General features: G+C 43.7%; 4 protein-coding genes across 7 annotated transcripts; 2 read left to right on the forward strand and 2 right to left on the reverse strand.

Annotated features, from left to right (window-relative positions):
- Nucleotides 1-30,249: 30,249 nt before the first annotated feature.
- On the forward strand, nucleotides 30,250-194,350 carry LOC147621843 (phosphopantetheine adenylyltransferase 1-like). 2 transcript variants are annotated; one of them, XM_086822869.1, is made up of 7 exons: nucleotides 30,250-30,384; nucleotides 53,338-53,506; nucleotides 53,714-53,785; nucleotides 192,773-192,832; nucleotides 192,954-193,048; nucleotides 193,252-193,321; nucleotides 193,835-194,350. In XM_086822869.1, exons 2-7 carry the CDS (start codon nucleotides 53,360-53,362, stop codon nucleotides 193,922-193,924), a joined length of 534 nt encoding a protein of 177 aa, XP_086678995.1. In that variant the 5' UTR covers nucleotides 30,250-30,384; nucleotides 53,338-53,359; the 3' UTR covers nucleotides 193,925-194,350. The 2 variants fall into 2 exon arrangements, with proteins under 2 accessions (XP_086678995.1, XP_086678994.1); XM_086822868.1 differs by lacking the exons at nucleotides 30,250-30,384; nucleotides 53,338-53,506; nucleotides 53,714-53,785 and adding exons at nucleotides 172,522-172,637; nucleotides 190,021-190,188; nucleotides 190,377-190,448 and having other exon boundaries at nucleotides 193,835-194,341.
- Nucleotides 87,543-149,424, reverse strand: LOC147621844 (Transducin/WD40 repeat-like superfamily protein). The gene is made up of 9 exons (XM_086822864.1): nucleotides 149,164-149,424; nucleotides 148,472-149,071; nucleotides 121,687-121,899; nucleotides 89,443-89,643; nucleotides 89,252-89,359; nucleotides 89,027-89,170; nucleotides 88,663-88,911; nucleotides 88,265-88,585; nucleotides 87,543-88,143 (listed from the first exon to the last, which is right to left on the reverse strand). The coding sequence occupies exons 1-9, from the start codon at nucleotides 149,197-149,199 to the stop codon at nucleotides 87,976-87,978; spliced, it is 2,040 nt and encodes a 679-aa protein (XP_086678990.1). The 5' UTR covers nucleotides 149,200-149,424; the 3' UTR covers nucleotides 87,543-87,975.
- LOC147621845 (phosphopantetheine adenylyltransferase 1-like) lies at nucleotides 172,511-238,241 on the forward strand. 3 transcript variants are annotated; one of them, XM_086822865.1, is made up of 7 exons: nucleotides 172,511-172,637; nucleotides 220,781-220,949; nucleotides 221,157-221,228; nucleotides 236,865-236,924; nucleotides 237,030-237,124; nucleotides 237,321-237,390; nucleotides 237,873-238,241. In XM_086822865.1, the coding sequence occupies exons 2-7, from the start codon at nucleotides 220,803-220,805 to the stop codon at nucleotides 238,002-238,004; spliced, it is 576 nt and encodes a 191-aa protein (XP_086678991.1). In that variant the 5' UTR covers nucleotides 172,511-172,637; nucleotides 220,781-220,802; the 3' UTR covers nucleotides 238,005-238,241. The 3 variants fall into 3 exon arrangements, with proteins under 3 accessions (XP_086678991.1, XP_086678993.1, XP_086678992.1); XM_086822866.1 differs by lacking the exon at nucleotides 172,511-172,637 and adding an exon at nucleotides 201,635-201,788; XM_086822867.1 differs by lacking the exon at nucleotides 220,781-220,949 and having other exon boundaries at nucleotides 172,517-172,637.
- Nucleotides 238,242-267,872: 29,631 nt separating this feature from the next.
- LOC147621846 (uncharacterized) lies at nucleotides 267,873-268,381 on the reverse strand. Its single transcript, XM_086823618.1, has one exon. It carries the CDS (start codon nucleotides 268,378-268,380, stop codon nucleotides 267,877-267,879), a length of 504 nt encoding a protein of 167 aa, XP_086679744.1. The 5' UTR covers nucleotide 268,381; the 3' UTR covers nucleotides 267,873-267,876.
- Between the last annotated feature and the right edge of the window lie 19,977 nt (nucleotides 268,382-288,358).

Here is a 288,358-nt window from a genome sequence, read left to right on the forward strand (position 1 = left end):
CAAAAATATCTCAATTTTTAATTACCTCCCTCTAGACATTTTCTCTCTCTAGGCCAAAACAGGGTAAAACAAGATCTTTCTTTTATTTCAAAGAGGGGAATAATTATAAGATCAGAAGGGAAGGTTATTACACCTGCACACCTCAAAAGCTGGAGGGAGGAATCTTACATCCTACCCCACTTTAAAAACGCGAGATGTCCTCATCTTGCAAAATTAGAGGACAACTCTTTCCCTTAAGATCCAACTGATTCTGGGGTTCCTTATAGTCTGGTGAACCCAACAGAATCCTGGGAAAAAGTATCTTTATTTAGTAGAACTCATCATCACATAACAATTCTTGCAGGTCATATCACTCAAATCCTTATCATCACAATTATGGTCCATTAGACCGAAATTTTCATCTGAACAGTCCTTCATGGAAATTTCAATTATACAGATTTTTAATTTTTCATCCCTTAACTTGATCCACTGGGTCAAGTGTTAACAGTAGCAATTTGTCAGCACAATCAACTAATCTCATAGTGATTTGCTGAAGTCATTAACATCATTCTAGTTATTACGAATATCATAATAGGGACTCGTCCCATTCATCCTCATTGGGTTTTGCTCAGCTTAACGCTTTTCAACCAAAATTCAGGAATCATCATTTTTCAATCACAATCCAAATCAACTCATGAGTTCTCAACCAAAAGTTTAAAATCATATCAACCGCATTCGAATTCATCATCTGAATAGCATTTTTTTTTGCTTATAATTTCAAGATCTTAGATTTACTCGTATATACTGCCAGTAAAGAGTTGCAGTTATACCCTCGGTGTATACGGGTAGTCACGGTCCTTGGAACTATAAGGTAAATACCATCATGTCTAGGCCTCAAGCAAGTCAGGGATTCCATATAATTGCGGTACTTCCATCTGAAGACACAATTACCAATTTATGAATTCCAGTCTCAATAACAATTTGTATGAATTTTATCATACAATTACAACCTTTTACTGCTACATAAATTTTTGACATTTTTGGCTTCTCAGTTGATCCACATTAGCCAAATTGCTCTGATACCAGCTAAAAGATCCCTGTCCGCACTGCGCAATGAATTCAGGGGTACTAATAGCGGAAGTAGCACTTCTTGCGTGCGATAGGGTCCCTCACTCGGGGTCTCGCCCACGGATATCCAGACGAGAGACTAATCCATCGGTTCTTCCAAAAACCGAACCCGGAAAAACTTCCCGTTCCCGGAAAGCACAGGTGATTCCTCCAGGATTATTTTTCTCTAACATAGTCAAAAGCCTTAATTAACTGAACTGATCTGACCAAACCCGTAAGTCCCATAGTCAGATCAGGGAAAAGATTGCACTTGGATCATAGAGACCAACGCTTTTTTCCTCATTGAGAGGCACAGCCGTTTTCCATATAACAATTTTTATCCGGGATTTACTTCATCTATCGTACTATAACAGAATTGAGTCTCAATTTAGGGATCCATCAGTCCAGCCTAACCCCATCCAGTCCCGTGGGTTAGCCAACTGCCCAACCATTGTAGTGATGGGATCCAATTAGAAATTTGGTTAGGTTTTATCCTGGGTACCAGGGAAAAGAGTTCCTAGGCCCCCTAGCCGAATATTCATGAAAACTTAAAACTAGTCACACCACTTACACACCCAATATGAAATTGCCTTTTCATAGATTCAGCTGTCTTTAAAACAATCATTTAATGAAATCATAGAGTCACTGATCATAATCCTCAAAATCTCCGGTTGATACTAAATTCAAATCATTCCTTCATCGATGTACCTATGGCATCATTGGCAACCAGAATGCTCACCACCTGTCCACTCAGGGGCCTTTTCGATGGTTCCTAGCTCATAGTACTTAGCAATATATTCACATATCAAAATGGAATCTCCGTTGAAGATCAGCAAGATCAACCAATGGATCCATATAAAAGAGCCATGGACTCATCCGTTGACAACCAGCAAGGTCAATCAACCAGATCGATGCCCAAATTGAGAAAACAACTCTTACTCCTTGTTCCGATATCTTTCACGACACACGTGTGGGTATCTTCGGCGACCTAGAGCCCGAGCATCGTATGGTCAGCACCCTCTAGGATCCTTTACAGCAGGTGACCTAGTGCTTCACTCATAGACCGCTTCCTTGGTCCCTCATCCACCATACCGGAAGCTCACCATTTGAATCAAACCGAGGCTGGTCAACACCTTGGCCGAGACCTTGCTACGCGAGATGTCCTCCATTGACTCTCCGTCAGCTGTTGCAACTTATCAGATTAGGTCTCCACGACCTCATTCACAAGACGGTCAAAATGCTTCCCCAACATTCTTGACATAAAACAATCATTTAAAAACAGGTCATAAATACGCATCTATTTATGCGCATAAAAATCAACTTCAGTGGGAATAACACTTTTATAAAAATCCTTTTATTCATCTATTTATGCGTAAATTCAAATTTAAGAAAAATAACACTTTTGAAATAAAATTAAATCCTTTATGCATCTTTCTATATATAAAATCAATTTTAATGAAAATAACACTTTTGAAAAAAAATCCTTTATGCATCCTTCTATGCATAAAACCAATTTTAATGAAAATAACACTTTTGAAATAAAAAGAAATCTTTTATGCATCTTTCTATGCATAAAATCAATTTTAATGAAAGTAACACTTTTGAAATAAAAATAAATCCGTTATGCATCTTTTTGTGCATAAAACCAATTTTAATGAAAATAACACTTTTGAAATAAAAATAAATCTTTTATGCATCCTTCTATGCATAAAATCAAGTTTAATGAAAGTAACACTTTTTAAATAAAAATAAATCCTTTATGCATCCTTCTATGCATAAAACCAATTTTAATGAAAGTAACACTTTTGAAATAAAAATAAATCTTTTATGAATCTTTCCATGCATAAAATCAATTTTAATGAAAGTAACACTTTTGAAATAAAAATAAATCCTTTATGCATCCTTCTATTCGTAAAACCAATTTTAATGAAAATAACACTTTTGAAATAAAAATAAATCCTTTATGCATCTTTCTATGCATAAAATCAATTTTAATGAAAGTAACACTTTTGAAATAAAAATAAATCCTTTATGCACTTTCTATGCATGAAACCAATTTTAATAAAAGTAACACTTTTGAAATAAAAATAAATCCTTTATGCATTTTCTATGCATAAAACCAATTTTAATGAGTAACACTTTTGAAATAAAAACAAATCCTTTATGCATCTTTCTATGCATAAAATCAATTTTAATGAGAATAACACTTTTGAAATAAAAATAAATCCTTTATGCATCTTTCTACGCATAAAATCAATTTTAATGAGAATAACACTTTTGAAATAAAAATAAATCCTTTATGCATCTTTCTATGCATAAAATTAAATTCAATGAAAATAACACTTTTATAATAAAAATTTTCATTTTGCATCTTTCTATGCATAGAAATCAAATTAAATGAAAACAACACTTTTATAATAAAAATTTTTATTATGCATCTTTCTATGCATAGAAATTAAATTCAATGAAAATAACACTTTTATAATTGAAATTTCCATTCTGCACCTTTCTATGCATAGAAATTAAATTCAATGAAAACAACACTTATAATAAAAATTTTCATTATGCATCTTTCTATGCATAGAAATAAATTTTAATAATTAATATCAATGATATCCATGTATATTCATAGGTGAATATGTACATGGAGTAAATTAGAATATTTCTTTTAGAATGTACAAACGGTGGGAATTACTCCTTTGGAATAATATAAAAATGAACTTTCTTTTTCACAAAATTGTAGAAAATTTTGCCATAACCTCCTTTGTATGGCTGACCATTTCTCATTTTTAACATTCTATTTTCTATTTAAATTAACCCCAATTAGATGTAAAGGACTCTAATCTACACAATTTTTAATTTTCAAGAGAGTAAATAATAAGAAAAGTTTAATTAGTCTTTTTGTTAAACATTCTAAGATAAAAAAAGGCTGACTTGTAAAGAAGAGAAGGGGGAGGCCTTTTCATCAAGGCATAGCATCAAAATTTACTTTATCCAACTAAAACCAACAAGAAAATCAAAAAAACCATAGATTTAAAATTAAAAGTAAGAACAATTTAGCTTACATGAAGTTTGTAAGCTTTCCTTTGGCTTGAGGGATTAAGGGGTTCTACTCTTGTTTGGATCAAGAGATGCCACCAATTATTTTGGAGAGGATTAAGTCAAAAATAATTTTATTATCAAGAAAATTCAATGTAATTGGCTCTGGGTAGTAGGAGTAGAGTAACAGCATAAACACCATTAACCTTTTACAAAGGGGGAGGCTTCTATTTATAGGAAAAAGTGAGCCTCTAACCAAGCTAACTGATTCTAGAATTTTCCAGATCAGTTTGGTCAATTTTTGTTTTGGTCAGTTTAGCTTACTTTTTGGATCTAGTTGAAACAGGAGAGAGGAGAGATGAAAATATCTCATTATTTTTTAGTTTAAAACTCTTCCACACATGTGAAATAGGCGCCTCCTTCATGAGGGGAGATCCCCACACTGAGGTGTCAAAAATGTATCATTTCTTCTAAATATCTCTTCTTTTTTAACTAATAAACCTTGTCCTTAGTCAACTCTTCATCTTATGTAAGCATTTACTCATTTTTAGTCGATTTTCTTTTATTCTTCAATTTATCTCCTCCCTACATTTGGATTAATCTTATTGGTCCATAAGAACCTTAATTGGAGCATAATTCAAAAATTTTTGAAAATCTGGACCCTTAGGCTAAGGTCCTTTATACCTATTTTTAATTAATTCCAATTGCACATTGAAAAGTTCTTTTTGAATTTCTGTTTTAGGGGAAATCATTTCAGACACTAGGAGGATTTTTATATCCAAAAATATCTCAATTTTCAATTACCTCCCTCTAGACATTTTCTCTCTCCAGGCCAAAACGGGTAAAACAAGATCTTTCTTTTATTTCAGAGAGGGGAATAATTATAATATCAGAAGGGGAGGTTCTTACACCTGCACACCTTAAAAGCTGGAGGGAGGAATCTTACATCCTACCCCACTTAAAAAACGCGAGATGTCCTCATCTCGCAAAATTAGAGGACAACTATTTCCCTTAAGATCCAACTAATTCTGGGGTTCCTTATAGTCTGGTGAACCCAACAGAATCTTAGAAAATAGATTCCTTATATAGAACTCATCATCACATAACAATTCTTTCAGATCATATCATTCAAATCTTTATCACAATAATGGTCCATTAGACCGAAATTATTTTTATTTCAAAAGTGTTACTTTCATTAAAATTGATTTTATGCATAGAAAGATGCATTAAAGATTTATTTTTATTTCAAAAGTGTTATTTTCATTAAAATTGGTTTTATGCATAGAAGGATGCATAAAGGATTTTTTTTTCAAAAGTGTTATTTTCATTAAAATTGATTTTGAGCATAGAAAGATGCATAAAGGATTTAATTTGATTTCAATAGTGTTATTTTTCTTAAATTTAAATTTATGCCTAAATAGATATTTTTTAAGTGTTATTCTTATTGAAGTTGATTTTTATGCATAAATAGATGCGTAAAGAATCTTTATATCAAAATTAGAATTCTCTTAAATTCTATGTTTAAATTTTGTGAATAGATTTAATGAGATGTGATGAGAATCAGCTAGATGTGAATGAATGGATGGATGGATGTAATGTGAATAGAGGTATGTGAATAGAGGTAATGAGATGTGAAGTGAATAGATGTGATGAGATGTGATGTGAATCAGATAGATGTGAATGAATGGATGGATGGATGTGACGTGAATAGAGGTAATGAGATGTGAGGTGAATAGTTGTAATGAGATGTGATGAGAATCAGATAGGTGTGAATGAATGGATGGATGGATGTGATGGGAATAGAGGTGATAAGATGTGAGGTGAATAGATGTAATGAGATGTGATGTGGATGGGTGGATGTGATGTGAATAGAGGTGATGAGATATGAGGTGAATAGATATAATGTGAATCAGATAGATGTGAATGAATGGATGAGATGTGATGTCATGTAAATCAGGATGTAAATGAATGATATGGGTTATGAGTGGATGATATGTGATGAAAATGGATGTGAATGTATAAGTGAAGAATGAATGTGGTTATGTATGTGAAGAATGGATGTGAATGTATATGTAAAGAATGGATGCGAATGTGCATGTGAAAGAATGGATGTGGATATGTATGTGAAGAATGGATGTGGATGTATGTGAAGAATGGATGTGGATGTATGTGAAAGAATGGATGTGGATATGTATGTGAAGAATGGATGTGGATGTATGTGAAGAATGGATGTAGATGTATGTGAAAGAATGGATGGGGATGTGTATGTGAAAGAATGTGATGTGGATGTGTATGTGAAAGAATGTGAAGTGATGTAAAGAGATGTGATGTGACATGAATATATAAGGATGTGAAGTGATAGATATGAATGTATGAATAGATATGGGTAATCGTACTTGTGAACGATTGGATGGATGTGGATGAATAAGATGAGATGTGTATGAATGAGATATGATGTGGATAGATGTGATGTGATGTTATGTATGTGATGGGATGGTGATGAGAATGAATGTGATGTGAATAGATGTGATGGGATGGTGATGAGAATGAATGTGATGTGGATAGATGTGATGTGATGTTATGTATGTGATGGGATGGTGATGAGAATGAATGTGATGTGAATCAGGATGTGAATAAATGAGAGGTGATTGCATGTGAATCAGAATAGATGTGAATGATTGAGATGTGAGGTAAAATGGATGTGATGTGGATCGGGGTAGTTATGAATGGATGAGATGTGAATGAAAGTGAATGGATGAGATGTGAATGAATGTGATATGATGAGATGTGGAGATGGGTAGATGCGAGTGGATGAGATCTAATAAGGATAAATGAGGAAAGATGTGATGAGATGAAAATGATGTGATCGGAGGAGAATGGGAATTCTTATGAAATAGATATGATTTAAATAATGTGGATTAATGTGAAAAGATAACAGTTCATTTTAGAAACTGTATTTATGACCTGTTTTTAAATGATTGTTTTATGTCAAGAATGCTGGGGAAGCATTTTGACCGTCTTGTGAATGAGGTCGTGGAGACCTAATCTGATAAGTTGCAACAGCTGACAGAGAGTCGATGGAGGACGTCTCGCGTATCAAGGTCGGTCGAGGTCTTGACCAGCCTCGGTTTGATTCAAATGGTGAGCTTTCGGTACGGTGGACGAGGGACCAAGGAAGCGGCCTATGAGTGAAGCGCTAGGTCACCTGCGAAGGATCCTAGAGGGTGCTGACCATATGATGCTTGGGCTCTGGGTCGCCACACGTGCGTCGTGGAAGATATTAGAACAAGGAGTAAGAGTTGTTTTCTAAATTCGGGCATGGATCTGTGTACTATCTTCAACAGAGATTCCATTTTGATACGTGAATATATTGCCGAGTACTATGAGCTAGGAACCATCAAAAAAGCCCCTGAGTGGATAGGTGGTGAGCGTTCTGGTTGCCAATGATGCCATAGGTACACTGATGAAGGAATGATTGGAATTAAGGATTCAATCGGAGATTTTGAGGATTATGATCAGTGACTCTATGATTTCATTAAATGATTGTTTTAAAGACAACTGAATCTGTGAAAAAGGCAATTTAATATTGGGTGTGTAAGTGGTGTGACTAGTTTTAAGTTTGCATGAATATCTGGCTAGGCAGCCTCGGAACTCTTTTCCCTGGTACCCAGGATAAAACCTAACCAAATTTCTAATTGGATCCCATCACTACAGTGGTTGGGCGGTTGGCTAACCCACGGGACTGGATGGGGTTAGGCTGGACTGGGGTGGATCCCTAAATTGAGACTCAATTCTGTTATGGTACGATAGATGAAGTAAATCCCGGATAAAAATTGTTCTATGTAAAAGAATCAACGGTTGTGCCTCTCAATGAGGAAAAAAGCATTGGTCTCTATGATCCAAGTGCAATCTTTTCCCTGATCTGACTATGGGACTTACGGGTTCGGTCAGATCAGTTCAGTTAATTAAGGAAAAAAGCATTGGTCTCTATGATCCAAGTGCAATCTTTTCCCTGATCTGACTATGGGACTTACGGGTTCGGTCAGATCAGTTCAGTTAATTAAGGCTTTTGACTACGTTAGAGAAAAATAATCCTGGAGAAATTGCCCGTGCTTTCCGGGCAAGGGAAGTTTTTTTGGGTTCGGTTTTTGGAAGAACCGATGGATTAGTCTCTCGTCCGGATATCCGTGGACGAGGCCCCAAGTGAGGGACCCTGCCCCACGCAAGAAGTGCTACTTCTGCTGTTAGTACCCCTGAATTCGTTGCACGGTACAGACAGGGATCTTTTAGCTGGTATCAGAGCAATTTGGCTAATGTGGATCAACCGAGAAGTCAAAAATGTCAAAAATTTATGAAGTAGCAGTAAAAGGTTGTAATTGTGTGATAAAATTCATACAAATTGTTATTGAGACTAAAATTCATAAATTGGTAATTGTGTCTTTAGATGGAAGTACCACAATTATATGGAATCCCTGACTGGCTTGAGGCCTAGACATGATGGTATTTACCTTATAGTTCCAAGGACCGTGACTACCCGTATATACCGAGGGTATAACTGCAACTCTTTACTAGCAGTATATACGAGTAAATCTAAGATCTTAAAATTATAAGTTAAAAAAAATGCTATTCAGATGATGAATTCGAATGCGGTTGATATGATTTTAAACTTTTGGTTGAGAACTGATGAGTTGATTTGGATTGTGATTGAAAAATGATGATTCCTGAATTTTGGTTGAAAAGCGTTAAGCTGAGCAAAACCCAATGAGGATGAATGGGACGAGTCCCTGTGATGATGTTCGTAATAACTAGAATGATGTTAATGACTTCAGCAAATCACTATGAGATTAGTTGATTGTGCTGACAAATTGCTACTGTTAACACTTGACCTAGTGGATCAAGTTAAGGGATGACAAATTTAAAATATGTATAATTGAAATTCCCATGAAGGATCGGTCTATGCATAAAACCAATTTTAATGAAAATAACACTTTTGAAATAAAAATAAATCTTTTTATGCATCTTTCTATGCATAAAATCAATTTTAATGAAAGTAACACTTTTGAAATAAAAGTAAATCCTTTATGCATCCTTCTATGCGTAAAACCAATTTTAATGAAAGTAACACTTTTAAAATAAAAATAAATCTTTTATGCATCTTTCTATGCATAAAATCAATTTTAATGAAAGTAACACTTTTGAAATAAAAATAAATCCTTTATGCATCCTTCTATGCATAAAACCAATTTTAATGAAAATAACACTTTTGAAATAAAAATAAATCTTTTATGCATCTTTCTATGCAAATCAATTTTAATGAGCAACACTTTTGAAATAAAAATAAATCCTTTATGCATCTTCTATGCATAAAACCAATTTTAATGAGAATAACACTTTTGAAATAAAAACAAATCCTTTATGCATCTTTCTATGCATAAAATCAATTTTAATGAGAATAACACTTTTGAAATAAAAATAAATTCTTTACGCATCTTTCTATGCGTAAAATCAATTTTAATGAGAATAACACTTTTGAAATAAAAATAAATCCTTTATGCATCTTTCTATGCATAATATTAAATTCAATGAAAACAACACTTTTATAATAAAAAATTCCATTATGCATCTTTCTATGCATAGAAATTAAATTCAATGAAAACAACACTTTTATAATAAAAAATTTCACTATGCATCTTTCTATGCATAGAAATTAAATTCAATGAAAATAACACTTTTATAATAAAAATTTCCATTATGCACCTTTCTATGCATAGAAATTAAATTCAATGAAATCAACACTTTTATAATAAAAATTTACATTATGCATCTTTCTATGCATAGAAATTAATTTTAATAATTAATATCAGTGATATCCATGCATATTCATAGGTGAATATGAAATGGGATAAATTAGAATATTTCTTTTAGAATGCACAAACGGTGGGAATCACTCTTTTGAAATAATATAAAAATGAACTTTCTTTTCCACAAAATTCTAGAAAATTTTGCCATAACCTCCTTTGTATGGCTGACCATTTCTCATTTTTAACATTCTATTTTCTATTTAAATTAACCCCAATTAGATGTAAAAGACTCTAATCTACACAGTTTTCAATTTCCAAGAGAGTAAACAATAAGAAAAGTTTAATTAATCTTTTTGTTAAACATTCTAGGATAAAGAAAGGCTAAATTGTAAAGAAGAGAAGGGGGAGGCCTTTTCATCAAGGCATAGCATCAGAATTTACTTTAATCAACTAAAACAAACAAGAAAATCAAGAAAACCATAGATTTAAAATTAAAAGTAAGAAGAATTTAGCTTACATGAAGTTTGTAAGCTTTCCTTTGGCTTGAGGGATTGAGGGTTCTACTCTTGTTTGGATCAAGAGTGGCCACCAATTATTTTGGAGAGGATTAAGTCAAAAACAATTGAATTATCAAGAAAATTCAATGTAATTGGCTCTGGGTAGTAGGAGTAGAGTAACAGCATAAACACTATTAACCTTTTACAAAGGGGGAGGCTTCTATTTATAGGAAAAAGTGAGCCTCTAACCAAGCTAACTGATTCTAGAATTTTCCAGATCAGTTTGGTTAATTTTTGACCATGTTTTGGTCAGTTTAGCTTACTTTTTGGATCTAACTGAAACAGGAGAGAGGAGAGATGAAAATATCTCATTATTTTAGAGTTTAAAATTTCTCCACACATGTGAAATAGGTGCCTCCTTCATGAGGGGAGATCCCCACACTGAGGTGTCAAAAATGCATCATTTTTTCTAAATATCTCTTCTTTTTTAACTAATAAACCTTGTCCTTAGTCAACTCTTCATCTTATGTGAGCACTTACTCATTTTTGGGGGATTTTCTTTTATTCTTCAATTTATCTCCTCCCTATATTTGGATTAATCTTATTGGTCCATAGGAACCTTAATTGGAGCATAATTCAAAAATTTCTGAAAATCTGGACCCTTAGGCTAAGGTCCTTTATACCTATTTTTAATTAATTCCAATTGCACATTGAAAAGTTCTTTTTGAATTTCTATTTTAGGGGAAATCATTTTAGACACTAGGAGGATTTTTATATCCAAAAATATCTCAATTTTGAATCACCTCCCTCTAGACATTTTCTCTCTTCGGGCCAAAATAGGGTAAAACAAGATCTTTCTTTTATTTCAGAGAGGGAAATAATTATAAGATCAGAAGGGGAGGTTCTTACACCTGCACACCTCAAAAGCTGGAGGGAGGAATCTTACAGACTTGAGCTTTATGCCCACTACATCTCACATAGGCGATGACTTGACTTGACGATTATGCTTGTCTCTCTAGCATAAGTAACTTGATGGTAAAGACATGGTGATTGACTTATTGTGCTATGCTTAGGATTTACACTTGGGCACTTTTGGTTTTTTATAACTTGAATCTTGACTCTTATGCCCTTGGCACATTTCGTAACCCAACTCTTGACTATTATTCCCTTGGCACGTTTTGGCCTCCGACAACTTGACATTTCAGTAGGTTGTCCATCAATCTTTCCTTTTTGCTTTATGTCACTATTGAGTAAGCAATAACTTATTTTGTCCTATAACAACTTTCTCTTTACAAATATGGTTTTTGACCATGTAAGGATCGAAGATATAAGGGTCTTAGAGCCATTCTAAGGTGAGGTTTGCTTGTCAACCCTGCCACTTTTGTTGGGATTTGAGGATTCTTCTTTAAGCTAGAGGTTGAAAGGAGGTCTTTGGAGTTGTTTTCTCTCTCCCTCAATCCATAGTTTCTCTACCTTTTCCTTGTCTTTGTTGGTCTATTTGGGTATCTATACCTGCTTTGGCTTGGCAAATTGGCATATTGGCTTTGAGCATGATGATGATTTTTGAGGTACTCTAGTTCCCATTCTTTGTTGTTTTGATGTTGGCTTTATCTTTGCCACCCAAATCAAGATTTATCCTTGGGATTTGAGGGATGTGTTCTATACTTATACATCCTTGTGTGGCTAGATTATTATTTGGTTTAGTGTGTTTCTCCCTCTCTTTGGGGTCCATACTACCAACTTGTCACATGTGGTCTATTTGCAGGTTAAGTATACTAGATTTTGGGATCGACACTTGTTTTGGCCTCTTGACCTTGGTTTTAGGAGAAGTATAGGATTTAATAGCCCAAATAATTGAAACTTTTGGTATCCATACTTGTCAAAGTTTACCCTTAGATATTGATGGTGAAGCGGAGGCAATAGAGGGATTATTGGAGTGTCCTTGGCTATTTTTATATTTGTGTCTTAGGTTTCCCTTCCTTGGGTTTGGATTTTGGCTTGTAGGCACTTGCTTGTGATAGAGTTGGGAAGGGTTATGGTTGCTTCGATGAAGCTTAGAGATTGTTTACAAACAATCAAACTTATTGGCTTAATCGGACCTGTTGTAATAAAGTGAGCAATTTTTGGATCTTCAAGGAGACTTGTCCTTCATGGTTCGTTGCTCAAATTTGATGGTTGTATTCAGTATCCTCTCTAGTCAATTCTCTAGTGATGTTAGGAAATCCACCCTCTTCTAAGGATGATTTCTTCAAGCATAATTACTACAATCATGACAAAGAAACAACCTTCCATGAGATAAGAGTTTATATGGAAATCAAGCTTTATAACACCTTCACATTCATTGTACAATCTTGAAACATTTTACACTAATGCCTTTATAGGCTCAAGGATTTGCTTACCTAATGAGATCCACATCTCACAAGATATTAATTTTCTTCCCACTCCTATATGTAATAGAGCAAGTTTGGCTATACTTTTTGTAACTATGGAAAAGTCCAAGCAAAGCCTTCTGGGCTTTACTTCTTCTTCTCCATCATCATTGTCTATTATATCCATGTGGATAGGTAGAATGATTTTTCCTTGTGAGCCTTAGCTTCCCACAGATCCTGTTTCTTCCCTTTGTGTTCTTCTTTCTTATTTCCTCAATTAGGTGAATAGCTTGAAATTATTCACAAAGGAGAGGTTTGTAGAAATTTATAAGTTTTCTCCTATTGAGGAATCCTTCCATTCGGAATGTTTCTAAGTGGACTAATGTCATTTCATATTTCTTGAAAGGACTCATTCCTCTTAGATTAAGTTTTCTTTTATTTTTCTTGAGGTTAGAGCACGATCGAGTCCTCTACCTTGAATCTCTTGGTTCAAATCAAACCATCTCTTCCTTGAATCTCTTGGTTCAAATCAAACCATCTTTTCCTCCTCTTCTTTCTTGAAGCATACATGCCCACCAAAAAGTGTAACCTAGCCTCATCTAGTTTTTTAAGTTCAATGAGTCATTCCAAAAACTCTTAGCCAATCGTTTCTAGTTGTTTGGCTACCCTCAAGGTTGGTGTTAACCCAATTCTAGGGTTAACAAGATCTACCACCATTATCTTACATCAAGGAGTCACAATAGATACACCAAAGGGTCATACATTCAAGGAGTCATGATAGATACACCAAAGGGTCATACATTCAAGATATGAAGCAATGGTGTCCAAAGCTACAGCTTGGACGGGCGCCCGTAATAGTGTGACGGAGTATTTATGGTGATTCTCGCTTCAAGAGCATGTGGTAGCAAGTTAGGATGAAGTTCTAAGTGATGTACTTCATGGATATATTATAAGAGTAGTCATTGTAATAGCATTAGGCCTCTTATGAGTCTAAAGTGCCCGGTCGGCCACAGTTGAAGTGAGTGTGAACACTTATGGCCATGTATATAAGTGAATTTCTCTCATAATACAATATACTCTTCCATTGTGCGATTGAGGCTTGCTCTTGCTAATCTCTCTCACTAATGCATGCTAGTGACTGAGTGTGAGTGAAGTGAGGTGAGAGGAGGGATGAGTACCCATAGTGCAATGCGACGGTGTGACAATGCTCGTGGGAGGTGCGGTGGAATTGCTCTCAACAAGGAGTTGTAGAGCTTGGAGACAACAAAGGTTATGAGCTCAGCCCCCATTGGAAAGACCATCACGATAGTTGCGGTTCACCAGGTAATCTCTTTTTGGATATGTTTCAAGGAGAGTTAGGGTGAGCCTTAACATTTTTGGCGCCGCTGCCGAGGAGCCATCCCTTGGCTTTTTCTATTTTTTTCCCTCTAATCTATGCATTACCCATTGCCCATTATCAAGATTAATGGTTAGTTGGCTGAGTGTTAATTAAGTCCTGTATGTGAATATCCATGCTATCTGAATTTCAAAGGGAAAGATTTGGATTTGATGGTGGTGTGTGTGATTTGGTGTAGAATAGCTCTCTTTTTTGTTTTTGAAAAAAATGCCTTTTGCTTAATTTTTAGCTCTATTTGTTATTTTTATTGTTGTTATTTGGGTTTTTCATATTCTTAGGGCTTGCACATAGTTTGTATTAGGCTTAGTTTGCATCCATTGCGCCAAACAATGCAATAGAATGTAATATTTAGTGAATGTTAGCTCTCTTTATAGTGTTAAACATAGAACTAAGATCATTAATTTTAGTTTAATTGTGTATTTATTGTTGTTGAAATTGTTTGCATTAGAGTGTTAGCAAGCATTAGGAGTAGCTTAATCTTTTAAAAAATTTCTTAAAACCATCAAAAAACTCTTGAATTCGACTCCTTCATTCACACGACCCAAAAAAATAATAATAAATAATAATAAATATAAAAAATCAAATTTGACTTTTTTGTGAAGTCCGGTTCACGACGTGAACCATTAAGGGTTCACAGTGTGAGACTCTTCATTCATGCGACAAATAAAAAAATTAAAAAAATCAAATTTAACTTTTTCATGAAGTCCGGTTCACAGCGTGAGACCCTTCGTTCACGCGACAAAAAAAAAATCAAAATTTATAAAATTCATCTATTTCGCTTCACAGCGTGAACTGCATCCTGCTAGTTCACGACGTGAAAGGGGATCCATCGGCCAAAAAAAAAAATGGGACTCTGGAAAACACCTCTGTTTGGAGGCTCGTATCTCCTAAATCGTATATCCGATGAAGGCGCTCTAGGGCTCATCGGAAAGCTGAAATCGAGCTCTTCAACTTTGGAATTGACCGTCCGAAAAGCCAAAATTAATCATTTGGCCTCCGACCAGCAATCTCAAAATTTGACCTGGAAATCGAGGCAAAACATAGCCAAAAAAACCACCCAAAAAAAAGTTTTTTTAAAAAAGCGCAAAAACGACAACGAGTCATATTCAAGCTACTTTTTGAGGGTCTAAAGGACAAAATCATAGACGACTCAGGGAAACAAATTTGTAATACTCCAAAAATACTACAACTCTCTCGTATAGAGTTTTTCAAAATTCCTTTTAGAACACCCTCAAAAACGTGCTACGAAATAGGGAAAAAAATTCTCGAAATTTTTTTTCATCTTGAGACAGTGATGGAAAATAGGTTTTAGGACCTCCTCTTCCATATGGGAAGTTACTAGCATACACTTTTTCCAAAAAATTATCTCTAAGGTTCACGTGCGTATAGCGCCTAAGCTATTTAGGGGACAAACAGACACCCGTTTGACCCAATGAAGAGTACGCCATGCCTCTTGAGACTGTAAACGGGCTGTGAGAAAATATAAAAAGTAATTAAAAAAAACATACGTGTGCTTGCTCACTAAGGAGCAATTACGAAATCAGACATGACAACGATAGAGGGATCGCCAAGGATCACACAGGGACTGAAGCCAATGGTTGACACCTTTGAGCCATTGAGATCTATGCCACAAATGCACCTCTCAATGCCATTGGCCATGCCTATAACAAGCGTGTCATTGGGTTTCACACCCCCTGTCACTTCGATCCCACCAGGCTTTGGTCCCTTACCTAACATTCCCACAAATCCTATAGGTACCAACCCTTTCCTGGATGCCCATACCTTGAACATAATGACTAGTCTAGGAAGGGGGGTAGCCCAAGGACTCAATTAGTCTCTCCCAAACTAGAGCACTCACATAATACGGTCTCAGTACTAGAGACAAGTTCCTACACATTTTAAGAACTATAAGATTGAGAATAGGAAGGTGTGTATACATCAACACCAAAAAAGAGAAACACAAATAGATATAGCAATATCCAAGAGAAGGTTTCATATATGAAGTTAAGCACATTGATTGGGTATCACCAGTGGTCATAGTACCCAAAAAGAACGACAAGATTTGCTTATGCATGAACTTGAAAAAGGTAAACGGAGCCATGGTGTGAATCATTACCCATTGCCTTACACTGAACATGTGCTTAAAAGGGTAGAAAAAAATAAGCTTATAGCTTCTTAGATGGATTTTCAAGATAAAACCAGGTATCCATAGATCCCAAAGGCCAACATAGAACCACATTTGCTACAAAAGATGGGACATTTATATCTAAAGTAATGCTATTCATACTTACAAACATGCCACATATGATTCATGTCCACTTCTTATAAGAATTTCTTACAAAAATTCTTAAAGGTCTTCATGTGGATGACCTCTATGTGAACTCAAAGTTGAGAAGAGAGCATATCCCTTATCTACAACAAGTGTTGGAGAGATATTGCTACTATAGGTTATGCTTGAACCCAAAAAAAGTGTAAATTCATGATTAGGCAGTGTAGAATGTTAGGGCACATGGTGTCCAAAAATGGGATCACAACCAATGAAGGAAAGATATGAGCTATTTTAGAACCCAAGAGATATGCCCAAAGGCAATCCAAAGGTTTATGGGGCGCATAAGGTATTAAAGAAGGTTTATTTTTATGTATGTGAAAATTGCTAGGCCTCTATATGCCTTGTTGGTATCTTTCATCTTGACAGAGGAATGTGAGGAAGCATTCCACAAGCCAAAGCAAGCTCTAATCTTAGCTCTAATTTTGAGAGTGTCATGATGGGATACTGTCTTCCATGATTGACATATTGGCTTATGCGATAGGGTACATATTTACTCAACTAGAAGAAAAGAACATGAATTTTCTAGTTTGCTACACCAATAGACAATTGGATGAGCTAGAGAAGAACTATATAGCTATAGAGGGAATAACTAGTTAATGGTTTATGCTGTGAATAAGTTTTGCCATTATCTTTTAGCAATTAAAATTTTTTAAAACATTGTGACCATCATGCCTTTATCTAGTCAACAAACCATGCACCATGAGGCGGATCACAAGGTGGATATTAATTCTTTTGGAGTTTTATTTTACTATCTCGGTGAGAAAAGGGTCAACATATGTAAGAGCTGGCCATATGTTGAGAATCTTGAGTGGAGAACCACCAACACGAGTTGATGACAATCTTTTAGACATTCCTTTATTTCAAATCAACCTACTGCCAAGATGGAACTATAAGATTGCTCAATTCTTGAGCCATGTATTCCTATTATAGAGGAATTAATGTCCTTGACAAGGAAGAGACAACTTGTGAAGGTAGTAGCTCTTTACACGCTTTTCTCGGGGAAACTTTATAAAAATGAAGAGATAATATCTTAAGACTCTCTATGTGTGAGGATGAGTACATTGATATTCTTGAACAAGCTCATGCAAGAGTGGCTAGAGGACACTTAGGGAGAGCACTCACCACTCAAAAATTCCTCTATGTCGGATTGTGGTGGCCTGACACACTCTTTGGAGATGCCATGGAATATGTCAAAAGATGTGAGGAGTGCCAATACTTCACACAATACCCTAACAAAGAGATAGGATGCCCATACAGCCAATCATGTTTGACAAACCATTTGATAAATGTGGAATGGATTTTTTTAGACCCTTTAACCCCACAACTAAAAGCACATGAGCGTGATATATCATCATGGCTATGGATTACATCACCTAGGTGAAGGTCACAGTTAAGGTTGATGCACTAGCATGACTGTCGAATTCCTCCTTGTTGAGAACCTCTATGAGAACATCATCATAAGGTTTAGATGTCCCCTAGAAGTTATAAGTGACTAAGGGACTAATTCTAAAATGATGTGGTGGAGTTTCTTTTAGAAGTTTTTCCTATACTATCCACAAACAAATGGACAAACTAAAAGCACAAACAAAGTCTTATATGCAGTGCTCTAAAAAATAGTTAAAGCTTTAAGAACAAACTGGAAATAAAAGCTCTCATTAACTTTATGGGTATACCAAAACGCCTACAAGACGTCAATAGTACTCAGCCTTATAATTTAATAGATGCAATTATCCTTATAAAAAATCCTAACTTGAGTCTATAGCCAAACAACTAGAATGGACTAGCCAAGAGTTGTGGGAATGGCTCATTAAACTTGAAAAAATAGATAAGACTAGGTTACACTCACTCCCTGAAATTCACAATCCCAACTGTTAAGGCTCACCCTAACCCTCCTTGAAACAGATCCAAAAAGAGATTACCTAGTGAACCAAAACTACCATGAGGATCTTTCCAATGGTTGAGCTCGTAACCTTTGAGGTCTCCAAGCTCTACAACTCCTTGAGAAGCAATTCCATCGTGCCTCCCACCATGAGCGTTGTCACACCGTCGTTGCACTACGGGTACTCGTCCCTCCTCTCACCTCACTTCACTCACACACTCACTAGCATGCATTAGGGAGAGAGATTAGCAAGAGCAAGCCTCAATTGCACAATGGGAGAGTATATTGTATTATGAGAGAAATTCACTCATATACATGGCCATAAGCGTTCACACACTTCAACTATGGCCGGCCAGGCACTTTAGACTCATAAGAGGCCTAATGCTATTAAAATGACTACTCTCATGATATATCCATGAAGTACATCACTTAGGACTTCATCCTAACTTGCTACCACATGCTCTTGAAGTGGGAATCACCATAAATACTCCGTCACACCATTACGGGCGCCCATCCACATTGTAGTTTTGGACACCATTGCTTCATATCTTGAATGTATGACCCTTTGGTGTATTTATCGTGACTCCTTGATGTAAGATAATGGCAGTAGATCTTGTTAACCCTAGAATTGGGTTAACATCCCTCCCTTCCTAATGGCAATCGCGTCCTCGTGATCGCGTTGAAGACCTTTGTGTGTGGGGAGAATGGACAAGCTTTGTCGATGGCTTTGATGTTGAATGACGCTCAATGGTCTTTGTCCCTCTAGAAGGAATAAGAAAAGCTAATTAGTGAATGAAAAGGTTAGTGGTTTATTGAGAATTCCTAAGAGGGGGTGGGGTTTTTGCGAATGATTGCATATTTATGTGAGCATTTGTTTTTTTGGCAATCATAAGCAAGGTTGCATGTGATTTGTGTTAGTGAGGATACTAAGAGATGTTAATATTGGAAGAGAAGAGAAGGAAGGATCCGGAGGAATGTAGACTTAATCATTAGAATGAGATGGTGATTCTTAGTTCCTCATTTGATTCATTAAAGCGACATTCATCATTTGAAGAAATTGGCCTGTGATGAGGTCCCTTTGTGTGGCAGGATTCTTGTCAAATGTTGTTGAGTAGGACTTGTTCTTGTTGTCTTCTACCCATGTGCTTTTTATATTTTATGTATATTTAAGTTCTCTTATGAAGCAAATATACATGACATACAAGAATTGAGTCATATAGACTCTAAATTGAACTGCTCTGTGTTGAAGTAGCCACTTGTTGGTGGTGAGGATTAAAAGAATTACGTTGACTTGCGAGGCTAATATAGATATCTTCACTAAGGATTGAAGATCATTGATTTGTGAATATGGATATAGATAGCTTCACTAAGGATTGAAGATCATTGATTTGTGAATATGGTTTTGTCATTTGGAGATGTTTGTAATTTGAAGGAAAGTTCCAGATGATGGGTTGTACCAATGACCAAGCTTTTGCCCACCATGGCCCCCTCATCCACCAGAGATGTACCTGGAAGTTATCGATGGTGAGGTTTTGGTGCAAATGTTCTCCAATGCATGAGTATGGATATGTACTCATGGAGTAGCTGCTATTTATTATTATTATTGGCCAAAAGAATAGTAAGCAATAAGCTTAACAAATATATAATGGCTATTGAAGATCATTGGGAAAGTGTTAATGCCTGAGATGGTTTGATTCGTGACTCTGGCTTAAATCATGAAAGTGTAGGTTTTTAAGCCATGAGTCTGTTAATTCGTGTGCGAACCTTGAACTCGTGAAATGTAGGTTTTTTGGCCGTGAAGGGATATTTCGTGAAATGGCCTAATCCCGTGAGATTGTAGGTTTTTTGGCCGTGAGATGGAATTTCGTAAAGTGTAAGAGATGGAATTCCGTGAGATGTAATTCCGTGAGATGGAATACCGTGAGATGTAATTCTGTGAGATGGAATTCCGTGAATTCCGTGAGTTGGAATTCCGTGAAATGTAATTCCGTGAGTTGGAATTCCGTGAAGTGTAATTCCGTGAGATGGAATTCTGTGAGATGTAATTCCGTGAAGTGGAATTTCGTGAAGTGTAATTCCATGAGATGTAATTCTGTGAGATGGAATTCCGTGAAGTGTAATTTCGTGAGATTGCAGGTTTTTTTTTTAAAGGCCGTGAAAGTTGGGGAGAGAATAAAGGGTAGCATGAGAAGATTTAGGAAGTGTGGAGATATTGTGGGAAAAGTGAAGAGGTGGAGAGAATCAAGCAAAAGAGGTGAAGATATTCTGGGAGAGGTGGAGTGAATCAAGGAGAAATCAGTGGGATTAGATGCTTGGATGTAAACTCTATAAATTGAGGCATTGGCCTAATGAGAATTTGCTGGTTTTTGATTATCCATGCCTACATTAAGCTATTTGCTAATTACTCACTAATTACATCTTAATTATTTACTAATCACTTTGTTAATGATGTTGATTCTAGTATTTGATCCATGTCTACATTAAGCTATTTGCTAATTACGTCTTAATTATTTGCTAATCACTTTGTTAATGATATTGATTCTAGTATTTGATCCACCATAGCTCATCACATTGCTCTAATTTCAACATAGTATCAGAGCCTTGCCTAGAATCCATTAGGTTTATGAGCCCATTATCTAATTAATTAAGATTAATTAGTAAATAATTAGAAATTAATCAAAATTTTAGTTATTTTTCAACTCACCTCTGTACCCCCAGCTGGTGTTGGAGGAGCTCTAGCTCCTTGCACACTCATCATTAGGCCAAACCCTTTTAACCCTAGCTAGCCAAATCATAGGAGCTCCAGCCAGTCAAGACAGAAGCGCAAACCGCCGCCGCGGGCTGCTGCAGAAATCGACGATTTATCAAGCGCCATTTTTCTGAGGAGATTTTGACATTGCTACTTCATCCAATCAAATTGCTCTAATTCCTCTTAGCCCCGGGGGTTTTCAAGCATGCTCTACAAGCTGGTGAAGACAGAATTCAATTTGATCAAGTCTACAGTGAGATCCAAGCTCTTCATCAAATCTCCAAGTGACTTTGGTAAAAAAAGAGATTAAGCTTTCAATATTTGGTCAAATATTATGTTTCTTGGCTTAATCCTCTACTAGACTCATTGCTATTAATGGCTTTGAAAGCATTTGAGCTCATTTGAAGTCTAAGGCACCAGATCTGGACTCCCCGCATACTTTGTTTTTTGCACACAAAATAGTGGATTAATTAATGATTAATCAATGCTAATCACTGTATTTTGGTGAAATTGAGGGTTCAAATTAACCATTAGGTATCTGATACAGATCTCTATAACTTCAGATTGCAATTCGGAGTTGGTTTGATACTCCAACCATTTCGTACAAATTGGTTACCCTTAATTTAATGTAATTTCTGGTAAAATTGTGCTATTATGGTAATCATCATTTTGCATTTAACCCTTGGTTAATGCCTGTAAATCTCACTCAAATTCAAGATTATTCATAGCCAGAGTTGCATTTGGGAATGTGCATAAGAATGAATGCTATACGCATTATGTATTGGGCACATTACATCAGTGTAAAAATGGGATCAGACACTACCCTTGTCCAGAATAAGGCCAGAGGTAAGACCTCCCTCATAAATTTGGGTTTGCATTGCATAATGACAGGATATAAACAGAAAAAGTCAACAAAATGTTTAAACATGTTGCTCACATATGGAGCAAGAAGACCTGACGGACAAGCTCATGGCCCCAGCCATGGAAGAAGAAGAACATCTCCTTCCAAGAAGAAGATCCACACCAAGAAGAAAAGTTGAAGGAAGACATGGACACAAGAAGAGAAGCTGCCCCAAGAAGACTGAAAGAAGAGACGGATGCGTGAAGAGAAGCTTCTCTCCATGTCTTCTTGCTTGTGTATCTCTGTGTGTGTTACTACCTTGGTCTCAACTCCAACTCCAATAATTGGTATTAGAGCAAGTTCTTTTGGCCCTCCCCCCTTGTTATATTCTTCTCAAGCTACTCTTTTGATTGTCTCAGATTGAGATATCCTCTTAGGTGGAGGAGGTATACCTTATAGTGTGATGTTAGCTCCTTCAACAAAATTTTACGCATTTTGAGGCTCATCCACATGTAAAATGTAGTCAAAAACATTCGAAGGGATGTCGCTTTGAAATCTCTTTGTTCAATTTTGGGTTTTGTAGATAGGGCCATTGTCCTCATCATCGACATCGCAAGCTCATCATCATCAACAGCAACTTTGAGACTAATCATCATAGACATCGCATCTTCAACCTCATCATCATCAATAGCTTTGACACCATCATCATCACATTGATATTGATGTTTGCATTCTTGCTAGTAACATTTCTACATTCTACACTGCCATTTTTCATACACTTTGTAGGTTTTGTTCGTCAAATCAATGCTCTAATGGTAGAGCCATCTTGATTGCATTCAGTGGGCATTGACAATACTTGTAGGTAGTTGGGATATTTTTATTTTGTGTAAGGAGAGTCATTATTTATAGGCTGAAATAGGTAGATATGTATTTGGGGTGCTAAGGATAAGCTTAATGGGACCAACTACCCATTGTGGTCTTATATAATACATTATGTATTGGTAGTCGAAGGGCTTTGGAATGTTATTATTGGCATTAAGGCATGCCTTATCTTAGTACAAGTACTTTGGATGGTGATACTAGTTCCAATGTAATTGTAGCATCTACCTCCGTACCTCCCACAATGGAACAACCTATGTGGGATGATATGGATGCATAGGCAAATACATTATGGCACTTTCTGTGAAAATGAGCATTATTCCTCATATTCACTCATGTAAAACTACCAACCAAGCTTGGGATGCACTTGCTACGCTTTACCAGCTGTGTAACGAGGCACAATTGGCATACTTACGTAAGTAGTTAGAGTCTGAGCATGGAGATTTAATGGATGCGCTTGCTACACTTTACCAGGTGTGTAACAAGGCACAACTGGCATACTTACGCAAGTAGTTAGAGTCTAAGCATGGAGATTTAATGGATGAGTTTCTCACAAGGATTAAGATCTCAGGGAGTAGCGTGCATGTACTAATGAGGCCTATCCAGATAGTTCATTAGTATCTACTATTCTCATAGCTTTACCACATTCATACTAGGGTTTTGCATCTACTCTTTGAAGGGTAAACCCAATGCCCTTACTTTTAATGAGTTGGTTACAATGCTCTTGTTAAGAAGACAAATCTCGACAAAATCAAACTTGTGTGCATGTAGGAGATCAACCATTTGTTGCCAGTCAAAAAGATAAAGGCAAAGCCTTTTCTTGGGGTGGCTATAAGCCAAAGGCAAAATCAACCTCCTCTTCTAGCAAGGATGCCAAGAAGGGGGTTGATAAGCCAAAGAAGAAAGGAGAATGCAAATATTGTCGGAAGCCATGCCATTATATCAATGAATGTAGAAAAAGGTTGGAGAAGAACAAGAAGAAAGAGCCAGGCATGGTTGTGTGGTTGATGCATCAACACACCAAGTGTTAAAAAGAAGGATTTAGTGAACTATGCATAAGATGATTTGGAATTCATTGTTCACTATAGATATGACCCTCTATCCATGATGTATGCATATCAATGACACATCAACATGTTTAGTATTTTGATAGTGGTTCTAGCAAGCATATTACTTCTTAGCGTTATTTGTTTTCCTCCCTTAAGTCTGCTCCTCAAGGAGGCATAGTCACATGTGCAAAAACTCGTCATATCTAGTGAAATGAGTTGGTAAGGTTGTGCTGATCACTACTACAAATGGTGGGACAATCACTCTCCCAAAAGTCTTTTCTATTCCAGGCATTAAAAAGAACTTGATGTTAGTCTCTACCATTACTAGGGCAGGCCTAGTGGCCAGATTTGTTGATGTGACTGGTGTATGGTTCATGATCGTAGTGATGGAGACATCATTGTGTGGTATCAGTACTCTAAGCTATGGGATTTACAAACTGGACATGTATGAGAGATTGGCACATAATGCTCATTTACTTACTACCATATGTGCTATAAGGGACACAGAGAGCTATGGCATGCTTTCTTTGGTCATTTAAATTTTGGCAATTTATTGTGCCCTTAAAGGGAAAGAGATGATGTTAGAGTTACCAAAGCTTAAGGCCCCTATCAAACATGTATGTGAGGGTGCATTTTGGGAAAGATACAATGGGTATCATTCTTAAAAAAGATGGATCAATAAGGGATATTCAAAAACTACAGCTTTTACATAGTGATGTATGTGGTCCTATGAAGATACCACAATCAAGGGATATCTTCACTTTGTGACTTTTATTGATGAATACTTTTAGGCACACCTATGTGTATCCTTTAAAGGTGAAGTTAGAGGGTTTTACATGCTTTAAACACTTTGTTTCTATGGCTAAAAATGTGTTTGCATGTAAACCTGCCACATGGCTGCCACCCTTCGTATTGATTGAGGGAGGGAGTATATGTCAAAGGAGTTTCATATATATATGGTTGAAAGAGGCATCAAACATCAATGCACCGTACATTACTACCTTAGTAAAAGTCAAAGGAGTTTCATATATATATGGTTGAAAGAGGCATCAAACATCAATGCACCGTACATTATTACCTTAGTAAAATGGCATGGCTGAGAGGAAGAATAGATCTCTCATGGAGATGGCATGTTACATGATTAAAGGGTAGGATTTACCTCATGTTTTTTTGGTTTTAGGGTGCCTATTATGTGCTATGCCCCACCAAGACCTTGTGAAGAAAATTACCCCTTGTGAAGCTTGGAATGGTAGGAGGCCCTTTGTGGCTCATTTGCATGTTTTTGGTTGTCTTACTTATGCTCTTGTGCGCTTCAGTAGCAACAACACAATAAGCTAGATGATAAGGTGAAAAAATGCATTTTTTGGAGATATAACTTAAAAATGATACTTGGTATTTCCCATATTTGCTTTATGGTGGTAAAAAGGCCATTGGTACAAAGTGGGTTTATAAGCTTAAGTGAAAGATGATGGTAGCATTGTGACCGCCGCTCTCATGAGTTCAATTGGACACCCAAAATATCCTCGTATAGGAATTTGATAGTGGACCTAACATTATCCTTTCGTGTAGCATGGCCTCAATGTAGCTATTATAAGTAACTGCTATAAATGTGCTATAAGCAAGTGCTATATGTGTGCTACTACAATGTAGCTACTACTACAAATATGCTACTCTATGAGTAGCTCCTTGTGTGTTGTTGCATGTAACTAGACTAACTAGTCCCACAAAGTTAGTGTCCCATTTCTTAAAGGCTAGTCCATAGGCATATGTACACCTATCACTCTCATGAGTTTGAGTCGACAACACAAAGTGTGTATCCCTAATTTCCTTTCATAGGCTCTCAGATTCCCCACCCTTCTAATGATAACTTGCATGTCATAAGTAAAGGACCTCCAGGCTCCTTTAGAGTTAATTTTCCTTCTCAGTTTGTTGATGGCATCCTCAGTATACCTAATGAAAAGAGCATTATTAAGCAGGGAATTGTTGACTCTCAGCTTCCTAGTTGTAATTTATTCAATTTGTCCTCATCCCAATCTTTCACATGCCAATCCCACTTCAAGAGCATATGATCAGACAAGGCAGAGGAGTAATCAATTTCCAACTTTAAAGTGTGTGGAACCCAAGTTTCTTGTTGGATAAGAAAGACTTTATCTATTTTAGAAGAAGAGCCTAGATATTGTAAGCTGAAGTAAGTATGACCAGGGTCAACTCCCTAATCCCCCAAGCTCCACCCATCAACCAGGCCCATCTTACCTCTAAGCTCTTCCCATTTCTTTTTCTCCTAGCCTATCAAAATAGTGCTCTCTCCACTTCTATCTAAGAGTTTTTCAACCATATTAAAATCCCCCATCAGAATGCAAGGCCCTTAAATGTTTAAGGCAAGGCCCTTAAATGTTTAAGGCAGATAACCAGTCCCACAAGTTCCCTCTATCTTTATAGTTGTGTGCCCCCAATCCCCCAAGCTCCACCCATCAACCAGGCCCATCATACCTCTAAGCTCTTCCCATTTCTTTTTCTCCTAGCCCATCAAAATAGTGCTCCCTCCACTTCTATCTAAGAGTTTTTCAACCATATTAAAATCCCCCATTAGAATGCAAGGCCCTTAAATGTTTAAGGCAGATAACCAGTCCCACAAGTTCTTTCTATCTTTATAGTTGTCTGCCCCATATATATTTACCACCCAGACTCTCACTCCCTCAAGTTGGATCTCCACAACCAAAGCATTGTCATTAGGATGATTAGCAGCTATGGAGGGTTTTAGAGATTTCTTAATAATGGCCATCACACCACTATAACCACTACCAACTCCCCCATAGAAAACTACCCAGTCTTTACAACTATCTCTCCTAATCTCCTTCAACCCAAAACAAGTTATATTCTTGAATGGCCAGAATAGAAAGTACCCATTCTTTTATAATACCCCAAAAGACTGTATTTTTTTTTTCTTATCTTTGATGCCTTTCACATTCCAAGTGCAACCCCGAGCACTAATATATTAATAGAGGACTAAGGTGTTCACCTTAGTCTACACCAGATGACAACGGTGCATCTCACTCTCAGGCGGAGATCACATCGTCATTTTCTCTCAGATGTAGATCACAATGTTGTTTTCGCTCTCAACGTTTGGTTCCCTTTCCCTCGCCGTTCTCCCTCTCTCTCACTCATAAAATTTGGAGGCCACGGCCTCAAATGGCTTCACGTGCAGTCCACCTTTCATATACATCTTGAGGCTTACGAAGAGGGATCGAGAGACATCTTGAAGATTCTATGATTTTTTCAAAAAACTTCACATCACACGTAAACCTTAAGGTCCTAAGGCTGTCATTTTTTTCAACCTACTCCTAAGGTTTTACTACTACAACTAATTAATTAATATAAAAAACCGTTTGGGGAGCCATATTAAGGGGCTCCTTCACACTACCCAAAAAAATGTTATGTTACTTTGTTGATTGGGATTAACACGTCATGATCACGATTTAAATACACACAAAAAAACACTTATCTTAAGCACACAAACAGTCGGCTCCTAATTCTTTGCATACATTTTCTGTGTAACACCTAACCCTCTCGATCAACTACTCATTCATGAACTTGCCTCTACAATGATGTCTTCCCCTCTCTAATAGTGGTGTGTGGATCCTAGTTGTCCCATATTGATCGTGGTTCTAGCATTGATTTTTCCTTAAGCATGGCAACATTGTCTTGGATCATGGAAGTCTAGGTAAAAGAGGGTTAATCCCTCTTGTTTTTTCCCTTACTCTACTTTCAATCTCCTATAAGTAATGCTTCCAAAAAGTAATGGTTAAGCTAGGGCACCTTGTTAGTCAATCATACTCAGAATTAAGCAAGCAAACATGCACACTCAGCACATTCCAATCACACACACATCACAACCAAGCAATCAAGAAGGTAAGAGATCAAGAGAAGAAGAAATCTTTGCACTTGAGAAATTATTGGATTCCACTATTCACATTATCAAAAGTTTTATATATATATATATATATATATATATATATATATATATATATATATATATATATATATATAAGTGGGCTTTGCCTGGCTGCCCAATTAAGTGGGTGTACCCATTGCCTATCTCCACCCATATATACAAGGCTTATGGGGCTAGCTTTTAATATATCATTAGGCACATGGCCATATATGATTTGAACTATTCCTAGTCTACAGGCAGGGATTTCAGATGTACGGAATGATAAAGCAATGTATGTGAATGATAATAGACCAATTGAACTAAATTCCAAGCTCTAAAATAATCCTTGGCATCCTTCTAGTAGAATGTCTCCATTCCAAACAACTTATGCTAAGGATGTGCAGTTTATGGACAAGACTACTATACCTCCTAAAATTTCTCTAACCCAGCCAATAGATAGAGTTTCAAGGCAAGTATTAGAGAAAATGGAGAGTGAGATGAGATTCATCAAGCGACACATAAAGAAGCTCAGGTAAAAAGCATAATTATGTCAAGAAGCACTCTCCATAATTTGCTCAAGGGTATATAGTTTTCCTAAGAGTTAGACCTTGAAGTTAGGATGAGGAGAAAGAGTGTCCTATACATATGTCGGCCCTTTCAAGATATTAAGGAAACACGTTAGACAACCATTTTTTCAAGGAAACATGGTAAAGTGGCCCTTTCAAGGAAACATGGTAAAGTGGCCCTTTCAAGGAAACATGGTAGAGTGGTTACTTGTTGAAACTATCTAGTAATATTAAAGTTCACTCCATGTTTCATGTACATATGTTGGCCATTTCAAGGTACTAAAGGAAACATGGTAGAGTGGCTTACTTATTGTTGAATTATCCCAGTAATATTAAAGTTCATGTTTCATGTGAGCTTGTTGAAAAAGTATGTTGCTAATCCAGATCACATGTTATAGGATATGAATGTCTTTCAAGGAGATTTGACCATAGAAACCCAAGGCTATCTTGGGGATAGGAGAAGTAATAAGATTACAAATAGAAGTTTGAAGTTATAGTCAAGTGGGATATGTATCCATTAGAAGATGCTACTTGGGAAGAGTGGAACAAATTAATCTTAAAGTAGCCACTGTCATTTAACTTTGAGAATAAAGCCCTTTGAAGGGGTGGTGGATGTAAGGCTTCAAATAATACTTGTAATTAACCTTAGATTATGCATCGTTAATCTTAGAGTATATGTCATTTAGCTATGAGAATAAATCCCTTTGAAAGGAGGGTGGGTGTATGTAAGGCCTCAAATAATACTTGTAGAGTAAGAACCAAGTTTTGGGTACAAATAAATAAAGAAATCTCTAAGTGGGATTTTAAACAATAAAAGAAGTGTCCACTTTTTTATAATTAATTGATCAAAGGTGTGCAACAGAGTTTTAGGACTCTACCTTATTAAACATAACTCAAATTAAAGCTCGTATGCAAAAAAAAAGCAATGGTGAGAAAATGTTAATCATGGTAATAACCAATGCATTTGAATAGATTAAGTAGAGGAATTTTTTTTGTGGGTGCATGGACAAGGTGGTTGACCACACATTTTTTAGTGGTATTGAAACTAACCACTTGACAAGTGTTAATAAAATGGTAGGAACAAAGGTAGTTATTAAATATTTAATCAAAGAGAAGAGCCAGCATTTTTTTGTTAGATTTCATCTCAAGAGGGAAAGATTCTGTCAATTGTTTATGAGAAGGTGGGGCAAGGGCCCAACCATGTGTCCAAGTATAAGCTTCAACCAAGGCACCCCTTTGATATACGGAGGAAATAACTCTCTCTCTCTCTCTCTCTCTCTCTTTCACACACACACACACACACACACACACACACACACTTGTTGAGTAAGCCACTCATTTTTTCCCTATATATGAGGGCCCCAAATCTATTGCCACATATGTGGGATTATCGCTCTAGCATTTTCCCTCTCATGTGTCAGTTTTCTGAAGCCCTACAAGTTTTTAAGATTCATGGGATGTTGAATGGCTTGATGAGGGAAACTTTAAATGCATGTAACTTAAGTTCCTCTTCACAATTTTGAAGAGCATTTGTTTGTCTCGATCAAAGGGGATTAAGGTGTGATTTTGAAGAGTCAAAGGGGTCATTTATTTGTAAGAAAGAAACATAATATAATGAAGTATTTTTTAGATTTTATGCATAGACTTTAAGAGTAAGATTTAGAGTCTCTACTTCTAGATCCTCCAAGGTTTGAGAAGATTAAAGGGAAGTGATTTTGAAGTTTAAAATATTTAAGAAAATAGGTCCAAGCAACTCATTAACTTTGGTAATATCTTTATGCCTACTTAAACAATCATATTGAATGCATCTTTTCCAACTTAAAACTAGGAAAATTAAACTCCTCTTCTAAGGCTATAATTATGCTTCTCCTATGAACGATTTGCTTCAAGAGGCACTATCATACATGAAATGGTGCGATGCTTGGTTGAGGGCTGCAAATCGTCTTCCTACAGGCTTGCTCGTTGCCAATAAGGTGCTCTCCATCTTGTTTTCTTTTTTTCTGATTTTTGCTTTTATGAGTAAGGCCAAAAAAGGCTAAATCAGGGAAAATTGGGCATTTTGGGTAAAATTGAAAGGGGCATTCTGGCTGGTTCTTCCCTTCCTAAGGCTGATTTTCGGGTTAATGCTAGCTGATTTTTAGGGTTAGGTTTTTCTGATTTTAGGATTAGGGTTTGGCTGTGGGCATTCTACAGGTTACGATTTGTTTGCTCTGATACCACTGTTAACATTTTAGCTTAGTTAAATATTCTTAAACATAATTAAAGATCTCTTGCATATGTGCCAAGAAATCCCTAGCTGTAGCATTCTGAATCGTATGCACGAAGCATATCCTCCAAAACCTGATTCACCTTGTCCATCTGTCCTTCGGATCGAGGATGACTAGAGGAACTAAAACTCAGCGTGGTCTCCAATTTCTGGAATACGAGTTGCCACAGAAGTACCTGGTAAACTTCGAGTCCCTATCACTCACTATGTCACAAGGTAAACCATATAACTTGAAAAGCTGCCCAATAAATTGCTGTGCCAATTCAGGAGCCGTTACTGTTTTCCTTGTGGGTAAAAATCTTGCCATCTTTGTTAATCTATATACCACCACCCAAATGGCATCATGTCCTCTGGGAGTGCATGTGGTAAACGGTGATGAAGTCCATGAAAATAAACTCCCATTTCCTTTATATAAGGGATTTCGAGAGGATGTAACAGTCTTCCAGTCCTAAGGGTGTTCAACCTTATTCACGTAATACCGTTGACACTTTATCACATAGTCCTGGACTTGTGCCCTCATCGTGACAATCATAAAGGATCCTCCTCCTAATATCATCACTATCCGGAATGCAAGCTCTATCTTTTGGAACTAACACTCTGTTTTGCGAATAAGATATGGACCTCAAGGAACCTTGACAGGTGGAATGATCCTTGAGCTCTGGTCTGTAATAATGGAGCTCCTTGCCTGGACCTATTGCCAAAATATCTATCGATCTCACATAGCCCTCTCAGGGAATCATAAAGGTAGCGTGAATCTCGGCGAAACTCAAAAGATTTACCTCCCCAATCCGACTCAATGCACCCTGTTCAAGCTACCCATCCGATACCGAAACTCCATGTCAAAATCATACATCAACTCTGTCTACCATGCCTTCTTTCCCCTCAACTCAGGTCTATCAGAGAATTACTTGATCAACTCATGGTCAGTCAAGACAACAAATTTGGATCCATATAAGTAATGTCTCCAAATTTTCAATGCGTGAATAACTGCATGTAAGTCTTTCTCTTGAGTATGCCATCTAACCTATGTATCATCAAGCTTCTTGCTTTCAAAAGTCATAGATCGGCCCTCCTGGAATAAAGCAGTCCCTACCTCAAAATCAATGGCATTAGTCTCAACCACAAATGGTTTGCCAAGATCCGGTATGGCTAGAACTGGTGCATCTCTCACTGTAAGCTTGATCCTTATAAAATCCTGATCAAGCCTCTTATTCCGAGTAATAGAAGCATGAGACTTTCGTCCACGTCCTTTGAGGTGGTTAGAAAGGGGAACGGTTGCATCTAAATATTCCGTCACTTGCTTCTTAAGAAAGACAATGAATCCAAAAAACGAACGAATCTGTCTGAGGTATTGGTCAATCTAAAACCTTTTGTATTCACTCAAGATCTATGCTCATCCCACACTTAGAGATTTTTGCATACAGTTAGTCGCTCACACCTTAGCATTCCCAAGACATATATGAGGTGCTCTACATGCTCCTCCAAAGAATGGCTATATACCAAAATATCATCTAAGCATTGTCACGTGCATGCACATGGACATGGCTAATCCCTGATTTTAGCATATAAAACATTATATTACCATATTGGAGAATTTGGAAAAATCCCAAAGCTTTGGAAACTTTCTTTTCAATCTACTTTTGGTGTGTCTTAAGCATACAAACTCAAAAGCTGTCGGAGAATGTGCATTTAGAACCTACTCTTTAAGCTCTTTCCAATGATATATCACATGAGGGGGTTTTGACAAAAGCTTAAAAAGGTTCACCATTCTCCCTTTTTTACAATCTTGTAAAATGGAAATTGGGATTTTTCCAAATTCTCTAATATGGTGTTTTATGATTTGGAGTTGTAGCAGGTGTAATGAAGACTCAGAGCTTCTGCGCATGTAACGTTGGTATTCGAGCTTTAGGCCGATTATTGATGACCCACCTAGGTGAAAGTTTCCGCACTTATGTCACTGGCATGGTTGATGAGATTATGGGTAATATGCCACTAGTGGATAACATGCTATGTGACAGTCATATTTGGATCACTAAAGTTTGGCATAGTTATAGTGCCAGGGCTAGGGAAGACAAGTGGAACAAATGCACAGCTCTACACCAGACTTTGGAGTGGAATCAGAGACTGAAGGAAAGGTTTTCAATGAAAAGGTTGCCAGGAAGGGAAGGATGACAAGTATGGGAGACCATATGTGGAGACAGGGGATGATGACAATCATCCAGGGTTAGAAGTTGGAATCCCGTCATCAAGTTTAGCAAAAGGGAATGTCATGTGCATGCACATGGGCATGGCAAATCCTTGATTTGCAGTAGATAAAACATTATGATTTGGAGCCGTAGCAGCTGTCATAGGCATGGAGGGCATGGTGTGTGGAGCAAGATCTTGTTGGCCAACAGATGGAGTACCTATTAGATGGTGTCGGTAGCATGATGATTTTTGCATGTCCATGGAACTAGCCGACAGCAATGTAACACGCGGAAGCTCTAGGAGTCTTCTTTCAGCCCTAAACACTACTGAGAACATGTTGATGCAGAAACGCAGACAGAAGGGAGAGTAGAGAGAGAGAGAGATATGGCTGGAATTTCAGTATATTTCTGATGGTACAAAAAGGTACCTACATCTACAGCCCTTGGCTGCCTTCTTGAAGAGGTTAACATCACCAAAACATTCCTATACTAGGGACCCAACTCCTAAAGAGTTGAATGAATAATACAATGAGCATCCTTGCCTATTTATAGGCTCTTGAACAAATAGAAGAGCTGGCCGACTGTGGTCGGCCAGTTGACTGGTAGTATTTCCCATAAAAGTGATGTGCCTGCAGCCGCCTCAAATCTGGTCCAGCCGACAGCCTTCTCTTGCAGCCGACAGTACCCCTCTTGCAGCCGCCTGGTCATCCTGGTCCCCTCTAGCCAAATCAGCACTTGATGCTCCAACTTCTGGTTCTTATCATTCTTTTTCTAGCTGTCCCTTCTGGACTCGCTGAGGAACATGTGCACGGGCATACTTGCACATGACATCCCCCTCTGCTAAACTTGATGATAGGATTCCAACTTTTTCCTTGGATGAGACTGTCATCATCCCATTCTGTTTACGGGAGTCCCTCTATCATCCATCCATCTGTGGTAACCCTTTTCTCTGAAAACCTGGCCTGGTCTCCAAAACCACTCTAACTCTGAATAAGATCTTTGCATCTGTTCCTTCCAGTCCCCAATCCATTCCTGCCCTGACTCTGAACATTGTCTTGGTCTTCATTCCTGAGAAATGAGTCTGGCACTCTCACATCACCCCTTGGAGGATAATCCTCCCTTGGGACCGTTGCCCGAGAACCTATCTGGCTCACAGGACTGCCATCCCCTCTGGCTTTGTGGAACACCACCAACAAACCTCCTGGGAGCTCTTCCGGATCTTGTGTTCCTTTGCCTTGGGCTTCGTATCCGTATACTTTCCTGTACCTTGGACCTGTACACCATTATATGGTGTTTAGCTTTGCTGAGCCTGAGGCTCTGATACCAATGTAACACGCGGAAGCTCTGGGAGTCTTTTTTGCTGATGCAGAAACGCAGACAGAAGGGAGAGTAGAGAGAGAGAGAGATATGGCTGGAATTTCAGTATATTTGTGATGGTACAAAAAGGTACCTACATCTACAGCCCTTGGCTGCCTTCTTGAAAAGGTGAACATCACCAAAACATTCCTATACTAGGGACCCAACTCCTAAAGAGTTGAATGAATAACACAATGAGCATCCTTGCCTATTTATAGGCTCTTGAACAAATAGAAGAGCTGGCCGACTGCTGGTCGGCCAGTTGACTGGCAGTATTTCCCATAAAAGTGATGCGCTTGCAGCTGCCTCAAATCTGGTCCAGCCGACATCCTTCTCTTGCAGCCGACAGTACCCCTCTTGCAGCCGCGTGGTCATCCTGGTCCCCTCTAGCCAAATCAGCACTTGATGCTCCAACTTCTGGTTCTTATCATTCTTTTTCTGGCTGCCCCTTCTGGACTAGCTGAGGAACATGTCCATGGGCATACTTGCACACGACAAGCAAGTCGGCTAGTTCACTATTCCTTCAAGGGCCTATAAAAAGGCATCGCTTGACTCCTAGTATTATATCTGACACCTCACAAGTGTTAGGTCATAGTAGATAGGTAGGATAGGGTTTTCCACCTTTTTGGGGCAAGCCTATGGCTGCCAGAAACATGTACCTTTTTGTACTATATGAATATAGTAAAAATACAGCCATCTCTCTCTCTCTCTCTCTCTCTCTCTCTCTCTCCCTCTCTTTTCTCCATATTTTCTTTGCGTTTTGCATCAAGATGTTCCTATGAAAGGCATTGAGGGCTGAAAAAAGACTCAGAGGTTCCGCACATGTAACAAGCATACCACAACTAATTTCCCCAAACAATCCAAAAAGAGATCGTTCGTCATCCACTAAAAAAGTAGTAGGAGCATTTGTGAGCGCAAAAGGTACTACGAGAAACTCGTAATGAACATATTTGGTTCAAAAACTTGTCTTAAAGGTAACTTCCTCGACTATCTTGATCTAATGATAACCCGTACAAAAATCAAACTTCGTAAAATACTTGGCTCCTTGGAGCCTATCAGATCGTCCGCTCTAGGAAGGGGGTATCTATTCTTGATTGTAGCTTTGTTCAACTTTTTATGGTTGACACACATCCTCCAAGTTCGTCTTTTTTATGCTTCAAAAGCACTGGAGCTCCCCAGGGGGATTTACTCTGTTGAATTTATCCTATCCTAAGATATTCTGATAATTATCGGGCAATCTCATCCTCTTCCAATTGGCTCACCCTGTAAGGTGTAATACTCACAGGTTGAGACCGTGGAATTAGATCAATCGTAAGGTCAATCGATTGACTAGGCGGTAAACCATGAGGTAACTCTGCAAGAAAAACATTAGGAAACTCTGTTTGATCTTTTCTAACTTAGGTGTCTCCCAAACATCTAACTGACTAGATTTAAAATCAAACGTAACATTAGATGAAAGAGGATCAGACAACATTGAAACACTTCATAATTTCTACACAGTTTACAAGAGTAGAAGAGGGTGGGACTCCAAAGCACCCTTATGACAAACTGGAGTAGGGCTACTGGTCGGCCACAGCAAACAGGCTGACAGCAACACCCGATTGGATAAATCCTAGTCGGCCAACAAAAGGAGTAGTCGGCCAGCACATGATAAGTCGGCCATAAGAAAACAGTCGGCCAGTAAATGGATCAAGTGGGCCAGTAAGGTACAGTCCCCCACGACCAGACAAAACATAGAAAAAGACATGGAAAATGAGGAAAAATGGAGAATACTCCTAACTGGGCGGGCACACCCACAACAGAGGCCCTCTATAACACGCGGAAGCTCTGGGGGTCTTCTTTCAGCCCTAAACACTCTTGGAAACATGCTAATGCAAAAACGCAGATATGAAGAGAGAGTAGAGAGAGAGAGAGAAGAATGCTGGAAATTCAGTATATTAATATGGTACAGAAAGGTACTCAGTCCACAGCCCTAGGTTGCCTTGTAAAAAAGGTGATGAACACCCAAAATCTAGTCCTAACATGGACCCTAAGGATCCACTCCATAAAGGGGTGAATGAATAGAATGAGGAGCCTTTATGCCTATTTATAGGCCTTCATCAAGACTTGGCAAACTGGCCGACTGCTGGTCGGCCAGTCAACAGTTCATAAATTCATTTAACGCATGCCCAACTGGCCTACCCATCTCCATGTGGCGCCTGCAGTCGACAGCCTCCTGTAGTACAGCCGTCGCCAATCAGGTACAGCCGACAGATCATCTGCAGCCGACTGCCCTCCCTTGCATCTATCTCCAAGTCCATACTGCCATAAGTGCTCTGTGCTCCATCATCCTGGTTCTACTTGGTTCTCATACTCCTTTTATTTGGCTGCCTCTTCTGGACCAGTATCTGAGAATGTCCATGGCATCTTTCATGCACATGACATCCTCCTCTGCTAAACTTGATGACGGGATTCCAACCTGTTCTTGGATGACTGTCATCATCCCAATCTTTTCCCAAAGTCCCTCTGTCATCCTTCCATCCTTGGCAACCCTTTTCTCTGAAAGCCGGGCACGGTCTCCAAAACCACTCTGTCTCAGAATAAGATCTATGCATCTGTTCCATCTAGTCCACAATCCATTCTTGCCCTGACTCTAAACACTGTCTTGGTCTTCATTCCTGAGAAATGAGTCTGGCACTCTCACACCACCCTTGGAGGATAAACCTCCCTTGGGACCGTTGCCCGAGAACCTATCTAGCTCTAGCCATCCCCTCTAGCTTTGTGGAACATCACCAACAAACCTCCTGGGAGCTCTTCCTGATTCTGTGTTCCTTGCCTTGGGCTTCGTATCCGTGTACTTTCCTGTACCTTGGACTTGTACACCATCATATGGGATTGAATCAATGTTTAGCTTTGCTGAGCCTGATGCTCTGATATACCAATGTAACACGCGGATGCTCTGAGAGTCTTCTTTCAGCCCTAAACACTCTTGGAAACATGCTGATGCAAAAACGTAGATATGAAGAGAGAGTAGAGAGAAAATGAAATGAAATGAAATGTTATATTAACCTCTTCAAAAGGCCAAAGTGACCTATGAGACCAAAGTTACAACCATATGAGATGTGATACACTATCTGGAAAAGAAAAGAAAGGACTGAAGGTAAGTATCTAGCCCTACAATGCATCAGTAGGGAGCATCCGGAAGCAGCAACTAGGGAGAGTGGGAAGCTAATGCTACTAGTCAAAATGGGGTACATGAGTACATGGATAGATGAATACTTGAATATGGGGGAGTACAAAAGTGACAGTGAGTACAACAGTATATGGCTGGAGTGGTAATCATCCTAGGAGCTCTAGCATGGGTCTCTGCCGGATGGCCTGGATATCTGCCATAGTGAGATGCCTGGTTGGACGAGCCCAATGCCTCGCAATGATGCTCTGAATCCTCCGGTGTAGTGCAATGCATGCTTAGAGTTGAGCTTTTTTGAGTCTACAGATGCATGCTTTTTCGAGTCTATAGATGCATCAAGTGACATACAGGAGTCGCCTCAATCAAATGAAGAAAGGCCAACTTCATCAAGGAATCCCAATGGATATTAAAAAATGGAAGCCAAAGAAGGCCATAGCACCAAGTGTACTCTTTAGTTAGTCTAATTTTCATGAAGAGTATTGACTCCACAAAAAAGAACTGAAGAGATGTCATTTTCCTATTAGATTTATATTAATTAATGAAGGAAGGAGACAACAAGGTAACAAAAGAGACTTGAGAGATCTTGTTTTTTCTTAATGAAGGAGTGATACAAGAGGGTGACAAAACAAAGAGTTTTCACTTATCTCCCCACTATCCTTGTGTAAGGATCCGCGAACCCTCGGGCGTTTGGATCTGCCCAACTGGATAGCTCTCTCAACTAGAGTCCCACGGGGTGCCCACTGTTGGGTTGTCGGCTGTGTGTCCTCCCGGGTAGTCCCTCTAAAGAAGTCAGTAATCTGTCTCTGTGTGGACTCCCTGCCAGTTGGGCGTCTGCTCCTCATAATGGACTCTCTGAGCTTGCGGATCTCCAGGAGATAAAAACCCAAGCATCGCTGATCACAATAGTCCATGACTCTAGACAGTGGTCCAAACCCCTCTCTGAAAAGGCAATGGTAGCGCCCTCGAATCTCATAATATGCTGTGGAGCGACAGATGTAGTGCTCCTCTGTCTCTGGCTCTATCCAACAAATCTGACATATCCTGTCCCTTGGAGGTATGCCTCTAAATCTGCCTGTCTCTATCTCTAATTGATGTGAAGAGGTGCAGATCTGCCCAATGGCGCACCTCAATCCATGAGACAGATGGGTATCCATGTAGCTCGGTCTAAGTATAAAGCTATCCTCAGTGGTGCGGAGAAGATGGTCTCTATAGAAAGCCATCTTCGTTCCTAACTCCTGTGAGGGCTCTAGCCATGTCCTCCTAGTGTCCAACTGAATGAGGTCCTGTTTGATGACTCTACTAATCTCAGAATGTGTCAAGGTGAGAGAGGGTGCCTCTAGAGAGTATTGGAAGGGTGGAAGTCTGTCTAAGCTGAACCCGTGGAGCTCAAACCAGGATGCTATCTGCGCATACCAACATGAAGTGTCTCCCTCCATGGCTAGCTGATGAGAGGACTCTAAAGCAAGTCGTGCATACCGGTGCCGGGGAAGCTCCCAGGTGCTATGAATGAAGGACACTGATCTGGCAAGAGCTTCTACTACGATCGGTGGTGCTCCCATCTCGGCTCGGATAATCTCATGGGGTACCGAGGCCTTAGCCTGAATCATCTTGGAGATCATGGACACAAGTGGTCTCTCCATCGATCTCCATCCCTCGTATGTGCATCCTGATCGACTGTGACGATCAAGGCTAGGCCCCCAGATCTATACTCCATATAGCATAGCCGATGTGACCAGCGTGTCAAAAAGCCACAGCTTAGTGCGTGGCTCCTGAAACTGTACCTGTGAGCACATCCTCTCTAGACCTCCTAGTGCTGCATATCCTCTAGAGAGAGAAGAATGCTGGAAATTCAGTATATTAATATGGTACAAAAAGGTACTCAGTCCACAGCCCTAGGCTGCCTTGTAAAAAAGGTGATAAACACCCAAAATCTAGTTCTAACATGGACCCTAAGGATCCACTTCATAAAGGGGTGAATGAATAGAATGAGGAGCCTTTATGCCTATTTATAGGCCTTCATCAAGACTTGGCAAACTGGCTGACTGCTGGTCGGCAAGTCAACAGTTCATAAATTCATTTAACGCATGCCCGACTGGCCTACCCATCTCCATGTGGCGCCTGCAGAAAGCCGACAGCCTCTTGTAGTACAGCCGCCGCCAATCAGGTACAGCCGACAGATCATCTGCAGCCGACTGCCCTCCCTTGCATCTATCTCCAAGTCCATACTGCCATAAGTGCTCTGTGCTCCATCATCCTGGTTCTACCTGGTTCTCATACTCCTTTTATCTGGCTGCCTCTTCTGGACCAGTATCTGAGAATGTCCATGGCATCTTTCATGCACATGACACCCTCACTCCCTACTGAGTAATATGGTATAGATAGGAAATGACTGCTAACAGTATCATGGTTATGAAACCATCCTTTACCTATAATAATGTCTACCCTATCTAGATTCGTCAACAAAAAATCTAGACTATTCAAATAACTCTGGGTAGATATAAGTAGTTGAGTCACACATCTGTCCCAATATCTGTCCATACCCTGCCGCCAAGTTCACACGGTAGACATGATCACTTGGTCGGGTCTCCACTCCCAATTTCTGCACCAGTTTGGCACTAATAAAATTGAGAGTGCTACCAGGATCAAATAGGATATGTACAGCTTTTCCCAACACTGATCCATACATACGTATGAGATCACTGGGTCCAAAAATTGCCATACTAAAGTTACAATCCATGCAAGAACTATGGTCAAGAACTGTGGTATGAACGTAAGTAATCTTAGGGATACTTGTAATCTTGGTCAAGTGAGCTCCCTTAGGCTTTTACTTTTTCTGTGCTTGAGGGCAACTTTCGTTCCAATGGCGTGTCTAGCCACAAGTAAAGCTTCGGCCCTCCCAAATGTTTTGGAGGCTTTGCTCTGCTTTTGAGTCTTCTTGGAATTGTTTTGACCTGAAGTTTGGGTTTGGTTCTGAGTTGTGGAAGCCTGCACAAACCTAAATTTTCGTTTACGTTTCGGAGTTACTTGAGCTTTTTTGCTTCTGAGGAACATTCTTCTCACTCTTGCCGGCAACTGTCTCTCCATAAATCTTTGCAAAACGGATAGCATCCTCAAGTGTTTTGCCATTGTTGTTTCTTACGTGAATCTGGGAACAATCTCCGCATAAAAAACCCAAGCAAGGTGACCGCATCCATACGCGTTGCCTTCGCTCGCAACTCTCTAAACTTGCTCAAATAGGTGTCAAAAGACATGGTCTTCATATCCAGCTCTGTAAATCTGGATACCACGTCATACTCATCCTTTGCCTAGAGGAGCTCATCTCTGAGCATCTGCTCAAAACTAGCCCAAGCAGTAGGCTTGTCCCAAAGCTCTTTCCACCAAGACATGGCTTTTTTTTTCAGGAGGCGGTGCACCATCTGAATCTTTTGAGCGCCCTAGAGAGGATGGAATTCAAAATGAACATTCCACTTCAGCCATGCATCAACCACTTCTTGGGTTCTTTCCTTCCTCTCCCCCGAAAAGACCTCTGGGGTGAAGAACAAAGCTGCATAAAATATGCCCTCCTGCAGGTGTGGGAGTATTGTGATTTGTTGATGCAATAAAGTGATCTCCTTTCAAAGATTAGCTGCCTCACTACCCTAGCTCCTTAATGTAAAGATCTCTTCTTGGAGTTTCTGCATCTTGATGTCAAAGTAAGACTTCTCCACCACAATTATCTCCTCCTCTTCCACCATTGTGGTATGGTGGCCAAGCTCAGTATCATGGCCAGGCTTCTCAACATTTGCCTCTTTATCTTCCTGGTCCCATTCATGATCCGATAAATCATCGGTAAAGGACAGGGGCTGGGGTGTTGACATGGATATGAGAGATGGAAGAGTGAAAAACACAAGGGTGTTTGTTACTGCAAAAAGAAAGGAAAGTCGATATGTGCGAATTCTGAATTTATAGATAGAAAGTGTAAGAGGCCTCCCAGGCCTATCATGGAGAAGTGCCTATTGCTTTTCCCTGAGAATGCACAGCCGGTTCTTGTAAAATAACTAGCTATCATGAATGGTGCCGTTACAGGCTGCCCTAATGATGACTACTCTCTTTCTCTCTCTCTTTAAGGCTGCCCATGAAGAATACCGGCTGTTGGGGACTGTTTTGGAGGCTTCCATCGCGAAGAAATACTGAAGGCAAGGGTATTTAATCATTTATTATCCATTGTACTTGTTGCACCAGCATTTGTACTTGCTGTACTTGCTGTACCAGCCATCGTATCGGCTGTACCAGCCACTGTACGTGCTGTACTAGCCACCGTATCGGTTGTACCAATTTTTGTACTTGCTGTACCTACTGTACTAGCCACCGTACCGGTTGTACCAGCCACTGTACCTGCTATACCAGCCCTTGTACTGGCTGTACCAGCTTTTGTACTTGCTGCACCACCCATTGTACCGGCTGTACTAGCTTCTGTACTTGACGTACCTGTTGTACCAGCCACCGCACCGGCTGTACCAGCCATCGTACCTGCTGTACCAGCTGAATGGAGAGTTGTACTTGCTGTACCCTTTCTATTGCATGAAGACCCGTGGTTTTTGGGGAAGAATCAGTACCCACACGGAGGTATATGGATTATATTGTTGGCTCGGCATTTCTACAGCCTATGTTCTGGCTTGGTTGCCTCGTGTTGGGCTGTGTTATGGCATTTGTATTTGGATAATCCGGCATCTCCCGTGGGGAGAGTAAGGCCCTCAAAGCTTGTACATGATATTATTCTCCTTGGGTAAGAAAATACTCCAAGGGGGGGGTCGGCCCATTCCGGCCTCTATGCGGTGTCACACGTGCAAGCTCCATTTTCAGCATTTGTGGATGTTTTGTCCAGCTTTTATGTTTTATGCAAAGTGATGATGGATATGTGTTAAGGCTGTGGCCATGTTTAAGTGTTTTAATATGCATTGATGGTATCAACAAGTGTGTCAAAGGCCCTAGTCCCCTGGGCACCCGCCGCGAGTTTCAGGCTCCCTCACCCCACCAACTTTTTCTTCCGTGTTAGAGTTTGCGCACCTGCACCCTCTCCTTGTTCAGGGACTAGATAATAATATGGAAGGTATCAGGGTCTGAAGCAAAGAGGTGAAAAATCTGCCACCAAACCAAATTGCCTTGGACAGCCCCAAAGGTAATGTCAGTGGATCTCTTGAGAATTCCAGATCGGACCAATGATCGCAACACAAAAATCTGCCACCAAACCAATTGCCTTTGGACAGTCCCAAAGGTAATGTCACTGGATCTCTTGAGAATTTCTGGATCGGACCACTAATTGAAGGATCTTTTCTTGGGAAAAAAAGTATGAAGTTTGAGATACTTGATTTTTTTCAAGTTGCTTGTATTGAAGTTGTCCATTTACCTTTGTTTTCTTTCCTCGAGCCAAAGATTTAGGATTACATAGTTGTAGTAGATGTTTGATGGCTTCTTTGCTTCAGTTGAATGAGAAAACATAAATTCAGGTGGAACATTTGATTTGGAACCTAGCTTGGCAGATTAGACATTACGTTGGGATCAAATGACTTGAAGCTATATAAATAGAGCCCCATAGACTCTTGGCCTTGAATTATAGAAATAAAGAATGAAAGATTGTATTAAACGTGTCCCAAAGGGTGTATGAGACTAAGAATGAGTACATTTGATCCATGAATAACGAGATGTGAGAAACATGAAAAAAATAACATCTATCAAAGAAAACGTCCCACGTGCTTCTTGCATACAATGAAGAGAGTCAAAGCTCATTAAATGTCATCCTCCTCCATAAGAGTTCAATGGATGTGAACATTGAAAATCCACAATAAGTGAAAAATGATTTACCATAACCTTGTCTAATAAAAGACTCACAATTTAGAGCAATGACTCAAAATAATCCCCAAAAAGGGCCACCACTGCACCAATTCACGACAAAAACAAAAGATAGTTCCTAAATAAACAAAAAATGGTTCCTAAATAGGCAACATGTACCTTAAACTGACAACATTACAAGCATTATGCTCATCATAAAAAATATCTTTGAGATGCATGCCATTGCATCTCATTGTAATGCTAACACGTGCCTTCGTAAGATTAGAATATATCCAAGCTTACAATTGAGAATTTTTAAAATTAAGATGGATACATTACATGTTTGCTTTCGAGCATTGGTCCAGTAATGATTTCTAATCACGATACGCCCTTTGGCCTAGTCTACAAAACAACCTATAAAATCCAAAGCAACATCACAAAACTTTTCATAAAATTCATAGATGCTCCCCCTCCATCCTTCTCACCTTGTGTTTTTTAACTAAGCCGCCTCATTAAAAAGATGAAAAGTACTATGACCTACATTTTGTTTTTGTAAGCCTTACATCATGCTTTGTTTATTCGTTTGCAAGAAATATAGCAAAACAAGATGGCTACATATGACCTACCTTAAGAACACTTTGATGTCCATTGTGAAAGTGAAAATTGTTGGAAGTGCCTCCATGGATAACATAATTGTACGAATTGGATGGCAAAGAATACTCTTGTCATGTGCAAGACATGCACTGGTTGTGAGCTCAGAGCTAATCCTGAGGAGAGCAACCAGATAAAGACAGATCAAGACTAGAGTTTAGGAGCATGAGTTGCTGTTTTGGCAGGGATTTATCTGATGGAAGATGTGGGATTGTTGTCGGCCAGAATATGAGAGTCTTGAAGAACCTGTCGGTTGCATGAATCACATGGATTTGGACCTAGACCTGGCCGACCAGCAGTCGGCCAGTCCGTCAGGGTATTTCCAGCCTATAAATGGCAAAGTTTGCTCATTGTTTTGACCAATCAGCCCTTGCTTGGCTGGGTCATAGAATAAGATCTTAGACTAGGTTTTCTACCTTTTCAAGAAGGCAGCCTATGGCTGCAAAGACACTTGTACCTTTTTGTATATTATGAATATACTGAATATTAGCTCTCTCTCTTGAACCTAATGTCCCCCTATCCACCCTCACAACACAACTCACCACCATACTCCACACATCCGCCACTGCTTCTTTCATCTGCACGCGGCGGTCTACCGCCAAGCCACCTTGTGGTTCCATGCCCGAGAATTGTTGGTATGATGACGAATGTCGGGCCACACGCTCCCATCTTAAGCATGAGGTACAGATTGGGCAAATCACGAAGCGCCCAAGCGCAACGGATTTCTCAACGGCTCACCCAACGGCTCACCCAACGCAAGAAACGGGAGTTCTATGCTTGGAAAGAGGATGAGTTATACTGACTTTTCTTAGGGCTGAACTGCAAAGAGGTGAAACCGTCCTGACGGGCGGTGAAACAAACACTCGCACATAAAACACTTGAACGCCATTGAGGACCTAGAAAAGTAAAACAAACTAGGGGAGCTAGAGTGCTCCTGCAAACAGTACACGGACACCGATTGGCCCCAAAACGCAGTGGCGCCCCTTGCGGTATTTCTTTAATTGATTATAAGAGCTTTGATTACAATAAGGCTGGAAACTCAGCCGTCACAGTAGAACCCCTGAAGCCTGCAAGGAACCTGCATCATGGCTTCTTGTCCACTCGGCATCCACAAACAAGTCCAGCCATTGTTCACATCGAAAGACTCTCTCACATTGAGTCTGCATACAGAAGCTTTCTCCTATGATCAAGGCTGCCACAACCATCCATAGCCTCTCACACTATGAACAGCATCACACCCTAACACATCCAGTGCTTCTGCATCACAACACAGACTCCCAAACTCTCTCTCAAAAGAGAACTCGTATCACAGCACAGCATACCATACAGTTGACACACCTGCACCAACCCTCTCTACTCTCCAGGGGTACTATCCATCTCTGTCATGGATTCCCTGTCCCCTGTCCAATCAGTAGCAAGGCTGTACCAAACATGTGTCCACTTCTGTAACCTTTGCCTGCATGTGACCTATCTCCTGGAGAAACCCAAAAACATGTTTCCTTGAGAAACCTACGACCTGTTTCCACATGAAACCCTTAGGCCTGTTTCCCTTTGAAACTTCTGTCCTGTTTCCATACAGAACCATTCATGGCACCATTCAACAACAGTGCCAACAACGGCATACATCTAGTTACGTGTTCCCTCATGAAACATCTGGCAACATAGAGATGCCCATATCAGTAGGTCCCTCTGTTCCTTTCTAGCAGGAAGAAAACAATCTGCTCCCTGAGCACGCAGCCATGCGAGCTTGCTTCACTCCCATGCCAAGAAACATAACCAAGTGACCTGTACTTGCAGCCAAAAACCCAAGCACAAAGCTGAATTTGCTACCAAACAAAAACAGCCCATAAGCAGTCCTCAAACTGATCTCAAAACAGTCCCGAACCCAAAGCAAAGAGAAGCTGAAAGTTCCATCAGTTGAACGCCATCGACATGATGTCTATGTTCATGAAAAACCAGCCCCTGTCCGCCTTTATGTCCAGAGAAACCAGCCCCCTGTCTTCTGCAAAAACACGGCGTCCTCCAAAAAGCACACACATGGCCTAGCTTTTTATACGCCGCCTGAACCCTGGTGATGAGCCGCCTGCAACAGTACAAAACTGAACTGAACTGGCCTGCCTGTACCTGCTGGGACAGAACTGTCCTGGTCCGCCTGCATGTACCGGACTGTACCAGATAACAACAGAGCAGCAGCCACCTGAACCAGCGCCGCCTGTACCTGCACAGCCACCGTACAGTGTACCTGCTGTCCGTACAGTGCTGTACGACCTGGCTGTACGGCCTGATCTTCAACAACTCACAGTAGCCACACCTTCTCTAGCAGTCGACTTGTACCTGCAGCAGCCGTACACTGTACCTGCAGCAGTTGTACACTGTACCTGCAGCAGTCGTACAGATCTGCACTGGCTCTTCTGTGCGCAGCCAAAAACCAGCAGCCCACACATATGCAGTCGACTTCTCCTCTCTTCCACACATAAGAACTTGCACGCCTCTCCAAAAAGCAAGAGAGAGAGAGAGAAGAGAGTCGTGGGCCTCCAAAAGTGGAGTAGCCTCTATAAATTGCTTAGTGGCCTCCTAAAGTTTTAAAACCTTTTATAACGTTAATTTTTGCCCACCAAAGGTTATAAAACCTTTTTAAATTAACCCCTTCACACTTGGGGTTGTCCACACATGGGCTCCCTTTTTAACTCAAATCTGACGCCATTCACACTGTCCACCATGTCCCCGTGCACACCTGCATACTGTCCAGAGAAAAACACAGGGTCGTGACATACCTCCCTCTTGAAAAAAGGCAAGCGTCCTCGATTGCACTCAATGGCACAGTAAAGCATCTTATGAGCAAAGAGACACCATATGGCAAAAACAATGGCCTTCCAATGCATCTGGGTGATAAAATAATCATCCTGCACAATAAGCCACACTGTCACACCAAAGTGACAAACACCTCTTGCTTGTTCCTTCAGAACCTACAGCAAAAGTCTAAAACCAAATGGAAACATGTTAACTGTGTTAGCCAAAAACAAAACCATGCATCATTCTACATATGGTACACATATGCACGACACATATATGCATTAGCAAATAATATGCTCCTCAAGATGCTCTACCTACTCCAAAGTAACAGTCTAAGGGCTGCTCGCAAGCCTTACGCCCATGGGCATCCCGCAGGACCCACGACTGATGGTACAACATGAGCATATGAAAGCACTCAATGCATCCAAACACTACATCCACGAAGTACTTCCCACATATGTCTCATGGCCATTCCGCAAGAGTCACACCCAGTGGTGCATCCATGAACATAATAAAGCACTTGATGTATCATACCAACATACATGCAGCACATGACACAATGTAGAGTATTTCCCAATGTATTCTCAATGGTACCAGGATCCAATGGCACCAGAATACAAAAATACCTCTACCTCAAAAAGTGTATGCATACATGCACAAATAGAGTTCAATCCATATATGAACCAAACCAACTCTAGGACTGCTCGCAAGACTTATGCCCTCCATAGAGTTATCCATAGTTGCAGTTATAGTTCAAGGTGCGGCCGACTATGAACCATACCCAACCATCATCTCATGTGTCTAGAACACAATATCATAGGAGTCCCATAAGCAGATGTACTGTCAGCCTCCAGTACCTTCGGGTGAATACAAAGATGTCACCAAGCGACTCCTAGATAACAAATGAGCCTGTCTGTAACAAGGGAGCGGAGGTGCTACCCCTTCTTGAGCATCAGGCAATGCTCCAAACCTATGCTCTGCTGAACCTGAATGAGCCGTAACAAGAGTCGACTCCAACTCAAAGGCATCAAGATAAAGCTGCAAATCCTGAGGTGAATCTGCTAAGTCACCCTCCTCCATCTACTTCGCATCCATCAGTGAACGTCCTCCATCCACTTCGCATCCATCAATGAACAGCTCTTGAACTTCACAAGATAGCGACGGGAAACTTTACCTTGTTCCTTTCTTTCCTTATGTGCCAGTATCTGCTCGGGAATAAGAACCTCGTCAAGTTCCTCCGCTTCCGTCTGAGCCTCATCTGATCTATCCTCAGGCACCCAAAACCTGCTTGCACTCCACCCAAGTGGTAAGCACAAGTCCTCGATGAAGCATAGTAGATCACCACTGCTAAACATAGAAAGAAACTGTCTTCCGAACCCATGAAGCCTCTATGAAGATATGACCGGTGACAAACTGTCGAATGTTTTGCACCATAACACTTCAATTGCTTCTTGTTCCTGGCCGACTACTTCTTGTCCTTGGTGTCTTTTCTCCTGAGCTTCATCTTCAGCTCTTGCTCTTCACCTCATATAGGCAAAGACACAAAATCCTGCACTGTCTCCTGCACTTCCTTTTCACTTTCCTCATGTTGAAGCTTTTGATGTGACAACCACGGGCTCGCCTCCTTGAGAAAGTCGACGATGTCCCGGCAACGGAACCTTGAAACCGGCCTGACGGGCAGTGAAACAAACACTCGCACATAAAACACTTGAACGCCATTGAGGACCTAGAAAAGTAAAACAAACAAGGGAAGCTAGAGTGCTCCTGCAAACAGTACACGGACACCGATTGGCCCCAAAACGCAGTGGTGCCCCTTGCGGTATTTCTTTAATTGATTATAAGAGCTTTGATTACAATAAGGCTGGAAACTCAGCCGTCACAGTAGAACCTTGAAGTCTGCAAGGAACCTGCATCATGGCTTCTTGTCCACTCGGCATGCACAAACAAGTCCAGCCATTGTTCACATCGAAAGACTCTCTCACATTGAGTCTGCATACAGAAGCTTTCTCCTATGATCAGGGCTGCCACAACCATCCATAGCCTCTCACACTATGAACAGCATCACACCCTAACACATCCAGTGCTTCTGCATCACAACACAGACTCCCAAACTCTCTCTCAAAAGAGAACTCGTATCACAGCACAGCATACCATACAGTTGACACACCTGTACCAACCCTCTCTACTTTCCAGGGGTACTATCCATCTCTGTCATGGATTCCCTGTCCCCTGTCCAATCAGTAGCAAGGCTGTACCAAACATGTGTCCACTTCTGTAACCTCTGCCTGCATGTGACCTATCTCCTGGAGAAACCCAAAAACATGTTTCCTTGAGAAACCTACGACCTGTTTCCACATGAAACCCTTAGGCCTGTTTCCCTTTGAAACTTCTGTCCTGTTTCCATACAGAACCATTCATGGCACCATTCAACAACAGTGCCAACAACGGCATACATCTAGTTACGTGTTCCCTCATGAAACATCTGGCAACATAGAGATGCCCATATCAGTAGGTCCCTCTGTTCCTTTCTAGCAGGAAGAAAACAATCTGCTCCATGAGCACGCAGCCATGCGAGCTTGCTTCACTCCCATGCCAAGAAACATAACCAAGTGACCTGTACTTGCAGCCAAAAACCCAAGCACAAAGCTGAATTTGCTACCAAACAAAAACAGCCCATAAACAGTCCTCAAACTGATCTCAAAACAGTCCCGAACCCAAAGCAAAGAGAAGCTGAAAGTTCCATCAGTTGAACGCCATAGACATGATGTCTATGTTCATGAAAAACCAGCCCCTGTCCGCCTTTATGTCCAGAGAAACCAGCCCCCTGTCTTCTGCAAAAACACGGCGTCCTCCAAAAAGCACACACATGTCCTAGCTTTTTATACGCCGCCTGAACCCTGGTGATGAGCCGCCTGCAACAGTACAAAACTGAACTGAACTGGCCTGCCTGTACCTGCTGGACAAAACTGTCCTGGTCCGCCTGCATGTACCGGACTGTACCAGATAACAACAGAGCAGCAGCCACCTGAACCAGCGCCGCCTGTACCTGCACAGCCACCGTACAGTGTACCTGCTGTCCGTACAGTGCTGTACGGCCTGATCTTCAACAACTCACAGCAGCCATACCTTCTCCAGCAGTCGACTTGTACCTGTAGTAGCAGCCGTACACTGTACCTGCAGCAGTCGTACACTGTACCTACAGCAGTCGTACAAATCTGCACTGGCTCTTCTGTGCGCAGCCAAAAACCAGCAGCCCACACATATGCAGTCGACTTCTCCTCTCTTCCACACATGAGAACTTGCACGCCTCTCCAAAAAGCAAGAGAGAGAGAGAGGAGAGTCGTGGGCCTCCAAAAGTGGAGTAGCCTCTATAAATTGCTTAGTGGCCCCCTAAAGTTTTAAAACCTTTTATAACTTTAATTTTTGCCCACCAAAGGTTATAAAACCTTTTTAAATTAAAGTCTCTTTGCCCCCTTCACACTTCGGGTTGTCCACACATGGGCTCCCTTTTTAACTCAAATTTGATGCCATTCACACTGTCCACCATGTCCCCGTGCACACCTGCATACTGTCCAGAGAAAAACACAGGGTCGTGACAAGAGGCCTGGAGGAAACTCTGAGAACATCGCCCTCCCACACCTGTCACCTGCCCGGACACATGGCACTCCTAGGCACGCTCCCTCTGTCATATCCCCCATCAGTCACCCCTACCCCCACCACCAGATCCCCGCTCCGGGCATGGTCCTCTACATGTTCAATAGAGCCCTTTGTGAAGGATTTCCACCCTCTTGGTCCACCAACACCATCACTCCCATCCTCAAAGATGGAGATCCACTTGATCCTAATAACTATAGGATGATCATGATTGGCCACACATTGGCCAAACTCTATGGATCAGTGCTAGAGGCGGAGCTCAGTTCATTTGCAGAGAGCCAAGGATGCAGAGCCTCATGACAGGCTGGCTTTCGGAGGAGCTACTCTACCCTTGACCACATCTTCACCCTCCGTGCCATCATCGAGGAGGGTAGAGCACGACATCAGAGGATTTACTGCTACTTTGTGGATTTCTGCAAAGCTTTTGATACTGTACCCTGAGCCCGCCTCCTACACCGCCTACAGGAGATCGAAGTCCCATCTGATGTGGTTTGGAACATCATCGCCCTCTATGAGTCCGTCACCGGACGAGTGAGCCCCAGGAGGTACATCACAGGAGATTTCCAGCACTATTGGGGTGAAATAGGGCTGCCCTCTATCAACCACTCTTTTCGGCCTATACATTGATGAGATCTCAAGCTTCATTGATGGATTAGGCGGGGTTGGTCCCACACTGACAGGCATATTGATCCCCATACTACTTTATGCAGATGATATCGTCCTCCTCTCAGACTCAGTCGAAGGGCTTCAGAGAGTTGGATGCCTTACATGAATTTTGCACTCAGCGGGACCTCTCTGTTAACCTTGGTAAAACCAAGGTAATGGTCTTGAATACCTATCGCCCCTTCACATCCAGATTGAGCTTCACATATAGAGGGGATCCTGTGGAGATTGTCTCATCCTATGTCTACCTTGGTGTCACTTTCAGTGGCCCACGCTTTACCATGCTTCCCGCAGCACATGCCAGAGTGACGCGAGGATATGCAGCCTTGAGCTTACTTGAGTGGCAGTGCTTCCAGGCACATTTCTAGGAGCTCAGGACGAAGGGTTGGCTTTTTGACACCCTCGTCACACCAGCCTTGATGTATGGAGCAGCTTTCTAGGGGCCAGATTTATCCGATGAGGATTGGCAGCGAGTTGAGAGGCCCCAGGTCATGATGTTCTCCCGTATGATCCGCAGCAAACCATCAGTCCCACACCAGATTATCCAGGCAGAGTTTGCTGCAGCCCCGATAGTAGTGGAGGCACTCTTCTAGACAGTCACATACCTCCATCGCATCAGTCACATGGATCCCCACAGGTACGCGAGGCTTGCCCTAGAGTCCTCCAGACAGCTAGCACTTGAGGGGCACTCTGGAGTATGGTATGCACTAGTTTCCACTTGGTTCTCAGTATATGGGCTCTGCATGGACCACCTACCCCCCCTTTAGTACAGTTTGGACTCCCCTTTTCTCCGGCTATCTCACGAGGATACCAACCAGGTTATCCGGTCAGATCTTCTCAGCCTCTACACACATTGCACATGGATCACACCTCCGGAGCTCCCCACGAAGATGCACTTCCTCACTCACTGAGGATGGATTCATCCAGCAGCCGGGCTACTTGAGTGTTCACATGTCCCATGCCATGCGGATTGTGATTGGTCAAATACGGGTTTCATCCCACTGCCTCAGAGTGGAGATAGGTAGAGCTGAGCGCATCTTCAGAGCCGGGAAGCTCATACGGAGACCCAGAGAGGAGAGGATTTGCCGACTACGCCACAGAGGTTGAGACGGAGGAGCATTACATATGCCGCTGCCCACTATACTATGGGATCCGCGAGAGGTTTCACTGTCTATTTCGTGAGGGATTCGGTCCACTCTCCAGGATCATTGACTTCTAGGACCAGCGTTGCCGGGGCCTCTTCCTGCTTGAGCTCCGCAGACACAGTGACACCTACTTGAGAGAGCCTCGGCCCCAGCCACCCCGCCCCCTCCCTCGCCAACCAACCATCACCAATTTCTTCCGGACCCAGGAGGTGGAGGACACCGACATAGTGGATCTTGTGGACCCTCCACGAGCTGCTCTCGACCTACCTCGCTCGAGAGGAGTTACCTCGGACCGAGCCTCTGCACTCCAGCGTGCCCGACGCCCTCGACCCCCCCCCCCCCCCCCCCGCCCCCCCGTCGGCCACGATCACCTCATCAGCTCCAAATCCAGGACATGCTCCACCGCCATCGAGCTACCTTTCCACGTGACATAGCTGAGGGAGACCTCTTGGCCATACTCATCAGCCCCATGCTTGATATTTTGGAGAGTGGTATACCATCTACTCGGAGCTGATGTTGCTCCCATGTTTTTATGTTCTTAGTATTCCATGATGAGTTTCCATGGACAGTTTTGTATCACCCCAGTGAGATAGCTATGTTTATGTTTTCTTTCTGTTTTATTTCCATTCCATGATGAGATATGCCATGGACATTATTGTATCACTTTGGTCTCATAGGCCCATTGGGTCTTTAGTAGACGCTTAATATATCTTTCTTTCTTTCTTTCTTTCTCTCTCTTCTGCTTGCGTTTTGCATCAGCATGTTCCCAGATGGTGTTTAGGGCTGAAAGAAGACTCCTAGAGCTTCTGCATGTAACAACTCTATACAGAAAATGTCCATGCACATCAACCAAATCAAGTTCCTCCACTTCTCCAAACACCTCAAAAGAAGAAGAAAGATAATGTGCTCCCAAGTCTTCAACAATATATGTAACTAGAGCGAGTTCCATAGGCACCTCAAGCAAGCTCCCTCCTTGGTACAATTCACAAGTCTCCCGCTCAAGCTCGACCTTAGAGACTTCTTTGCAACACATGGAATTCCTACTCTCAATTTGCACAAAAGTATCATCCTTAGCCTTGTGTACATGCAAATCTAATTTTAGAGTATTTAAGGTCTTCAGGAATGCTTTCTAAAAGTCACTTTAAAGAAAACTTATTGATGTGTGTTTGCTTTCTTAAATATAGTTCTTAGTATTCTTGAATCTCATTCCAAGATCTCGACATGTTCTTATCCAGATATTTTAGTTGTGGTAAGAAGATGGCCGCAAGTGCAGCTTGTAATGATACTGAGCTTGTACATTTTCTGGATTCAAAAGAGTATTCTTTGCCATCTAATCTGTACAGTTCTGTTGTTCTTGGGGGCACCTTTGACCACCTTCACGATGGACATCGATGCCTTCTTAAGGCAAGTCATTTATAGTCTTGGTCTTGCTTTATTTTTTGAAAACGAGTCAGCAAAGTATGTTTTAAGGCTTGCAAAAAACAAAGTCTAGGTCATAGTACTTTCATCTTTCTGAGAGGAGGCTTAGTTAAAAAGCACAAGGTAAGAAGGATGAAGGGGAGGATCTAGGAATTTCCTAAAAAGTTTTGTGGTGTTGCTTTGGATTTATAGGCTGCTTCAGACTTGGCCAAAGGACGTGTTGTGATAGGAATAACTACTGGACCGATGCTGGAAAGCAAAGAGGTAATGTATCCTTCTGAGTTCTATTTGAATTCTTTTGTTGTGAAAAAAATCAAGCAAGGTGGTGTCCTCAAGCAGGGGCTCTACTCCCACTCTCATGACCCCTTATGGCGGTCCACGGTCTAGGGCTGATTTTGAAGACAATCGTGCCCTCATGCTCCCTACGTAGCTCCACGCGGCCACCTCTATGCTAGCAATTTTTTGTTGCCACATGGCTTGCTCAATTGGGAGTATCAATTGAGCAATGTGAAATAACCCTGAGTTCAAAATTCGATATATCTGAATATATCAGAACTTATTACATCAAGGGGGCTTAGGGCATCTGACAGGGGAGGATAGTATGGCTTCAAATAAAGACTCGGTTGAGGAACAATCTAGGTGGCAGATCCAAGAGGTAGGCATTGTCATGGCACATATGCTTTACTTTTGTATGTGAGGTACCCTTGAGCCTTTCCTTGTGGAGATGTCAGTAAACCATATTTCCAAAATCAAAGTGTACATGATCCCTATGTCTATCTGCCTAGAGCTTATGCTTGGACTGAATTTGCTGCAAAGTTTGGTGAATCAGCTTATGAACATCTTGCACTTGCATGACAAAGTTCTCAGCTTTGGGGCGATGTCCTTGTAAGATTTGAAAGATGCGACGTGTTTGAAGAGCTAGGTCCCTAGGCAGGGCAGGCTTGCCAGTTGATGAATGTGGCACCCCATCGTAGGCATGTTGCATGTAAGGCAGATAGGAGTCCCAAGTTTTGAGTTTGTGTTGAGGGTAGAGTCTGATGAGCTGCACAGAGTCCTATTGGCCACCTCTTTTTTACCATCAGTGAGTGGGTGCCAAGCTATAAAAAGCTTGAAGCTTCAATGGGTAAGCTTGGATATATTCTAATCTTACGAAAAGATATGCTAGTATTAAACTAAGATGCAATGGCATGCTTTACAATAGAGATCTCAAGGATGTTTTTTATGATGAGCATAATGCTTGTAATGTTATCAATTGAAGCTAAATGTTGACTATTTAGGAACAATCTTTTGTTTTTGTCATGGATCTGAGCTCCATTTTATCTAAGTAGTGACCCTTGTTGGGGATTATTTTGTCTGGTTGCTCTAAATTGTGAGTCTTTTATCTACCAGTTTATGGTAAATCAATTTTCACTTATTGTGGATTTCAATATTCACAGTTATGTGTTTGTGTGTGTGTGTGTGTGGGGGGGGGTGGGGGGGTGGGGCTGGTGTAGATTGGGCGTGAAGAGGGAGGAGTGAGTAGAAGGACGGGGCACGAAGAGGGATGGAGGCGAGGGTGCACAGGTGGATGGAGGGGGCAGCACAAAGGAGCGGGTGGGCTGGCAGTGTGCACGTGGAGACACACCAGAAGGAGGTGGCGGGGGTGCACAGGAAGACGGAGACGGGAGGTGTGAAGGAAGATGGAGACGGCCCCCCGAAGGGGGGTGGGGGGGGAGGGCAGAAGAGGGCAGGTGCGCAGACCAGCTCTATCCACTTGTATTCTCTCTTATGTGAATAGATATGTTAAAGGCTGACCTGAGGGTGGATTTGTGATACACGGTAGATATTTTGTTAGATACCAGCCATGCCAGTTACAGATAAACATCAAGCCCTTAAAACAGCATGCTGCTATTGTTGATAGGGGACTCGGTTGCATATAGTGGCTGGTCACTTAGGTACTTGCAGAGTGCAATACTAGCCATGAAAAAGTTGACGTCATAGGCTCCACTGGTGGAGGTATGAATAGAGTAGTAACACAGTGAAGGTTGTAGACTGCCATGGCTATGGCCATGTAGAGTGTGACTTGGGGTAGAACTCTTGAGGTTTTAAATTATTGTGTTATAGAAAAAATAATGAGGCACATAGTGTTGTCTAACTACCATGGAGTAAAAGTTGAGATAATGCAGGCACTATTGCCATGCATGGTTGGGCTGATCTAAGTGACCTTCTCATGTATCCCTGAGAATCTGGTTGTATTACTTGTTGACACATACATACATGCATGCATGTCCACAAATATCAGGATTCACACGACATAATTAGGAATTCTTGCTACAGAATCCTTCCAAGATCACCTAAACGCAGGACAAGCACAGGATTAATCCATATCCAGGTTCTGCAGGCTAGCTCACCACCCAACCATAGATCCCATACAAGGCAGGATCTCCCCCGAGCATAGGGGCTACGGCTTCATCCATATAGACTACACCAATCAGCCTTGGTGTCCCATACCGCAAGGACCTGCATCCATACAGACTACTGGAGCACCGTGGCTCTCCCTCACTGGTCGTGTGGTGGTGGTGAACCAGGTGCTCATGGCCATCATGTGGTACATAACTTCTTGTTGGGTGTTTTCCCGGGTATGCCTTGGACAGATGCAGAGGCTGATCCATAATTTCCTTTGGGCAGGGATAGACGCTCGGCCTACACCGGCCTAGAGGGTTATTATCCAGCCTCAATATCGTGGAGGATCGAGCATCATTGATCCAGCTATTCAAGGCAGAGCCCTTTTGGGCAAGCTTGTTGTTTGAGGCCTTCAGCCAGGGGGTGAGCCCTGGAAGGTTTTCCTCTACGCTCGGATTTTGGCCCACACCCCGTCTCTTAGTGGGCCCTGGACCCCCAATGTGAGGTGGATCTTTACGAAGGCCGGCGCTTGTGGCCTCAGCGCCTTTTTCGAGGACCATTTGCAGCGAGTTTGATGAGAGCTTGGGGTGACGGGTCACCTCAAGCCAACACTCAACCAGTTGCTTCTGACTTTTGATGAGGAGAGACTCCGCCAGCCGTTGATATGGAACCCCCTATTCAGGATGCCCAAGAGGCTTCCCTTAGAGACACATGATAGATGTCTCGTTGAGATACGAGGCCGAGAGCAGTTCATCCTCGCCATCAACTCAGCCAATCCCCTCGATTGGCAGATCCCTTTCCCCTCGATCCTTCTATTAGTTACCAAGCAAAATAGCCATAATGGCTAAGTACAAACTCGGCTCCACATAGAGAAGCGAGAATCCAGAAAGAGAAAAAATGCTCCTCCGGCTGGCCACTCTAGGAGGAAAAGGCTCTCTCTTAAAATGGGGGGAAAGGGGAAACAACCACATAGGTGGTCTATAGTGCCAAGTGGGCTCACCACCACTGTTAGTGAGAAAGGGACCATGACACAAATCCTTAGGAAGCCTCGCGGTGCTTGCACATGCGGTCAAAGCCACCTTGAAGCATCCTCCATTGTCCATGGAGGGTATGAATGATAATCAAGCCAGATGCTTCGAATGGACTCTGCTAGCGGGGTGAGGGTGCCCTCAATGGTCTTGCCGCATCGAGCTTTCCGGATGTGTCATGCAACAATAGTGCTGCAAATCTCCCATCTCTGGCTGGAGTCCAATGGCCAGTGGATGGAGCTAGGATTGGCAATGCAGAAATACGAAGGTGAGAGATCTGAAGGGCAAGTCCCCACCCTCCTCCTCGTATGCCATGACGGTCTTGGCCTCAGTGGCCCAAGCAATTGTGCACCACGTAACTGTGCGGGAGGGGGGCCAATTCGTAGTGAAGATGGGAAGAATCCACTGCCAAACCTATTGAGCCTTCGGGCAATCCCAAAGACAATGATACTGGCCTTGAGACTACCAGTGTTGTTGGAGTGCCCTCAATCTCCGGCATCTGAATCCTGCAAGCATGCGGTGTAGGCAAAGAAGGGAGTATCGGGGCCATGTCCACTCCCTTGGATCCCAATGGAGTTGTGTGTGGGGCTGATCCTCCGAAATCGACAAATGCCAGAATCTCTCCCTTGCCACCTTGGCCGGTGGAGGGTCTATGTGCAACTCATGCACATGGAAACTAATCACCCTCACCCTCTGCAAGGTGCATCCACTGAAATCCTCCATAGGGAGCTTTGCTCTCTCAAGTCTACCATGAGGTCCGATAGAGAAGTTTAGTAAGGCGGAGCTCTCATCATGAGCACCATGGACGGCCAAAGGTATGTCATGCTTGGTGAACACTCCCAACCACTGTGCGCGGCGGGGTTTTTTTTTTTGGGGGGGGGGGGGGTGTTCAGGGCCAAGCACTCTGGGGGGATGGAAGAATCTATGTCGAGGCTAAGTCTGTCCCTACCCCGTATCCTAGTGATTCTCCTCTCCTGGGCCTTCGGGGGAGCTGTCTGAAAATAAGCCAATCTCCAAGTGACTGAGCGGGACCTATACTCAAAGCTCCCCACGATACGTGTGGGCGAGCCCCCTGCATGTGACCGCCGGACAAATGGACGATGGGGTTCTAGATCAGAGGCTGTTGGAGATGCTCTTGGGATGCAACTATAGCGGACTGTTGAAGGGCCGGCTTGAGATGATCCCAAGCACGCAAGATGGCTTGCTGCAAATCTGTCCACAAATGCAGGGCTAAAGCCACGTTTCTGCATCTCCATGAAGATCCATCTCGTACTTTGGGGCCCCAAGGGCCTCCCAAAATCAAGGTGCGGGCGGAGATCCTAGCTAGGAGAAAGTCCTTCTAGGGCTTGCCGCCGGGAAGGCCAGGAACTATCGGCTTGCTTGCCCAAAAGGGCGCGGCTTTGAATGGAGGGGTTGATGATGCCCAGGCCCCCTCTGCATCACGGTTGAATAATGACCACTATCCAGGCTAACTTGGCCCTACAGGCCTCCCGTCACACAGTTGGCCCAAAGAAAGTTGTGGTTGTGGATCAACCATTGAACCTAACCAATACAAGCCCGGGAGAAGGCCCAACTGGAGGTGATGTACCACATGGTGGCGAGAAGAACTTGGTTTGCCACCACGACCCGGCCAGCTACGGAAAGCCTGGCTTAACTCCAGAATAACAGCTTCTTCTGAATGCCAGAAGAAGAGGGGCTTTCTATTGCTCTGGGGAGATATTGATACCCGCTTGGCACCCAAGATAACGAATTGGAGTGCCACTCATGATCCAGTGAAAAGCCTTAACTGGCCTCCAAGTCAGGGTAGGCGATGAGCCAACCTAGAATCCACACGACTTGTGCCAATTGATCTGCGCTACAACAAAAGATCTTTATCGCCTCTACGAATCTCTAGAGGTTCCCCTCATCTTGGGAAAGGTAAGCTGTTGTGTCATAGATGAACTCTAAATCAAGCAGCTCCTCTTGTCGCGGATTGGGAAGAGAGCCCCTGGAGCCGTATCTTCTGAGCGGATAGAAAACCACCTATGAGAACCTGGCTGTGTAAAGCCGAGTAGAGCCCAGAAACTCCTCAGACCCACTCCTCAGGGAATCCCATCTGGCACATGGTCCCCTCTAGAAAGCCCCAGCCTACTCTGTTATAGGCTTTCTCAAAATCCAAAAGGAGAACAACAAGATCCTACTACCTCAACCTGGTTGAAGCGGGTGCCTCTCCCAGAAAATGAAGATGTTGTCCAAAATGCTTTAATCCTGGACGAAACTTGTCTGTGTGCCATGGATCAAATTGGGGAGTTAAGGTTGCAGTCCCTGGGGCTGATGGCCTTGGCTACAATTTTGTAGGCGATCCCTAGGAGGTTGATGGGCCTCCATTGCTTAATCTCCAATCTGTCACTACTTTCCTTGGGAATCAAATGGATCAATCCCTCTGACCTCTCCGGCATGGCTCCCGTGATCATAATCTCATTGAAGACAGCTTTGAAGCTGCCTTCCATGAGATCCCAATGTCGGAGAAATAAGGAAACCAGAAGCCCATTTTCTCTCAGGCATTTTCCCCTAGGTAGTGCCGTCAGAGCCTCTGCAAGCTGCTCTGCAGTATAGGCTAACAGGAAAGTCCGGAGAGCAGGAGCAACCACCTCTCTCGTATGCTGCCACCAGACCCACTCATGCGCGTCCACCAACACCTCAAAGGATGGGGGGCACCCAAAAGGAGAGCGGAAAAAACCTACGGCAATGTCTCGCACATGAGGGGGATCCGCAACTATGGATCCATCCTAGCCTTGCAACGTGTGGATACCATCCCTACACGTGTGTGGGCTAGCAATCTCAAAGAAATCTCCACTGAGGTTGTCTCTCGCTTGGGTCCAAAAGGAGGCTGTAGCATGGTATCTGTACTCCACCTTCCGCTCCTCCATGGAACTAAGCTCTGTACCGGCTCAGCCAACTAGGCCTCAATCCAGGGGGTACTCTCCTGAAGCTGCTGCAAGGAGGCTAGTCTCCATCAGATGTTCCTGTCTTGCTCTCGGAAGCCAGCCAAGCTACTCTACGCTGCCTCCTGTAATAAGCTAATAAGCTGTTGATCTCGCAAGGCGTGCGTCCAAGGCTCGTGCGGCTGAGCTGGAGTGGAAATCCAGGCTCTCTCAAATCTCCTCTATTGTTGCATATCTCAGAGCGCTGAATGAGGCTGTCTGGGATCCGGGTGCTCAAATGTATGTCCTACCTCCAAGGGTCCTCCAAGGATAGAATGACAGGTGCATGATCGGAGAAAGTAGTGCCTACCAGAATACCAATCATGCCACCATGTCCACAAGCCCACTCATCTACATAAAACCAGTCTAATCTAGATAGGTTAGGGCCTGTACTGCTCTTGTCAGATCTCGAGAGCATAGACTCCCAGGGCCGTGTACAAACTCCGGTAAATGCTAAGGGTCCTATCCCCTCAAAGCCAGAACCGACTCCTCCCAGATCGAGTGCTTTGTGCTTGAAATTGTAGCCATGCCACCCGCGAGTCTATACTCCGCTGACTCTAATATGTTGAAATCCCCATCCATGCACCAAAAATCTGCTTGTGGGAGGGATTGGCAAAGTGGTTGTGCCTATTGTGGCATTCGGCACATATATGTTCTGAAAGCCCACTTTGTCCCTCTCCAATCCTTATGGTCACCCACTGAGCTCTCCCAGTGACAATGGGAGCTCTCCTAGTGACAATGGTGCCTGAGTTGACCACTGCCGGTAATAGCTGCTCACTGACGGAAATGCATACACCACCCTGGGTCTTGGAGGGGCCAAAAGCATGGGGCCAACAAGTGTGACTCCTGCCCTGAAGGATCTGCTTGCACAGCGGGTCGGTACGCCCCTTGGAAAGATGATGCTCTTGGAGGAGGAGAATGTCGATGGCCCACCAACTACTACAGCTCTGTGAAGTTCCTCTCTAAGGACCCCACACGTCTGAAAGCACTGCGATCCTCCCAAACCCTGAATGTTCCATGAGACGATCTGCATAATTAAGATCGGTAGGAGGCGGAACGGTCGGAATTGCCCTCCACTCGAAGAGTCTTGTGCGTGGGTTTGGATGGAGAGTAAAAATGTGTCCTAGGGTGAAGCCGTGCTAGGTGGGCATGAATCCTGCCCTCCATGTGGAGCCACTCTGTCTGAACCTTGGAATATGCATACTTTGGGCTCCACCTATCACAATGAAGGTATCTGTAGGAGGTAGGGAGAGGTACTGCCACTGAAACATGAAACACAAAGAGGTGTCCCAAAATCGCAACAGGTTTGGCGGAGTATCCTTCGCCTCTACATGATGGTACAAGCCGTGCGACACACCATCACTCAGGGGCAATAACCTGGGTGTGAGACCGGCCCTGCTCTCTCCTAGGAGGAGGCTCAAGGCCAAAGCTTGTGTATGCAGTGGTGTGGGCATAACATGGGCAGCCCACAGGGAAGTTTTCCCCCCCCCCCCTGAGAAAAGATCCTTTCATTAGTTATATAAAAACGCCCGTAGGGCTACAAAAGATCCTCTCCTGCTCACAAGAAAAACAGAGCAGAGAACAAAGCAAGGCAGCCAGGGAGACTCTCCCTAGGTGCTGAAAAGTACAAGTATCAGTACAAAGAACTGAGGGGCTATATCATACAATAGGAGGGGGGAAAAGCCAAACAAGTGACCCGTAGTGCCAACGGGGGGACCCCGCGTGTAGGGTATAGAAGGGGCCGTTGCGCCAGGTGGTGTGGAAGGCCTGGCGCCACAAGATCGCCTCATCCCGCCCCGGATGCGGTCATACTGTCCTCGCAGGGTGTGGATCAACTCCTGCCAAATCCCCCGAACAGTCTCTGCTGGTGGCTCCAGTCTCCCCTCAAAGGCCCTGAAACACCGGGCCCTCCAGGTGAACCAGATGGTGAGGCTGCTGAGGAGCTCCCATCATAGATCCCTCTCCTGTGTCCAGCTGGCGGATGAGAAATCCAGTGAAGGAACAAGGCGAGGCTGGCCCCTAATGAATCTGATGGCTTGGCTGTCTTGCTCCGTCTCATAGCCCATAGCAGGCCCTGACGAAGTCGACCAAGCAGCGGCACCCCACGTATACATACCCTCTGGAGAGAGGGGGGCCAGAATACGCAGCATCCGTAGCCAAATCTGCTGCGCCTGAGGGCAGTCCCATAGGCAATGTCTCTGTGTCTCCATAGGGTGGCCGCATCGGACGCAGGCCGCCGGAAGACCGCTGTAGACAAGCCAAGTGCCGACTGCTGAGCCCCTGTGGGCGACCAGCCACTGGAAAGTCGAGATCCTGCGGGCCTGTCGACTAGCCCAGAGCCGGGCCCAAAAATCCTCCAGGAACTCCTGTGAGAGTCCCTGTAGCCGCCAGTGCCTCGTTGCAGCTGGAGAGACCATCCTCCTCGCCGTCAAAATATGCCGCCCCAACCGAACAGTATACTGGAAAAAGGTGATCTCTGTGGCCTCAAGGGATGCATAAGGATCATGCCACTCGTACTCACGAGGGTCCCACTGGAGCCGGGCCAAGGGGCGTGCTGCATATGCCCATATGCGCCAATCCGGGAGCACATCTGCTGCAGGGTCTGGGTCAATATGCCACTTCCGAGAAGCGGCGGCCACTACCCGTATCCTTTGAAAGGTGCACTCTGCAACCAAAGGCGACTCCACCTCCACTCTCTGAAGTCTGCCCTCATCCTGAATCTCATAGTAGAGGCATCTGCCATCCTCAGTGCAAGCTCTGACAGCAATCAGGATCTCCAACTGTGTAAAGGCTCCCATCCACCGTGGGGCCACTGGCTCGAGAGGCATGAACCACTCCTCTGTGAGTGCCTCCTGAATGTCATCCCTCATAATCAACCCCCCTCTGAAGTGACTCAGCCTCTCCACCTGGATCTCCTCTGGGAGACTGCAGAAGGCCTGCCAGTCTCCAAAGCTACGTGCTAGGCCTGCCGCCAAAGGTCCCCAGTCTAGACGAGGCTGAGAACCCAGCATATGACCCTGCTCTGTGCGAACCGCTGGGCTCCAGATGAGCGGCTGTCTGGCCCGCTCCTCAACACAAGAAGGCCGTCTCTGAGAGAGCCCCGGTCTCAGCAGCTCCCAAGCTCTCAGGATGCTCAAGGCAAATCTGTCCTCCCATCCTCTACTGAGGCCTGTCCTCCTCATCTCTATGAAGATCCATCGAATCTCTGGTGCCCAAGTGCCCCCTGCTGGGGGAGCCCGAGCCTGCAGCCGCTGCAAAAGCAGCTCTTTCCAAGGCTCAGCGCCGCCTGGAAGCAGCCCCCGAACAATAAGCTTCCCCAATAAGGCTCTGCTCTGATCGACTGGATCTATAATGCCCAAGCCTCCCTGGGCCAGCGGAAGTGTAATAACTGCCCAAGCAACCTTTGCCCGGGCTGGCTGACCGTCCCGCCTAGACCAAAGAAAGTTCCTGATCAGCCTCTGTACCTGGCTGATGCAAGAGATCGAGAAGATCCAGCAAGACGTAATGTACCACATGGTCGCTAAAAGCACCTGATTTGCCACCACCACCCTCCCAGCCAAGGATAGCCGAGCTGTACTCCAATACAAAAGCTTCTTCCGAATGCTCAGAAGAAGTGGGGCAATCTGCTGCTCAGGTGACAAATCTAGTCCAATCTGGCATCCCAAATATCGCACTGCTGTGCCAGGAGGAATCCATCTAAAACCGGGGTCTGGGCTCCATGCCGGAGTGGGAGCGCTACTGATCAATAAAAAGCTGCACTAAAAACCTGGAGCGACTGCTCTGCCCGAAGAAGATTGGCCTCCTGGCCATGCAAAAATAAGCCTGTGTCGTCAGCAAACTCAGCATCGAGCAGGTCCTCCCCCCCGACTGGGAGCTAGAGTCCTCTCAAACCAACCTCCTCTGCCGTCAAATACATGCTCATAGCCTCAGCAAAGAAGAGAAAAAGAAACGGGGCGAGAGGACACCCCTGATGGACTGATCTGGTCAGCTCAAAACTCGGCCCCCGTCCTCCTGCAATCAACACCTGGCTACGAGCTATGGAATACAGAGCCGCCACCCCTCTAATCCAACGTGGCTCAAAGCCCAGGCGAAGCATAGTGCCCCCTCTAAGAAACCCCAATCGACTCTATCGTATGCCTTCTCAAAATCGAGAAGCATCACGACCAAGTCCTCACCAAGAAATCTAGCTCGGGCCGTCGCCTCCCAGAAGGTGAAAATGTTGTCAAGGATACTACGCTCCTTGACGAATCCTGTCTGGGTAGCATGAATCAACTCCCCCAGGAAGGGCTGGATCCTCAAACTCAAGACCTTTGCTAAGACCTTGTAGACAGTATTGAGGATCGTAATAGGTCTCCAATGCCGAATATCATCTGATACACCCTCCCCCTTGGGGATAAGAAAGATCAAGCCCTCTGAAAAGCTCTGTGGCACCACCCCAGTGTCCAAAACATACTGAAAGCCCCTGCGGAGGCCTGGCCCCAAAAGGTCCCAATAGCGCATAAAAAAGGCAAGCATCAATCCGTCCTCCCCTGGCTCCTATGGCGCGGCAGGGCCCTCAAGGCCTTAGCAAGCTCAACCTCTGAAAGAGGCTCACCCAGAACTGTACGCATACGATCTGTGACCCTCCTCTACACATGGGCCCACACAGTGTGTCTGCAAGCATCCCGAGCCTCAGTGGCTGGCTCGCTGAGAGCAGGTCTCTATAGAACCCAGTGGCAATGGCTCTGATCTCCCCGGGCTCCGTAGCTACCGATCCGTCCGGCCTCTCAAGCTGACGGACTCCTGCTCGAGCATGGCGGGGTCCAGTAATCTCAAAAAACTCCCCAGTCACTCTATCACCAAGCTGCGTCCACTGAGAGGCCTGGCGACGATAGTAAAACTCATGTCTCTGCTCCTCTGTCTCTCTAACCTCATGGCGTGCCTGGCTCAGCTGGGACGCCACCCACTCACATGCAGGCAACTGCTCCTGAAGGCGCTGAAGCGAAGCAAGGCTACGTCTCAGCCGATGCTCCCGCTCGCGAGTCTCTCCCAGCCGTGTCAAAGCTGCAGCGTGCAGAAAAGAGCTAAGCTCGATGAGTCCCTAGGCACACTGGCCTGTTGCATCCTGGTCAGAGCACTGACTATCATGCCAGATCCTCTCAATGTCATCAGCGAGACTAGGATCTGTAAGTACCCTCTCTGGGATCCTCAACTGCAAGCTGGGCTCCCGTGTCCTCTCCTCAAGTGTCAAAATAACTGGCGCATGGTCTGAAAATGAGGTGCCAGTGAGAATGCCAACGGAGCCCCCTCGCTCCCCTAACCAGTTGCCCACATAAAAGCGATCAATCCGTGATAGATTAGTCCCTCCCTGCCGGCGTTCCGACCGAGAGAAACTAAGACTGTCCTGAGAGCGGGAGAAGGCCCCATGCTGCCATGCATCAGTGATCCTCAGTGACATGCAAAATCGCTCCCAAGCTGCAAGCTCCGTGCCGTGCACTGTAACATGACTGCCTCCCACCCTATCGGCCGGGTCCTCAAGCATGTTGAAGTCTCCCCCGACACACTAGTGTGCGGCCTCTGGCAATGCATCCATAACGTGGGTCCAGAACTCTGCTCTGGCACTAGCATGGTTGGGCGCATAGACGTTGAGCACGCCCAAGAGCTCATCATGCATCCTCAGAATGACATACTGTGCTCTACCAGGCACAATGATCCCTCGATCCACAATGGCCTGCCGCCATACATCTGCAATGACCATGCATACTCCTCCCTGTCCACCCAAAGGGCCAAACCCTGCAGACCAAAAGGTGTCCCATCTACCAGGCATCACCAAACCATATCTCTGGATCCTGCTCTCACCCAAGTGGTGCTCTTGCATCATCAAAATATCAATACTGCCACCAACCAGGCATCTCTGCAGCTCCTGCCTCAAGCATCCACGATAGCGTATATAATGTGCTCCGCCAAGGCCCTGTACATTCCATGAGATGATCCTCATGGATGACCTGCTGAGGTGGATGCTGTCTCAGCTGTACGGCGGGCCTTCGCAAGCGGCTTGGATGGAGAATAGTCCCCATCCGAGCGGCTATGAATCTGCCCACCCGGTGTGCTGCAAGAATCACGGATCAGGCGCCAGTGGCTGTGTCCCATGGCGACTGCCTGCCGCTCAGACAGAGCAACCTCGTGTATGCATACATATCCAGGGTCGCGTGCTAAGTCTGCCACTATGCGAACGACCAAATGACGAATCCCTGAGGCATCCACACTCCCGGGATCCAAGAAAAAATGAGCCAACTCCCATAGTCGGCCTATCACATCTGTCACCTCCAGATCGCTCACATGGTGAGAAAACTCAACTGCCTGAGTCTTCAAAGTGCTAAGAGCGAGCTCCAGAGTCCACTCCCGGTCGCATGGGCCACAGAGAGGGAACGAGAAGGCCACCGCTGAATCAAGTGCCTCCTCCCCGCGGGCCGGAGGTATCACTACATGAACTCTGATGGGTGCTGGCTCATGGGGGCCCTCTGTTCCAAAAAGCCGTGTGAAGGAGTAATCAAAAGCCTCCGAGCGCTGTCTAGTGCCGAGGCGACTCAGCCGACTGCGGATAGATGATATCCATGAAGCCCGAATTGGCATGGTAAGTCTCCTCTGCGGTGCTCGAGCAAGGTCGGTGCTGAGAGCCCTCCGGACTGCAGGTGAATGCCAGGGGACTGCCAGGGCCTCCCGGGGAGCTGAGGCGGGCGGGGGGGAGGAGGGGGGGGGGGCGAGGGGGGTGGAGAAGGAGCCGTTGCCGAAACCGGAGTGGGGACGGGAGGAGGCGAAGGTGGAAGCGAGGCGGTAGGGGGGGACGGCCGGGGCGGGGGGGTGAAGGAGGGGGTGCTGGCATCTCCGGGAAGGCGGAAGGCAAAAAGAAAACCCCAAGGGACGGAAAATCAGAAAAAAGGGGGGGGGGGGGGTAAGGCGGTGAAGACAAAAAACCCCTAGGGGGGAGGCGGAATCAGCGCGAAAAAGGGGGCGGGGGGGAAGATAAGGCGACGGCGGTGAAAGGGGGGGCGGGGCGCTGAAGAAGGACGGGAGGGTGCGAAGGAGAGGAGCAGGAGCAGGGGACGGCGGGCGCTACAGCGCTGGGGCGTGCAGGACAGCCAGGCTGGGGAGGGGGGGCAAACGCGAGGGCAGGCGGGGGGGGGGGGGAGCAGACGTGAGGGCGGGAATGGGGGGAGGGCGTGCAGTCAGCGCGAGGGGGGGGGGGGGGGGGGGGGGGGGGGAAGAGAGCGTGAGCTTCAGCCGCCCACAGGGAAGTTTTGGACTGGTGTTAAGCAGCCAAAGCATGTGCAGACCAGCTTGGCCAAAGGGCCAAGGGTTGGGCACCTTTTTAGGCGAGTTTGAACACGTTAAGTGATTATTATGATATGTTAGGGATCGCCCCTTAGCCCTCATTCTAATTATCAGAGAATATGCATCTCAAGTTGCTTGAGCAGACAAGAGCACGAATTGGAGAGCTGGAGTACAGATCTGCGGTTAGCGTTTTGCATAGGGACAACTCCATCTTGTAACTTGGGCTGATATCTATTGGAGATTGGCGGTTCGATCACCTTTTGTACTTTGAACATTCAGTTCTACTTTTAAGTATTGTACATATACAAGGATGAACATTAGGATTATTCGTGTGTTTGTGCTTGCTTGTCTTTTGCTGCACATCTATCTTTGTGAATGCAATCACAACATTAGTAATCTTACAGTTGATATCACAGACTAGGGCCAGCTAAAATTTTTCTTCCTCAACTTTTTTGTCTGTGCTAGTTACCTGACTAGGGATAGAGCCCATAGCTTCAGGAGAGCACGAATGATCAGATTTGTGCAAGTTGGCCTAGATATTTGAAAAATAGAATTTTCTAGCATCCCATGTATGTTGCCGGTCTAGAGGAAGGAGTCCGAGATTCAGGGAGCATAGAAGGGTTTGGGAAAAGTTAGTTTTGGATATCTTTTCTGACTTCCTGTTCTTAGTTTTTTAGCATGGTCACAGAGGAGGTAACGGCTTCTCTTTTTCGTTGTTTGGAGCAACAAGCAGCCCTGATGAAGGAGACAGTAGAGTGGATCTTGCAAGAGTTGGACACTGGGAACCAGGTCGAACTCAGTCAGTGCAGTCTGGTGGGTTAGTTCCAAGCTAGGAACACAACCCCAGTTGGTGGCGCTGGTACCTTTGCAGGTGAGCCACTCCGAAAGTCTACAACAATGTCTTCATGACAGTTTGTATGGGGAACATTGGCAAGATCGCCATGCCTATCATTGTGAGGATTCTTCCAAGAAAAGTCCATAGTGTCATGTGGACTTTATATGTTGGGTCTTAACAACCAAATCTCTGACTTCATACACCTGCTCAACTTTTACTGGGTTAGGGCAAGTTTGCCCTTAGTTGGTGCTTCCTCTGATGATACCTTTTTTGGGATCTCTTTTTGCTGCTCATTAGACTTTAGAGGAATTTCTTGATGCTGTTTGGATTCAACTGAGTATCCTCCTAGCCGCATCCAAGTGTATCTTCCTCGGGGCCTGCATAAATTGACTCACCAACCCAACAACATAGCTCAAATTTGGCTTGGTGATAGTCATGTAAAGCAAACTCCCTACAATGCGCTTGTACATAGTAGGACCAAGATCATGTGTTTCTACAACCAATTTTGTGTTCTACTCCAATGGCATTGAGATTGGTTTGAGAGTTGTGTTTAGATGGAGAGTACTCGTTGTCTATCCAGGGTCAGAGCTGAGCTAGGTGAGCCTTGATCCTGCCTTCCATGAAGGCCCACTCCAGTTTCGCCCTACTGTGTATGCATAATCCAGGCTCCAACCACCACAATTAAGGTAGCGGTATGCCAGCGTAAGGGGCACTCCCACTGAAACATGGAGAAAAACAAAGAGGATCACCTCTAGGCTCAAAGAGGCGAGGGTTCCATCCATGTTCTGGTCCCCTGACCCTTCTAGCTCCATGTAAGCGAGGTTCCATCAATGGGAGACAATTTCAAAGAGGCACTTGTCTCCAATATGGTGAGAGGTCTAGGCATTCACTACTCATGATTTTGTCTGCATATTGAACACTAGACTAAATCCCTTCTTGGGGATAAAGGTGAGCATTGCTAGGAGCTTCCTTTATCTCTTTTAGCTTCACCTTTTCTAGAATTACCAACGTTAGTTCATCGACGCTCATGTTTTTTACATGCTTGTCCTTGGTGTCTGAGTCAAAATGAGTGGACATTGGGGATGGCGCAGTTGAAGATGGGGCCTTGGTTTTCTCGGGCTACCGCAGTAATTCTAACATGTCTTTGAATTCTGGCCAATTTGTAGCACGCATCCAATGTGATTGGTTTAGATAAGAGCAGATAGTCATGAATTCTAGGTTCTCATACTCCCTTGTGAAAGCATGGCAATAACTGATCATAATGAGCCTCTCTTGAAACTTACACTAAGATTTCAAGTGCTTAAGAAGAGAGACATAATCCCTCATTGACTCATGCTCTTGCTTCTTGATATGTTATAGAGCTGTGCCACTAGGCACCACCACTTGTCATTGCTTCTAGCAAAGCTTGGGACAGACATTCTTACGCCGAGTGAAATTAACTTATCTTCGGGCTTGAGCAGCTAATATCATTGTGTGCCTTTCAACCTAACATTAGGGAAAAAGAATGAATCTTGGTGAGCTCATCAATGTGTCTACATGTTCCTTCACAAATGGACTCAAATATTTCCACATGTTGGATGGGATCCCTATCTCCATTAAAGTGAGTCTTTCCACCTAACATTAGGGAAAAAGAATGAATCTTGGTGAGCTCATCAATGTGTTTACATGTTTCTTCACAAATGGACTGAAAGATTTCCACATGTTGGATGGGATTCCTATCTAACATTAGGGAAAAAGAATGAATCTTGGTGAGCTCATAAATGTGTCTACATGTTCTTGACAAATGGACTCAAAGATTTCCACTTGTTGGACGGGATCCCTATCCCCATAAAAGCTTTTAATTAGTTTAGCTATACAATATGGCTTCACGGGAGTCTGTCTTGGGGGGGGATGAGTGCAATTCCCAACTCCCTAGCTACCCACTACGTATTTCAGCTGCCATCCTTAACAAGTCAACTAGGGTAGTTGTAGTTAAGGCCGAAAATGACTCATAGGCTAGTTCAATGAAATGTACATTTCCTCTCCCTCTTCCCCTCTCCCTTCCTAGATGAATCTCTTTGTGATACTCTTGTCTATCTGAGTTTGTAGTGAAGGATGGGATTTCAGCATTCAGCGCTCTTCCCCTTGGGGAAATCTATCTTGCTCTTGCAAAAGCACCTGTTTGCATATAAGCAAGAAATTCAAGATTGGTTTACTATACAACTGTTCTTTGGGTTTTCCCTTTTTTTGAGTTGGGTTCTACTAGCCCGTAATGGCGGGTAGCCGTCGCCTTTGACTCCTCTTGGATTGGCTCTAGAAGGGGCATTTCCTCTACCAATGCTTTTGTTAAGGCTTCGACGTGTGCCCCAACCTTTAATCTTTCCTTCTATGGAACATTCAAATCTAGGATTAGGGCTCTTTTCCAATGTCTTTGTTCAACTAGGGCCCTTCTAGCATCCAGTTGTTATTTCTATTGGTTATAAATCTAAAACTATTTTTGGGCGTCCCAGAACTTTATCTACCTCCATCTCTTTGCTTGTAGAGGAAAGAAGGTTTCCCCAGTTCTAACGATACTTTCTGCATCCCTCTTAATCCTTGGATTGAAAGAGATCAACTCTTGAGATTGTTAAAACATTTTTCTTTAAATAAAATTTTGAAGAGGAGGTGATGCACACACCATTTCTCTCTCTATTGGGAACCTTGAAGTGTGATTGCACGACCCTCGTTGATAGATAAGCCTCTTGTTCAGTATTTGGTACGAGTGTTATCCATGGATTCTTCACTACTAGTCTGATTTGAACATAGTCCCATCCTTTCCAAACAAAGAAAATCTAATGTGTGCACCACCGAATGGCCCGATCTAACACTTTTCTGAGGAAAGTCCTAGGTAATTCGATTCACTATCATCTAGAATGACTTCATCTCCTAAAATTTTTCTTGATTTTAAGTGCATGAAGGGGGTTTTCATCAGTAAGCTATATATTGATCTTTGGATCTAATTTTTTTTAATGGACATTTGGCAACCCAAAGGTTGAGTTATTCATGATGTGAATAACTGATTTTTCATGGGCATGAAAAAATAGACTAGTTTTTACGATCGACTTTTTCACTTACTCTTTAAATTCAAGCTCTCCCTTCTGATCAATATTGTTTCCTTAGACTAGGGATCATCAAGAAATAATTTATGTCAAAGAATAATCACGACGTGAAAATCAATAGATAGTCACACGTGAAAACCCAGAAGGGGTGAACCACCTTTAAAATGAACAGACGTTATAGACCTTCTCATGAAAATGGCCAATGGAACCTCTGCAAGACTCATGGGGTTTTTTGTAGAAAACAAGTGAAAATGTTTTCATTCCGCTATCATCACACATTTGTAATGATGAACTTCTTGCGCCAACCAGGCTCTTATAATATTATACTTGGCAGGCCTTTTATGAGGGAGGTCAGATTGGTACATGAATGGGCCTTAGATTAAATCTATTTATGAAAAGATTCCGAGCTTCTAAAGGTGGATTTACAGTCATGACTCATCCTCTCTTTGGGAATGAGTCAGTCCACCATTGACCACAGTATGTCAGTGTACAAGTGTGCGAACTAGAGATTGCACTTAATAAGATTGAGGAGGAGGACTTGATGTATGCATCACTCCCACCTCTAGATTTTGGTGTAAAATGGATGCACAACTCACATCTTAAGGTTTCAGGCCTTAAGGCCTCATGCAAAAAATAAATAAATAAATTTCACGCCTTAAGGCCTCACACGTATTTTTTTAAAAATCACGCCTTAAGGTTTTACGCATTAAGGTCTCGCAAAAAAAAAATCAGACATTCTCACGCATTAAGGTTTCACACGGTGAACCGTGTCTGCACTCACGTCGTGAAACATTCCCACGAAAAAAAATCAAATTTAATAAAATTCGTGAAGTCTGTTTCACGCCGTGAACTGCACCCTACTATTTCATGACGTGAAAGGGGGCCCATCGGTTTTAAAAAAACAGCCCTGTCTAACTAGAGGCTCATATCTCCTAAATCGTGAACTCGCTGAACGTGCTCTTGTGCTCATCGACGGAAAGCAGATATCAAACTCTTCAAAATTAGTCTTGAGCGTCCGAGGGAAAAATCCATCATTTTGGCCTCCGACCAACAATCTCAAAATTTGACCTGGAAATCGAGGTAAAAAAACGGTTGTTGTGAGGATTCACAAGTCTCCAAACAGACCTCAATTAGAATTGTCAGAGGACCAAGTGTGCCATTGTACACATTGGGTACTCTTAAAAAAACTGAGAGCCAAAAAGGGGATGAAAGTGAATGGGAATATAAAACAGAAACGGGATCTGAAGCTGAAACAAAACCTGAAACATTCATGGTTCCACTTGAAGATTCTATCATGGTTCCACTTGAAGATTCTATCATGGTATGGTTGGATTTTCCTATAGGCAATGATGTTAAGCACAAATACGTATTGATTAGCCCTCGAGCTAGTCATAACATCATAACAATAGACACTTGGGTGTCATTGGGACAACCTAAAATAATCCCTAAAGACAATGGTCTTGTAAGAGATGCCAATGGATAAAACATTGAAGTTCTAGGCTACTTCGGTGGAGATGTGGAATTTAGATTCCATTTTACCCCAAATCCCCTTTAGTGTGATATCATCCTTGGTGAAACTTGGATACATGACTCATTGTATTCAATTGATGAATCCATGCAAACAGTCACTTTGAACACTCCTGCAAGCATTGTGCAATTGTTATTCCAGGAAGAGACCTTGGAAGAGTTGGAAATTCCAACATATCTTACGGATAATATTCCAAGAATTATGGTTGGATTGGATCTTTCCAATAAAATCACCATATCCCAAGAATTATGGTTTTATTGGATCTTTCCAATAAAATCACCACAATCCAAGCACATATTTATCCACAAAGGAAACACAATCTCATGACCCTCAAGTTATGGGATTTGTTAGGTCAACCAACACTTATGGCTCATCTTGAAAGAATTTCATTTACACAAGATTTGAACATGTCATGTTTGGGGTACTTTGAACATACAATGTATATTGAAACTAACCCCCTTATTTGAAATTTTTTTGTGGTTGAGTATGTGTTAGAAGTAGATTTGATCTTGGGGCATAAATGGACTATTGCTACCCAAGCACCTTTGTGCTTTTGCTAGCGATAGGGTCATGATGATCAATGACACACAGTTAACAATACCATACTGCAAGGAAGAGGATCCAACCCTAATGGATTTCTATGATGCTCAATGCAAAAAGTTACAAGCCTCTTCTACGAAATACCCTCTACATAATGACCTAAACCTAAAGAAGTTTCCCAAGTGCAACCATCTAACAAGGAACTCAAAGGAAAAGCCCCAGAGCCCACACCTCTTCATTGACAAACCTCACTACCAAAGAAGATGGCAATATGCTTAAAAGCCTCATCATCCAAAGCCATTCCATAGGGACTCAAGCCTCATCAACAAAACAACACCCATGAGTCTCAAACTCTTAACCTCAGTGTAAAAACCAATATGACGGAGGGTCCCAAACCTTCCACTTCAATTAAAAAGAAAAATCTATCAAGATAACAAAAATCAAGGTATCTTAATGGTATCAAAATTGTGGGTGGAGAAGAAGCTACTTGTAGCCCAAGGCTACTACAAAGGCACCAATCCAATTTGGGTGCCTCGATCATCAAAGCCTCTACCTCAACGCAACACTCAGAGGCCAAGGAAAAATAAAAGTACTCCACAACACTGTCCATAAAACCCTATGCGAGTTCCTCAAAGAACTCCAACAAATCAACAAGTGTAGGTACCAAAAATAATTACAAGCACAAGGATACTACTACTAAGGTAATACCAAAGCTTGGATTTCCAAGCACATCAGAAAGTCCCCTAAGCCTGCACAAATTATAAAACCTTAGCACCAAAAGCATCAGCCACCAATTTATAATGTTCATCAAATATGGGTGTCTGTGCACATGCTTCAACAACAAGGATGCTATGATGGTAATCCCATCATATGGTTACCAAAATCGAACAAAGTGAAGAAAGCCTCACCACCAACTTCAACCCCACCAGCTTCACCTAAAGTTCAACAAGAATGGAAACCCAAGCAACATCAAGCAAGCTAGTCATCAATAAATACACAAGAGCTTGTGTGTTCAATCAACCCCAATGGTAACCAACCAAAAGCTATACCTACCACCTCGATAACACTTGAAGCACAAATTCAAGAACCAATTCCCATGTCTGTAACAACGGAGACTTATGAGCGCATTAAAGACAAACTTACAATGCTCTTTTCACCCCTCTGGATATGAAGCATAAGTGTAAAAGCTACGTGGCAGACTTAAGAACCTATTCTCTCATAAAGGAGAGCAGCCAAAAGAACCTGTTGCTCGCAAGGTGGTAGCAAAAAAACAAAAACAAAAAAACAAAAAACAACCAAACAAACACAAGGGAGTCACATATATGGCCTACCTAAAAATGGTAGAATATCACAAGCAACTCCCAGCGATCTTTAATAGCCATCACATTTTTGCTAAGCTTATAGCTTACTATTCTTTTGGCTAAGTTAATATAGCAGCTACTCCATGAGTACATATCCATACTCATGCACTGGAGAACATTTGCATCAAGGCCTGTTATGGCTCATCCTAACCCCCCTTGAAATACATCCAACAAGAGATTACCTGGTGAACCACGACTGTCGTGAGGGACTTTCCAATGGCCGAGCTTATAACTCTTAAGGTCTCCAAGCTCTACAAATCCTTGAGAATCAATTCCACCACACCTTCTGCCCCGCAAGTAGTGTCACACCGCCGCGTTGCACTATGTGTACTCATCCCTCCTCTCACCTCACATCACTCACACACACTCACTAGCATGCATTAGAGAGATATTAGGAAGAGGATTAGCAAGAGCAAGACTCTATTGCACAATGGGAGAGCACAATGGGAGAGTCCCTTGTATTATGAGAGAGCACAATGGGAGAGTCCCTTGTATTATGAGAGAAATTCACTTATATACAAGGCCATAAGTGTTCACACTCACTTAAACTGTGGCCAGCCATGCACTTTAGGCTCATAAAAGGCCTAATGCTATTACAATGACTACTCTCATAATATATCCATGAAGTTCATCACTTGGGACTTCATCCTAACTTGCTACCACATGCTCTTGAAGTGGGAATCGCCATAAGTATTCCATCAAACCATTACGTGTGCCCACTAAGTTGTAGATTTGGATGCCATTGCTTCATATCTTGAATGCATGACCTTTTGGTGCATCTACCTTGACTCCTTACCCTAATTCAACAAGAGATTACCTAGTGAACAATAATTGTCGTTTGAGGATCTTTCCAATGGCTAAGCTCGTAACCCTTGAGGTCTCCAAGCTCTACAACTCCTTGAGAAGCAATTCCACTGCACCTCCTGAGCGTTGTCACACCGCCGCGAGCAGTGTCACACCGCTACGTTGCACTACCTCTACTCGTTTCTCCTCCCACCTCACATCACTCACACACAATAACTCGCATGCATTAGAGAGAGATATTAGCAAGAGGATTAGCAAGAGCAAGATTCTATTGCACAATGGGAGAGTCCCTTGTATTATGACAGAAATTCACTTATATGCATGGCCATAAGTATTCACACTCGCTTAAACTGTGGCCGGCCAAGCACTTTAGGCTCATAAGAGGCCTAATGCTATTACAATGACTACTCTCATAATATATCCATGAAGTGCATCACTTGGGACTTCACCCTAACTTGCTACCACACACTCTTGAAGCGGGAATTGCCATAAGTATTCCATCAAATCATTACGAGCACCTGTCCAAGTCGTAAATTTGGACGCCATTGCTTTATATCTTGAATGTATGACCTTTTGGTGTATCTACCTTGACTCCTTGATATAAGATAATGGTAGTAGCTCTTATTGCAATAGAAATGGGTTAACAAGGCTCATCATCGAGACAACTTTCCAAGTACATCTCTGGATGGGGGGGGGCCATATCTTGAATGTATGACCTTTTGTTGTATCTACCTTGACTCCTTGATATAAGATAATGGCAGTAGCTCTTGTTGACCCTAGAAATGGGTTAACATTCCCCCCTTCTTGATGCCGATCGCGTCCTTGTGATCGCATTGAAGACCTTTGTTTGGGGAGAATTGGCAAGCTTTGTTCAGTTGTCTTTATTCTTCCGAAAGGAATAAGAAAGGCTACTTTGTAAATGAAAAGGTTAGAGGTTAGCATAAATTCCTAATGGGATGGGGGGGTTATGATTGCATTTTTATATTTTTGGGAGCTTTTTTTGGGATATTTTTGCTCACATTGTTTTTTTTTTGTTGCAATCATAAGAAGAGTTACAAGGGATTTGTGTTAGTTGGGAAACTAAGAGATGTTAATAATGGGGGAGAAGAGAAGGAGGATCCAGAGGAACATAGACAAAATCATCAGAATAAGATTGTGTTTCTCAGTTCCTTATTTGATTCATTAAAGAGCGACATTCATTATTTGAATAAATTGCCCTTTGATAAAGTCACTTTTTGTGGCAGGATTCTTGCCAAATGGTGGTGAGTAGGACCTGTTCCTGCATGCTTCTTCCTATGTGCTTTTTATGCTTTTATGTACATTTAAGTTCTCTTATGAGGCAAATATACATGAAGTACATTAAAGGAGTCAATTGGACTCTGATTGAGTTGCTACTTGTTGAAGTAACCACTCATTGGCGAGGCATGAAAGAATTACGTCGACTTGCGAGGCTAATATAGATATCTTCACTAAGGATTAGAGACCCATGTGTTGTGAAGACTTGTGTTTGGAGAGGTTTACAACTTGAAGGAAAGTTCTAGGCGATGGGTTGTACCAGTGACCAGGCTTTTGTCCACCATGGCCTCCCCATCTAGAGATGTACCTGGAAGGTTGTGATGATGAGGCTCTGGTGCATATGTCCTCCAATGCATGAGTATGGATATATACTCATGGAGTAGCGACTACATTAACTTAGCCAAAAGAATAGTAAGCTAAAAGCTTAACAAAAATTTAATGGCTATTGAAGATCATTGGGAGTGGCTTGTGATATTCTACCATTTTTAGGTAGGGCATATGTTTGACTCCCTTGTGTTTGTCTTTTTTTTATAAAGGTTTTCTTCTTCTTTTTTTCTTTTTTTTCTTTTTTCTTTTTTTTTTCCTTTTTTTTTCCTACCACCTTGCGAGTAACAAGTTCTTGTGTGCTACTACCTATTGTAGAGAATAGGTTCTTATGTCTACAGAGCGTAACTTCTATACTTATGCTTCTCATCCCCAAAGGAGTAAAAAGAGCTTTGTGATTTTGTCTTTAATGCACTCATAAATAAGTCTCTATTGTAGACATGAAAATTGAATCTTGCATTTATGGGTTAAGGTTGTCGAGGCCGTAGGTATAGCTTCTCGCTGGTTGCCTTTGGGTTTGAATGAACACACAAGCTCTTGTGTATTTTTTGAGCGGCTTGCTTGGTCTTGTGTGGGCCTCCATTCTCATCAAACTTTAGATGAAGCTCTTTGGGTTGAAGTTGGTGGTGAGGCTGTCTTCACTTTGTTCGACTTTGGCAACCATATGACGGGATTACCATCATAGTATCCTTATTGTTGAAGCACGTGCACATGCACCCATCTTTGATGAACATTGTAAATTGGTAGTTGATGCTTTTGGTGCTGAGGTTTCTTTCTTTGTGCAAGATTAGGGGACTTTTTGATGTGCTTGTTGGGAATTGTCTTTAGGGATGATTTGAGGTTGTCCCAAATGACACCCAAGTGTCTATTGTCATGATGTTATGACTAGCTCTCGAGGACTAATCAATGCGCATTTACGCTTAACATCATTACCCGCGTAAGAAAATCCAACCATACCATGATAGAATCGTCAAGAGGAATCATGGATGTTTCAATTTTTGTTTCAACTTCAGATCCCGTTTCGGTTTCATATTCCCATTCACTTTTATCCTTTTTTTGGCTCTCAGCTTTTTCAATAGTACCCAATATGTACAATGGCACACTTAAGTCCTTTGACAATTCTAACTGAGGTTTGCTTGGAAACTTGTGAATCCTCACAGTCCTGTTCTATGTAGCTCTTGATGTCTTGGTATAACTCATGTTTAGCCTTTTAAGATGCAAGGGTTGAAGCTGTACTAGCTTCACCACCATGAGAGAAGAGCACTCCTCCAATTGAGGATTTGAGAGACTGCTTTAATTTTGTAAGGGATTCATCAAATTCCACACGTGCTTTTTCAACCGCATCATTCATGCAATCTGCCTCTAATGACTCTTCTTTAGAGAGTACTTCTTCCTCTTGAAAAGGGAAGCGATACTCCTCTGGTTCTTGTATTTCGGTAACTTTTGTAGGGTTGACATTACAATGTTTAATCACAACTGGTGATCCTGTATGACACTCAACAATGCTAAGTATGCTCTCCTGAGCTTGCTTTTTGCGTTCCGCATATGTCATGTGATCATGATTTTCAAGTCGGGGTGGTTGGGTGGGTTCTAGTTTCTTGATTGGTCTATGAGGTGCACTTAGTGACTAATAAGAACTTGGTTCATCCACACTAAGTGGCGTACTAGAACTTATATCATCTTCTGACTTTCCTTGGATCATTGGGTTTTCATTAGGTTTGCCCATGGGATGAGAACGAACTTTCTTTCGGGCTCTTATATCCTGTGTCACACATGTGGGTGTTGTGGTTTGTGTGGTAGCCTTTGAGGTGGATGCTTCTGCATCATGTGTAGCTTTTTTCTCTATTGGGGTTAGGTCCTCTACAGGCTCTTTTCCCTTGTGTCCTTTATTTCAACCTTCGTTTTGACAGTTTGATTGTCCTTGTTTTTCTTAGGTTTAGACAGTTTTGCTTTTTCTTTTGGTTTTTTCTTTAAAGCATGTTCCTCTACCCATTTCGAACTATTTTCTTTTGCATTCTTTTTTATTGTTTCTCGTGCCTTAGCTTGCAAGCGTGTAAGCACATTCAAGGATACTGTGGACAATTGCCCATTTTGTACACTCAAGATGTTAAGAGTTGTATTCTGTGAGATAGGTTGCAGTGAAGCAACTCGCCTTGAGCAATCTTGGAAGAATATGTGATCGATTCCACATCGTTCACATATGGGTTGCAAGGTGTCAGTGATTGTGGGCATGGAAGTATTCCAAACTGTGCAGTTTGCTACTTTGTGTGGTCCACGACAATAGAAACACTGAAGTGTTCGTTGAACTATTTCTTAAGCAGTTTCAACCCTTTGAATTGTGTTTGTTTGGGTCACGGGAGATGGAAGTTTTGAGGTAATTGTGGTGAATTAGGACATTTCGGTGTGTCGTGACATAAAGCCTTGCGATGTTGGAAAATTTGAAAGAGGCTTAGGGTATGCACATTGGGGATTAGAATGGTAATGGTGGCAAAGAACACAAGGCGTTAGGTCCACCACTGTGAGAGGCATTAAGGATGTATTTTCTTGAGGGAGCTCATCCTCTCTTGGGTGTTTTAGTTCAAGGCTTTTAAGTAAGGCATTGTAGAATTCAGGGAATGACAATTCTGAGATCAATTTTTTTGTAGCCATTGCTTCACTTAGTTTAGATGAGAGACATCTCATATCAAGATCATCCTCCATCATGTTGTCATCTAAACATATTGCTTCTTTACAACATTAGTCGAATGTGTTTGGATTGGATACAATGATCAAATTGTATAAGCTGTTTTTTTTAATGCCTATCATGAAACATCTCTTCAATTGAGCATCATTTAGTTTCTCCGTTTTGCAGTTCGTTTTTGAATGTGTTCTCAATAGGAATTTGGAAAAATCTATATGAGAGAGTTGTAGTATTTTTGGAGTACTACAACTTTGTCTCTTTGAGTTTTTCGTGATTTCGTCGTTTAGACCCTCAAAAAGTAGCCCAAATATACTTCACAATCATTTTTTGGTTGTTTCAGGCAGTTTTTTGTGCTTCAAGGGCCATTTTGTGCTTCAAGGGCCATTTTTGCCTCAATTTTCAAGTCAAACTTTAAGGCTACTGGTCGGAGGCCAAAATGATCAATTTTTTCCTCGGACTCTTAGGCCAATTTCGAAGAGGTCGATGTCGGCTTTCCGATGAGCACTAGAATGCATTCATCGGACTCACAGTTTAGGAGATAAGGACCTTCAGACAAGACTGATATCCAAATGGACCCCCTTTTCACGACATGAAATAGCACGGTGCAGTTCACATTTTTTTTAAAACGTGCAATGCTAATCCGTAAAACAGCAGGGTGCATTTTACAGCGTGAAACCGACTTCACAAATTTTATTAAATTTGAATTATTATTTCTTTTTGGACACAGGACTGTTTAACAACGTAAAATAGTAGGTACGGTTCTCGGCATGAACTAGATGGTTTACATGATCTGTTTCATGACGTGAAACAGCAGGTATGGTTCACGGCATGAACTAGGTGGTTCACGGGATTTATTTATTTTTTGGGCGGTGTGGGGTTGTTTCACGTGAAATAGCAAGTACGGTTCACAACATAAACTAGGTGGTTCAAGGGATTTTTTTCGCGTGGGAGTTGTTTCACGACATGAAATAGCAAGTATGGGTCACGACGCGAACTAGGTGTTTCATGGTTTTTGTTTTTTTTAGTCTAGAGGGAAATTCGAATTTCCTTGTTTGGGGAAAAATATTTGAATTTTAAATTGGAGAGATATGGCCATTTTTTCAAAAAAGCAAGTGGGAATCAAAAAAGTCAACACTTTTATGACATCCCCTTACACCCTTCATAAATAACCCCCAAAATGAACTTCTTGACAACTCATTGGCATCTTTTAATTCAATGCTCATTAGCCTTAATGAGTTATGTAAAAAAGTGCTTAAAAAATAATCATAAATCAATCCTTTCACTAACCTTTCTCTCTTTAAGACTAATCAAGGACTCTAATTAACCACTAATCAGTAATTAATTCACACCATTGATCACATGATTGGATAGAGCAGCATGAAATTGCTAAGCTATGTGTATCAACAAATTTGTAAATTAATCTAAATTTAAAAATTAATTAAACTCTTAATTTTAGTCTCTTCTCTCTATGCAAAAGTAAGCGTAAAATTAAGCAAAAGTGAGAAAAATTCATCCAATTGATGAAGAAATTGATGTAATTACGTGTTTTGATGCATCTAGATACTCTCAAAACATTAATTTTGACCTCTCACATGATCAATTTCAACCCAAAAGAAACACATTTTTTAATCTTTTTGTCTCTTGAACTAGATTAATCACACTTAATGACAAAAATAGTCAATTAAGAAAGATTAGTCGATTTCAAGAGTTTTTTAACATTTTTGAGGATTTTTTAAAGAATTAAGCTACTCCTAATGCTTGCTAGCACTCTAATGCATACAAATCAAACAAAAAACATACAAATCAAAAAAAAAATTAATGATTTTAGCTCTATGTTTAACTCTAAAGAGAGCTAAAAACCACTAAAATTAATGATTTTAGCTCTATGTTTAACTCTAAAGAGAGCTAAAAACCACTAAAAATTACATTCTATTGCATTGTTTGATGTAATGGATGCAAACTAAACCTAATACACTCTATGCGCAAGCCCAAAAATAATGTGACATTCTTTTCAGACATCAAGGCACATGTCGTTTCTGCAATGTACCTATTTTTTCTTTTTGCGACACCATTATGTTGTGGAGTGTACTTGCATATAAACTGTCTCTTGATTCCATGATCTCTCAAGAAATCACTGAACTCGTTGAAGAAATACTATCCCCCATTATTTGATCTCAGGCATTTTATTTATATATCTTTTTTCTTCTTGACCAAGACTTCAAATCTTTGAAAGTGAGCAAACACCTCACTTTTCTCCTTCATGAAATGAACCCACACTTTCCTAACATAATACATGCAACCTGTAATTGTTACAGTCTTGGTTAGTCCCCATACATCTGAATGTATAACATCTAATGGCCTTGCACTCACATGCTTTTCATGTGAGAAAGCATGTTTAGTCTACTTACCAAGCTGGCATGCTTCACATACTTTATGCTTTATGCATACCATTAACCTTAAACTTTGGCAAACCCGCAACAATATTTTGAGCCTGCTTAGACTCCAACCGTTGTATATTCACATGACCAATGCGGTTGTGCCATATGTCAATATTTGCAATGAGACTTGTTCCATGCGCAAACATGGTTGCCTTTACCCCAGGCATGTTTACATCCAAAGTAAACATCCTGCTATTTTTGTTACCTTTTGTTGCAAACACTGATTTTTGAAATCTTTCACAAAACATCCTTTAGGATTAAACCTTACTTGTAGACCCTACTCAACCATCTATCCAACAAAAACCAGGTTTTTGTAATATTTGAAACATGAAGTACATCTGTCATGTACTTCATTTTTCGATCCTGCATAGACAATGGTATTTTACCAACATGCAAAATGGGATAATCGGTATCATCACCTGTTTCTACATAACCTTGTTTTTTCATTTTCTACATGTCTCAAACCATTGACCATGACTGGTCATGCGGTTACAAGTGCTAAAATCCACATACCATATATTTGATGTGCTCTTACATTGTGAAGAAGAGTCCTCATCAAGAGACTTTTCTTCTATGATCAGCATAGACACTAAGTCCCAAAAGTTGGGAGCATTCTCCCTAACTGCAATGGAGGTCTTGAATGGCTTGCACTCTTTACCAAGCCCATTTAGACAGATGCTCACTAAATCATCATCTTCCACTGATATATTGATAGACCCAAGGGATCAATGTCCTTGATCTTTAAAGCATATTCATTGATCGACATGCTTTTCTTCTCCATAGTATGCAGCTGTTGTTTTAGCTGCAGTTTTCTTGCCTTTGTGTTGGTCTAGAAAATCTACACCAGATTTTACCACGCAAGCTGGAGTATTGGCATCCTGTATGTGTTTTATCATTGTGTCTGTGACACTGATTGAAAGCCAATACATGACTTTCCTTGCACCTTGCTTCCATTCCTTGAATGCCTTTATATCTGCTAGAGTGGTATTCTTTTCAAATAACTCTGAAGGCTCCTCATTGTCTCCTTCAACATAGTCCTAAAGTCCTTTATCCATCAAGAAATTAATCATTCTGAACTTCCAAGCATGGAAGTTTTTCTTGTCTAGCTTCTCTCACTGATAATTTGATTGAGTCTGTCAGCAAACATGTTTGCTTCCAATAACCAGAAATCTGCAAACATATAATTTTTGTATGTAACCAGTAACACAAACAGTATCTTCTGTGACTGCTGCAATACTTCAACACAACCTGTATGTCACCAAATGTGACCAGAGTACATGTACATACACCCAGGTTTAGCAATACATGTGCAAACACTGTCTGCACTCCCAAAATGCACTGTTGCACTGCAAATAACCAAATTTCGACCAGAGACAGTTCTCAATCAAAACTTCTTGAAACTATCAAAAACACCTTGTAGTGAGTGAACGAAGACCAAAACGCGCCCGAAATGCAATTTTGGGTGCAAGAATTTAGTACAAAGTGTAGCTTCTCAATCGAAGATATGTAGCTCCTTAATTGAAGATGTGTAGCTCTCGTGGAGCTACTTAAGGGGTGTCGTAAAGCGGAAGAGATGATGATGCTGTTACATGTGTACCACTTCCTTGCTTGCTTTTTTCTTACCTCTTGCTTGCCTCCTTAGTTCTCACACGAACCGGAGCTCTGATATACCACAAAGAGAATGCGGGGGAGAGAAAGAGAGCTTGAGTTCCTTGCCAGCAAATCACACACACACAAGAGAGAGAGATAGATGGCTGATTTTTCTTCTATTTTCTTCTCTTCTCTACAACTATATAACTAAAAGATAAGAGTATATACTATAAGGGAAAGTACTCTCCTACAATAACATACAATGGTCAGTCCATAGTATGAACACGACTATATGAGTTGTGCCATAACTCTAGTAGTCCAAAGTGGTTATCACACAGCGTGTCATCCACTTGCGGCATATCAACCATAATCTCACCAACCATGCCAATGGCATAAGTGCGAAAGCTATCACCCAGGCGGGTCATTAGTGTCCACAGCACTAGTTGAGCTTGCTATCTCAACACACTTATGGGGTGCCAAAAACATGTTCTCATTATATATTCAACCTTATATGGCCGGCTTTGTGAACATCTAAAATCTAGGACATGGATTACAAAACGAGTGAACGAAAAAGGAAAAAAAGACCCATTTATCATCTCATTAAACAATTCTTAGTGAGATCATCAATCCTTTCCATGTCCTTTGAACTTCTTTAGATACTGAATGGGATCTCTGGTTTCATCAAATTTTGTCAAACTTCTCTAGATACTGAATATGGGATCTCTAGTTCCATCGAATTTCGACATTATCCCTAAGATGTGGATTGGTTTTGTTTTGATTAGCTCTGAGCCTCTAGGTATCCTAAGTATGTCTTCTGCACATTCATGTGACGATGGAACGTAAGGGAATGATTGCACCAAAACTCTTTGTTTCACGATTTGGGATTTCTTGCTTTACGGGTTTGGGCTGTGTGGTTTCTAATGGCACTTATCCTATGCTTGCCTAGCTTTGAGGTTGCAAGCTTGCGACTAAGGACACATTATGTGAATGCCCTTGTGAATCTCTATGGCTTGAGATAGTCCCATCGCACATTGCTTCTTCACTCTTCCTCGGGTTCCATGATGCACTATAGTGGACTGTATTGTCATTTCCAGCATTTAGCAAACCACATATGTAGGTTCATGTCTGTAGACTCGTGTCTCCAGACTCACGTATGCAAGTCACGTCTGCATGCTCACTTCTCATGTATGCAGGTTCATATCTATATATTCATGTATCTACGTAGGCTCACATCTTTTTTATATGAATTGGGCTCATGTATTTTATTTTTATTAAATAGGCGTACGTGGGACATGGACTTTTATGTAATAAGCATGTGTGACAGGATTGGTGTGCAATTATTGAAAAATCATTATTACTTTAATGTCCTTGGATTTTTAGCTGGTACAAATTGTATGACTAGAAAATCCTTAAGGAATATGTATAGATATGTCCTTTACAAGTCTTTAAGGCAGTAATAATTGGTTGGTACAATATTAGGTAACCTCGACTCACGTCTACAGGATCACGTATCTAGGCTCATGTCTACAAGGTCATCTCTACAGGCTCACGTCTCCAAGCTCATGTCTACAGGCTCACGTATCCAAACACACGTCTTTCTTCACAAAACTCTGGGGTCACGTCTCCTAACCCGAGAGTTAGTTTGACCTAGTTTTTAGAGTTTTTGAGAGTTTTTGAACTTGATGAGAGGTGATTAAGGATCCTAATCCTAGTTAATGACAATTATACAAATAAATAAGTGTTTTTTTAATGTATACTTCTAAGCTACCAATTCAAAATGCATGAAAATTTTATGAAATGCATGAACATAATTAAATATCCCACTCTAATCCAAAACTAATAAAGCTTAATGCTCATGTTTTTGGAGTGGATTCCACTCCTAATCACAATTGCCAAGCTATTTCTTGGCTTAAAGCAACAAGATCAAAGCCTTATGGGCTCCAAAATTACGCAAAAGGCTAATGAAATCAAGGTTTTACCCTTCCAAGAGATGAAAATAGAATGGCCTAATGCAACAAGCTTCAAATCAAAATAAAAAACAACAAAACTAACACATCCAAGACTCCAACACCATACGTTTTTTTCATAGTGTGACCTCCTCAATATTGAGTGATCACAATAGCTTGGAATTGACGGGGATAAATCGAAGCTAAGCCCTAGGCTAGTCCCCATCGACTAATGCCAAATATGTTCAAGTCAAGAGCTTACCTTATTCTTGCCGAAGCATGTGTCATTGGGCCTCATCTTAAGAGCCATAATTGCAACTTCCTAGTAGTGCTAGCTCGTTCATCACATCCTCGCTCTGTTGTCACACCGGAGTATTCCATGGTAATGGGAGCTAGATGGAGGCAAAAAGAGATTCATCGTGGTGGTTCTCTATCACAAAAGGAGAAGGAAGAAGAAGAAACTAACACAAAAATGACTTATATACAAGTGCTAGTAGTTTTCACACTAGTCACTTGTACAAGTGACTAGTGACGTATATACAAGTGACTTGTTTTCAGACTAACCTGGCCAAATTTAAAATCCGTTACTAATCTTAAGCAAGTATATATACAAAGTCGTTACAATTTCTCTATTTGACTTTAAGCTCAAAGGTAAGGCCACGTTATATGTTCCAACACTACCTTGTAAAAGATAAGTGCCCTTTTCGAGCGAGTAAGATAGCAAAGCACCTCAAATAGATCGTGGATGAAATCGTGTTAACCTACGAAGTGGTCAGCATGATCTCTAGTTTAGTGTTCTTGTGTCTCTTCCTCTCCTCTCAAGACTCTTTGCTCGCGTCTATTTACTTTATCCACGAGAAATTACCACATCTTGGCCCTCAAACTTTGTGACTTAACAAAGAGGAATAATCCCTCTAAAGTGAGAGTGATCGGTGTTTTCCCGCTCGTTATGAAAAACAATATGCTCTAGCTACAATACCTCCTCAAGCTCATCCACTTACAGTCGATCTTCCACAATGGGCTGTGTTCCTCAATCCTAGTCTCATACATAGCACATTTTCCCGTCTCAATCATCTACATATCACATATCCTAAATACTGCTAGCTATCGCCACATACATTGATGCCACTTCACCCAAATTTCTTATAGTGATACTTTAATCTAGCCCATGGAAATTGTAAGTACATATGGCCTATGAATTCCTAAATATCATGGCATCTAGATGAACAATCTATTATCACTGTGAAAACATGGTCTCAACAGATGCTCGTTCTGTAAAAAAGAATCCAAATGTATCCATGTATTATGAGTATATATATACTAGATGTCATCTAATCTGTCCCTACCTCAATAATCATTTGCATCTCTAGTAACCAACCAATATCTAGCTACTTGGTGCATGGGGCTAAGGTAAGTACTAAAAATGGTAGTGAACCTACGGAGAGGCCATGCAATGTCATCCACCCCTTTGCAATGGTAAATACTTGGATGAGCAAAGGCCCATGGCTGTCCCCAAGATGTTGTACCCTCTGTATGCAAGTGACTAGCTGAAATGTGTGTGTGTGTGTGTGTGTGTGTGTGTGTGTGTGGAGAGAGAGAGAGAGAGAGAGAGAGAGAGAGGTATTGAACGTGTAAAAAGACGATTATGAAAGGGTCTAAGAGATTAAGAATGAGAACACATGATCTATCAATAACTAGATCGATCTCTCGCTCTCTCTCTCTCTCTCTCTCTCTCTCTCTATTATGAAAGGATCTAAGAGACTAAGAATGAGTACACTATCTATCAATAACTGGATCTCTCTCTCTCTCTCTCTCTCTCTCTCTCTCTCTCTCTCTCTCAGCACTAAGTTTACAATATAATTAGAAAACTGATAAGACATTTCAGTATATTGAAAGGCTACAATAAGAAGGGCCGAGGTGAAAACTTAGAAGAACACTCAATTGATGAAAGGAAACGTTGGTGTTCCAAATGGGTGATGAGTACCATGCCTCTTATATGCCTCATGAAGACTTAGAAGTTGCATGACCTACCAAGTTTTGGTAGGAGCTTTGAGCAATGCCACTTGCAACTTGCATAGCTGTATATGTGTATATTTGGGCTAGAACCATTTTAAACCAAAAAAAAAAAAACCCATGAAACTCCACTGTACAGAGCATTAACTGTCACCTACTTGGACAAAACTAAGACATTAACAATACTCCAACTAAGATTCCTCTCAAAGAGGACTGATTTAAAAAAGACCTTGAAGAAAGGCCTCATCAAACCAGAGCTACTGACAGTTTGTGTCTTCTTTGGGTTGTGAGTGATGTGCATTAAACCATTGAACCATGATTTGACTCTTTGATTGCCCTCACTTCTCTTCTGAATCTGAATCTGAGGCAGCAAAAATGGTCTGAGGTTGAGTTTCAGCATATGCAGGTGCAATATACTTTGGATCCTTTGCAGCCGCTTCTGCATGCCTTAAAATGGCTTCTCTAGGATCTTCATCCATCCAGGTCTCCTTCATAAGACCACCCTCCTGTGACCACAAGCAAGTGAAAACTTTTCTTTTTAGAGAACTAAAATCATCACAATATCAGATCAAAAACACACAGCAAAGGAGAAAAGATGTAGAGGGTGCCTCCAGGCACCAAACCAACCTTCAGGAGATACTGTGTTAGGAGACTGCCTTTGGTTGTACCAACCCTTCCACCAAAACCTGGCCCTGTCACTGGCAAATCTGGTCTCTTAGACTTCAACGGATCACTGCGGGCCTTCTCCCTCTGCCTCTTTCTGCTCGGTTCATCCCTGAACAGAGGGAGTGCATGTGGATGGTGAATCACAGGGCGTGCCTCAAAATCCTCTGCAGATTTTTTCCTAGGAGCACGCGCAATGCAGACTAAGGCGCCCCTCTCACTTACAGCAGGGTCATAGAGTATGTGAGTACCTCCCTCCTTTTTGTCACCAGTAGTTGCAAGAATCTGGGAATATCAAAGCAGCTTGCCTTGAGTCATCTGATAAAATACAGTTGCAAAGTTAGGTTCAAAAGGCTCAGTACCTGGTTCAAACGCCGATGCCAAACACAGCAAACCACGCTATGGGCAGACACACCAATTTTGCGGACTAGTTCGAGGCGCCTCTTGTCGAATAAATACATTAACCCGCCTGCTGTCCCACCTTTCTCAACTGACGTCCCCGTCAAGATGAGCTGCTCATCGGGGCTGAAGGCTACACTTGTCTGTGCATAGGAATTCGGGAGCTCCGAAAAGACTTTGACAGGAGCTTTCGTTGAGCGCAAGTCCCAAACCTGGTACAAAACAACAGCATCTTAACAAGTGCTGTAAAAAAAAGCTTTAAAATAACAGATATAACAAGCTCTGCAGGTACAAGGATGATGAGGGCTAGGATTGCTCAAATATGACCTTGAGAGTCTCATCAAGACTTCTTGAGAGCAGTGTATGCCCGTCTGCAGAAAACTTTAACCCAGAGATGTCTTCTCCATCTTCGTGTGCTTTCTCAATGTATATATCTGGCCTGCTTCCCCAGCCTGCCTTAACGTTCCAAACCTGAGATAGCAGTGCAGCTGTAGAAGGACCAACGATACCCTGAGGCAAATCAAATTCCTAAAGAAGAAAACATATACAAACCTGTACTGATCCATTTCCTAAACCTCCTGCCACACATTTACCATCCAACCCCCACGCACATGCAGTCACCGGTACACGCCCTGGTCTTGCAAGTTTGGGCTTGATAACCTATAAACCATCACCTTCCATCAGTACCTTCCTAAAGTTCCAACAAGAAGACCAAAGGAAACACAACCTTTATCCCACTGCACCTGCTTTTGAGACTTGAAATCATTAACATCCCAAATCCTTAAAGAGCCATCCTCTGATGACGTTAAAACAGTCTGCTTCTCCTTCGGATGCCATTCCCCTCCTGTCAATCCTGAGATATGGCCCTTCGTGCTCTTCAAATCCCGTATATACATATCACCTCTCACAAACTCACCTAAAGTGAGTCCATCTCTGTCATAAATCTGCACCATTGCAAAGACAGTTAATTCTGTTTCTTGAGTTATAGTGCGCTCCATTTCAGGCATATCATAGTCTAGATACTCAAAGCCTCGTCTTGAATACCCTCTCCTTTGAATTCTCTTGTAATCCTCTCCTTTCTATATGAACTTCCTCTTTATATATATATATATATATATAAAGAGGAAGTTCATATATAATATGCATGTGTGCGCGCGTATGCGTGCATGCGTGTGTGTGTGTGTGTGTGTGTGTGCGCGTTTGTTTTTTTCCTTTTTTTTCTAAAACTACAAAAATTAGGCATTTTTTGTTCTTTTCAAAAACTGGTGATATTGTGCACAGATATTCTCAAAGTGTTTTAAAATACAAGAAAAATTTCTCTACAATCTACATGTGGGTTGTAACTTCCTCCTCGAAAGTTGTGGAGCAAGAGATTGAAGAGCCACCTAATCTTTTACATGCTATGAGTTCAATAAAGTATCATGTGCACCAATTAATTTGGTGACACGTGGACATATCGTATAGTTCCGGGTAGTTTTGGACTATTTTTGGGAAACCTAAGCATGTGTAAACCAGCTTGACTAAGGGGCCAAGGTTTTAGCCCGATATGAACGAATTAAGTGACTTCTAAGATATTATTTTTGGGCTTGCAAAAGGCTGGATGACTGGAGCAGTTATGAGCTTACAAATGGCAGGGTTGGGTCTTGGGTCATGCAGCATGTGGAAGCTTTGTAGACCGGCCTTGTTAACCTTGCAGATAGGAACCAATGTGCGTTAATCTTGCGAGCGAGCGAGCGAGAGAGCGAGAGAGAGAGAGAGAGAGAGAGAGAAAGCGTCTACTAAAGACCCAATGGGCCTATGAGACCAAAGTGGTACAATAATGTCCATGGCAGATCTCATCATGGAATGGAAAATAAAACAGAATGAAAACATAAATATAGCTATCTCACAGGGGTGATACAAAACTCTCACCCCGAAACTCTCCATGGAAACTCGTCATGGAATACTAAAACATAAAAACATGGGAGCAACATCAGCTCCGAGTAGATAGTATACCACTCTCCAAAATGTCAAGCATGGGGTTGACGAGTATGGCCGAGAGGTCTCCCTCAGCTATGTCACGTGGAAAGGTAGCTCAATGGCGGTGGAGCATGTCCTGGATCTGGAGCTAATGAGGTGATCGTGGCTGACGGGGGGGTCGAGGGCGTCGAGCACGCTGGAGTGCAGAGGCTCGGTCCGAGGTAACTCCTCTCGGGCGAGGTAGGTCCAGAGCAGCTCGTGGAGGGTCCACAAGATCCACTATGTCGGTTTCCTCCACCTCCTGGGTCCGGAAGAAACTGGTGATGGTTGGCTGCCGAGGGAGGGGGCGGGGTGGCTGGGGCCTGTGTCTCAAGAAGGTGTCCCTATGTCTGCGGAGCTCAAGCAGGAAGAGGCCCACGCAACGCTGGTCCTGGAAGTCAATGATCTTGGAGAGTGGATCGAATCCCTCACGAAATAGACAGTGAAACCTCCCGCGGATCTCATAGTATACTGGGCAGCGGCATATGTAATGCTCCTCCGTCTCAACCTCTGTGAGGCATAGTCGGTAGATCCTCTCCTCTCTGGGTGTCCGTACGAGCTTCCCAGCTATGAAGATGCGCTCAGCTCTACCTATCTCCACTCTAAGGCGGTGGGAAGAAACCCGTATCTGGCCAATTGCAATCCGCATTGCATGGGACATGTGAACACTCAAGTAGCCCGGTTGCTGGATGAATCCATCCTCAGTGAGTGTGAGGAAGTGGTCTTTGTAAAAGTGCATCTTCGTGGGGAGCTCCGGGGGTGTGATCCATGTGCAATGTGTGTAGAGGCTAAGAAGATCTGACCGGATAACCCGGTTGGTATCCTCGTGAGACAACCGGAAAAAAGGGGAGTCCAAACTGTACTGAAGGGATAATCTATTCCCTTTTTCTGGGAGTAGCCTTTAGCCACAAGTCTTGCTTTGTACCTGTCAATAGTACCATCAGACTTTCTTTTGACTTTGTACACCCACTTTGTTCCAATGACATGCTTGCCTTTAGGCAATTCCACAAGATCCCATGTATTGTTCTTCATGATAAAGAAAATTTTAGCTTGCATAGCTTGCAACCAATGCTCATTTTCATGTGCTTCTTCATAAGAAGAAGGCTCTTCTGAATCAAAGAGACCACCCATTGCTAATGCAGACTCCCTACGATGTATATATAATGCATGGCTGGAACTAGCCCTTGTTCTACCTGTGAGTGGAGCTACAAGTTTGCTTTCTTGCAAAGTTTTCAGCAACCATCTTGGCACTGACTTGGCTGTGTCTATGGCTGTTTGCTCTTCCCTGACAAGATCTTCCACTTCTTCCATAGAAGGGGACTGAATGGCTAGCTGTTCCACATGTTCTACATGAGGATTTTTTTTGTGTTGGGGCTGGCTGATCTGAATCCCCCCTAATTGCAATGGGTAAAAGTCCATCAAACATGTCCTGTATGCCTGTATCATTGCTTTTATACAAGCTGTACATGGGCTGTTCTGAATTTTCAGCAGCAAATACCACATCTCTACTGACAAAAATCCTTCGTGTAGTTGGATTATAAAGACGGTATCCTTTGCTTTCATTGCTGTAGCCCACAAAAATGCATTTAATTGCTTTGTCATCTACCTTTGTTCGGAGTTGTTCTGGCACATGTGCATATGCCAAACACCCAAATGTACGCATATAATACACTGTTGGCTTTCGGCTATACCAAGCCTCAAATGGTGTTATGGTTTTCAAAGCTTTTGTTGGACACCTGTTCAACACATGAGTTGCACACATTATAGCTTCAATCCAAAATTTGTGAGGCAACTTTTGTGCTTTTTGCATCTTGCCATCTCCATGAGAGATCTATTTTTCCTTTCAGCTACACCATTCTGCTGCGGTGTATAAGGCACAGTACATTGGTGTTTGATGCCCTTTTACCTGGAGTAGTCATCAATGAATGTGACAAAGTAAAGATGCCCCCCTATGGATGGTGTCCGCATTGGACCACATACATCACTATGTATGGCCTGTAATTTACTTTCAGCTCTAATAGCTCCATCTTTGGGGAATGGTTTTCATTGCATCTTTCCCAAAATACACCCCTCCCACACATGTCTTGGTGGAGACTCAAGAGGCGGCATATTATCAACCATATGATGCTTTTGCAAAAGCATCAAACTCTGAAAATTTACATGCCCAAAACGAGCATGCCATAGCTCTGCATCATGCATAGCAAGAGTGTGGACAGCCACTGTATTTGCATCATAAGTGCGCTTGTCATAGCTGTCCAGCTTATACAAGCCTTTGTATCGTGTTCCAGAAGTGACTATTTCATAACCCTTTGATGGGTCTTTTACCAAACACTTTCCATCTTCAAATTCAACCTTTAAACCTTGGTCGTTTATGGCTGAGACGGAGAGCAGATTTTTCTTTATCCCTGCACATACAATACATTTTTCATACATATATTGGCACCATTGGCTGCAATAAGTATGACATTGCCAATTCCCTTTATTGGATATGTGGTATGATCTGCACATGATACAGTGCGGCCATTTGAAGCATAAACCAAGTGCTGAAATACATCTTTGCATGAAGTGATGTGGCTCGAAGCACCACTATCGAAATACCATGATGCATTCTGTCTATCAGATGCAATGCAAGACATATCAGTATCTGAAGCACTTGGTGTGCCACTAGTGCATGTGACCAAAAAAGTGTACTCTTCCTGGATTACATTAGCTGATTGCTGTGCTTTGTCATCAGAAGAGTCTGCTACTGCATTACCTGCTTCTTTCCTTTTCTCTTTTGCAATCTGCTTCCTACATTCACTGATGTAGTGTCCAGGCTTATGACAGTAGTCACATTTGCCCTTCTTTTTTGGGCTTGTTTGCATCCCCTTTGTCAGACTTTTCACCACCAGAAGAGGGCTGTCCATGACCAGCCTTGCTAGACTGTTGTCCCCTATGCTTAAAGCTCTTTGCTTTACCTTTATCCTTGGCTGTAAATGCCGTGTCTCCACCACGGTTGCTCGATAAGTTTGCTCTTGTTTGCTCTTCCTGCAAGAGTAAACCCACGAGCTCTTCAAAAGTGACGGGATCACCACCTCCTCTCATTGAGAGGTTGAGAGAGGTGTGAAAGCCCCAGTAGTAGGAAGGCGGTAAAGAATGAAGAGTGTTGGTGACCATCTGTCTGTCTGGGATAACCTCATCAATGTTGAGCAATTGTTCCTGCAAATCTTTCACTTTGGTGAGATGATCTGCCATGGAGTCACCCTCATCCACAGAAAGAAGATCCAATTGCCTCTTCAAGTAGCAACTCTTGCCTCGTTGCGTACCTGATACATTGCTTCCAATGTGTCCCACGCAAGCTTCGATGTCTTGCAAGAACGAATGTGCGGAATAATAGTCCTTTTCACTGAAAGGGCTATCAATGACATGGCCTGTGCATCTCTAGAGTCCCATCTCTTCTGCTCTTGTGTGGGAGCAGGTTCTACATCAGGAGCTCTTTGAGCACCTCCCCTTTGAGGCGTGGCTGGCTGTAATGTAAGTGGGCGTGTGTCATCACCACACACGATGCCCCAAAGCCCTTTGGCTACCAGCAAATTACGGATCATGAAACTCCAGAGAGAGTAGTTAGATCCATCCAGCTTGTCCTCCTGGGTGAGCACACCAAATACATCTGTAGCATTCCGTGCCATGTCAACAAAATATATCTGCAAGCAAACCAAGCACCAATGTGCACTGCCAGGCAACCAAATGTCTTGTGCAAATGTATGCCTGCAAACCAAAGCAAGTGCAAACTTGCACCAAATTGTCCAATTACACACAATGTGTATACATACGCGACAAATCACAGCTGTAATGCCCAATTACAAACTCCAATCTGAAAATCCCCAATTTTTATGCACTCCAATCGCTTCAATGTGCATCTAATTGGCCAATTTTCACAAAAGCCCCAAATTTCTGCAACTGAAAGAGGTTCAATTTGCTGATTTTGACCTCAATTTTGAAAACCCCCAAATTGCAATTTTCAATTTTGCCTCAAATTGAGAAATCCCCTAAATTGCACCTGCAACTTTCCTTTGAATCTGACTTGCACAGAAGTGTCTTGAAAATCTGCATATGACCTGCACTGAAATGGCTGCAAATTTTGTATTTGGGTTTGACCAAAAATGTGTACTAGGAATACCTTGTAGTTGCAGAGTGTAAATGATGTTAGGCGGGAAGCACACAGGCGAGTAGAGCTGACGGTGGGAGCCGGTGGAGCTGGGAACTCAACGAGGAGAAGCACTTGGAGCTACAAGCGGGTGCATGTACGTGGCAGCCAGGTGGAGGCAGGCAGAGAGTGCCGGAGCTGCAGGTGTCGAGGAGGGCGCACACAGCTGACGAGGCAGGTGTCGGGCCAGTCGGAGTCACGCGCTGGGCGAGTGTCATGCCACCGGGGGTCTGAGCAGCAGGGAGTTGCTGGAGTTGCAAAGTCGACAAGCGAGCAGCAACAATAAGCGCGTCTATGGTCTGGTCGGCAGGGCAGCCGCCGGGGCTTCAGCACAGAGAGCGGTCAGGCCAAGAGGCGGCAGCGTTGGGCGCGAACAGCATACGGAAGCGGTAGGCGCATGGCGAGCACGGCGCTGGAGTCGATGGCGGGTACACACGGGAGACGACGGATGGCCGGAATGAAATGTCGAAGGCGGCCAGAGCGGTCGACTCTTCCTAGGGCCTACCTGCAAGGACACTTGGAGAGAACTCCGTGAGCACTGCCCCCCCACGCCCAGACACTTGGTACTCGTATGCACTCTTTCTATCACATGCCCGACCACCCACCTCTACCCTCCCCTGCCCCACCGCTTCCACTTTCTTCACACCAGGCATGGTAGTCACGGCCATTCGTAGACTACATAATGGGCAAGCACTAGATCATCAAGGACTCACCACCGAGCACATCTCCCATGCCGAGATGACACACTTGCGCCCTGACTAGCTGTCACGTGCACACCCTTCGGGTTGCACAGTGACAAGCCAGCACCACCATCATCATCACTACCATCACGGGAAGACATAAGGGCTTGTCGGCTGGCAGCAGACCTTGTGTAGCAGCCAGCTAGGTGCTCGTGCAGTGGGCAGCAGGTGTGGCAAGATTAGCAAGCAAAAGCGCAGCAATTTCAGCATTTAAATGCGAATATTTGTCCACACAACAGGCTGATAGCATATGTCGACTGCATCCCAAGCATAATATATAAGCAAAGTCATCATATCAAGTTCATTCATCAGATCAGAAGTTGATCAAGTCAGAAGTTCAGTAGATTCAGCATGACGTAAACATCAACATCAGCATCATAGATCTGTTCACAGATCTCATCTCAATTGTAATCATTTGCATCATTAATATAGTTACATTGCATTCATTAATATAGTTACATTGCATTACATCTCATTTGCATCATTAATATAGTTACATTGCATTCATCTAAATTCGTCTCTACAGTAACTAAGTTAATTAAGGCTGTGATTACTACGATCAACCCTCATCATGTAACACTAGCCTACGTGTTCAATAGAGCCATGTGAGGGATTCCCATCTTCTTGGCCCACTAACACCATCACCCCCATCCTCAAAGCTAGAGATCCACTTGACCCTAATAACTACAAGGCAATCCTATTTGGCCACATGTTGGCCAAGCTATATGGATCGGTGCTAGAGACAAAGCTTAGTTCCTTTGCAGAGAGACACGAATGTAGGGCCCAAGGACAGGCAGGCTTCCAGAGGAGCTACTCTACCCTTGACCACATCTTCACCCTTCGAGCCATCATCGAGGAGGGTAGAACATGCCATCAAAGGATCTATTGCTACTTTGTGGACTTTCACAAAGCTTTTGATATTGTTTCCCAAGCCCGACTACTCCAGCACAGCACGTACAGGAGGTCGGGGTCCATCCAACATGATGTGGAGCATCATCGCTCTTTAGGAGTCAGTCACACGACGGGTGAGAGCCCTAGGCGGGATGTCACAAAAGATCTCTAGTACTATTGGGGTGAAATAGCCTATAGGGCTTCCCTTTATCACCCACACTCTTTAGCCTTTACATTAGCAAGATCTTGAGCTTCATTGACAGATTAGGCGGGCCAGGCGCTCCATTTGCATGCATACTCATTCCCTTCCCACTCTATGCAGATGACATTGTGCTCATATCAGATTCAGCCAAGGGGTTTCAGAGACACCTGGATGCTCTACAGGTTTTCTCTACACAGCAAGATCTCACTGTTAACCTTGGTAAAACCAAGGTCATGGTTTTCAACACCTCCCACCCCTACACATCCAAATTGAGCTTCAAGTATAGGGGAAGCCTTGGTGGAGATTGTCTCATCATGTGTACCTCGGAACTACTTTTAGTGGCCCCCGCTTTACCATGAACACAACAGCATGGACTAGAGTGACACGGGGATATGCAGCTTTGGCCCTACTTGAACGATAGTGCTTCCAGGCCCATTTCCAAGAGCCCATGCAAAGGGTTCACTCTTCAACACCCCCGTCACACCAGCCTTGATGTATGAAGCACCTTTCTCGGGACAGATCTATCAGACCAGCATTGGCAGGCCGCAGCGTGTGGAGAGGCCCCAGGTCATCATGTTCTTTCGGATGATTCGCAGCAAAACATCGTCCCATATGCGATCATTCAAGTAGAGTTCGTTGCAGCCCCAATAGACGCACACTTTTTCAGACAATCACCTACCTCCACCGCATTAGCATGATAAGCCCCCACAGATACACAAGGCTTGCCCTGGAGTCCTCATTACAGCTCACACTTGAGGGTGACACTGCAGCATGGTACGCCTGAGTTTCCACCTAGTTCTCAGGACACGGGCTCTAGGTGGACCACCTCCCACCTCTTCAATATAGTTTGGACTCCCCTTTTCTCCAGCTCTCCCATGAGGACATCCACCAGACTATCTGGTTCCACCTCCTTAGCCTCCACATACACAGCACATGGATTGCACCTTTGGAGCTCCCACCGAAGATGCACTTCTACAGAGATCATTTCCTCAGGCTCACAGAGGATGGCTTCATCCAGCAGCCAGGCTATTTCCTCAGGCTCACAGAGGATGGCTTCATCCAGCAGCCAGGCTATTTCCTCAGGCTCACAGAGGATGGCTTCATCCAGTAGCCAGGCTACCTGGGTATTCACATGTCACATGACATGTGGATCGCGATTGGACAGCTATGGTATCCTCCCACCACCTACGAATGGAGACAAGGTGGACAAAGTGCATATTTAGAGATGGAGAGCTCATACGGAGACCTCGGGAGGAGAGGATCTGTAGATTACACCACACAGGAGTCGAGACAAAGGAGCACTACATCTGTCACTGCCCAATGTACTATGAAATCCGCAGGAGGTACCACTGTCTCTTCCATGAGGGTTTTGGCCCATTATCCATGATCATGGACTTCCCGGACCAACGTTGCCTGGGACTCTTTCTACTGGAGCTTCGCAGATGCAGAGATACACTCCTGAGAGAGTGTCAACCACAACCACCACCCCTCCTTCCTCGCCAGCAGCCGACCATCACCAGTTTCTTCTAGGCCCATGGAGAGGATATGACCCTGCGGGTGGTCCACCATAGGATATGACAGCTCCGCCTCGTCCCCGAGGAGTCACTTCGGAACAGGCTTGCGCACTTCGACATACCCAACGTCCCAAGCCCACGGGACACCAACCACGATCCTCCCATCAGCTCCAAATCCAAGACATGCCCCACCACAATCACACCACCTTCCTATGTACCGTGACAAAAGGAGACCTCTCGGCCATACTTAGTAACCCCATGCTCGACATACTTGAGAGAGGTGTACCCTCTACTGGAGGAGGATGTGCCCCACATGTTTCATATTCTCATGTACTCCATGATGAGACTCTCTTGTACTAGTGCTTATATCCCATGATGATCATTTATCAGCCTCTACTTTCAGAGAGCTATGTTATATGTACTTGTTTTGTTTTTCTTTTTCCATGATGAGACATACCATGGATAGCATTGTATCACTTTGATCGCATGGACCCATTGGGTCTTGAGGAGACGTTTACTATGGCACAGGCAGCCAGGGATAGACTCACACGAGGGTATGCAGCTCTGGCCATGCTAGAAAGACAAGTGTCACTAGGCACACTTCCAAGAGCCCCGCACGAAGGGGTGGTTGTTTGACACACTAGTCACCCCTGCTTTGATGTATGCTGCAGCAGTATGGGCACCTGGGCTCGCCACCTCCACATGGTCTCAAATAGAGAGGCCTCAGATTCTCATGCTCTCACGGATGATACGTAGCAAACCCTCCGTCCCACATGACATTGTCCGGATGGAGTTTGCTGCACCTCCTATGCTAGTAGAGGCCCTCTTCCAGACGATCTGCTTCATACAGAGGATCAGAGATATGCCATCGGATCGACTCTCACATAGAGCTTTTGAGGCGTCCAAGCAGCTCGCAGAGAGTGGAGATAGGAGATCATAGTATTCACAGATGATACAGTGGCTCACTCAGCCAGCTGGTCTCGACATAGATCACCTGCCACCTTTCCAGTATGATATACATGCACCACACATCCAGCTCTCTCACAGTGAGAGGAACAGAGTCCTTCGGCAGGATTTATGGCAGCGATACACTCAAGAGACTTGGATTACACCTCATCAGCCTCTACCGCCGAAGATGCTATACTGCAGAGATCAGTTTATGCGTATCTCAGCGGATGGACTCATACAGAGACCTGGATACATGGATGTGTACATGCCTCACCGTGCCCGAGTGGCGATTGGCCAGCTCAGAGTGTCATCACACCAGCTTGAGATTGAGGCAGGTAGGGCAGCACGGATCCCCAGAGCAGAGAGGATATGCAGACTATGCTAGGAGGAGGTTGAGAGTGAGGAACATTATGTATGCAGATGCAGAGCATATAGTGTCATTAGAGAGAGATACACCACCATCTTCAATGGACATCCCTCACTCCGCCAGATCATGGAGTCCGCAGACCAGCACAGATTTGGCCAGTTCTTGTTAGAGAGACAGCGCCACAGAGAGACACTGATACGGACTCATACCACAGGGAGAGGTGGGCGACAACTCCAGCTCACTGATTTCTTCCATAGATCCATCCTAGTGCCTACCCTGACACAGGAGGGGGTTACACTTCAGCGCGCTGCGAACCTCCGAGCCAGACAGAGACCGAGAGCACTGGGCTACCAGACTCCCAGACTACATCAGAGGGAGATCACAGAGATACGGGCTCGACATTAGCACCATATCCAAGAGCGGCTAGCTCACTTACACTCACACCCGGAGATCATGCTTCGAGGTATTTTTGCCTCGCCATCGCCTATGTATCACATATTACACCCCCATTATGGTACTGGTTGGAGCTAGACAAATCTGCATTGCATTCTTGTATACCCTATGCATATAGGTTGCATACTAAGCCTCTAGCAGTAGTGCTCCATCCATCACACCCCCCCACTAGCTCAGTACTTTCATACTTTGTCATGTTCATTTTGTCCTTTTTTTTTTGGACATCCAAAAGACATTGACAGTTGTACATTGATTTGTCTCATAGGTCGAGTTCGGCCTCTAGTAGACATTAATACAACTTTCTTTCTCTCTTTGACTCTCTCTCTCTCTCTCTCTCTCTCTCTCTCTCTCTCTCACATGGTTGTAACTTTGGTCTCATAGGTCACTTTGGCCTTTTGAAGACGTTAATATAACATTTCATTTCCTTTCATTTCTACTATGAGATCAGGGGAGGTTCCACTGCCTCTTCCGAGATAGGTTTGGACCACTCTCAAGGATCATGGATTTCCCGGATCAAGATGCCTATGGCTCTTCCTTCTGGAGCTTCATAGACACGCCCACCCTTATAGTGTGTACAAGCCTATAAGTTATAGTACATAGTACACTTAGTACTTTTAATGTACTAAGTGCACTATGTGTACTAGTGCAAATATACATGTGTGATAGGGGAGTCACACACTCGCACTTGATGAGTTGACTTATCCCCACATATGTCTCTCTCTCTCTCTCTCTCCCTTCTTCTCTCTGTGTTTGTCTCTCACATGAAACCCTAATTCTTCTCCCATCAACTGGTATCAGAGCCAAGTTGGCGACCCTGCCTATTGCGAAGCTGTCTTTCAACCTTCCGACTGCAGTAATGTTGCAGCCAGGCGACACTCTGTATCTCGTGGCTCTTGAGGCGACTTGACAGTGCTGTTGAGGTGACACAAGGTGCACACAAGCGAAGCAAGTGACTGGCGGCAACAGGTGGCTGGCTTGGGTGTTGCAGGTGTCAGCACAGCAGCTGCCATGACAGGCAGCGCAGCAAAGCAAGCACAGTAGGCACAGGTGCTGCAAAGTGCTGCACAGCAGGCATTGAGTCAGCGCACAGCAGGCAGCGAAGCAGACGCAGCAAAGCAGCGCACAACAGCGCACGGCAGGTGGCAAGTGCTGAAAAGACGGTAGCAGGTACAAGCAGTGCTGCTGATCGACACAACACAGAGCAGCCACAGCCATCGAAACTGCTTAGCGTTGCACACACGGGCGGCACCCTTGGTTCTGCAAAGGCGGCAACAAGTGCTGCACTTAGCGCTGCAAAGGTGCTGCTGTAGACGAAGGTTTCAATTGCTTCCATTACTCTCTTCCATTCTCTCCCTTCAACAGAGAGAGAAACAAGGCTTCAGACTAACAAGTTTCCCTCAGTGCTGCCCAACAGAAATCAGAAATTTGTACGAGGTATTTTGCTTCAATTTTTTGGGATTTTGCATGTCCAATCATCAATTGAGCAGGTACAATCATCAATTGAGCAGGTACAGGTCCAAATTGCTCAAATTTTGAGCAAAATTGGCAACAATTAGGTGACATTGGTCACATTCCGCGTCAATTTGCAGGAAATTGAATGTCAAAATTTGGGGCTTTTGATGTAATTGTGCAATTGGGCATTCATACATGCTGTATGATGTGAGAAATCTCACATTCGGGCAAAATTGCAGGAAATTGATGTGCAAATCAAAGGGCTTTTGTGCCAATTGGATTGATTTGCATGCAGGCACTCGCATTTGATGCTTTGGGCAATGTGTTGATGCCTGTCAAGCACTCAATGTGCCTGTAAATAAAGGGGCTTTTATGTATTGGATGTATATGTGGCCAGGGGGAAGCACTGTGAAGACTCTGGATGCCTTCATGTGCGTTAATGTACCATGTATGATCAGAAATTGATCTTGAATCAAGGGGCTTTTCAAGATTTTATGCTTGTTGAGCTTGGCAAAGCAGCAGGGAAGACTTTTATGCCTTGAACCCTCAGAAATCAGCTTGCAGTCAAGGGGCTTTTGCCCAATTTCTGTTCGGGACTATTGTATGCAGTGGTCGGGACTGTAAAAGTCTGATTTTCACTCATTTGGACAGCCAGGAGAGCATTTATTGCTGCTGTACTTGCTGGTACAGATTTGGTACATCTTTGTACAAGTTTTGGCATGGCTGTACATTGATTTGAGTGAGGAAAAGGTTCATTTTCAGCTGCTATACTTGCCGGTACAGGTTTGGTACATCATTGGTGAGCATTTGGTACTATTGTACAGTACTTTGGAAGGGGAACAGAGCACATTTAAGGTGCTGTCCTAAATCTGCAAAATCTGCAGCAACCAGATGTTGGTGATTTCATCACATACAGTGGGAGTAGAGTAGCATTTGTGCTTCCGCAGTGGGAGATAAACTTTGGGAGAACAACTGTGAGCACTTTGTGTGCTTTTGGTGCAGTGTTTGCACATCTTGCAGGGAGTCAGGCATTGATGACAGGTTGCATATTGCTATGGCAACCACAGGTGAGAGCTCTTCATTGCTTCACATCAAGAAGCTTGAAGGCTCACATAATTATGATATTTGGCAAACCCAGTGCTATAATGTGTTGCTCCAGAAGAAGCAGCACAGTCTGTGTCAGACTCTTTACTTTTCAGCATTCGTGAAGAGAAGACAGCTTGGGGAATGTGGCAAAGATTGCAGGACTTGTATGCCCAGCAAAGTGCCTCAAGCAAAGTGTATTGGTTGAAGAAACTCATAGGTCTTCAAATGAAGGAAGGGGCGTCTATGACAGCCCATTTAAATGAGTTTAATGGTGTTGTCAGCCAGGTAATCAATCAAAAGTTGGCAATGGACGATGAGTTCAAAGCCACCTTTCTCTTATGCACTTTGCCAGAGAGTTGGGACACATTCAGGACAGCCACTAGCAATTCGAATGCTATGCTGTCATATGCACATGTTGAGGGTGCTCTTCTTCAAGAGGAGATGAACAGGAAAAACAACTCTGTTGGAAAGTCCAATGCAATGAATGCACGTGGGAGATCCCAGCAAAGGGGTAAAAGCCAAGAACGGGGAAGAAGCAAGTCCCGCTCCAAAAAGGACTTGGAATGCCATTATTGTGGCAAGAAGGGACATATCAAAAAGCAATGCTACAAATGGAAGAATAATCAAAAGGAAAAGGGCAAAGGAAAGGACAAAGACAAAGATGAAGCCAAAGATGCAAAGCCAAAGGGCAAAAGTGGAGTCAAGATTGAAGAAGTCAATGTGTCACATGCAGGTGACAGTGAGGATGAGGTCCTATTCACGTCTTCACTTGATGCCCATTCACTTCTTGCAGGAGATGGTCATGGTATGCACTCATGGATCATTGATTCAGGTGCCTCCTTTCATGTCACAGGTTGCAGAGACTTGTTTGTCAGGTATACTGCTAGCAATGAAGGAGTAGTTTATTTGGGTGACAACCATGCATGCAAGATTCTTGGCAGAGGTGATGTGAGGCTTGTGTTTTCAGATGGCTCACAGCTTATGCTCCATGATGTCAGGCATGTGCCTGAGATCAAGAAGAACCTGCTTTCTACTGGACAGCTTGATGATGCTGATTATGTTACCACATTTGGTCGTGGAAAGTGGAAGATTAGTTAAGGGTTCACTGGTTGTTGCCAGAGGCTCTAAGGTGGACACTCTTTATTTCATGCATGCTGGTGTTTGTCACCATGCTAATGTAAATGCAACCGAGCTGCCGGAAATCTCTATGTGGCATAGCCGGTTGGGACACATGAGTGTCAAAGGAATGGAGCAATTGTCTCGTTTTGGTTACTTGCCTTCTCTAAAGTTCTCAAGTTTTCAGTTTTGTGAGCATTGTATATATGGCAGGCAACTCCAGTGCCCCCACAAGAAAGATCTTGGACAAAAAGATGCTCAGTTAGAGCTTGTGCATACAGATGTATGTGAGATGCCTCAGCTTTCTTTGGGAGGGGCAAAATATTTTGTGTCCTTTATTGATGATGCCACACGCAAGGTGTGGGTTTATCCTCTTCGTTTGAAGAGTGATACATTCGCAGTGTTTGAGAAGTTTGTTGCTCTTGTTGAGAATCAAACTGGCAAAACACTGAAGGCTTTGCGTTCCGACAATGGTGGAGAGTATATGTCCAAACAGTTTCAGGACTTCCCAGTGGTCAAAATGACCACACTTAGAGCTGTATTAGCTTTGGTTGCTCATGATGATCTGGATTTGATTCAGATTGATGTGAAGACTGCTTTTCTTCACGGTGATCTCCATGAGGAGATCTATATGCAACAGCCAGAGGGTTATGCTGTTAATGGAAAGGAGAAGCTTGTATGCAAGCTGAAAAAGAGTCTTTATGGGCTCAAACAGGCACCAAGGGAATGGTATCATAAATTTGATACATTCATGAAATCCCAGGATTTCAGGAGAAGTGACATAGATCACTGCTTATACACCAAGAAAGCTTTGGATGGCAGTCTATTGATCCTCATCTTGTATGTTAATGATATGTTGATTGCCGGGAAATCTCATAAAGAGATGGATGCCTTGAAGAAGAGGCTGCATCAAACCTTTGATATGAAGGATTTGGGTGATGCAAATCACATTTTGGGTATGCGGATACTTCGGGATAGAAATCAGCATGTGTTGTATTTGTCTCAGAAGGAATACATTGGCAAAGTTTTGCAGAGGTTCAATATGGACGGGGGGAAGAAGACTAGTACTCCTTTGCCTCCATATGTGAAACTCAGTGCTATGGACAGCCCACAGTCGGATAGAGACAGGGCTGATATGGCCAAGATTCCGTATGCTTCAGCTTGTGGCAGTCTCATGTATGCCATGGTTGCTACTAGGCCGGACATTGCATTTGCAGTGGGAGTGGTTTCTAGATACATGGCCAAACCTGGCAAGAAGCATTGGGAAGCAGTGAAAGGTGTCATGAGATACCTGAAGGGCACACAGGATATGTGCATTTGCTTTGGCAAACAGGATGCATTAGTGCATGGTTACACGGATTCGGATTATGCCGGTCATCCAGATAACCGGAAGTCTACTACCGGTTATGTGTTTACATTCACAGGAGGTGCTGTGTCATGAATATCCAGGATGCAGAAGTGCACTGCCTTATCTACTACAGAGGCCGAGTATATTGCAGCCACCACAGAGGCTTGCAAGGAGGCATTATGGCTATCTCGGTTAGTGGTTGATTTGGGTTATACAGGGGATATTCCATTGTTGCATTGTGACAGTCAGAGTGCCATCCAGTTAGCAAAGAACCCTATCTTTCATGCAAAGACGAAGCATGTGGATGTGAAGTATCACTTCATCAGAGAGGTGATAGAGAACAAGCAAATTCAGCTTGTTAAGATTCATACGGATGACAACCCGGCTGATCTGTTGACAAAGAGTTTGCCTCCAGAGCGATTTGCTCATTGCAGACACTTAATGGGCATTGGATGAGGCCAGTTTCAGCCTTGATATGGCCTTGTATATTATCATGTACATGCTGATTTTTCTTTTCCTTCATTTAAGGGCACTTTGCCTTTAAGTGGGAGGTTGTTGGGGTAAAGGCATTATGCCCACCCTTATAGTGTGTACAAGCCCATAAGTTATAGTACATAGTACACTTAGTACTTTTAATGTACTAAGTGCACTATGTGTACTAGTGCAAATATACATGTGTGATAGGGGAGTCACACACTCACACTTGATGAGTTGACTTATCCCCACATATGTCTCTCTCTCTTTCTCCCTTCTTCTCTGTGTGTTTGTCTCTCACATGAAACCCTAATTCTTCTCCCATCACACAACTTCTTTCATATGCACGCAGCGGTCTACCGCCAAGCCACCTTGCGGTTCCATGCCCCAGAACCGTTGGTATGATGACGAATGTCGGGCCACACGCTCCCGTCTTAAGCATGAGGTATGGATTGGGCAAATCACGAAGCGCCAAGCGCAACGGATTTCTCAACGGCTCACCCGACGCAAGAAACGAGAGTTCTATGCTCGGAAAGAGAATGAGTTATACCGACTTTTCTTAGGGCCGAACTGCAAAGAGGCATGGAGGAAACTCCGAGAACATCGCCCTCCCACACCTATCACCTGCCCAGACACATGGCACTCCTATGCACGCTCCCTCTATCATATCCCCATCAGCCACCCCTACACCCACCACCAGACCCCCGCCCCACCACCTCCACCTTCTTCACAAAGGGCATGGTCCTCAAGGCCATTCGTAGACTACGCTGTCGTGCCATGGCACGTCTATGGTGTGAAACCATACATGTGAGGCCATTAAATGCAAATCCAGATGCATGGGATTAAGTGCCACAGTGTACATGATGTGTATATGCCTTTACGCATTCCGAGGGCTAGCAGAAGTCCCTGTGCCTGTGTACATACGTGTGCATGGTGTGAATAAAGGCTTTGCTATGGAATGCATTGCCAGGTGTACAGAGGAGATGGTTTTGATTGCAGATGACATCAGCTGCTTGGTAGCTGGAATTGTGTGCGCGTCCCTTAAGATAAGTGGGCACTCGAAGGTCGTGTTTGAAGGTGTGTGGAAGCATGAGGGCAATAAATATTGGTGTGGCCAATGTAGCAAGAGCATTGGTGTGAAAGCATAGATGATGGCCATCTTCTAGGCCTTAGAAGAAATAAAAAATGATGATTACAATGTGGCCAAAAAAGCATGCTACGTGGAAGCTAACATGGCTGCCAGCGTGATGTTCTGGAAGCTGGCGAAGGAGCGAAGGGTGGCCGCCTTGCTGGAGTCAGCCGGGGAGATAAAGAGAGGCCGTCGCGTTGGTATGCGGGCCCTGGTCATTCTGAAGAGAGCCGCCTAGAGGAGAGCAGCTCTGGGCGTGTGCAGCCGCTAGCGCGAGCAGTGAAGAGAGCGTTGAAGGTGCTGCTGGCGAGCTGAACCAGGATACTGTGTGGGACCGCCCTGCTGGGGAGCCCAGGTCAAGAAGGGAGGATCACCTTGCAGAAGAGGGGGTGGAGAGGCAGGCGCCCGGGTCATAGAGAGGCTCTTGGGTGAGCGTGCAGGCGCAAGGCGCAAGAGGGAGGGGTGGTTCGAAGAAAACCTTAGTCCTGGCAATGCTTTGGTTGGTATGAAGACTGAAGATAGCTTGATATCATAAGCGCATGCGGCGTTTGACATGCTTCCAATTCGTGATGTAGTAGTGCCATAGACAAGGGCATAGATAAATGTTGAGTATTCAGAGACGAGGGTGAAGGTTCTCTCTGAGGCCGTCGTTGTTAATGAGGTTTTGTTAATGAGGTTGGTGAGTCTTCTAGGAGAGTCATGCTTTCTACTTGCCACTAGTGGGTCTGGGCTCTGCATCTTGCCATTAAAACCGGTTCAACCTGTAGTCAGAGAGGGGGAAGAAATAGAGAGAATTTAGTGAGTCTTGGCTACCTTGCTGCTCTTGTCATGGCAAGGAAAAATTGAGTACAGTACCCGCCATAGGCAGAGTGAGTTCCCAGCTCCGAATTCGGATGTGCTTCTACTGATCGAAACTCAACTTAACAAGGCTTATACTACCAAGGTGATATCCAAGCTTCTATATGAAGGCGACTGTTGATGCTGAAGCTCATGCAAGCTGACAAGAATAGAGGTTGAAGCTACTTAACAATTTCCAGAGGTCATCAATACTGTCGACAAAATTGAGATGTCATAACCTCCTTGAAGAGATATACATTCTGTTTCCTTGCTGAGATTTGAAGCTACTCTCACAGCCAGAAGTCTCGCACTTGCCCAGCGATATCGCCCACGTCACGACAACGCAATGGGCGAGCCCAAAATCATGAGGGACTTACTGCTGAGTACATCTCGCATGCCCATGATACCCTAGCGCCCCTACTAGCCCACATGTTCAATAGAGCCCTTTGTGAAGGATTTCCACCCTCTTGGTCCACCAACACCATCACCCCCATCCTCAAAGCCGGAGATCAACTTGATCCTAATAACTACAGGACGATCATGATTGGCCACACATTGGCCACGCTCTATGGATCAGTGCTAGAGGCGTAGCTCATTTCATTTGCACAGCGCCAGGGATGCAGAGCCTTAGGACAGGCTGGCTTTCGAAGGAGCTACTCTACCCTTGACCACATCTTCACCCTCCGTGCCATCATCGAGGAGGGTAGAGCACGACACCAGAGGATTTACTGCTGCTTTGTGGATTTCCGCAAAGCTTTTGATACTGTACCCCGAGCCCGCCTCTTACACCGTCTACAGGAGATCAGAGTCCCATCTGACATGGTTTGGAGCATCATAGCCCTCTATGAGTCCGTCACCGGACCAGTGAGAGCCCCAGGAGGTACATCACAAGAGATTTCTAGCACCATTGGGGTGAAACAGGGCTCCCCTCTATTACCCACTCTTTTCGGCCTCTACATTGACGAGATCTCGAGCTTCATTGATGGATTAGGCGGGGCTGGTCCCACACTGGGGCAAGCATATTGATCCCCATACTACTTTATGCAGATGACATCGTCCTCCTCTCAGACTCAGCCGAAGGGCTTCAAAGATAGTTGGATGCCTTACATGACTTTTGCACTCAGCGGAACCTCTCTGTTAACCTCGGTAAAACCAAGGTAATGGTCTTCAATACCTCCCACCCCGTCACATCCAGATTGAGCTTCACATATAGAGGGAATCCTGTGGAGATTGTCTCATCCTATGTCTACCTTGGTGTCACTTTCAGTGGCACACGCTTTACCATGCTTCCCGCAGCACATGCCAGAGTGACGCGGGGATATGCAGCCTTGAGCTTACTTGAGTGGTAGTGCTTCCAGGCACATTTCCAGGAGCCCAGGATGAAGCGCTGGCTTTTTGACACCCTCGTCACACCAGCCTTGATGTATGGAGCAGCTTTCTGGGGGCCATATTTATCCGATGAGGATTGGCAGCGAGTTGAGAGGCCCCAGGTCATGATGTTCTCCCGTATGATCCGCAGCAAACCATCAGTCCCACACCAGATTATCCAGGCAGAGTTTGCTGCAACCCCGATGGTAGTGGAGGCAACTCTTCCAGACAATCACGTACCTTCATCCCATCAGTCACATGGATCCCCACAGGTACCCGAGGCTTGCCCTGGAGTCCTCCAGACAGCTAGCACTTGAGGGGCACTCTGGAGTATGGTATGCACTGGTTTCCACTTGGTTCTCAGTATACGGGCTCTACATGGACCACCTTCCCCCCCTTCAGTTCAGTTTGGACTCCCCTTTTTTCCGGCTGTCTCACGAGGATACCAACCGGGTTATCCGGTCAGATCTTCTTAGCCTCTACACACATTGCACATGGACCATACCCCCGGAGCTCCCCACGAAGATGCACTTTTACAAAGACCACTTCCTCACACTCACTGAGGATGGATTCATCCAGCACCCGGGCTACTTGAGTGTTCACATGTCCCATGCCATGCGGATTGCGATTGGCCAAATACGGGTTTCTTCCCACTGCCTCAGAGTGGAGACAGGTAGAGCTGAGTGCATCTTCATAGCTGGGAAGCTCGTACGGACACCCAGAGAGGAGAGGATCTGCTGACTATGCCACACAGAGGTTGAGACGAAGGAGCATTACATATGCCGCTGCCCACTATACTATGAGATCCGCGGGAGATTTCACTGTCTATTTCGTGAGGGATTTGGTCCACTCTCCAGGATCATTGACTTCCAGGACCAGCGTTGCCTAGGCCTCTTCCTGCTTGAGCTCCACAGACACAGGGACACCTTCTTGAGACACAAGCCCCAGCCACCCCGCCCCCTCCCTCGGCAGCCAACCATAACCAGTTTCTTCCATACCCAGGAGGTGGAGGAAACCAACATAGTGGATCTTGTGGACCCTCCACGAGCTGCTCTGGACCTACCTCGCCCGAGAGGAGTTACCTCGGACCGAGCCTCTGCACTCCAGCGTGCACGACGCCCTCGACCCCCCCGTCGGCCACGATCACCTCATCAGCTCCAGATCCAGGACATGCTCCACCGCCATCGAGCTACCTTTCCACGTGACATAGCTGAAGGAGACCTCTCGGCCATACTCGTCAACCCCATGCTTGACATTTTGGAGAGTGGTATACCATCTACTCGGAGCTGATGTTGCTCCCATGTTTTTATGTTCTTAGTATTCCATGACGAGTTTCCATGGACAGTTTTGTATCACCCCAGTGAGATAGCTATATTTATGTTTTCATTCTGTTTTATTTTCCATTCCATGATGAGATATGCCATGGACATTATTGTACCACTTTGGTCTCATAGGCCCATTGGGTCTTTAGTAGACGCTTAATCTCTTTCTCTCTCTCTCTCTCTCTCTCTCTCTCTCTCTCTCTCTCTCATGTACCCCATTTTGACTAGTAGCATTAGCTTCCCACTGTCCCTAGTGGCTGCTTCCGGATGCTCCGTACTGATGTATTGTAGGGCTAGATACTTACCTTCAGTTCTTTCTTTTCTTTTCCAGACAGTGTATCAGATGTCACATGGTTGTAACTTTGGTCTCATAGGTCACTTTGGCCTTTTGAAGACGTTGTGTGAAGGTTTTTGAAAACCCCAAACTCAACTTGTACATGTGTACATGAGTGATGTTCGTGTTGTGGTAAAGTCATGGGAGCACTCATTGACGGTTGCTGATCATAAGGTGTGTGTTCCTTGTCATGCCCAAGAGAATGAGGCGGTGGTGTCAGTAGTGAGAATGCATGTGAGGCTATTGTTGTTGGTCGAGAGGACCAAGATGCTTTGCCTGGGAGTTTAGGGAGCTTAGACTTGGTAGAGATGCCTGTGCAAGATGTGGAGAATCTTGAAGGATCACCAATGGTCTTGAAGCTGGAGAAACTACAGGAAAGTGGCAATGATGGGTCTACAGTGCATGAAGTTGCTGTGTTTGATGTTGATGGGCGGAAGGGAAATGGGTTTATGGTGGATACACCTCATGTTGATGCTCAACATATGGATGAGTGGTTTGCCTATAGTCTTAGTCTGGCAGTTTGTCCAGGGGGAGAGTTGGAAGCCAATGATGTGGGTTGCAAATTGGATAACCATGAGATGGGAGTTGAAGATCAGATGTTTGTTAAATCAGTTTATGATTACGAGTGGGAATCAGATGTGTCAGAGGGGAGTACAGGTGAGGAATGGTTGTTTCCATCACAAGACTATGTGAGCTGGTATGGAGGAGGAAATGCAATAGAATATATTGATGTAGCCATATATAAAGAGCCCAGGGGGTTGCTGAAAGCAGGAGATCATGACAGGGTACATCAATGGTTGTTTGATAGAGGAAAATGCTTGAAGGATTGGAAGGTAGATGCACCGAGATTTCTGTTTGATCCAGGGGGATAAATGGTTCCCTGTTTGTACAGCTGCTGGACATAAATGTCTCAGCAGAAAAAAGGGGGTTGCTAAATATGTGTGAAGGTTTTTGAAAACCCCAAACTCAACTTGTACATGTGTACATGAGTGATGTTCGTGTTGTGGTAAAGTCATGGGAGCACTCATTGACTCAGTGTGGGCGTCATGGATACGACAATCAGGCTTAGGGCTTTGATGGGAGCGTATGTGTAGGGAAAATGATGAAATCCTAGAAGCACAGGCTTGTCCGGAAGTGGTCTGCTGGAGATGGTGTCAGCCATTCGGTCGCTCTGTATGTGTGCGTGTCCCAAAAAATAAGTGGGCACCAAGGTATGGAAACATGGGGGAGATTTATTATTGAGGATGCTAATTTTAAGTGTGCATGAGCTAGATCTTAAAGGTCCAGAAAAAAGGTGATGATGGACGTCTAAATAGTGAGGTGAAGGAGGTGGCACAATATTTTTTAACGGAAGGAAAGATGTTGAATTCGTCCAAGTTGGGGGTTCTTCCAGAAGACGTCCAAGGCGCAATGGGGGGAGCGCAAGAGGGGAGGACCTTTTAGTGGCAGTAGAGGCAGCGGATGGAGAACAGTGTGTGGGGTTGCGGGCTGGTGACTAGCGACTGGCTGGGGAGCCGCTTGGTGCTATTGTTGCTGATTGGCTAGGGGATGCTGGTGTCGAAGACCTCAGAAGGCAACGAAGAGGAGAGAGCGTTGACTGGTAGGAGGAGCCAGAGGAGTGGCTTTGTGTTTTGCTGGGGCTGCCTGCAGGTGTTGACGTCGACTAGGGGGGACGGCAACGGCTGGAAGGAGCCACCTTGGAGGTGCAGCTGCTGGCGATGACTGAGGGCGCCAACTGACTGGAAGGGGAGCGAGAAGATTGGCTGGTAACTGGCGCAGGCAACAGCAGAGAGTTAGATTGGTGGTGTTGTTCTTTGGCGCAGTTGCTGGTAGCACGCACACAGAGAAGAAGCAAGGGGGGGCTGCCGACTGGAAGGAGAGCCGCCTGGGGGAGATGGATTGGCGACTGGCTGGGGAGCCGCCTAGGAGGCTGGTGGCGGCTGGTAGCCAAGAGGAGAGTGGGGAGGTTTTTTTAGAAGCTTTGGGTTTTGCACGGTATTGCTTGGGCTGGCGCAGCGCAGAGAGGGCTGATGGCAGTGAAAACAGTGAAGAAGGAGAGAGCGTGGACTGCTGAGAAGTAGAAAGGAAGACGCCATCTGCAACGAAGCAGTGAAGGAAAGCGAGACTGTTGACAGCAGCAAGTGTTGGGTGCATGTGTGGACTGTGAAGGCAAGGAAGATTACAAAACTCAGGGAGTATTCAGATTCTGCTCTACTGTTGAAGAGCCATGTTGCTGCTGTCGTGGAGATGAGGAGAGAAAGACATTAGGCTGCTGTTCTTGTGTGAACTGAGGAAGGTGACAAGGAGCGACCAGGAGCCGGAGTGGGCTGATTGTGAGTGGGTATTAGAAGAGGATGGTTCTGAGGATATCTTGGATATCCAACTCTGTAGAGATGAAGATCTGTTCTGAAATATAAGTCTTGTTCATGCTCTTCGGTCTGGTGTTCTGGGTGTGTTTGTATGCTTGGTGTGGAAGTGTGACACTCTATAAAGGCGTAAACAGCTTTACCGCTTCCGTGTCATCAACGTTAATATAACATTTCATTTCTCTCTCTCTCTCTCTCTCTCTCTCTCTCTCTCTCTCTCTCTCTCTCTCTCTCTCTCTCTCTCTCAGCGGGCTGGCCCTGGTGAGTAGCCCCAGATGTCACATGCACTCTGCACTCAGTGCATGGTGACAAGATGGCTCATCATCAGAAGTGCAACAGTTGTACAGTTTTAGAACCCAATAGGATGATATTTGTTGTACGCCGTGACCCCATTGTACATCCTCAGTCCAGGATAAGTCAGGCACGAGCTACGTAGGTCATTCCTCAGCCTTAGTGGGTCAGTCAGTCAGTCAAGTCCCTTAACCCACTTGGAGAGAATCATTCATGCATGTAGAGTCAGTAGAAGCCTTAGGGTTTGCATCAGAAAGCACTCTGCATCCTGCATAATATGCATTCATATGCTTGTGCATCATTTAGAACATCCTCGAAGCCTTAGGGAATTTACTGGGATTTATCTCGTATTTTTCCCATATTTATTAGTATTTATTTAGCATTATTTGCATTATTGGGCATTTATAAATATAAACTTTATTAAATGACCAACCTCCAGTTAGTATAAATAGGCTTGCCTAGAGCCTATTTTCTCATTCAGTCTTCACTGTGCTAAGAGCTCTCCTCCTCCTTGCTTTCAGCACAAGACTAATCCAGCCCTAGAGCCCATAAGCTTGCTTCTCCAGCCCCTTGAGAAACCATAGCTTCAGTCAGCCCTAGGCGCCTGCCTTCAGCATCATTCAGCCCTGATTCAGCATCAGTTCAGGCCCAGATTCAGCATCCAAATCAGCTCAGTTCAACACCAGCAAACAGTACAGCTTCTCTGCGTTTTTGCCCAGCCGTACAGCAGTCCTGCGTTTCTGTTCCAGCCGTACAGCAGCAGCCTCTGTTTCCTCATGCGTTTCAGTCCACAGCATCTCTACAGGCTAGCGTTTCTGTCCACAGCACTTTCCAGCCCTGAAGATTCAGTCTACAGCAGTTTCCAGCCCTGAATCTGCTGTTTGCATCAGTGTCCAGCCTTCTATGCATCATCCACACATGCAGCAGTCATCTGGTGAAGGTAACACAGCATTCATAAGTGTTTTCAGCATTCTAACATAGTGTAGAGCAGTCTACCTTCGTCTTCTCTCAGCCTCAGGTGTGCAGCCCTTCCTCATGCCCTTGGGAAGAGTGCATAGGCTCGAGATCAGGTCATCGAGGTGTTTCTACAGCAGTGTACAGATCAGCCACTCTCCAATCCTCCCCGAGATCTCGTGTTTGGCTTATCTACAGTCCACAGTCATTCTCTCTAAAGAAATAAAGCAAATACTATCTCGTTATCGGGATAGGGGACCCTTCAGTGAGTAATTCGGGACCCAATCTGGTGTACAGTTCTCATATCTCTCTCTCTCATCTCTTTAAAGTTTGAAGTATTGAAATGGACTACTAAACTCACAAAACTCAGGATACAGAAGACGGTGTGAGCATTTGTGTGACAGGATCATCCAATACAAAGACTTCCGCTGCATATCACATTGGTATCAGATTCAGATAGTCCACACACACCGTATCCTAGCGTGGGGGCATCCTTGGATGGTTAGATTGCGTTCCGGCACGACCACCGACTTCAGTATCATGTCTACAGGAGAGAGTACTCATCATCCGGAAGACGTCTCCCCCGAAGGAGACCTCGTTCTTCCGCCTACAGCAGACACCATAGCTCTTCTTAGAGCTCAGAACCAGCTACTCACGGAGCGTCTCCAACTCTTGGAGGCAGCAGCAGCACGTCCTTCTACACCTCCAGCAGCACCCGACTACATCTCCCTCTTCTTTCAGATGGAACAACAAAGGAGAGAGGACGAGGCCCGAAGGAGAAGAGAAAAAGAAGAAAGACGGGACTATGAGGAAGCCCAACGCAGGATCGACGAAGACCGGCGTCAGGCTAACCTCGCCGCTCGGGAACACCAACGTGAGCTTGATCGAGAACATATGTTACTCGAACACCAACGGGAAAAGGAGGCCATACACTTGAGGTATCAGCAGCTCTCCTCAGTCTCCCCAGTCATAGGTGTCACCAGCCAGCAGCCCGGCAGCATCAACCACCATCATTCGCAGTCAACCAAATTTCAGCAAGTATGATTGTAAGTGTGATCATTCTTCAGTTAATCAATTTGTTCATCAGTTTAATGCTCATTTTCCATTAGCTAGGATCACAGACCCACAAGACAAAGTCCACTTAGCGGCTCCCCATCTCACTGGTGAGGCAGTCACTTGGTGGCAGCATTGGTCTAGTATTCATACAGACCAGGCCACAGGTGTCACAGCCTTTGACTGGGACATCTTTGTCCATGACCTGAAGACCAGATTTCTCCCGCCCCAGTACATGACCGGTCTGAAAGACGAGTTCTATGGACTCAGACAGAACGGATCCCCAGTGCTTCAGTTTTCCGGTAAGGTTATTACTTTAGCACAACAGTTAGGGTTATCTGAGCAGGCCAAGATGAAGCAATTCATTCGTGGATTGGACTCCAACATTCGGTTCACAGTTCGTAACTTTGAACCAAGTACATATGAGCGGGCTCTGACTCTCGCTCAGAATGAAGAAATGAAGCTTAACGGGGGCAAGCCCAAGCAAGCATCTCAGTCCAGTACCAAACCCCAGCAGCAGCAATCAGCTGCACAGACAGGGAAAGGTAACGCATCTTTAAAAATGCTAAGAAGGACAGCAGTAATAGCTCCAGTTCAGGGGGTAAGAAGGATAAAGAACCCAAGAAAACCCCTGATGAAAAGGCTAAAGCAGACATTACTGGAGGTTATCTTCCTCCAGAGGAGCAAAGGAAGTACCAGTCAAAAAATAGATGTTTTTTCTGTCATATTATAGGGCATGGTAAGAAGGATTGCCACAAATGGCAAGCGGCACAAGCGGCCAAAGCTCCTTCTGCCACAGTTGCCACAGCCTCCCCAGCTCCTCTAGCCCCGCCTACTACCTCAAATGCAGTTCAACTTTTACCTTCCATGCATCCTATGCCATCCGTGGTATTTGATGCTAAGCAGGAGGGTGAGAGCGATGCTGCTCAGAAGAACCTCATCCGAGCTTATGGCTCTGCCCAGGGCCGACAGTTTGTAGTCCTTTTCGATATGGGCAGTTCTGAAGACGCCATCTCTCCCCAGTTGGCTAATAAATTGAACTGCACTTTAGTCCCATATCATCTGGATGTGGACGGGTTTACACCTGGTCTTCGCACCCACATTTCCCAGAAGGCACAGCAGTTTGCCTTTGAAGTTCAGAAGGCCTCATTTCAACGAGATTTCATCGTCTCCCCTCTGTTAGGGTGTGACATGATCTTAGGAATTCAGTGGTTCCGTCAGTATGAGCCTATTCCCAATTGGGGGCAGGACACTTTTACTATTTGTAAAGGTTTTCCTGAGCCTGTCATGATTCGGGGGGATAGAAGCATTCTTGGCATCCCATTGATTTCACATCTCCAGGCCAGAAGAGCTATCCGCAAGGGAGCAGAAGGAGCACTCCTTTATGTTCGTGCTCAAACAGCGCCTCCTCATTAGTAGCGTCCATTACATCTTCAGTCCCTCAGTTAGCAGACCTCCTATCCAGACACCAGGACATTATGCTTAGGGACGATCTCCCGCCCAGTCTCCCACCCTCTCGCCTTGAGGACCATCACATTGATTTGGTCCCTGGATCAGATCCTCCTAGCAAGTTTCCCTATTGTCTTTCCAAGACTTTAGAGGGCGAGTTGGAAAAGCAGTTATCTGAGCTTCTCCGAGCCGGATTCATTCGGCCTTCTTCCTCCCCATTTGTTGCACCTATCCTATTTGTCCAAAAGAAGGACAAGTCTGCACGCCTTTGTGTAGACTACAGGGCATTAATCGAACTCACTATCAAGAATAAGTTTCCTATGCCCAGGATAGAGTACATTTTGGAGCGTTTAGACGGTGCTAAGTTTTTCACTAAGATTGACCTCAAGAGTGGTTACCATCAGGTCCGCATTTTTGAAGCAAAAACAGCTTTCATGACAGAGCGTGGTCACTACGAGTTCGTAGTCATGCCTTTTGGGCTTACAAATGCACCAACAACGTTCAATAAGATGATGTCTAGGATTTTCGCAGTCCACATTGGGAAGTGTGTCTTCATATTCCTTGATGACATACTAGTCTTCTCAGCCACTGCGGAGCAGCATGAGAAAGATGTAGAGAAAGTCTTGCAACTTTTGCGAGATAATCAGCTCTACATAAACGCCAAAAAGTCTATCTTTGGCGTTAAGGAAGTTCAGTATTTGGGCTACATCATCGGTTTTTCCGATGGGATTAGACTGGACCCATCAAAGATTCAGGAGATCTTAGATTGGGACATTCCTAAGACCGCCCAAGAAATCCGTTCATTCGTAGGTCTTTGTCAGGCCTATAGTACCCATGTCCATCAGTTTTCCAACCTTGCAGCACCTCTTACCGACTTGCTCAAGGGGGTGAAGACTCGCAAGCAGAAAGTCTCAGTTACAGGTAAGGCAATCGATGCATTTCGTGCACTCCAGAAAGCTGCCTCATAAGCACCTGTATTAAAGTTAGCATCATGGGACGAACCTTTCGAGGTCATCACCGATGCCAGCAATGTAGCCATAGGTGCAGTCCTCCAGCAAGACAATAGACCTGTGGCATATTAGAGCAGAAAGTTGGATGTCGCCGAAAAGAATTATTCGGTATATGACAAAGAGCTTTTGGGTGTGATCACAGCACTCAAACATTGGAAGCCTTTTCTTTATGGACAGGCTTTCACAGTGAAAACAGACCACCAAGCACTTAAGTGGCTTCAGACTATGCCAAGTGCCCAGTGGAGTGATCGACAGGCCAGGTGGAGTCAAATCTTCCAACAGTTTGGAGGTATGATTGAATACATCCCTGGTAAGCATAACCCAGTAGCAGATGCTCTCAGTCGAAAGTCCAGCATCCAAGCAGTCCAAGAAGCTACCATTCTCGAAATCACGGGGAAGGACTTGGATAGTATGAAAGACCAATATGTCAACTCCCCTGAGTTTGGTACTTAGTATAGTTTGGCCCTCACTTCTGAGCCTGGCCACTATTCAGTACAGAACGGTTGGTTGTTCTACAAGAACTGTCTCTGTGTTACTCGGGAAAAGCGTTCTGCTCTTCTCCACGATGCCCATGACTCCTTAGTTGGAGGACATAGAGGTATCAACAGTACCCTCGAGAAATTATAACGGTCCTTTTATTGGCCAAAGATGAGGCGTGATGTCTATGCACATGTACAAGCCTGTAAGATTTGTCAAAAAGTCAAGGTTCCCCATACAAAGAAGGCAGGTTTACTTCAACCTTTGCCTATCCCCGATGGACCTTTTATCGACATATCTATGGACTTTGTAGTGATCATCCCATGCAAGCATACGGGTAGCCCGTCTGTTTCTCAAGCATTGGTATCCAATTTGTGGTTTGCCTAGCACCATAACATCAGACAGAGATTCCAAGTTTACCTCGCATTTCTGGAGGGCATTATTTGAAAACTTTGGAACTAAGTTGCATTTGTCTAGTGCATTCCATCCCCAGACAGATGGCCAGACAGAAATTTATCATCAGTTGGCCTTTGATGTCCTCAAGTCATACTGTCATGACCAGCAGTCCAAATGGGAGCACTATCTTCCGTTGGTCCAAGCTATCTTGAACGACACTCATTCATCCAGTGTCGGACGGACTCCATATGAAGCAGCCTTTGGTCGCCGTTTTTCTTCTCTTTTGACAAGAATGGTGTCTCCATCTTTAGAGGCTAATAAAACCACGGAAGCATTTTCCGAGATCATTGAGTCAGTCAAGGACCGCTTGACCAAAGCTCAGGAAGCATATAGCAGACAGGCAAATAAGTCTAGACGAGATGTCCACTTCAAGGAAGGGGATTGGGTCTATTTGCGTATCATGAAGCAGAGATTGAAACAAGTGGACAAACGTTGTCCCAAGCTTTCATTCCGTAGTTTTGGCCCTTTTCCAATAGTTAAGAAGATAAGTGATGTCTCAATGAAGTTAAAGTTGCCTGCCAGTTGGACAATGCATGATGTTTTCCATGTTTCTTGGCTAAAACCATATGTTGGTCCAGAAGTGTTTGATGTTTCAGATGAACAGCAGCCAGACGTGGTAGACGAGGCAGAAGTTATTGAGCTTGAACAGATCCTTCTTCATCGATGGAAGCATGGTTCCGGTCGACGGATTCGTCAGTTCTATACGAAGTTCCGAGATCGAGGCACCCACGAAGCCGTATGGCTCGACAAGGAGTTCTTCCAAGAGTACCCCCAGTTATTGGCGGACTACTTGGAAGCCATGAACCTTCCACCAAGCTAATCAGGAGGGAATGTCACATGCACTCTGCACTCAGTGCATGGTGACAAGATGGCTCATCATCAGAAGTGCAACAGTTGTACAGTTTTAGAACCCAATAGGATGATATTTGTCGTACGCCGTGACCCCATTGTACATCCTCAGTCCAGGATAAGTCAGGCACGAGCTACGTAGGTCATTCCTCAGCCTTAGTGGGTCAGTCAGTCAGTCAAGTCCCTTAACCCACTTGGAGAGAATCATTCATGCATGTAGAGTCAGTAGAAGCCTTAGGGTTTGCATCAGAAAGCACTCTGCATCCTGCATAATATGCATTCATATGCTTGTGCATCATTTAGAACATCCCCGAAGTCTTAGGGAATTTACTGGGATTTATCTCGTATTTTTCCCATATTTATTAGTATTTATTTAGCATTATTTGCATTATTGGACATTTATAAATATAAACTTTATTAAATGACCAACCTCCAGTTAGTATAAATAGGCTTGCCTAGAGCCTATTTTCTCATTCAGTCTTCACTGTGCTAAGAGCTCTCCTCCTCCTTGCTTTCAGCCCAAGACTAATCCAGCCCTAGAGCCCATAAGCTTGCTTCTCCAGCCCCTTGAGAAACCATAGCTTCAGTCAGCCCTAGGCGCCTGCCTTCAGCATCATTCAGCCCTGATTCAGCATCAGTTCAGGCCCAGATTCAGCATCCAAATCAGCTCAGTTCAACACCAGCAAACAGTACAGCTTCTCTGCGTTTTTGCCCAGCCGTACAGCAGTCCTGCGTTTCTGTTCCAGCCGTACAGCAGCAGCCTCTGTTTCCTCATGCGTTTCAGTCCACAGCATCTCTACAGGCTAGCGTTTCTGTCCACAGCACTTTCCAGCCCTGAAGATTCAGTCTACAGCAGTTTCCAGCCCTGAATCTGCTGTTTGCATCAGTGTCCAGCCTTCTATGCATCATCCACACATGCAGCAGTCATCTGGTGAAGGTAACACAGCATTCTAACATAGTGTAGAACAGTCCACCTTCGTCTTCTCTCAGCCTCAGGTGTGCAGCCCTTCCTCATGCCCTTGGGAAGAGTGCATAGGCTCGAGATCAGGTCATCGAGGTGTTTCTACAGCAGTGTACAGATCAGCCACTCTCCGATCCTCCGAGATCTTGCGTTTGGCTTATCTACAGTCCACAGTCATTCTCTCTAAAGAAATAAAGCAAATACTATCTCGTTATCGGGATAGGGGACCCTTCAGTGGGTAATTCGGGACCCAATCTGGTGTACAGTTCTCATATCTCTCTCTCTCATCTCTTTAAAGTTTGAAGTATTGAAATGGATTGCTAAACTCACAAAACTCAGGATACAGAAGACGGTGTGAGCATTTGTGTGACAGGATCATCCAATACAAAGACTTCCGCTGCATATCACACCAGACGGAACAGGTTAGAGTTTGGTATGCTAGGGTCACACAAGGTTCCTCTCCCGTGGCTTCATATGGATCGCCTACAATATGGATACACCCAACATTAACCGACTTATCTGAGCTGAACTCTTTGAACCGGAGACCCGTGTCTCATGGCTAGATCTGCTGCAGCTTCCTACGAAGATGCAGTTTTACCATGACCACTTTATGAGGCTTACAGAGAATGGCCAGCTCAAAGCCGCACCACAGCGCTCGAGAGTGGAGACTGGCGTCTAGCTCACTGCACCTGGATTGCCGTGTCTAGGGAGATGCCCGGGAGGCGGGGTGGCACCTGTGGCACATGTGCTGTCAATGTGCATTGCCTAGTCCGTCGAATAGGGGCATCTAGGTCAGGGATGTTACAGCACATTGGGAACCTGAAAAGATAGTGCTTCTCGACCTCTCAAGACCCACTGATATGAGGAGATGCTCCACCTGACATCTTCAGATTCCAGAGGTTCTCCAGTGATTCAGGAGTGCCCCTCCACAGGCAGTGGATGTGGAGAGCCTCTATAGTGTCTTAGATGTCGAGGACAGCTTTCATCCCCTCCCATTGTATCATTATAGCACTGTACGACTAGCACTTACAGGCCTGCCTTTTTCTGTCAGCTCTATTTGGGTTTTTAATTATGTTGTTTTCCATGAGAACACATTGTAACACTTTTGGTCTCGAAGACCCTTTGGTTTTTTGTAGAAATTGATAGAACTTCCTTTCTTTCTTTCTTTCTCCCCCTTCGGCAGCTAGCTTTTTACATTTTTCAGTTGTCTTGACATCCAGTTTACTCATGGATCACATGTAGCACCCTTTTTGGTCTCATACACCCTTCAGGTCTTTCAATAGCCTCTCTCTCTCTCTCTCTCTCTCTCTCTCTCTCTCTAGATAAACGCAAAAAAGTTTACGCCTTGACAAATACCTTGGCTTGTGCAGAGCCTGTGACACACAGAAATCGATCAGCACTAGGACTCCAACTAAGAGCACGCACTTGGTGGCCTTCAAAGGGTTCCAGCTGTCTAAAAGATTGCAACCTTGAATCCATTCCTTGAAAATCATACATACGAACCGAGTAATCATAACTTCCGGTCAGCACTCTTGAGCCAGTTGGATCCACAGCTAATGCTGAGACGACCTACAAACCAATCCAACAATACAATGTCAAAAATTATGTTAAACCACAAGCATGTTTGCAAAGCAAAAAAACTTCAAAATGACATAATACCAAAGCAAACATGAATACAACGCAGGCAAAAAATAACTAAAAATAAAATGGCACATTGCCTAGTTATAATTGGCTAATGTACAAAATCAGATAACATTGATTCAAAAATTACATCGACACTAAATATACTAAGCACCAATCCGACATTTACAAAGAATTGATGTTAGGTATTCTTACAGAAGAGTTCTCACTTACAATCAAGCTTTTCGTGCACTAAACCATCTAGACAGCAATGAGCAAGAGAAAACTTGAAAAATCTGCATGTTCATCCACACTCCGCACATGACTTTGTTGAAGGCGCACTCAGTTTGCAAGACCAATGGAGAAGTTGGAGTGCAGGTCAACTTTTTTTTTTTCAGGAAAGAGACTTCTATTAAATATGAAAAAATACAACAATCACAGCTATATGCCGGAATAGAATAGAATCATCCCAATATGTAAGGTGATCTCAACCACTAAGGAGCATCCTAGTGCCATGAAAGACCTATGGGACTAGAGGAAAAGAAAATGACATGGTCCCACTCCTGCATAAACACAACGTGCTTTGCCTACACGGAACAAGAGGACCCCTGAATACAAGCCCAAGTAGCCATGAGAGTATGGATGATATCACCCCATAAAGTGCTAATACACTAAGACTCAAAAATATGGACATGCTCAATAGCCTCCGTGCATCTAGCTCTCTAGATCTGCCATGCTATAATACTGACAACAATCTCCCAACTGGTGTCAACCCTCTATCTGGGGGGTGTATAATGTGAGTGAGTGGCATCCTGCAACAAACCATACTGGGCAATACCTCTAAGAATGAAAATAGCCCCTCGTAGAAAAGCTACAGACCAGACTGGGAAAGCCAAGCAACTACCCCCCAAGTAACATAGATGGCGCGGCCACTCAATTTGCCCATAAGTTGGACTATAGAACTCCAAATACGTTGTGCAGTGCTGCATCCCCATAAACAATGTTGTGTAGTCTCAAAATTTGCCGCACATCTCAGGCAGGTAGGTGCTACACCGAAAACCAATTTGCACTGATTCGTGGGGAGACCACCACGTAAAAATAACCAAAAGAAATGAGAGATCTGGCTCCTTTGAATGCCAAAGCCTATGCCAATATCTGCACTGCATCACTAGAGAGATGTCATAACTCTCCTAGTGAGGCCTAAGAGTAGGGATCCTATGCATCTGTCGAGTGATGAGAAGTCTGGCATTCCAAACCATGAAACTGAAAAAAGGAAGGCTTTTCAATGGATCGGAGGCATCAATACACTCCCACTCACCTGGATCCCACTGAAGATATCTAATAGGACTGCCACCATATAGCCACAAACACCAAGAGCCATGAATCACTCTCCAAGGAGAAGGATCAATGACCCAGTGCTTCCTCAAACGACCAACAATCCTCACTAGACTAAGCCTCGTATCTTGGATGATCCGCTCCATGCTACATCTCCTCAATCTCCTTCCAGGCATGATAGAATAGATGATGCAATCTGTAGCCTCCTGGCCCAGGAGAGCAATGACCTACAGAGGTACACCTATCCTAGAAAAAACTCCCAGCCATCTCAGATGATAATCTCCATAAAAAGTCCCAGAGAGCCACTCATGCGATATAGCTACATCAATCTAATCAATACGTATGCAAGAGCCCCTAAGATGCTAAATGGATGTAGCTCTCCAATCCACCGAAAGACTCTTCGGCAAAGCAAACACCCTACACTGAACATCCGGATCAATAATATTCAGCCTCCCTTCTCGTCTAGGTTGAATAACGGTGAGCCAACTACCCTAACACGTGTGTCTGTGGTGCTGTTCAAACCCGACCAAAGAAAATTGTGGACCAACCTCCGCAATTGACCAATGCACGCATGAGAGAAGCACCAACAAGAGGCAATAAACCAAGTCGAGGCAAGCAATACCTAATTAGCCAGCTCTGGAGGCTAAATCCAATCTCCTGGATCCCAATAAAGAAGCTTCTTCTGAATACTCATAAGTACCAAAGCAAACTGTTGTGCAGGAGAAATATCAACCCCAACCTGGCATCACAAATATCTAGCAGCGCATCCTCTACTGATCCAAATAAAACCAAACTTTGCACCCCAGCCAGTCACTAATCCAAAAACCAACAAATTTGTGCCAATTAATGACTCATGAGGGCCCATGCTGCCAAACAAAACTCTTCTAGTGCCACCCAGAAGGAACATCAACCAGTTCCCACAGCTGTCCTGTCAGGACGCAACTGCATGAATTACAAAAGACCTTTCTCATCCACAAAGGATTTCATGAGATATGTCCAAATTCTCACAAGAGTAAGAAATTTGAGTAGCTAAAAGTTTAATCTTTAGTCTAATCCTGGGACAAGTATTCAACTCCAATCCAATCCATTGTGTGTCAATTCGATTGTCCTCGAAACGTCCCTGAAGACAAACAACCTCCTCAGCAAGAGGTTTACTTCCACCCCGTCTCCATGGTGTGCACCCCATAAGATAGGTGGATTTCCCAATGATTTCTAGAATCAGGGATTGAGTGCCTCTGTGGAATTTCATCCACCTATGGCACACCATATGCCTCCGTAGAACCATACCCACCTTGGAGCATCACTGACCTTTGTGGGATCCTCTCGCAAAAGTGCCAAAAAGTCAGTAAATCACTACTGTCCCAGAACCTGGAGCGCAACCAAATGGTCTTTGATTCAAAGTTTCAGACCTAGAAGTTCTCAAACTTCTCATCTCTCATGCACAAATGAGGCTGCCTCTATGTACATTGGGTAAAAGCTTTTACATCAATTTGGCCATCACAAGAGAGTGTGTGATAAATCCAGTACTCTCAAAGCACTTACTAGCTCAAGAACCACCTTGACCATAATTCCCAAAGGTTCATGCAACTTTGGTGAATGCCATGCTCATGACACCCAAGAATATTCATTACCTTGCTTTCCCACACAGATTGGCACCACCACCCCCCACGGGATTATCTAAGGTTAGCTATCCATAAAGGCATAGGGCATCCCAGTCTAATGACTTAGCAGCATGGGAGACACTACATGAAATAGGTTCTGGCGTAACATACCACCAAGACATCCCCCATGTAAAACCCCCATTAGGAGCACAAGTCTAAGCATCCCAGATACTAGGCTTAGTCCAGTGAGGATTGTTGGTCGGTCGGGGAAGCATTGGTTCATTGACCCTTCTTCTCAGATAGTAACTCATGGCTCTTGGTGTTTGTGGCTATACGGTGGCAGTCTTATTAGATATCTTCAGTGGGATCCAAGAGAGTGGGAGTGGATTGATGCCTTCGATTCATTGAAAAGCCTTCCCTTTTTCACTTTTACGGTCCAAAATGCTAGGCTTCTCCTCACTCGATAGATGCCTCGGATCCCTGCTCTCAGGCCTCATTGAGAGAGTTATGACATCTCTCTAGCGATACAGCGCAGATATTGGCATATAGGCTGATCTCTCATTTCTTTTGGTTATTATTACATGGTGGTCTTCCCACCAGTCAGTGGAGATTGGTCTTCGGTGTAGCACCTACCTGCCAGAGATGTGCGGAAGATTTTGAGACTGTACAACATTGTTTATGGGGATGCAGCACTGCACAACGGATTTGGGTTCTATAGCCCAACTTATGGGCAAATTGAGTGGCCGCGCCATACATGTGACTTGGGGGCAGTTGCTTGGCTCTCCTAGTCCGGTCCGCAGCTTTTTAGGAGGGCAGTGGTACAGACTCTGCTATTTTCATTCATAGAGGTATTGCCCAGCATGGTTTACTGCAGGATGTCCCTCACTTTGATTATACACCCCCCAGACAGAAGATTGACACCAGTTGGGAGATTGTTGCCAGTATTACAACATGGCAGATTTGGAGAGCTAGATGCACGGAGGCTATTGAGGATGTCCAAATCTTTGGGTCTCAGTGCATTAGTACTATATGGGTGATATCATCCATACTCTCATGGCTACTTGGGCTCGTATTCAAGGGTCCTCACGTTCCGCACAGGCAAAGCGTGTTATATTTATGCGGGAGTGGGACCATGGCATTTTCTTTTCCTCTAGTCCCGTAGGTCTCTCATGGCATCATGATGCTTGTCAGTGGTTGAAATCACCTTACATACTGGGGTGATTATATTCTAATCCAATTTATAGCTGTGATTGTTGTATGCCTTTTTCATACTTAATAGAAGTCTCTTTCTTGGGAAAAAAAAAAAAAGGGGGAAAGAGTGAGGGAACCTGTCCCACAATCGCTTCTAGTAGTCTTTGAGGAAGCTAGTTGAGATGTTCTAGAAGAACCAGTAGTTTGCTGAAGCATGAGTATCGTCAACCTCATGCATCTGGATCCGGTAGCCTAGCCTCGCCGAGTAGTGGAAAAAGGGAGTGGTAGGGCTCTCTGAGGTGAAGGGGGTTTGTCCACTCCCACTCACTTGGGTCCCACTGAATCCACGTCAAGGGGGCTACTTGCCCTGGGGGAGGGTCGATGTGCCAACAGTGCTCATGGAAACTGATGATCTGGACCCTTTGAGGTGAGTCACCACTAGAGTCCTCTACAAGGGAGAGGGTCAGACGTCCATGACATCCGACTAAGAAAATGAGAGCTAGTCCCCTGTATGAGCCTAGGACAGCCAGGGGGATGTCGTGCCACAACATTTTAGGAGGGAGATTGTCCCCTACAGATGTTACATCCCTTGATTGGGCCTAATGCTAGTGTTAATCGAGGGTTAGGATAACCCGGGGTTAGAGGGATGTGCTAACCCAAGGTTAGGACTTAGGCGGGCGCGTTGGGATTGATGGGACCTACTTGAGGACTAAGGGCTAGCAAGGATGAGGTCTAGATTGCTCTAGAGTCAAAATCAAAAGAGCTAACTAGAGGCTAATTATGGCTAAGGGCTTAATAATAAAAGCATTGGGCACTCTTTGGAGTTGCTTTCTTAGCTGATCATTGTGGTGAGGTAGGATATTGTTGTGGACACACTTGATCATCACCGGGATCGACCTTATAAGGAGTAGGTTATAGATAGCTTGTAAGTGGTGTACTTTTTACGCCGACAGTTGATAAGCTTAGCCTATGGAATCTTTGGCTAGCAATGACTTGAAGTCAGTGAAGCCATTGGGATGGCTTGGACCCTATCTTCTGCATGTTGTTTTTGCAAGAGGATGAGCGGGAAAGTGGCAAGAACCCCGTGGGGTTGGACACGGATGAGCCCGAAGCTGAGGAACCATAGTTCTGACGAGCATAGGAAGACGAACATCGTGTTCTCACTTTGTGCCGAGAGGTTCTTGCTATGTGGGATTCAGATAAGAATTCACATGTTACTGCCTTATACCTAGACAATTTACTGGTGGCTAGATTATTGCTGGATGGGAAATTGAGGTACTAGACGTGGCGGTATCTTTCGTCTCTGGTTATGTACGGGTTGCTCTGGCGTGGCACTAGGTTGATCCTCCGTAGGTTTGTTCATGGCTTCTAGAGGAAGGTTTGGTTGCAAGGTCCAGTCTCAAGGGAAAATTGGCCGTTCCACATCCCCTCCATGCTACATCTCCTCAATCTCCCTACAGGCATGATAGAATAAATGATGCAATATGTAGCCTCCTGGCCCAGGAGAGCAATGACTTGCAAAGGTATGCCTATCCTCGAAAAGAGTCCCAGCCAACTCGGATGATAGTCTCAATGAAAGGTCCCAAAGAGCCACTCATGCGGAATAGCTACATCAATCTGATCAATACGTATGCGAGAGCCCCTAACATGCTAAATGGATGCAGCTCTCCGATCCTCCAAAAGACTATTAAGGGTCTTCCAAGCAAGAACTGTGTATGCACAACTCTCCCATCCTGACCACTACATGTAATGAGATGCACCAAGTGGCCGACCAGCCTCATCCTTGATGAACTTGTTCCACATAATAGGTTGTTAATCAGCCTCATCCAAAGACCTAGAAAGCCTTTGTCGCAAAAATGGTGTCATGCTTCTCCATGCTCTGACAATGGCTACAATAAGAGGGGAAGATGGTGCCTTGATATCAGCCTCTGTGAACAAAAAACGTGTGCTGGGCAGCCAATCTCTCCTAGCACGCGTGGTACATCTGGAAATCTGAGACAAGAAAAAATCCTTCCAAGGCTCAGTGCCTCTGGTAGGAAACCTTGGACCACAAGTTTGCAGAGCAATGCCCTACAGTGAACATCCGGATCAATGATATTCAACCCCCCCTCTCGTCTGGGGCTGAATAACTGTGAGCCAAGCTACCCTGGCACGAGTGTCTGTGGTGCCATCCAAACCCGACCAAAGAAAATTGCGGATCAATCTCCGCAATTGACCAATGCAAACACAAGAAAAGCACCAACAAGAGGCAATAAACCAAGCCGAGGCAAGTAATACTTGATTAGCCACCAAAGCTCTGGAGGCTAAATCTAATCTCCTCGAGCTCCAATGAAAAAGCTTCTTGCGGATACTCATAAGTACCAGAGTATACTGTTGTGCATGAGAAATATCAACCCCAACCTAGCATCCCAAATATCTCGTAGTGCATCCTCTACTAATCCAAGTAAAACCAAGCTTTGCACCCCAAGCAACTCTCAATGAGTCACTAATCCAAAAACCAACATATTTGTGCCAATTAATGAGTGCCCCTACTACCAAACAAAACTCTTCCAATGCTACCCGGAAGGAACATAGGCATATGTGTGAGGCCCCCAAGAACATGGTTGTGTCATCAAGTAACTCAGAGTCAACCAGCTCCTCTTGACTACGAAGAGGCAGCCTCAATCCAGAAATACCAGCAATGGAGCGAAGGAAGATATCACTGCAAGCGAGCACACTATTGTGGGCATCACGAGACATGCATGAAACTCCCTTGATCCATCTCTGAGAGAAACCCATATGGTTGAGAGTACCCTCAAGGAAATCCCAATCCACTCTATCATAGGCCTTCTCAAAATCCAAGGGCAGAATGGCTAAGGGCTGATTGCTCGCTTTGGCCCATTCCACGGCCTCCCAAAACGAGAAAATGTTATCAAAGATGCTCCTTCCGTGTAAGAATCCATTCTGATGCTCACTGCCTTAGCAAAAATGTTATATGCAGTCCCAAGTAAGGTGATAGGTCTCCACTGGCCAATCAATGTCTTATTCCCACTCTTAGGGATAAGATAGATAAGCCCCTCAGTGAGAGAAGAAGGCATAGAACCTGTGTCTCACATCTCCTAGAGAGCCGATGTGATCTCAGTCCCAATCTCATCCCAAAAAGTAATGAAAAAAACAAGGGAGAGGCTATCCTCCCCTAGACACTTACCATGAGGTAAGGCATGAAGAGCATGACTGAACTCCTACATAGAAAAAGTGGCACGCATCTCCTCAGTGATCAAATGTGGCAATGCATTTTAAACCTTCCTCTGTGCCCTATGTCTCGACTCTCAAATCAGAGTGCGGCTCAGCACTAAGAAACTAGCAATAGAAATCAATGGCAATCTATCTAACCATAAGAGGACCTGAGTGAAGAGTGCCATGTGAATCCTGCAACTGCCTGACACTATCTCTTGTATGAGATGGGCCGTGAGTAGCAAAGAAATGTTTGTTGCATCTACCACCCATCTATGTCCAAAAGGATTCCTGGGCATGGTAACGGTACTCCGCACGCTGCTCAAGAGAGTAATGTAGTTCTACCCTAACAATACATAAAGAATCTGCAACCCATTGAGCATGAGGATGTTTCTCGTGCTCTTACCTGTAAGGCAGCCAGTCTACGTCTAATAGCCCTTTCTAAATCCAAGGCCTCTTGCTTCTTAGAAAGGGCACATGTGTGATAAAAGTCACTAATATCACAGAGAGGAGAGGCCAAGCTTTGCGAGGCCTGCGAGAAATCATGAGATCTCCAAATATCAAGCATACGACGTGATAGCTCTGCATCTAAAAACAAATGATCAGGAATGCGTACAAGGGGTGCTGATCCATGGTGACTCGGATCTCTAAAGCATAAAACCACTCGGCAATGATCCAATTTAGAGGTGCCTATAGCAATAAAAGTATGCCTCCCTTTGTCGAGCACCCAATCATCCACATAAAATCTGTCTAACGTGCATAAATACATCCTGCATCCCTTCTCCTGTTAGACCATGAATAAAGAAGAGTGGATTGTCTCCTCGAAATGTCCTCCTCATGCCAACAATCTCTGCCATGAATGGAGAGTATAAACCTCTCCCAAGATGCTCTTTCAAGAGGATGCACCAAGCCCTCATGTCCACCTCTTTTATCCATTGGCATCTCAACCATGTTAAAATCCCCACCAATAATCCAATGGTCAGCAAGAGGCATCAACGTAGTGAGAGATTTCTAAAAGACAATCCTCTCACCCCTATGATTAGGAGCATAGAGGTTGAGAATAGCAATACGTGTAGTACCCTACATAAGAAGGATCCACTGCGCTCTTGTAAGCCCAGTGGGCGTGCACTGACAAACTCAACTACGTGTCCAAGAGATAAAGATAGAGAGAGAGAGAGGAGAGGGAGAAAGGAATAGGGATCTTGCACAATACACCACACTGAGCGGGGAACAAGCCCCGCCCCCTTTCAAGAATTTATTTAGGAACAATCCACGGGCACGTTGGCCAGGATCAATTTAATCAAGGAATACAAAACAAACAGATATGCTGACGTAGGATATCCAAGTCGATGTCAATGTCTAGGCACGAGATCTCTAATGCCGAGCACACCACAAGAATGACCCACAAGTATCTCTCACCAGGCTAGTACCAGATCCAAGTCCAAATCCAAGTTCAAGTCTAAGACCAAGTTCCATGTTCATGTCCAAGTTCCATGTTTCATGTCCAAGCTCTATGTTCCATGTCCAAGCTCTATGCCTAAGTTCTATGTGTTAGTTCCAATCCAAGTCCAAGCTATATGTCCAAGTTCTCCATAACCAAGTTCCATGTTCATGCCCACACTATATATCCAAGTTCCATGTTTATGTCCAAATCCAAGGGACTCCAAGTCCATACACGAAGTATACAAGAGATGTGTGTAGATGATGAGGTTTATGCTGATTTAGTTGTAAGCTTGTTGCCCAAACTTGAGGTAGAAGCAGCCCACAAGATTCCAAACACAGGAGTACGAGCTGAATCCAATATTCGTGGTCTCACAGTAGGATCCAGTCAGCAACCGTAAGGTATGGTGTCGAACGTCTCATACAGCTGACTTCAATAGATGTAGATCAAGCAGCAGCAGCTGAGGGTGTTGGAAATTATTTCATCCCCAGATGGACTTTCCCATGCACATTCATGCTTGTATCTGGCTCCATATGAAGCCCTGCATATGCATCTAGGCACTACATATTTTTTGCCTATTTTTAGACATTATTTCAGATTTTCTTGCATTGTCGGCCAGTCCTCTGATTTTCTACTGGCCAACCAGCTCCACTCCCACCTATATAAAGGTGGCTAGGCTTAGCATCATTATTATCTCTCTTGTCAGCTTCTGCAGTGATAGGCACCATTTACAGGACCTCCCTCATGCTGCTCCACGTGTTGTACTACCTTTCCTGGTGATATTCAGCAGTGATCTTCTTTTCTCCTTTATGCTTGCTGTCCATATACAGTGTTGTACAGTTCTTGCAGCATTTCTTTGTGGGTATCACAGCATAGTACCCATTCTTTCATGGTATCAGAGCGGGTAACATCTACAGGGACTTGCTTTTTCTATTCCCATGCTGCTGTTGACCATTTACAGCATATAGGAGCTGTTCACTTGCTGCGTTTTCTTCATCAGTAACCTGCGTTTTTCTGTGGAGCTGCATTTTCACTCGGGACTGCCTCAAGTGCTGCAATTTCTTTCTACAGAGCTGCTTTACAGCCTTTACCACTGGAGAGTCATTCTTCTATTCTCTTCTCTTTCTGGTTCCCTCCTACCCACCCTCCCTCTCTTCTAGTCTTTCTAAAGGAGGCTTGGGCTCTTGGAGGTGATGGCTTCTGGAGATGACACTTTCTTCCTGAGATAGTCTGCTTCTTCTATTTTCAGATTCCCACCCTCCGTTCCCTTTCTTTCTTCTTTCTCTTGCTATGCACAGCTTGAGAGGAGGTACTTTGCTGTTTTTTTTACAGCCCACTTCAATAAGAAAAGGATTCTTTGTGAGAAGACAGGGATACTAGAGTATTCTCTGCTCCCATTACTTATCCATACTCTTGTGCACTGCACAGCAGCAATGGTGTTTAGCAGGTTGTCAGCAGCAGACCACGTGAGACAGAGGAGGATTATTTGTCGGCAGACATGGCTTACAGCCATTCCTTCTCCTATCTCTTCTCCCGCTCCATCACAGCCTGGATCCCCTGCTCCCGCCGCTCCATAGGTGGCTCCTATTCCCAATCTTTCCTCTCTGAGTTTCTCTCATCCAGGTCTTGCTCCCACCCCTACCCACATACCATCCTACAATCCTCCCCAAGTCAGTGACTCCATGAAACTTACAGCAACCAACTATCATACTTGGTCTTTCTACACTCAGTTGTTGCTGTAAGGAGCCGGTGTGTGGATGGCTATCTCCACACCTCACTCGGTGGACCCTGCTTTGCGAAGCATATTGGCTGCTCGGGCTCGTCTTATCATCATCCATTGCATGACTCCATCCATACAGGCACAGTTTGTCTCCTCTCGAAGTAATGCTCATCAAATGTGGACAAAGATCTAGAGGAGGTATGGGAGAGTTTTGACAGTGAATCTTGCCAAATTAGAGTCAGATCTGGAGAAGCTTACCATCACTGAGTCAGATAACTTGATTGAGAAGACTAGAGAGTTCTCCCGTATCAAGCTACAACTTGAGAAGACCGGGAGCACCCTCAACAATCCCATCCATAAACTTCTTGGTAAGTTACCCGCTTCCTTTGACTCTTTCAAGGATAATATTTTTTTTCCGTGATCCTCTCCCCCCTTTTGAGGAAGTCGTGAGTTATCTCCATGACAAGTGCATGCTTCACGGAAAAGGCAAGCGGAGTCTGTTTTTGTTGCCTCTGACAAGGGCAAGGGCAAGGGCAAAGGCGGAAAAGGGAACTACAACAACAAGTAGAAAGTCACCACAAAGTCATCTTCTGACGACGACGATTCTGACAATTCTAGCAGCATCAAGGGTTCCAAGATGAAGGATTCTTGTGACTTTTGTGGCCGAATTGGTCATTCAGAGGCCAAATGTTTTATCCGACAGGCTGCTTCCCACAAAGCTAAAGCCAAAGCTAAAGCAAAGCAGGAGTCATGGTCCTCATGTCCTTGAATCACAAAACCAGGAGGCTGCTCCACATAAACTTCCTCCTCTGAATCACCGTTCAGAAAGGCAGATTTAGCATCCATCTGGAACACAGGCCATCTGAAACGAGTAGCCAGAGCCAAAACAATACGAATGGAAGTAAACATGGCTGTAGGAGCAAATGTCTCATCAAAGTCCTCGCCGGCCTTTTGAGCATATCCACGAGCAACAAGACGGGCCTTGTACTTATCCAAAGTACCATCTACATGAAACTTGACTTTGAAGATCCATTTGACACCGATGACTCGTCGATGTAAAGGCCGTGGTACTAAATCCCATGTATGATTCCTCTCAATAGAGGACATCTCGGCTTCCATCGCCTGTCGCCACTGTGGTTGGGCAAGGGCCTCCTCTGGAGATTCGGACTCATCAATCATCTGCAAAGTACTCATAAGAGCATAATTCACTGTAGGAGTGGGAACCCGAGAAGATCTCCTCAGACCGGATGAAGAAGTAGAGACCTGGTCATGTAACTGACTGTCAGAAAGGCCAGAATCTCTAAGTAATTGTTGGACCCAACGGGGTGGACCAACCTTCCTCACAAATGTGGAAGAGGAAGTATCCGCAGCTGTGATGGACGCACCCGGGGCAGCCGGGGATGAAGAAGGGACGTCCGAGCGTGTGGGAGATGATGTAGAGGCTGTCCAAATTGGCTGAGAAGTTCCGGAAGACGGTCCAGCACTCTGTATGGGGCTGGAAATAGCAGAAACAGGGGCTGAAACAATAGCAACGGCGGGCTGAATCGCTGCCGAAGCCACCGGAGGCACAGGGGGTGATGAAGTGCCTGATGGGAGCAAAGAAAATTCACCGATATCGGGCGGAAATGGATCAATATCCTCAGAAAACAGCATGGGTGAAGAGGAATCAAATCCAAAGAGGGTCTCATCAAAGCGAGCATCACGAGATATGATGATGTCCTCCAACGCAGGATCCCAAAAGCGGTATCCTTTCGACCGTAAAGATCATCCTCTTCGACTTCGGGGAAAGTGTAGTCCTCTTTTGACCTGGCACATGTACAAACGCAACACAACTGAAAACTCGTAAGTGTGAGACGGAGGGCTTATGTCCAGATAACGCCTCCTCTAGTGTCTTCCCATCGACCGCCTTTGTGAGAGAGCGATTTATGAGATAAACTAAGGTAGCCACAGCTTCACCCCAGAAAGAGGGAGGAAGACTCGCATGATACAAGAGGGATCGAGCCATCTCCTTCACTGTTCGGTTCTTCCGCTCCACTACTCCATTTTGCTGAGGAGTATAAGGAACAGTCGTCTGCAGTTGAATGCCTTTAGAAGTAAGAAACTCATCAAAAGGTTCAAACTCACCACCATTGTCAGTTCGTAAGAATGAAACTTTGCTTTGAGATTGGTTCTCAACCATTGGAAGCCAAGACCTGAAATTGGCAAATGCATCAGATTTGCGTGCCAAGAAACACACCCATACCTTCCGTGTGAAGTCATCCACCAAGAGCATATAATAACGGGCCCCACCAAGGGACTCAACCTCCATAGGGCCAGCCAAGTCTGCATGGATCAACTCAAGTCTCCGAGTAGCTCTATGTGTAGCCTCTTCTGGAAAGGACTCCCTGTGATGTTTCCCCATCATGCAAGAGGAACAAATGTGTGGGAGAGCTCTCAACTCTGGAAGTCCACTAACAAGTTGCTTGGAATGAAGCTTTTGCAGAGCGGCAATAGGCACATGACCAAAACGTGAATGCCACAAGGAAGTATCTACAATAGAAACTAAGGCATGGGAGGGAGAGAAAAGCTGATGAAGATGAGATTCCGAGGAAGAAATCTGAGAAGAGAAGTTGGTGATCTTGTCGAGGCCTTCATCATGAACACCAGTAGCCACAACCGTAAGAGTCCTCCGATCAATCACCTCAATCACCTCATCATCGAAATAAATGCCAAGTCCCTTCCGAGCAGCCATGTTCACTGAAAACAAATTCTTTGAAAACGTGGCACATGTAAAACATCATGTAAAGTAGGAAACAAAAGAAATGTTACCAACTCCATGGACAGGTAAGGAGGAGTCATCTCCAATGCGTACAGAAGAAGAAAGTGGCTTGTAATCCTCCATAATGTGAGAATGTTTGGTCATATGTGCCGAAGCGCCGCTATCACCAATTCACTCAATTTCTTCATGTGTGGCGCTCACCTCTGCATCAGAAGTGATCTCTGTGACCACAAGGAAGGAATCCTGTGAAGAAACGGGAGAATCTGTAACTACCATGTATGCCACTTTGGCATTGCCCTCCTCTCGAACCTTATCCTTGCCTTTGTCCTTGGAATCTTTGTCAGCATCTTTGGAGGTGTCCTTGGCTTTGGCGGCTTTGGAATCATTATGCTTTGCAAAACACCGAGCCTCCGTATGGCCAGGCCTGCCACAATAGGCACACTCCTCTTCTTTGGAACCTTTGGATTCCTTAGAACCCTTGCTTTTGCCCTTCTCACTTTTGTTGTTGCTGCCTCCTTTGAACTTGCCCTTACTTTGGGCAACAAAAGCATAATCTGTCTTCCCTTTGCCTCTCAATAAACATTTGTCATGTAAGTAAGTCACAACTTCCTCAAAAGAGGGTAGAGGCTCACGGAAGTAGATGTGATCTTTGAAAGAGTCAAAGGATGATGGCAGCTTACCAAGCAGTTTATGGATCGGGTTGTTGATCGAGCTCCCATCCTCCTCAAGCTGCCTCTTGATCCTTGTGAATTCCCCAATCTTATCAATGATATTATCTAAGTCACTGATGGTAATCTTCTCAAGATCCGCCTCCAACTTAGCAATCTTCACGGAAGATACTCTCACGAACCTCCTCTGAATCTCATTCCACATCTGACTGCATCACTCCGGGAGGATACGAATTGTGCCTGGATAGATGGTGTCATACAATGGATGATGATGAGACGCGCCCTTGCATCCAGAACTCCACGAAACGCGGGATCCACCAAGTGAGGAGTGGTGACAGAGGGCCACACACCTGCTCCTTCAAGAAGCAATTGCGTATAAAACGACCAAGTATGGTAGTTGGTAGCACTCAGCTTCATGGAATCACTCACTTGAGGAGGTGAATAGGATGGCACATGGGAAGGGGTTGGGATGAGGGTTTGTGGGAGGGGAGAAACAAGAGAAGTGGTGCTGGTGGGGAATATGGAAGGAAAAGAAGCAGGAATTTGGGAATAAGGTAGAGAAACAGGAAGCTGGGAAGAAGATCCCTGTGAATTTGGGGCTTGGGATCGGGGAGAAGAAAAGAGAATCCCCGAGTGAGAAGAATGACTATGACCAGAAGCCATATCTCCGATAACGCAGCAAAATCCTCCTCTTCAACAAAGCTGATCAGAAAATCAGCAAACTCCTCCACGAAAGCTGAGTGCAGCCAAGAGAAAGGAAGGAGAAGAAGGGATGGGAGGGTGGGAAACCAAAAGGAGAGGTAAGAAATGACTCCCCTGGGTTAAAACCCCGTTGTAGCACCAAAATACGGGGCTGAGATCTGAAAACGCAGATCTCAAGCTGAAAACGCAGCACCTCTGTGGAAAACGCAGGTCCACAGCAGCAAACGCAGGTCCACAGCAGCAAACGCAGCTCCATAGCAACAAACGCAGCTCCTTTGTAGATGCAGATGCGGTGGATCTTTGCCTACAGCAATAGATGTAGAAAACGCAGGTCCCTTTGCAACACTGGGCTCTGATACCATAAAAGAATGGCTGTAAAACAGAAAAAACAGCAAATAGATCTTGCAAAGAAACACGTGTGCAATAAAACTAAAGTAGAAGACTTGTTATCTGTTGAAATAGAGCACGAGGGCTGCCCGTAGGTGCATACAACCAACAGCAATGGCTGAATAATGAAGTGCTAATGATGCAAACCCAAGCCACCTATATATAGGTTGGACAAGAGTTGGTCGGCCAGCATAAAAACAGTGGGCTGGCCGACTAGGCAAAAAATACTAAAATAATGTCTTAAAAATAGACAAAAAATAGCAGAAAAATATCTAAAATAAGATGAATGCATGGCCTCATAAATCTGGCCAGATATAGCATGAAATATGCACATATATGCCCAATCTGGAGATGATAATGCCAACATATCTTGGAGCCTGTTCCTACTTCGAACCTGGGAAATTCAGCTATCACTGATGATCAATTTGTTCCAGTGGTTGTTTCATTTCCTTCTTCTTCAGAGGAGGATTCTACTTTGGTCCCGATACTTGTTGCAGATGTAGAGAAGGTACCACATTTTTCGGAGCCATCTATGGTTCCATCTCCTGAGGACTTCTCTCTCCAGATTGATCCTGGTGTTTCGTCTTCGATATCTTCTCGATCTTCTCGTGGCTTCTTCCAGAGACCTTCTCGGTATTCAAATGTACCATATCTTCGCAAGCTTTGTGCCTTTTATGAGGAGGTTGTTTTGTCACAACCCTGTGTTTTTCTCTGGACAGTATGTAGGTGTGCACAGGGACATGGTGGACAGTGTGAATGGCATCAGTTTGGAGTTAAAAAGGAAACCCATGTGTGGACAACCCCAAGTGTGAAGGGGACAAAGAGAATTTAATTTAAAAGGTTTTATAACCTTTGGTGGCCCTAAAAGCTAATTTGGGAGGCCACTCCAGTTTTGGGAGACACGCTTTTCTCTCATGCTTTTTGGGAAGGAGCTATAGACGGGCTGCGCCTCTGTGGTATGCTTTTGCCAAGGTACTGCTGGCGGGCTGCGCTACAGAGAATACAAGCGCAGCTGAATATCTTCAGGCTTACTCTTGCTTTTTGGAGAAAACAAGTGCAGGCGGGTCTGTGCAACTGAATAACCTTGGCTTTTTGGAAGGACAGCAGGTGGGCTGTGCTACAGAAGTTACAGGCGCAGCTGAATAGCTCCTTAGGCATGCTTTTGGGAGAGTAAAGGGCTGGCTGCTGTGCTGTGCTACAGAACAGAGACACAGGCCTTCTTTCTCTCTCTCTCTTTAGCTCTTGGAGAACTGATTGGCTGCTGTGCTGCAGAGTATATAGGCGCCTGCACGATCATCTTCTTCTCTCTCCTTTGCTTTTGGCAAGAAGCTGAACTGTTGTTCATACAAACAGTGGTGGACATAGAAGTGTGGACTGTAGGAGGGAGTACAAGGCTGGGCAGCAAATTCAGCTATGTGCTTGGGTTTCCGGCTGCAAGTACAGGTCACTTGAATGTGTTCCTTGGCATGGGAGTGATGCAAGCTTGCATGGCTGCATGCTCATGGAGCAGATTGTTTTCTTCCTACTGGAAAGGAACAAAGGGACCTACAGTTATGGGCATCTCTATGTTTCCAAATGTTTCATGAGGGAACAGGTACCTAGATGTATGCCGTTGTTGGCACTGTTGTTGAATGGTGCTGTGAATGGTTTTGTATGGAAACAGGACAAAGGTTTCAAAGGGAAACAGGCCTAAGGGTTTCCCGTGGAAACAGGTCATAGGTTTCTCGAGGAAACATGTTTATGGTTCTCCAGGAGATAGGTCACATGCAGGCAGAAGGTAAAGGAATGGACACATATTTGGTACAGCCTTGCTGCTGATTGGACAAGGATTCGGGAATCCATGACTGAGATGGATAGTACCCTTGGAAGGCAGAGAGGGTTGGTACAGGTGTGTCAACTGTATGGTATGCTCTGCTGTGATGCAAGTTCTCTTTTGGAGAATAGTTTGGAGTCTTTGTTGTGATGCAGGAGCACGGGATGTGTCAAGGTGTGATGTTGTTCATAGGGTGAGAGGCTATGGATGGTTGTGGCAGCCCTGATCATTGGAGAAAGCTTCTGTATGCAGGACTCATGTGAAAGGGTCTTTTGATGTGAACAATGGTTGGACTTGTTTGTGGATGCCGAGTGGACAAGAAGCCATGATGCAAGGTCTTTGCAGGCTTTAGGAGTTCTACTGTGACGGCGGCTGAGTTTCCAGCCTTATTGTAATCAAAGCTCTCTTTTAATCAATTAAAGAAATACCGCAAGAGACGCCACTGCGTTTTGGGGCCAATCGGTGTCCGTGTACTATTTGCAAGAGCACTATAGCTCCCCCTGTTTGTTTTCCTTTTCTTGGTCCTCAAAGGTGTTGAAGTGTTTTGTGTGCAAGTTTGTTTTTGCACCACCCTTTGGTTTCGTCTAAAGACCGAGGCCATTTTACATGGTTCCGTTTGCAGGGACATCATCGACTTTCTCAAGGAGGCGAGCCCGTGATTGCTTTGGTCGAGACAGTCGTCAACTTTCCTAAGGGGGCGAGCTTGAGGTTGTCTCATGAGAGTCACATTAAAAGCTTCATCAGTGGAAAGTGAAAAGGAAGTGCAGGATTGTGTGTCTTTGCCTATATGAGGTGAAGAGAAAAAGCTAAGGATGAAGCTTAGGAGAAAAGACACCAAGGACAAGAAGTAGTCAACCAGGAACAAGAAGCAGTTGAAGTGTTATGGTGCAAAAGATGGGTTGAAGGCTATGGCTTTCGACACTTTGTCACCGGTGGTATCTTCACGGAGGCTTCATGGGTTCGGAAGACAGTTTCTTTCTCTGTTTAGCAGTGGTGATCTACTATGCTTCATTGGGGACTTGTGCTTACCACTTGGGTGGAGTGCAAGCAGGTTTTGGGTGCCTGAGGATGTATCAGATGAGGCTCAGACGGAAGCGGAGGAACTTGATGAGGTTCTTATTCCTGAGCAGATACTGGCACACAAGGAAAGAAAGGTACAAGGTAAAGTTTCCTGTCGCTATCTTGTGAAGTTCAAGAATTGTTCACCGATGGATGCGATGTGGATGGAGGAGGGTGACTTGGCAGATTCACCTCAGGTATTGTAGCTTTATCTTGATGTCTTTGGGTTGGAGCTGACTCTTGCTACGGCTCATTCAGGTTCAGCAGAGCTGGGGTCTGGAGCATTGCCTGATGCTCAAGAGGGGGGTAGCACCTCCACTCCCTTGTTAGAGGCAGGCTCAATTGTCATCTAGGAGTCGCTTGGTGACATTTTTGTATTCACCCGAAGGTACTGGAGGTTGACAATACATCTGCTTGTGGGACTTCTATGATATTGTGTACTAGTCACATGAGATGGTACAGTTGGGTATGGTTCACAGTTGGCCGCACCATGAACTATAACTGCAACTATGGATAACTCTGTCTACACTTGTGGCTAACAGAGATGGTTTTTGCCTTTGGAACTAAGGTGTGACTCAGGAAGATTGGGACATTGATCTTTGTCATATGGTTCTCGCTGTTTTTGACCATAGGATTGGTCAATTGGATATTGAGATGATGCTATTTGTGGAGTTGGTCTCCTTTGGAATGGCATGGTTTGGTTGAGCTCAAAGTCTACGGCAAACTGAGCTAACACTTCGAGACTCTATGGAGGACATAAGTCTTGCGAGCAGTCCAGCTTGGATTTGTCGAAGCTAGCATTGGTGACTTCCCTCTTTGCTTCAACAATTTGGCGATGGCGTTGGACTCGCGATTGTCGAAGCAGTTGGCGATGGTGTTGCACTATATTTGAGGTTTGGCCTCCCCACTTGAACATACCTCTCCCAGGCACAGTGCCATTGGTTGTCGTCCAGCACAGTGCACAAGTTGCAACCACACCCAAGAGTCCCAGTGCCATTGCCTTTGGAACTGTCCCAAAGCGCAACAAGTTTAGATGAAGATTCGTCAGCCTCTCACCACCTCACGAGCCATCTAGTCAGATATCATTCATACCCTCCGCAGTCAATGTGGGAAGCTTCAGGAAGATTCGGACCGCATGTGGAGCATAGTCACTAGAAACGTTTCGGGGTTTTTGACGTTTCGGGGTTTTGGGGGTTTCGGGGCAAAACGTTTCGGCCTTCAGCTAAGAAACACCAAGGTTTCGGTTTTTTTCCTATATAATTTTACATTGCTAAAGTTCCAAACAATAGGAACTTTTAACATTTTGAGAAACTTTTTTTTTTTAGAAACCAAAAAAATTAGGAGTTTCTAAAACGTTTCTTGCGTTTCGGGGTTTCGGGGTTTCTCACTCCAGAAACGAGTTTTCATGTGACTATGATATGGAGACATCAAGAGGCCCTCCTCCGCACTTGGCAGTATGGTCCCTTCCTCTCGGACAGAGACAGCAACTTCACTTGGCATTACAAGCCACGAGGGTGGCTTCCCCCCCACCCCCCCCCGTCAAAATATGCAGCGGAAATGAAGACAAGAATTGAAAACTCCAAGAGCAAGTGCACAGCAAAAAAACGCAGAACTGGGAGAGAGAGAGAGAGAGAGAGAGAGAGAGAGAGAGAGAGAGAGAAGCGTATAACTCAACTCTATACACAAGAAAATCCCGAAATACAATGTACAATGTGGGGGGGGGGGGGGCAAGGGGCCGTTTTATATGGCACCAGGGCAACCAATCGGCCTGCTGTAAACAGCCGACAGCAACCACTACTGCCCACGACCAGCAATCAGTGCCAGTCGGCCAGCTCCCTCTTGTCCGCCAACAGCACACATGTCGGCCAGCACTCTCCAGTCGGCCAGCATACAAGGGAAAGCCGGAGGCAGCGGAGCAGTCGGACAACCCTCCACACCAAGGAAAAAATAGGAAAAAATATGGAAAGTGGGGAAAAATGTGAAAACACCTAAATCGGGCGGGCACACCCACAACAGAGGCCCTGGTGTAAATATCCAGACAGGAGATGACTGCTAACATCCCCTCTCAGCTCCTAGATGGGGAACCAACCCCAGTGAGCTGGAGTGCCGCCGGAGCATAGCCTGAGGTAGAGACTTCGTGAAGAGATCTGCTACATTGTCCTCCGTCGAACAATAAAGAAGCAAGATATCACCAGCCAAGATCTTCTCACGAACAAAGTGATATTGTATCTCTATGTGCTTGGTCCGGGCATGGAAGACCGGGTTCCGAGCAATAGCGATACCTCTGGTTATCGCACTGGATGACTGTGGGCTCCTTCTGTGGAAACCCAATCTCACCAAGCAACCTCCGCAGCCCACAACCTCGCAAGCAGCAGCACAAGCAGCCCGGTACTCTGCCTCTGTCGACGACAAGGCAATAGTTGGCTGCCTCTTACTGCTCCATGAAACCGCTCCTGAGCCGAGGGGAAAACTGTAGTCTGATGTGGATCTCCTCGTGTTTGGATCTCCTCCCCAACCTGAGTCACTCCAACCTTGGAGTCTGACTCCATTCATCAATCCCCCTCCTGTGTAAAAGAGTCCAAGATCCTTCGTACCCTGCAGATACCGCAAGATCCGCAATCCTACGTCCCAATGAGACTTCAATGACGTCTTCATGAATGAGCTCAACAGACTCACAGGAAAGCTCAAGTCCAATCAGGTGTTCAGCAACCAGATCAATGAACCAACCAGCTTCCGGTATAGACAGGCATCAATGGGCTCACAAGGATCATTCACTGTAAGCTTCGTGTTCGGGTCCATCGACGACTTGATAGGCTTGCACTTCTCCATCCCAAAGGCCTCAAGCAACTCATGAACATACCGCTGCTGAGAGACAAAGAACCCCCTCTAGGTCTCCCAGATCTCCAATTCCAAGAAGAAGTGGAGTAAACCTAAGTCGGTCATCTCAAACTCCTTTGACAAGGTAGCCTTCGTCACTGCAATGTGCTCCACATGACCGCCGGTGAGAATGAGGTCATCCACCTAAAGGATGATCAACATGACCATGTCGCATTCCCGAAACACATATAGGTTGGGATCTGCAACCGATCTCTAAAATCCAGCCCATAGAAAGAACGAATCAATCTTCTAATTCCAAGCCCTAGGAGCATGTTTAAGACCATACAAGGCCTTCCACAACCTGCAAACCATACCCTTTGATCCTAGAACCTCAAAGCCTGGAGGCTGCTCAACATACACCTCCTCTTGCAGGTCAACATTAAGGAACGCAGATTTAACATCCATCTGATATACGGGCCACTGCTGAGAAGAAGCAAGGGCAAGAACGGTCCAAATCATGGTCATCCTCGCTGTCGGTGCAAAGGTATCCTCATAGTCGATGCCAGGCCGCTGAGCATAACCTTTGGCCACAAGTCTGGCTTTGTGTTTGTCCACCAACCCATCTAACGTATACTTGGTCTTAAAGACCCACTTGACACCAATGACAGACCGTTTCGACGACCTCGGTACCAACTCCCATGTGTTATTCTTCTCAATGGCATCCAGTTCCACCTGCATGGCTTTCCTCCAAGTATCATGTGCAAGGGCTTCCTTGATGGAAGTGGGCTCTTTGTCCCGCATGAAATGAGACATCAAAGCATAGTTTACCTATAAAAGCTCCATTGAATGACTTTTATCACGGACTCTGTGCGATCTTTGAGGTCCATCCTGTGAGGTCCTGTTACATTCCCGTAACGCCGCTACGGGCATTATCACAGGAGGGAACGGCCTCTGGCTCACCACTCAGCCATAGAGGAAGAATGAGGATTGCCCCTCATCCCCCAGGCTATATAGTGTGTGGCCTGCCGTCCACACTAGCCTGGCCGCCCATGAATCCGCATGGGCGTCCTCTCCCACTGAACCCCGGACATAGCCATCCGGTCTGCCGTCGGTCACAGGCGTTACAGCCTACGTGACAGGTCCATTCGGAGAAAAGCTCCGTGATACCTAACTCCCGAAGGGTGTCCACCAACCACCTGGGTACTCGAACACAACGCAGAGCCTCCTACTGCTGCGGGGGCTCTTCTCCAGCTACGGGCTCAACCTCCTCAACTGGCTGGGGCTGTCCAACTGGAACGACCGAATAGGAATCATCATCAGAATCTTCTAGGTCTCCAAGAAGTGGCGGATCATCAACAGCAGTGGAAACCGAAACATGCTCATCAAAGACCACATCCCTACTGACAACAACCACGTTCCTCTCTGGATCATACAACTTGTATCCCTTGGAAAGAGAGTTATAACCCACAAAGACAAGCTTTTGGGACTTTGAGTCGAGCTTCCTCCTCTGCTTTGGAATGTGAACATATACATCGCTCCCAAACACAAGGAAATGGGAGACATCAGGTTTCCTGCCAAAATATGCCTCAAAGGGAGTCATGTTCGGTACTGAAGTCGTCGGAGACCAGTTGAGGATATGGACAGCCGTAGCCACAGCCTCTCCCCAAAGTGGACGAGAGATCACGATGCTCCAGCATCGTTCTCGCCATCTCCACCATAGTCTTGTTCTTTCATTTAACTATTCCATTCTCTCATGGCAAACCTGTATTAGCCAGCTCCCTCTTGATGCCATGTTCCGCACAAAATCTTACGAAAGCTTTGGAAGAAAATTCACCTGCTTTGTCAACCCAAAGAGTCTTCACCTGCAAGCTAGACTCTTTCTCCACCATTACATGCCACTCCTTGAACCGAGCAAAAGCTTGGTCCTTTTGTGAAAGGAAATAAACCCATGTGAATCTGGAACAATCATCAACATGCAGCATAAAGTACAAAGAACCTCCCAAGGATGCTGTCTGCATGGGTCCACACAAGTTAGTGTGTACCAACTCCAAAGGTTTCAAAGCCCGCCTGGAAGCCTGCTTCGGAAAAGTTTCCCTGTGCTGCTTACCACGAATGCAAGAACTACAGTGTCCTTGCCTACTGCCAACATCTAGCAAGCCAACCATTATCTGGTCCCGGAAAGCTCGAAGCAGCATATCCACATTCAAGCGGCCAAACCAAAAGTGCCACAAGTCACCAATCTGAGAACCTGTCAAAGTGGAGAGTGTGAAGAGTTTGTATATACCATTCTCCACGCCGCCTTCCCAAACAACCTAGCCAGTCTCACGGTCCTGTAGAGCAACAGAATGCTTCTCAAACTCCACCCAGAAGCCAGTCTTGCACACCTCATGCACTAACAACAGATGAAAACCAAGTACGGGGACATAAAGAACAAAAGAGGAATGCTTCCCCCCTCTGCCATCGGGAATGATCTCCATCCGGCCCTCACTGTGTATCGGTATAGTGGAATTGTCACCAATGAAAATGCCACCTGACTGCCGTTTCAAATCCTCAAAGAAGTCACAGAAAAGAGTCATGTGCCTGGAAGCACCACTATCAAGAATCCATTCCCGAGTATCCTTTGCGGTGAAGCCAACTGCCTCCTCGCTCAAAGAAGATGAAGCATCCGTGTCCATCATCTCCAAGTGCACAAAGGTTGGAGTCTTTGCAACTGAAGCTGAAGAATCAGCACTCTTCCCAGTCCACTTGGGACACTTCCTTCAATAGTCGCCCTTCTCACCACAATCATTACAGGTTCTCTCAGCCTTCAGTTTCTCTCGGTCTAAGTCGGGCTTCTTCTCAAAAGACTTGTCCGATGAAGCCTTCCCTTTACCCTTGTTGTCGTTATTACGGCCTTTCAACCATTGGCCGATTAAGGCCTCGGAACCTCCGCCGTGTGGAGGGTTCGTGAATCTTTCCTCCTGGTCCAAGACCATGGGCACAAGCTCCTCCCATGTGATGGTGCTGAGCCTGCCTGGTGATCAATGAAGAGTAAAAGGCTGAGTACTGAGAGGACAAATGTGACAGCAATGTTATGTCCATATCCTGAGATCCTCTAATGATATCTCTTTCCCTGCCTGGAGAACTTCCTGCTAAAGAGCTTGCAGCTTGTTGATGTGCTCCCGCATCGTTGACGACTTTGCAGGATTCATCACCCGCATCTGAACTTCCAAGAAGATTCTCTTTATGGGGGATACCCTGTTGTAGAGAGAAGCCAAATGCTGCCAAATACCTCTGGCTAGTGTCATATGCTTTATATGATTGATCACCTGTGGTATGTAATTGAGGAAGATGAAAGAACGGACTCTGGCATTGACACGATCCCATAACTGTGCTTGTGCCTCCCGTTTCTTCCAAATAGAGAGTAACTCCCCTTCCTCTAACTCCGGCCGTGGAACCCCAACAACAATGAAATCAGCCAAGTCATAAGACTCCAAAACAGATTCCATCATTACCTTCCATACGCCGTAGTTGTTCCCGTCCAACTGACGGTCCACCAGGAACGTGGGGAATATGGGGAGTGTCGGGATCTTCACGTGCTTCTTAGCCGTCTCAAGCAAATCTGCCATTGCGGGGTTTTAACTGAAAAGAGAGTGTGGGTGCAATAAAATGAAGAACTAAACCTGCAAGTGGCTGTCCAGCAACACGGCCCGCCTTTTCGCTTGCTTCTCCTCTTCCCGTACGGCCCAAAACAATCCTGAAGTCTTGTGAAAGGAGGTGGATGAGATAAGAAATAACAACAAGTGGCTGTCCAGCACTCGGTCCTGAAGTCTTGTGAAAGGAGGTGGATGAGATAAGAAATAACAACAAGTGGCTGTCCAGCACTCAGTCCGCCAAACGCTTGTAATCCTATTTCCTCAAAGCCCAAACAGTCCTCCAAACAGCACTTCAAACTACCCCCCTCTTGCTCACACAGTTCCCAAGATCTTCCAAGAGCCTAGAGCTCTGATACCATGTCAGAATATGCAGTGGAAATGAAGACAAGAATTGAAAACTCCAAGTGCAAACGCAGAACTGGGAGAGAGAGAGAGAGAGAGAAGCGTGTAACTCAACTATATACACAAGAAAATCCCGGAATACAATGTACAATGTGGGGGGGGCAAGGGGCCATTTTATATGGCCCCAGGGCAGCCTGTCGGCCTGCTGTAAACAGCAGACAGCAACCACTACTGCCCACGACCAGCAATCAGTGCCAGTCGGCCAGCAGTAGACACATGTCGGCCAGCACTCTCCAGTCGGCCAGCATACAGGGGAAAGCCGGGGGCAGCAGAGCAGTCGGACAGCCCTCCACACCAAGGAAAAAATAGGGAAAAATATGGAAAGTGGGGAAAAATGAGAAAACACCTAATCCGGCGAGCACACCCACAACAGAGGCCCTGGTGTAAATATCCAAACAGGAGATGACTGCTAACCCCCCCCCCCCCCCCCCAAAAAAAAAAAAAAAACCCACTTGTATGAGGTAGTTCCCTCGGAGAGCGGCCAGCCATGGAGGGGACTACCCTCCCAGTATTTACCCTCTTTTAGAGTCTCTGAGCATGTACTTCAGCCTGTTGGAAGGTTTTTCATATATCAATACAAGGATCTCTCTCTCTCTCTACCCTCCCAGTATTTACCCTCTTTTAGAGTCTCTGAGCATGTACTTCAGCCTGTTGGAAGGTTTTTCATATATCAATACAAGGATCTCTCTCTCTCTCTATATCAATACAAGGATCTCTCTCTCTCTCTATATATCAATACAAGGATCTCTCTCTCTCTCTATTGGGAGAGAGAGAGAGAGAGAGAGATCCTTGTATTGATATATGAAAAACCTTCCAACAGGCTGAAGTACATGCTCAGAGACTCTAAAAGAGGGTAAATACTGGGAGGGTAGTCCCCTCCTATATATATACATATGTATGTATGTATGTATAATATTCAGGCAATATTTTAGTGATTGCATCACTACAACTCCATGACCAGCCATGATGAGCTCACGACCATTTGCAGCCTGACACCTCGACAAGCCTGCTCAGCCTGTAGAAAAGGGGGCAAATCAGCTTATAAGAGCAGCCCTTCACTCCCTCATTGAAGCATCTCATCTCCCAGTTTGGACGTTGGATCCTAGGTATCAACAGGAGCATCCAGAACCAAGACAACAGCACTACCAGTTGAGAGAGGGAACTGAGAATGATCCCCTGCTCCTTTCTCGCCCATTCACACCACTTTTCATAGTGTAAACTGCTGTTAATTTCTCAAGCTCCATATTGTCTACTACCCTTGCTCCTAAGTCTACTTCAAGGTGGTGCATAACTTTCCTTCAGATACAACCCATGTGAAACTGCCCCAACTTCCTTTACATAGATATCAACCTATCTAGCCCTTGCCATAATCATGTCCACATGCATTTGGATTAATACACATGTGACAGTCAGTGCCATGAAAAAAGTCCCCCCTGTGAAGCAATGTGTATAATCGCAAAGATTCTCAATTTTCTGATGACTGGGCAGGGGTGGGGGCCAAAAGAAAGCATCCATGACTGGTTGGCCACCTGTATAGCCACTTGAGCACCTGACCAACTAGAATACATGTTCCAAAGATCGCTTCCTTTGGAACATGCTCTGTATTTGCCTGCCTCTAAATATATGTGGAGAGACATGGTACTGCGAGTACATGTGAAAGCCAAATAATTGTTGGCAATGATAAAAGGAACGGCTTATTCATCTCCTCAAATACCGAATGTGTATATGCTTCGGCCAAAAAAATAAATATCACAGGGCTTCGGTGTCCAGGCAAGGTACCTTGGTATGCCCTTTCAAGACAATCTCGTTGCTCATGGGAACCTGGTAAGTATCCTCCTCCTCCTCATCATCATCATCATCATCTTCATTGGTGTCACCGTCTTCATCATCTGTGCTGCTGAGGTTTTCCCCTGGTGGAGGACAGGGCGGGCCAATCTCCTCACCGTGACTCTCACTGAGACTAGGTTTGGGAGGTAAGGGAGGCCCTACCATTATGTCATCTTCGTCTTGTGCAGGCTGTTCTAAACACCGCTCAACATTTGCTAGGGATTCTGAGGATTTTAGTGGTTCTGGTGTGGCCATGGGGAGGGGTCCATGTATGGGTCTGAACGATTTCTCTGCTTCATGGTGGTGGGTACTTGATGGCGCAGGCTTCTTCGGTATGCTTCTTGCGGCAAGAAACCTTTCTTTCAAGGAGCCCAGGGAATCCTGCTTCTTCCCATCATTGAGTGCAGAGCTATGGCGTTTTGTAGTGGAGTGGACGGCCTCCAAGGAAACTTGCTTGCGCTCTTGCCTGCCAAAGGAGAGAGGGAACTGGGCTCGCAATCCCTCGCACACTTGGGCTTCATCCTCGATCACAGGCACAGGTGGCTGATTTCCCTATATGCAAAACAGAGAAAAGCAAATCACAATGGCGCCCGCCCACCTAGGGTTTGCAGGAGCTGGCATCAAATTGTTGTGAGAAACGTTACCTGGTCGAGCTCTTCGTCGTCCTCGTCTGAATCCATGTCCTCTCTGTTGTCTTGCTTTCCCACTCCACTGATTGCCTTCGACAAAGTGACTGTCTTAGTTAAAACTATAATGGGTCATATTGCTTGGAGAGAGCGGGTTGCCTTTGTTGAAGTAGACTCCTTAATGTGTCCTAAAATCACTGGCAGAAAATGAGAAAAGAGAATAATTAAATAGAAATTCTTGCATAGTCGAGAGTCTTGATGGTGAGGAGGTTAGGGTAGGGTTTGCTATAAAGAAGGGTGTGGAAGGCTAGGGCCATGCCTTGCATGTCCTCTTACCATTGGAGGGTTGGAGTTATGGCTCGCATGTCCTCTTACCATGGGAGGTAAGGGTAGGGTTTGCTATAAAGAAGGGTGTGGAGGGTTACCATTGGATCTCAGGGGTTTGCTCTCTTTCATATAAGGTGCTCACACGAAGTCCTCAAAAGTCAAAGGTAACTCATTTCTTTATCCATTGTGCTTACTATCCTCTTGTCTGCTTTTAGTACGGTAAGGTGCGATGCTATTGCTTGTCTTTTATGTTGAATTGCCTTTATTTATGCAAAAAGAAGCTAACAGCAAGGTGGTTTATTCCTTTGTATGTTCTTGTGATTGGTTTACCTTTTTATGGGTTCTTTGTTATTGATGGCAATGGCATGCTCTCATTGCTTGTGTATACTTACTTCCTCACTTTTTAAAGATGGTTTGATGTGAATGTTTCTTGCATTAACACATTTGTTTGTTGCTTCTTGTATACTTACTTCCTCGCTTTTTAAAGATGGTTTGATGTGAATGTTTCTTGCATTAACACATTTGTTTGTTGCCACTTAATATATGTTGAGATTGCAAAGAGTGGTAAGGTTGTTTATGCAGGATGTCAGTTGATATTGCTAACACCTTATAGTATTGACTACTAGGAAAATATTTTTGCAACTTGAAAACCTGTGATGACATAGGCGCCACAATCAAGGGATATTAAATACATGCTCAGATGATAGAAAAAGGATAAAACAGAACTTCTTTTTTGCATGACAATAGTATATAAGTAATGATTACCAATAAGCATAGGACCGAGAGACAATAGCTGTGATGATATGTTTAGGTTGCTAGAAACATGCCGCTATAGAGTCATGTTTTTGCTGCATTGACACATATACAAAATGTATGGTGAGTAGACACTTAATTGCTTTGAACATACAGAACATGAAGGCATCTCCAAATCTGTTACCCTTGCTTGTGGGGATATACTAAACATGGGTATGGTAAGGAAGTGCTCAAGTGTTCCGAATAGATGCAACTCAAGGGCATCTTTTTCAAGCTTGTTTGCAACTTCACATCTTTGACAGTTGTATAGGAGCCACAAGCAAGGGCCGAGTAATACATGCAAAGATGGAAAAAATAGGTGGTTGGAAATACACCTTGGTCAATATATATGCCAAATGTGTGCCTCTTGCAAAGCACAAGTGTTTGGCAAGCTTCTAGTGAACAATTGTAAAATTGCAAGATATACTAAACATGGGCCTGGCAAACGAGCACTTGAGTTTGTTGTATGCATGTAGCTAAAGAGTGTCTCCACAAATTCAATCATGTACATCTTAAAAGCTTTTGGTAGCATCAGAGTCGGTAGATGCTAAAATGAAGGAAATACATATCAACCAAGATAATGAGAGTAAGATACCAATCCACCAACTCTTGAAAATTTTAGCATGTATTTCTCCACCCTTATCTATGCCTCTCATGCTACAGTATGCTTTCAAAATGCATACAAATGCACCAACTTCTAAAGAGATGTAACATCCTAAATGACTCCTCACTCTGCAAAACATTGTTTTAGGCTAGGAGCTTAACCTTGCTTGTTTTAAGCTAGGAACTTGACTTGTGTGTCAAACATTGCTTGTTCTACAAAACTTTATTTTAAGCTAGGAACTTGATATGTGTCAAACATTGCTTGTTCTTTTGCTGCCAACAATTTTTTGACAAATCTAGCAATATACATCATGCTTGGTCCTAGTGGAGGATCTATTCATGCCCATTCTTAGTGGAGAGTCTATTCATACCCATTCGCATGTTTGTGGCACTCATGGTATTGAAGATGTGCTACTATTGTATGAGGATGATAATGGTGTCCTATCCTATCTTATATACATTAGGCCTCAAATGCATGCGTCATTGATTAATGGTGCCATCTACATGATAGATTATCATCACATTGCTGCAAATTTAACATGGTATCAGAGCTCTTCAGCCTAGAATCCATCAAATTTATGAGCCCATTATCTTGCTAATTAGGATTAGTATATGATTAAGAAATAATAATTTTTTAAGTTGTTTTCAACAAGCTCTTTGCACCCCCAGCTAGTGGAGGGGCTTGATCTCCCTCCAGGAGTAACATTAGGGCAAGTTCTTCTAGGCAAGCATAGCCAGCCTCCCCACAGTCCCCAGCCCATTAAATCGGCACGTCAAATCGCCAAGCGAAGCTCATAAAAATTGCAATTTAGCAGGCACCATTTTTCTGAGGGAAAAATGAAATGTCTTCTTCTCCAAATCAAATTGCTCTCATTCCTCTTTGCCCTAGGGGTTTTCAAGGGTGCTCTACAAGGTGGTGAAGATAGATTTTGATTTGATCAAGTCTATAGTGAGATCCAATCATCAAATCTGCAGGTGACTTTGGTAAAACAGAGATTAAACATTCAATGTTTGGTCAAATCTTGTGTTTCTTAGCTTAATCCTCTACTAGACTAATTGCTATTGATGGCCTTGAAAGGATTTGAGCTCATTTGAACTCTAAGGCCTCATTTCTGGACTCCCTGCATACTCTGTTTTTTGCACACAAAATAGAGGATTAATTTGCTAATTAGTGATTAATCAACACTAATCATTATATTTTGGTGCAATTGAGGGTTCAAATTAACCATTAGGTATTTGATACAGATCCCTATAACTTCAAATTGCAATTCGGAGATGGTTTGATACTCCAACCATTCCGTACATATTTGTTACCCTTGATTTCATGTAATTTCTTGTAAAATTATGCTAATAAATTTGTGGTAATCATCATCTTACATTTACCCCTTGGTTAATGCCTGCAAATCACACTTAAATTCAAGATTATTCACAGCCAGAGTTGCATTTGGGAATGTGCATGAGAATGAATGCTATATGCATTATGTATTGGTGGACACACATGGGTGATTACATCATTGTAAAAATGGGATCAGACACTGCCCTTGTCCAGACTAAGGCAAGAGGTAAGACCTCCCGCATAGATTTGGGTTTGCATTGCATAATGACACAAGATAAACATCAAAAGCCCAAAAGAACTGTCAATAATACATTAAAACATGTTGCTCATATGGAGCAAGAACTGACGAACAAGCTTGTGGCCCCAGCCATGAAAGAAGAAGAACATCTCTTTCCAAGAGGAGGATTAACGCCGAGAAGAAGAGCTAGACGAAGCATTGAAGGAAGACATGGACGTGTGAAGAGACGCTGCCACGACAAGAAGACTAAAGATGAGATGTGAGGCTCCAAGAAGTGAGGAGCCATGTGAAAATCTCTGAGAGAGAGAGAGAAAGAGAAACCCCACAACCCAATGTCGCTTGCCCCAACAGAGTAAAACCACCTCTGAGCCACCGATGATGTAGGCCATGTGGTAGATGTATGTGTGAGCACTTTAGTCAAGGTCACCGGCACTTGTAGTAACCTTGGACACATAGAGAGAGAGTGTCAAGGACTATGAGTTTAGGGACTTGAGGCATTGGTCTCACGGACTATCAAGTAAGAAGGAAACTTGGTATAGGGTCCAGGTGTGCTAGGATTATTCACTTGAGGGAAGGTGTGCTAGGCACTGGTCACTCACGAACTATCAAGTAAGAGGGAAACTTGGTATAGGGTCCAGGTGTGCTAGGAGTATTCACTTGAGGGAAGAAATATACAAGTGAATAGGGTGTGTGCAGGAATAAGCCCTTTATGTTTGGCCGACCCAATGTAAAAACTAGTCACTTATATATATATATATATATATAGTGTACATACTTGCTTAAGAGACCATTTTTATGTTTGGTCAACCTAATGTAAAAACTAGTCACTTATATATAATTCTATGGACTTAGTGTACATACTTGCTTAAGAGACCATTTTTAAGTTTGGTCAGCCTAGTGTGAAAACTAGTCACTTGTATATAAGTTATTTTTTACAATAAGTAATACATAACCATAAGGCGCTTTGCCATTTTACTTGGCACGAGAATAGATACTTAAATTTTGTAAAATGATGTTGGAACATATAAAGCAGCCTTACCATGAGCTTAATGCAAATAGGAAAAGTCTATGGACTTGGTGTACATACTTGTTTAAGACTAGTAATAGAGACCAAACCATTTTTAAGTTTGGTTGGTCTAGTGTGAAAACTAGTCACTTGGATATAAGTCATTTTTGACAATAAGTAATACACAATCATTGCCTTGCAATAGTTTACTTATGAGCTCTCCTTCGTTACTCTTCTTGCTTGCTTGTATGCTTTTGAATCTTTCTTGCTTGATGGATGCATGCTAGATAGGTTTGATTGTAATTTTTCTTCTTGTAATAGCTTCTTCTTCTACCACCATGAAGACGGATATCTTCTTGTCTCCATCTAGGCATTGAGAGCTCTCCCTTTACCCCTTTGGCAAGGAGCATTCAAATGTGATAATGGAGTGAGGATGTGATGGACAAGCTAGCACACCCACATAGGAACTTGTGAATTTTGCGGCTTTAAGGCAAAACCTAATGATATATGCTTCGACAAGGCTAAGGTAAGCTCTTGACTTAAACACTACTCATCATGTAGACTTTCCTAGTTCAACATTGGACTTGCCTTAGTAGTTAGATCTATCATTTTAGTTGTAGTAGTTTTTTCAATCTTGATGTTAATCTTACTCTAAGTCACAAGGTATCATTTCAGTTATAGGAGTTTTTTCAATCTCTATGTCACTTTTACTCCGTATCACAGGTACTTGTTTGAGAGAGCACCATGTTGAACAAATTTTTTTAAGCCCGAGAGGATGTGCTCCCAAGGACTAAAGGCACCAGATTGTACTTTCCTAACCTATTAACTACAAACATTGAGAGATTAGATTGACTGTTGTCAAAAAGTTTGCATTGTAAATCCACTACCCATGGGATTTGAGAAGAGTTTCTTCATTTTCTAAACTCCATGTAAACACACAAAAAATAGAGAGGTACATCCAATGGAGTTTCTTGTATGCTTTTCTCTTCTTCCTTGTTGTATACATGCTTTTCTCTTCTTCCTTGTTGTATACATGCTTTTCTCTTCTTACGTGAGTGAGTGATGGTGTTGATGTATGCTCTCTTCTCCCTTTCTCCTTCTCTTGTCTACTCTCTCATGCTTTCACTCACTGTGGCATCAAAGTAAAGGTTGAGCTTTCTATAGCTCTCTCTCTCTCTCTCTCTCTCTCTCTCTCTCTCTTTGCTCCCCACCCATTTAAAGCTCCTTTGTAGTGACAACAAAGGAGGTAAGGTTGAGGATCCTAGCTCTCCACAAGCGAGAGTTAGTCTACCAAAAGTGGCTTGAGTTGCAAATCGGTATGACCCTTGTATTCTCCTCTCCTTCTTTGTATCTTGTAAGGCTTAAGAGTTCTCTTCCATGAACATCTTTGGTGCCATTATCGGGGAAGTGCCTTTGGACTCCCTGCATTTGGAGTATTGACATAGCAGACCGTTGGAGTGCAAATCCATTGGTCTTAACTCTTGTTTGTTGTTGTTTTATGGTTTATTTTTCTCAACTTGATGCAATGGAGCACAGAGCAATCTTTGGGCTTGAGTTACATGGCTACAAGTAAGTGTTCCATTCAATTTCCTTTGATTTTGGTTAGTTCCTTCTTGCATTTGTAATTTTTTGAGTTTTTGTTCATTTTAGGACTTAAGAACACAAGGTCAAGTAGGATTTTTGGGCTTAATCCCATGCTTGAAGAGAGTGCCTTGAAATGATGCCTTCTCAAGAGCACCTTTTCAAGAGGAATCTCTACATGCTTTCACAATCCACAGGACATCACAGGAGTTAAGCAACCCTAAAAACTAAGCACTCGAGCGATTGCAAGGATGTTAGCTTGAGTGAGGCCTATTCTTGGGAACCTATTTCTCTAGAGATGCGTATGGACTGAGAAGTTGGAGAGCCTGACTCCCCTACAGCTACTTTAAGGAGTTTTGAAGACATCATTAGAAACATTATCACAGGCAATCCAACTGAGGAGTGGGAGTCTAAGACTCATTAAACTCTCCAGCAAGCGAGAGACCGCCCATAAGAAAGGCCAAGCATGGAGACCTCTGCTTGTGATATGGATCCTAATTAGTTTAGCGTGGGAACGAGAAGCATTGACCTTGTAGAGGAAGGAGTAATCTTTCCTAGAACCACAATTGGAATGATTGCTAAGACAATGGTTACATTTGTAGCTTTTAACTTGGCTAGCTCATAGAACATGAACCTTAGAGTGTTTGAAATAACTTGGAGACCCATTGTTCCTTTTCACTCAGGCTACTAGGGTTGAAGAGTCAATCCAAGCTACCGAATACACGACTATGGGAACCTTGTGGCATGGAGTAGGGAGCTTCAAGCTAAAGCTAACTCTAGAAGGATCATATATGCTACATTATGAATGAGCCTTGCATGGCTATCCTTGCATCATACATGCCATAGTATGAACTAGAGTTATATGGCCCAAAGTCTTGCCTTAGAGACAAGGGCAACACCTACATGCCTCCACCTACCTACCCATACCTGTATTCTCACCCATTGCCGCTACCTCAACCTCCATGTATACCACTACCCTCTGCTCTTACAACTGAAGATATCTTGAGGATAGTAGCCCAAATATGGAGGTGGGTAGCAACAGGGCTAGCTCACCCACTACTACTACTTGAGCCTTCACCTAAAGAACTACCCTTTGCTTTAACCACTGAAGATATCTTGAGGATAGCAACAACACCACCACTAGCTGTCTAGCAGCACAACGAGAGTGAACCCTAGACACCCAAATACTATCAAACCCAATAGAGAGGGGGGTAGCAATGGGGCTAGTAACAACACCACCATTGGCTCTGCTAGCGGGACCGAGCCCTAGACACCCAAATGGTGTCAAACCTATGCAAATTACAAAATTAATCCCCAAGTTCAATGGGTTTGGAGGGAGACCTCATTGCGCACCTAGAAGTGTTTGATCAGATCTGCACCACATGCAGTCGGCTTGATGACCTTATACAGGTAATCGCCTTCGCACCATGGAAGTGTTGCCATATATATAGGCACTGATGTGTGTGAACACACGTAGGACCGCTGGGGCACTTTTTCCCTCTTTAGGAGTTTTTTCCCCCGGCTTGTATATACGCCCGGGCTAACTTATCTTTTGTACATTGACACAATCTAATACATTGTGTGTTGTGTGCATTCTTGTTTCTTCTCCTCCAAGCTTTGTGTGCTTTCCTGCAACCCTAATTCCAACAATTGGTATCAGAGCAGGCATCGGCTCCCAGGGCTACGCCGCCGACACCCTCTGACTCACGTTCTTCGATTGAGGTGAGCTTTCACAAGTGCTTGCAGGTCCCTATACTCTGCAAAAGGGCCCGTAGGGTTATGCGTTCTCAGAAATCGCATCTGAGGTCGTTTCGGGCTCCGTTTTTGCATTGCAAGTTCTACACAGGTGTTTTCGTCATTTTCTGCAGAAATTTCGATAGTGCAGTTTTCTGCAAAACAGGCATACGTATTCTATTGTGGACCGTGCTACATAGCACGAGTTGTTCTCTGTTCAGTCTTTGCTTCATTACAGGTAGCTTTTGCATCAGTTTCAGTCAGTGGCCATGGCTGATAACAGTAATGATGTATTTCGCATGTTGTCTGCTGATGACAAATTGGATGGAGACAGCAACTACCCACTTTGGGCATACATGATGCAGCATGTTTTGGTTGCAAAAGGAGTGTGGAACATTGTGCAGGGTATAGATGTACTTCCAGGTTCTGTGGATGTAGGATCTGTTGAGGATGTTGCAGGTTCTAGTAGCTCTACGTTGCTACTGTTTTACCCACTGCTGAACAAGCTCGTTGGGATGCTAAAGATGCGCAGGCTCATGCCTTGATTGCACTTTCTGTCAAACGTAACATCACCCCACATATTCGTTCAGCTAAAACAGCAAAACAAGCTTGGGATATTCTAGCTGGTTTGTATGCAGGTCGTAATAACGAGGCAAAAATCTCTTACCTGCGTAAAGAGCTAGAATCGAAGATTATGCAGGAAGATGATGACATGAATGTTTTTCTTGCTGAGATTAAAGATCTCAAGGAATAGTTGATTTCTACAGGTGAGATTATTCCTGATCATTCTCTTGTGCAAACTGTTCTTGATGCTTTACCTAAGTCATATCAGACTTTTGCTTCCACGTGGAGACTTGTTACTGAGGACAGACCTGATGTTGTAGTCAACAAGCTCTTGCAAGAAGCGCAATCTAGGCAAAACGAGGCTAGGCAGCGTGCAGTTGATCAGGCATTTGTTGCTGCCCAGCAGAGAAGAAGTGGTAAGGCAACCCCTTCCACTGTTTCTTCTCCTATTAGTAGGTCTGCAACTTCTTCTCCTTCCACAGGTAGCAACAATAGGTCTGAGAAGGCTCTTGATATAAAGGCAAGAAAAAAATGAGGTGCAACTATTGTAAGGCAACTGATCATGTCATTAAGAATTGTCCTAAGCTAAAGGCTAAAGAGGCAAAGAAGAAAGAGTCAAATGCAGCCACAATAGTGGATGCTTCTACAAATGCAGATTCTGCAAATGTTGTGCAGGATACAGAATGGGCGTTTAGCGTGTATTGCCAGTATGACCCATCTGTACATGATGCATGTTTGGCACTTTCTGTTGACTCTGATGTTTGGTATTTTGACAGTGGTGCTACAAAGCACATTACCTCGTATCGTGATATGTTCACTTGTCTTGAGGCTGTCCTTAATGGGAATACTGTCACATGTGCCAATAATGCTTCTTACCTAGTGAAGGGCATTGGTAAAATTATGCTTACTACTGCAAATGGCAACGCTTTCACACTTTCAGATGCGTTGTATGTGCTAGGGATAAAGAAGAATCTATTGTCTATCTCTGCGCTTGCTAGACTTGGACTTGTAGTCAAATTTGTGGATGACAGATGTACTGTTCATGATTTGACTTCTGGTGATACGATTATTGTATCTGGCACCTTATTTCGTGGGCTGTATAGGCTCAATTCTTATGATAAGTGTGTGGAAGATTCAGCAAATGCAGTTTTGGATGAAAAGGCAGTTTCAAATGCAAAACTATGGCATGCTCGTTTTGGTCATCTGAACTTTGCTAGTTTGCTGCGTTTGCAGAAATTTGATATGGTTGCTTCATTGCCCCTCTTGAGGCACCATTGAAACATGTTTGTGAAGGCTGTATTTTGGGCAAAATGCAGCGTTCTACGTTTCCAAAGGATGGTTCTGTGCGGGCCACTTGCAAATTGCAACTTGTACATAGTGATGTATGTGGGCCTATGCAAACTCCGTCATTTGGTAAACACTTGTACTTCGTGACTTTCATTGATGATTACTCAAAGGCATGCATGGGTATATCCACTGAAGGCAAAGTCCGAAGTGTTTTTGTGCTTCAAACAGTTTATGCTTATTGTTGAAAATGTATCCAATTGTACTGTGGGCACCCTCCGTTCTGATCGAGGGGGGGAGTACATGTCTAAAGAGTTTGATGCATTTCTGGCTAGTCGTGGGATAAAACACCAATGTACAATGCCGTATACCCCTTAGCAAAATGGTGTTGCTGAGAGGAAAAACAGGTCACTTATGGAGATGGCACGATGTATGGTCAAGAGCTAAGCTTTGCCACATGCGTTTTGGCTTGAGGCTGTCATATGTGCTGCATATGTACTCAACAGGTGTCCCACTAAAGCCTTGCAGTCTATTACTCCATACGAAGCTTGGCATGGCAGGAAGCCTTCTATTGGTCACTTGCGTGTCTTTGGTTACTTGGCCTATGCTTTAGTGCCTGTGCAATAACGTAGAAAATTGGATGATAAAGCTCTCAAATGCATTTTTGTTGGTTACAGTGCTGAGAGCAAGGGTTACAGGTTGTATCATCCGCAGTCAAAGTGTATCTTGATTAGTCGTCTCGAGATGTTTTTGTGGAAGATGCTATGCAGCCTTTGTTATCATGTACCAAAGAGACAGGTGTGAGCTCATGGGATGTATTTGATACATTGTTGCCTCTATTTACAGGTGGGAATTCAAATGTAAGTCCTAATGAGGCAAATACTTAGCCTATGCAGATTTCAAACAACATCATAGATCAGCCTATTTCTGATGCAGATTTATAGGATGTAATTCATGAGGATAGGGCTGAAAATGAGCAGGCTAGAGGTATGCCTAAATGGCTGGTTCAAACCTTGCGTGATAGTAAAATTGATACACCTATATCTAGTCGTACTCGTTCAGGTTTTCAGCATGCCTCTTATGCATCAGATTGTTATGCTTTGGCTGTGTCTAGTATGTGTGAAGAGGAAGAACCTCTTTCATTTGATGAGGCACAAAAATCAGAAAATTGGTTGGCTGCAATGCAAAGTGAATATGATGCTATAATGAAGAATGGTACATGGTCTTTGTGTGATTTGCCTATTGGTAAAAAGGCCATTGAATGTAAGTGGGTTTTTAAGTTGAAACGAAAGCTAGATGGCAGTGTTGATCGCTATAAAGCTAGACTTGTTGCAAAGGGTTATGCTCAAGAAAAGGGCATTGATTTTGATGAGACCTTTGCTCCCACTTGTCGTATGACTACCATTCGTAGCATTTGTGCATTGGCAGCTCATAATGGTTGGAATGTACATCAGTGTAGATCAGCTCATAATGATTTGAATGCCTCTTTTGAGATGTCAGATTTGGGGCATTTGCATCATTATTTGGGGATACAATTTAAGCAGTGTGATGGAGGTATTGCTTTGTGTCACACAAAGTATATTAAGACATTGTTGTGGAGATTTGGCCTTGAAGACTGCAAGCCTATTGCTACTCCAATGGAGACAGGTTTGAAGTTGAGTCTTCATGATGCTGGAGATCACTTTGATGTCACACTCTATCAGACAGCTATTGGTTGCCTCATTTATGTATGCATTACGAGGCCAGACATTCAATTTGCAGTCTCACAGGTGAGCAGGTTTATGCATAGCCCAGGGTCTCAGCATTGGAAGGCAGTTAAACGCATCTTTCGCTACTTGAGTGGCACCATACATCTTGGGTTGTTTTATCCCAAGAGGGGATCGTTGCCACCAGATTTACATGATTTTTCGGACTCAGATTGGGTTGGTTGCTACTATGACACAAGAGTGTCCACAAGTGGTTTTTGTTTCATGCTCGGTAGCTCATGCATATCTTGGTTGAGCAAGAAGCAACCTACTGTGGCCACTTCTAGTTGTGATGCTGAGTACAGGGCAGCTTTCACAGCTACGGTTGAGTGTGTGTGGCTCAGACGGCTTATGGGCTGACTTGGGTGTTGGACAGGAGTCTGTCACCTCTATCTACACTGACAGTTAGAGCGCATTGGCAGTTACGAGAAACCCAGTTTTTCATGCTCGCACAAAGCACATTGAGGTGCATTATCACTATGTCAGGGAGAGACTCTTAGTAGGAGAGATCAGCTTGGTCTATGTGCCAACACAGGACAACCTCGCCGATATTTTCACAAAGGCGCTTCCTCGTGAGAAGTTTGAAGCTTTCCGCAAAGCTTTGGGCTTGCTCCCCTTTGTGGACTGATCTACTTCGGGCATGGCACTTCCCTATACATGAGTGCCAGCTCTCGTTCACACCATCACTCCCAGGGGGAATTTGTTGCCATATATATAGGCAGTGATGGTGTGAACATACTTAGGACCGCCGGGGCACTTTTTTCCTCTTTAGGAGGTTTTTCCCCCGGCTTGTATATACGCCCATCATTCTAGGGCTAACTTATCTTTTGTACATTGACACAATCTAATACATTGTGTGTTGTGTGCATTCTTGCTTCTTCTTCTCCAAGCTTTGTGTGCTTTCCTGCAACCCTAATTCCAACAAGAAGGAAAAGTGGGTCAGTGGTTTTGATCAACTAAAACCTAAAGACAAGGCTGACTTTGACACCATGAAGATTACTTTCACAATTGGGTACTTTTGTCAGAGAATTCGATGAAACCTAATCGAATCAAGTTTACCATTTCAAACAACAAGAGAAAGAATCAATTAGAGACTACATTAACAAAGTGAGATACCTTCACTCACGATGCTCTAGCAGTGATAAATTCTTTGACAAAACTAGGAGATTCCTAAAAGGAATCCTTGATTCAACCTTGCAAAATGCCTTGTACTTAGAAAAGCATAAAAACTTTGAGCCATGTTGTAGAAGTGCCATGGACTTTGACAATTACTTCATGGGAACTTCTTAAAGGAATCTCCTTGAAGGAAGCCCTTCTGAAGCATCCTTTGGCATAGTACCTTCAAATGTTGGTGTTAAAGGGAGAGAGCCACAAGCCGCACCACCAGACCTAGCAGCCATGCTCATGTAGCAAATGACTAAGTAGTGGAAGGTCGGGGTAAGAAAAGAGATAACATTGGCCACTAATTGCATCTTTAACCTAGACGTGAGTTGGTCTAGTGTGTTTAGTATGCTGTGCCAACCACAAGAGAATGGAATGCCCCCACCTAAGACTAACATAAGGAGGAATCTGGTGTGTGTACTACATGAGGATGGGGAACCATGATACTACCCACCATTGCTACAAGAGTTAACCTTAGAGGCAACTCTATCGGCCCAACACCTAGCTTTGCTAGCTCCACCAACAAGACCCACGCTTACCAATACACCTCACCCCTGGGGCAATATGTGCCTCAAAGAGGACTTCCAAGAGTTTTAAAATTACCCTTGCCACCTCCGGTATTTCCCAAAGTATTTCCATGAACAAATTGATTGTGATAGAAATACCTAAGGGGAAGAAAGAGGGAATGAGGGGGATGCTAACTACCTAGAACTGCTGGAGGTTCAAAGTCCCCAAAGTCAAATCCTAAGTCACTACATTCAAGATGGTGATGACAGCATCTACCCTATATATATAGTTGCAGTGCAATCGAATAGGGGGAGGGACATCAATGATGCGGATCTTGTATATATAGTTGTAGTGCAATCGAATAGGGGGAGGGATATCAATGCCCTAGGATCTTGTATATATAGTTACAGTGCAATCAAATAGGGGGAGGGACATCAATGCCCTAGGATCTTGTACATTACTATAGTGCTATCACTATAAAGGACCTCATCGAGTAGCAGAATGTCCCATCAAGAAGGCCATGGTGGCCACACCAGCCAACCCACCACACTCATTAGTTAACAGGTTGTGTATCAGCCACATGTACCCATTAAGAGCATCCAATCGAGGTCCAGCCTAGGAGCTCAGACCAAATATGAGCCTTAATTTGTTGAGCATGAGCCACTCTCATGAAGCTGGACTAGTTTCCAATTTGCGTACTCAAAGGGTGTGTACAGCAAGATGAGTCCTACTAGTAGTCGACGAAGTTTTGGAACATGCTAAATTTTCCCATAAACCTATAAGATTATCTGTTGGCCAACAAATTCATATTTATCGTGAAACATCAGGTGCTTTTCTACTTGGTCAATAAGCCTTGTGCTATGGGAAGGATAACGTGATGGCTCGTGATCCTTCTAGAGTTTGATTTCACGGTGGAACATGCAAAAAATCTCACAGCATGTCGTGCATCCCCAATGTAGAATCCTCTGTCAAAGTGGAGGATAAACTACCTGATGTCCTACTCTTCAAACTCTTCATTGTTTCATAATGGACCGAAGAGATAGCCCATTATTTAGCTAATGGTTTTCCCCAGGAGAGACCCCTCAATCCACATAGAGCACGACGCCTTATAAAAAAGGCAACCCCTTACTAAACTGATTGCAGGGCAATTGTACAAGGTAGGCTAAGATGGGATCATGAGGCACTATCCTCAGGAATTTAATACGATATCCTTGAGCAAGGCCACTTTGATGTAGCTGGAGGACATTTCTCAGCAGACACACCACCGTAAAAAAGTTCTACTACCAGGCTTGTGGTGGGCTACTTTGTTTGGAGATGCAACCGGATTTGTAAAAGGTTGCACTAATGTGAGCAGTAATTGGTTAGGGTTCACAATCGTGACAAAATGCCCTTGCACTTTGTAGTGTCTCTTTAACCATTTAAGAAGTGCGGCATTGAATTTTTGTTGGATTGATTAGTCTAGTAGCTCAAGAAACTCAAGCATGATTTACAATACTGCCCAGATTACTATACCAAATGGGTTGCGGCTCGTGCAACTAGAAAGGCCGATGCCAGGGCAGCATCCAAATTCCTTTCCAAAAATATAACCACTAGATTTGGGTGTCCACTCAAACTAGTAAATGACAGGGGAACCCACTTCATCAATTATGCAAATTCATTGGTAGTTGCAAATCCTCACCCTACTACCCCCAAGTCAATTGCTAGGCTGAGAGCACCAATAAGATTATCTGTGCTATCTTGGCCAAGATAATGGAAGCCTCACACAATGACTAGGAACAAAAGTTGCTAGCTACTCTTTGGTCTTATAGAATGGCCTATAAGGTCATCATCCACATGACACCTTTCAACTTGACACATGGAACAAATGCCATCATGCCCATGGAATTCTTAGTCCCAAGGAAAGATTGATAGGAAATGTACTGATCGACCGATTATTTGAGCTTAAACACTTGGAAGAAGCTAGACTACATGTCTCTACGGAATGATAGTTGAAAAGTTAAGGTGCTATGGAATGATAGTCAAAAATCTGAGGCACAAGTGATGGTTTGGTGAAAAGCTCAAATATATCGAAAGTCATGGACATGGTTCTCATGTACATCACAGAAAACCAAAAGTGCAAGCTAAAGTATAGTGGGATGGGACCGTTCCTTGTTTGCGAACTCACCTTGCAAGGATGGATGGGGCACAATCGATTCTAAATAGCTACAAATTGATACCTTCTTATATAGATAGGTAATTGTCTTAATGATGAATGTAGTCAAACTTCAACACCAAAAACCAAATCCCCCATCAACAAGTGCTCTAATCCATCACACATCCAAAAACACCCTGCACTCTAGGCATGTCACGTAAAAAGAGGCCCATTAACCATATGTACAAGTACCCAAGTTGCATTAAATGCCTCGCTTAAGTAGGATCAACCTTCACCCTTGAGTACTGCCCCAACACAAGTAGCGCCTCTCCAAAAACTAACCCCACTAACATCACTATTGCTTACATATCTAATTGTACAGAATTCAGACCACCCATTAATCCCAAACAACCCCAATGTTTCCATAATAAGGGCGACAAGTGGTGGGCACCACAAGCAGTGCTCTAAGCACAAGGTTATTATGAAGGGCAGAGGAAACTTTGGGTGCCGAAGAGGATGGTCCAACGTACACCACATCTCGACCACATAATAGAACAACAAACAATGACCCTAGACCAAAAACATGGTTCGTTAATAGCGAGTTATTGAAGACCAAGGCTACTATGCTAGACAAAAACAACTTTGGCTACTCAAAGTAGCACAATCCACACTAAACCCATCAAACACGATGATCCCCGCAAAAATAGGCTAAGCAACGCTTCAAGCACAAGGTTACTATGAAGGGAAGAGGAAACTTTGGGTGCCAAAGTGGATAGTATAGCATATACCAATCAAAACCATGCCACTAGGTGAACCATGTAGCAGAACACTAGACCCCAATCCCACCAAAAACATGGTTCATCAACAATAGGGAGTTGTTGAAGGCCCAAGGCTACTACCTTGGGGAAAAAAACAACTTTGGTTACCCAAAGTAGCACACTCCACACCAAACCCTTCAAACACGTGACTCCCACAAAAATGCACTACCCAAAGATGGTGGGTGCTTGACACACTCCCAGAAGGCAAAGGGTATTACAAAGGTAAACATTTGGGTCCCTAAGGTCACACCATCATTTCTCCCAATTTGGGTCCCTAAGGTCACACCATCATTTCTCCCAATTTCTTCAGTCATAATTAAAAGAACCAAGAGATGGCAATGGCAACCCAAGGCTACGAGCAACAACATGGAAGTCCTATAGCAAAGGGTAAGGCAAAAATTTACCAGTTCATGGAGCCCCATCTCCAAACATACCCAGGACATGATATTCCTTCCACCTTGAACTCATTAGCTTACGATGCAATTGACTGCCCTACACCACCCATTTACTTTCCACAACCAACATCCCTCTCAAGTCTCACTAAGTGGGCCAAAAACAGGTACCTCACCCGCACTAGATAAAGAAGGATGCCAGCCAAAAGAACTCATGAAAAAATGTCAAAGAAAGTAGAAAAAAGAGTCGAGGAAAGTAGTAAGACGGAGTAACAAAGAAAGAAGATGGAAGGGTCTTGTGAAGGAGAGTCCACTAAGATGTCGACACTATTTATAAAAAAAATGGTACTCTAATCACTTGCCTTCCAGGTACATCTTAGGATGTGGGGACCATGGCAAGCCCATAGTATGGCCCATGTGAAGGAGAGTCCAACAGAGGATGCCAACAGTATTTATAAAAATGGTTCTCTAATCACTGGCCTTCTAGTACATCTCAGGATGTGGGGGGACCATGGTGAGCCCATGGTATGGCCCATTGCCTTGATTACTAGTGATTAGAATACCACTAACTACGGCACTAAAAAAAAAAGTTTAAGATGTGCACACATGTTGACATTTGTGTGCATGCACGTTCCCACTTCTCCAAGGGGTAATATATCACTATCTAGGTGAGGACCGAGGTTGGTGGACGTATTAAGGTCCACCTCACATCGCGTGCATATAATGCCCAAGCATTCATCCATTCTCAAGCCAGCTGCCTTTTCAAAGTTATGAAGAAATAAGTATTCTTCACCTTCCACCACAATGGTGCTCAAGAGATTTATCTCAAGCTCTGGCAGCACCTTGCTCTCCTCGTGTGGGGAAGATGGCCCCGCATCTTCTACTACAGTGGGCTGTTCAGCTCTGCTGCTACAGATTGTGCACCCTCTGGAAAGTGCTCTGATGCAAGCTGCTCTTGCACACTAGCACTCGTTCCTACTGCCTTCACTTCCTTGTCATCCCTCAAATACCCTGCCAACTGCAATGTAGGCATCTCTACCTCCTCATCCGAATCCTCATCACTCATTGATGAGGAACGCAAAAGTGGTGAGCCACGAGAGGAACCTACTTCCTAAATTGCCCTTCCCCAACCTCTTCCTGCTTATTGAAGGTACAGTAAGCTCCTGCAGGGATGCAGATGTCGATGAAGCGTTCAAAGCGCTAGATGTAGGGGCAGGCATATTGTTGAATGTACTTAAGCAGCTCAACAGGCACCCATCGATCATTGGGGCAATGGGGAAAGGAGATGGAGTGGGGAGCCAAGTATTGCTCCATGTATGCAATTTGCGTCTCATAATGTTGGGACGCAAGGGCGAGCGACTTTTCAAAGTCGACTTCACGAGAGAACATGACAAAGAGCTCGCTCTTGCCTGCCCACGGGGTGGTGGAGAGGAACTCACAGAAGTTGTTAAAGGGGGTAGCCATGTGAATGCAAAGCGATAGTGTGAGCTCGTGCTTGGTTTCTATCGCGTGAAAATGAGAAAGAAGGCACCTTTGGCTATTTATAGTTGAAATTTAAAGTTTGGCCTTTTCACACTAGACCGCTAGACAAAAAAATTACAGTTTGCAAAAATATTAAGATTTCAATTAAATAAAGATTAGTTAAAAAAGAGCGTGCTACAAAATTACAAGCATGTCATCTAATCTAAAATTGTTATAATGTCTTTACTTTTTGCCCCTTTTGTGACATTTACTTCATGTTGATCTCCATCTCCTTGTCTTGAAAGCTTGTCATTGCCTTCACCTCGATCCTGAAACTCTTGCCCCTCACATGCATCAAAACAGAGGCTATTTTCCCATATACTCAGTTCATCTTCAAGCTCTTCCACATGCCTACTATGTGTTGGTAGGGCTATGCACCTTGCTGCTGAAAATTCAAGGTCCCCCATTTGCCATGATTCTGAGACCATGGTTGTCCCCTCCTTACGTTTCCCAATCTGTAAAAATATAGAAAGTGGCACAATAACCAGAAAGTGTAAGGGTTAATTCTAGACATGTAGTGGAATCAGATATACCTTTCTTCTCATCAACTTGAAACTTGACTCTTCCACATTGTCAAAGCCCATGATGCTAAAGTGTTGACGCGGGTCTGCTAGGCTCCAATGCTTGCTTGCTGCCACTCGCTCAATCCTTGCTGCCACTCGCTCAATCCATCCATTTTGCATCATCACAGCTACCTCAATAGGCATAATTTCTTCTTATGAGGCTTGAAGTGGGATCCATGTCCTGTGCTTTTGCATCCATCTTTGGTAGTGCAGACGCATGTACAAAATAGAGCGTGCCTTCAAGAACCTGAAAGACACTGTAGAATCTACTACATTGCACTTGTACACATCACCTTGATGTGACCCCTCATTAACCTCCCAACCCTCTTTTAGTAATCCTTGAATGAGGTCAGACCGTACCTTCTTACAAATATATATTGTTTTTGTTTAGTGCATTGGCATGGAATTGAACATGTGCACAAAAACATGTAAAGGACAAAACCAATTAAACCCTATTGACCTAGATGCCTTTGAAAACTTGAGTGATGTCTTGATATCACTTACCATCTTAAACTTTAAGCATAAGATGGTCCAAGCATCAGGTTTGTGCCAGGGGGGTTGGGGATCTCTTCTAGCTTGCCAAATAAACCTGGTTTTTTATCTACAAAATATGAGTGAGAAAAAAAAAAGATATTGTTCTGTACAAGATCACTTGGGCTTTGAGATATAAACATTGCCTGTCCAATGGATGCATGCATAGCATAGAAAACTCCAGTGAGGCTTTGGAGTGGCTGTTCCTCAACATAATTAGAGGGGAAAATATCTGCAGAGAGACATAAGAAAATGGAGAATCATAAGAAAATTTGAAATAAAAAATCCAATATTAGCATGTTAAAGCTGTGTTTATGTTTATGTTACACTGACAATTTGAAGGAAACCTTGGTCGTTGGCCTTGAATGTACAAGTCTCCAAGGGTATACACATGTTACACTATGGCAACCAGTCCTTCCTTCTTAGTATGCTTGGAGCCTTGTAGCCGCCCCTTCCAATGATGTAGCATATTCCCCAGTTGACGTACTAGATGTGGTCCCTTAGAGTTTGGCTACATGTAGACCCAAGCCCCAACCCTGAATCTTGTTGGAGCCCAAACTCCATTCTCATCTCTTGTGTTATGCAGCACAAGCTCTTCCACCTTCTCCCTAGGTCTTCTCACATTACTGGAAGAGGCCATGGTGGTAAGAAAAGAGAAGAAGGGAAAAGAAAAGCTTGTTTTACAATAGAGGAGTGGTGAGGAGAGAAAGTTCAGGGTTTTCAGTGCAGCAATGGAAAGCTTAAAAGAGGGTTAGAGTTTGAGAATAGGCTTCCTGAACCTAGAGTAGACTAAAGAGGGATAGAGTTTCTACAGTAATGGAGAGGGAGAAAGCTTGAGAGAGAGAGAGGGAGATTGAGAGGGAGGGAGCTTGAGAAAGAGGGAGAGCTTGAGAGGGATGGAGTTTCTGCAGCAATGGAGAGCTTAGAAAAGGAGGAAAGAGGGAGAGGGAGCTTGAGACTGAGGGAGCTTGACAAGGAGGGAGAGCTTGAGAGGTATGGAGTTTCTGCAAGCAGCAATGGAGAGCTTAGAAGAGGAAGAAAGAGGTTCAAAATGAGCTTTCCAAACCTAGAGTATGTTGGGGGGGAAGTTTGAGAGGGAAAACACACTTTTGGGAAAAAATTAAAATTTTTTAGTGTTTTTAATCTGCGCGATTCTAGGTGGGGGGACCTCTAAGTTTGGGCCCAAGAGGTAGGGGGACAAGAGTAGTAATTAGGCCCCATTAGCAAACCAAAGCCTAGGCCTCCTAGGGTCAAAGAAGTAAAAAATGTGCACCCAGCCCTCTTCCTGTTGGTCCATTCCTAATCAAAAGTTAATCCAAGAGGCCCTCTTTGGGTCTAAAAAATTCCTAATGTATAAACTTTTTTAGAGAGTGCCTTGTGCTAGCCAATAAGAATACTTTCTAATATATATATATGTGTGTGTGTGTGTGTGTGTGTGTGTGTGTGTGTGTGTACTTTGTTCCTAATTCTTTTAGTCAATAGTACTGCTTTTTAATGGAGACAACAATTTTATTTTCTTGAAGAATGTACCTGGCACTACATTGCATATAAGTCTTGCCTTCTGTTGAGTGTTGGTCATTTCTAGAAGGCTAGGTGGTGTTGAGGAGGTATAATCTGATGTACTAAAATTGACTAGATTGTGACTTCCAACAATTAGTCTAGAGAAATAAGTTTGCATCATAGGGTAATAAGTTTGCATCATAGGGTTTCTCTTAGGTGAAACAATCTCTAGCTCTTCCTGAAATAGGTATGAACATATTCAAACACGGGTTTTACACTACCCAAGTTGCAAAAAATAAGTTCTTTCTTTTAGTTTGAGTTTTTTGGTTTTTAATCCTTTTTTTTTCATTGGGCTGACTCAGAACAGTGCTAGATACTAGATGGGACTACAATGACAATAAACTTAACAAACTTGTAGCCCTACAAAATTATAGAAGGAAATGAGTCTTTCATTCTAGAGGAGGACATTTCTAGTGTCTACTACATGGAAATGAGTCTTTCATTCTAGAGGAGGACATTTCTAGTGTCTACTACATGGACTACTTTCATTCTAGAGAGGACATTGCTAGTGCCTATACAGGGACTACTTTGTTAAAGTGACACCTACATGAAGAGCTTAATGAAGCTTTTCCTTCTCTTGTGGATCTAAAATATATGATGCTTTGTGAGTCATTTTTGCAATTGGGCTCCTCAATGCACTATATTGGAGATATCAAATCTCCTCCCCATAAAACATGGCTTCATGTAGGCTCTTCAAGAGAATTCACAAGGCTAAGGATTGCTGAAAATAGCACATGATGTTGGGTAAATGTTAGGAGCAAGGGTGGGTGTTATATGACCCTCAAATGATGTAAGAGTTATACCGGTCATAGGATTAAGGTTCAAAGGCTTAAAAGAGGCCCAAATGTAAAGGAGTATGTGGAATGTCAAACCCAAAGGATGGCCAAAAGAAGGCACCTACTAGAAGAAGATGAGAAAAGGCCCAAGTGAGGGAGGTGGTCCTCAAATCTAGGCAAAATTAGGGATAGCTTAATCAAGATTATGAATCACAATTAGTGGCTAATGGAGATGTGCTACATAAAGGCCCTATACCTAATGGAATGTATACGAGCTTCTTGTTAAATCACTTTTGTCATTATGGTATAGTTTTGTCATTAGCCCTAATTACTTTCTTACATTCTTATTATGTAAAAATGTTGATGCTAATCCATTTCTACACACCCTAATCTTCTCTAGGCATGAAATTCAACTTGGCATCATAGCCAACCATCATCGCCATGGTCATCTATACATCTTAGGAGAACTTTAGTTAGCAAAATCATTACCCATGATTCAAAATTTTCCTCTTTTCCCAAGCTCTCAAATCATCAAAAGTCAATGCTTGGGCACATCTACAGTAAGAAGGCCCCACTTGGTGCATCTATAACATCCTCAGTAGCTTTAAGGCAATAAGAGTGAAGAGATCAAATTGAAGCTTCCAAAGGCACCTTGTAGGTGGCGGTAAAATTGCAATAGGAATGGGTAAAATTAGTTCTTTTTCATCAAATTTTATAAAGATACTGATCCATGGCTTCATTATATAGCATATGGGTATCATCTAGAGGATGTATATGTTAATGTGTTGATCTCACAAACAACATATTCTGGAGCTTTAATCTTCAAATCGTTCTCTGGTTATTACCTTTGTTAAGTGTGATTAGTGCTAACTATAATTAATTTTATGAGGTATTAAGGATTCAACTTTACCACTGGGGGTTGTCAAATCCTTCTGCATCATCAAATCCATTTCCCCCCTTGGTTTGGTGCTCTAATTTGGTCTCCCAAAACAATGTATTCTCTGGTTTGACAAATTTTGAAATTGGAAAGAGTTAATGCATCCCTCTTTCTCTTTGTAAGGGACTAGATACTAGCTTTGGGTCACTCCATTGCTAAGACCTTCCCATACTCAAAAGAAATCATGACAACTCCACTTATAATTGAAAAATTAATGGTGATGATTTCTGTACATGGCAAGTAAAGCTTAAATTTATACTCATAAAGGATGCGGAGGAAGCCAGAGCAATCCTTCTCAAGAACATGACCTTGGAAGCATTTAGCTTATCGGTGGCTACCTTGAAAAATATACCCAACGACCTGACATTCACAGACATTGAAGTAGAATTGATTGAAGAGGAGAAAGGCTTGAAATCAAAGCAGGTGGACCTTCATCACATTATGAGGAGAAAGCATCCTTCAAAAAAGGATTAAGAACCAAAGTAAAGTGCAACTTTTGTGGTAACTAGGCCACATGGAGAAAGATTATTGGAATAAAAACAAGACTCAAGCCAACACTCAAGAAAACATAATGATCAAAGAAGAACCAAATGGAGGGGCTTCCAAAGATGGAGGCCAATTATCGTAATAACTCTTCTAAATGATGGAAGAGGGAACCTCTCCCACCTTGTGTTTAAACCCACTCATTGTATACCTACCATTGTGTAAAAATTTAAGCCCTAAGCCAAGATTGTCGCCTATGAGGTATCTAGATAGACCACTCTAATAAACAAGTAAGAGTGTCGATCCACTGTATATGTGGTGGTAGGTAGTTCATCACTTGAGGGACAGTGTTTAAATCAATTTGACACCTTTTCCACCCTCTTCTAGCCTTCGATTTGCATTAACAGCACAATCGACATATTCAAGGGACATTATTATGGAGAGCACTGACTTTTTTAAATAAAAAAAAGTGAATGTTTTCTGTGTTTGCGAGAATATATATATATATATATATATATATAGGTTCACAACACAGTATCCCAGGTCCTCATGATGGGGGGTTCGGTCGTTCTCCTAGGCACTTGTGGGCAAAAGTGAATGTTTTCTAACACACTAATCAAGGCTTTTTACACGTAGACCACCAAAAGTGAATGTTTACACGTAGACCACCAAAAGTGAATGTTTTCTAACACCAAAAGTGAATGTTTTCTAACACACTAATCAAGGCTTTTTACACGTAGACCATCCACCACAATCAGCCCGGGCAAGGAAAACCCAAACTCGCAAAGAAAAAGAAAAAGAAAAAGCGTTGGGTACTTTCTTCTACGAAGGCAAGCAGCAAAAACACAAGGAATCGGGCGTGGCCAACCTGCATTGAAAACTTGATCATCTTCTCTCAACAGGTATTTCAGCCCTTTAAACCCTAAATCAGCTAACAGATTAGTACTATTTAAGGTTTAATTCTAATGCTGAGCATAGGGCTTCTTTACTGTTGTCCACCCTACCATAGTATGGCTTCTCTTCATCAAAACCTGATTGGGTGTTTCCACGATTGCTAGGCCTTACTCCCCCTTGCCCAGCACTTGGCATCATGTGGCCAACAAGGCTTACCCCCCCTTGCCCAACACTTGGCATCATGTGGCCAACCAGTCTCTAAGGCTTAATCCCCCTTTTGGGTCTTTCACCTTAACACTTCAATTACTACCTTTGGACGTTCCCTAGGCCTTTCCTCTTCGCATTGTTTAGTCCTCTAGACTCCCTGTTTATGCACCCTTTTCTAGGGGGATCCCGTCAATATAAGACATGTAGCAAAGGATTGGCCCCACCCAATTTAGTTCCTGGGTATCCACCAAAAAGAGAATCCATGGATACTGAACCCATGGAGATGAAGACGAAAAAACATTCGTTCTTAGGGTTGATGCCCAACAAATAGAAGCTTATAAACAACAAGGAAGCAAATTGTCCCGACTTGTGAAATCCAAAGGGGGGAAAAGCACAAGTGAATTCTATTCTTGATGTATAAGGGAATACCGGACATCCTACAGAGAGAACTGGAAGCTGTGGGGGTAACTGTAACAAGGAGCGTGCATCTTGGGACTTACAGATCCTAGTCTCGTTGAGGACATTGAGAGGATATGGCATGACAGTTAGAGTCTACCAGGATGCAGTAGGCCAGTGTACCCAGGGACTCATCGAGCTCAGCTCTTTTTTGCACGCTGCAGCCTTGACACGGCTGGGAGAGACTCGCGAGCGGGGGCGGCGGCTGAGACGCAGCCTTGCTTCGCTTCAGCGCCTTTAGGAGCAGCAGCCTACATGTGAGTGGGTGGCGTCCCAGTTGAGCCAGGCACGCCAAGAGGTTAGAGAGGCAGAGGAGCAGAGACATGAGTTTTACTATCGTCGCCAGGCCTCTCAGTGGACGCAGCTTGGTGATAGAGTGACTGGGGAGTTTTTTGAGATTACTAGACCCCGCCATGCTCGAGCGGGAGTCCGTCAGCTTGGGAGGCCGGACGGATCGTTAGCCACTGAGCCCGGGGAGATCAGAGCCATTGCCACTGAGTTCTACAAGGACCTGCTTTCAGAGGAGCCAGCCACTGAGGCTCGGGATGCTTGCAGACAGATTGTGTGGGCCCATGTGCAGAGGAGGGTCACAGATCGTATGCGTACAGTTCTGGGTGAGCCTCTTTCAGAGGTAGAGCTTGCTGAGGCCTTGAGGGTCCTTCTGCGCCATAGTTGCCCAGGGGAGGACGGACTGACGCCTGTCTTTTTTATGCGCTATTGGGACCTTTTGGGGCCAGGCCTCCGTAGCGGCTTTCAATATGTTTTGGACACTGGGGTGATGCTACATAGCTTTTTTTTTTCTTTTTTTTCTTTTTTTTTTGAAAAACGATCCTTCTATTAGTTAATGAGAAAACGCCATAAGACTACAAAGCTCACCTCACAAGGAGGGATAATAAACACAGTGAACACCGGAGCTCCACCCCCGTGGGGCTGGCCGCTCTCTGGGGGGGGACTACCTAGTAGTACATGCGGGAGGTGAGAAGAGCCAAACTGGAGGCCTGTAGTGCCAAGTGACGTCCTCGCCCCTCGCGATGAGGAAAGGGCCAGGCTGCCAAGTGCGGAGGAACGCCTTGCGGCGATCTCTCATGCGATCCGAGTCGCCCTGAAGTTTCCCCCAGTGTCCTCTCAAGGTGTGAATGATGTCCACCCAGAGGGCCTGTATGACCTCCGCCAGTGGAGTCGCCTGGCGGTCTATGGCCTCCCTGCATCGGGCTCTCCATATGTGCCAAGCCGTCATGCTGCTGATCATCTCCCATCTGTGCCCGTCCCCCTCCTGGGAGACTGCCGAAGAGAAGTCTGGCGTCGGAACCACCGCCATCGCCCTGTCAGAGACCTGGATGGTCACACTGCCAGGGTGGTCCTCGTATCCAAGGGCCGGGCTGCTGTCCGTGGCCCAAGCCACCGCACCCCACGTCACCATCATCTCACCTGGTGAGCCTGCAAAAACCATCCTGAGAGCGCGTTGCCAGACCTGCTGTGCCTGTGGGCAATCCCATAAGCAATGCCGTTGCGACTCCTGTGCATGGCCGCACCGAGGGCAGGACGCTGGGTGTCTGCCGAAAGCTAGCCAAGCCCCCACAGCCAGTCCTCTATGCGCTGTAAGCCAAAGAAAAAGCGTCACCTTCCGGGGTCGGAAGCTGGCCCAAAGGCGCTGCCAGAAGTCCCTAAGGAAGGCAGGGGAGAGCAGTCTTACGACCTTGCTGGTTTCATTGTTGTTGGGGTTCCACGGCCGGAGTTAGAGGAAGGGTAGTTACCCTCTATTCGGAAGGAACGTGAGGCACAGGCACAGGCACAGGCACAGGCAAGGGATCATGTCAATGCTAGCCGCCAATGCTCGGCCGCCGCCGGGGTGCCCGCTATCCTGTGCCTCTGGATCCGCCGCCCCAGCCTCGCTGTGTACTGAAAAAAGGGGGTGCCTGGGCTGGTAGGGGCCGAGTAGGGATCTCGCCAAAGCCACTCGCCTGGATCCCACTGAAGGCAAATAAGAGGCTTGTTGTCCCAAGCCCATAATCTCCAAGAATAGTCCTCCCCTATCGAGGCCGGTGAGGGGTCTACATGCCACAGTCTCTGATGAAAGCCGACCACCCGCACCCTCTGAAAGATACAACCCTGGAACTCATCCAAATCTAGTCGGGTCCTCTGAAGCTGGCCTTCCTCTCCCACCTCGAAGGTGAGTGGGGCGACTCTCTCTGTTGAGCCGCAGACCGCTAGAAGGATCTCATGCCGAGTAAAGACGCCCATCCACTGTGGAGGTGGAGGGTCCTGTACTGGAGTCCGCCACTCCCGGGGGATGGCCGCCTCAATGTCCTGCCTCATCAACTCTCTGCCCCTCATCCCGCTGAGTCTCCTCTCCTGAACCTCTAGAGGCAGCTGCTGAAAACATATCCAGTTGTCTAGGGACTGGGCTGGGCCGGAGCTCAACGGGCCCCACGACACGTGAGATCGCGATCCAACCATATGACCACTGGGAAGTCGGATCAAGGGGTTCCAGATCAATGGCTGCCTCAGGCACTCCTCATCGGTGCCTGGGGGAGTCTGGAAGAGTGACGGCCTCAGATGCTCCCAGGCCCTCAGAAGGCTAGCTACAAAACGCTCCTCGAAGCCAAGGCCCACTCCTCTGGATCGCTGCTCTGTAAAGATCCACCTGATGTTGGGGGTCCAGGGGCCGCTAAGAGAAGGAGTGCGGTTGAGAATCCTGGAAACAAGAAACTCCTTCCACGGCTCATCGCTGGTAGGAGGCCACGAACCACCAACTTGCCAAGCAAAGCTCGGCTCTGACAAATAGGATCAACTATGCCCAGGCCGCCTCTCTCCCTCGGCTGAGTGATCACAGCCCATGCCACCTTGGCCTTGGCGGGCCGCCCGTCGCCACCGGACCAAAGAAAGTTCCTGATGAGCCTCTGCACCTGGCCAATGCACGCCCGAGAGAAGGCCCAGCAAGAAGTGATGTACCACATGGTAGCAAGCAGAACCTGGTTGGCCACAACCACTCGGCCAGCCAGAGATAAACGAGCGGTACTCCAATACAGAAGCTTCTTCCGAATGCTCAGAAGAAGGGGGGCTATCTGCTGCTCCGGAGATATGTCAATGCCCACATAGCATCCCAAATAGCGCACTGTAGTGCCGGGGGGCAGCCACTGAAACCCATCAACTGGCCTCCAAGTCGGGGGGGGGGGGCACAGAACTGACCCATAACCCACACGACTTGTGCCAGTTGATCAAAGCGCCCGAAGCTCTGCAAAACTTGTCCATGGTTGAGGCGAAGCGGCGGAGGTTCTCCTCCCCTCCTTGAAGATAGACAGCAGTGTCATCCGCAAATTCCGAGTCTAGGAGCTCCTCCGAGGTGCGGATGGGGAGCTGGAGGCCCCGCAAACCTGTATCCTGTGCCGTCAAGAAAGTGCTCATGGCCTCCGCCACAAAAAGAAAAAGAAAGGGCGCCAAGGGGCACCCCTGCCGCACCGAGTGCGAGAGCTGGAACCTCTCTCCGCGCACGCCCTGTATCAGCACACCTGGCTGTGAGCCGATGTGTAGAGTGCAGAGACCCCACGGATCCACTGAGGGGGGAAGCCCATCCTCTCCATAGTGCCTTCCAAGAAGGCCCAGTCCACCCGATCATATGCCTTCTCGAAAGAGAAGATGTTATCCAGGATGCTCCTATCCTGGATGAAGCCTGTCTGTGTGGAGTGGATGATGTCCGGATGGTGAGGCTGAAGCCGCCTGCTGATCGCCTTAGCTAGGACCTTGTAGGCCGTGCCTAGCAAGGTGATCGGTCTCCACTGTCTAATCTCCAGTCTGTCTCCTCCCTCTTTGGGGATCAAGTGAATCAACCCCTCTGCCATGCTGTTCGGCATGTCTCCCGACTCCATGATCTCCTGGAATGCCAATCTGGAACCCCTATGCAAGAGACCCCAGTACCTCTGGAAGAAAGCCACTTAGAGACCGTCCTCTCCTGGGCATTTGCCCCGAGGAAGTGCCTGAAGAGCCGCCTCCAGTTCCGTATCCGAGAAGGGGGAGAGAAGGGAGTGCTGCAAATGGGCCGGCACAACCGGTCTCGTGAAGCTCCAGACTGCCTCCCGAGCCTCTCTCACCCTGTCATCTGCTGGCTCAGCAGAGAGCAGATCCCTGTAAAAATCTGTGGCGATCGCCCGAACCCTGGGGGGATCCACCACTACCTGGCCATCAGCCTGCCGAAGACGCCTGAGACCCTCTCGTCTGAAGCGAGGCCCTGTCGCCTCAAAGAAATCTCGAGTCACTCTGTCTCCAGCCTGTGTCCAAAAAGAAGCCCGAGCATGGAATCGGAACTCCACCCTCCTCTCCTCGATGGATCTGATCTCTGTGCGAGCTGACTCCATCTGCTCTGAAATCCAAGGGCTCGTAGGATCCCTCTCCTGAAGTCTCTAAAGGGAAGCTAGACTCCTCCGCAGGCTCCTCTCCTGCTCTCTGAAAGGCTCCAGATGGTCCAGGGCAACCTGTCGGAGCATCCTACTGATCTCCTGCAAACCCCTGTCAAGATCACTGGCTGCCGATCCTCTCCTGAACTGAAGCTCGTGCCAGACCTACTCAACTCTGGTCGCAATCTCGGGCTCCTCTATGAGACAATCTGGAATCCGGACGCTCTGGCCTCGCTCTCCTCTCGTAGGATCCTCGATCTGGAGAAGCACTGGAAAGTGGTCTGAAAACGAGGAGCCTGCAAGTATACCCACAGTGCCACCTCTATCGCAAGCCCACTCATCAATGTAAAACCTGTCGATGCGGGAAAGGTTAACTCCTGTGGCCCGTCTATCCGAGCGCGAGAAAGATAAACTCCCCTGCAACCTGCCAAACTCCGAGAGAGTCCACGGATCCTGGCCTCTCACCTGCAGCACTAGTTCCTCCCAGGCAGCGAGCTCCGGCCCATGAATGGTCTCCTGGCTGCCCCCCATCCTGTCCTCTGCATCCTCCAGCATGTTGCAATCCCCCCCTAGGCACCAATGGTCTGCCATGGGGAGGGACTGCCTAATGGTGCTCCAGAACTCAGCTCTCCCGGTCGCCCCATTAGTAGAAGTTGAGGAAGCCAATGCGGTCTTCCCCAACCCGAAGGATGATCCACTGCGCTCGACCTTGGACCAGAGTGCCAGAATCCACAACCTCGGATAGAAGCTGCTCGCTGACTGAGATGCATACTCCACCCTGGCTCCCTTGGGGGCCATATGCCGGTGACCAAAAAGTGTGACTCTTGCCTGGCAAGATCTTCCCGCAGGTACGGGTACGCCCGGCAGAAAGGTGGTGCTCCTGGATGAAAAGAATATCTATGGGTCCTCCAACGAGAGCCCTTTGGATCTCCTGGCGAAGTCTGCCCCGACCAATGTAGCAGCGAGGTCCACCAAGACCCTGGATGTTCCATGAGAGGATCCTCATGGATGAGCTATGGCAAGTGAAGCAGCCGCCACTGGCTCACCCCTCTCAGCCGGCCTAGATGAGCTGCCCTCCACTTTGTGAGTCTTGGGCGCCGGCTTGGAGGGAGAATAGTCTCTGTCTGTCCGGGTGCGGAGTCTCTCCAAAAAAAGGGTGACCTGTCTCTGAGTCCAGCCCCACTCCACCTTCGCCCTGTCCAGGGCATAGGCGTGAGACCAATCCTCTGCATATATGTATCTAAAGGTAGGCTGCATCCTCGGGGCGGCGTGGAGGAGAATCAGTAACACCGCCTCAACTGAGGTGTGGACCGGATCCGCCCGCCAATCTCCTATACCAAACAAGCTCATGCGGGCCGAGTGTAATCGGGTCTGCAATAAGTCCGTGAGCCCCAAGTCACTGAAGTGGTGAGAAAACTCCAGTATCTGATCACGCAAAACTTCCTCTACAGAGTTGCAATCCCATGCTGTGTCTGGGGCAACACTGAGAGGAAAGGAGAAGGCCACCATGCTGCTCACCACTGAAGGAGAACGAGAGGGATGGCACACCACGCAAACTCGCAAGGGCGGGACCAGTGTCTCGAACGGGCCAGCATCCAGCTGGAGACACCTGAAAAAACCGTAATCCACTGGGAGCCCCATCACTCGCGGGGGCCCCCCAGGGGAGGCTGGAGAGAACTCTGTGGCGGGCGAAGCTATGATCGCCATCTCCACCGGCCCGGAGTGGCGGTGGAAAAGCCGCTGAACTGAACTCTGGCCTACCCAGCTGCGCTGCCCCGGGGCAGTGGGTGGTCTGGAGGAGTATCCTGGAGAGGCCGAGGGAGGGATGGTGGCTCGTGGAGAGGAGGGGGGAGAGCGAGGAGAGGATGGAGAGGCATCTGCCAGAGGAGAGGTGTCAAGGGGGGCCGCTGGGGGAGGCGGGAGGGGGGGGGCTGGGGGGGGGTGGAAGGAGTGCTCTCCAAGTGAGGGGCCGGGGGTCGCAGAGTGCGGCCCGGGATCCTCAGGAATCTGCTCCATGAAGGGGGCGGGGCCCCCCGCGGGGGGAGGCGGGAGCGGGGTCTCCACGTGGGGGGCTCCACCGGCGGCCTCAACGGGCACTGAGACTGAATCCTCGTCCATCGGGGTGGGACCTGCTGGCTGCCTATCCCTGACTGGAGCATAAGTGCGGGTAGGTGCCTGGACGCCAGCCGGAGTCGCCTGTCCGCCAGCCTGTGCTGCCTGCTGGCGTCTGCGACGGTCCCTGCGGGTCGGGCGTTTCCGCCGGCAAACCTCTTGCCATCCGCCAGCCTCCTGGGTCTGCGCGGCATCCTCCGCCGGGGCCTGCTCGTCAGATGATGGCGTCTGCTGAGACGAGCCAGGGATGTCCGGTCTCTGAGGTGGATGGCCACCCCTCGGGCCTCCTGAAGGGGGTCCAGAGGCGGCAGAGCGTGAAGGATGAACCCCCTTGCGGGGACAGGCGCGTGCGAGGTGGCCCATCTCCCGACAGATGTAGCACTGGCCGGGGAGGCCCAAATACTCCACGCGCTGTATCAGATGTCCTCCAGAAAGACAAGGGAGGAGGATCGTCCTCGGGAGGGACTCCGGTGACGGAACCACAACACGAATGGCCGGGAGTCCTGCTGCCCGAGCTATCACTGAAGCCGCTGTCTGAGGCGTCTCCACCACCTGCCCGAACGCCTTGCCAATGGATGACAAGAGGGGCAAGTACTCCCTGCGGAGTCCAGGAAAGCAGATAGTGATGGGGAAACCTGTCGCGCCTGCTAGCGGGTCAGAAGCGGGGTCGAAACCGTGAGTCCATCGCGCCAAGAACGCCCGGGATGAGCGGAGGGCAATGGGGCTCCGAGCCAGCACCGTCTGAGCTGCCTGGGGGGACTCGAAATCCACCTGGTAGTAGCCACGTCCCAAAAAATCGACGCTGACGATCTTGGCAGGCACGCCAACGAGGCTGCCTTGCAGAAGGTCGCGAAGCTCTCTCCGCATCGGACGGCTACCCACTATCTTGCAGACCAAGGAGGAGGCCTCAAGAGCGGATACTGTGGAAACAAACAACTGATGATCTGCATCTGTGAACTCCAGACGGAGACCGGAATCGGCAGGGGTAGTCGGAGCGGCTTCCATGGAGTCCTCCAGAGGGAAAAGGCCAGAGACCGGGGTCACCAACAGGAGGGACACAGCCCTACGAGGAAACGGAGAGGCGGAAAGAGAGAGGATAGCGGGGGCGGAGGGGGGGGGAGGGGGGAGCTGAGGCGGGGGAGCTAGCGGTGGGAGGAGGGGCGAGACGGAGGGGGAGGTGAGGGAGAAGGCGGGGGGGGGGGAGAGATGGCGGGGACAGGCGGGGGGGGGAGAGGGGGACGCGCGACGGTGAGAAGCAGCAAGACGGGAGGGGGGATGAGGCGGAGCTCGCAGGAGCAGATCGACAGTCACTCCTATACCATGATCCAATTATATGCCACAGAGCTTTTCAGAGGGCTTGATCTTTCTTATCCCCAAGGGGGAGGGAGTATCAGATGCTATTCAGCATTGGAGACCTATTACGATCCTCAACACTGTCTACAAGGTCTTAGCAAAGGCCTTGAGTTTGAGGATCCAGCCCTTCCTGGGGGAGTTGATTCATGCTACCCAGACAGGATTCGTCAAGGAGCGTAGTATCCTTGACAACATTTTCACATTCTGGGAGGCGACGGCCCGAGCTAGATTTCTTGGTGAGGACTTGGTCGTGATGCATCTCGATTTTGAGAAGGCATACGATAGAGTCGATTGGGGTTTCTTAGAGGGCACTATGCTTCGCCTGGGCTTTGAGCCAGTTTGGATTCGAGGGGTGGCGGCTCTATACTCCACAGCTCGTAGCCAGGTGCTGATTGCAGGAGGACGGGCGCCGAGTTTTGAGTTGACCAGATCAGTCCGTCAGGGGTGTCCTCTCGCCCCGTTTCTTTTTCTCTTCTTTGCTGAGGCTATGAGCATGTATCTGACGGCAGAGGAGGTTGGTTTGAGAGGACTCCACAGCTCCCAGTTCGGGGGGAGGACCTGCTCGATGCTGAGTTTGCTGATGACACGGGTTTATTTTTGCATGGCCATGAGGCCAATCTTCAGCGGGTAGAGCAGTCACTCCAGGTTTTTAGTGCAACTTCGGGAGCATTGATCAATTGGCGCAAGACCGTGGCCTTTTGGATCAGTAGCGCTCCCACTCCGTCATGGAGCCCAGACCCCGGTTTTAGATGGATTCCTCCTGGCACAGCAGTGAGATATTTGGGATGCCAGATTGGACTAGATTTGTCACCTGAGCAGCAGATTGCCCCGCTTCTTCTGAGCATTCAGAAGAAGCTTTTGTATTGGAGTACAGCTCGGCTCTCCTTGGCTGGGAGGGTGGTGGTGGCAAATCAGGTGCTTTTAGCGACCATGTGGTACATCACGTCTTGCTGGATCTTCTCGAGCTCTTGCATCAGCCAGGTACAGAGGCTGATCAGGAACTTTCTTTGGTCTGGGCGGGATGGTCAGCCAGCCCGGACTAAGGTTGCTTGGGCAGTTATTACACTTCCGTTGGCCCAGGGAGGCTTGGGCATTATAGATCCAGTTGATCAGAGTAGAGCCTTATTGGGGAAGCTTATTGTTCGGGGGCTGCTTCCAGGCACTGAGCCTTGGAAAGAGCTCCTTTTGCAGCGGCTGCAGGCTCGGGCTCCCCCAGCAGGGGGCACTTGGGCACCAGAGATACGATGGATCTTCATAGAGATGAGGAGGACAGGCCTCATTAGAGGTTGGGAGGACAGATTTGCCTTGAGCATCCTGAGAGCTTGGGAGTTACTGAGACCGGGACTCTCTCAGAGACCTCCTTGTGATGAGGAGCGGGCCAGACAGCTGCTCATCTGGAACCCAGCGGTTCGCCCAGAGCAGGGTCATATGGTGGGTTCTCGGCCTCGTCTAGCCTGGGAACCATTGGCGGCAAGCCCAACACGTAGTTTTGGAGACTGGCAAGCCTTCTGCAGTCTTCCAGAGGAGTTCAGAGGGGGGCTGATTATGAGGGATGACATTCAGGAGGCACTCAGAGGAGTGGTTCATGCCTCTCGAGCCAGTGGCCCCACAGTGGATGGGAGCCTTTACACAGTTGGAGATCCTGATTGCTGTCAGAGCTTGCACTGAGGATGGCAGATGCCTCTACTATGAGATCCAGGATGAGGGCAGACTGCAGAGAGTGGAGGTGGAGTCGCCTTTGGTTGCAGAGTGCATCTTTCAGAGGATACGGGTAGTGGCCGCTGCTTCTCGGAGGTGGCATATTGACCCAGACCCTGCAGATGTGGACTCCGATTGGCGCATATGGGCATATGCAGCGCGCCCCTTGGCCCGGCTCCAGTGGGACCCTGGCGAGTACGAGTGGCATGATCCTTATGCATCCCTGGAGGCCACAGAGATCACCTTTTTCCAGTATACTGTTCGGTTGGGGCGGCAGATTTTGACGGTGCGGAGGATTGTCTCTCCAGCTGCATCGGGGCATTGGCGGCTACAGGGACTCTCACAGGAGTTCCTGGAGGATTTTTGGACCAGGCTCTGGGCTTGTTGACAGGCACGTAGGATCTCGACTTTCCAGTGGTGGCTGGTCGCCCACAGGGGCTCTGCAGTTGGCACCTGGCTTGTCTACAGCAGTCTTCCGGCGGCCTGCGTCCGATGCGGCCACCCTATGGAGACTCAGAGACATTGCCTATGGGACTGCCCTCAGGCGCGCAGCAGATTTGGCTGCGGCGGCGGATGCTGCACATTCTGGCCCCCCTCTCTCCAGAGGGTATATATACGTGGGGTGCCGCTGCTTGGTCGACTTCGTCAGGGCCTGCTATGGGCTATGAGACGGAGCAGGACAGCCAGGCCATCAGATTCATTAGGGACCAGCCTCGCCTGGTTCCTTCACCGGATTTCTCGTCCGCCAGTTGGACACAGGAGAGGGATCTACGATGGGAGCTCCTGAGCAGCCTCACCATCTGGTTCACCTGGAGGGCCCGGTGTTTTAGGGCCTTTGAGGGGAGATTGGAGCCACCAGCAGAGACTATTCGGGGGATTTGGCAGGAGTTGATCCACACCTTGCGAGGACAGTATGACCGCATCCGGGGCGACTCGGATGAGGCGATCTTGCGGCGCCAGGCCTTTCACACCACTTGGCGCAGCGGCCCCTTCTATACCCTTCATGCGGGGTCCCCCCGCTGGCACTACAGGCCACCTGTTTGGCTTTTCCCCCCTCCTATTGTATGATATAGCCCCTCAGTTCTTTGTACTGATACTTGTACTTTTTAGCACCTAGGGAGAGTCTCCCTGGCTGCCTTGCTTTGATCTCTGCTCTGTTTTCTTATGAGCAGGAGAGAGCCTTTTGTAGCCCTTCGGGCGTTTTTATATAACTAATGAAGGATCTTTTCTCGGAAAAAAAAAAAGGTTGTATACCCTCCCAGATCTTCTGGCAGTGTAAATAGATTTTGTATCCTATGGGATATAGATAAACAAACCCTTGACAGGGTTGCAATGGATGTTGAAATGCAAGGAATCCTGACACACAGGAAGTTTTCTTTAAGCTCAAATGGAGAAATTTTGCGAGTTCTTGTTTTACTTGTAAAAAGTTTGGACATATGCAATCGGAATGTCCATCGCTTTTACTACGTCTGCCTGTTGGCGGCCATGCCCCCTCCTCCAGCTTCTCTTGTCCCTATTGTGCAAACTCAAAAGGGGAAGAATGTAACTCCATCATAGCATGTAGGCTTGGATAAAGGGAAAGCTAAAGTTGCCACAAGAAGCTTTCATGCGGTAAATGCGAAAGATAAAGATAGACTTGATTCTGATGCACGGCAGACTCCCAAAGAAACAATAACTCCTAGACTGTGGCCTTTGGTCTCACGCAATTGGAGACAGGGGGCTTCTACATCTAGATCGACTACTCACGCGCTTGACACTTCAGGCAATATTACAGGAGTAGGCAGGATGTGGGCTGCGGTAGTGAGAGGTGATTCTTTGTTTGCTCATGGTGCAGAAACCTCATTGCATACGAATACGGCTGATGTTCAAGCTACAGAATGCTCTTTACATGGTGACATAGGCAGCCAAGCTGCCATGCAAGTTGAGGTATAGCCTTTCCTTTCATCTGTATTGTAAATATGTTAATATCAATCAAGTGTTTTACTTACAATATACAAGGCCTCTATGATGTAAATAAATGGAGGCTTTTTTGGTCATATATAAATACTATGCATCCCCATGTGGTTTGTTTCCATACACTTGATAAAGCTTGCATGAGAGAGAGAGAGAGAGAGAGTTGTATTAATGTCTACAAAAGGCCAAAATGACCTATGAGACCAAAAGATTACATCATGTCCATGAAATACATCATCATGTGGCTACTAAAAATAAAAATCAAAGAAAGTAACAAGAGCTGAAATGTCAGATCTGATCCCAAAACAAAAAGTGTCCAGCTCTCATATCACCCTACACTGCAACATGGCACTGTAGTAAAGCTGGGGCTGTGGCGGGGGAAAGTCCTATGGTGGTGGGAGAGGATGGCTTTGATCCTCTTGCAGTGACATGAGCGTGGGCGGGGACCACGAGGTTGAGGGCGTCGGGCTCTGCATAGCTCAATGGCTCTATCTAGTGTCACTCCTCACGGCCGAGCTCTTGCATTAGCCTGAAGGTCGGGTGTAGTGGGTGAATCTGCCCTTGTCACTCTAGTTTGGAAGAAGTCGGTGAGAGCTCTCTACACTGGTCCTTTGACAGGTACTGCTAGTCTAGGCTGCAAAGGGACTCCTTGTGTCTACGAAGCTCCAAGAGGAAAAGTCCCAAGCATCTCTAGTCTGGAAAAACGTTCCCATCCGCAATTCAGTAGGAAAGCAGTAAAAAAGCCTATGAAGATTATCGTATAATAATCCATCGCACTTCGTTCGAAATGCGCAACTTGCGGCCTAAGATTCAAATAGCACTTTCACTATAAAAAGCACCTAATCTTGCGATCCATCTGACCTTGGGTACTTGCACTGAGCATTGAAGGTGGACTCAAGATAATCCATGATCCTGGAAAGTGATCCAAGGCAATGGAACCTGTCAGAATGCGCAGCGGAAGACTAACGCATGTAGGAGACGCATCACCATCGAGCTCCACGAACACCCCCAACAGGCACTGGAGCATCCCTCCATCGGGCTCCCATCTCCCGGTGAGCTGCCTCCCAAAAAACCGGCCAAAGGAGATGACTATGACAAGGTGCCACTCTAGCCTATATATGGCTCTTCAACTTCCCATGCTTCCACTTATGGGATAATCCAAGGCACCTTCTAGCCATAGATCACACGCTCGAAATCGCCAACCTTCCAACACCCTCCCTCGATTCGAGCTCTGCAAGCCACCAAGGCGCTAGGGGGTCGTCCCCAGGACCACACACGCCTGAGCCGCCCAGGACCACACACGCCCAGGCTCTGATACCATGTCAGAATGCGCAGCGGAAGACTAACGCACGTAGGAGACGCATCACCATCGAGCTCCACGAACACCCCCAACGGGCACTGCAGCATCCCTCCACCGGGCTCCCATCTCTCGGTGAGCTGCCTCCCAAAAAACCGGCCGGAGGAGATGACTATGACAAGGTGCCACTCTAGCCTCTATATGGCTCTTCAACTTCCCATGCTTCCACTTATGGGATAATCCAAGGCACCTTCTAGCCATGGATCACACGCTCGAAATCGCCAACCTTCCAACAGAACCTCCCCATAATCTCATAGTATACTGGGCATCTGCATACATAGTGGGCCTCTGTCTCAACCTCTGTGTGACAAAGCTGACATATCCTATCCTTTGGTGCAGTTGACCTCGGCCCATATCTGGCTATCTCCACTCTCAATTGATGGGATGAGGTGCGGATCTGTCCAATCGCACATCGCACCCCAAATGACAGACATGTGTCCATGTAGTGCGGACGTGTGATGAAGCCGTCCTCTGTTAGGCGAAGAAAATTGTCCTTGTAAAAGGCCATCTTTGTCCCAAGGGGTTGGACAGGTGGGTGCCAAGTCCTCTAAGTATCTGGTCTCACGATGTCCTTCTTGATGACCTTTTTCAGCTTTGTGCAGCTGAGAGCAAAGGAGGGCGCCTCTATGCTATACTGGAACGGAGGGAGTGCCTCCATCTGCATGCCATGCATACCAAACCCAGTACTCACTTGCGCATACCAACACTGCATATCTCTGTCTAGTGCTAGGTGTTTGGAGGAAAAGTCCCAAGCATCTCTGGTCTGGAAAATCCATGATCCTGGAAAGTGAACCAAGGCAGTGGAACCTCCCCCTAATCTCATAGTATACTGGGCATTTGCATACATATTGGGCCTCTGTCTCAACCTCTGTGTGACAAAGCTGACATGTCCTAATATCTGGCTATCTCCACTCTCAACTGATGGGATGAGGTGCGGATTTGTCCAATCGCACATCGCACCCCAAATGACAGACGTGTGTCCATGTAGTGTAGACATGTGATGAAGCCGTCCTCTATTACCCTGTAAAAGGCCAGCTTTGTCCGAAGGGGTTGGATGGGTGGGTGCCAAGTCCCCTAAGTATCTAGTCTCACGATGTCCTTCCTGATGACCTTGTTCAGCTCTGTGCGGCTGAGAGCAAAGGAGGGCGCCTCTATGCTATACTAGAACGGAGGGAGTGCCTCCATCTGCATGCCATGCATACCAAACCCAGTACTCACCTACGCATACCCACACTGCATGTCTCCGTCTAGTGCTAGCTGTCTGGAGGACTCTAGGGCGAGCCTGGGGTATCTGTCTGGTGGGAGCTCCCATAATTTGTGCCAGTATGTCACTGTCTGGAAAATAGCCTCTGTCACAATTGGTGCAGCCCCTATCTCCGCCCGCACAATCTCATGTGGCATTGATGGCTTACTTCTAATCATGCGTGAGATCACTAGCGGCCTCTCCATCAGCTTCCACCCATCATATACATCTCCATGTCTGTCTCAACTGGCCTGTCCCTCCGTCTCCTCCTATGGTATAAACTAGGACCCCAAATGGGAGCTCCAATTGTAGTGCGGGTGACTAGTGTGTCAAATAGCCAGAGCTTTGTCCTCGGCTCCTGAAACTGTATCTGTGAGCACTGCCTCTCAAGTAAGCCCAAGGCTGCATAGCCACGCATCAATCTGGTTTCGGCTGCCATCCGCATAGAGAAACACAATCCAGTAAAAGTGATCCCAAGGTATACATAAGAGGTCACATGCCCCACTAGCTCCCCACTATATGTAAACTGTTGTGCAGATCTGCATATCCACTGCGAGGAGGTGTCAAAGATCATAACCTTGGTCTTCCCAAGGTTTATGGTGAGGTCCCAATCCTCGCAAAAGGCATGTAATGCATCCAAGTGTCTCTGTAGCCCCTCTGGTGAGTTAGAAATGAGGACAATGTCATCTGCATACAATAGAATGGGTATCAAAACTCCTACCAAAAGTTCTCCTGGACCTCTGTGTCTGTCTATGTAGTCAGACACGTCATCAATGTAGAGCCCAAATAGAGTGGGAGATAAGGGACATTCCTGTTTCACCCCGAGAGTGCTATGTATGTCCTCTGATCCCCCCCCCCCCCCCCCTCGGGGCCCACACTCTGCCAATGATGACAAACTCATAGAGCGTGAGGATCCCCAAAGCATCTCTGTTGGTACTCCCATGTCTTGCAGTCTCCTCATCAATTTGGCCTGTGGGATTGTGTCAAAAGCCTTGCGGAAATCCACAAAGCAGCAGTATATCCGGTGCCCATGTGCTCTCCCCTCCTCAATGATACCCGGTAATGTGAAGATGTGGTCCAGTGCGGAATGCCCTCTCCGGAAACGTGCCTGCCTTGGTGCTCTGAGTCTCTGCTCCTCCGCCCATGTGCTGAGCTCATGCTCCAAGATCGATCCATAAATCTTGGCCAATGTGTGGCCTATCATAATAGTCATGTAGTTACCGGGATCCATGGGGTGACCTACTTTCAGAATGGGCTCAATGATATTAGAAGACCAACTGGCAGGAAAACCCTCGCATAGGGCCTTGTTAAACATATGAACTAGAAGTGGAGCCAATACATCCATTGCATGTGAAGTGCTCAGCAATCAGCCCATCATGATCCTGTGCTCTCCCATTCTGCATCCTGTCAATAGCATCTCTCACCACGCTCCAGTGGAAGGAGTGGGGGGGGCGAGGCTTAGGAGGGTGGGGAAGAGGTGGTTGTCCAGGTGAAGTGGTCTCTTGGGTGGCGGTGGTGGTGGTGTGGTAAGGCTAGTGGCTGGATGGTGTATTGGCATGTGAGGGAGAAATGAGCTGCAACATCAATGGGGCGGGGTGAAATGGTAAAATCCGAGATGAGGGGTACCAAGGAGAGAGAGCCCACCAAGTAGTCCACTGTACTAGCTCCATGTCCGAAGGGGTAGCAAGTGAAGGCGCCCACCAGGCAAGGCCATTATAAATGGCTAATCCATGAGCTCCTCCAAGGGCTAGGAGGTACTCCCCATAGTCTGTACGGGCTTTCATGTCCTGTGATGCCCGCTCGAGATCTGTGCCCATAATGTCATCTGCTGGTACATGGGATCCTCTGTCTCAAAGAAAGGTACCTGTGCCCTACCGGTGCGGGCGTTGAAGTCTCCAGCGAGGATATCCCCTATATTGGAGAACTTCAAAATGTCCTCATAGAGTGGCAGGTATGGAGACTCCCCATGGGTGGCATATTTGGATGTGGATGGTGCAAAGTAGCACACTGCAAAGAAGATATCTCTGGCCCTCTCCGCCCTGATCCTCACCCACATGAACTGTGCATCCTCATCCTGTCTGACCACCTGTATCACATGCTGCAGTCCCTATCTGTATAATATGGCTACTCCTCCTGAACCACTAGTGCCGCCTACTGTCCATGGCTGTGGACGGTGGACAGACTCCCATCTATATCCCCGCATCTTAGGTAAAGGGCTTCTCTGGCAATGGTGCGTTGCTGTATAAAGATCCATGTCACGCCCTCTAAATGTTGCTTCGAACAGACCTGCATCTATTCGTAGAGCGCCATTGCAGTTCCAGACCGCAATCTCTAGTGTGGTGCCATAAGTCACACACCGTCATGGAGAGCGCCGCTCGGTGATAACCACGCTCCCTTCTCTGTACACTGCCCACTTTCCTGCCCTACGCACTTCCAGTATGCGAGGCATGCACTCCCTCCTGTGTGCCACCTGGGCATCTAATTTTAGAGTATTTAAGGTCTTTAGGACTGCTTTCTATAAGTCACTTTAAAGAAAACTTATTGATGTTTGTTTGCTTTCTTAATTATAGTCCTTAGCACTCTTGAATCTCATTCCAAGATCTCGACGTGTTCTTATCCAGATATTTTAGTTGTGTAAGAAGATGGCCGCAAGTGCAACTTGTAATGATAGTGATTTTGAACATTTTCTGGATTCAAAAGAGTATTCTTTGCCATCTGATCTGTACAATTCTGTTATTCTTGGGGGCACCTTTGACCACCTTCACGATGGACATCGATGCCTTCTTAAGGCAAGTCATTTATACCCCTGGTCTTGCTTTATTTTTTGAAAACGAGTCAACAAAGTATGTTTTAAGGCTTGCAAAAAACAAAGTCTAGGTCATAGTACTTTTATCTTTTTGAGAGGAGGCTTAGGTAAAAAGCACAAGGTAAGAAGGAATTTCCTAAAAAGTTTTGTGGTGTTGCTTTGGATTTATAGGCTACTGCAGACTTGGCCAAAGGACGTGTTGTGATAGGAATAACTATTGGACCGATGCTGGAAAGCAAAGAGGTAATGTATCGTTCCGAGTTCTATTTGAATTCTTTTGTTGTGAAAAAAATCAAGCAAGGGCTCTACTCCAACCCTCATGACCCCTTATGGCAGTCCACCATCTAGGGCTGATTTTAAAGTCAATCGTGCCCTCATTGCCCCCACGTAGCTCCATGCAGCCACCTCTATGCTGGCAATTTAAGTTCTTTGTTGCCACATGGCTTGCTCAATTGGGAGTATCAACTAAACCATGTGAAATATCCCGTAGTTCAAAATTCGATATATCTGAATATATCAGAACTTATTACATCAACGGGGTTTAGGGCATCTGATATGAGGGGAGGATAGTATGGCTTCAAATAAAGACTGGGTCGAGGAACAATCTAGGTGGCAGATCCAAGAGGTAGGCATTGTCATGCACTTGCTTGAGGATTTTGAAGTGTGTGAGGTACCCTTGAGCCTTTCCTTGGGGAGATGTAGGTAAACCATATTTCCAAAATCAAAGTGTATATGATCCCTATGTCTATCTGCCTAGAGCTTTTACTTGGACTGAATTTTGCTCCAAAGTTACTTGCATGACAAAGTTCTTAGCTTTTTGAATGCGGAGCTGTGAGCCCCCCTACCTGCGCCCTGCCTTCTGTGCGCTGTGCCTTTCCCCCCCTCTGCCCGCCATCGCCCTCTTGACCCTTCTCGCTTCTGCACGACCCCCCTTCCGCCTCCTGCCCACCCTCCAGCCCCCGTTCGCATCATGCCCCTCCCTCCCCATCCCCATCCCCATCCCCCCCCCCCCCCCCCCCTCCTCTCCCCCTCTTTCCCCTGCCCCTGTTTTGGTGTTTTCCCTGCTTTCTGCCCCTGCTCCTCTGCTCCCTCGCCTCTTCATCTCTCTTGCTGGCCGCTTCTCTTCCGCTCTTTTTCCTTCATTCAAGCCTCCCCTCCTTGCTTCCCCCCCTTCAGCGTTTCTTCAAGGCAGGTTTTCAGCTTTCAGGCAAGTTTCGGCCTCTTCTGGTCTTGAACCCTCGGGAGGACTCCATGGCAGCTGCTCTGTCATCCCCAACCTAGGCTGCCATCCCTTGCCTCTTTTTTTCAGAAGCAGACTTCCAGCTCCTCACTTTGACAGTCGAGTCCTTAGAGGCCTCCACCTTGGTATGCGAGATTGTGGGTAGCTTCCTGGCACGCAGACAGCTCAGGGATCTATTACAGCCTAGCCTCCTTGGCGCGCCTTGAAAGATCACTGATATTCATCCCTTAGGGCGTGGCTACTACCAGGTTGAGTTTGACTCACTAGCAGGTTCTAACAGAGTCACGCAGCCGAGCCCCATCACATTGCGTACGGCCCAGGCCTTCTTTGCGAGGTGGCAGCATGGCGTCGACCCAGCATCCAACCCTTTGGCTGGCGTTTGAGGATTTCCCATGATAGTCTGCTTCCCAGACCTTAGGAAGGAGTACCTTCCTTTCCTCCCAGTGATAGGTGGTGCTATCGGGAGAGTGATGGATTCCATCCCTTCGTATTTGCATAGCCTCTCCAAAGACAGTGCCATCGGGAAGCCTGGAGTTCAAACCCCAAGAGGCGCCACAAACCGCCTTAGGGCGAGCTTTCACATCACTTTTGGGCAGGCTTACCAAGCAACTACAGAAGGATCTACTACTGGAAAGAAAGCATAAACCGTTGAATCCTATCCCTTGAAGGAGGTGGTTGGGGGGGGAGGGGGGGGATGAAGGACCGGCAAAAGGACCAGAGGGCTGTGGGCAGGTGGGGGGCTGCCCATTGCAGGCCCTCCCTCCTCTGTGTCCCTTACCCGACAGCCATCCGCTTGTTGAAACCTGCCGCCTTCTCCTCCCACTTCCTTACCCCCCTTCCCCTGCTTCTTTGTGTCACCCCCTCACTTGCCTGTCTCCAGCTATCCCTGTCGGCATCATCCCCCCTCCCAAAATCCACCCCACCCCACCCCACCCCACCCCATCTCCACCCAACAAAAACTGGACCCCCACTTTGGACAAGTTTTTCAGTATTCTGTTTTTCTCGCCCCTTTCATTGTACCCTTCTGCTCCGAGCAGCTGCCCACTGCTGCCACCTCCTTGAAAGGAAAGCAGGAGAAGGGGGGGCTGGGTGTCAGTGTGAAAGGCGCACAGGGATAGCCAAAAAATACTTTTGATTTGAGCTTTTGATATATCCTGCAAATTTTGCTTCTCGTCTTGTTTGCTAAGTGTTTCCATGTACTTACTGGGATTTGAATAGTATGTTGCAAGAAGCCAAGTATCTTTTCTGGAGCCTATTGCAAGCAATCTGTTACATCCTCATTATAGATTGCAAGGTTAATGCAGTTTCCAATGTACTGATTTGGCAGCTTGCTCATTTGATAGAGCCATTTGAAACAAGGAAAAAAGCTGTGGAAGATTACCTCAAGGTATGCTTCAAAGTTAAAAGATGGCGTTCCTTAAAAGTTTCATGACTAGTGTGTGTGTGTGTGTAAGAGAGAGAGAGAGAGAGAGAGAGAGGTAACATAATGAACTTTTTGGTAATGGCAGTCAGTAAAACCAGAGCTAGAAGTGCAGATACATCCTATCTCAGATCCATATGGCCCATCTATTGTGGATGAAGAGTTGGAAGCCATTGTTGTCAGGTGCTTCCTTGTGCCATTGCTTCCTTGTAATGGCATCTTAAATCAGTAACATCTAAAGGTTATCAAGCGAGAATCAGTAGGTTTGAAGATTTATCTTGTAAGTTGGATAACTAGGGCACAATATTTAAGGTTTATTGATAGAGAAGCAGTAACCTGCACATTGATATGTCTAAGATTAAGGCTAGTCAATTGTGTTTACACAGTAAGGAGACTGTTGCTGGAGGCGTGGCAGTGAACAGGAAAAGAGCTGAAAGAGGACTAACACAGTTAAAGGTAAAAATGTTGTCGATCAGGTTGTGGGTATCTAGCATGTCAAGCTATACCAATGAACTGTTACAACATTTATGTTTCTGCTAAATAGCATGCTGTAAAAACCCCAGATGCACATGTGCATATCTACTTATAGTGGTAAGAGCTCCACTAGTTCATTTGACGACAAAGAAGACCATGTAGGGCTGTGTGTGTGCACGTGCATGCGCATCTGGGGGTGTGTGACATAGGTTTGTATTTTATCTTAGGTTTGGAGCTGAATTATTCATTGATTTAACATGTTGAGAGCTAACTCCTTCAATCATCTAGACAAATAAGAACCTTCATTGCAAGTGCTGAACCTGCCCTCAACATTTGGAGATGTCATAGAAACTTAGCCCATTTGTTGTTGGCCTGCTGCCTAGTGAGGATGCAGGCTGTAGCAATGCAGCAAGTGTCAAGCAAGATTTTCTTTATTATATTCAAATCAACTAATTTAGATTTTAGAAAAATTGTGCTAATTTTTGTTGTTTTTAGGTTGAGGTAGTCGAGCTGGTGGAAAGAGGTGGTGAAAAATTAAGCTCGACCCTTGTAAGACAGCGCTTATCAAAAGAGCTTGAAGATTGATTTTGACCTTTAACACATGAATTTAATTTTACAGATTCATCTTGATTGCACCAACCCTAATTAAAATCAATCAAGGACTCACTGTTCCAGATGATTGTAAGCACCTTTTATCTAAAAATTCACTAGAATCTACAAGATGTTAGAATACATAAAGAATCATCCCATGCTTTTTCACACCTCTCATTATTCCCATATGACATGCAATGTTCATTTACCCTTCACAAATAGATGAACTAAATCCACTGTGACCATGTTTTCATTTATCCAAGTAGGATAATAGTGCAAATCTCTATAGGATGGAAAGAGAATGAGACACTAAGTTATGAATCATGAGTTTGTGACTATTAACTTCTATTAGCTTTCACCTATCATCCACACCTTAAAAGGTGCAACCTTTGTTTTTAAATGGACTTGAACATTTTTCACTCTACAAGGGATTGACAATGTTTCTCATTTCACTTTACCATATGGCTATGGTACATGCACATCTAATTTCTCCTAGCTTTCATTTGTTTGATTTAACTTGGGATCCATTTTTGTTCTTTTCTCATTCATAACCGACCATAAAAGTGCCACATGTAATGTTGATTTGGAGATAGAGCATCTAAATACCTTGTGATTACTTATCTTCAAACCTCACTACTCACCGAGAAACGGGTGTTGAAAGTGTAGATTGAGAATAACAAGATACATAGAAATTGACAAAAACATACAGTTAACCTTACTAAACCATGAGAAAAGTTTTAAGACAGCATACAGGTTTTGTAATGACGTCATTTGCAATGCAAACAACACTCAACACTCCTTAACAATGATATCATCTATGTTACAAAGGTTCAAAAGTAGAAGGTGTAGTGCATTTGTAAAAGCTCAATGTTGTAAACAAAAAGATTATTCTCGACATCAAGCAACTTAAAATATGCTAGTAACCACCAATGTTCCAACAAAGCCTCATATGGGCTCTAAAATTGGAAGAAATACATAAGGTGCTACTAATATTCATGCTTTTATGGGTTGATTAACTCTCTCAATAGCTCATATTACACTATCAAGATTTTTGTTCCAATATTTTATGTCTTAAGCTAGGGAAATACTTCCCCCCTTAAGAGCTCAGCTCCATATAGACAAAGCAATACATCTCTCCAAATTATTATTTAAGATTTAATTCTTTACTTGACCTAATGTCCTAAACCAAGGAGTTTCTGAGTTGAAACAATAGTCTTGACTGTTGAAATATACAAGTGAATAGGGTGTGTGTGGGAACAAGCTCTTGGATAGAGGTTGTAAAAGAGAAGATGTAATTGTGAAAGAACCTGTGAAAAGGTGAGAAGAATCTACTTGGAGAGAATAAAGGGTAGCATGAGAGAATTTAGGAGTGTGGACATATTCTGGGAGATATTCAGGGAAAAGAGAAGAGGTGGAGAGAATCAGGCAAGAGGTGGAGATATTCTGGGAGTGAATCATGGAGAAATCAATGGGATTTGATGCTTGATGTAAACTCTATAAATTGAGGCATAGCCCTAATGAGAATTTGCTGGTTTTTGAGTATCCATGCTTGCATTAATCTATTTGATAATTATTCACTAATTACGTCTTAATCATTTGCTAATCACTTTGTTAATGATGTTGATTCTAGTGTTTGATCCACCATAGCTCATCATTATGCTCAAATTTCAACATGGTATCAGAGCCATGCCTAGAATCAATTAGGTTTATGAGCTCATTAGTTAATTAATTCAGATTAGTAGATAATTAGCAAAAAATCAAATTTTTAGTGAGTTTTCCACTTCTCCCTTCACTCCCAGCCAGTGGAGGATCTCTAGCACCTTGCACATATAGAATTAGGTCTTGTGCTTCTAACACAAGCTAGCCAACACCCCTGGCTACAAGCCCATCGAAACGGCGCAGAAAACCGCCAAGTAACGAAGGAGATTTCGCGTTTTCTGCCGGTGCCTTTTTTCTCTGCAGATTTTGCCATTGCTACTTCATCAAGTCAAATCCTTCTAATTCCTCTTAGCCCAAGGGGTAATCAAGCATGCTCTACAAGCTGGTGAAGACAGAATTGAGTTTCATCAAGTCTACAGTGAGATCCAAGCTCTTCATCAAATCTGCAGGTGACTTTGGTAAAACAGAGATTAAGCTTTCAATATTTGGTCAAATCTTGTATTTCTTAGCTTAATCCTCTACTAGACTCATTGCTATTGATGCCTTTGAAAGCATTTGAGCTCATTTGAAGTGGAAGGCACCAAATCTGGATACTCTGTTTTTTGCACACAAAACAGAGCATTAATTTATTAATCAATGATTAATCAGTGCTAATCACTATATTTTGGTACAATTGAGGGTTCAAATTAACCATTAGGTATTTGATACAGATCCCTAAAGCTTCAGATTGTAAATCGGAGTTGGTTTGATACTCCAACCATCCCGTACAAATTGGTTATCCATAATTTAGTGTAATTTTTGGTGATTTTATGCTGATAAAATTGTTGTAATCATCTATTAAACACCAGATTGAGTTGTAAAAGGGTAGACACTGCCCTTGAATCTTGAAATTGGATCAAGAGGTAAGACCCCCTTCACATCACCATGAGTTCAGCACAGGAAATAGCCAAATTTAATGGGGAACAGTTTTATACATGGCAGACAAAAACCATGTATTTGCTGATGAGGAAAAATCTGTGGGGATTAGTTGAAGGGAGAGATGAATGCCCAGAGAGGGGAAAATGAGTGGAAGAGCAGGAATGAAAAAGCATTGGGACTTATTGCACTCAGTTTAAATGATGAAATCATTCATCACATCACAGGGATACAGTGGGCAAAAGATGCATGGGATGAACTCAATAAATTATATGATACACAAGCAAAAAATTCAAAGATAAATCTATTAATGCAATTCTACAAATTGGACATGAAAGAAAGTGAACCTTTAATCACACACTTGAACAAATATAAAAGCATTAAGCAACAGCTGGCAACTATTGGCAAAAAGGTAGAAGATGATGAAGCATTAGCTGTACTTCTGAAGAGTGTGGACAAAGGAGATTATGAAAACATTGTAGCAACACTAAAGAATGTACCTGAATTGAAGATACACGAGATAGAAGCAGCTCTACTAGAGCAAGAGAGCAGAGGCAAAGAGAAGAAAGGGCTCGACTCAACAGCAGGAGAGGAAAAAGCATCCTTCACCCGAGGAGGATTCTCTCGAGGACGAGGACGAGGAAGAGGCAGAGTAGGAGGGAGGACCTTCACTTGCCACAAATGTGGAAAGCCAGGATACATGGCGAGAGACTGCTACAGCAAACCTAGTGAAGAAGGAACGACATCGGCAAACTTCATGGAGGCTCCAAGGGAAGTGGAGTCGGATCATCTTTTCTGAGAGAGAGAGAGAGAGAGAGACCCCACAACCCAATGTAACCTGCCCCAATAAAGTAAAACCACCTCTGAGCCACCGATGATGTAGGCCACGTGGTAGATGTATGTATGAGCACTTTAGTCAAGGTCGCGGGCACTTATAGTAGCCTTGGACACATTGAGAGAGAGAGTGTCAAGGACTATGGAGTTTAGGGACTTGAGGCACTGGTCGCGGGCTATCAAGTAAGAGGGAAACTTGGTATAGGGTCGAGGTGTGCTAGGATTATTCACTTGAGGGGAGGTGTTGAAATATACAAGTGAATAGGGTGTGTGTGGGAACAAGCTCTTGGATAGAGGCTGTAAAAGAGAAGATGTAAGCTCATCAGTAAGGGAGATGGAATTTTAGAAGAAGAGCATGGCGAGGGTGGTGTGGGAGGTGTAAGGGACTTTGGAGAGGATGGTGGAAAAGGTGGTGGTGGGAATCTCCTCATCGCGATGAGGAGGGTGCAATGCTACAGCTCGAGGAGGCCAAAGGGGTGGTTATTGGGGAGGGGTGGCTAGGTTTGGTAGGTCGGTGGGCCGTATCCATCAAGCTATCCACCTTTTTCTTGGTTTTGTAAAGCAACCTGCTCTAGTTGAGATCTATCTTTGAGCACTCATAAGTATTGTTTGAGTTGAGCAATGGTTGTGTCCTTTGCATCAAAAGTCCTTACACGGTGCTCAAACATCTGGTTGTGGACCTCATTCATGAGCTGTTGTTGCCAATTGTGTGCCATTATCTCAACTCCCTAGAGTGTTGTAACTCGATTGAGCTCTTCTTAGGTTTGTGCTTTGCCAGCAGCACTGGCCCCATCCAGTTCCATGTGAAGAACCTCCAAGTCGCGCTGTAGAGCAGGCAAGCGATCTTGGAGAGTCGGCCTTAAGGGCCTAGACCTGAGGGCGAGGCAATGTTCTTTTGAACCTCCAGCTGGGCGATGGCAGTGTTCTTCTCTGAACCTCTAGCTAGGCGATGTAGGCATGTGCCAGGAGGAGAGCTTGTTGCATCATGTCGGGGTGACTCAAGCTGAGGAGTGAGGAACAATTAATAATTCAATGTTTTGCTGATGACTCCTTGTTGTTCCTTAGGGCAGATATTAACAATGTAAGATAGGCATTGACCATAATTCAAGAATTTGCAAATGCCTCTGGCTCTAAATGCAACATTCAAAAATCCAAAATTATTAGTCTAACTGAGGATAATGATTTTGTCCTAGATATATGGCTACATTGCTCTTTGCTATAGCCTCCCACCCTCTCATTGTGGGCCTTAAGGATGCTTGTTAAAAAGAAGGGTTGTTGGACTCAAGTTGAGGAGCGAGGAACAATTAATAATTCAATGTTTTGCTGATGACTCCTTGTTGTTCCTTAGGGAAAATATTAACAATGTAAGATAGGCACTGACCATAATTCAGGAATTTGCAGATGCCTCTAGCTCTAAATGCAACATTCAAAAATCCAAAATTATTACTCTAGCTGTTGACCTAGATAGATGGCTCCATTGCTCTTTGCTATAGCCTCCCACCCTCTTATTGTGGGCCTTGAGGATGCCTGTTATAAAGAAGGGTTGTTAGACTCAACCTGAGGAGTGAGGAACAATTAATAATTCAATGTTTTGCTGATGACTCCTTGTTGTTCCGTAGGGTAGATATTAACAATGTAAGATAGGCATTGACCATAATTTAGGAATTTGCAGATGCCTCTGGCTCTAAATGCAACATTCATAAATCCAAAATTATTAGTCTAACTGAGGATAATGATTTTGACCTAGATAGATGGCCTGTGAGGTGGCCAGAAGAGGGCAAATCATTAGACACTTGGGGATTCCCTTTGGAGTGGAGATCACCAACAAGCAATTATCTAACTGGGCCTTTGAAAGATTTCTCTAGAAACTGAAGAAATGGGAAGGGATTAGGGTTCCATTCCACGATAGAGTGACCATTTGTTACACTGTGTTGAATGCTTATATCATCCTGTCATCAACTTTAGCAAAGCTCAATGGAGCAGAATCATAGCCCCTGTAAAGGGGTTTTTAAAGGAGGAATAAAAGTAGCAACATAAGAGTGGCAGCCTGGCTAGCTTGGAACAAGGTAAGTATGCCTGAATTGGAAGGAGGCTTGGGTATAATTTATCTTCCCACCCACGCCCTAGCTAGAATTTCCCTCCTCTTACCCAAATGCCTTATGTAAGAAGAAATCTGGTCTAGAATGCTTAAGGAAGTGGTGAAAGATTCATTTGTTCTTCAGAAAGGAAGATGGTTGGGCCTGAATAGGAGAAATAAGCTCCTCTCCCCTTATGTAACTTCCTATGTGCGAAATAGAAGGATGTGCTGGAATTGATCCTCTGAGATGGTTGCCCTAGAGCTACAGGAAACTCCTTCTTCAGATTGGGGATCTGGTGGTCTCTTAATTTTAACCCTCCTTTGGCTCTTCTTGATACTGGCCTTGCAAAAAGACTGAACAACAAAGACTTGAGGAATTTAGCAAACTGTTGGGACTAGGTCTCTAGCTGGATGGAAGGAACTTAATCAGTTGGCAACAGACTTTGATCTTCTCCCAAGGGAAAAACAATTGGTTCGACAAATAATGGTTGAGATTCAGAAAGTCTGGGTGTCTACTGTTGATGACTCTTGCTGGAGCAAAAATTAGATGTGATGTGGTTTAATGGGGTGAAACTATACATATATATATATATATATATATATATATATATATATATATATATATATATATATATATATATATATATATATATATATATATATATATATATATACCTAGATGAATCCAGGAACATGCCCAAAATCACCTTTTAAGAATGTGCAATTTATAACCTCATGGTAGTCATCCACAAGACAATAAACCATCAACTCCATCATGCATAGTATGGACTGGATACTACGACATCCCCACTAACGTCATCAGTGCCCAATAGTGGGTGTAGAACTTGGTATCAATATATGCTCCCACACACACACACACCCCACGCGCGCGCACACACACACACACATTTAAGAGCATACATTCATACAAAGGTCAATGTACTGAGTTTCTGTCAAAGCTCTAGAGATACAGGGCAGACTCAGCCATAATGAAGCCTACCACTCAGGATAATAACAAATAGAAAGAATTATTACAACAAAAAGGTACTTGATAGGGCATATGCACCATTAAAGATAGAAAGAATTAACACAATATCAACTGGCTACAACTTGGACGAAAACTAGGCAAAGGAATAGCTAAGGCTCTTTACCTAGAACTAAGGAAAAGTGAAGTGAACCTTGAATAGTGTAACAAGGTCTAGAAAGTCAATTGGAAAGCTAGAACTTGGAGGAAGAGATGGAAACTTATATGGGAGGAAGAGATGGAAACTTATATTGGAGGCTAACATTCCAGTGAAATTCCAAGTCTTCTTATGGACAGTATGCTTACTGGCTTTCCCCCTTGGTTTCAAGTTCCTACAAAGAAACTTCACTTCAAGCTGCTGCCCCAAGTGTAAATCAACTCTGGAGGATGGGAGGCATGCATTTTGGGATTGCCCTACCATAAGGGGAACTTGGGCTAAAATTGGGAAATGGGTAGCCAAATCTTTAGGAGTTATGGGATTGTGGGGGGATTGGGTTCTTGGAAGGGGTGTGGATTTTGAAGATGATATTAATTTTCTATTTAGTATTATTAGATTTTGTTGTTTGTGGGAAATTTGGATATCCAAGAATAGCATTGTGTTTTTAGAAGGGGGGGAACACTGAAATAGATGTAACTGAGGTGATGCATAAGTGTATCCATCTGTGTTGGTCTATTTATTATGTTAACAAGTCAAATAATGCTAACATTTTTCAGGCTATTTGTTCTCTGCAAACTGGGATCAGTTGATCTGCTGGCTTGTAGATCCTTGTACATATACTGGGGTGCCTATTTCATGATATTATGCAAGGGTATCTAGGGTATGGTGTGAAGACAAAGCCCCCCAAATTTGGACCAAAGATGAGAAGATGGTACCGTAAAGTGAAACACCCCTTTTTATGCTTTTGTTGTCTTCATAGAAAACCCCTTGGGGAGCATACCAATGGTTTTGGAAAGCAAATCTTGGAGAAGCTGCCACCAAAAGGATGCACTAGTGAAACAATGATGATAGCCTGTATGCAGCTGGGGTACCATGTATCTTGGAGCCAGTCCTCCTTTGTCTGGGAAGAGGATAGTTGGAATCTTCTATGTAATGTGCTTAACTGCAATATAAAGAACCTAGACTAGGCTTGTTGGCCATGGCCTTTTGTAATGATCTTTGAGTGTAAGTATCTACTTCCCGGGAAAAAAAAAAGAAAAAAGTGAAACAAAAAGTGAATAGAAAAAGTGGAGCGGGAATCCTCACAAAGGATGACGATTTGCTTGAAGAGGCACTATCATACATGAAATGGTGCGATGCTTGGTTGAGGGCTGCAAATCGTCTTCCTACAGGCTTGCTCGTTGCCAATAAGGTGCTCTCCATCTTGTTTTTTTTTTTTTTTTTGGGGATTTTTGCTTTTATGAGTAAGGCCAAAAAAGGCTAAATCAGGGGAAATTGGGCATTTTGGGTAAAATTGAAAGGGGAATTCTGGCTGGTTCTTCCATACAACCCTTCCTAAGGCTGATTTTAGGGTTAATGGTAGCTGATTTTTAGGGTTAGGTTTTTCTGATTTTAGGATTAGGGTTTGACTGTGGGCATCCTACAAGTTACGATTTGTTTGCTCTGATACCACTGTTAACATTTTAGCTTAGTTAAATATTCTTAAACGTAATTAAAGAGATTAATACTAAAATACTTGAGTAAATATGAGGCAAAGAGCGGAAAGCTGTGTTGTGTTGCATTAAGACACATGGCCTTGTTAAATAGGGCCTTGTGTTCTGTTGCATCGAGACACATGGCCTTGTTAAATAGGGCTCGAATAGGTACAAATGAAGAGGCACATCCCTAACGAAAGGGTGTGACTCTTGAATGAATAGTTTTGTCCTTTGGACGTAGAGATGAGTGATGACCATATGATAGAGTGTGACTCTCAATTGGTGTCCTTTCAATGTTTGAAGGCTAATCAAGAGTACTTAGAGAGATAAAGTCACAATCGTGACAAACCTCAACAAGCTCCTGAGGAGTCACAATGCTATCCATAGCTCCAAGCATCTCTTTTACTTTGTTGATATGAAAGAATGGATGAACTTTCACATTCTGAGGCAGTTCTAGTCTATAGGCTACCTCTTCGATCTTTTTAAAGATCCGAAAACGTCCACAGTACCCAGGGGATAACTTCCCAACCTTCCCCGGTCGTAAAGTCTCTAAACTCTTGGGTATTCGCAAATACACCATCATTTCTTCAAATAACTCCCTCGGCGAATGCTATCTCTCAGCATAAAACTGTGCTCTATCCTGAGCACTCTTGATAGAATCTCTAGCTCTGGCTAGCATCTCTTGCATATGTGCCAAGAAATCCCTAGCTGGAGCATTCTGAATCGTATGCACGAAGCATATCCTCCAAAACCTGATTCACCTTGTCCATCTGTCCTTCGGATCGAGGATGACTAGAGGAACTAAAACTCAGCGTGGTCTCCAATTTCTAGAATACGACAGAAGTACCTGGTAAACTTCGAGTCCTTATCACTCACTATGTCACAAGGTAAACCATATAACTTGAAAAGCTGTCCAATAAATTGCTGTGCCAATTCAGGAGCCGTTACTGTTTTCCTTGTGGGTAAAAATCTTGCCATCTTTGTTAATCTATATACGACCACCCAAATGGCATCAGGGAGTGCATGTGGTAAATGGTGATGAAGTCCATGAAAATAAACTCCCATTCCCTTTATATAAGGGATTTCAAGAGGATGTAACAGTCTTCTAGTCCTAAGGGTGTTCAACCTTATTCACATAATACTGATGACACTTTATCACATAGTCCTGGACTTGTGCCCTCATCGTGACAATCATAAAGGGTCCTCCTCCTAATCTCATCACTATCCGGAATGCAAGCTCTATCTTTTGGAACCAACACTCTGTTTTGCAAATAAGATATGGACCTCAAGGAACCTTGACAGGTGGAATGATCCTTGAGCTCTGGTCTGTAATAATGGAGCTCCTTGCCTGGACCTATTGCCAAAATATCTATCGGTCTCACATAGCCCTCTCAGGGAATCATAAAGGTAGCGTGAAACTCGGCAAAACTCAAAAGATTTACCTCCCCAATCCGACTAAATGCACCCTGTTCAAGCTACCCATCCGATACCGAAACTCCATGTCAAAATCATACATCAACTCTGTCTACCGTGCCTTCTTTCCCCGCAACTTAGGTCTATCAGAGAATTACTTGATCAACTCATGGTCAGTCAAGACAACAAATTTGGATCCATATAAGTAATGTCTCCAAATTTTCAATGCGTGAATAACTGCATGTAAGTCTTTCTCTTGAGTATGCCATCTAACCTATGTATCATCAAGCTTCTTGCTTTCAAAAGTCATAGATCGGCCCTCCTAGAATAAGGCAGCCCCTACCTCAAAATCATTGGCATTAGTCTCAACCACAAACGGTTTGCCAAGATCCGGTATGGCTAGAACTGGTGCATCTCTCACTGTAAGCTTAATCCTTATAAAATCCTGATCAAGCCTCTTATTCCGAGTAATAGAAGCATGAGACTTTCGTCCACGTCCTTTGAGGTGGTTAGAAAGGGGAACGGTTGCATCTAAATATTCCATCACTCGCTTCTTAAGAAAGACAATGAATCCAAAAAACGAACGAACCTGTCTGACAGTCTGAGGTATTGGTCAATCTAAAATCTTTTGTATTCACTCGAGATCTATGCTCATCCCATCTCTGGATATCCGATGACCTAGGTGTGTGATTTCTTTGCAAAAGAATTCACACTTAGAGATTTTTGCATACAGTTAGTCGCTCACACCTTAGAATCCCCAAGACATATATGAGGTGCTCTACATGCTCTTCCAAAGAATGGCTATATATCAAAATATCATCTAAGCATTGTCATGTGCATGCACATGGGCATGGCTAATCCCTGATTTTAGCATATAAAACATTATATTACCATATTGGAGAATTTGGAAAAATCCCAAGACTTTGGAAACTTTCTTTTCAATCTACTTTTTGGTGTGTCTTAGGCATACAAACTCAAAAGCTATCGGAGAATGTGCATTTAGAACCTACTCTTTAAGCTCTTTCCAATGATATGTCACATGAGGGGGTTTTGACAAAAGCTTAAAAAGGTTCACCATTCTCCCTTTTTTACAATCTTGTAAAATGGAAATTGGGATTTTTCCCAATTCTCTAATATGGTGTTTTATGATTTGGAGTTGTAGCAGGTGTCATGAAGACTCAGAGCTTCTGCGCATGTAACGTTGGTATTCGAGCTTTAGGCCGATTATTGATGACCCACCTAGGTGAAAGTTTCCACACTTATGTCACTGGCATGGTTGGTGAGATTATGGGTAATATGCCGCAAGTGGATAACATGCTATGTGACAGTCATATTTGGATCACTAAAGTTTGGCATAGTTATAGTGCCAGGGCTAGGGGGGACAAGTGGAACAAATGCACAGATCTACACCAGACTTTGGAGTGGAATAAGAGACTGAAGGAAAGGTTTTCAATGAAAAGGTTGCCAGGAAGGGAAGGATGACAAGTATGGGAGACCATATGTGGAGACAGGGGATGATGATAATCATCCAGGGTCAGAAGTTGGAATCCCGTCATCAAGTTTAGCAAAAGGGGATGTCATGTGCATGCACATGGGCATGGCTAATCCTTGATTTGCAGTAGATAAAACATTATGATTTGGAGCCGTAGCAGCTGTCATAGGCATGGTGTGCGGAGCAAGATCTTGTTGGCCAACAGATGGAGTACCTATTAGATGGTGTCGGTAGCATGATGATTTTTGCATGTCCATGGAACTAGCCGACAGCAATGTAACACGCGAAAGCTCTGGGAGTCTTCTTTCAGCCCTAAACACTACTGAGAACATGTTGATGCAGAAACACAGACAGAAGGGAGAGTAGAGAGAGAGAGATATGGCTGGAATTTCAGTATATTTCTGATGGTACAAAAAGGTACCTACATCTACAGCCCTTGGCTGCCTTCTTGAAAAGGTGAACATCACCAAAACATTCCTATACTAGGGACCCAACTCCTAAAGAGTTGAATGAATAATACAATGAGCATCCTTGCCTATTTATAGGCTCTTGAACAAATAGAAGAGCTGGCCGACTGTTGTTCGGCCAGTTGATTGGCAGTATTTCCCATAAAAGTGATGCGCCTGCAGCCGCCTCAAATCTAGTCCAGCCGACAGCCTTCTCTTGCAGCCGACAGTACCCCTCTTGCAGTCGCCTGGTCATCCTGGTCCCCTCTAGCCAAATCAGCACTTGATGCTCCAACTTCTGGTTCTTATCATTCTTTTTCTGGCTGCCCCTTCTGGACTAGCTGAGGAACATGTCCATGGGCATACTTGCACATGACATCCCCCTCTGCTAAACTTGATGACAGGATTCCAACTTTTTCCTTGGATGATTGTCATTATCCCATTCTGTTCCGGGGGTCCCTCTATCATCCATCCATCCCTGGTAACCCTTTTCTCTAAACACCCGGCCTAGTCTCCAAAACCACTCTGACTCTGAATAAGATCTTTGCATCTGTTCCTTCCAGTCCCCAATCCATTCCTGCCCTGACTCTGAACATTGTCTTGGTCTTCATTCCTGAGAAATGAGTCTGGCACTCTCACATCACCCCTTGGAGGATAATCCTCCCTTGGGACCGTTGCCCGAGAACCTATCTGGCTCACAGGACTGCCATCCCCTCTGGCTTTGTGGAACACCACCAACAAACCTCATGGGATGTCTTCCCGATCTTGTGTTCCTTGCCTTGGGCTTTGTATCCGTGTACTTTCCTGTTACCTTGGACCTGTACACCATTATATGGGACTGAATCAGTGTTTAGCTTTGCTGAGCCTGAGGCTCTGATACCAATGTAACACGCGGAAGCTTTGGGAGTCTTCTTTCAGCCCTAAACACTACCGAGAACATGCTGATGCAGAAACGCAGACAGAAGGGAGAGTAGAGAGAGAGAGAGATATGGCTGGAATTTTAGTATATTTTTGATGGTACAAAAAGGTACCTACATCTACAGCCCTTGGCTACCTTCTTGAAAAGGTGAACATCACCAAAACATTCCTATACTAGGGACCCAACTCCTAAAGAGTTGAATGAATAATACAATGAGCATCCTTGCCTATTTATAGGCTCTTGAACAAATAGAAGAGCTGGCCGACTGTTGGTCGGCCAGTTGATTGGCAGTATTTCCCATAAAAGTGATGCGCCTGCAGCCACCTCAAATCTGGTCCAGCCGACAGCCTTCTCTTGCAGCCGATAGTACCCCTCTTGCAGCCGCCTGGTCATCCTGGTCCCCTCTAGCCAAATCAGCACTTGATGCTCCAACTTCTGATTCTTATCATTCTTTTTCTGGCTGCCCCTTCTGGACTAGTTGAGGAACATGTCCATGGGCATACTTGCACATGACAAGCAAGTCGGCTAGTTCACTATTCCTTCAAGGGCCTATAAAAAGGCATCGCTTGACTCCTAGTATTATATCTGACACCTCACAAGTGTTAGGTCATAGTAGATAGGTAGGATAGGGTTTTCCACCTTTTTGGGGCAAGCCTATGGCTGCCAGAAACATGTACCTTTTTGTACTATATGAATATAGTAAAAATACAGCCATCTCTCTCTCTCTCTCTCTCTCTCTCTCTCTCTCTCTCTCTCTTTTCTCCATATTTTCTTTGTGTTTTGCATCAAGATGTTCCTATGAAAGGCTTTGAGGGCTGAAAAAAGACTCAGAGCTTCCGCGCATGTAACAAGCATACCACAACTAATTTCCCCAAACAATCCAAAAAGAGATCGTTCGTCATCCACTAAGAAGTAGTAGGAGCATTTGTGAGCGCAAAAGGTACTACGAGAAACTCGTAATGAACATATTTGGTTCAAAAACTTGTCTTAAAGGTAACTTCCTCGACTATCTTAATCTAATGATAACCCGTACGAAAATCAATCTTCGTAAAATACTTGGCTCCTTGGAGCCTGTCAGATCGTCCGCTCTAGGAAGGGGGTATCTATTCTTGATTGTAGCTTTGTTCAACTTTTTATGGTTGACACACATCCTCCAAGTTCGTCTTTTTTATGCTTCAAAAGCACTGGAGCTCCCCAGGGGGATTTACTCTGTCGAATTTATCCTATCCTAAGATATTCTGATAATTATCGGGCAATCTCATCCTCTTCTAACTGGCTCACCCTGTAAGGTGTAATACTCATAGGTTGAGACCGTGGAATCAGATCAATCGTAAGGTCAATCGATTGACTAGGGGGTAAACCATGAGGTAACTCTGCACGAAAAACATTAGGAAACTCTGTTTGATCTTTTCTAACTTAGGTGTCTCCCAAACATCTAACTGACTAGATTTAAAATAAAACGTAAGATTAGATGAAAGAGGATCAGACAACATTGAAACACTTCATAATTTCTACACAGTTTACAAGAGTAGAGGAGGGTGGGACTCCAAACGCACCCTTATGACAAACTGGAGTAGGGCTACTGGTCGGCCACAGCAAACAGGCTGACAACAGCACCCGATTGGATAAATCCTAGTCGGCCAACAAAAGGAGTAGTCGGCCAGCACATGATCAAGTCGGCGATAAGAAAACAGTCGGCCAGTAAATAGATCAAGTGGGCCAGCAAGGTACAGTCCCCCACGACCAGACAAAACATAGAAAAAGACATGGAAAATGAGGAAAAATGGAGAATACTCCTAACTGGGCGGGCACACCCACAACAGAGGCCCTCTATAACACGCGGAAGCTGTGGGGTCTTCTTTCAGCCCTAAACACTCTTGGAAACATGCTGATGCAAAAACGCAGATATGAAGAGAGAGTAGAGAGAGAGAAGAATGATTAATATGGTACAAAAAGGTACTCAGTCCACAGCCCTAGGCTGCCTTGTAAAAAAGGTGATAAACACCCAAAATCTAGTCCTAACATGGACCCTAAGGATCCACTCCATAAAGGGGTGAATGAATAGAATGAGGAGCCTTTATGCCTATTTATAGGCCTTTATCAAGACTTGGCAAACTGGCCGACCAGCCAACAGTTCATAAATTCATTTAACGCATGCCCGACTGGCCTACCCATCTCCATGTGGTGCCTGCAGTCGACAGCCTCCTATAGTACAGCCGCCGCCAATCAGGTACAGCCGACAGATCATCTGTAGCCGACTGCCCTCCCTTGCATCTATCTCCAATTCCATACTGCCATAAGTGCTCTGTGCTCCATCATCCTGGTTCTACCTGGTTCTCATACTCCTTTTATCTGGCTGCCTCTTCTGGACCAGTATCTGAGAATGTCCATGGCATCTTTCATGCACGTGACATCCCCCTCTGCTAAACTTGATGACGGGATTCCAACTTGTTCTTGGATGACTGTCATCATCCCAATCTTTTCCCAAATTCCCTCTGTCATCCTTCCATCCCTGGCAACCCTTTTCTCTGAAAGCCCGGCATGGTCTCCAAAACCACTCTGTCTCAGAATAAGATCTATGCATCTGTTCCATCTAGTCCACAATCCATTCCTGCCCTGACTCTAAACACTGTCTTGGTCTTCATTCCTGAGAAATGAGTCTGGCACTCTCACATCACCCTTGGAGGATAAACCTCCCTTGGGACCGTTGCCCGAGAACCTATCTGGCTCATAGGACAGCCATCCCCTCTGGCTTTGTGAAACACCACCAACAAACCTCCTGGGAGCTCTTCTCGATTCTGTGTTCCTTGCCTTGGGCTTCGTATCCGTGTACTTTCCTGTACCTTGGACCTGTACACCATCATATGGGACTGAATCAGTGTTTAGCTTTGCTGAGCTTGATGCTCTGATACCAATGTAACACGCGGATGCTCTGAGAGTCTTCTTTCAGCCCTAAACACTCTTGGAAACATGCTGATGCAAAAATGCAGATATGAAGAGAGAGTAGAGAGAGAGAAGGATGCTGGAAATTCAGTATATTAATATGGTACAAAAAGGTACTCAGTCCACAGCCCTAGGCTGCCTTGTAAAAAAGGTGATAAACACCCAAAATCTAGTCCTAACATGGACCCTAAGGATCCCCTCCATAAAGGGGTGAATGAATAGAATGAGGAGCCTTTATGCCTATTTATAGGCCTTCATCAAGACTTGGCAAACTGGCCGACTGCTGGTCGGCCAGTCAACAGTTCATAAATTCATTTAACGCATGCCCGACTGGCCTACCCATCTCCATGTGGCGCATGCAGCAGCCGACAGCCTCCTGTAGTACAGCTGCGGCCAATCAGGTACAGCCGACAGATCATTTGCAGCCGACTGCCCTCCCTTGCATCTATCTCCAAGTCCATACTGCCATAAGTGCTCTGTGCTCCATCATCCTGGTTCTACCTGGTGCTCATACTCCTTTTATCTAGCTGCCTCTTCTGGACCAGTATCTGAGAATGTCCATGGCATCTTTCATGCACATGACACCCTCACTCCCTACTGAGTAATATGGTATAGATAGGAAATGACTGCTAACAGTATCATGGTTATGAAACCATCCTTTACCTATAATAATGTCTACCCTATCTAGATTCGTCAACAAAAAATCTAGACTATTCAAATAAAAGACTTCTCCACCACAATTATCTCCTCCTCTTCCACCATTGTGGTATGGTGGCCAAGCTCAGTATCATGGCCAGGTTTCTCAACATTTGCCTCTTTATCTTTCTGGTCCCATTCATGATCCAATAAATCATCAGTAAAGGACAGGGGCTGGGGCGTTGACATGGATATGAGAGATGGAAGAGTGAAAAACACAAGGGTGCTTGTTACTGCAAAAAGAAAGAAAAGTTGATATGTGAGAATTCTGAATTTATAGATAGAAAGTGTAAGAGGCCTCCCAGGCCTATCATGGAGAAGTGCCTGTTGCTTTTCCCTGAGAATGCACAGCCGGTTCTTGTAAAATAACCAGCTATCATGAATGGTGTAGTGACCTGGTTCAGATTACACCTTGTATTTCAAGCATAGTGGACTCTTGCAAATTTTGAATTGTGCCTTTTCGACTCAGAGCATCGGCAATAGGGTTATTTGAGCCAGGGATGTATTCAATCATACCTCCAAACTGGAATTTCTAACTCCATTTGGCTTGTCCGTCACTCCATTGGGCACTAGGCATGGTCTGTAACCATTTTTGGTGATCTGTCTTAACGGTAAACTCTCTCCTGTAAAGGAAGTGTTTCTAATGTTTAAGTGCTGTCATCACCCCCAATAACTCTTTGTCATACACAGAATAATTCTTTTCTGCATCATTTAATTTTTGACTATAGTAAACCACTAGGCGCCTTTCCTGCTGGAGCTCCTATGGCTAAATTGTTGGCATCGGTGATTACCTCGAAAGGATCATCCCATGAAGCCGATTTGAGAATGAGGCCACTTTTTTCATTGCATTGTGCTTTGCCCATGATGGACGCCTTTTGATGATGCATCTTCACGCCCTTGAGCAGATCTGTGAGAGGTGCTGCAAGGTTGAAAAATTTGTCCATATGAGTAATGTATGCTTGGCAGAGACCCACAAAAGAGCGGATCTCTTGCGCATTCTTGGGAACATCCCATTCGAGAATCGCCCTTACCTCTTCAGAGTCAAGGCTAATCCCATCTCAACTGATAACATATCTCAGATAATGGATTTCTTCTAATCCCATCTCAACTGATAACATATCTCAGATAATGGATTTCTTCTACTCGAAATTCTCTCTTCTTTGCATTGATGTAGAGTACATTGTCTTGCAAAAGTTGCAAGACCTTTTCGACATCTGCCAGTTGCAGAAAAAATGATGAACACTTATGAGCTCCACAAATACCCGAGACATCGTCTTGTTAAATGTCGTAGGTGCATTGGTGAGACCGAATGGCATCACCACAAACTCGTAATGGCGACGTTCAGTCGTGAAGTCTATTTTGGGAATGCCACCCGTAATTATCCGAACATGATGATAGCCACTTTTGAGATCTATCTTTGAAAAGAACTTTGCACCATTGGTCGCTCAAGGATATACTCAAGCCTAGGCATTGGAAACCTATTCTTCACTGTGAGCTTGTTAAGAGCCCTATAGTCCACGCATTATCGTGCGGACTTGTCTTTCTTCTACATAAACAAGATAGGTGCAGCAAAGGGCAAGGATGATGGCCGGATGAATCTAGCGTGGAGTAGCTGGGAAAGCTGTTGCTCTAGTTCACTCTCCAGTGCCTTAGAAAGGCGATAGGGGAATTTACTGGGTGGTTCTGTCTCGGGGACCAACTCAATGCGATGATCCTCAGGACGACTGGTTGGGAGCTGTGGTGGAAGATCATCCTTTAGCATGATCGGAGGCGCCTACCTCACTTCTACGACCTCTCCATTCTAGACAGCTCCATGGCGGAGATACTTGATCTAAGGAGAGGGCAACACTTCAACTGATCAACATACATGGATCTACCTGATATACATTTTTCAGTATTTTCCAGTATTTTCTACTCAGTATCATCTCGGAGGCTTATAGTTCTGCTCTTATAACTGTAGGACAATCAATTTATTGTACTTTTTAGTCTCATTTAGTTATCATTTCATTTTTTGCCATTTTAGTTCATGGGAGCCCCAAATCTATAAATTGGAGCCCTCTCTCTGCATTAAAGGAGGCTCTCTTGCTGCACACTAGCCTCTACCACCATTACAGGCTGCCCTAATGATGGCTACTCTCTTTCTCTCTCTCTTGAAGGCTGCCCATGAAGAATACCGGCTGTTAGGGACTGTTTTGGAGGCTTCCATCGCGAAGAAATACTGAAGGCAAGGGTATTTAATCATTTTAATATGATATCTAGCCACTATACTTGTTGTACTAGTCCTTGTACTTGTTGTATTTGCTATACCAACCACTGTACCGGCTGTACCAGCCATTCTACTTGCATTTGTACTTGATGTACCAACCACTATACCGGTTGTACCAGCCATTGTACCTGTTGTACCAACCATTGTACTCGTTGTACCAACTGAATGGAGAGTTGTACTTGCTATACCAGCTCTTTTGCATGAAGACCTGTGGTTTTTGGGGAAGAATCAGTACCCCCACGGAGGTATATGGATTATATTGTTGGCTCAACATTTCTACAGCATGTGTTCTGGCTTGGTAGCCTCATGTTGGGTTGTGTTATGGTATTTGTATATGGATAACCCGGCATCTCCCGTGGGGAGAGTAAGGCTCTCAAAGTTTGTACATGATATTATTCTCCTTGGGTAATAAAATACTCCAAGGGGAGGGGTTGGCCCATTCCGGCCTCTATGTGGTGTTATACGTGCAACTTTTATTTTCAGCTTTGTGGATTGTTTAATGGCTGCGATTAAATGCCAAAATGTTTAATTGCGCTAATGGTCAAAGCAATGTACACCCACTCCTGCGCTTCCCAGGCAAGTTACACCTTCACCATAGACTTCACAGCTCTATAGGATCTCTGCAGACTCCAAGCATCGTCCCTATGTCCATACACCAAATTCTTGGTGATAAGAAGCTTCCTTTAGTTCTACGAATCTCAAAAGCAAATTGAAGAGATGAAACATCCTATAGCTTTAAAAATATTTAACAGTTTGAGGTAAATAAGGTGGGAAGAAAGCTTCCCACTTTTCCCCTTCCCATAAAATGGGTCAAAACCCGGCTAAAAAATCTTTGCAAATATTTAACAGTTTGAGGTAAATAAGGTGGGAAGAAAGCTTCCCACTTTTCCCTTCCCATAAAATGGGTCAAAACCCGACTCAAAAATCTTTGCTAGAGAAAGGTGTTCCTCAAACTAAATCAATGTTCAAAGCTTGAACATAACTCACATTTTCTTGTGAAGCATAAACTTGGCTTGGCGTGTCAAAAACCATGCACAAAGGCTCGTGTCTCTACCCAAGCAAGCAAACAACACTACGGTTGTTAAATAGGGCAAATTGACGTTGTTCAACGACACAACCCTACTGTTATTAAATGACCCAAGGACACTTTCTTGTACTTTACCTTCCTCATCCGCAACGTCTTAGATCTATTGGGTATCCTTAGATATACTAGCATTCCCTCGGATAAGTCCCTCGGCAAATGCTTCCTATCAATATAAAATTGTGCTCTATCCCGAGCACTTTTGATAGATTCTCGTGCGCTAACTAGCAGCTCCTACATATCCGGCTAAGTAATCTCTAGCCGCATCAATTTTAATACCTTAAAGTCCTGATACAGTTATCGGAGATCTAGGTTGGTAACCGTACATCGGCATAAACTGACTGTAACGAGTAGCCGATTACTTAGTACTATTGTAGGTAAACTTGACCATTGGGATGTACCTCTCTCAATTAGATGGTTGCTTGGAGACATGCATGAAGCATATCCTCTACTGATTCACCCTCACTGTTTGCCCATCGGACTAAGGATGATCAAAGGAACTCATACTTAGCGTAGTCTCCAATTTTTGCAAAACTAGTTGCCAGAAGTGTCTAGAAAACATCGAATCCTTGTCACTCACTATGTAACAGGGCAATCCATACAATTTGAAAAGCTGCTCAACAAATTGTTGTGCCAAATCAGTTGCTTTGATTGTTAACCTTGTAGGTAAAAATCTTGCCATCTTTTTTAGTGTGTTAACACCATCCAAATGGCATCATGCTCTTTGCCAGTTTGTGGCAATCCGACAATAAAATCCATGGAAATACTTTCCCATTTCCCAAAAGGGATCTCCACAGGAAGTAACAACTCTCCAGCCCTAAGGTGCCCAAGGTCCCAATTTTGTTTACTCGACATTGATGACATTTCACCAAAATATTCCTGGACTTCTGTCTTCATCTTAGGCCAGTAAAACGTCCGTTTTACCAAAGCATAGGTCTATTGTAACCCCGAATGACTTGCTGTAGGAGGGTCATGACATTCATAAAGGATCCTTTTCCTAATCTCAGCACGATCCGGTACACAGGCCAGTAAAATGCCCGTTTTACCAAATCATAGACCTATTGTAACCCCAAATGACTTGCTGTAGGAGGGTCATGACGTTCATAAAGGATCCTTTTCCTAATCTCAGCATAATCTGGTACACAGACTTTATCATTTTGGAACAATAATCCGTTCCAAATCAAGTATTGATTACGAGCCATTCTAACAGGTGGTATGACCCTTGAGTCTTGGTCTAAAACTGTGGAGCTTCTTGCCCGAACCTACTACCAATACTGACTAAAATGCGGTTCAACACCTCCTCAATCCGACTCAAAGTGTTTGCAACCTAATTCAAACTACCCTTCCTATACTAAATCTCCATATCAAAATCATGCATAAGCTCTGCCCACCGTGCCTTCCTCTCAACTTGGGTTGATCATATATCTACTTGATCTACTCATGGTCAGTTAAGATAACAAATTTGGATCCATACAAATAATGTCTCCAAATTTTCAATGCATGTATAACCGCATACAATTCTTTCTCTTGAGTATGCCGCTTGACTTGGCTATCATCAAGTTTCTTTGCTTTCAAATGCCAAAGGTCGGCCCCTATCACATAATCACTGGCGTCAGTCTCAAACGATAGTCAATTAGTTCACACTGATGCACAGGTCAAAGTCTTATGCAGTGGAAATCACACAAATTTAGCCAAGAGAGTCTTATGTAGTGGAAATTCACAAAAATTTAGGAGAAATGACCAATGGGATGGGCAACCATATGTGAGTTTTGCATTTGGATATCAGACATGAGTGGTAGGTGTGCTCAAGAGGTCAATCAAGGGGTCCTTATAATTTTGGAGGCATTTTTCATCAATAAACAAAGTGAGCATGAGAGTGAAGTTTGATGCCTTAGATGCTCGCGGTGGAGTGTTATGACAAGCTGGTGGGTAACTTGTCATAGAAGCCATGCAGTTGTATGCATCTCTATGCATAATGAATAGCTTTTTAGTTGGAGTTTTGTGGAGGGAGTGTGTTTTAAATGGGACTCTTAGTTTATTTATGCAAAGTACAGGGTTTCAAACTCTTAGTTTACCAATGCAAAATACAAAGTTTCATCTATACATTACCCCATGCTAGGAGAGATGGATGCAACCCATTGAGGCTCCCCCACCCCACCAACTTTTTCTTCCCTGTTGGAGTTTGCACACCTGCACCCTCTCCTTGTTCAGGGACTAGATAATAATATGGAAGGTATCAGGGTCTGAAGCAAAGAGGTGAAAAATCTGCCACCAAACCAATTGCCTTGGACAGCCCCAAAGGTAATGTCACTGGATCTCTTGAGAATTCCAGATCGGACCAATGATCGCAACACAAAAATCTGCCACCAAACCAATTGCCTTTGGACAGTCCCAAAGGTAATGTCACTGGATCTCTTGAGAATTTCTGGATCGGACCACTAATTGAAGGATCTTTTCTTGGGAAAAAAAGTATGAAGTTTGAGATACTTGATTTTTTTCAAGTTGCTTGTATTGAAGTTGTCCATTTACCTTTGTTTTCTTTCCTCGAGCCAAAGATTTAGGATTACATAGTTGTAGTAGATGTTTGATGCCTTCTTTGCTTCAGTTGAATGAGAAAACATAAATTCAGGTGGAACATTTGATTTGGAACCTAGCTTGGCAGATTAGACATTACGTTGGGATCAAATGACTTGAAGCTATATAAATAGAGCCCCATAGACTCTTGGCCTTGAATTATAGAAATAAAGAATGAAAGATTGTATTAAACGTGTCCCAAAGGGTGTATGAGACTAAGAATGAGTACATTTGATCCATGAATAACAAGATGTGAGAAACATGAAAAAAATAACATCTATCAAAGAAAACGTCCCACGTACTTCTTGCATACAATGAAGAGAGTCAAAGCTCATCAAATGTCATCCTCCTCCATAAGAGTTCAATGGATGTGAACATTGAAAATCCACAATAAGTGAAAAATGATTTACCATAACCTTGTCTAATAAAAGACTCACAATTTAGAGCAATGACTCAAAATAATCCCCAAAAAGGGCCACCACTGCACCAATTCACGACAAAAACAAAAGATAGTTTCTAAATAAACAAAAAATGGTTCCTAAATAGCCAACATGTACCTTAAACTGACAACATTACGAGCATTATGCTCATCATAAAAAATATCTTTGAGATGCATGCCATTGCATCTCATTGTAATGCTAACACGTGCCTTAGTAAGATTAGAATATATCCAAGCTTACAATTGAGATTTTTTAAAATTAAGATGGATACATTACATGTTTGCTTTCGAGCATTGGTCCAATAATGATTTCTAATCACGATACGCCCTTTGGCCTAGTCTGCAAAACAACCTTTAAAATCCAAAGCAACGTCACAGAACTTTTCAGAAAATTCATAGATGCTCCCCCTCCATCCTTCTCACCTTGTGTTTTTTAACTAAGCCGCCTCATTAAAAAGATGAAAAGTACTATGACCTACATTTTGTTTTTGTAAGCCTTACATCATGCTTTGTTTATTCGTTTGCAAGAAATATAGCAAAACAAGATGGCTACATATGACCTACCTTAAGAACACTTTGATGTCCATTGTGAAAGTGAAAATTGTTGGAAGTGCCTCCATGGATAACATAATTGTACGAATTGGATGGCAAAGAATACTCTTGTCATGTGCAAGACATGCACTGGTTGAGCTCAGAGCTAATCCTGAGGAGAGCAACCACATAAAGACAGATCAAGACTGGAGTTTAGGAGCATGAGTTGCTGTTTTGGCAGGGATTTATCTGATGGAAGATGTGGTGTTGCTGTCGGCCAGAATATGAGAGTCTTGAAGAACCTGTCGGCTGCATGAATCACATGGATTTGGACCTGGACCTGGCCGACCAGCAGGCGGCCAGTCCGTCAGGGTATTTCCAGCCTATAAATGGCAAAGTTTGCTCATTGTTTTGACCATTCAGCCCTTGCTTGGCTGGGTCATAGAATAGGATCTTAGACTAGGTTTTCTACCTTTTCAAGAAGGCAGCCTATGGCTGCAAAGACACTTGTACCTTTTTGTATATTATGAATATACTGAATATTAGCTCTCTCTCTTGAACCTAATGTCCCCCTATCCACCCTCACAACACAACTCACCACCATACTCCACACATCCGCCATTGCTTCTTTCATCTGCACGCAGCTGTCTACTGCCAAGCCACCTTGTGGTTCCATGCCCCAGAATTGTTGGTATGATGACGAATGTCGGGCCACACGCTCCCATCTTAAGCATGAGGTATGGATTGGGCAAATCACGAAGCGCCAAGCGCAACAGATTTCTCAATGGCTCACCCAACGCAAGAAACGGGAGTTCTATGCTCGGAAAGAGGATGAGTTATACTGACTTTTCTTAGGGCTGAACTGCAAAGAGGCCTAGAGGAAACTCTGAGAACATCGCCCTCCCACACCTATCACCTGCCCGGACACATGGCACTCCTAGGCACGCTCCCTCTATCATATCCCCCATCAGTCACCCCTACCCCCCCCCACCAGATCCCCGCTCCACCACCTCCACCTTCTTCACAAAGGGCATGGTCCTCAAGGCCATTCGTAGACTACGCAGTGGGCGAGCCCAAGATCATGAGGGACTCACTGTCAAGTACATCTCGCATGCCCATGATACCCTGGCGCCCCTACTAGCCTACATGTTCAATAGAGCCCTTTGTGAAGGATTTCCACCCTCTTGGTCCACCAACACCATCACTCCCATCCTCAAAGATGGAGATCCACTTGATCCTAGAGGCGGACCTCAGTTCATTTGCAAAGAGCCAAGGATGCAGAGCCTCAGGACAGGCTGGCTTTCGGAGGAGCTACTCTATCCTTGACCACATCTTCACCCTCCGTGCCATCATCGAGGAGGGTAGCACGACATCAGAGGATTTATTGCTACTTTGTGGATTTCTGCAAAGCTTTTGATACTGTACCCTGAGCCCGCCTCCTACACCGTCTACAGGAGATCGGAGTCCCATCTGACGTGGTTTGGAGCATCATCGCCCTCTATGAGTCCATCACCGGACGAGTGAGCCCCAGGAGGTACATCACAGGACATTTCAAGCACTATTGGGGTGAAACAGGGCTGCCCTCTATCACCCACTCTTTTCGGCCTCTACATTGATGAGATCTCAAGCTTCATTGATGGATTAGGCGGGGCTGGTCCCACACTGACAGGCATATTGATCCCCATACTACTTTATGCAGATGACATCGTCCTCCTCTCAGACTCAGCCGAAGGGCTTCAGAGACAGTTGGATGCCTTACATGACTTTTGCACTCAGCGGGACCTCTCTGTTAACCTTGGTAAAACCAAGGTAATGGTCTTCAATACCTCTCGCCCCTTCACATCCAGATTGAGCTTCACATATAGAGGGGATCTTGTGGAGATTGTCTCATCCTATGTCTACCTTGGTGTCACTTTCAGTGGCCCACACTTTACCATGCTTCCCGCAGCACATGCCAGAGTGATGCGAGGATATGCAGCCTTGAGCTTACTTGAGTGGTAGTGCTTCCAGGCACATTTCCAGGAGCCCAGGACGAAGGGTTGGCTTTTTGACACCCTCGTCACACCAGCCTTGATGTATGGAGCAGCTTTCTAGGGGCCAGATTTATCCGATGAGGATTGGCAGCGAGTTGAGAGGCCCCAGGTCTTGATGTTCTCCCGTATGATCTGCAGCAAACCATCAGTCCCACACCAGATTATCCAGGCAGAGTTTGCTGTAGCCCCGATGTCCTCCAGACAGCTAGCACTTGAGGGGCACTCTGGAGTATGGTATGCACTAGTTTCCACTTGGTTCTCAGTATATGGGGGCTCTACATGGACCACCTACCCCCCCTTCAGTACAGTTTGGACTCCCCTTTTCTCCGGCTATCTCACGATGGATACCAACCGGGTTATCCGGTCAGATCTTCTCAGCCTCTACACACATTGCACATGGATCACACCTCCGGAGCTCCCCACGAAGATGCACTTCCTCACACTCACTGAGGATGGATTCATCCAGCAGCCGGGCTACTCGAGTGTTCACATGTCCCATGCCATGCGGATCGTGATTGGTCAGATACGGGTTTCATCCCACCGCCTCAGAGTGGAGATAGGTAGAGCTGAGCGCATCGTCAAAGCCGGGAAGCTCATACGGAGACCCAGAGAGGAGAGGATTTGCCGACTATGCCACACAGAGGTTGAGACGGAGGAGCATTACATATGCCGCTGCCCATTATACTATGAGATCCTCGAGAGGTTTCACTGTCTATTTCGGAGGGATTCGGTCCACTCTCCAGGATCATTGACTTCCAGGACCAGCGTTGCCTGGGCCTCTTCCTGCTTGAGCTCCGCAGACACAGGGACACCTACTTGAGAGTGCCTCGGCCCCAGCCACCCCGCCCCCTCCCTCGCCAACCAACCATCACCAGTTTCTTCCGGACCCAGGAGGTGGAGGACACTGACATAGTGGATCTTGTGGACCCTCCACGAGCTGCTCTGGACCTACCTCGCCCGAGAGGAGTTACCTCGGAGTGCTTGACGCCCTCGACCCCCCCGTCGGCCACGATCACCTCATCAGCTCCAAATCCAGGACATGCTCCACCGCCATCGAGCTACCTTTCCACGTGACATAGTTGAGGGAGACCTCTTGGCCATACTCATCAGCCCCATGCTTGATATTTTGGAGAGTGGTATACCATCTACTCGGAGCTGATGTCGCTCCCATGTTTTTATGTTCTTAGTATTCCATGATGAGTTTCCATGGACAGTTTTGTATCACCCCAATGAGATAGCTATGTTTATGTTTTCTTTCTGTTTTATTTTCCATTCCATGATGAGATATGCCATGGACATTATTGTATCACTTTGGTCTCATAGGCCCATTGGGTCTTTAGTAGACGCTTAATATATCTTTCTTTCTTTCTTTCACTCTCTTCTGCTTGCGTTTTGCATCAGCATGTTCCCAGATGGTGTTTAGGGCTGAAAGAAGACTCCTAGAGCTTCTGCATGTAACAACTCTATACAGAAAATGTCCATGCACATCAACCAAATCAAGTTCTTCCACTTCTCCAAACACCTCAAAAGAAGAAGAAAGATAATGTGCTCCCAAGTCTTCAACAATATATGTAACTAGAGCGAGTTCCATAGGCACCTCAAGCAAGCTCCCTCCTTGGTACAATTCACAAGTCTCCCGCTCAAGCTCAACCTTAGAGACTTCTTTGCAACACATGGAATTCCTACTCTCAATTTGCACAAAAGTATCATCCTTAGCCTTGTGTACATGCAAATCTAATTTTAGAGTATTTAAGGTCTTCAGGAATGCGTTCTAAAAGTTACTTTAAAGAAAACTTATTGATGTGTGTTTGCTTTCTTAAATATAGTTCTTAGTACTCTGAATCTCATTCCAAGATCTCGACATGTTCTTATCCAGATATTTTAGTTGTGGTAAGAAGATGGCCGCAAGTGCAGCTTGTAATGATACCGAGCTTGTACATTTTCTGGATTCAAAAGAGTATTCTTTGCCATCTAATCTGTACAGTTCTGTTGTTCTTGGGGGCACCTTTGACCACCTTCACGATGGACATCGATGCCTTCTTAAGGCAAGTCATTTATAGCCTTGGTCTTGCTTTATTTTTTGAAAACGAGTCAACAAAGTATGTTTTAAGGCTTGCAAAAAACAAAGTCTAGGTCATAGTACTTTCATCTTTCTGAGAGGAGGCTTAGTTAAAAAGCACAAGGTAAGAAGGATGAAGGGGAGGATCTAGGAATTTCCTAAAAAGTTTTGTGGTGTTGCTTTGGATTCATAGGCTGCTTCAGACTTGGCCAAAGAACGTGTTGTGATAGGAATAACTACTGGACTGATGCTGGAAAGCAAAGAGGTAATGTATCCTTCTGAGTTCTATTTGAATTCTTTTGTTGTGAAAAAAATCAAGCAAGGTGGTGTCCTCAAGCAGGGGCTCTACTCCCACTCTCATGACCCCTTATGGCGGTCCACGGTCTAGGGCTGATTTTAAAGACAATCGTGCCCTCATGCTCCCTACTTAGCTCCACGCGGCCACCTCTATGCTAGCAATTTTTTGTTGCCACATGGCTTGCTCAATTGGGAGTATCAATTGAGCAATGTGAAATAACCCTGAGTTCAAAATTCGATATATCTGAATATATCAGAACTTATTACATCAAGGGGGCTTAGGGCATCTGACAGGGGAGGATAGTATGGCTTCAAATAAAGACTCAGTTGAGGAACAATCTAGGTGGCAGATCCAAGAGGTAGGCATTGTTATGGCACATATGCTTTACTTTTGTATGTGAGGTACCCTTGAGCCTTTCCTTGTGGAGATGTCAGTAAACCATATTTCCAAAATCAAAGTGTACATGATCCCTATGTCTATCTGCCTAGAGCTTATGCTTGGACTGAATTTGCTGCAAAGTTTGGTGAATCAGCTTATGAACATCTTGCACTTGCATGACAAAGTTCTCAGCTTTGGGGCGATGTCCTTGTAAGATTTGAAAGATGCGACGTGTTTGAAGAGCTAGGTCCCTAGGCAGGGCAGGCTTGCCAGTTGATGAATGTGGCACCCCATCGTAGGCATGTTGCATGTAAGGCAGATAGGAGTCCCAAGTTTTGAGTTTGTGTTGAGGGTAGAGTCTGATGAGCTGCACAGAGTCCTATTGGCCACCTCTTTTTTACCATCAGTGAGTGGGTGCCAAGCTATAAAAAGCTTGAAGCTTCAATGGGTAAGCTTGGATATATTCTAATCTTACGAAAAGATATGCTAGTATTAAACTAAGATGCAATGGCATGCTTTACAATAGAGATCTCAAGGATGTTTTTTATGATGAGCATAATGCTTGTAATGTTATCAATTGAAGCTAAATGTTGACTATTTAGGAACAATCTTTTGTTTTTGTCATGGATCTGAGCTCCATTTTATCTAAGTAGTGACCCTTGTTGGGGATTATTTTGTCTGGTTGCTCTAAATTGTGAGTCTTTTATCTACCAGTTTATGGTAAATCAATTTTCACTTATTGTGGATTTCAATATTCACAGTTATGTGTTTGTGTGTATTGGGGGGGGGGGGTGGGGGTGGGGGGCTGGTGTAGATTGGGCGTGAAGAGGAAGGACGGGGCACAAAGAGGGATGGAGGCGAGGGTGCACAGGTGGATGGAGGGGGCAGCGCAAAGGAGCGGGTGGGCTGGCAGTGTGCACATGGAGACACACCAGAAGGAGGTGGCGGGGGTGCACAGGAAGACGGAGATGGGAGGTGTGAAGGAAGATGGAGACGGCCCCCCGAAGGGGGGTGGGGGGGGAGGGCAGAAGAGGGCAGGTGCGCAGAGGGGGGAGCACCAGCTCTATCCACTTGTATTCTCTCTTATGCGAATAGATATGTTAAAGGCTGACCTGAGGGTGGATTTGTGATACACGGTATATATTTTGTTAGATACCAGCCATGCCAGTTACAGATAAACATCAAGCCCTTAAAACAGCATGCTGCTATTGTTGATAGGGGACTCGGTTGCATATAGGTACTTGCAGAGTGCAATACTAGCCATGAAAAAGTTGACGTCATAGGCTCCACTGGTGGAGGTATGAATAGAGCAGTAACACAGTGAAGGTTGTAGACTGCCATGGCTATGGCCATGTAGAGTGTGACTTGGGGTAGAACTCTTGAGGTTTTAAATTATTGTGTTATAGAAAAAATAATGAGGCACATAGTGTTGTCTAACTACCATGGAGTAAAAGTTGAGATAATGCAGGCACTATTGCCATGCATGGTTGGGCTGATCTAAGTGACCTTCTCATGTATCCCTGAGAATCTGGTTGTATTACTTGTTGACACATACATACATGCATGCATGTCCGCAAATATCAGGATTCACACGACATAATTAGGAATTCTTGCTACAGAATCCTTCCAAGAGCACGTAAACACAGGACAAGCACAGGATTAATCCATATCAAGGTTCTGCAGGCTAGCTCACCACCCAACCATAGATCCCATACAAGGCAGGATCTCCCCCGAGCATAGGGGCTACGGCTTCATCCATATAGACTACACCAATCAGCCTTGGTGTCCCATACCGCAAGGACCTGCATCCATACAGACTACTGGAGCACCGTGGCTCTCCCTCACTGGTCGTGTGGTGGTGGTGAACCAGGTTCTCATGGCCATCATGTGGTACATAACTTCTTGTTGGGTGTTTTCCCGGGTATGCCTTGGACAGATGTAGAGGCTGATCCATAATTTCCTTTGGGCAGGGATAGACGCTCTACACCGGCCTAGACGGTTATTATCCAGCCTCAATATCGTGGAGGATCGAGCATCATTGATCCAGCTATTCAAAGCAGAGCCCTTTTGGGCAAGCTTGTTGTTTGAGGCCTTCAGCCAGGGGGTGAGCCCTGGAAGGTTTTCCTCTATGCTCGGATTTTGGCCCACACCCCGTCTCTTAGTGGGCCCTGGACCCCCATAGTGAGGTGGATCTTTACGAAGGCCGGCGCTTGTGGCCTCAGCGCCTTTTTCGAGGACCATTTGCAGCGAGTTTGATGAGAGCTTGGGGTCACCTCAAGCCAACACTCAACCAGTTGCTTCTGACTTTTGATGAGGAGAGACTCCGCCAGCCGTCGATATGGAACCCCCTATTCAGGATGCCCAGAGGCCACCCCTTGGGCACTCGCTCTGACATTACATGGGGGCTGCTCAGTATAGGTTCCACTCAGTCTTTGGGAGAGTGGGTGAGCTTCAAGAGGCTTCCCTTAGAGACACAGGATAGATGTCTCGTTGAGATACGAGGCCGAGATCCTCGCCATCAACTCAGCCAACCTGACTTTTGATGAGGAGAGACTCTGCCAGCCGTTGATATGGAACCCCCTATTCAGGATGCCCAGAGGCCACCCCTTTGGCACTCACTCACATTACATAGGGGCTGCTCAGTATAGGTTCCACTCAGTCTTTGGGAGAGTGGGTGAGCTTCAAGAGGCTTCCCTTAGAGACACATGATAGATGTCTCGTTGAGATACGAGGCCGAGAGCAGTTCATCCTCGCCATCAACTCAGCCAATCCCCTCGATTGGCAGATCCCTTTCCCCTCGATCCTTCTATTAGTTACCAAGCAAAATCATAATGGCTAAGTACAAACTGTCACCAGGTGGTGAACTTTTGCAGTTGCTTTCCTTGTATTTACCTAAGTAAATACATATATTTTCTTTTTCTTTTTGTTCTTTAGTTGCTGTTGATTTCTACCCTCAGATATCTCTTGGATCAAGCTTCGACATTGCATGACGAGAGAAGGTGGACCATTGGGACTTCGTGCGACTGATGGTTTACTTGAGCCTTGGGACCCTAAAATCCCAGAAGATTGGGCACTGAAGACTTGACGAACAGTGGACCAGGACAGTGTACTTGGCCACTGAGAATGGTGCAGGACAGTGTGCCTGGCCATAAATGTAGATACACATTTGTGACTGTCCATGAAATGAAAAAGTCACTATGTTATGACCACATTACATTTTCTGATGTGGTCATGAAAGAGAATGTTGGTCAGATGACTTGAAGGAATGCTTTGGGCATATCTCCTAAAATTTAGGGAAACTGCTATTTTTGGACAGTCATCAGATTTGAAATCTCTTCGCGTCAATCTCTCCGGAATGTTGCAAGGATCAATAATCACCAAAGGACTGATGTCAAAATGTTAGCAGATTGGGAGATTTTTAGACCGGAAGGCTGGAACGGGAAATGAGCTGCATGACTGCCAGCTTTTAGGCCAGTTTCTAAGTACAGGAAACTGGGCGCTTGGTTATCTGCTCTCTGGGCTCATTTTTGTAGTAAGCAGGTGGATTGTTGCAGGTTAAGAGCTATTGGAGCTTCCCCTTCCGTGTTCTCTATGCACTGAGGGTTGAGCTTGCTCCCCACAGCCTCTCTTAACCTATATTTAGCTATGGAAATGCCCCTCTAGTGGGCTACTCTCATGAATTATGTACAGCTGTGTGGGGAATATGCTTTTTGGCCGAGGAAAGAGCCTCCTTTGACAAGAACAGGAGCAGCTAACTGCTGCTCCAAAGCAGGAACAGGTGAGGGTAGTTACCTCACCACGCAGGTGACCAATTCAGCACTAAATCAGTGCTGTTTTTGAACTGTTTAGGGGCTGTTCCAAGGCCCAGTTGATGGCAGATTGCAGAGGGACCTTGCTAGGGTCTACCAGGACAGTGTGGTGGTTGTACAGAGCTGAAAACAGGTCTGCACAGAAAATATAGCAAGCTGAAATTCACTGTTTTGGGCTTATTTGAGTGGTAGAAGGCCAAGGAAGAGGACCAGGGACTTGGGATTTTGTTCAGGGAAGGTTTATGTATCGAAATGCTGCTGAAATTCCCTTAAAACAGGGGTTTCTTGGCTGTGAATTGCTCTTGTAACTACAGATACCATACCCTTGTAATTTCCCTTGAATTAATTGATAAATAAATACCGAAAGGGGCGCCGTACTTCGGGGCCAATCTGGTGTTGAGCGAGGGAGCGAGGATTATGTTTGTGTGTGTGTCATAAAGTCCAGGTATTTAATTGAAAGAATTACTGCGTTATGTGTCCATAGCCCGGTTTCATGGTTCTGTTGCCGGGACAGGGTCCTCTTTTCTGCAAGAGCCCGGACACAGATTGCATTGGGTGAACAAGAGACACACACACAGAGGTACAACTGATTACAGGTGAGAAAGATTACGAGATCTTTCTTTGGATACAGGATTCCTTTGAGGGCTAGACAGCATGGCAGATAAGGGAAAAGGAAAGCTCCCGGCAGAAGAGAGTTCCTCTTCTACCCGCCGACACCGTAGAGAGATGACAGGTGCCAGAGTGTCAGCATCTGAGCGGACACAGCCATTGTCACAGCCAGCCATGTCAGTAGAAGAACAGGAACAAGAGGATTTATTTCATGCGCAGCTCCTGAGCATGGTTGGTACCTTTGAACAGCTGGTGAAGAATCCTAGGATGAAGAGATATTTGCAGTCAAGGACGGGGGATTCCCAGGCTGAATCATCTCAGCATGCAGTTGAGAGGGCACAGGAACAAGTGCCAAGGATGCCACAGCATGTAGAGCAGACACCAGTAGTGGCAGCTAATCCAGTGCAGCATGTTACACAGGCACAGGATCAGGCAGTTAATGGTTAGGGCAGTAATGCACAAATGGTTCTGCCGACCATTCCTCCTTTGGTTGCTGCCCAGCCCGGTTATTTTGGTGGTGGGTCTATTTTCCAGGCCATGGCTAGACCGCCCACAGCTTTGCCAGGTTTGATGCCAAGAGCGTCACCAGGACTGATGCCTACAGAATATGTGAACCCTCTTTATGCCAACATAGGTGTGCAGCCTGGACTTCAGACACATTTCAGCCCAGTTTTGATGCCTGCAGCACCTGTTAGTGTGGCTGAATTTTCTCAGCCAAATGGACAAAGGGAAGCAAGGACTGGTGCAGAGAAAGTGCACAAGGATTTACCATTCTTACAGCCGCAAGTCTATAATTACTTGACCCCCAACAGCAGTAAGCAAAAGGATTACAAAGAAGGTGGTCAAGCAGTGAAGTTTGAGACTTTTAGTGGGATGCAGGACAAATTGAAAGCGTCGACTTTCATTCAGCAGTTTGATGCAGCATTCACTGGAGGCAACTTCACAGAGTCTTCTAAGGTGCGGAAGGCTGCTACTTTCTTGAAAGCTAACTCATTGTAGTGGTGGACCTCACTGTTGATGCAAGGACAGGCACCTGCTACATGGGTCCAATTCAAGCAGCAGTTCTCTTTTGCATGGCTGACAAACACTTTTGAAGTGGATGTGATGACAGCATGGCACAAACTGGATGCAGCTAATTGTGCAAATCTGGAAGAGTACAATAAGAAGTTTTGGGATGCACTCTTGCCAGTAACTTCTTACAGGACAGTGCCATTGTCAGAGCAAATAGAGAAGTACTGCTGTGGTTTGCCCAAAGAGATCAGGGATTACTGTATTAAGACCAATGTTTCCAACATGACTCAACTAATTGAGAATGCAAACATGGCTAATGCACTGGTTTAGGGAGGTTCAGGTGGTTTCAAGAGCACAGTGAAGAAGGAACCTCAAGGCAAAGGACAGAAGAGGCCACTGTATGGCAAGTCATTTGAAGAGAGAAAGGCATTGATGCAAGCTGGGAAATGTTTCATCTGTGAACAGAAAGGGCATATGGCTGCAAAATGTCCACAACAGCCAGCAAAAGATGCGGAGGATAGAGAAGGGCCACCAAGAAGAAGACAATGCCGAGTGCAGGATTGGTACCTGACATAGTTGGTGACCAGCCATGTGATGATGCGACAGAATTGTGCAGAGCATGGGGTAAAATCAGAGATGCTACAGCGCTGATTTTGAGAGACCCTGGTGCTCGAGCTAACTTTATTTCACCGGCATTGGCAGCCAAGTTGGGAATTCGTGCTGAAAAGATGGGACCAGTTGGACAGGCTGATTTGGCATGCCCTGGGCATTCAGTTCCTGTCACTCCTATACTTGGCAAACTTCCCATGCATATACAGAGTTATGTGGACACAAAGGAGTTTCATATCATGCCCTTGGAAGGATGTGATGTCCTCTTGGGAATTCCATGGTCTCATAGGAAACATGCAATGTTGGATGCTTTCAACAGGAAAATCACAATTGTACATAGGGACAAGACTCATGTTCTGGATGTGAAGCTGAAAGGAGAGTCTGAACCTGAATTTTGAATGACCTGTACACTTGTATCATATGTTTGGCAATGTACAGTTTTGACATTTGTTGTCAATAAATGAATGAATGGACTTTCAGTGCTTTGAAGTTGTATCTGTTACACTTCAATGAATGATTATACGTGTTGTGACACTAATAGTGCGGGGACACGTGCTATCGCCCTGTGTTGCATCCGGAAACATGTATATCGAAAGGCTCGACTTGCGATGGCACTAATGGTAGTGGGGAATTCCTATCATCTCCCTGTGTCATCCGTTAGCAAGTGATACATGCGATGGCATCAATAACATGGGGAATCTTGTTATCGTCCTATGTCATCCGTTAGCATGTGTGGTATGCAATCGAGGTCGCTTGCTTCTTTCAAGAGGGGGGTATGTCACCAGGTGGTGAACTTTTGCAGTTGCTTTCCTTGTATTTACCTAAGTAAATACATATATTTCCTTTTTCTTTTTGTTCTTTAGTTGCTGTTGATTTCTACCCTCAGATATCTCTTGGATCAAGCTTCGACATTGCATGACGAGAGAAGGTGGACCATTGGAACTTCGTGCGACTGATGGTTTACTTGAGCCTTGGGACCCTGAAATCCCAGAAGATTGGGCACTGAAGACTTGACGAATAGTGGACCAAGACAGTGTACTTGGCCACTGAGAATGGTGCAGGACAGTGTGCCTGGCCATAAATGTAGATACACATTTGTGAATGTCCATGAAATGAAAAAGTCACTATGTTATGACCACATTACGTTTTCTGTTGTGGTCACGAAAGAGAATGTTGGTCAGATGACCTCAAGGAATGCTTTGGGCATATCTCCTAAAATTTAGGGATCGGGCAATCCCAAAGACAATGATGCTGGCCCTGAGACTACCAGTGTTGTTGGAGTGCCCTCAATCTCCGGCATCTGAATCCTGCAAGCATGCGGTGTAGGCAAAGAAGGGGGTATCGGGGCCATGTCCACTCCCTTGGATCCCAATGGAGTTGTGTGGGGGGCCGATCCTCCGAAATCGACAAACGCCAGAATCTCTCCCTTGCCACCTTGGCCGGTGGAGGGTCTATGTGCAACTCATGCACATGGAAAGTAATCACCCTCACCCTCTGCAAGGTGCATCCACTGAAATCCTCCATAGGGAGCTTTGCTCTCTCAAGTCTACCATGAGGTCCGATAGAGAAGTTTAGTAAGGCGGAGCTCTCATGAGCACCATGGACGGCCAAAGGTATGTCATGCTTGGTGAACACTCCCAACCACTGTGTGCGGCGGGGGTTGGGGGGGGGGGGGGGGGTGTTCAGGGCCAGGCACTCTGGGGGGATGGAAGAATCGATGTCGAGGCTAAGTCTATCCCTACCCCGTATCCTAGTGATTCTCCTCTCCTGGGCCTTCGGGGGAGCTGTCCGAACAACCCAACAACATAGCTCAAATTTGGCTTGGTGATAGTCATGTAAAGCAAACTCCCTACAATGCGCTTGTACATAGTAGGACCAAGATCATGTGTTTCTACAACCAATTTTGTGTTCTACTCCAATGGCATTGAGATTGGTTTGAGAGTTTTGTTTAGATGGAGAGTACTCGTTGTCTATTGGGGGTCAGAGCTGAGCTAGGTGAGCCTTGATCCTGCCTTCCATGAAGGCCCACTCCAGTTTCGCCCTACTGTGTATGCATAATCCAGGCTCCAACCACCACAATTAAGGTAGCGGTATGCCAGCGTAAGGGCACTCCCACTGAAACATGGAGAAAAACAAAGAGGATCACCTCTAGGCTCAAAGAGGCGAGGGTTCCATCCATGTTCTGGTGCCCTGACCCTTCTAGCTCCATGTAAGCGAGGTTCCATCAATGGGAGACAATATCAAAGAGGCACTTGTCTCCAATATGGTGAGAGTGACTACGCCATCATGGGCGACACTGAAGGGAAAGGAGAAGACCACAATAGCACTATTAGGGGTGGCAATACGAGGGTGATGGAAAATCACATAGATTCGGAGAGGAGCCAACGCCTCCGAGAACTCGCTCGTGTCCACCGAGAGGCATTTGAAGAAGCTGTAGTCCACTGGCTCCCCCATGACAAGGGGCTGGCCGCCAAGGGACTTCAGAGGGGGGGCAGCCGTTGCAATTGTTATCTACACGAGGTTGGAGAAGTAGTGAATCAAGCAGTGCACAGAGACAGACTGCTAGCGCCGGGAAGGATCAGGCACAGCGGGCATGAAGAGGCGTGGCGGGCACGAAGAGGAGAGGCGGGGGGGAGGGGCGGAGCCAGGGTTTTTTTTCGGGGGGGGAGGGGGGGTGGTGGGTGTTTTGAAGAAACTGGGGCGGGAGCAAGGGGAAGAAGAAAGGGGGATGTCAACAAAAGAAAGGCGGGTGGGGGGATGTCTGGATCCATGACAAGGATTTTATTTTATTTTTATTTTTATTTTTTTTGGGGGGGGGAGAGAGAGAGAGAGAGAGAGAGAGACGGCTTGCTCAAGATCCTTGTGAACCGGAATCTGGAGAGAGGAAACTGGGACCTCCTACATGATGGGTTGGGATGCCCCTCCGCCAAGATCTTGGGCTTTGTGTTATCTTTTATCCCTATTAGGAGCTAGGGGGGGTGATGAAGAGCTGATTTTGTTGCAACTTGCTTCGTTCACTTGCTGATTGGAGGATTAGCATGGCACGGGAGGTGCACATGGTTATCGCTCCCTTGCAACATGTGATAAAGTTAGAAGGTAACTACTTGCTTTGCGTGTTGGGTCTCACCATCTTTGCTCTGAAGGGGGGTTTGTTGGGTATTCAGAACCTCATGTGTGTGTGAAACATCCCTTAGATGGCTTAGTGTGTTTGTGTGTGTGAACAACCGCTTATAGCCGCTTTTATGTGTGAATGGGATAAGCAGTGATGTCATAGGTACTTCCCCTGTGTGACGTGTCATTGCCCCAGTGTGTGTTGTGTCAAAAGATAAGGCTCTAAGCCTATAAAAGCATTGTATTCTTTGAAGCTATCATCACATCTAATCATTATCATTGAGTCGTGCAAATTTGTTGAGTACTTGTGCTACTCTCTCTCTCTCTCTCTTACAGTTCTGTTCTTATAACTGTAGGACAATTAGTTTATTGTACTTTCTAGTCTTATTTCGTTGTTCTCTTTGATGAGATACCAACTTCAGATGTATTCTCAGTTTTGGTCTCATAGGCCACTATGGCCTCTTAGAGACGTTAATATATCATTTCATTTCTCTCTCTCTCTCTCTCTCTCTCTCTCTCACACCACAATGCCATCACTGGATCTCCATCCATCGTACCTACTCACTCAAACCTGGGCCTACAATATGGTGTGTTCTTCCATGGGAAAGGCTCTGTTTGAGATAAAGGATGTGGATAAACATCGCAAGAAAATGGATCTCAAGGAGATTGGGTTTTTCTCAAGTTCAAGAAATCTAGACTCGGAAAGCGCCTTGGCAAAGAGGTAGTTTGCTTGAAACTTTTGAACCAGTCTTATGGGTCTTTCAATGTTTTGGAAAAGATCAATGATATGTCGAATACAAAGCTTCATAAGATGGGCAGATTTCCTTGATATATTCTTTTCTGTGAATTTTATGTCGTGTTGCCTCTTGCTTAGGAAATGATTTGTGCACTTGAATTGTCTTCTGGCATGGACATTGCCTGGATTTAAATGCATGTGAGTTGTCCAAGGGGCATTATGGATATCCACGTCCGGTATTACGTTCCTCCAAGAACCGCACCAGTACAACAATACTCGGTGACTCTACCTGGAGAAACAGAAACACAGGAACAGGAAAGCTATGAGTCATGAGCAACAAGACCCATACTAGCAATATGGTCCTTATGGGTATCCAGAACAGGCTCCAGCCATAGACTATGCCTCCTTGTTCGAAGCAATGGTGCAACAAAGAGGAAGAGACCTCAACAATATGGTACGTTCCCATGCATGTCGTCACACTTTTCCCCATTTGGTAAGCTCGGAGAAGAGGAATAGACAGTGATGATGTTAGCTGCAAAGCTGGCAGGAGACCTGAATCAGGTTTAGCCTAGACGAAGCTGAATCTGCTGGCGGGGATCCTCTCAAGACTGTATCTCTGAACTGTTCCGATCAAGCTGCACTGGATGGTGCTGAAAAGCATCGAACTACCAATGTTGTAGCTGAGGCAGGATGAGGTTGACTAAGGAAGAAAACTCCACTGGGTCGGTAGTGCTTTGGAAAACTGGTACATGAGTAAACTGTATGGGAAAAATTGTCACTGTGTGAAGTGCTTGAGGCTAGTTGAAGCTCAAAGGTATAGCTCATCTTGGCATTGACAGTTGGATCCTGTGATGGCTGGAAACAGGGGTACCAGTGCAACTGGTAGGAAGGGGACGGGTATGTGGAAGGGCTCCTTTTCGGACATTGGAGTTTGCAATCTGGATGTTCTCATCATCGGATTTTGAGTTGGATGAATAGTCCAGGAATTGATGGTGAAGGCATTGGCCACCACTGCTGGGAGCAGGTGCGGAGCATCATTTGCTAGTCTATAATGGGGAGCCGGGGTGGTGAATAGGACTTCAAGTAAAGGCATGGAAGAACTATGTGGCACTTTCACTTGTGAGAACTAGTGCAACGATGCCACCAACTATGACTGTGGTGTGCCACCTGCTGAATTGATGAAGCGGTAACACTAGGTGTTGGTGATGGGGCATTCTCTGAGGGCTATGGAGTAAGCCAAGTGCTGGTGAGTTTGAGCATGAGATTGCAAAGCTTATCCATATGCCTCATCCCTATGCCAAACAGGGGTTGTGACCAATCTGAGGCATTCTGTGTGGAGGGGGAAAATTTTTATGGCATGTTTGAAATTGTTTTCACGTGAACTGTTTTCTTGTGTTTGCTTGCTATGGATGTCGATTTCATAGGCTTGGGACGCCCTTCGGTGAACCATGCGAATGCCCTGTATTCTGATGTGTTTTGTGGCTTGTGAACTGGTGGAAGTACACTCAAAACTCTTGTATTATTAAAATGCTTTGTAATGTTTATAACCTTGGCAGGTTCACACTCCTTAAAAATTGAGTGGACAATTTGGTGGGCACCTTGTTTGGGCACCCTCGTGGCCACAATGTGTGGGTTGGGCAGCCCATAAGTGAGGGGTGACCACCCATGTGGCAAATGGTTTGTGCGGACAACTAAAAACTCATGCACGACTCATTTCACACCCTCCTGCAAGCAAATAGTCACCTTCTTGCACACAAGCTCTCCAGAGGAGGCTACACTCAACCTTTTGCAAAACCGAGCACATAGCTGTGATCCTCATCAGAAGGGCACAGTGCTACACCCATCCGCATTGGTTTTCCGGCTACTTTACTTCACTTGGGTGGCCTATGCAGGTGGGCGCCACATCATTAACATGCAGCTGGTTTTGCTGCTGTTCGGCCTGTGTGTGCTGCCCATGCTGCTGGACAACTTGTTTTGAGCTGGTCAAGCCATTCTGGGGGCTGATCGTGCTGATTTAGGATTGTTCCAGGTGTCCGTAGCGCATGTTTGTGCCTGTATGAGAAATTCATCTACAACTCCATTGCTGCTTGTTTTAGTACCTAGGTGTGACCACCTGTGCGAGTTCTTTGTTTTGAGCATTCCCATCACCGTGAGGACAGTCCAGGTGCTAGTATGGGCACACTCGTGACGCGTGCGGACCTGGAACACCGATTTCGAGGTTGCCTCACTCCAGTGATAAGCGGGCAGTTGCTGGGAAGACTCTACATCGATGGAATATGGTAAATCTGGCAATCATAGCCCGTGGAACATATCTTGCGGGAGGTTGGTGGCATTGTGGTGAGGTGGTAAGTGATTGAACTCTTGAGCGGTTAGCAGTATCGGAAAAAAGAAAGTCCCGTGGGAGCTGCTTTGAGGAACGGATGATCAACTTGACTGACAGCAGGTGAGAGAAGTAGACTATAATCGGGAATCCAATTCTACAAATTAACAGCCGACTATTGGGTTCGTAGATGTGTTTGATTCTTTGCTTCAGTTATTTGGTGCAGGTGCCAATGATTTAGAACCCATTTTGGCTCATAATCAGCCCTCAATACCTGCTGTTTTTCAGCAAAATCAGCCTGTGACCTTGGTGTGCCACATGTTGACCAGGATGCCTTGGGAGATGCATTGGGTGAAGTAATCACAAAAAATCGTGCTTCAAGCTGCTCGAGACTTTGTGTGAGAGCAAACAGTCTCAGTTTATGCCAAGTCGCACTCGTTCTGCTTCTCGCCATGCATTAGCTTGGCTCATTGATCATGCCCTTGTTGCTACCGCATGTAATGAGGAGCCCATTTCTCATGTTAATGCATTGGATGATGACAATTGGGTAGTAGCCATAGGTAAATTCTATTGAAAAGAATCATACTTGGGAGTTATGTGACTTGCCCGGAAGCAAGAGTCCTATAGGCACGAAGTGGGTTTTCAAATTAAAGCGTAAGCCTGATGACTTTGTGGATCCCCATAAGGCCCGCTTGGTCGCCATAGGTTATGCCCAGCAAGAGGGCATTGATTATGAGGAAACTTTTGTGCCCACATCACGTATGACTACCATTCATACTGTCATTGCTATGGCTTCAAGGGTTGGAATATACATCAGTTGGATGTTAAAACCACCTTTCTGAATGGCGACTTGTAGGAGGAGGTGTATGTTAGACATCCTCGTGGCTTTGTTCAGAAAGGTGCAGAACATAAAGTATGCCGGTTACATAAAGCACTTTATGGCCTTAAGCAGGCGCCACGTGCTTGGTACCAGAAGATACATGCGTACTTGATTGCAAAAGGGTTTTGTAACCATAGTTGTTTCTCGTACACATACGAACCTATTCGTACGTACGAGTCGTACGGTACGATACCGTACGAATTCGTACGATATCGTACGGTACGAGTTAGTGTTTTTTTTTTTCCCAAAAAGATTTTTTTCTCTTGAAAAAAAAATTCCAAATGCTAAAAAAAAATAGAAACCCTGCTTTACGAAGATCCCAAATGCTCGCAATACTTCGCAACTTTCGTGTCCACTCAGTATTCCATATGGGGTTGTGGAGAGACCTAAAAAATCTGGTGAGGTAGACTGGTAGTGTACACTTGATTGGTAGGATGAGAGAATCTTGCTACATCACTTGGGGATCCCTGGTATAGGTAGGCTTAGGGCTAGACAATTAGATTCTCAAGTTATGCACAAGGGAGAACATTTGGACATGGCCATTTTGATCTAGAGAGGAGTCCCTAAACTTATCACCCTAGATGCACTCCTCGTATTTGTGCAAGGACGGTCCCTTAGTCATAAACGCTACACTGGGAGACCTTTGGTATTGCATTACCCATCCAGGTTCTTTTTTGGAGACAATCAGGAGATCCAACCGGGAGAGACACATATCCATGTACTGGTTTCTCAAGCACTGTAGACTCCTTCCCTCCCAACCTTCCCTCACATTCAAGCTTGAAGCTCCATAGCTTGTAAGTGTAAAAAATAAAAACCGTATTTTATCGTACCGTATCCCAAAATTGCATATCGTACCGAATATTCCCGTACGGTATCGTACCGTACGGTATCGTATTTTCGTACCGTGACAACTATGTTTGTAACAATCCAACTGAAAGTACACTTTGTCTGCCACGACAAGGACAAAGTGTTGATCCTTATTCTTTATGTGGACAACATGGTCGTGACTGGTCCTAATGAGGACAAAATTTCACCTTTCAAAGCTGAATTGCAGCATGATTTTGAGGTCATAGATCTGGGTTTATCGCATTATTATTTGGGCATACAGTTCATACCCATTGAGGGGGGCATTATGCTATCTCAACAAAGATACATATAGCAGCTTCTTGAGTGCCAATGTGGTAAGACGGCTTTATGAAGCCTCTTTTTCGAGAGAGGATTTTCGCAAAGCTTTAAACTAACTGCCTCTTCCAAGGTAGTCTGCTACACCCTGTACATGTTCACATCATTCACTTAAGGGGGATTTGTTCCCGGAAGTTTTGGTGTGAACAGACACTTACACGGGCACTTTTTACGAAGTGCTGGCTTGGGTTTTTTCCCGTGTGAACGCACCCTTGGTGTGTTGGGACACTTATCCCTAGGTGTATAGTACCTTGAACTTTCACTTAGTATCATTATCGTGAGTACATTTTCCAGCTTCATGGGGCACTCTGTTCGAGTGTGTGTTCACCTTGCAGGTTCCATCACTCCCCTGACCCAACAAAACCGCCTTAGGGTGAGCTTTCACATTGCTTTTGGGCAGGCTCACCAAGGGAAAGGGAGATGCTTTTAGAGACCGGCAAAAGGACCATCCTCTTGTCAATGCCTGCCGCCTTCTCCTCCCACTTCCTTCCCCTGCTTCATTGTGTCACCCACCCCTAATACTCACCCGCCTACCTCCAGCTATCCTCCTCACCCCCATCCCCATCCAACAAAAAACTGGACCCCCACTTTGGGCAAGATTTTCAGTATTCTGTTTTTTTCGCCCCTTTCAGTGTACCCTTCTGCTCCGAGCGGCTGCCCACTGCTGCCTCCTCCTTGAAAGGAAAGCAGGAGAAGGGGGGGGCTGGGTGTCAGCGTGAAAGGGACCCACAGGGATAGCCAAAAATTACTTTTGATTTGAGCTTTTGATATACCCTGCAAATTTCGCTTCTCATTTTGATTGTCCGTTTGAGCTAGGTATTTCCATGTACTTAACTGGGATTTGAATAGTATGTTGCAAGAAGCCAAGTATCTTTTCGGGACCCTATTGCAAGCGATCTGTTACATCTTCATTATAAATTGCAAGGTTAATGCAGTTTCCAATGTATTGATTTGGCAGCTTGCTCATTTGATAGAGCCATTTGAGACAAGGAAAAAAGCTGTGGAAGATTTCCTCAAGGTATGCTTCAAAGTTAAAAGACGGCGTTCCTTAAAGGTTTCATGACTAGTGTGTGTGTGAGAGAGAGAGGGAGAGAGAGAGAATTGAACTTTTTGGTAATGGCAGTCAGTAAAACCAGAGCTAGAAGTGCAGATACAACCTATCTCAGATCCATATGGCCCATCTATTGTGGATGAAGAGTTGGAAGCCATTGTTGTCAGGTGCTTCCTTGTAATGGCATCTTAAATTAGTAAGATCTAAGTTTATCTAGTGAGAATCAGCAGGTTTTCTGGTAAAGAATGATTTATCTTGAAAGTTGGATAACTCAGGCACAATATTTAAGGTTTATTGATAGAGAAACAGTAACCTGTACATTGATATGTCTAAGATTAAGGCTAGTCAATTGTGCTTACACAGTAAGGAGACTGTTGCTGGAGGCTTGGCAGTGAACAGGAAAAGAGCTGAAAGAGGACTAACACAGTTAAAGGTAAAAATGTTGTCGATCAGTTTGTGTTGCAGTTGGATATCTAGCATGGCAAGCTATGCCAATGAACTGTTACAACATGTATGTTTCTGCTAAATAGCATGCTGTAAAAACCCCAGATGCACATGTGCATATCTACTTATAGAGGTAAGAGCTCCGCTAGTTCATTTCACGACGAAGAAGACCATGTAGGGCTGTGTGTGTGCACGTGCATGCGCGTCTGGGGGTGTGTGACATATGTTTTTATATTTTATCTTAGGTTTGGAGCTGAATTATTCATTGATTTAACATGTTGAGAGCTAATTCCCTCAATCAGCTAGACAAATAAGAAACTTCATTGCAAGTGCTGAACCTGCCCTCAACTTCATAGAAACTTAGCCTATTTGTTGTCCTGCTGCCTATTGAGGATGTAGGCTGTAGCAATGCAGCAAGTTTCAAGCAAGATATTCAAATCAACTTTTAAAAACTAATTTGTGTTTTTTCAGGTTGAGGTAGTCGATCTGGTGGAAGGAGGTGGTGAAAAATTAAGCTCAACCCTCGTAAGGCAGCGCTTATCAAAAGAGCTGGAAGAGGGCTTACTGACTAAAGTGGCTTCCAAGCACAAGCCTATGCTCTAGGTTCCACTTCACCCAGAATCATTTTGTACTCAAAAACAAGAATCATTTTGTCTCCAAAAATGTGAGATTGTAAAAAAAAAGATTCATTTTGAGGTACAAAATGAAGCCTGACCACAAAAAGATCATCTGGGTAAAAAAGAATAATACTCTGTTTTCTCAATTGGATATGAAGAATCACAATAAGTATGTTTGTCTACCATAACTAAGTTTAATGCATATGATTGATAGTCATTAGTATACTGTCTGTGAGAAAGTATGCCCTGGTTCATTGATTCTCGACCTTGAACACATGAATTTTAATGTATATATGATTGATACTCATAAATGATTGCTATATACTGTCTGTGAGAAAGTATCCCCTGTTTGATTGATACTTGACCTTGAACGCATGAGTTTTTATTTGCAGATTCATCTTGACCTGGTTCCATCTCTCATGATTGCACCAACCCTAATTAAAATCAATCAAGGATGCACTGTTCCAGATGATTATAAGCACCTTTTATCTAAAATTCTAAGATGTTAGAATATATAAACAATCCCATGCTCTTTCACCTCTCATCATCAAATATGGCATGCAACCCTTCACTGACCAAATCCATTGTGACCATGTTTTTCATTCATCTAAGTAGGGTAACAGTGTAAATTTTAAGAGGAATGAAATGAGAATGACACACTAAGTTATGAATTATGATTTTGTGGCTATCTTCTATTAGCTTCCACCACAAGATATTTACATGTTCTATTTATGAATGAGAAAATAATAAAAATGGATCCCAAGTTAAAGCAAACAATGAAATTTAGGAGAAATTAGATATGCATGTACCATAGCCATATGGTAAAGTGAAGTAAGAACATTGTCCATCCCTTGTATAGAGTGATAAATATTCAAGCCCATTGTTGAATTAGGTTGGACCTTGACTTCCAAAAGGCTATCTTTTAAGGTGTGAATGATGGTCTTGTGATTTTTATGACGATAAAAACTAGAGATTTTTGTGTCGATAAACTAGAGATTTTAATACTACACTTGACCTTTTCAAAATATGCCTAATTAAAAGATATGTGTGAAAATCTTGCCTTGGATCACTTTTTTTGTGTGAAGATAACTATGAAGGTTTTGTATTAACAACTCCATATGCACTATGAAGTTTTGTATTAATATTTTGTAAATGACTCCATATGCACAACCTCTTAAAAGACTTCGAGAGTCTACTTACAATTTATATTTCCAATAGATGTGTGCCTAAGAAAGTCATAATCTTTTACACGGATATCCAAAGGATTGACATGTATCCCAACAATCTTTGAATTAGATTTGAAGATTCTCCAATGATTCTCAATCCAAACAAAATAATTTCCACTGAGCATTCCAAGAGGAGGAATTGTTTTACCAAACTTCGGCCTTCATCTATGACGAGTTATGCAGAAAGAAAATCACTATCCCATTTAACCCATGTAAAGTCTTAAAATCAACAACTAATACAAATTCCTTTTCAAAAATTAATACAATCTTTCACGACAATCAAGATATTACTACCTAAGTTTTAACTCCATCTTTGACCAATTTATCTAAAATTGTTGGATTTGAAACCACTAAAAGGTGAAGCCTTCTCAACTAGAAGGTGATCAATGGCATTAAATTGGGTTCCATTGGATTACAAAAGCATTGTTGAAATTAATCCATGTGATGCTTTTTCTCTTATAAACATGTTATTGTTAACCCCATTTTGGGCTTAACAAAGGTGCTCCCTAGTACACACGGGAGTAGCTCAATAAAGTGTTATGTAAATGGCACAATGGCACTCAAAACGTTGTACATATTATGAGAAAAGCTGGAAAATGACCAAGCTTCATAGATCAGGATTAAGTTTGGGCATTCAAGTGTGAGTAAGGGCCAATTGTGAATTTATCATAATGAAAAAACACAATCCACCTTTGTGCCAATTGAATTGTGCATGTCTCTTGCTATATCTGAGAGAGAGAGAGAGAGAGAGAGAGAGAGAGAGAGAGTAGAGTGTGTGATTCTTGGTGCATGTGCCTCTTACTCATTGTGTGAGGGTGAGTGAGAGTGAGAGAGGTGAGTCCTTGCAGCAAAGTGGAATATCTCATTAGTGGTAACAACAAAGAGGAACGAATTGGAGCTTGGAGCTAGCAACCACTAGTGGATCTTGGAGGCTAAAAATCTCGAGTCAGAAGCAAGGTAAGTCCCCCACATGACGGTTGTTGTTTATTTCACTTTTGCTAGAATAGTAGAGTTTTGGAGAGGTTGTGAATGAATAACATTTTTGGCGCTGCTACTAGGGATATCTATCTAACTTCTTCCAACTTCTTTGTATTCATTGCTCCTTCCTTGCATGATTAACAGCCATTATTTTTAGTTATGTTGAAGTTTTGTTGCAAGTCGTTGGTCGATAAGTTTTAGCAAAATGATAGAATGTGATGACATGATGGTTTTTAGTTATTTTTGGTGAAGGAAGTGTGGTATGAGTGCTTGGGCAACGTGGGAGGAAGACATACCCATAACTTGATTGCAATTTTTTGTTTTTTCACACTCTACTTCTTTGCATGAAAAACTGGACTATGAACCTTTGTTTTGCTTTTCAAAAGTCATTAAAAATGAAAAACTATTATTATTTGAGTTATTCCAAGAGCTTTGCTATCTTGGCCATGTTAGGAATGCCCAAACTGCACCTCTTGAACGAGAGAATTTTAGATTCGGACCAACAAAATTAAAGATTTCAGTAAAGATCTTAGTTTTTCACACTTGACAAGTTTTCCATAGCTCATAAAAACTAGAGGGTTTTACGTTGACAAAAAGTCTCCAAAATCACACCGTAAATTGCGAGATTTCTTGTCCAAATATAGAAAAATCTTTTCTTATCCCAAAAATATTTTCATGCGTGAAAAAACAGTCGAAATCACTTCTTGAGAAATTCATGCCAAAATATTTTCATTAATTGAGGATATTGAGTTATCCACATGAACTGTATTGATTATATAACTCATTATAGTTGATTTTGATGCAAAAGAATCGAAACTTTTGGCATGAAAAACCAAGGGTTTTTCATGACCGTGAATTTTATGAGAAATTCACACCAAAAATACTTCATGTTTTTGGATGTCTAAGGTTGACCACAACAAGCTGTGGAGCTCCATTGGTGATAAATTGGCATTCAAACTTTGAAAAAAGTTTGATGTGAAAAACTAGAGTTTTTCACGACCGTGACTAATTTTTCCCAGCATCCCTTGGTGATAATGCTCACCCCTACTCCACCATCTAGGATACTGGGATAACCTAAAATAATCCCTAAAGACAATGGTCTTGCAAGAGATGCCAATGGACAAAACATTGAAGTTCTAGGCTACTTTAGCTATGCTACTCAAACAATCGGTGGAGATGTGGAATTTAGATTCCATTTTACCCCAGATCCCCTTGAGTGTGATATCATCCTTGGTGAAACTTGGATACGTGACTCGTTGTATTCAATTGATGAATCTATGCAAACAGGCACCTTGAACACTCCTGCAAGCATTGTGCAATTGTTATTCCAGGAAGAGACCTTGGAAGAGTTGGAAATTCCAACATATCTTACGGATAATATCCCAAGAATTATGTTTGGATTGGATCTTTCCAATAAAATCACCACAATCCAAGCACATATTTATCCATACACAAAGAGAACACAATCTCATGACCCTCAAGTTATGGGATTTGTTAGGTCAACCACCACTTAACGGCTCATCCTGAAAGAATTCCATTTACACAAGATTTGAACATGTCATGTTTGGGGTACTTTGAACATACGATGTATATTGAAACTAACCCCCTTACTTGAAATTTTTTTGTGGTTGAGTATGTGTTAGAAGTAGATTTGATCTTGGGCGGCATAAATGGACTATTGCTACCCAAGCACCTTTGTGCTTTTGCTAGCGATAGGGTCATCACATGATGAATGACACAAAGTTAACAATGCCATACTGCAAGGAAGAGGATCCAACCCTAATGGATTTCTATGATGCTCAATGCAAAAAGTTACAAGCCTCTTCCACGAAATACCCTCTACATAATGATCTAAACCTAAAGAAGTTTCCCAAGTGCAACCATCTAACAAGGAACTCAAAGGAAAAGCCCCAGAGCCCACACCTCTTCATTGACAAACCTCACCAAAGGAGATGGCAATATGCTCAAAAGCCTCATCATCCAAAGCCATTCCATAGGGACTCAAGCCTCATCAACAAAACAACACCCATGAGTCTCAAACTCTTAACCTCAGTGCAAACCAATATGACGGAGGGTCCCAAACCTTCCACTTCAATTAAAAAGAAATTACTTGGGACTTCATCCTAACTTGCTACCACATGCTCTTGAAGTGGGAATCGCTATAAGTATTCCATCAAACCATTACATGTGCCCATCCAAGTTGTAGATTTGGACGCCATTGCTTCATATCTTGAATGCATGACCTTTTGGTGCATCTACCTTGACTCCTTACCCTTAACTCCCCTTGAAATACATCCAACAAGAGATTACCTAGTGAATAATTGTCGTTTGAGGATCTTTCCAATGGCTAAGCTCGTAACCCTTGAGGTCTCCAAGCTCTACAACTCCTTGAGAAGCAATTCCACCACACCTCCCACCGCGAGCAGTGTCACACCGCTGCGTTGCACTACCTATACTCGTTTCTCCTCCCACCTCACATCACTCACACACACTAACTTGCATGCATTAGAGAGAGATATTAGCAAGAGGATTAGAAAGAGCAAGACTCTATTGCACAATGGGAGTGTCCCTTGTATTATGAGAGAAATTCACTTATATACATGGCCATAAGTGTTCACACTCACTTAAACTGTGGCCGGCCAAGCACTTTAGGCTCATAAGAGGCCTAATGCTATTACAATGACTACTCTCATAATATATCCATGAAGTACATCACTTGGGACTTCACCCTAACTTGCTACCACACGCTCTTGAAGCGGGAATCGCCATAAGTATTCCATCAAATCATTACGAGAACCTGTCCAAGTTATAAATTTGGACGCCATTGCTTTATATCTTGAATGTATGACCTTTTGGTGTATCTACCTTGACTCCTTGATATAAGATAATGGTAGTAGCTCTTATTATGATAGAAATGGGTTAACAAAGGTTCATCATTGAGACAACTTTTCAAGTACATCTCTGGATGGGGGGGCCATGGTGGACGAAAGCCTGGTCAATGGTACAACCCATCGCCTAGAATTTTCCTTTAAATTATCAAACCTCTCCAAAAGAAGCTAGAATCTTCACAACACAATGATATCTAATTCTTTGTGAAGATATCTATCTAAGCCTTGCAAGTCAACGTAATGCTTTCAAGCCTCGCCAACAACAAGTGGCTACTTCAATAGGAGTAGCTCAATAAGAGTCTATATGACTCAATTCTTGTGCTTCATGTATATTTGCTTCATAAGATCACTTCAATATACATAAAAGCATAAAAAACACATGGAAACAAGCATGCAAAAATAGGTCCTACTCAATAACAGTTGGCAACAATCCAGGCATAAGAAGGGACTTCATCAAAGGCCAATTTATTCAAATAAAGAATGTCGCTTCAATGAATCAAATCAAGAACTCAGAATCACAATCTCGTTTTAATAATTTTGTCTATGTTCCTTCGGATCCTTCCTTCTCTTGTCCCTCATTATTAACATCTTTTAGTTTCCCAACCAACACAAATCCCATGTAACTCTGTTTATGATTGCCAAAAAACAAAGTGAGCAAAAAAATTAACCAAAAAAAGGAGCTCACAAAAATATAAAAATGCAATCATTCGCAAATACCCCCCATCCACCCACCCACCCCAATAGGAATTTTCGCTAACCTCTAATCTTTCCATTTACGAACTAGCCTTTCTTATTCCTTCCGGAGGAACAAAACCATTGAACGTCACGCAACATCTAAAGCCATCAACAAAGCTTGCCAATTCTCCCCACACAACGATCTTCAATGCCATCAACGAGGACGTGATCAGCATCAAGAAGGGGGGAATGTTAAGCCATTTTTAGGGTTAACAAGAGCTACTACCATTATCTTATATCAAGAAGTCAAGGTAGATACACTAAAAGGTCATACATTTAAGATATGAAGCAATGGTGTCCAAATCTACAACTTGGATGGGCGCTTGTAATGGTCCGACCGAATATCTATGGTGATTCTCGCTTCAAGAGCGTGTGGTAGTGAGTTAGGATAAAGTCTCAAGTGATGTACTTCATAGATATATTATAAGATTAGTCATTGTAATAGCATTATCCCTCTTATGGGCCTAAAGTGCCTAGTCGGCCACAATTTAAGTGAGTGTGAATACTTATGGCCATGTATATAAGTGAATATCTCTCATAATACAAGGACTCTCCCATTGTGCACTAGAGTCTTGCTCTTGCTAATCCTCTTGCTAATCTCTCTATCTAATGCATGCTAGTGAGTGTGTGTGAGTAATGTGAGGTGAGAGGAGGGACGAATACACGTAGTGCAACGTGGCAATGTGACAACGCTCGCACTGAGAGACACATTGAAATTTTTTCTCAAGGAGTTGTAGAGCTTAGAGACCTCGATTACAAGCTTGGTCATTGGAAAGATCCTCACGACAGTTGCGGGTAATCTCTTGTTGGATGTGTTTCAAAGGAGGGTTAGGGGGTGAGCCATAACATTGAGCTCAATAGTTGATTATATTATGAAAAGTGCTTGACACTCTCATAAATCACTTATATACAAGTGGGTTATGGGCTTTGCCTAGTCACCCACACTTTAAAGAGAATGCTAGGGAGAGGGAGAGCTTGAGTTCCTTGCAAGCAAAACACACAAGAGAGAGCACACAAGAGAGAGATGGATGGCTGAATTTTCTTCTATCTTCTTCTCTACAACTATATAAATAAAAGATAAGAGTACATACTATATGGGAAAGTACTCTCCTACAACAACATACAATGGTCGATCCATTGTGTAAACACGACTATATGAGCTGGCCCTATAACTACACCATAACTCTAGTACTTCAAAGTGGTTACCATCATACAGCCTATCATCCATTGGTGGCATATCAACCATAATCTCACCAACCATGCCAATGGTATAAGTGGGGAAGCTATCACCGAAGGGGGTCATCAATATCCACAACACTGGTTGAGCTTGATATCTCAACATTCCCCCTCAAGCTCAACTCCACACATTGCACTCCAAGTAAACTCTTGAATCTGTGGAGCTTCTCTGTGCCCAATGCCTTCATGAAGATGTCAGCCACCTGATTCTCTGTGCTAAGATATACTAGATCTACATCACCTACTAGAACCTTCTCCCTCTCACAAAGTGATAATGCACCTCAATGTGCTTCGTTCTAGCATGGTATATTAGGCTACTAGCCAATTGTATGCTACTCATGTTGTCACAATAAATGACAATTGCCCTATCCATGGTCTCACACATATCACCAAAGTAGTTTTTGAAACCAAGCTGCTATAGCAGCATCCCTGTACTCATCCCTATACTTGACAAAGCAACTATTGGCTCCTTCTTACTACTCATAGCAACACTAACATAAAGCCACCGCTACACCTTCTATCTGTTGTGACACTTCCAACCCAATCAACATCTCTGTACCCATGTAGCTATATCTATGTACCAGCCTCATAGAAAAGTCTATAATCAACTATGGACTTTATGCACCTAAGAATCCGTCTAGCCACACCCAAGTGTGGCTTCCTAGGGGCCTGCATAAACCGACTCACAAGTCCAATAGCATAGCTCAAGTCTTGCCTAGTAATGGTCATGTAGATCAAGCTACGCACTATGCATTGTACATAGTGGGGTCCTCAAAAGCTCACCTGTATCTAGTGAAAAGCTTTGTGTTCTCCTCCAATGGCATTGAAATAGGCTTAGAGCCTATCATACCATGCTTAGAAAATATGTCTAAGCCCATACTGTCTCTTTAATAACAAAATGTCATGAGGTGATATCACCACTTCTATGCCTAAGAAATACCAAAGCTCACCCAAATCCTTCATCTAAACTTTTTTGTCAAAAGCCTCCTGATGAGTATGTCAGCATCATTATAATCAAGTCATCCACATAAATGATAATAGCATGATCCCTCTATCTATCTTTTTCACATAATAGTGAAGAATCTACATTGTATATGTGAAATCCAATGGTAAAAAGATAATCCCCGATCTTGTTTGACCATGCTCTAGGTGCCTACTTTAAGCCATACAAGGCTTTACGTAACCTGCACACAAAATCTGGGTATGCATCACTCTCATATAACCTGGTGGTCGCATCATGTATAGTTCTTCTTATAAATCACCATGCAAGAAGGCATTCTTTATATCCATCTAATGTAAAGACCAACCCTTTGTTGTGTAGCCATAGCAATGACAGCTCTCACGGTTGCCATTCTCGCAAACCAGGCTAAATGTCTTCTTATAGTCAATGCCATAGGTTTGTGCATAGCCCTTGGCAACTAATCTCACCTTATACCTGCTCAATCACTGAACCATCTACATTATACTTGACCTTATATACCCACTTACATCCAATTGCCTTCTTTTCCTCAGGCAAAGGCAATTGCTCATCACACTGAACCATCTATGTTATACTTGACCTTATATACCCACTTACATCCAATTGCCTTCTTTTCCTCAGGCAAAGGCACTAACTCCCATGTTGCATTTGTATCCAATGATACCATCTCCTCATTCATAGCATCTCCCCATTTTTTATTTCCAAGTGCCTGCTCAAAACAAGTGGGCTCCAACTAGTGTATCGCTTTAATCATGTAAGCATAATGATGGGTTGTATATCTATCATATCTCAACCTATCAACAAGGTATCTAACTCTTATAGACATGCGTACAATTGGATCACTACCAAGTGTCCTCAAAACAGCCCTGGATCTTCTTACACCAGTAGTAACCACCACAATAGATGGAATGCCAAGCTCCTCATGAAGGCTCTACTCAGAGCCACTAGAGTCACCATCCACACATGAGTGACCTGCTTACAGATTAGGCACAAAAGTTTGATCTACTTTTTCCTTCCCTTTGCATGATACATGTGTACCTACATCTATCCTCAACCTACCTGACTATGGACTAACACTAGATCCACTACTAGAGAACTCTCCAGGTCTACTAAGCACCAATGATTGCTACTCTACATGTGGTGCAACATCAACACTTCTTACATCTTCATCTTATGTTTCCTTCTCACAGTGTTGGCGCATACCAGCTACTCATCTCATCAAAGATAATATCTCACATCTCATAAGTGCTAGAGTTACATCTATAACCTTTCTGCTCCAAAGTATAACCAATAAAGATGCATTTCTTTACCTTTGGAATCTAACTTTGTTCTCACTTCATCGGGAACATACACATATGCATGTTATGGCTACCCTAACCCCCCTTGAAACACATCCAAAAAGAGATTACCTGTGCACCACAACTGTCATGAGGATCTTTCCAATGGCCAAGCTCGTAACCCTTGAGGTCTCCAAGATCTACAACTCCTTGAGAAGCAAGTCCACTGCATCTTCCACGAACCATTGTCACACCGCCGCGTTGCACTATGTGTATTCGTTCCTCCTCTCACCTCACTTCACTCACACACACTCACTCACACACACTCACTAGCATGCATTAGAGAGAGAGAGATTAACAAGAGGATTAGCAAGAACAAGACTCTATTGCACAATGGGAGAGTTCTTTGTATTATGAGAGATATTCACTTATATACATGGCCATAAATGTTCACACTCAAACTGTGGCCGACCGGGAACTTTAGGTTCATAAGAGACCTAATGCTATTACAATGACTACTCTCATAATATATCCATGAAGTGCATCACTTGGGACTTCATCCTAACTTACTACCACACACTCTTGAAGTGGAAATCTCCATAAGTATTACATAGGACCATTACGAGCACCCATCCAAGTTGTAGATTTAGACACCATCTTCATATCTTGAATGTATGACCTTTTGGTCTATCTACCTTGACTCCTTGATATAAGATAATGGCAATAGCTCTTGTTAACCCTAGAAATGGGTTAACATTCCCCCCTTCTTGATGCCGATCGTGTCCTCATGATCGCGTTGAAGACCTTTGTTTGGGGAGAATTGGGAAGCTTTGTTCAGTTGTCTTTATTCTTCCGAAAGAAATAAGAAAGGCTACTTTTTTGTAAATGAAAAGGTTAGAGGTTAGCATAAATTCCTAATGGGATGGGGGGGTTTATGATTGCATTTTTATATTTTTGGGAGCTTTTTTGGGATATTTTTGCTCACATTGTTTTTTTTTTGTTGCAATCATAAGAAGAGTTACAAGGGATTTGTGTTAGTTGGGAAACTAAGAGATGTTAATAATGGGGGAGAAGAGAAGGAGGATCCAGAGGAACATAAACAAAATCATCAGAATGAGATTGTGTTTCTCAGTTCCTTATTTGATTCATTGAAGAGCGACATTCATTATTTGAATAAATTGCCCTTTGATAAAGTCGCTTTTTGTGGCAGGATTCTTGCCAAATGGTGGTGAGTAGGACCTGTTCCTGCATGCTTCTTCCTATGTGCTTTTTATGCTTTTATGTTACGTCAACTTGCGAGGCTAATATAGATATCTTCACTAAGGATTAGAGACCCATGTGTTGTGAAGACTTGTGTTTGGAGAGGTTTACAATTTGAAGGAAAGTTCTAGGGCGATGGGTTGTACCAGGTGACCAAGATTTTGTCTACCATGGCCCCCCCCATCTAGAGATGTACTTGGAAGGTTGTGATGATGAGGCTCTGGTGCATATGTCCTCCAGTGCATGAGTATGGATATATACTCAGGGAGCAGTTGCTACATTAACTTAGCCAAAAGAATAGTAAGCTAAAAGCTTAACAAAAATTTAATGGCTATTGAAGATCATTGGGAATGGCTTGTGATATTCTACCATTTTTAGGTAGGGCATATGTGTGACTCCCTTGTGTTTGTGTCTTTTTTTTTATAAAGGTTTTCTTCTTCTTTTTTTTCTTCTTTTTTCTTTTTTCTTTTTTTACCTTTTTTTTTTGCTACCACCTTGTGAGTAACAAGTTCTTGTGTCTACTACCTATTTTAGAGAATAGGTTCTTATATCTACAGAGCGTAACTTCTGCACTTATGCTTCTCATCCTCCCCAAAGGAGTAAAAAGAGCATTGTGATTTTGTCTTTAATACACTCAAGGTTGTCGAGGCCGTAGGTACAGCTTCTGGTTGGTTGCCTTTGGGTTTGAATGAACACACAAGCTCTTGTGTATTTTTTGAGCGGCTTGCTTGGTCTTGTGTGGGCCTCCATTCTTGTCAAACTTTAGGTGAAGCTCTTGGGGTTGAAGTTGGTGGGGTGAGGCTGTCTTCACTTTGTTCGACTTTGGCAACCATATGACGAGATTACCATCGTAGTATGCTTATTGTTGAAGCACGTGCACATGCACCCATCTTTGATGAACATTATAAATTGGTAGTTGATGCTTGCTGAGGTTTCTTTCTTTGTGCAGGATTAGGGGACTTTTTGATGTGCTTGGGAATCCAAGCTTTGGTATTTCATTGGTAGTACCCTTGTGCTTGCAACAATAAGCTTTTTGGTATCCACACTTGTTGAGATGTTGGAGTTCTTTGAGGAACTCGCATAGGCTTTTGTAGACGGTGTTGTGGAGTACTTTTATTCTTCCTTGGCCTCTGAGTTTTGCGTTGAGAAATAGGCTTTGATCGTCAAGGCACCCAAATTGGATTGGTGCCTTCGTAGTAGGCTTGAGCTACAAGTAACTATTTCTACCCACATTTTGATACCATTAAGATATCTTGATCTTGGATGTTTTGGTGGAGTTTTCTTTGTGGATGAAGTGGAAGGTTTTGGGCCCTCCTTGACATTGGTTGGCGCTAAGGTTATGGGTTTGAGACTCATGGGTGTTGTTGATATAATGAGGCTAGAGTCTCTTGTAGAGTGGTTGTTAATGATGAGGCTTTTGAGCATGCATTCGTCTCCTTTGGTGAGGTTGGTCAATGAAGAGGCGTTAGCTTTGGAACTTTTCCGTTGAGTTCCTTGTTAGATGGTTGCGCTTGGGAAACTTCTTCAGGAATAGATGTGGATTGCGAGGTTGTGTATTGGACTTTGTTGTGGTGAGGATGGAGTTGAGGGGATAGATGCTTTATCAAAGTCAGTCATTGATGCAAATGGTAGGTCCTTATGTAGAAAGGCTTTGGTGGAAGAGGCTTGTAACTTTTTGCGTTCAGCATCATAGAAATCCATTAGGGTTAGATCCTCTTCCTAGCAATATGGTATCGTCAACTTTGTGTCGATGACCATCATGATGACCCTATCGCTAGCAAAGCACAGTGGTGCTTGGGCAGGAATAGTCCATTTATGCCTTAATATCAAATCTACTTCCAACACATACTCAACCACAAAAAATTTGTAAGGGGGTTAGTTTCAATATACATTGTATGTTCAAAGTACCCCAAACATGGCATGTTCAAGTCTTGTGTGAATGGAATTCTATCAAGATGAGCCGTAAGTGTTGGTTGACCTAACAAATCCCTTAACTCAAGGGTTATGAGATTGTGCTCTCGTGTTGGATAAAGCTGTTCTTGAATTGTGGTGAGTTTAGTGGGAAAAGTTATAATCCAACCATAATTCTTGGGATATTGTTAGTAAGATATGTTGGAAGTTCTAGCTCCTCCAAGGTCTCTTCCTCCCGTAATAAAAATTTCACAATGCTTGCAAGAGTGTTCAAGGTAACTATTTGCATGGATTCATCAATTAAATACAATGACTCGCTTACCCAAGTTCCACCTAGGAACACATCATACTCAAGGGGATGTGGGATAAAATGGAATCTAAATTCCACATTTCCACCGATTGTTTGAGTAGCATAGCTAAAGTAACCTAGAACTTAAATGTTTTGTCCGTTTTGGCACCTCTTGCAAGACCATTGTCTTTAGGGATGATTTGAGGTTGTCCCAATGACACCCAAGTGTCTATTGTTATGATGTTATGAGACTAGCTCGAGGACTAATCAATGCGCGTTTGTGCTTAACATCATTGCTAGTGCAGGAAAATCCAACCATACCATGATAGAATCTTCAAGAGGAATCATGGATGTTTCAGTTTTTGTTTCAACTTCAGATCTCGTTTCGGTTTCATATTCCCATTCACTTTCATCCTCTTTTTGGCTCTCACCTTTTTCAATAGTACCCAATATGTACAATGGCACACTTAGTCCTTTGACAATTCTAACTGAGGTTTGCTTGGAAACTTGTGAATCCTCACAGTCCTGTTCTATGTAGCTCTTGATGTCTTGGTATAACTCATGTTTAGCCTTTAAAGATGCAAGGGTTGAAGCTATACTAGCTTCACCATGAGAGAAGAGCACTCCTCCAATTGAGGATTTGAGAGACTGCTTTAATTTTGTAAGGGATTCATCAAATTCCACACGTGCTTTTTCAACCTCATCATTCATGCAATCTGCCTCTAATGACTCTTCTTTAGAGAGTACTTCTTCCTCTTGAAGAAGGAGAAGCGATAATCCTCTGGTTCTTGTATTTCGGTTACTTTTTTAGGGTTGACATTATGATGTTTAATTCACAACCGCCGGTGATCGTGTATGATACTCAACAATGCTAAGTATGCTCTCCTGAGCTTGCTTTTTGCGTTCCGCATATGCCATGTGATCATGATTTTCAAGTCGGGGTGGTTGGGTGGGTTCTAGTTTCTTGATTGGTCTATGAGGTGCACTTAGTGACTAATAAGAACTTGGTTCATCCACACTAAGTGACGTACTAGAACTTTTATCATCTTTTGACTTTCCTTGGATTGTCGGGTTTTCATTAGGTTTGCCCATGGGATGAGAACAAACTTTCTTTCGGGCTTTTGTATCCTGTGTCGCACATGTGGGTGTTGTGGTTTGTGTGGTAGCCTTTGAGGTGGATGCTTCTGCATCATGTGTAGCTATTTTCTCTATTGGGTGGTTAGGTCCTCTACACGCTCTTTTCCCTTGTCCTTTATTTCAACCTTGGTTTTGACAGTTTGATTGCCCTTGTTTTTCTTAGGTTTAGACGGTTTTGCTTTTTCTTTTGGTTTTTTCTTTAAAGCATGTTCCTCTACCCATTTCGAAGTATTTTCTTCTGCATTATTTTTTATTGTTTCTCGTGCCTTAGCTTGTAAGCGTGTAAGCACATTCAAGGGTACCGTGGACAATTGCCTGTTTTGTACACTTAAGATGTTAAGAGTTGTATTCTGTGAGATAGGTTGCAGTGAAGTAACTCACCTTGAGCAATCTTGGAAGAATATGTGATCGATTCCACATCGTTCACATATGGGTTGCAAGGTGTTAGTGACTGTGGGCATGGAAGTATTCCAAATTGTGCAGTTTGCTACTTTGTGTGGTCCACGACAATAGAAACATTGAAGTGTTCGTTGAACTATTTCTTGACCAGTTTCAACCCTTTGAATTGTGTTTGTTTGGGTCACGGGAGATGGAAGTTCTGAGGTAACTATGGTGAATTAGGACATTTCGGTGTGTCGTGACATAAAGCTTTGCAATGTTGGCAAAATTGAAAGAGGCTTAGGGTATGCACATTGGGGATTAGAATGGTAATGGTGGCAAAGAACACAAGGCGCTAGGTCCACCACTGTGAGAGGCATTAAGGATGTATTTTCTTGAGGGAGCTCATCCTCTCTTGGGTGTTTTAGTTCAAGGCTTTTAAGCAAGGCATTGTAGAATTCAGGGAATGGCAATTCTGAGATCAGTTTTTTTGTAGCCATTGCTTCACTTAGTTTAGATGAGAGACATCTCATATCAAGATCATCCTCCATCATGTTGTCATCTAAATTGCTTCTTTACAACATTGGTCGAATGTGTCTAGATTGGATACAATGATCAAATTGTATAAGCTGTTTTTCTTTATGCCCATCATGAAACATCTCTTCAATTGAGCATCATTTAGTTTCTCCGTTTTGCAGTTCATTTTTGAATGTGTTCAATAGGAATTTGGAAAAATCTATATGAGAGAGTTGTAGTATTTTTAGAGTACTACAACTTTGTCTCTTTGAGTTTTTCGCGATTTCGTCGTTTAGACTCTCTAAAAGTAGCCCAAATATACTTCACAATCATTTTTTGGTTGTTTCAAGCGGTTTTTTGTGCTTCAAGGGTCATTTTTGCCTCAATTTTCAAGTCAAACTTTAAGGCTATTGGTCGGAGGCCAAAATGATCAATTTTTTCCTCGGACTCTTAGACCAATTTCAAAGAGGTCGATGTCGGCTTTCCGATGAGCACTAGAATGCATTCATAGGACTCACGGTTTAGGAGATAAGGACCTTAAGACAGGGCTGATATCCAAATGGACCCCCTTTTCATGAGGTATTTAATAACGTAAAACAATAGGTACGGTTCTCGGCGTGAACTAGATGGTTTACATGATTTTTTTTTGGGCGTAGGGCTGTTTCATGACGTGAAATAGCAGGTATGGTTCACGACATGAACTAGGTGGTTCACGGGATTTATTTATTTACTGGGCGGCGTGGGGTTGTTTCACGTGAAATAGCAAGTACGGTTCACAACATAAACTAGGTGGTTCAAGGGATTTTTTTCGCATGGGAGTTGTTTCACGACATGAAATAGCAAGTATGGGTCACCACACGAACTAGGTGTTTCATGGTTTTTGTTTTTTTTAGTCTAGAGGGAAATTCGAATTTCCTTGTTTGGGAAAAAAATTTTGAATTTTAAATTGGAGAGATATGGCCATTTTTCCAAAAAGGCAAGTGGGAATTAAAAAAAATACTTTTATGACATTTCCTTACACCCTTCATAAATAACCCCCAAAATGAACAACTTGACAACTCATTGGCATCTTTTAATTCAATGCTCATTAGCCTTAATGAGTTATGTAAAAAAGTGCTTAGAAATTAATCATAAATTAATCCTTTCACTAACCTTTCTCTCTTTTAGACTAATTAAAGACTCTAATTAATCACTAATCACTAATCACTAATTAATTCACATCATTGATCACATGATTGGATAGAGCATGAAATTGCTAAGCTATATGCATCAACTAATTTGTAAATTAATCTAAAATTAAAGATTAATTAAACTCTTAATTTTAGTCTTTGCAAAATTAAGCAAAAGTGAGGAAAATTCATCCAATTGATGAAGAAATTGATCTAATTGCGTGTTTTGATGCATCTAGATACTCTCAAAACACTCAAAAACACTAATTTAGACCTCTCACATGATCAATTTCAACCCAAAAAAACACATTTTCTAATCTTTTTCTCTTGAACTAGATTAATCACTTAATGACAAAAATAGTCAATTAAGGAAGATCGATTTCAAGAGTTTTTTAATATTTTTGAGGATTTTTTTAAAGGATTAAGCTACTCCTAATGCTTGCTAGCACTCTAATGCATACAAATCAAACAAAAAACATACAAATCAAAAATAAAATTAATGATTTTAGCTCTATGTTTAACTCTAAAGAGAGCTAAAAACCACTAAAAATTACATTCTATTGCATTGTTTGATGTAATGGATGCAAACTAAACCTAATACACTCTATGTGCAAGCCCTAGGAACATTAAAAACTAAATTAACAATAACAAAATAACAATTTACACTAAAAATTACAAAACAAAAAAGAGAGCTATTTCTCACCAAATCACACACAAATCACCATTAAAACCACATCTTTTTCATGGGAAACCACTAATCAAGACAAAAAGCTTCATATTAATACAGAAGTTGATCATAAGGACTGATCCAGTTAATAAGCTAAAAAGACGAGTCAGCAAGTTTAAACCAACAAAAGGACGAGTAGTAGATTGAACCCTCAAAGCAGCCAATGAACACACACCTAACCCATATTAAAAACCAAACTAGTTAGCAGGGTCTTGCAAGCCCAATCTAGTTACTATTAGCCACACAAACTATGAACTAAAGTTCGGTCTAGTATTTATCCAAGACACTAGGTTATGCCTTCAATAGATAGAACCAGCATCATTTTATACCAACACAGAGAATGAACTCGTGTTTAGGCCTCTATTTTCCATAAACTCTACCACTGACTTGGATTAGGTCAAACATCAGCCAAAAAATGTTTCCAAAACAGATCATGATCTGATCATGAGAACTAAACCAATGAGTAAGCTAAAGAGCTTTATCAACAATAGGTCTACACAAGTATCTGAACCCTTATACCAGCCCAAAGGACCAACCCATGGTCAGAACAATAACACCCAATCAATTAGCAAGGTCATGCAAACCCAATCAATACACTTCAACCAAAAGTGAATTGGCTAGGCAAAACAAAGGTTCTTTTTAGCATAACTAGACATCCCCAAAACACCATTAGTAGTGTAGGTCAATGACTGAGTTATTTGCCAAAGAACCTCTTTTCTTTTGCCAATGCTTATTACATGTGTTTCCCTTTGACCCCCTATTTGATGTTAACAAGAGTATTCAGAATGCCTATCTTGTTTAGGTTGAAGTGGTCGGCCTCCCCCCTTGGTTGAGACTAGCTTTGTGGGATATTGCTCATTCTCTTGGCCTGGTGATGTAACTTCCAAACAACGATGTAGTCAGTAGACAAGCTAACAGTGTTTGCATTTCTTGGAACACTTCCAAAGAAACACCAAAATCTTTAGATGTGGACTTGGGCAACTAGGGTATTATGGAGTTGGGTTTGAAATTTGGAGCCTTTCAAGGAGCGTGTTTCAAATGTGGAGGCTTTGGTCATATAGCAAAAAATTATCTGGAACAACCTGCGACAAAAGAGGAGGGGAAAAATGGAGTGGAAAAAACTACTGGCTCGGTTGGGAGTCAGAAGAAGGAGGAGAAGGGAAAGGAAGTGATGAAGGAGGCCAGTGATGGTGGTCCGAAGGGTGAATGGGTTAGGGTAAAAGGGAAATCCAATGTAAGGCAAGCTAAGATGGAAGCCAGGAAGATTCAGAATCATCAGGGGTTGAGGGTAAAAACTCCAACTCCCAAGGAAGCCTAAGCCCTGTTTTATACTCAAACCCTTTCAGCCCATTAAAAGAAAGTAATAGCCATCCGTTGTCTAAACAAAGGTTTGATTGCATAGTAGATTCAGAAAGAGCAGATTGTGATAAGGGATGATGAGGAATTCGACATGGTTCCGAAAAATGTACCTTGATGAAAAAAGATTCTGGGTTCTCTGGTTGAACGTGGAATGTAAAAGGGATAAAAGACAAAAAAAAAAAAACAAATGCTTCATTTTGGGGGCTAGTGAAACTTTGGGTCTATTCGGTTTTGGCCATACAAGAACACAATCTTTTTGGCAAAATCTCTAGAGAGGATAGATTAAAAGATTGGGTGATTATGTATAGGGGTGTAAATTCAGGTTATAGTAGAGTGATGACCTTAGTTAAGAGTGATCTTAACCCTAGCATAATTGCCAACCATCCTAATGATAGGATTATGGTGTTAGAAATCCTAGTGAGAGGGGAAAGAATCCGGCTCATTAATATCTATGGGGCTCACAACCACAAAATCAAGAGTGATATGTGGAACTGGATTGCCAACCTAAATATTCAAGTCCTATGTATTATTTTGGGAGATTTTAACATGGTAGAAAAAGTTGTGGATAGATGTGGTGGTAGTATTGTTCTGATAGGTAAGGAAAAAGGCAAATGGGAGGAGAAGTTAAGAAGAGATATGGGTCTCATGGATAGCTAGCAGTTAGAGGATTGGAGGGAAAAACCAAGACATACTTATTTTAGTCTACAATATATATCTTCTTCTTCTAGAATTGATAGGATTTTCTTTAACCAACAAGCCACTTGGGTCCCACATACTGTGAGAGTCTCTATTGGCTGCAACTCTGCTCTATCTGATCATATGCCTTTAAATTGGTGTTGGGATGTGAGTGATGGGGTTGAGCTTAATCTCTCTCATTATCCCACAAGGAAACTAAGAGTCAATAACTTCCTCCTTAAGGATTCTCTTTTTGTGGAATATACTGAAGAAGCAATTAGAAAGTTGAAAAGGAGAGGGGGGGAAGATGGTGCATGGAGGCAATTTGCCAATGAAATGCAAGGGATTATTAGAGCTATGGGTAAATTGAGGGTAGAGGAAAGGAGATGTGAAAGAAGGAATTGGGCCTTACAATTGGAGAAACTACTAATTAAAAGACAAACAAGTGGGCTGAATGTAGAGGAAACCAATTTGTATTTTAAATGTCAAGCTAGCATTAAGGATGAAGATGACATATGTGCTAGAGAGGAGGAAAAGTGGTCCAAATGGAAATTTTTTACCAATAAAAGGAAACCTGACAGTAGCCTATTTAAACTTTCTAAAGGAAGGAACAATAGAGAGGTGATGGGGAATATTATTGATGAAGATGGACTTCCTTTGAGTGATATGAACACTTTGGCCAAGAAATGGGTAAAGTTCCTACCCTTAGTTTGAAGGAGGATTGCTCTGTGAGGAGATTTCAAGCTGAAAATAGACTGTTGGGATTAATCAGGCAGAATGTGGATCCTGACAAAGCTAAATGGCTAGAAAGGGATGTGGATGTTGAGGAGTGTTGGGTTGCCTTGTTGAAGTTGGGGAGAGATAAAGCTCCGGGTTGGGATGGGCTATCCATAGAATTCTTCATTGCTTTTGGGCTTCCTTAAAGGATATTGTGGGAAAAGTTTGTAGAAAAGCTTTCAACACTGGCAATATGGACAGGGACTTTCAAGAATTGCTGGTGAAGCGAATTCCAAAGCAAATTGCTTGTAATAGGTTTGGTCATTGGAGACCCATCACTTTGTTAACTATGATTTACAAAATCTTGGCTAAAGTGATTGCCCTCAGAATTACCCCAGTATTATAGGAAGTTGTATCCAAAAAACAACATGGCTTTATTAAGTGCAGGTTAATTTATGACAACATCTTTGCTGCCTTATTAGGAAGAGATCAATACCCAACAAAAATGCATCACGCTACAACTTGAACTAGAGAAAGCCTATGATAGGGTGCACTGGTCCTTTGTTGTGCAAGAATTATGGAAAAGCTTGGTTTTGGGACTACAATGGTAACCTATATCTATACTCTATCTTGGGGGGGGGATATTCTAATGTACTATTGAATGGAAGAGTTGTGGGAGGGTTTGAGATCAATAGGTTTGTGAGACAAGGTTGTCCTCTGGCCCCCTTTTGTTTTCCATTGCCTCCCATACCCTGGTGGTGTCACTAGAGAATGCCTACAGAACAGGGAGTATCACTGGTCTAAAACTGAAATACAGTAATCAGCTAGTCATACAGTGTTTTGCTGATGATTCTTTGCTTTTTCTAAGAGCTGAGAACAACAATGTTAGAGTGGCTTTGGACATTGTGCTGGATTGTGTTGTTGCTTCTGGCTCCAGGTGCAATATACAAAAATCCAGAATCATCAATTTAACAGAAGACAATGACTTTGACATGTAGAGGTGGGGATGTGAGGTGGTGCAAAAGGGACAAATTGTTAGACTACTAGCAATCCCCTTTTGGGTTGGGGTTACTAATAAACAGATGACGGATTGGGATGTAAATAGATTTCTAGAGAAGTTAAGTGGGAGGGCATTAGAGTTACATTTCATAACAAGATTGATATCTATAATGCAGTACTGAATGCATACATAATGTTCTTATGCCCATTGATGGAATTTGGTAAGTGCCATTGGAAAAAAATAATTGGGCCTATCAGAGATTTCTTATGGAGGAATGGCAAAGTAACCAAAAGAGTTCCAGCCTAGTTGGCATGGGTTAAGTTGTCTATTCCAACTAGTTGGCATGGGTTAAGTTGTCTATTCCAAAGGAAGATATTCCTACGCATTGCATTGCAAGGAGTTCCTTGATGTTACTTAAGTGTTTGCTTTAGAGTGAATCTTGGACCTTAATGAGAAGGGAACTACTTGATGCTTCTGGGATTTATACAAAAGGCAAATGGTTGGACTTGGAATGGAAAGATAAACTGTTCCCATTTGCTCCCCTCAAAGTCACCAACTCAGCATTTTGTAGGATGCTATGCAAAAGATGGAAAGATTGCCTGGGCCTGATGACTTGGGATGGAGGATGCAGAGTAAATGGGAACTCTATGCTCATTCTGGCGATATGGTGGACACATAAATTTAACCCCCCCTTGGGTCTTCTTGACATTTCTTCAACTAAGAAGTTAAATAATAAAGGTCTAAGGCATTTGAATAATTGTTGGGACTGGGATGTGGTGGGGTGAAAAGACTTGGATCATATAACTTGGGAATTTCATCTTTTAGGTAGAGAGAGAGATTTGTTGATCTAGGCTTTTGATCTGATCCAAAGGGGGTGGTGCTCCACTACAACTGATGAATCTTCTTGGATTGAAGACTGGACCTAGACTGAAGACTGGACCTAGACTAATGGTGTTAAGCTAGTCAATGGCAAAACCAGAGAACTTTACTCTATGATGAGATGTGGGGATGCCAATGTGGATTATTGCAACAAGATTTGGAGAGTGAGTTGGAGCTCTGCCTCTCTTGGAAAAAGAGATGGAAGCAGCTCTGGGAAAGTCAGGTTCCAAAGAGATTTTAGTTTTTTATGTGGAAGGTTGGCATGTGGGCTCTCCCTATTAGCTCTAAACTTAAAATTAAAAAAATTAATTATGGTCAAAGAGAGGGGGAAAGCTGGAAAAACAGTCCCCTAGAGGTAGCACTACAGAAGCTATGATGAAAGCTTGTATCATGCTTGGTTATCAGATCTCTTGGGAGCACTTCAGTTTCTTGTTGGAGGAGGAGAGATGGGATCTTTCGTGTAAACTCTCAAGTGAAGTTAAATGTGAAGTGTACGGGATTGTAGGAGTAACCCAAACCTTCTTTTTGTCATAAAGTGTAGGGGATTGTAGGAGTAACCCAGACCTTCTTTTTGTCATAAAGTGTGCTTGGTCTTTCTCAGTTTATATATAATACTTATTGTTGATCCCAAAAAAAAAGGCAATAACAATCCACCTAGCCCAAATAATTCCAAGTTACTCTAGTGAAAAGATTTTAGTATAATGTGAAAAGTACTCTATAATAGGTGCCCTTAAGAGAAATGCAATGTGTTACAATTAAAGGTGAGTTGTGTGAGTGTGTGTGTGTGTGTGTGTGTGTGTGTGTGTGTGTGTGTGTGTGTGTGTGTGTGTGTGTGTGCCCACCCATACCCAAGCACCATACTCAAAGTGAGGTAGTAGGCCCCATGAGTATCGGATTATTCCCTAAGCAAAGTGATAAGCAAAGGAGGATTAAACCTAATCCTAGGCCAATCATTTGCAGCCAAACTATTAATGAGTAATTTGGATTATTTTGTAAGCAAAGTGATAAGCAAAGGAGGATTAAACCTAATCCTAGGCCAATCATTTACAGCCAAACTATTAATGAGTAATTTGGAAACATCTAACTTCAAAAAGCCATTGTTGCAAAGTGTATTTATTAGCTTTACAACATCTTCACATGCAACAAAAGAATTGGTTAAAGAATAGACCACCAGGTGGAAGGGCCCAAATAGAGTGTTTATTTCATAGGGACGATTACTCTTGCATTTTACAAATTCAACTAGTATAATAGGGAGTTTCTCCCTCTTCCAAGTATAAAGTGTCACATCATCATATAAAAGGGTTGTAGAGAGAAAGTTCCACATTTAGGTAAGTAGTTTTAATGACAAAGTTCCACATTTAGGTAAGTAGTTTTAATGACAAAGACAAAGTTTTCCATATCTAGAATTTTTGACCAAGTTGGCTCAATGGAAATAATCTCCATGGATATATTTCTTTTATTAAGGAAGAGAAATCTAGATTGTTTAAGAATATCATCCATGTATCTAAAAGAATAATCAAGTCTTTCAAGCACAGACTTGTATCTGGTGTCTAAGTGTGATAAGTAAAAGCATATTAAAAAAAAGCAAAGTATAAGTTACACATCAGTAGTGAACATGAGAATCCAATCCCATTGGAATTTCTTTCACACTACAAGGAAATGATCAACACCCATTCATGGCATTGTAAACGCATCGAGCATCGATATGCACGCTGATATTTACGTTGGTGCGCATAAATGCCGTATGAGCATCGGTATAAACGTCGGTATTTGTATCGTATGAGCATCAATATAAATGCTGGTATCTGTGTCATATGAGCATCAATATAAACGCCGTATGAGAATTAGTATAAACGTCAGTATCTATGTCACTAAAATACCAATATCAGCGCTCATACCAACACAGATACTAGTGTGCAGACCAATGCTCTATGCAGATTTTTTTATATAGAATGGTGCAACCAGCTACTACAGAGTGTAGCTTGCTGCACTCTGCAGCCAACTGGACTCAAATTTGACCCCAAAAAAATGAAAGTTTTATGTTATGTATGGCATTGATAGTTACAAATTTGCATATTTACATTGAGATGTACAACACCATATATATGCCAAAAAGGCAAGCCCATATGCCAAAATGGCAAACCTACAATTATCAAAGTAGTCATGCAATCCCACATACAAGTGCAGTGCCGACAAGCCTAATTAGCACCAGGCTCCAACATATCTACACTCGTTGTGTTGCTCCCCAATTGATGGGCATGCCCTCCGACTCCAATTGCTCGAGAGCATGTACGTGCCATACTTGTAACCATACTTCTCCTCACCCGAAAATGGGGCATGGCCTACCATGCTGTCTTGCAATGAACAAGTCTGTAAAAATTCAAATGCATGTAACTAATACAAATTATAGACAGTAAAATGTAAGATAGTAGTAAAAAACTTACAAAGTACTTGCAAAAGGTCTTGTAACTGCCGCTACCAAGATGCGACGAGCCCACACTCTCCATCTGCTACAGTGCAGGTGCCTGCTGCTACTAGCTATATTTATCAGGCATGTCTCTCTGCTCTGCTTGGATCTAGCTAAGTCGGTTTTGTCTTCCCCTCCTTCAAGGCATCCCTTGCCTCGGATCTCTGTGATGACGCCATGGTTTTCACCATGACACTGTTGATCCAATGAATAGGGACTACCTCGCTTGTAGGAGTGTACTTGATCTTAATTTGCGAGATAATGAAGTTCTTTTTATCTTGATTGAAGGTATCCCAATTCTTCATCACTTCATGGGAAAATTGAATTTTGAGGAGTTCGTGGATACGTCCTTTCATCTCCTTCCTTACATTGTCCATAACCATGGTGCCGCGCACATGATTGATAAACTGTTAATTAAGCATACATGTTTCAACGAGCTCGTCCAGAGGAGGGTAGTATGGCTGCTGAAAGATGGCTTGTACAAGAATATATTGTTTATATAATAAAATTTCTCAATACATTTGACCCAGAGATGCCTCGACTATGGAGCTATGAAGAAGATGAGAGAGTAGTTGGGGAAGTGCCACAAGGAAATGGGCTCGTAAGGGCGATGGACAACACTTCATGAGAGAATATCAATAAAATTTTCATCTCGAACTCAAATGCTATGGTTAAATGGATTCAAAGATATGAGGAGGTCAAGGCACAATGTATCATTGCCTAACAAAATTTTACGAGGAGTCAAACAAGAAGAAACCTAACATACCATCTGGAGCTTGTGTAACTTCCTACCTTTCCTTCAAGTATATGGCTTGATTTAACAATAACATAAGCAAAAAATGTTAGCGAACTTAGGAGGAAGAGGATCTTGTAAAAAGCTGTGATTGGCATGTAAGTGATCGATCTCCTTGACTACTATCTCATTAATAAATAAGAAAGTAAGGTATTTATCATGCATCACCTTGCAGGCCAATTCTTGGTGTACTTGTAGTATCATAAATATGGTGCACTATGGTCACACGGCCGAGATTTTTGAGTGAAACGAATAGATTGTAAAAGAAAAACGTTTGATAGTGGCGTCAAGGCTAATTTGATGCAAGAAAGCTGGTCAAGTGCAAGTGACTTGAATGTTGAAGTTGGCATGCTTGATTATTGTGGAACTATTCAACACATTATCAAGGTTGCTTTTAGAAGTTTGACACGTTTATCTTTGATGTGAAGTGGTTCAAGGTAGTAACGAATGGACCAAATGCAACCATAAGGAAAGATAAGAGTAGGTTTGTTCAAGTTGACTCCACGAAGTTCTGGACTGGCCAGAGGGACACTTTTCTACTACCAAAACATTGTGAGCAAGTCATCTTTAACGCATATCCGAAGGATCCAAGATGGCTGTTTGTAGTCCAAGTTTTCGCTTGTAGCAAACAAATTTTTGAAGGTAAACAACTAGAAAAAGAACCAGAGAATCATAATGATGGAGTTGATATTGTCAAAAATTAAGAGCTAAATGGTAGAGTTGATGTTGAAATTCAAGAGCCAATTGCGATTAATATAGTAGCTGATACTAGGCGTGAGGGACAGAGTCAAGAGGATATGGAAGAAAGGTCATCAAGTTTTGATAGAGATCCAAGCAAATCTAATGAAGGGGACCAAATAGATGATCTTGATCTTATAGAAGAGCGAGACATTGAAAAATTGGTTCAATATCCGTTAAGTGACACTGAAGAGGATGCAAAAGCATTCCTTGAAATTAATCTTTTTGGGACCATGGATCTAGCTGAGGATAATAGAATAGATGATGATTTATAACTTTAATATTCATCGATTTTAGTATACATATGCAAGGTTTTACTAATGTCTCATTGTCGACACTCTTGCACAACATCTTTTATTGATAGTTTAATCCCTTGTAGTGCATACATATTAGAATATAGTGATTTTTTTTACTTTTCACATTGAAATACACATTTTTAATATTGTAGATGATCTCAAAAGGACCAAATTTGGTAATTTTGACTGTAAATATGACCACACTTGTTTTTTTTCCATGTATTATCACCAATGCAAATACCGGCATTTATATCAGCACACATAATTGACACCCTTTGCCATGCTTTACCACTTCATATATCGGCACCCATCGTTTGCTCCGATATCTGACCATTGGTAACCCAATGCTATGTAATACTGTCTGCCTAAAAGTCTCAGATCCTCGCTGCATAATGTTATAGTTAAAAAGCTAAGTTAAAAGTGTTTGTAATTCTATGTAGTCTTCTATTATATCTGAGAAAACTGTCGAGGGTCTTTTGACCTAGCATCGTGCGGTGGCCCTTCTTAAAGAGATTTTTTGAAAACCGTTCATGTGTCTTCACTCAAAAACCTACTTGTATACTTTATCAAGTATGTTCATGAGCTTGACCGAACATAGTAGAGGTATGTTTTCATACCATTGAATGATATCTACAGTAAACATACAATACATTCTAGAGAGGAGGTTTAGAAGTACCTTAGTGGAATTATTAAACCACCCAAAAAGGATTTGCATGAATCCCAAGAAAGATTTTTCAGTCTCATTGTTTACTGGCCCAAATCTCATGAAAACCTTCAAGTACCAAATTCAGAGTGTTAGTAAAATCATGCAAGTAATCTCAATGAAAATGCAAGACGAAGCATTGGAGATCCAATGAAACTTATTCTTTTGTATCTTATATGTGGGAAAAATTATAGGTATCCTCGTACTTTGACATGTTATTCCCAAATAGTTGAGCTCTGCAAGGACGATCGAGGCTATATTTGAAACGGGGTTTCAGATAATTTGTAGAATTCATCCCCTAGGAGGCTGTAGAAACGGGGTTTCAGATAGTTTGTAGAATTCATCCCCTAGGAGTCTTTTACATCAAGCCAAATAGGCCAATCTTTTGTTAGGGGCCTTATCTAAATTGACAATCTTAAATTTGTCCTTTAACTCAAAAGCTACACATGTAATGCGAGGTCTCATCCGAGTGCTATTTCTTTTGAATTCCCTTAATCATTTCTATAAAAATGTGCGAATGGTCATGGCGATACCATGGTAGTCTACACACTCTAATTACAGTCTTCTAGCAATGTTTGGTTCCAGGTAATTAAGAAGTGCAGCAATCAAGAAGTGTGGCAATTGCCATATGTGGATTAAGTAGTTCAAAGGGAATATGATTTAAACCCTTTGCTAGAATCATCTTAATACAAGGATCCTTCAGCACATCATGGTTAGTGGTACATACATGAGCCCCAAACTCATCAAAATCAATAGCAAACTTATCATAATCCTTACAATAACATTTCAAAAAATTTTCCCTCTTAAAAAATCATTTCTAGATAGAATCCTTTTTAAGGAGGAAGTGTACTTCCAGCCAATTTTAATGTGTTTAATCTCATCATGATTGCCTAAAATATAGCCAAATGTAGCAAGCAACACATCCCTATGAGAGATGAAATCAAATCATTTATTGACAAAGAGACAATGGAAAAAGGTACCCTACGATTCATCCTCCTTGGTACAGAGCATTCTGCGACCTATCTCGGTAGATCTATGTGTAAGCGCTCATGCATAGAGCCATTAAACATAAGAGCTCTATGAATAAATATCTTTTACATAAGTTGATCATAGCTTGACATTATGCATAAGAGGTCTATGAATAAGGTCTTATGCATAAGCTCATAAACTCTTATTATGCTTGTAGGATAAGAGGGCTCTATGCACAAGACCTTATTATGCTTGTAGGATAAGAGGGCTCTATGCACAAGACCTTATGTATAAGAGAGTTAGTCTTATGCATAGAGCTCTCATGCATAAGCTCACTCTTATTATACTTGTAGGATAAGAGAGTTCTATGCACAAGACCTTATGTATAAGAAGAGAGTTTGTCTTATGCATAAGCTCACTCTTATTATGCTTGTAGGATAAGAATGCTCTATGCACAAGACCTTATGTATAAGAAGAGGAATCGTCTTATGCATAGATCTCTTATGCGTAAGCTCACTCTTATTATGCTTGTAGGGTAAGAGAGCTCTATGCACAAGTCCTTATATATAAGAGCTCTATGCATAAGACCTTATGTATACAGCTCTATGCATAAGACCTTATGTATAAGAAGAGGAATCGTCTTATGCATAGATCTCTTATGCGTAAGCTCACTCTTATTATGCTTGTAGGGTAAGAGAGCTCTATGCACAAGTCCTTACATATAAGAGCTCTATGCATAAGACCTTATGTATACAGCTCTATGCATAAGCTCTGATGTGTAAGATCTCTTCTACATAATCTCTTGTGCATAAGAGATTGAGAAGAGATCTTTTACATTAAACCTTCCATGGAAGAGCTTATGCGTAAGAACTCATAAGATCTCAATGCATAAGCTCTTATCATGGTAACCTCAATGCATATGCTCTTATCATGGTAAGCACCCAGTCTTTCTCATCGATTTTAGTAGCTCATTTTCTTATTCAATCACAATTTTATATTTATTCACAACTTTTGCTATGGGTGTTATTTGTTAATGTCTATAGCTCAAAATAATCAAATCAAAGTCCTCTTGTCAGGATAGTGAAATTGAAAGTTCGTATTTTCTATTTTATAATTTTTACTGAGGCTATTATTTTTTATTGTATATCACAAATTTTAAAATATGGAGCACATACTAAACTTTAAAATTTACCATCTTGGGCTGATTGTAAAGAGGCTTTGTTAAGATGATCCTTTTGAGCTATACAACATTTTATTTTGATACTTGTAGAAAAAGTTATGAGAAAATTTGTGCATGGAATTTTACAATTTTCAAGTTTCACAATAAACCTTGCTATAAGCCTCTCACAACAATAGGCGTTGCTATAAGCCCCTCTTAAATAAGCATTGCTCTAAGCCTTGTAATTTCTGTGGCACATCCATAACAAGGGTTATAGGGAGGCTTATTTTACAAGGCTTTAAGTTGTTGTCTAAATGTATTACCCTCACATTGTTAAGCCTCACTACGTTGTTGTAGTGAAACACATGATTAAGATTAAGCTAGAATTAACACTCCCCTAAATTAAATAAAACTTCAGTCACTTATTTGTGTAGTAAACTCAATAAATTCAAAAGCAATAAAACGTACATAAAAATCTTTCATGTCAATATCTAAAAACTTCTTTGCCACAAAAAAACTTAAATAAAGCTTTCGCCACATTTAAAAAAAACATTTATCTTGTGCTTTTTGCTACAATCTCTAGCTACCCTTCTATCCACATGAAAAACCTACTTAAAGATGAAAATTAAATTAACAAGGCCCAAATTATTTTAAATAGAGATGATAAATCCATATTAACAAGCCCCAAAAGTCTAAAGAACATAGAATTTCGAAATCTTAACTTGTAATTTTTATATACAGCTAGGGCTAACATTTGCGGGTCCGATTATGTAGAATATGCAAACTCTCTACACAACAATGCGACCTAAGTAAATGGGGCACAGGATACATTTTAGTGGCCTATATTTGTCCTATTAACACATGTAAGGGTGAGGCAAAGCCACCTGTAGTAGGGGGGATTTTTTAAAGTGATCTCACCCTTGCATGTGTGAATAAGAAAAAGTGAGCCCAAATGTATTCTAAGGTAGTAAATGGAGCATATGAAAATGTTCTTTATTATTATTTTTCTTTTTAAAGGACAGTAGCATGCTATAATTGTGAGAGAGAGAGAGAGAGAGAGAGAGAGAGGACTAGAGGGTGTTGAGAGAGAGAGAGAGTGTCCACACAGAGAGAGAGAGAGAGAGAGAGAGAGAGAGGGGGGGGGAGAGAGAGAGAGAGATGACTAGAGGGTGGTGGTCATTGTTGAGAAAGAGAAAGAGAGAGAGAACCGTCTATATGACACACGACGAAGTTAATGACAAAAACATTTTTCTGTTCGAGTCTTAGAACGAGCGTGCTCACTTCTGACCCGACTCGAGAGAGAGAAAAAAACCAAAAAAAAAAATTTTAAAAAAAAAAAGAGAGAGAGAGGCGTTAAGTTTGAAAAAATTTAAGAAGATAACAATGCAGAGAAACATCTACTTCTCTTCAGCCTCCTGCTCCGAAGCAGCCCCGGCTTTGATTGACTCATCAGGATAGCTGGGCTCTTCAGGCTCCTCACTACCTTCTCCTCCTCCTTCTGCTACAGGCGTCGAGTTAATGGTGGCGGCATCATCGCCTTCTTCCTCATCCGAATTTGAAAGCATGGCAGCCTCGAACGCTGCCGACGAGGCGTGCATGGACTGCGCGGACGCATCCGCGTACATCTGAGAGGCCTGGGCGGCCGCCAGTGTCAGAGACTCCAGGAGCTTCTCTGCGGCCTCCGCGATGGCCCGCAAGCTGTCGAAATCGGGCGTTCCTACGGCAGCCGCGGCCGCCAGATAAGCGGCTGCCGCCTCCTCTGCCGCTGCAGCTGCCAGCGTCTCCGCCTGCGTCGCCGCCTCCGCTGCGGCCATCGACTTAGCGGCCGCCACAGAGAAGTTGTCCAGCAGGAGGTCCAGATCGTAGGAGGGCGGCTGCACCACGGCGGCCATGGTCGTCATGCCCTCTTCTGCGCCCTCTCTGGCGTGGAGTAACCACACTACGAAACGCTACCACCTCACGTGCCCCCTCGGACCTTCATAGAAGGCGCCCTTCCTACCACCTCACGTGCCCCCTCGGGTGAAAAAATACATAGTATAAATAGAGGCACACAATGAATGCAAAAATAAAATTCATTAATTAAAAATGGGTAGTGGTTTGGTGTGAGACAAATATTGAAGCTAAGTTAACCAAATCAGAAATGTATCTCACAAGATAAACAATGCAAAAGAGCACTCTACAAGCACAATGCAAAAGAGCACTCTACAAGCACAATAGGTTGTCATGTAACAAAAGCTCAAAGGGTTCACCTCTAAGAAATTTTATGTATCATATGCGTTCAAGGAGTATTTAAAAAACCCCTTACACTTACATATTTTTATGAACAAAACGACTTTTTTTTTCATAAACTTATGGTTTATTTTTAAATTGATTTTAAAAACCCCTCCTGTAAATGTACTTCTATAACCTTTTTGAATTAATATACCCCTCCTCATAAACTCACTTGCTACACTTATATATTTTTAGGTGAACCCCCCAAGAACAAAAGCAGGAAAAAAACACCTAGTCTTGTGGAACCTTTCACAGAAACTGCCAGACTACCACTATGTATTTGATTTTTTGTGATTCACTAATAACAACTCTCTAAGTCAAAAACCCCAAGGAAAAATTAAAACACACATATAGAGACATAAAAGAGAGAGAGAGAGAGAGAGAGAGAGAGAGAGAAGGGATAAAGTTCTCTTCTATAAGAAAATTTATAAAGTTCCCTTCTATAAGAAAATTTATTTCTTATATTGCATAGCTAGATGAACCGTGTGGGATTACCCCCATATAAAAAGGGTCAATTTGAAAAGAAACCTGTTAAAACAATCCAAAACCTAACTTCAAAGATTGATGACATGCGAAAAAGCCATGTATGGAGTGTTGTTCTCTATTTTTGTAGAATCATTGCCCTCTCAGCTCACTAAAACCATATAGCATACAACTTTCATTAATAGTGTACACTGCTTCACACTCCTTACATCACAAAAATCAAACAAATGTAAACCTTCAAATAATAAACATGAAATATGATCAACACACAAACTTTGATGGCATGATACGAGATGGATAAGACCAGGATGTGTCAACATTTAGATACATGGTATACATGCAAAGACACAACTAGGTAAGAGACACACAATGGTACATAGTAGCACTATAACACAACCCACCTATCGACACTTGTTTGCATCGCTATATGGTGCGTCTCTTATGTGACCCCACTAGCAATGCCCAGCGTCACTCACATAAGCGACCCAAAAACATCGCTCTTGAGCAACAAAAAAAGCATTGAATAAGCAACACCTATGGTTGGGCATCGCTTAAAAGACGTGTATCTTAGAGCGTCGCTTAAATGATGATGGACATCACATAAGCCACGTCGTTCAATGGATATTTCAAACTATTAAAAATCCACAATTCTCTCTATCGCTCGAGCATGTATGTGCTTTGGAACAACGATTATCTCTATCTCTATGTCTCTCTCATTACAATACTTCTCTTTCTCTCACACACATACATACAAGATCAAAGTACTCATTCTCTCTCTCTCTCTCTCTCTCTCTCTCTCTCTCTCTCTCTCTCTCTCTCTCTCTTTGAATTGGATTGAGCTCACACATTAAATTAGAAAACTCTCTCTCTCCTTGAATTGGATTGAGCTCACACATTAAATTAGAAAACTCTCTCTCTCTCTCTCTCTCTCTCTCTCTCTCTCTCTCTCGACTTGAATTGGATTGAGCTCACACATTAAATTAGAACTCTCTCTCTCTCTCTCGACTTGAATTGGATTGAGCTCACACATTAAATTAGAACTCTCTCTCTCTCTCTCTCTCTCTCTCTCTCTCTCTCTCTCTCTCCCTCTCTCTCTCTCTCTCTCTCTCTGTGGTTGAGCACACAAGTGAGCAAAGATTAGTTCAACATGGTGGATTATAACATTGGTAAGCAATTTACATTTGTGCACAAAGTTGAACAAAAATAAAAGCTCGTGTAAATATATGTAAGCATATAAGAGTACAAAGTATATAAAGTGATCAAATGTTTGTAAATGGTAAAATATGATGAATACAAATGATAGAATGTGAGGCTAGCATAGTCTACCTAATCCTATACTCATGTCTATGGGTAATGATATGTATAACCATGTACAAACATCTCCAAATATAAAATGGGGCTCAAAATAAGCTAGGGATCTAGAGCAAGGAGAAGGAGAATCCTCTAGTCACCATGATATGTACCCTCGTCGTCCTCATGATCATCGTCCCCTGACACAAGCTACTCCGTCGACATAGATTTATGCTCAATGGCAATCTGTCGATCTACCTTTGTCATGTCCTCATCACCATGCATCTCCTACGGTTTAGAAAATGTAATTAGTTGATGTTTGAATACTTTAATTAGAAGTTGAATGACATTTAATCTAGATTACTTAGAAAAGTAGCTAGTGGAGGTAGCTGGGTCTTCAGATACCTATAACCTTGATAGGTGGCTATCTCTATCTCCTGAGGAGTGAGTTCACGACCATGGTCCTTCACCTATTATTTGAAAACCACATGCATTATCAGTTGATATTAAGAACATATGATACACACCTACATGCACATCTAAGACAAAATGTGAACATACAAAAGTGGCAATGAAGCCCTTCTTGCCCATCCTGCCAAGACATGATGTATGGCCAGCATGTAGCCTAGCTCGTACTGCATCCTATAGGCATATGTTCGGAATAAAAAAGCATGTGTACATAGACCTAAGATTTAAGACATACATTAGTTCATAGCTAGAGAGTAAATATTACATACCTTCTACTAATCCCAATGTGTCTTAAGTCGCATCTCTCACGGAAAGTCCCTCCGTGACTCAGGATGCATACTAGTGGGTCAGGTATTATCTGCCCACTGCGCAATATCTCCTACACATTTTGAAGTCACACCCAAGAAGTTAGAATAAAAAATAAATGCATGTACCAAGAATTGTGAGATGTGAAACACTACCCATCAAGATGTCATCGAATTTCATATCACGTAGACATAGGTTGCAACAAACAATGAGTCTAAATATAAATTACAACTAGAGATAATACTTACTAGGTTCATATGATACAAAAAAATTGAAATGCTATAAATACTTTTACTGTAAACTCATACATAATAGAATTTAACGAATAGTTACTGTAATTTTTATTTTGTTCCAATGGCAAACAGGTTCCGACTCATCCTCCGGTACACCGCCTCCTCTAACACACCTACGGGCTCCTATGATAGGGCAAGGAGGTGTGTCCTCATCTCCATCGATATCTTCTGTGACATCGTCTAGTCCGTGTAGCATGAAGCTGATGAGGCACAGACATACTATGAGCAGAGAGTTCCATGTTAGCGTGTGAGTTGTCGAGGCACTCACTCTGACAGACACGACGGCAATGCCGTATCTTAAGAGCTAGAGTTTGGAAGATGTCATAATGCACCGGTACCAGAGAGATAGGATCAGCCTATGGTAAGTGATATTTCTTTTTCTAAGCATTCTACATCGACTCATTCAAATTCCATATGATCTTGATAGTAGACAAAGTGATGTATAACATGCATCTAGATACAATCATCATGGCCAAATCCAGTTGTACATCTTTTTGATGATGACAATGGCTTTCATGGGCTTGATCGATCTATGCTTCCTCACACGCGCCACTGTCAAGATCTTCTTCAGTTACAAATGGAGGCATGTGCACACCAATTACCTTCTGGTTCTTAGTTCAAGATGTCTGGCAATCATTCCTTACCCAGTCGCCTACTACCTCTCATAAAGACATATAATCGCAAACATTATGGGCGGCTAGTTGGGTGCATCACTTCTAGCTCATGGAGAGGTTTTCAACTTCTGGGGTGCTCGCTATGTGATCGCGCCATCTACGATTGTTGACGGGGGTCGAGGTCTTTTTATTGCATAGGATTTACATGTCCTAGTTCACTGTGAGGTCACTCTTATGACATTTTCTGGACTTATCTATTCATGGGGTCCATGGCATCAGCTTGCTCACTACATCAAGAGTATGACGACATATGGGCTATGTGCTAATGCTGTCTCTCTCGCTGGAAGAGGCATTACCCACATAACGAATCACAGAGATTGTATATCGATGGCAGAACTTACACTCAAGGAAATATATCAAGGATAATCAACAATAGCAAAGGGAGGCATGAAAGAACTAATTATACTTTTGTGGATTGTGACACTGGTCTCATGAGCCAGTGCACATGAGTAGAGATGTACCTAGATACATTGTAGTCAATGTAAAGTGACAATAGCTAGTGATCATGCATCGTCTCGCTTAAGCATCGTTCATCATTGTTTAAGCATCGTTCATCATTGTTTAAGCGATGCGTTTAGAAAAATGCATCATTTTGGGCCCGTCGTTACCGCCCGCAAGGGGGGGTTTGCTGTAGTGTAGTATAGGAAAATGCATATCAAATGAGGCAACAAGATTACCACATGATATACAATTTGAGATTAGAAGAAAGGCATGCATGCCAAACAATGAGGTCCTCCATTAGGGCCTTTGCAAGAGTGTTTGCCATTGCATGTGGTAGAACTACAAACCATTCAAACTTGAAAAAGTATTACTCTATCCTTTTCTTTTAAAATGTTCACACATACACACACATATTGACCATGGATTTTACTAAATTGTGGATCCGCTAAATAATCCACGATAATTTACATTGCATTTTACATTGAAAGCTCATAAAATAATATGATTCAATAGCAAAAATGCTAAAAATTTGTCGATGAAGAGCAATAAAATGTTCCAAATAATGCACAAACTCGGGGGTTAACATTCCTCCTCCACTTAAATTGTGAATGTTTTTGAAAAACCTTTTGCCTTGGAATAAGCTTCTCAAACATGTTAATGAAGAAACCACAAACGCTCTATCAATTCTCTTTATTCCAAGTTAGACCACCTCCATCGGTACCCCATCCCCAAAAACATGAACATTTCTCACTCCAATTTCACCTTCACATCTCAATTTCACTTTCTTATGCAACACCAACACCTCTAAATAATTTGCCACTTTGATTTAAAAAGAGCAAGGTAAAACATCCCTCCAAAATGAACACAAAAATGTCAACATGTGAGCAAAGAAGGCATGAAACCACCATCATGAAGCTCTATGGACCATGGGTAAACCATGGTCCATGGTAAAATTCCCACATAAAATCAAGCTTGAAGTACACCCTCACCTAAGATGATCCATCATGAAGTTCTCCACCCATTTGCTTTAGTGCATGTATATACCCAATTTAGGAAGAAAGGAGAGGGTATGTTAAATTTTCAAAGGGTATTATGGTTCTTTTGATGTTATGGATGATAGTTCCTCGGTAAGAGAGCATAGAAAATCTCATCTAAATCCTAAAACCTAAACCATAAACCCAAGCACCATGAATTTCATATTTGATTTAAATGAAACTTACCCTAAGTGCTGTATAAGCTAGTTAGATATCCATAAGAAAGCTTGTGCATATTTTTGGTGGTCTAGGGTTATATATTTTTGGTTTTGGCTTTTTTTTAGTGATTTTGTGTCTCGTGGATCCTCTCCGCTTCAAAAACTTAAAGAAATTCCACAAAGTTAGGACCTTGAAGAATATTGAGAAATCTAAAAATTTTTAACATTGCAATGAGAAAGAAAGTTATTTCAATGGTGGCATTAGATTTAATATAGAAACTTGTATAAGGTTAAGCTATTTCTTACTCAAAAAGCAAGAAAATACTTAATTATGGATGTATCAATCAAGAATAAGTGCATATTCACAATGAATATGTGCTTTGGGATTAAAGACAATTCACATGTAAATATTTGAATGCATAGACCTATTTAACAACTTATAATGATATTTTACAATTTGTTTTGATATGATTTCATAAATCTCCATCATCAAACTTGCAAAATTAATAAAATTTTTGAACTTGTGTAAGTAGAAAACTATAAAGTTTAAGTGGATTACACAAAAAATGGTAAAGGAACTATTATAAGAATGCCATACATTTTGATAATCAAAAGCATGAATGATAGCCAAGTCATTTGAGATTTTGGCACCACCTAACCCCTAAATCTTGATGATGAGTAAAAAAGGCCATGTGTTGTAGAGGTGAAATGAAGTATAATCTAGAAAACTCAGTGATCTAATTTTAGATTACCCTTATAAAGAGAAACATAACAATGAAGAGAAAACCTTAATGTTACATACTCTAATTATATGACGGCAAGGATTACTAGATTGAGCCCAAGATAGTCAAGGGATAACAAATGAACCAAGAGACCAAAGTAAATGTTACACCTTCAAGATTATTTAGTAATAAGGACCCTAAGGTTGAGGTACGAGACTTTTCTAGAATTCCCGTTCAGATGTGTAAACATCCTAAGTTTGTCATCCCAAATACCTAAACATAGTTGACATAAATCACAAGTTCTACGAGTCATGAAGGTAAGAGAGCATGGTGTTTCATTTTTGGGAAAAGAGAGCATAGTGTTTTATGATGATGAGAACTCTCTCTTTTGAAGTCTTCATCATGTTTGTCATGGTTAACTTCAGTACAATGTTCTAGATACAAGTCCTTTACATCATAAAAACTTTGGGATAACTCTTTAAACGAGGTGAACAATCTAGACACACTTCGGCTATGGTTTGAAATGTGGTTAAAAGCATACTCTTTCTAATCCCAAGGTATATTTTCATGCAGATGCCAAAATGCACTTTTAGAATGTATGGCAAATGCATAGATTTTTTTCTTGGAACAGTAAATATATATAATATTAACAAGGCAGCCCTTTACAAACCTTAGATACATCAGATTTTAAAGCCTTAGGGATCCTCAACCTTAGATTTTTCTCTTTAGAATGTTGTGAATGAAATGCTTTATTAAACGAGGTAAACGATGGCATGGATGGGCATGCATCACACAGACAGCCTTTGGAATGAGAGAGATACCTTTCATACCGCACGTGTTAGATGCATCACCATGGCATCGTGGCTGCATACCGCACGTGCTAGATGGGTTCGAGTACTCATCACCATGGCATGACTATACTCTCTTAAGCTTCCCCATCGCCATGGCAAGAATATACTCTCCTAAGATTCCTCATCGCCATAGCACGACTGCGCTGCTTGTAGTAGAAATGAAGCCTAGACTTGAGCCTTGGACTTAATCCTATGTTTAAAGAATTAACAAGGAGATTAAAGGATTGCTTAACCGTGTAAAGTCTAGGCTTGAGCCTTGAACTTAATCCTATGTTTAAAGAATTAACGAGGAGATTACAGGATTGCTTACTTGTGTAACGTCTAGACTTGAACCTTGGACTTAATCCTATGTTTAAAGAATTAACAAGGAGATTAAAGGATTGCTTAACTGTATAAGGAGAGCATTTCAAGGTATAAAGGATTGCTTGATTGTATAAGGAGAGCATACCTTGCTTACTTGTGTAACGTCTAGACTTGAACCTTGGACTTAATCCTATGTTTAAAGAATTAACAAGGAGATTAAAGGATTGCTTAATTGTATAAGGAGAGCATTTCAAGGTATAAAGGATTGCTTGATTGTATAAGGAGAGAATACCTTGCTTGAAAAAAACAATGTAGTCATCTCCATTCACTAGAAATGCATGAAGGGTGTTAGAGAGATAAGGTTAGGGATAGACTATGGTTAGCTTCATATCATGTTGAGGAAGGAGCCTTGGGTCACCAGACGAAGACGAGAGGTGTTAGATTTTGCAATAACCAAGCCTCCTCTCGTCTCCATGTGATGATCAAAATAACCTCCCTCATCGTTGTTGTCAAACATCATAAGCCCTCCGTGTGATGATCAAAAAACCCTCCCTTATCATCCACAATAATAAGCCACTTGCCAAACACCATAAGCCCTCCATGTGATGATGAAACAACCCTCCCTCATCATCCACAATAAGAAGACACTCGTTATAAACACCATAAGCCCACCACCATCTTATTATAACCTTCATTAATGTGACCTTCTAACTCCCAACTCAATGACACCGTACTCTTTATTACAAGAAAATGCAGATTCTTTCAACCTTAAACACCACGTTTCCCAAAGAATCCCATACCCAAAGTCCTTTCAAAATGTTTGCTAGCACGTCAAGCCTTGAACTTTATGCTTATTTTGTATATGTTTCATAAAATCATTTGCAATATGTCCATCAATTATTTAAGAGCTACATTGCTTTAAACAAAAGAACAGCAGGGACACTTAAAAGGCTATATTCCACCAATATGATACCAACTTCCATCAATTATTTAAGAGCTACATTGCTTTAAACAAAAGAACAAATAGGGACGTTTAAAAGGCTTATTTTCCACCAATATGATACCAACTTCCAACTTGCAAATCCTAATCACTCACTTTCTTAGATTCCCTTTATCGAGAGCAAGCTATTATATATGTTAAATTTGAATCATTCCTTTCTTTCCTTTACCCAACACGCTCATCACGGCACCACAAAGGAAGTGAAAGGCCCAAGATCTCAATTACATAATGATATAATGTATAAAATTTCTTTACCTTTTGTTTTTTTCTCATGAAGAACATCCAGTTGCACCTCCTTTTGAAATATATCATGCCAATACTGTTGCTAAGTTGAACTTATTCTTAATTTCTACAACTCACTCTCTAAAGAACTAAATACTTAGTCATGTTTTTTTAATGCTCCTTTTTTAAAATGGTCAATACATATCCCTTACAGTTTATGGTTTCTAGATGCACAAAGTCTTTTTTGAAATGAAGTCTTTACTAGTTGGCTGTCATTGCTCACATGGATGGTACTTCTCACCCGAATTTCATGTGAGGGAATTTGGGTGTCATTGCTCATGTGGATGCTAGCTCTCACCCAAATTTCATGTAGTGACACTTTTATCTAGCCCATGGAAATTGTAAGTACATATGACATGTAAATTCCTAAATATCATGGCATCTAGATGAACAATCTATTATCATTGTAAAAATGTGGTCTCAGTAGAAGCTCATTTTTTAAGAAAGATTCTGAATGTATCCATGCATTATGGGTATATATGTATTAGATGCCTTCGTGCCTAGCTCGGTATACTTGGCAATCATTTGTATCTCTAGTAGCTAACCAATATCTAATTGACCAATGCATGGTGCTAATGTAATTACTAAAAATGATAGTGTACCTATGAAGAGGCCATGTGATGTCATCCATCTCGTTGCTTTGGGGCACCAACCACTCCTTATAATGCTAAATACTTGGATGAGCAAAGGCCCTTGTCCCGAAGATGGTGTACCCTTTATGTGTAAGTGACTAGTTGAAATGTGTGCATGCATGTGTGTGTGTGTGTGTGTGTGAAGCCTTTACTTAATGGGGTGATGGATACTCAAATGAGTGCATCTACACAAAGTTCCTAAATATTCATCCTCAATGAGATCATACAAGCTAGTGGTCATCTTACAATAAGCATGTGCACGTGTATAAATTTTGATGCAATGTCTTATACCTTATGCTTGTATATTTTGCAAGCATGTAGCATGCTTATTATTATTTCTCAACTACAGTGCTAAGATTAATCAACTTGTAAGTAAATGAGTGCTTTAATTTATTTTGTATTTATATATATAATTTAATTTCTTATGTACATGTATATAAGTAAATGAGTGCTGCAAACCTTATAATGATTATGTAGCTTTTGTTCACTCAAATCTCTATGTCTAAAAATGTTAGGCAAAGTGAAGGAAATGATTTTTCAAGATCATCACACTTAAAGCACCTACATAATATGTTTTATAATATTCCCCATGAAGTGATTAATCTTTATTTATATGGAGAGGAGTCAGTAAGAACCAAGAACTAAGTGATAAGTTTCAAATAGAGTAAATGTGAAAGCTGTTTTGACTTGTCATGTAAAACCATGGTAAGCATGATGTAATATTGTTGATTTAAATAAAATATTTTCAAAACGTTGTTATTGGTCTAAAACATTTCTTACATGTATATGGATATTTTTACTACAAAATGGATTAAATTGCCTTTCAAAAAGAGTACACAAAGGAGAAAGCCATATTTGATGGCCCATTGAAAGTCATCATTCTTTTACTTTACAACATTGAGTCTAGTGCGTATTTACACCTTTGCATCTTTAGAAGGCCAGTCTATAATATTTTCATTAAATTGCCTTTCACAAAGAGTACACAAAGGAGAGAGCCATATTTGATGGCCCAATCTAAAAACTCTCATCATTCAAAGTACCATCATTATTTTATTTTTTCTACCATTGAGTCTAGTGCTTATTTCCATCTTTGAATTTGTAGAAGGCAAGTCCATAGAGCAATTTTTCATGTTTGTATCTTTAGAAGGCTAATCCAAGCATAATAATGTAATCTTATTGATTTAAGTAAGCATGATGTAATATTGTTAATTTAAAATAAATATTTTTTAAAAATATGTTATTATTGATTCAAATAAAATATTTTCAAAACTATATTATTGGACTAAAACGTTTCTTACATGTATATGAATTTTTTTACTACTAGTCACCATTTGATCACTTGTGGCAACCCCAACCCTCATGTAAAAACATAATGGAGATAAAAATGAAGCTCCCAAGATAGCCAAGAATATGGTGCTCTATGAGCAATAGCAAGAGATGGATGATACAAGACTTATTGTTTAACCACCCAACCATTATATTCCAGTGACCCCCCGACAAGGTCTCATTGGCCACACACCATACTCACATGTCCCTTGTGTCCTCGTTAGTAATCATGTGCTACACATCACTAGTGGGACACATCACTAGTGGGTCTTCTGTCTACAACCTTGACCCAAGAACATTAATGCCTAATCAAGTGATTTACAATCATATGTTGCCATGAGGTCATCCCATGATTTACTTGTACGTCCCACACTTTACATGTGTACTTGTGTGTCCCCCCACACTTCACCTGTTTGTACTTGTTTGGGTCTTAACTATTAAAAAGCTATTTTTAAATCTTTAGAAATATCGTACATAATTTTTAAAGCACACCACAAATGCAATGCAAATTTTTTTCTATATACATATAAACCCTTGGTATATATTAAAGATATATTTTATTATTATTTCTCATAAAAAAACAAGGCTCCAAAGGTATGATTTTTCTCAAAACTCTTTCTATATTTAGACATATAGACCCTTGGTATATACTAAAGATATTTTTTTAATTATTTCTCGTCAAAAAGCAAGGCTCTAGATGTATGATTTTTCTCAAAACTCTTTCTATATGTAGACACATGCTAACTAAGCAGACTCAAGAAATTTCACATATCTTTTCTCCTTTTGCAAGAGAGTGGCTAGACGCACTAGATGCACTCAATCGAAGTACCATGGTTACACTCATAATGGAGTACACACATAGATTCTCAAATGGGAGAGCTCACCATGGAAGATTTTTCTAGGCAAGAAGATGACCAAGATTGGTAATTTGTCAAAAGGTAATGAGATTATATAAAAGTTGCCCCATAGACCATTCACACAAGGGCTACCCATAAACCCAAGTCATATGTCCCAAAAGTATGTGCCTAGGCCCACATCCCACATCTACATATGTAACTTAACCAAGCACACACATTGCTTTCTTCCTACAGTCTTGCATGAGTTTTCTCATCAACTCACAAATAAAAAAGGATTGCATATTGATGAAGAGATACAATCATTTATTGATAGCCAAACCTTAGAGTGATAAGGGTATTGTGATCATCATCTTATATGAAGATGATCTTATTGTTGGGGGTGACAACTTGGATGAGATTGAGCATGTGAAAAGTCTTCTCAAATTGAAGTTTGAGATGAAGGATTTGGGAGACCTGAGCTACTTTTTGGGAATTGAGGTCATTCGCATACCTGAGGGTATTTGGTTGTCACCACACAGAGACAATATGCATTGGACATGTTGTCCAAGTATGGGATGGCTGATTGTAAGCCAATATCGATGCCATTAGATCAAAATGGCAAGCTTAGTGTGGATGCAGGTTATGTGTTGGAGGATCCCACTATGTACAGGAAGATTGTAGGCATCAGAAATCAGAGGAGGAGAACAGTCGTGTCTTCTTTTGCCACGCCAGTGTTATCCTCTAGAGAAAATCTTCCAAAATCAAATGCATTAAAATAGGCAGAGGGCAGTTAAAGAAAATAAATTACATTAACTAGGCATAAAGAGCATTAAACAAGGGGTACAAATTGGGCACAACTATACTATCAGGGAATATCAGTGGGGTGGCTACGAGTTTCCACATAATTAAAGTTCTCTCTAACTTGACGAGCTTACGACCATACCTTCATAAAGCGTACGCCCGTTCCTTCCCTAAAGCCATGCCCATTCCTTCCCTAAAGTAAAGCCATGCCCGTGTCTTCCTTTTCTCTACAAGCGCATGACCATTTCTTTTCCTCAAGACACGTCTGGGTCTTCATCCTCTATGCGTACACGCCTTCCTTCATTTTCCACCACAAGTGCACGTTTGTACCCTTCTAGTAGCCACGCCCGTGTCTTCCTAGGAGTATACGCCCGTGTCTTCGGTCTTGCCATGCTCGTTCCATTCCCTTGCCTGGAAGCGTATGCTCGTGTCCTCATCTGAGCGTACGCCCGTACCTTCTTAAAAGCATATGGACATACCTTCCCACCAAAAAAAAAACCAGAATAGACAGAGAGACTGTCCCCACCACAAGGGATCCAACACTACTATTCCTCACATTCATGCACTTACACTTGGGAAAATTGTGTGAAACAACCCTCTATTTGACGATATAAATTCTCTCGATGCTTCCTTGCTCATAAAATTAGACCCTTCGGTCAACACAGCTTGGAGCCAAATGATGGTGTTGGTCTTTGACAGCACTAGTGAGAGTGAAGAGCATCCCAACATGGGATGTGCTACTCCTAACTTAGAGACAGGAGGACTAGAGGCTCAGTGCATGGACATACCACCTGCCTTGGAGCGAGACCCAACATTCCCAACTTGAATGAGAGACCACGCCGCCTCTAGACCATAGAATGGAGATGGGGTAAAGTGAAAGTAACCCAACCCAAACCCATCCACTGCTGGGGGGCCATGCCTGCCCACAAGAATGGCTGATTCATACCAAGACCAGAGGCCATTGCTAAACCCAGGATAAGAACTAGCTCTCCAGGGGCCAAGAAAAGCTCGTGAAGCTAATCTCAGCACCAGCATTAACTTGCTGAGAGTGTGTAAGAGACGGCTTCATCCACATGGTCCCTCTTAACACATTGACTAGATTGCAGAACAGAGACAAAGGGCCACAAAACCAGGGACATTAAAAAATTTTACCTCAAAAGAATGTTCCAAAACAAGCACGCGTGACTAGATGCTCGAAGGCCACAAAATTTAGAGAAGGGGATAGCCGGGTAGTCATAAAAAGTGGTTCATGTAAGAGAGAACAACCACCCATGCAACGTCAATCTCTTCATTTGACTGTTACATTCAACCACCCATGATAGGGAGCCAATTGACCCTAACCAGCTTCCCAGGAAGTTAGCCAAATACCCTAATCCAATTGAGGAAAAGGAGAGGCTAAAGGCAACCCAAGAGTTGGTCCTCCAGACTTGCCAAGCTCAACTAGATGATGAGCCTCCAATGGCTTTTACCTCAAGCCATGCCCCTTGGTTTCCAACATGCGACCTACCAACAAGGAGGCTTAGAAGTATACTAGAGACTTCCAAGATCACACAACCCCTCAAAGGCTCACTCAAGTTGCAGCACCCAGCGTTATAGATACCCCCCACCAAGGAAAACTGATAGCCGAATATCTCAAAACCTAGGGGACGACCATCTCAAAAGGATGGACACAGAAGTCTGGATCCCAATACCCTATACATGCAAGAGATTAAGGACAAGCAAAGGTGACCTTCCTCAAGGAACCGCACCTATTCCCAAAGACATTGCAGGTCTCTCTTCCTTTCTCTCTTCTCAGATCTAGATCCCCATTGGGCTAGCCTAAGCTTATTGAAGGATCTAAAAGATTGGATAGAGGGATGCCTCAAAGCAGGGATGCAGGAATCCACAAAGCTAGATAGCTCTAATGAGACAAAGGATGATGAACTCATTGAACCCCATGGGATCATTGGCACCCCCATGGTTCGAGTCAAAAAACTCAGATAATATTTTGAAGGTGATGAACTCAATGCAACATTTCCCATAACCTTCAATGGCCTATAGGTCACCGCCATCCTGGATGGAGGGGCAGGAGTGAGCTTTGTCACCAAACAACGATGAGAAAAATGGGGAGCACCTACCATGGGGATGACACAACCTTGTTGGTGAAACTCATTTTTGATGGAGCCACCACTAGGCCCATAGGTCTCTTGAAGGATTTAAAGATTAAGATCCTTGGGACCACCTTCCGCCACACCTTTGTCGGTGATGAATTTCAGGAAACAGCCAGTTTTGTATGATTGCATCCTTGGACGACCCTTTATGAGGGAGACAAAAATGATCCATGACTAGGATACCAACCACATCTATATTCAGAGAAAGGGCCAAGTGGTCAAAATCAACCCGCGCACTTGGAAGGTCCATCCCATGAGTGGTTGACCCTTTGTCATCGTAGAGGACTCGGTAACAACTAGCTGGTCCACTGTAGTCCACCTATGCCAAACCTTCCACAAAATGATTAATGAGGAAAAGGATAGCAAGGAATGTGCACCCCTCCCGGAGCCGGAAGACTCTGAGAATTGGATACATATCCTTACTACCTTGGACATACTTTTTCGAGGTGCACAAGAACCCAGTTTGCGCAGTCGATGGGCAAGAGATTACGTCTCTCTACATGCTAGCACCGCATACTTGCCTGAAGTCACCACTCATCATGAGCCCGAAAAGGCCAATAATGAGGAACCATTATGGAGAAAACACTCACATAGAACTCGCAAACCCGATGGGTTCCCCAGACAAGAGACCTATGTCTTCCTTATTGACTTAGACACGCATTGGCTTAAATACGTAGGGGTAGTTGAAGCACATGAGTACTTCAGCCAAGTCTGGCAAAAGGAGCTCACTAAGTCCTCCCTCTTGGTCCACAGGACCACCCCCCAAATCAAAGGAACCTGTTGACCCCTAACCTAAATCCCAAAATCTTTGCCACTCTGCATGCAAGGCATGCAACAAGAAGTTAGTGCTTGCAAAGAAAGAAACCAAAAAATTTATAGAAGAAAGCACTGAAGCAGAGGAGAGGAGACAAAACAAGTCCCCAAACACTTTAGAACCTTTAAGATGGGGTGATCATTTTGTACAATATGACTCGGCCCAAAGGACTCACAAACGGAGAGATAAGGACCTCATATGATGGTCCAGCCAAGGTGAAAGAAGTTAACCTGGTAGGCTCGGGTTTTGGTAAAAACCCAAGGCCTATCTACATTGTACATTGGGGATGATCTCTTGGCTGAGAAAGAAACAGAACTCATTGCTCTCCTCACTAAATTCCAGGATTTCTTTGCCTAGAAGTACACAGATATGAAGGGTATACCTCCCAAAGTGGTCAAACATACCATTCCTATGGTAGATAGAGTGAGACCACAGTCAAGTAGAGAGCTTACCCCATGAATCCAAAATACTCCAAGATGGTCTCACTCTATCTACCATTCCTATGGTAGATAGAGTGAGACCACAGTCAAGTAGAGAGCTTACCCCATGAATCCAAAATACTCCAAGATGGTCTGAGAAGAAATTGATCAACTCATAGATGCCAAATTCATCTATGAAATTGAGCACACAGAATGGGTCTCATTGGTGCATAGCGATAGTGCCCAAGAAGAATGAAAAGATGGGAGTGTACGAGATCACTATCCTTTACCCTTCACAGAGCACATGCTCGAGAGAGTCGCTGTGGGAGGAAGGAAGCACACAGCTTCCTAGATGGATTCTCTAGATAGAATGAGGTGTTGATCAATCCAAAAGATCAACACAAAATATCCTTCGCAACCAAATGGGGGACTTATGCATACCGTCATGCCCTTTGGACTAATCAATGCCCCCCGCACCTTCCAACATCTAATGAGCACAACCTATAAGGAGTATCTCCAAAAATTTCTTGAAGTCTTCATGGATGACCTTTGTGTCAATTCCACATGAAAAGCACCCCTCGAATTTTTATGGAAGGTGCTAGAGAGATGTAGGCTTTACCGTATTTCCCTGAACCCTCTCAAATGCCAATCCTGGGTTCATCATGGAGTCATCCTGGGACATATTGTCTTCAAACAAGGAATCTCCACTAATGAACAGCAAGGTGTGGCTCATCCTTAAGATTCCACCACCAACCAACTTTAAAGGAGTCCAGCGCTTCCACCACCAACCAACTTTAAAGGAGTCCAGCGCTTCATGGGACATGTTAGGGTACTATCGGCATTTCATTTTCATGTATGCCTATATAGCTTGCCCCATTTAAGGACTTCTAATCCTCTTTGAGTGGACACAGGAATTCCAACAGGGGTCTAACACCCTAAAGAAAGCCTTCGCAAGTGCTCCCATTTTGAGGTCCCCCAACCGGGACATCATATTTCATGTCCACATTAATGCCTCCACCTTTACACAGTTGGGTGTGTGTTGGCTCAACCCGGTGAACATAAGATGGATTTCCCTATTAGCTTTGCCAATTGCCAACTCAACGAGGAAGAATGAAATTATAGTACCACACTGAGAGGGAAGGGTTAGCAATGGTTTACATGATCAAGAAGTTTTGCCATTATCTTCTCGCAACCAAATTTATCTTCTTTGTAGACCATTAAACTCTTCTCTATCTAGTAGAAAAACCCTACACAGTCGGAAGGATTACCAGATGGTTGCTAATCTTGCTTGAGTTCGACTTCACTGCCATAGTGCGAAAGGGCTCACAACATGTCTTGGCGGACCATATGTCACGCATTCCCAACAACGAGCTACCGGTGTGGGAGTCGATGATGATTTACCAGATGCCGCCTTGTTCTGACTGTGCTTAATTCCGGAATGGGGAGAGGAGGTTGCACACTTCCTTGCCAATGGCCTACCCATTTATCCACACTTTAACCAAGGTGCCTCATCAAAAAGGTGGCCCCCTACCAATTGATTGTAGGCCAACTCTCCATGTAGGGGAAGGATAAAATTATCAGATGATGTGTCCAAGAAGACAAGTATGTCTTCCTTTTAGAACAGGCTCACTCCGCCTATGTTGGGGGGTAGTAGATATCACTGCTCACAAAGTCCTCATGGGGCAGGGCTATGGTGGCCCACCTTGATGATGTAGCTGAATATGTCAAACGGTGCCAAATATGGTGGCCCACCTTGATGGCAGACGTAGCCAAATATGTCAAATGATGCGACGAATGCCAACGAGCGGCAATTCCACGCTTTAATGATAGCATGCCCCCTGAACTCCTGTTGTGTCCTTATTACAACATTTGAAAAATGGGGCATTGATTTCATAGGACCCATTAGTCCAGCGGCTCGATACACTCAAGCTCTATACATCATCACAGCCACAAACTATCGTATGAAATGGGTTGAGGCAAGGGCTACACGTAAGGATGATGCAATATCCACTACCAAATTCATTTATGAGTCAGCAATCACTCGCCTTCAGATGCCTTCTTGAGATTGTGAGTGGCAACGGCACACACTTCATTAATGAGGTGATACAATTCCTCTTACAAGAATTTCTAGTCACTCACAGAAAATCTTCCCCTTACTACCCCCAAGACAATGGCCAAGCAGCAGAAAGCACAACTAAGGTCCTTTATGCCATTCTAACCAAAACAATTGAGGCCAACCGCAATGATTGGGAACAAAAATTGCATGCTGCACTCTAGACATAGTATCGAACTTCCTACAGGGCTACCACCAATGCAACACCCTTCAATTTAACCTATGGTACACTAAAGCGGTCATGCCTATGGAATTCTTAGTTCCCCGTTTGTGAATTGCCGTAAAGGAAAAACTCAGGCAATGTCCTCGATTGTCGCCTTTTCGAGCTAGAAAAGCTCGATGAAACACGCCTCCTTGCTCTCTATAACATGATTGAAGGCGTAAATAGTGGTTTGATGACCAAACTTAACGATAAATGAATGAACAAGAGCAACATGGTCCTCCTATTTAGCACAAAAACCACAAAAAGAAAATCAAACTCAGAGGCTTAGGACCTTTCCTAGTCACTGAGATTACCAGACAAGGTGCAGTGTGCATAGACGGTGTCAAGATGGCGGGATATTTTAATGGTAGCAAACTGAAATGCTACTAAGGCCCATTCACCGAAACCACACTTAAGGACATTCATGACAAAAAAACAACCAAAAAAAAAAGCATGAAGAGATGAAAGAAATTGCCCAACAAGAGGCCAAAGGACGCTAAGCCAAACTTCCGGGGGGGGGGGGGGGGAATCATGGTCAACACGGCCCAAGTAATAGACCTTGAAGAAAAAGATTGGGAAGTGAAACCTGCTTGGTTGTGGTTAAGAATGACCACCCTGACAAGCTTTACCCAAAAAATGGCTCTTGTTGATACAAGGGCTAATCACAACTTAATGTCCTATGACACATGGCTCTCCCTTGGGAGGCCCCCATTAAAAGATAACCTAGCCATGATCACAACAGTGGCCTCCCAAACAGTTCAATGTTTAGGCATAGTCACAACCTTATTCCACATTGGAAATAATCCCTTGGAAGGCATGAACTATGCATGAGGAAATTCTTCTCGAACGAGGATGGATGGGACACAACCGTTGCAACATCGACTAGGATGCAAGGACTGCCACCCTACAACTAGCCTCTGGTGGCCTGGTTAGTCCTAATGATGGAAGAAGAACTTGTGCCCTCCCATCACTCATTCCAAGATGATAACCCCCCTCCTCCCCTCACCACTATTACTCCGCCCTCCGACCAACATCAATCCATGCCACTTAAAAAGAGGCCTCTTCCCACTTTGAACACCCAATTGCCTCGCAAGTTCTCACCTACCCAAATCTACTAGTAGCCCAACCTCACCCTACAACCAAATTGGAGCCTCCTTTTTACTCTGGCAAACTAGGCAAGGAGTCAGTACAAAACCCGCAATGGGGTGCTAACAAAGTCCCAAGAGCAAGAGAGCTAGGAAGCCCTTTCTGATGCCACCATTGCCAACCTTAACCTCCAATGGGCACTAGAGGATCAAGAGCTGACTATAGCTAACACCCTCTTCTCGTTCATCGACCTTCAGTAAAATAGTTCCAGGTGGCCCAAGACACAGAACAATGGGCACTACACACCCTCTCTCTTGCCCAAGCCGAAGCCTAGGACCTCCGATAGAAAGCGGTCCAAGCTAAAGAGAACCTCACCTCCACCACCCTCGCCTCTTCCCAGTGGTACCGCAAGGTTGCTCGAGGAAGCCCTCCACTACTACAAAGCCTCTCAGCTCAAAGCCATAGAAGCCCGGGCCACCCAACCCCCACCCACCCCATTTGACTGTGTCCCTAACGCGCTAAAAAAAAGGTCGACGCGCACACCACCACAAACTCCCCATCTTCGCCATCCCTCCCTTGAACCCAGCCCAACTTCTCAAGCTTCACTTCTGCACCATTTGTCTAAACCTACTCCAACATGTTATCTTTATCAAACGAACCCCTCTCCCAAGCCACATTCTCCCATGGCCTCACCAAGCTCGCCCTCCACTCCATCAAGCTCTTGGCCACCTTTTTCTTTCAAGGACAGCTTTCTTTCACACACCCCAGCATCTTTTTGATCTCCCTGCCCATCCCCTCCAAGCTACTCTCATGACGTGGGCCCATCTCCTTTGCTTCGGCGGGGGCAACCCACAGAGCAAACCGACCCCATCGACCTTGCGGTCCTAGATGGGCTATGCCCTTATCCACACTTCTCCCCCCGCA

Source organism: Cibotium barometz, chromosome 29 (genome assembly GCF_041138505.1).
Source record: "Cibotium barometz isolate CiBa-2024 chromosome 29, ASM4113850v1, whole genome shotgun sequence".
Taxonomy (NCBI): domain Eukaryota; kingdom Viridiplantae; phylum Streptophyta; class Polypodiopsida; order Cyatheales; family Cibotiaceae; genus Cibotium; species Cibotium barometz.

Coding starts and splice junctions, on each gene's coding strand:
- LOC147621843 (XM_086822869.1), top strand. CDS start 53,360: ATGGCCGCAAGTGCAGCTTGTAATGATACTGAGCTTGTACATTTTCTG. Junction 53,507..53,713: donor GACATCGATGCCTTCTTAAG/GCAAGTCATTTA, acceptor TTGGATTTATAG/GCTGCTTCAGACTTGGCCAA. Junction 193,322..193,834: donor GAGGACTAACACAGTTAAAG/GTAAAAATGTTG, acceptor TGTTGTTTTTAG/GTTGAGGTAGTCGAGCTGGT.
- LOC147621844 (XM_086822864.1), bottom strand. CDS start 149,199: ATGGATTCAGACGAGGACGACGAAGAGCTCGACCAG. Junction 89,644..121,686: donor CAGGCTCTGCACAAGCCAAG/GTATTTGTCAAG, acceptor GCAATGGTGCAG/ATTTATGACAGAGATGGACT. Junction 89,171..89,251: donor TAGGAAATGGATCAGTACAG/GTTTGTATATGT, acceptor CTGCTATCTCAG/GTTTGGAACGTTAAGGCAGG.
- LOC147621845 (XM_086822865.1), top strand. CDS start 220,803: ATGGCCGCAAGTGCAGCTTGTAATGATACCGAGCTTGTACATTTTCTG. Junction 220,950..221,156: donor GACATCGATGCCTTCTTAAG/GCAAGTCATTTA, acceptor TTGGATTCATAG/GCTGCTTCAGACTTGGCCAA. Junction 236,925..237,029: donor CTGTGGAAGATTTCCTCAAG/GTATGCTTCAAA, acceptor TGGTAATGGCAG/TCAGTAAAACCAGAGCTAGA.
- LOC147621846 (XM_086823618.1), bottom strand. CDS start 268,380: ATGACGACCATGGCCGCCGTGGTGCAGCCGCCCTCCTACGATCTGGAC.